Source organism: Myxocyprinus asiaticus, chromosome 5 (assembly GCF_019703515.2).
Source record: "Myxocyprinus asiaticus isolate MX2 ecotype Aquarium Trade chromosome 5, UBuf_Myxa_2, whole genome shotgun sequence".
Classification (NCBI taxonomy): domain Eukaryota; kingdom Metazoa; phylum Chordata; class Actinopteri; order Cypriniformes; family Catostomidae; genus Myxocyprinus; species Myxocyprinus asiaticus.
The window spans coordinates 30667564-30955921 of record NC_059348.1 but is presented as its reverse complement, the minus strand read 5'-3'; the positions used below and the strand labels follow the sequence as shown (position 1 = coordinate 30955921).

General features: G+C 39.5%; 7 protein-coding genes across 10 annotated transcripts in view; 4 read left to right on the top strand and 3 right to left on the bottom strand.

Moving 5' to 3' along the window:
• Positions 1 to 3906, top strand: part of LOC127440469 (UPF0489 protein C5orf22 homolog) — a 14223-nt gene extending 10317 nt beyond the window's left edge. For both annotated transcript variants that reach the window (XM_051697055.1, XM_051697056.1), the window contains exon 9: positions 2080 to 3906. In XM_051697055.1, coding sequence (XP_051553015.1) covers positions 2080 to 2227 — 148 coding nt within the window. In that variant the 3' untranslated portion in view covers positions 2228 to 3906. The remainder of the gene's footprint in view (positions 1 to 2079) is intronic.
• An 8277-nt stretch (positions 3907 to 12183) lies between these two features.
• On the bottom strand, positions 12184 to 13454 carry LOC127440476 (melanocortin receptor 4-like). The gene has a single exon (XM_051697087.1). It carries the CDS (start codon positions 13162 to 13164, stop codon positions 12184 to 12186), a length of 981 nt encoding a protein of 326 aa, XP_051553047.1. The 5' UTR covers positions 13165 to 13454.
• A 33053-nt stretch (positions 13455 to 46507) lies between these two features.
• Positions 46508 to 55113, top strand: LOC127440463 (glutamate decarboxylase 1-like). 2 transcript variants are annotated; one of them, XM_051697046.1, is made up of 15 exons: positions 46508 to 46629; positions 47015 to 47158; positions 47953 to 48195; positions 49358 to 49448; positions 49558 to 49670; positions 49820 to 49935; positions 50217 to 50296; positions 50387 to 50441; positions 51015 to 51131; positions 51223 to 51287; positions 52309 to 52387; positions 52473 to 52622; positions 53652 to 53759; positions 54105 to 54194; positions 54356 to 55113. In XM_051697046.1, exons 2-15 carry the CDS (start codon positions 47023 to 47025, stop codon positions 54527 to 54529), a joined length of 1617 nt encoding a protein of 538 aa, XP_051553006.1. In that variant the 5' UTR covers positions 46508 to 46629; positions 47015 to 47022; the 3' UTR covers positions 54530 to 55113. The 2 variants fall into 2 exon arrangements, with proteins under 2 accessions (XP_051553006.1, XP_051553005.1); XM_051697045.1 differs by lacking the exon at positions 46508 to 46629 and adding an exon at positions 46663 to 46744.
• A 3085-nt stretch (positions 55114 to 58198) lies between these two features.
• On the bottom strand, positions 58199 to 68236 carry LOC127440488 (E3 ubiquitin-protein ligase rnf152-like). Its single transcript, XM_051697108.1, has 2 exons — positions 67803 to 68236; positions 58199 to 60718 (listed from the first exon to the last, which is right to left on the bottom strand). Exon 2 carries the CDS (start codon positions 60546 to 60548, stop codon positions 59928 to 59930), a length of 621 nt encoding a protein of 206 aa, XP_051553068.1. The 5' UTR covers positions 60549 to 60718; positions 67803 to 68236; the 3' UTR covers positions 58199 to 59927.
• Positions 68237 to 71328: 3092 nt separating this feature from the next.
• Positions 71329 to 74963, bottom strand: LOC127441167 (bucky ball-like). Its single transcript, XM_051698371.1, has 6 exons — positions 74859 to 74963; positions 73865 to 74048; positions 72249 to 73787; positions 72062 to 72163; positions 71845 to 71949; positions 71329 to 71757 (listed from the first exon to the last, which is right to left on the bottom strand). Exons 1-6 carry the CDS (start codon positions 74961 to 74963, stop codon positions 71726 to 71728), a joined length of 2067 nt encoding a protein of 688 aa, XP_051554331.1. The 3' UTR covers positions 71329 to 71725.
• Positions 74964 to 75372: 409 nt separating this feature from the next.
• Positions 75373 to 98183, top strand: LOC127440448 (E3 ubiquitin-protein ligase RNF31-like). Of its 2 annotated transcripts, XM_051697015.1 has the most exons (23): positions 75373 to 75447; positions 76173 to 76372; positions 76829 to 76975; positions 77069 to 77224; positions 77314 to 77370; positions 78424 to 78580; positions 79795 to 79954; positions 80069 to 80214; positions 80399 to 80541; positions 80908 to 81141; positions 81585 to 81908; positions 84324 to 84509; positions 84752 to 84958; positions 86548 to 86721; positions 86914 to 87012; positions 87407 to 87496; positions 87609 to 87723; positions 91587 to 91699; positions 91958 to 92068; positions 93031 to 93079; positions 93562 to 93658; positions 95472 to 95637; positions 95742 to 98183. In XM_051697015.1, the coding sequence occupies exons 1-23, from the start codon at positions 75441 to 75443 to the stop codon at positions 95790 to 95792; spliced, it is 3189 nt and encodes a 1062-aa protein (XP_051552975.1). In that variant the 5' UTR covers positions 75373 to 75440; the 3' UTR covers positions 95793 to 98183. The 2 variants fall into 2 exon arrangements, with proteins under 2 accessions (XP_051552975.1, XP_051552976.1); XM_051697016.1 differs by lacking the exon at positions 95742 to 98183 and having other exon boundaries at positions 93562 to 93654; positions 95472 to 95619.
• A 51070-nt stretch (positions 98184 to 149253) lies between these two features.
• LOC127440462 (XK-related protein 4-like) lies at positions 149254 to 285612 on the top strand. The gene is made up of 3 exons (XM_051697044.1): positions 149254 to 150055; positions 249073 to 249272; positions 283098 to 285612. Exons 1-3 carry the CDS (start codon positions 149376 to 149378, stop codon positions 284048 to 284050), a joined length of 1833 nt encoding a protein of 610 aa, XP_051553004.1. The 5' UTR covers positions 149254 to 149375; the 3' UTR covers positions 284051 to 285612.
• Positions 285613 to 288358: the final 2746 nt, after the last annotated feature.

Genomic DNA, 288358 nt, shown 5'->3' with positions numbered 1-288358 from the left:
GTGGGGGTGCTTTGCTGCAGGAGGGACTGGTGCACTTCACAAAATAGATGGCATCATGAGGAAGGAAAATTATGTGGATATATTGAAGCAACATCTCAAGATTTCAGCCAGGAAGTTAAAACTCGGTCGCAAATGGGTCTTCCAAATGGACAATGACCCCAAGCATACCTCCAAAGTTGTGGCAAAATAGCTTAAGGACAACAAAGTCAAGGTATTGCAGTGGCCATCACAAAGCCCTGACCTCAATCCGAAAGAAAATTTGTGGGCAGAACTGAAAAATCGTGTGCGAGCAAGGAGGCCTATAAACCTGACTCAGATACACCAGTTTTGTCTGGAGGAATGGGCCAAAATTCCAGCAACTTATTGTGAGAAGCTTGTGGAAGGCTACCCAAAATGTTTGACCCAAGTTAAACAATTTAAAGGCAATGCTACCAAATACTAACAAAGTGTACTCTACCGGTCAAACGTTTTGAAACACTTGACTGAAATGTTTCTCATGATCTTAAAAATCTTTTGATCTGAAGGCGTATGCTTAAATGTTTGAAATTAGTTTTGTAGACAAAAATAAATTGTGCCACCATATTATTTCATTATAAATCTAAAATTTAATTAAAAAAAAAAGAAAAACGTTTTTGAAATTGATGACTTGGACCAAATAATAAAGAAAAGCAGCCAATACGTGCCCAGCATATAGATGGGAACTCCTTCAATACTGTTTAAAAAGAATCCCAGGGTGATACCTCAGAAGTTGGTTGAGAAAATGTCAAGAGTACATGTCTGCAAATTACAGGCAAAGAGTGACTACTTTGAAGATGCTAAAATATAACACAGTTTTGATTTATTTTGGATTTTGTTTAGTCACAACATAATTCCCATAGTTCCATTTATGTTATTCCATAGTTTTAATGATTTTACTATTATTCTAAAATGTGAAAAAAAAATTATAATAAAGAATGAGTAAGTGTTTCAAAACTTTTGACCGGTAGTGTATGTAAACTTCTGACCCACTGGGAATGTGATGAAAGAAATAAAAGCTGAAATAAATCATTCTCTCTACTAATATTCTGACATTTCATATTCTTAAAATAAAGTAGTGATCCTAACCTGACCTTAGACAGGGAATGTTTTCTGTGATTAAATGTCAGGAATTGTAAAACTCAGTTTAAATGTATTTGGCTGTGTATGTAAACTTCTGACTTCAACTGTATATCTTAGATGTCCAGAACAATATATGCCATCCAGCAGGTAAAGCATGCTAAAAACAATCATCATAAAAATATGTTTTTGACTACTGATGATAAAATGCTATGATGAGGATCTCAGCTTTGTAATGACACCTAGATTGAGCTTCTACTCAGAGGCCGAGATATTCAATGAAACAATAAGTGTGGTGCATAAACCGAAAATAAGACGGAATGTCTGTGGATGAGCACATCTGTTAGGGCTAAAATGTGTTAGAGCACCACCTACATTTCAGATCTATATATTGTGATGGAATGTGATAGAGAAAAAAAAAATTTTTCTAGTGTTTGCTGCCATCTAGTGGAATGAAATAAGACTTTTCAAAGTGAGATAGAGTGAACAGAACCAGAAATGCATGCTTAGAAATTTTGGACAAAAAAATAAATAATACAAAATAAACTTTCTGTATATCATAAGATTGTAAACACATACAATATTATTTATGAATAATTTGAGTCTTTTTTGCAATTAGTACACAGTGAGTGTTAATCACTCGTTTAAATTTGAGTTTAAAAAATTGCAGGCGACAGCCCAAAAATGCATCAGAGTTTAACGAGTTTAAGTAGTCATATGACATTTGCACTACACTCCAATTCTTCTGAAGCCATACTATAGCTTTGTGTGAGGAACAGATTGAAATGTAAGTAATTATTTACTGGAAAATTTTGGTCAGCATTCACCGTTCATTATGAAGAAAAAGAGCTTTGACATTCTGCTATAAATAAAAAAAAAAATTGTTACACAGAAGAAAGTCATGTGGGTTTTGAGAGATATGATGGCAAGTAAATGATGTTTTAGCTGAACTATTCTTTTTTTAACTCCATTTCTTTTTGTCAGGTCCAGTTTGGATGAGTATTGCCCAGGTGAACAAGTGGACTCCATTCAGAACAGTGTGCTGAACATTTTAGAGTGCCTCTTTGGCTCCTTGGATATCCACAGAGAGTATGAATCAATACCAGCAGAGAGCACATCTCAGACCACATGAGGAGATGGGTTAAAATTCAGCAGGAGCTGTGACATGTTCTTTGCCAACATCTGCTTTCAGACAGTTGAAGTTGCGAGGCTTTTAAAGCAGTGCTGAGATTTATTGCTCTTGGTTATTGTCTGCATTAAGAGTGTGTGTAACAATGAGCTTTCTATGGATAGATGTGCAAAGAAAGGGGAGTGAGTTTCAGGCTGGGTTATGGGTTTTTAATTTAAAGCATTAGTTCACTCAGAAATAAAAATTCTGTTATCCTTTACCCACCTTCTTTTTTCGAAAACCCGCATTATTTCTTTATTTCATGGATCAAAAATTTAGATATTTATAGAAGAACATCCAAGCTGCTCTTTTCCATACAATGAAAGTGAATAGTTATGTCAACTGTAAAGCAAGATTTTCAGTAAATAATGACTTAAATGAGCTTTTTTTGGTGCTGTTTTGTTCTTTTTGGTGCTTGACAGACCCTGGTCACCATCCATAGTTATTGTAAGGAAGAGAGAAGCTTGAATATTCTGCTGAACTATTTTTATGTTCCACAAAAGAAAGATAATCATATAGGTTTGGAACAGCATTAGGGTGAGTAAGTGATGACAGAATTATCATTTTTGGGTGATCTGTTCCTTTAAGATTGTTTTCTTTTATTTGTTTCAAGTGCATTCATTCGAGACATCAGATCCTGTCACTGTAGGAGTAAGCATAGAATGAAACATGGTGTTTTCAGTGTGGTTGTTTTTATTTTCTCAGTAAAGTAAACAACCTGAGATCTTCATATGAATTCTGTGCCACAGCCATTCATACCTTGTGTTTCATACTTCAGTTTGACGGTTTTATGTATGAGTTTAGAATTGGAGGGACATTGATTCTAAGAGAGCACATTTCTCCCCCTCCTGTGTGGCCCTCTTCAGCCTCAACTGTCTTTGTCTGAAGCCTGAAGCAGTTACCAGTTCATCTGAGCTTTGTACTTGCCACCTCTCTTCTTATCGCTCCACACCTGCAGACTTCTAGACTGCCCTGAATATGCCTGACCTGACTTTAAATTTCCCAGGGTGATGAACAACTCTTGTAAGGCCTATTGTCTTTGTCTTTTTTCTGTTTACTCTCAGTATGAGTTTTATACTGTGGAATTTGTTTTGTTTTCCCGCTGTTACTGATTCTTCTATTTTATGGTGTTTACATTGTTGTGAGTTGTGATTTATCACACAAATACATTTCTTACATTTACACAGGAAGAAGTGCAGGATAGCAGCTTGACAGTGTATTCAGGCTAAGCATGTGGTGTTACATAAACTCGCAATCAAGGGTTCTACAAAGCTATAAAGAATTCAAATGATTACATCACACCAGCACTATGGATACCAAGGATGTAAGAGGAGATGCTGGTTCCAGGCACTACTACTGGTCAATTAAACAGCACTGGCTGATCAGTTGCCCAACTAATCAGTAGCGACAGTGGCTCTAAAATGGTAATAAGAGGGCTGCTGGTCTAAATCCTGTGTAAAAGAGATATTTGCACTGCCATGCTGCCATCGAGAGGACAGCATCCCTAACACTGCCCTACCTGTTCAAAACACCCTCTTCAATAATGACTAAAATGAAGTAAATGAAATCTTTGTCATGCACTGGCCCATTTGGATTTGTGTATAATGTGTTCCTAATAAATCATTTTTAATGCATACCTGAAACGATCATGCAAAGTTCAGTAAGTTGTCTCAGTGTGTACTGATTTTAGTTGTAGATGATTTGCCAAAATTATATGCCAGCAAATGCTAAACAATGCTACAGCGGTTCTCTTCAAAGCTGCTTATTACTTGCGGAAAACAGCTATTACAAATGTTCCATAGGTATACCAAAATAGTTTTATTCAATTTACTTTAGATAAATACATGCTCCCATGATGAATGAATATGACCTGCCTTTTTAGATGCTCTCAAGAGAACAACCATGACGTTTGCAGGCTTTCTCTTCCCAACCAAATATGCACCATTAACAGCAATCTCATACTAAATAATGAGTCCACTAACATTAGTTCGGGTAAATGCTTTGCACAGAATAGTAGAAAGCACAGCTGAATATCAAAATTGGTTTTGACCCTCAGTCTAACCCAAAGGACAGTACTCACAAGTTTTTTTTCCCTCTTGTCTCATGTATGTGAAGCACGAATCTAATGCAAGGAATCATTAGAGATTTGATTTTGAAAATTATAGTGCATCAAACTCTGTCATTTTTTATGTCCCATTTAAAAAAAATAAAAATACTTGTTTACTTACAGAAATATTTACTCTAGTAATAGTTTTCCCCAAAATTAAAATTCTGTTCTTGATTACTCGCCCTCATGTCATTCCAAACAATTATGACTTACTTTTTTCAGTGGAAACCAAAAGGTGATTTTTTGAAGAACATTCATGCAACTCTTTCCATATAATGAATTCCAATGAGGACTGGGGCTGTAAAGCTCCAAGATTTAAAAAAAAAAAAAAAAATATTTATATATATATATACACATTTATATATATATATATAAAAGTATAGGATAGCTTTATGTATGCTTAAAATACCTACATTTAAGTTGTTATTCAGTTAAAATCATGTAGTGTTCATGACAGAAGTAGTGGTCTATTTGTTCATTGTTCTATTTGTTAACTAATTGTTCTTTTGAGTCAATTCAATGAATCAGTTAATATAGTTCACCAAAAAGGTCTGAATGATTTGGACTGATTCAGTTGTTGAGTTTAACTCACTAGAGGGGAAGATCAGTGAAAACAACTTAAATGTAGGTCTTTCAGACTTCAGAAGACTATTGAGTCCAATGGAGCTTGACAGCCCCATTTCCCTTTCACTGTCTTTATATGTAAAAAGTGGCCTTCAAATGTAAATCTTTTGTGTTCTATGGAAGAAAGAAAGTCATGAGTTTGTAATGACGTGGGTGAGTAAAATAAAAGATGGTTTGCATTTCTGGGTGAACTATTCCTTTTTTTTTTTCTTTTTTTTTTTTTAGTCATTTGAGTAGCAAGCCTGGTGTTTTTGAATGAATGAGAAAATTAAAGGGAAAAAAAGCAGTGAGCTTTGAAAGCATCAGAAAGGCTTTGAGCTTCATGTTTAGAGGGACTTTGTGCTTTGTTGGCTCAGTGTTATAGTGTTACTGTGAGAGTTCTCATCTGCACTACATATCAACACAATTAGATGTAGGCAGGCAGGAACACACCATTCCCACAGCGTTTACACTCACTAATGGACAAATTTTATTCATCTCATTCCCTATTGTCCTGCTAAGTAATCACATAAGGCAAAAATAGGCTTGCCTCCTGCCTTTCAGTTCGTAACCGTGGTTGTGAATATCATCTTACACCATTAGTCTTGTTATCTTGCAAGTGTAATTAAAACTGGGTCTCATTTTCATGGTTCATTTGGTATAGAAAAATGTAAATGCATTTCCTTCAATTTTACATTTGTTCCCCTACTGAACGGTTCCTAGAAATTAACGATGCACAGTTCTTTTAATGGAGTTACGATGAGCTTTTGGCATTAGAAACTCATGGGTAATTTTTGGCACTGCTGTTGTAGCCTGTTAAGATATTGCAAAGAGTAATTGTTTTTGTTTTCTTTTCTTTGAATTGCATTATGCACAACTCACTATGTTCAGATTTGCCAAGGCAAACAGGAACTATGTACATACTGTATGTTAATGGGGGGAAAAAAAATGTCCCATATCTTTATTTTTTTAATGAATACAAATCTAAAATTCTGTTGTAAACTAAATCTGCCCATCTCAGTATACCTGAAACACAGGTGCTTATTCTAATGCAGTGCAGTCATCACCATATTGAGTGCAGGAGCCAGTTTGGCTCAGTTTGTTGAATATGTTATTGTGGTGAACAGCCTGACTGAGTCCAGATGGATGACAGTGTTATCCCACAGGTCTAGTATATTCTGCTTCGAGATCATTCATCAAATGTATGTATGTATGTAGAATCAGTTAGAGAGATGTATGCTCTCTACCCAGCAGAATGTTAATGGAGTTGCTTGTCAGGTATTCAGATTGCACTTAGTGATTAAATTTGTTGAGTCGGGTAGGATTTTTGATCATAAAGGCAGAAGATGCATAATGTTTACATTTACTTTAAATGGAGACTTCAAAAAAAGCCTCTTGAATCAAAACAGAGTCAGACATTCCATAATTAATTTTGGTTATAGCAAACTTAATACCTTTGTATACTCTAGGAGTGGCTATTTTAGTTATTGTTGTCAAAACTATAAAGAGCACAAAACACATTTACCAGTAATAAATGTGATTTTGGTGCATTGCTTTGTATTCCCATTCTTTCTTTAAAAAAAATAAAATAAATAAAAATAAAGAAATTACTACATTTACTAATAACTTAGCAGTCATCTCTGACCAGTTAATAAATAGTAGTCATTTACAAATGAGTTCATGTTTTTGTGAGGAAGCCTCATTTACAGAGACAGCCATGGGCTGTGGAGCTGATATATCAATGCCCATGCTCAATTAGAGGCAATCAATTAGAGTGATACAAACAGGAGGATTAGAGCTAAAGCCCTCACATTTTTCCCTGCGCTTACGAAGAGAAGAGATTGCATCCATTTATATATTTGCATTTCCATTTCCAAGTTTCTCAGAATGGTCTTTTCATGCAGACCTAAGAAGCATTTCAAGAAGCACTTACCATGTAACGTGAGTTTAGATAATAGGAGCTTTTATTCAGCGGAGAGATGAACTTATTAACTTATTGTTAATGCACTTATTCTTGGAATTTATATTAATTTCAACAAGACTTACATGAATGGATTTTGGAAGATGTCAAATCAAAGTTTATCAGGAGACCTTTCTTATAAAGAAGAAAGAAGGAAGTCCAAGGAAGCTTTGTGTCACACTCAAACTAATCAATTGATAGAGCTGACTTTTGTTCAGTTCAGTTCAGTGACTTTATTATCCACAATGTGCAAATTTGTCTTCGGCTTCACCATACACAATAAAAACACCAGCACATCACATAAAACAGCATAGAAAAAACATAAACAAATATGATCCATTAAAAGGATACCCTCAGCAGGCATATTCAAATACCTACCCACATATTTACACACATATACAGCTACGCATTTAATAATCTGAATGTATTTGGCACAAATGACATCTGATACACATTCTTGATAGCCCGCGGTTGCCTAAAACGCCTCCCTGAGGGTAATAACTGAAAGTGACTGTGTAGAGAATGGGTAAGATCCTCTATAATCACCAAAGCTTTTTGTTTTACTTTGGATAAATATATATATATATATATATACACTACCGGTCAAAAGTTTTGAAACACTTGACTGAAATGTTTCTCATGATCTTAAAAATCGTTTGCTCTAAAGGCATATGCTTAAATGTTTGAAATTAGTTTTGTAGACAAAAATATAATTGTGCCACCATATTAATTTATTTCATTAAAAAACTAAAATTTAGTTACATTTTTGTTTTTGTTTTTTTTATTGGTGACTTGGACCAACTAATAAAGAAAAGCAGCCAAAAAGTGCTTAACATAGATGGGAACTCCTTCTATACTGTTTAAAAAGTATCCCAGGGTGATACCTCAAGAAGTTGGTTGAGAAAATGTCAAGAGTACATGTCTGCAAATTACAGGCAAAGAGTGACTACTTTGAAGATGCTAAAATTTAACACAGTTTTGATTTATTTTGGATTTTGTTTAGTCACAACATAATTCCCATAGTTCCATTTATGTTATTCCATAGTTTTGATGACTTTACTATTATTCTAAAATGTGGAAAAAAAACAAAAAAACAAAAACAAATGAGTGTTTCAAAACTTTTGACCGGTAGTATATATATATATATATATCTCGTTTAGGTGCCTCTGTGTCTTACCTACAATTTTACTTGCTACATTAACAACTTTAGAAAACTTTGCTTTGTTTTTTACACTCAGGTTTCCATACCACATGGTCATATTGCTTACACCAAAGTGGTTTAACCTCCTAATAAGATGCAGTCTCTGCATTGCTTTTTAAAAAACATAATCTGTATTCTCAGTAAAATTAAGATGACTCTCTATACATGTTCCCAGATATTTAAAACTGCAAACTATTTCTACAGGGTGCGCACCAAGTATTAAAGGTTCTGCTTGTTCAGAGATTTCCTGCTTCTTGCTTGTAACAACTAATGCTTTGATTTTATTCACATTAATCTCAAGTGCACTCAATTGATGCCAGTTCTGGAGGGAATTTACGTGATTATAACAAAGATTATTCATTTCTGTACCTCCTTCATGCAAAAGGCCGACAAGTGCCGTATCATCTGCATATTTAATTAAACTAAAATGTGCATCCTGAATTTTAAATTCATTAAATTAATTAGTATACAATGAGAATAGTAAAGGTGACAATATGGTTCCCTGTGGTGAACCTGTGTTTAAAATAGTTGTCTTAGTCAATTTACCATTAACGAAACACTCTTTGTGGATGATTGGAAAGAAAATCTCTGATCCACCAGATGAGGCCTCCATTAACCCGTAAATCAAGTAATCTCTGTCTATCTTCATTGTATTAAATGCTGAACTAAAATCTATTAATACAATTCTAACAAAATTTGTTGTCTGCTGTATATGTTCAGCAACTAAATTACATAAAGTTAAAGTTGCATCATCAGTACCCCTTACTCTTTTATATGCAAATTGTAGGGGGTCTAAATCTTTAGTTACAGAGGACATTAAGTGTTTTGTCAAAACCCTTCCCATGCATCTGCACAAAATAGACATAAGTGCAATGGGTTTAGAATCATTTAACTGAGTAGCGCCAGAATGCTTTGGTACAGGAACCATATTTGATCATTTCCAAGATCTGGGAACTGTTCTCTTATCTAACAAAAGTTGAAACTGCTGGGTAAAAACCCCGGTCAACTGAAAAACACAGTCACTCGCCCCTTTATCCCATCAGGGCCTGGTGCCTTTTAGGCTTAATGCTGGAGAGGCTGACTGCGATTTCGTGCTTTTTAAGAATAATGGGCTCATATGTTGGAATTTTAAGGCACACACTGTCACATTCAGTAGTGCACTTCCCAATGTTAAACCTACTAGAATATATTCAGATCTTCTGCAAATGATGCACTATGTAAAGGATATCTTTGTTTTCTACTCTCTCTTCCCATCATAGTGTTAAGACTTTCCCATGCCTGCTTTGTGTTACCCATACAAAACTTACTTTCTATCTTGTTCTTATATTTTAACTTGGCTTTCTTAATTTGTCCCCTGAGTTCCCTTCTTTTCTCTCTAACCAAATCATAATCACCTTTGAGAAAAGCAACCTTTTTTGCATTAAGACACATTTTAAGGTCTTTAGTGTGCCACATACTGTTATTTGGATACATTCGGATTATTTTTGTTTGAACACAATTGCTTTCACAAAAACTTATATAAGACATAATGATGTCAGTTATATCATGAGCATTATCACATTGAAGATGAATATTCTTTTCTGGAACCAGAGGGAATCAAACACCTGTATACTGTTGCACAAACAGTGAAAGAAAATCAGCATTTTGTCTTGTATGTTATATATACCTGTATACAAGTTACATTTAGTTGAGAAACAAAATTGATATAAACACTTGTTTTCAGGGAATATATCTTTAATTAAGTTTACTTTTCTTACTCCACTGGCAAAACATGTAATTAAATATATTGAGGTTTATGCATAAAACAAACAAACAAAAAAAATTAAAATCTGAAAAATATGGTAAGAAAAATAAACTTAATAACAATATTTATTCTTTAAAAACCTGAAAGTCTTATTTTCTTACTTGCTTCTCAATTTCGTTTTAAAGAAGTTCAGATATTTGAAGTAAAAGAAGAATACAAAAATACTGACAAGAAAATTATTTTAGATGTGAAGGGTTTGTTTTCTACATAACTTTTTATGACATGAGTAACATATAAAAACAACTGATAATGAGTGCTGTTGCAAAATATGCAGCATATTTTATAATAAAGTAATATGTTATTAATCACACATTCTAAAGTATCGTCTACTCTAGACATTGTAAACAACTCTGTGTGGATATCAGTTAAATTCTAAAGTGTTACAGGTATGTGCAGTTGTTGCGGGCCATTTTAATTTTTTAACCAAAGACTGCAAATTAACTTTGTTTCAAAGGGATATGTTTCCATCAGGCTGTTTCATACATTTTGCAAATTCTTTTGCTGAAAATATGTGTAGGACCAGGAGGGTCCCTGGGGCTTACAAATGGGAAATAGCTCTTAATTAGTCAGCAGTCCAGGCATGTAAAAAGGGCACGAGTGTAACCCATGTAATAGAGGAGAAGAGGGCCTGATTCAGTAAGCCTTTACCTGAGAGGGAATGTATGCAAACACAGGCAGTTCATCTTGTCTTATACTCTGCCACTGTTCTGCTTCAGCAAAGTATATTTATATTCAATACAATCTTAAGAATCTGGGTATGTTCATGTATCTGTTGATATTTTATTACCTGTTGAAAATTTGTTCTTGGATGTTTAGATTTAAGTTGGAGTCAGGTACAGTAGGAAATATATATGATTTTACAGAGGGAAATCTATATATCATGAAAGCTTTGGGGATGGTCAAATTGATAGAAATCCTTTTCTAGTTGCACTAGTACACGATAGGCTATTCAGAACAATGGTTCAACTTCAAGGCAGACTGGCAGAATAATGAGCTAGAAGAGCTTGAAATGCAATCTTCTCCTAGATGATGTGAACTAGACAAATTTACCCTTTGAGCTTCATTATGCTGAAGCTGAATTAATGGACAAATGACCACAGAACTGGACAGAATCTAAAGTAAACCAAGGCATAAGCTGAAGTGGAATATGTGAAGTAAAGACATATTCCACTTCAATAAGTTTCTTCTTCACAAGAAAATCTTTTGAGGCACAGATGCATATTATAATATTTTATTTTTATTTTTATTATAATCACAATGAAATGGCATTACAAAAAATGTTATACAATTATCTTAACTTATAAAATATAAAAATGAGCATGAAATTACTAAACACTCAATTTATCAAACAACAGTGATCTTGCTTGGAGAATTGCATAAGAGCATAGTTGCCAATTATAATGCAGGTGCTTGAATTATTGAATCACAACACAGCCTCATGAATATTCTTTTATGAAATGCTTTTAAATATTGGTGATTTGTCACAATATATCTTAGTCAGCAGATAAAATGAATGTGACTGGTATAAATAAATATACACTTCAATGACTATTAATGAAAAAATACTAACACTGACAAATCATTAACATAAGCTCATTGCAGTGTGTGCACCTTTTTCAGGGTTTCCTTTTTAGGGTTGGGCACAGGCATCCTAACACATTTCTGTGGTGCTTGCATTTAGTATCAAATAATGTGCACAATATGTCCACAAAGCAAGCCACTGCACTACAATCAGATTTACATTCTCAGCATCATCCAGCAATGGTTGCCAAGCACCATCTTGCAAGGCATACCAACATTTTACAAATAGCCTTTAGTGCCTTAACAACAATAAAAAACTAGTCCAACTTTATATTTTTTGTCATTCATCTTTAGTCATTAACTACATTGTTCATTCAAACATTAAGCATTTGATACAGTTTTACTTATTGTGTACGTATTGTTTTGCTAAACTCTCACAAAATTTGCATTTGCTTCAACCAGGGTTGGGGAACAGGTAAGGGGGAAGGGGTAGAGGAAGGGTCAGGGGTTAGTGGTAGGGTTAGGGGTTAAGGGTTAAGGTTAGGGTCAAAAGTGTAATTAGAGATGCATGTACTTTAAACATAAGTTCAATGTGACAAAACATATACACACAAAAGATCAACTCAAAAATCAAATGCTTAATTCTTTTAATCTAAGTACATAGTATTTAAAGACACCTAATAAAAAAAGTGACCAAAAAACTTACACAATAGACTGTACAAGCTTACACACAGAGAGAGGTCAATCCATACCAGCAGCAGCAGATCTCCTTGAAGGTCTTCCTCATTTCTTGGCTCCTGAAGGCATAGATGAGAGGGTCAATGACCGAGTTGCACATAATGAGAATTAGATACATGTTGAAGTGTGACATGAAGCAGACACAGTAGGGGTTCCGTGGGCAGGAGATCATGAGGATGAGGTGCAAGAAGAACGGAGCCCAGCAAACCACAAACACCCCCAGCAGGATGGTAATGGTGATGGCCCCCTTCATATTCGCTGCCTGCCAGATTGGGCCATTACCAGTCAGGGCGGCAATGCGCTTCATATGCAGCCGGGCAAGGAGAAACATGTGGACGTAGAGTGAAGCCATGAGAGCAAGCATGGTAAAGAACATGCTAATAAGGCAGATAAGAACAGTTGCACTCTCTGAGTACACAATAAAGAGCACACCAGAGACCGTGCAGAAGGTCCAGATGCAGGTGATGATGATACCTGCCCGCCGCTGGGTCATGATGTTGTGGTACCTCAAAGCGTAGAAGATTGTGATGTACCGGTCCACCGCGATTGCTAACAAACTCCAAATGGAGGCTAACAATGAGCTGCAAATCATTGAGTCGAAAATGTTGTCCATGTTCTTGATAATGCTCTCACGATTGGTCAGATTACCCCCTGTAATGAGTGCCATGACTACTGTTTCAGAAGCATTAGAGACACTGACCAGCAAGTCTGCTACAGCCAGGCTGCAGATGAAGAAGTACATGGGAGAATGAAGGTTCTTGTTCTTGATGATTGCAGCAATCACCAGAATGTTCTCCAGGAGACTGACAAGCCCAAGTGTAAGGAACACCTCTGTGGAGATGAGAAGCTGCTCATAACATCCAGAAGTTGATCCCCTCTCACCCTGAACAGGCTTACCCACTGGCAAAGCTCCTTGACTGTGATTCCGATAAGAATAATGCAGTCCATGATGTTGTGAGGTGTTCATTTCCGAAAATATCCGTAGCCGATGTTTTATCTCTATCTAACTCAGTCCCGCATATCCTGCTGAATTCATCAATCAGGCAGTGTCACATTACACATCATTCAGCATGATGATCAAAGTGTATTTGCAGGTACAAGCATCCATTCATCCCTCACCTCAATAACTCTTTCTCTAAAGCAGCAGAAGTCAAACAATGGGCTGGCTAAAAGAGCCCTCTTTGCACAAAAATGTAAGAAAATTAAATGCAGACAGAGAAAAAGAGAGCATAGGAGAGAGCGAGAATGGACTGAATGTGGAAGCGCTGACTCTGAGTGAAAAAAGCAACATGCAGCATTCGGTGAGTGAGGCACACACTCACAGAGTGCTTCCAACACTTGGCAGGCTGGTGGGTGATATCCTCTAGTCCTCACAGCCACTGTCTGGCATGCTAAGTACTGACTCCGCCTCCAGCTCTCTCCGCCACTCAGAGACTGCTTTTATAGGTGAATGTAGGCTAAAGGCCTAGTCACACCAAATCTGAGACCAATTTGCAAGACAACCTGCCGACAAAAGGTCTGTTCACACAGAAACCAAAACAAATGAAATGAAAACAATTTCACCGCAATACAAACATATTTATTCTGGTTTACTGCACAGATTTTTCGGCATTCATATGTCAAAGCTTGGGATTAACAAAAACCTTTTTAACTTTAAGGCATATATTTATGTGCTTAACTGTTTCATTAGGCCCTTTCCCACCTATAGTCCTGGTACTTTACCTTTAGTAACTTTCAAGATGAGAACTCTTAAGAGGAACTGCACACCCGAGGAGACTTAACCCCCATCGTGACGTCACCTAGTGCCGACCATTTATCTTTTTACGTTTTTTGCATGTGTGATTCAAGAGAAACAACACCAACAAAATCAACAACACCAACAGAGGATGCCAGGATTGGAGCTACACTTTTGTTAGAGCAGTTTTAAACAAACTGTGGCTGCATCCAAAAATTGTAGGCAGCTGCCAAATCAGTTAATGGCTTAAATGACAGTGTTCTTGAATGAATGGAACTCTTAAGGTAACTGGTCTCGGAACAGTTTGAAAAGCACCTTTTTTCATCCTACCTCTTTATACAGCCTCCAAAGGTAGCATTTTCCAGTTTTCAGACGGAGTTTGTGTCTTCAGGTTACAGTGTACAATTGGTGCTTGCCGCGCAGCGTCCTGAAGCCGGAGTGAGTTGAGAGATGAGGCGGTCAGCCTGTTTTAGCCAAGCAGCACACACTGAAATATGAGGAAAACATGTTGAAAATACACTATAATCCTATATATCAACACAATCTTTTACAATAAAAGGCTTTTATGACTCAACATAAAATACTGTCTGAACTCACTCACTGACTTTAAAAAAGATGTCTTAAAGGAATAGTTTACCCAAAAATGAAAATTCTCTCATCGTTTACTCGCCCTCATGCCATTGCAGATGTGTGTGACTTTCTTTCATCTGCTTAACTCAAATGAAGATTTTTAGAATAAATTCTCCACTCTTTTGGTTCATACAATGCAAGTGAATGGGTGCCAACATTTTGAAGCTCCAAAAAGCACATAAAGGCAGCATAAAAGTAATCCAAAAGACTCCAGTAGTTAAATCAATGTCTTCAGAGGCGATATGATAGGTGTAAGAAACAGAAAATAATGAAGTCCTTTTTTACTATAAATCTCCACTTTCACTTCCACATTCTTCTTTTATTTTTTGGCGATTTGTATTCGTCAAGCATATCACTTTGTGAAAGCATATCTTTGTGTTTCTCACCCACACCTATTATATCGCTTCAGAAGACAAGTATTTAACCACTGGAGTCTTATGTATTACTTTTATGCTGACTTTATAGGACAACAACAAGCGCAAAGTAGTCAGGGGGCCTCAAACAATGTACAGTGCCCCTAACAGCCAGAAGAAAGATTCCTTTTCAGGTCTCTCATGTGCATATCTTACATTACTCTTCAGCTTTAATTCCTGTTTTTTTTTTTTTTTGATAGATCATTATCTATCAAAGCATTTCCCACTGTACTTTCAGTTATCATGCGATTTATTTTCAAAATCACTCATCTATACTGAAAGATGTTTCCTGCTTTCACACCCTTCTCAATTATCAGATGATTGTGTCAGCCCCAAAGGATTTCCTCATAGTAAACAAATGTTGCACTCTCTTTGCCCTTTGCTTGTTCAATACATTATGGTTTTTAAAAAAGCATGTCTGGTTAACCAAGCCCTGTGCTCAAATGTAATATTTTAATATTACTTATATGCTAGTAAAATAAAGAATATAAAAATGATCTTCCACTATGGCCACAAGGTAGTGTAAACACAACCACTCACTTTTTTTATTTACCTTGGTTCTTAAAGTATTTTACCTATTCATTTTCTCCTTGGAGATTTCAAAAATTCTTAAATTTGTATGCTATGAACCAAACAAACAGCTCTGAGATGAAACATAACATTTCAAGCTATTTGAACCAAAAATTATGAAAATCAGATTAAAAAAGCAAAGAGGTACAGGATTGTGGACTTAGAGGTACACTAAGTATTTTTTTTTATTATTTATTTATTTGTTTATGTTATTTTATATGCTAAACTTTTAAACAGAAAGAAAAAGTAATTGTAGAATTTTTTTTTTTTTTTTTTTTTTAAATACTGTATGTTTGAATTGATTTACACACATGAGATGAAGATTCTAATCATATCAATCTTAAGGCCAAAGTATGCTTCGGTTTCCTGTGTGCCAAATTTCCTTTTCAGCACAGTACGCATGAACTGTCCACGTGCAGTCTAGTTGTCTAGACACGTGTACGTCTTTGAGCATCATTGGCGCATAGCCTGGCACTGACTATGCTAAAAGAGTATCACAAAGCAGTCATAGTACGCATGCATCGAATGCATCCATATGAACTCTTGATTAAAAGAGTATATTTTGAAAGGCTGAATGCTCGACCATGCACTAGACAGAACGGCAGACGGAAAAATTAAGTATAGGCCTACCGTTGCCTTTAGAGAAAAGCTGCTTTTCACATGATGCTGCATTTACACCACTAAGTGGTAGTGAACAGAAACAGGAATTTTAGTGCACCTTTCAATTATTTTTTTAAGAGAATGAACCATTTATACCATAAAACATTCCAAATGATGTTATCAAATCAGAAAATACAGTACAATATAAAACTATTGCCTTAATAAAATTATTTTATTTATGAATGTGAGGTGTATGGGGGCCAACTTTTGAATGTTAAAATACTCACTGTTTCAAAAGTATAGCCACAAGACACAAACAATTTGTGTGTAAACATGATTTTAGTGTGATAAAATCACTTACTAACCCTTTCTGTGTAAAGTTATAGCCAATTTTACAACTTCGTTACTATGATGATGTAATGTCAACAACCCCTAAAACCCTAAAATGACTGTAAAAATGACAATTTAAACAACGTTACAGCTCAAATAATACACACGTTTTAACAGAAGAATTAATGCAAGTGTTTTTATAAAATTATAAGCTTCACATTTCTGTTTAAACCTTTCAAAAATGGGCCACATTCACTTTCATTGACCCCATTCACTTCCATTGTAAGTGTCTCACTGTAACCTTGATTTTTGCTTTTTTTTTTTTTTTTTTTAAGAAAAGGAGGGACAAGCTGAAATAAAATTTTGTGGTAATCAACATTATGCCACAAATGCTGCAGACTAAGCTTAACTTGTATCAAACCCAGAACATAATGCAAATAGGGATAAAAAGTGAAGAAAAGGGGAGAAAATAATTTAAAAGTGCCACAGCGGGTGGGCCTGGGTAGCTCAGCGAGTATTGACACTGACTACCACCCCGGGAGTCACGAGTTTGAATCCAGAGTGTGCTGAGTGACTCCAGCCAGGTCTCCTAAGCAACCAAATTGGCCCGGTTGCTAGGGAGGGAAGAGTCACATGGGGTAACCTCTCTGTGGTCACGATTAGTGGTTCTCACTCTCAATGGGGCGCGTGGTAATTTGTGCGTGGATCACGGAGAGTAGCATGAGCCTCCACATGCGGAGTCTCTGCGGTGTCATGCACAACAAGCCACGTGATAAGATGCGTGGATTGACTGTCTCAGAAGTGGAGGCGACTTGTCTCCGCCACCCGGATTGAGGTGAGTAACCACGCCACCACGAGGACCTACTAAGTAGTGGGAATTGGGCATTCCAAATTGGGGAAAAAAGGGGATAACTAAAATAAATAAATAAAAATTGCCACAGTGAAAACAGACCAGTATAGAAACGAGAGATTCCAAGTCTAGGCCAGTGGAATAGTTCATGGAATATTTATTCAGTCGGATGGCAAGACAACAGTGTCTGTTGTGTTCTTCACATTGCCATAGCAGAATAAATAGAAAAAGCCATGAACCCACAATTCAGTGCTGTAACATTGGATGACTGTAGTGTAACCTCATTACATATATAATTACTTAATCCGGTTTACGAAAATGCATTTGCTTTAACACCTTCTTTGAATGTGGATAGAAACCGTACCTGACCACCTCCAAATGTGGTCACTTATTCTGCAGATGATCAATCAAGTGCAAGCATTGGGCAAATAAATATTATTTAAATTGTTGCTTAAATTTAATTTAAAAAAAAGATCCAGATGCATTTTTTTCTTTGTTTGATAATGTGGCTGACAATAGAGCATGGGACGACGCCGAGCACACTCTTCAGTTGCGATTTGTGTATTAGATGGCAAAGCCCAAAAGGCCTCTATTGCACTGTTGAGAACAGATCGGAAGGTTTATATGACTGTAAAAGACGCTGAATCTCATTCACTAATTGTTGCATGGATTTTGCATACTTATACACAAAGTTCTCATATGTAATTTGTTCTTAATAAAATATTTGAGAGCTTCTTACTATTTTTTCAATAATTACACTCTTACGAACTTCTTTTAATTTATCCTTAGACATGTCCTTATTTTTTTCTTAAGAACATTTTCGTGAATCTGGCCCCAGATCCCTCGAAAGTGCTTTTTCAGGACTCTAACTTATATCTCACATAACCGATATATCACAATAACACTTTACTTAAAAATGCTTTACTTCTTTATTTTATCATTAAAATAATATTATGAATGTGCATATCAGTTATATATATAGTGTGAATGTGCCTTTTTGTCCCAGGTTCGATTCTGCATTTGTTGCACTCATTTTGCCATTCTGTTTCTCATCTCCACTCTTAATGTTTTCTTTAATACTACTTATAATACATAAAATTAATATAAAAGGTAGTTTTACTATAGTAAGTGTAATGTTTGCAGGGATGAGAGAAAGAGGATCTAAGTGCTGGCTTTTAATAAAGATAAAAAATAAACACGGGGAACACAAGAAACTCAGGAACATTGGAAAATAAAACAAACCACTACAGCCAACAAAGGATAAGAACTCACAAAGACAGAAAGAACACGAGGGCAATATATACACACACAAGAACTAACAAGGGTAACAAGACACAGCTAAGATCAATCAAGGGGAACACAGAGAACAGAGACAAAACTACTCCAAAATAAGAGTCCAAAATCAAAACTAAAGTTCCCCACATATGTGACAGAGCCCCCAATCTAAGGAGTGGCTCCTGACGCTCCTTAACACATAAAAAAAATAGTTCATGGGAGGAGCAGGAGGCGGAACCTCAGGAACTAGAATTATGGATGACTCGAGGGATGGAGCCATGTAAATCTCAGGGGGTGGAGCTGCAGGTGGCGGGGCTCAGAGGTCAGGGCAGCTGTGGACTTGGAGAGCAAGGCACTAGGGGACTCGGAGAGCAAGGCTCTAGGGAGCGAAGCAGCTGGGGACATAAGGGTCAAGGCAAGTAGGTGTTCAGACAAGGTGGCGGCCACTTGGGACTGGACAGAGTGGATAGAAACTGCTGGGAACAGTAGGAGATCAGGCAAGGCAGTGGTGGCTGGACAGGAGTCAGCAGACTGGTGGCTGGTGTCTGACAGGTGCTGACCACTGGACTGAGTAACAGACTGATCGACAGGTTCTGACCACTGGACTGAGCAACAGACTGATCGATGGCTGCTGGCAACTGGACGGGATCACTGATGGACACCGGGGGCTGGACAGGCTCGTCGATGGCCTCCGTGGCCGGGAGCGCTGACAGAGACTGGGGAACGGCCTCCGTGGCCGAGGATGCTGGTACTGGGATGGACGAGGCTTCAGGCACTGGCTCTGGGACGGACGAGGCTTCAGGAACTGGGTCACTGACCATGGCAGGCGTGTTAGTCAAGTCATTTCAAGTCATTTTATTAGCACTTTTCACAGCACAGATTGTTTCAAAGCAGCTGTATGTACCAACACAGTTGGTATTGTCTGGTTGGCCAATAGCCCACATAGTGTAAGATACATTTGAGCCATCTGTCCAAAACCATGTACCCTCCTGAAACAAATTGTTTTAAATTGATTTATATACCTTTTATAAATCTAGCTTTGTTTAGGGAACAAAATCATGTACACTATTTTGTACTGATGACAAGTCAATCTTACAGTACACCTACAGTATATGCTTAAAAAACACAACATGTAAGGTCATTTAAATGCCGTAAACCAAATTCTTTTATCTGGGAATGGTCATATAACCCGATTGGCACACTGAATTTTTTGCCCATACCCCGATTTCACTCTGCATGTAAACACCGTTACCAGCATTCCAATCAGTGCATGTGTTGTGCGCATGTCTGTTTATGTTTTGATGTTAAAACCAGAAAAAAATCTGATAATTTCAAATCTCATGTAGTTGTTTTATTGTGTTGCCAGGTTTTCGAATGAGCTGATTTTTTATCATTATTAGCGTATTGTTGAACATGTGTATAAATAAAATCTATACAGTTGTGCTCAAAAGTTTGCATACCCTTGGAGAATTGATAATATATGTACCATTTTTTAAAGAAAACATGAGTGAGCAGGCAAAACACATTTCTTTTATTTCTTATGGGATTCATATTCAACTGTAGGTTATAACAGAATGGCACAATCATAAAACAAAACATGGCAACAAAGAAAAAAATGAAATGACCCCTGTTCAAAAGTCTGCATACTCTTAGTTGTTAATACTGTGTATTGCCCCCTTTAGCATCAATGACAGTGTGCAGTCTTTTGTAATATAATTTTGTCTATGATGCCCCAAATTCTTGCAGGTGGTATAGCTGCCCATTCGTCTTGGCAAAATGCCTCCAGGTCATGCAAAGTCTTTGGTCGTCTTGCATGAACTGCAAGTTTGAGATCTCCCCAGAGTGGCTCGATGATATTAAGGTCAGGAGACTGTGATGGCCACTCCAGAACATTCAAATTTTTCTGCTGTAACCACTGGAGGGTCAACTTGGCCTTGTGCTTAGGGTCATTGTCGTGCTGGAAAATCCAAGAGCGTCCCATGCGCAGCTTTCGTGCAGAAGAATGCAAATTGTCTGCCAGTATTTTCTGATAACATGCTGCATTCATTTTGCCATCAATTTTCACAAGATTCCCCATGCCTTTAGAGCTCACACACCCCCAAAACATCAGTGAGCCTCCACCATGCTTCACAGTGGGAATGGTATTCTTTTCACTATAGGCCTTGTTGACCCCTCTCCAAACATAGCGCTTATGATTGTGACCATAAAGCTCTATTTTGGTGCCAGAATCTGTGAGGCGTGTCAAGGTGTTGTCTGGCATATTGTAACTGGGCTTTTTCATGGCATTGGCGCAGTAAAGGTTTCTTTCTGGCAACTCGACCATGCAGCTCATTTTTGTTCAAGTATCGTCGTATTGTGCTCCTTGAAACAACCACACTGTCTTTTTCCAGAGCAGCCTGTATTTCTCCTGAGGTTACCTGTGGGTTTTTCTTTGTATCCCGAACAATTCTTCTGGCAGTTGTGGCTGAAATCTTTCTTGGTCTACCTGACCTTGGCTTGGTATCAAGAGATCCCCGAATTTTCCACTTCTTAATAAGTGATTGAACAGTACTGACTGGCATTTTCTAGGCTTTGGATATCTTTTCATATCCTTTTCCATCTTTATAAAGTTCCATTACCTTGTTACGCAGGTCTTTTGACAGTTCTTTTCTGCTCCCCATGGCTCAGTATTTAGCCTGCTCAGTGCATCCATGTGAGAGCTAACAAACTCATTGACTATTCATACACAGGCACTAATTGCAATTTAAAAAGCCACAGGTGTGGGAAATTAACCTTTAATTGCCATTTAAACCTGTGTGTGTCACCTTGTGTGTCTGTAACAAGGCCAAACATTCAAGGGTATGTAAACTTTTGATCAGGGCCATTTGGGTGATTTCTGTTATCATTATGATTTAAAAAGGAGCCAAACAACTATGTGATGATAAATGGCTTCATATGATCACTATCCTTAAATAAAAGACAAAAATTTCACAATTTCTGCCAGGGTATGCAAACTTTTGAGCACAACTCTACACCAACAGGGGCTCAACTACACATTTCCGAGCGGGTATGCAATACAAAATGTTGTGCCCCATGTATCTGTCAAGCAAGGGGAGGGGAGAGTAATCCATTATAATCCATTATAAGCATTGAGCACGGGGGTGGGGGGGGGGCGTCGAGGAGGAGGCCGATTGCACCATCTTTAGTGAGCCGCTGGCACCCCCCTTTACATGGTGCCCCTATGCATTGCATAACTTGCATATATGGTTTTTGCAACTATGTACACCAATATAACTTCTGTGTGTAAAGTTAAAGCTGAAGTATGTTTTCTGAAATTTTTTGGTGGCGCTAGTGTTGCAGAAATCACATACTTCAGCTTTAAGTTATAGACCTTATTCATGCTAGTGCCATCTTTGATTTTTGCCGGGAATGACAATGAGGCTATGAGGGATAGACTTACAGTCTCTTCAATCGGCTGTACTGCAGTTTATATAGTTTTTGGATCGTTCTGCAGACAAAACATAGAAAAAAACATATTTTCAAGAACACTCATTAGACAAAAAACTGAAAATCAGATGTGATCTAGGAGCTTTTACAGCTTTATACAGTGCGTGGTGTGCCATTGAAGAGTCTATCCCTCACAGTGCACAATAAAACATGTATATCTGCCTTTTTATAGGCTATATGAAGAGATCATGGGCTCTATTTTTGTGAGTGTACTGTGCGCTATGACCGTGCGCAACATCTTATCCAATGTCCGTGAGAGCACTAATGGGGCTTTTCCACTGCACGGTACGGCTCGACTCGACTGCTCACTTTTTGGGGGTTTTCCACTGTGGATAGTACCTGGTACTTTTTTTAGTACCACCTCGGTTGAGCTTCCAAGCGAACCGAGCCGATACTAAATGTGACATCAAAACCCTGCAGATCACTGATTGGTCAGAGAGAATCGTCACTACTAGCGTCATTGCTATAGGCTAGATGGCAGGTTAGCTTACCCTTGTGCGTCGTCTTTGAGCTAACACAGTAATGTCCTCGTCTGCGCTTTGGTGTATGATTTCCCAAACTCTCCTGTTCTTTTAGTGGTATTTTGTCTTGCTGCCATCAGCCTCTTTTGAAACAAAGTTTGTTGTCTTGCTGTGAAAAACAGCCACATGCCGGGAATCAAGCACACCATTCCTTCGATATCCTCCATTGCTCCTTTGTTGTGTGTTTGTGTCTTGTTTAAGATGATGTCACAGCAGTAGAGGCGGGGCAACTATGATGATCAGCCTATAATCCCACCCACGTTGAGGCTGCACTAAATTGCAGTGGAAAAGCAAGCTCAGAAAAGTAAAGCGAGCAGAGTCGAGTCCAGTTGAACCGTAACGTGCAGTGGAAAAGTGCCATAATTCTAAGTGCAATTTTCGTGCCAGAGCAAAGCGCAAATGGGCGTGGGTGGGAATGTTTGTGCTATTGCGGGAGTATGCTCGCAAACAGTGGGTGTGTTGTATGCAAATGAAGTGGCGCAGAGCGCAATTTGCTATTTTCCTGAGAAATAGTTTGTTGCGCTTAGGGTTTCACAGTATACCACGGTATGAAAATTGACGGTTATCATACCATGTATATTTGTTATCTGCGGTATTGAGAAAAAAAATGCAACCGGACGGAGAACTGCAACTGCGCGTACACATCTTCTTTCCTCCTCTGCTGCCTGTCAGGCTCGTCAATTTGCGCCACACACACACAGCGAAGAAAATGTCAGAGAAAAGCAAGGGGGTCTGACATAAGTGAGTGTGTGTGTGAGTTAAAGCAGTGTTTTTCAACTGGTGGGTCGCAGGTCTATTCGGACTGGGTCGCGGACAGCAGGGAAAGAACAATGCAATGGTTCTCCCATTGAAGATATTTCGGCGGCCGCCCAAGTGATAGCCTATTTCGGCCGCACGAGAATAACAGAACCAGCTCACGCTAATGATCTGCTCTGATCTCTGGCGAGTGCGTGCAACACCCGGGCTTCCCTCGATATTGCGGTGCACAAACTTTTCTAGTTTAAAGCGTTACAGAGGAAGTCAAGTCGAACCTCTCAAACAGTAGGTAGTCCTGACATGCTAAACAGCACTGAGGAGGAAAAGAGCAACACTGTGCTATGCGCTAATTTTTTGTTTCATTATACATCACCTGTACAAAATTGTTTCACGATTTTACATGAGTAAAAGTAACTGTTATAATTTGTCAAAATGTTATAGTTTCATATGAAATAATCTAAAGGTAGAATCTATTAGACCTCATTTTATATCAACAGTGGCAGTTGTAGTTAAAGTTTCAAGATGTGTTTAGCTAGTACTTATTTTTTCATAAATACTATAATTTATTATTATTATTATTACTATTATTTAAGACTAGCTACACTAACCATGGTAATGAGGAGCCTTTCCTCCTGTGTAATATGTATGTTCTGTTTGAATTCAGTTTAAAATTAGGAAACAAATGGGATAATAATGGGCTCATTTAAGTAAATATGCTCTTCAATTTTTAAAAGGGGGGAGAGAAAACTTCCTGTAGATTTTGTTGTTGACATCAACAACAAAAATAATGTCACTTGATGCATGTCCTTGTACTTGAAAACCATGAACAAAACTATGCAACATAAAAGGAAATGCGACCCAGGATACATTAAATACAGGTTACGTTTTTACTATGGTGGGTCACCACTTGATTTCCAATGTAAAATCTGTGTCCTGAAGCAAAAACAGTTGAGAACCACTGAGTTAAAGGTACAGAGAGGAGCAGTCTGGCTGTGCTGTCATGCACCTACAGTATATGTTAATTGTTAATAATCATAGGACATTACTTTAAAGCTCACACAGCTGATGTTATTTTTCATTTAGTAGTTAATTTAACATGCAATGCTAACATGTAAACTAACATTATTTAGTTATATAACATGTTATAGATACATGCTATTTTTTTATCAAGTTTATAATTCGGTTTATTATAATTCTGTTAGTTTTCTTATTCTATTTATTTTATTTATTTTCAAAAGGGAGACTTTTTTTACACATACTTCAATTTAAAAAAATGGTTTCAGGTTTCAATTATAATAGTGTTTGTTCAACCAAAAAAAAAACAAAAAAAAAAAAAAAACACTCCTTTAAGGGTCATTGTAACAGATAATAATAACTGTGTAATACTATATACCCTGATACCATGAAACCGTGATATTTTCTGAGACGGTTATCATACCATGAAAATCTCATACCCTTGCAACCCTAGTTGGGCTAAGACGTTTCAATACCAACCCTCTTAACTCAACGCAAAGTTCAAATTCAGTTCCTGCATTTGCAGTTTGGAGATTCCACCATCAGGTGGTAATAAAGTTAATGTCCAAATTCTGAAAGAACAGAACATCAAATAATGTCCCTGACAATCACAATTGTTCGGGGGTAATCGCTTGAGATTTGTATTAAACTTTCTAGAGGTCATGGTTTATTTTGTTCAGTTATTTTAATTATTATTTTTTATTGTTATGTTTATATGTATTGTTAATATTTACAATAGTATTTATGATTCAGTTTGTAGCCTACTAGTAATTTTCCACCTGTTGTTGAGATTGATTTTTAAGTCACTGCAAAAGGGGCCAGAGGAAGAAGGAGAGACTAAAATGTTTGGATTGGGTATGATTTTTGTACCACTTTGTTATTTTGATTATATTTTTGTTTAGTTTTTGAAGTGTAATTTGAAAAAATATTTTTGGTTTATTTTTATTTTTTTGTGTTTGAATACATGAATTTAATTTTTAAAAATAAAAATCGACTGGTAGAAGTGAAGTGCGCACCGATACAATCACTGTTAATACTAGCCATGATTTGTCAGTAGATGAAAATGATTAACAATACTTACATTCCCTATAATTTAACTGAGCGTACATCTAAATTCAGAAGAGAATCACATTTTCTATGTGTATAAAAGGAGCATGTCACTGTCATAGAAATATGTCTGGCATTCATCAAGGACAAAGTTAATGCACATTTTCTATTCTTCTAATTCACTGCAAACAGCCCATTTACACTACCAACTTCTTATGAATGTGCAGTCTTTGTTTATATCGCTGGTGCTTGACAGAGTATGGACTACAATAGGATGCAGATGGTGGAAATCCTAGAGAAGAAACTCAGAATTCAATTGCACTTAATCCAGCCCATTTGCGCATTGTGCGGGCGATTTCGCCAAACCTACTTGCGCCTAGACGTAGCGCATGCTTGCTCGAAATTACCAAAATGTCATGGCCATGCCCACTGACTTTGCGCTTATGGCATAGCATTGCGCTTAACGCTAGCACTCTTAAAATAGGTCCCCATGTATGTCAGAGTGACAGATGTCAGACATGATTAGCCAGTCCAAATACACATCACAAACAGATTAACTGATCTGATTTCATCATCAAACTATAACCTCCATACCACCCCTGAAACAGCAACACTTTCCTTGAACTAACACACACATATCACATATCAGTGTTTGAACAATATTTTCTACATGTTTGCATTTTTATATTTGCACTCATCTCAGTTTGAACACATCTGTTTTGTACACACATTGCACATTTATGGTTATTTATTATTTATTGCTGCTTTTTTTGCATTCAGAAATGAATTCAGTTGCACATTAATAATAATCTCCTGTTTGTAGTTTGCAGTAAGCATGACTGTAACTATCATTGTAATGTGTAACTGATACAAATTCACACAATGAAAGTAACTACTGTATGTTCTCCTTCCTTGATGTACATTATTCTACTGCACGTCTCAATTAACTTAATCATAATCCACTATAACAGGGGTCGAGCAACCTATGCCAGCATTCGCCCGTGGAGGGGTAATCACTGGCACACCAGCAACTGCGAGAGGAGAGTGAACTATTTTATTTATATGAAATTCCGGCACAGCCATTGAGCAGAAAAATACAAAATGGCACTCCATGTCAAAAAGGTTGCCGACCCCTGTATTATAATTATCATCGGCTATTGACACTATGCATTACTCAGTCCAATTATTTTTCCTTTTATTGATCCTTCTTTTGTGTCTCTATCTCTATTGTCTCCTTTTCTTACCAGTATGATGTTATCATATCCGACTGAACTGGGTCCACAAAAAAATTAACAGTCTTAGCAAACTAATGAACTGGAACTCAAGTGTGACTTGAAATGTGGAATTTTGTCGGTTAAAATACTTTCTCCCTCCCAGCTTAATAGGTAGAGACAAATATAAGTAAGCCATTTGAAGGCTGATTCTTCCAAAAAGTGTAAACACTGTGACTATAGCACAATCACTTTGTTTGAGCATCCTGACCAGCACAACATACAAACAAAGGCTCAACCAATGGCCTGCGTTTGGGGCAGAACTACCTGTATGTCAATTTGGTGACACTAGAGGTAAAGAAATTACAAACTTCAACACTTGCAACACTAATTACAAACAACTCTCCAACAGCTTCAGCAGGCGGTGTACCAGCTAAATGTTGTACATAGACAAGGCTTGTGTTGAGGGGGGATGCAAGGGAATGCCATCCCCCTTGTTGCAAGAAATACCATACAGCATCCCCCTTGTAAAACCACTATCCCCCCTTACCACCCCTTTAGATCATTTGTGTCATGGATTACTTAGAACTAATCGTGCAAGTAAAATATTTAATTATTTAATACATTTGATAAATAACAGACTTTAAATAAGGGCGATTAGCCGGTCAGATTAAGATTTCGACATGTGTGAGATTGCCAGATTTCTATAGGTGAAATCCCCCAATCAGATCTGGACACTTTTTTCTGGGGCTTAAAGTAAATGTAAAAAGTAAAAAGTAATGTGGTGTCCAGAGAAGTCAAAATCTCATTAAAAGCTGAAATTCCTGAAGAAAGGAATGTTGGCATGACTAGTGCAGAATAATATTTTATTGTTAGTTCTTAAAAAAAAGGATGATTTATATTTAAAAGCGCTTTTGTTCACCAAATCAAAATCTTTGGGTATAACCAACATGTAAGTAGTTATTTTGTAGTTTATGTTGACCATAAAAACTATAAAACACAGTAAAATAGTGTTTTGTCAGTGTTTAGTTTGCTGAGATAAACACTGGTACTGACACTGTTTAGTATAGATGGGCCACTTCTATTAAAATGAATGGGAGAAATTGGAACGCCCAGCAGTCAATGGATGTAGAAAGGAAGATGTTTAAAAAACATCTGATATTTATTTTTATGAAAAGGCACATTTTGTTCATGTGGTGTAACCCTGAGATAAATTATTGATATTTTTGACTCAAAAATTCATAATATTTATTAAAAAAAATAAATCCTTGAACATTTTGTTTGAAAACTTTTTGGAAATTAATGAATAAGTTGTTTATACTCTCATGTATTTAAGGTGCAAAGTATTATAATACTTTTTACTTAATGGTTACACCACATGACAATTTGAAAGTTTGATTTTTTATATATATATATATATATATATATATATATATATATATATATATATATATATATATATATTAAATGCTATAATGTTTTTCAAAAATTTATGAAAGCAAATTGGACAAAGTTTACATTTCTGAGAATATGACATACGTGTTTTAAACTATATTTTTAAAAGGTTTCTCATTTCAGTTTTGGGTGTAATTTGTCAATGACCCATAAGTAATAGATCACCCTTAAAAAATTACAAATCAACCACTGTACATAGAGCATAATGGCATAATAATTTAAACCCTGCCTTGATAAACTGGTTCTACAGCATTTTTAAAACTAAATATGTCATATCAAACTTTTGTTTCAACAGAAGATTTGTTGTAGTCTGGCAGACATGATACCATCAAACTAATTATTAAAGCAATCACACCTCAACCACATATCCTGTGTTTGTACATTTATGCAAAAAAATACATTCTGTTTGTGGCTGTGCAAACAGTATGTCTGGAACAAATGCAAAGTAATTGTTAGCTACAGCATGGAACAATGAGAACACATATTCATTGCTCATTTCCCATCCATCTAATGGTGTGTTTAGATAAGAGGGTGCAGATCCAGATGTTGTCCTGTATGCTTAACAAAAACCTGATTTGATTAGTTGGAGAATAAGAGAATAATTTGTATAGAGAATCATTTATATAAGCCTATTGCATAACAATGATCCAGCACTAAACTGGATAATTTATGCATAGTTTTAATTTATGCAATAAATAATTTTATATATATATATATATATATATATATATATATATATATATATATATATATATATATATATATATAAAATAATTTTATGCTCTGTCAAAATATCTTGGTGTTAAATAACAAATTTTCTTGAAGCTTGCAACATCTTTGATGTATTTAATTATTAGGACATGATACAGCTCTAATTTCATTAAAGGAATCACAGTAAAGAGATAATAACATGTGATTCATCATCATTTTTAGATGCAGGCTCTCGTGGCACAGACGAATGGGTGGCTTTGGTCACACATGAAATCATTCTGTAAGGCTGGCACCAGGATGTCTACAACCAAAAGGCGCCATTTCCGGTAAAAGTCAAAGAACTCTCTCACAAAAGCTGAAATCTACACCTGAATATCACCACAGTGTGATAAATTGCAAATCACCTTTTGACTCTTTTACAAAGATGGAATCTTCACCTGAATATCACCACAGTGTGATAAATTGCAAATCACCTTGCTGCCCCCTCTTCTCTCTCCCCCTTCTCCCCTTCAACAGCTCTGGACCAACACAAAGACACAAGATTTATATGTAAAATATAACAAATACCATGAAAACTGTGAATGCAACTGTATGTGTTTGATATCATTTAAGAGGTCTCTGTGCAAGTGGTATAGTGGTCTCTTTCCCATGTTGATAAAACTAATGGTAACAAAGTTATAAGGTCTTTGCCAAAAACTGCATAATTCTGGAGGTCTATCCCCCTCCTTGACCTACAATTTAAATTATCTCCTGTATGTTAACAAGGTTAAACCCAGGAAGTCAAGAACCCATTCACCCCCAAATTCTCATTGTTCAAAGGATAATACCATTTGGTACACAATGTTTATTCTGTCTGGGCATTTAAGGAAAGTTGGCAAGAAGCTCGGGGAATCTGTAAGCAGATCTCCCATGCTTTGCCATTGCATGTAGTTTTGTCAGGTATGTTTCTTTGACTTGTCTTTTATTTGTAGTAATGCTTGTTTATTCTGATCATGTGAAATTGGCTTTGATTTGAATTTCGGCAACAATGTTTATATCCTACCTGACAAATAAATTGTTATTATTTGATTTATTCTGAATTCCTCCGAAATCATTTATATCATTATTGGAGCTTAAATATAGGAGGAAGCTATTTAAAGACTCTCAGTTTGAATTTAAACCACTCAGGACAACCAAGTAGGACAACCACCTAGGACAACCAGGTAGGATTTGAATTTCATTAGACCAGGGTAGACCATACTGGAGCTTTAATATAGGAGAAACCACTCAGGACAACCAGGTAGGACAACCACCTAGGACAACAGGGTAGGAGAAAGCCATTTAAAGACTCTCAGTCACTGCTCACCGCCCGTCTTAGCAAGTTGTATGTACGTGACTAAGCGGCAAAATCGTCTGGTTTGGCCTGTCTCTTGTATTAGTTAACCCTACAACCGCTGACTAAGAACGGAACTGGCCATCCATTTTCGGGAGGTATACGTAATTTAATAACGGCCGGCATAAGTCTCCAAAGATTGAAAGGACAATGAATAGAAGAGGATTTAGAGTAATCAATAACCTAAAAATGTTTAAATAAAAGAATGATCAGTAATTAATTAGAGTTTAAATATAAATTAGAGATCAACTTAAAATTGGAGTCAGATTAATATAAAACTGGAGTTAGATAAAATGAATAACAGAATCAATTTGTAAAGCGTAAATTAACAATAATTGCTTTACTTCAGCACTCAGAAAAGACAGAACAATGCAGAGACCTTCAAAGGGCAATTTATTGAAGTTCCATGCTGGAACGGATAGAAAATTATCCCTTTTTACAATTCCATGTTCCAGAGTCTACAAAAGGAAAAGATGCAGCTTTTTTTATTAAAAGCAACATGTGGCATTTAATATGGAAAATAAATGTTAGGACAAACAGCAGAACTTACCTTGGAAATTTATTTCGGCACAGTTCTCTGTTCCTCTGTGACCCCATTCAGTATTATCTGGTTGGCCAGGAGCCCACACAGTGTATGATACACTTGAGCCATCACTCCAAAACCATTTACCCTCCTGTAAAAAATACTTGTGTTTTAAGTGCGATAAATAATCTTTGTTTACTAAAAACAGATCATGTGAAAAAGCAAATTTGTGAACCATGTTTCTGATTGGCATCACATGCAGTGATGTTGACTCAATATTGGTTGCAAATACAGAATAAATAAATAGTCTTATATTTCCCCAAATTAACAATTTCCCCTTCAAAATAAAAACTAACACAAGCTAACGTTTTCTTCAGTCATGTACATATTTGTTAATGTCTCAGAAACATTCACTAAACTGATTGCTCATCTTTGTTAGTATTGCGGACAGTATTGACGGCTTTTCATTATACATTGTGTTCCTCCCATACTCCCAAAAGCTTGTTATGACAGGTGACAATAGACCATAAATCTCTTAATCCAATAGGCCTCAGTTACATACTGTATGTGTTCAATATTAATTTTGGATTCATTCAGAGTAATTCAGATTCTGAGCAATTGGTTAGTTGGTCATGTATATTCCTGTACCTTGTATTGGTCGGATAAACCAATCCAAGTTGCACCCTGTGCGATGTCAGAGTTTTTGATGACCTCCTTGATGAAGTTTAACTGCCTTTCACTGTGTATAGACACCAGGTTAGCGCCAGCAGATATGCAATATGACTGAACATTGAAACAGTATAAAAGGGTGGGGGAGGGGGGGGAGAGAGAGAGAGAGAGAGAGAGAGAGAGAGAGAGAGATGGTGTAGTTTATTAACAGTTACATAACACAAGTACAATGGAACACAATTTTGTGTTACCTAACTATATGCAAACATACCTCAGCATCCGCCCAGGTCATTGCTGTGGCAATATACTTGTAGCATTGACCATCAAATTCATACCAACCAAAAGAGCAGACATTGTTAGTATCCACCTATCGACTAAATGCTGTACCAAATTGAGATAGAGCTTTAGTTACATGAGCTTCGCTCAAGGCAAAATACATCTACAGTACCTTGGTTACTTTAATGTATTAAACACTTTACTCATGAATAGACTTGTAAATTTGTATGAACTAATGATTTGAAGACTTGATTTCATTCTCTTCTCTGGCATATTTTAAGTACGCCACAGATAAGATGTGTCAGTATGAGACAAATTTAATGATTTGCCAAATATTACATTACGTTTAAGGTGCACTAAGTATTTTTTATTTTTTTTTCTCATTTAAAAAAAGTGTTACTCCTAAAAAACTAAATAGTAATATTGAAACATATGTATAAAATCATTAGCACTCACATGAGATGAGGACCCCAGTCATATCAGTAGCATTATAAATGCTGTTTTATTCTACATGAAGAGGCTCCCCTCATGGGGGCTGTCATGTTAGGATCACACAATCAGCCAAATACCACTTGCTTAATCTCAGTAATCGCCCTGTTATTGGACACTTTCACTCGTGGATTACATGAATCATGGCTGACTGTAAATAGTGCATTTCTAAAATGGCATCAGCAACCAAAAACTACTGTGTATGAATGATGCTGCATCCACGCCACTAGGTGTCAGTGTAAGTCCAAGATGACATGCATAAAAAAGTACAAAATGTTGCTTTAATTTTCTCAAATATGTCAAATTTGTGCATATGATTTCAGTTTGTGCTTTTACCCATTTAACTGAGGGCATTTACTAAAGCACATAACATCACATTGTTTGAGTTATTGTTTGCTTGAGTGTAGATTTACAAAAATGAAATAAAAAAAAAGGAAAGCACTGTACCTAAAGTCAACAAACTGATGAAGCACAATGAGAAGAGGGCTGTTGGCATGTTGTGATGAATTCTTTAATCAAATCACTGTCAAAAAGAGAACAGAAATTAATAAATCATTATCAATGTCTAAAACAATATATACATATTAATACTGATAAATGCATAGTAATGCTTTTTTATTATACTTTTTTTAACACAAGCCCTAAAATTGAATACTCAAATAAAATAAAACTATAAAACTATGCTATTTAATGAATGCTTTTTGTATTGAGTGAATAGCACACAAAAAATAGTTGACCCATCGTTGTACAGGCTTAGGGAGTAACGTAATGCTTGAAAACTGTGTAACATAATAGAGATAAAAAAAAAGGCCTCTACCTCCATCTCAATGAAGTCTTCATTCATTTAGTGCAAAGTAGCTTGGCACAGCGATTGTTGTGGACTTTGTGTTAACCATGTCTTTGTTTGCTTGGAAACAAAACAAGTTTGCCAAATACAGTATTCATGGACATGATCAATTTGATCATCAAAAATAATTCTAATCTTTCCTTTACCATGACATTCTGTATCGCTAGATAATTTAGGTTTATTTTACGCTAAACAGTTCTCTAATAAAGGTAATAACTGTCTTTAGAAATAACGTGGAACAAGACAGTCTCCAAAGATGAAATGAGGGACAATAATAATCTGTCCTTAACTGTTGAAGTCAGTAGCTTGAATTCTGATGTTTGTTTTTAGGCAAAGCAATTATATACTGTATGTCGATAGATGGCAGTACAAGCGTCTAACACCACTGTCGTATCGGTACTTAAAGTACACAAAGAAGAGCAATGCTAACGCTAGCTAGAGAACTACTGAATGCCCCTTTAAGTCGACTTGCATCCAGTTAACTTAACTTGAATAGTTACGTTCATTCTATAAGATCACCAAGTAAAGTGAACTTAATTACACAAGTTTTGGAGATGCATTGAGGGAACGAGTTTACTCAATCTATTGAGCAAAGTCAACTTATTAAGGTTTTCAGTGCACAGCTCTCAGACACGCGCTCCACTGTCAGTTTCTCTCAATCCAAACAGCATAAATATGGACTTTAAGCATACAAATTGGCCTTTAAAAGTGATCAAATTCTATTCTAACAGGCTTTGACCATCTACTGAGTGAAAATTATAAACCTAATATACAAACAAGAAAAGTATTTCTTACCTGTTATGAAGTGTGACCAGTATTGGATACAGTGAATGCATAAGCATAGGTTTATATTTATAATTTATTTTTTTACATAAAGTGGACATGTTTACCAGTGTGCTGGGTGTCAAAGTGGAACAGCCAATCAGAATTCACAGGACATTAATAATCACTTTGATTGTTTATCCACATTGTTTATGCTTCCAGCTAAAGTGTCTTGAAAACTTCAACATCTGCAGCTTTATCTAAACATGCCCTCTTCTTGAACTGGTCTACACACAGATTAATCTACAGTATAAAGTCACAATTTCACTATTGATTATACAGAACTCCAGTTGAGGAGTGTGCTCCTCAAAGCTATGGATTTTATTTTTGTAAATATAAAATACATATTTCACATTAATTTAATATATAATCAAAAACAGGGCATCATTTCATACCTTCACAAACATACCAGTACCAATGGCTTTTTCAGTTAATGAATGGGCAGGGCAGTTACTAAAATTCAAGTAATGAACAGATATAGAATTAAAAAATCTGTTGGCATATTGACACTGCTTAAAAAGTGACTGATATTATCTACTGAGCGTAGTATCACTTGAATACATTTTATTGGCATCATTGTATGCTGTCAAATGAGGCATTTTAATAACAAAAAAGTTATTACACGTAGTCCCAATCTGAATCATCATCCGTCAAGTGTAAAAAGTAATTTTAAATATGTATTAGTATATGTAGAAATTAACAATATCCAAGATTAATAAATGCTGTAAAAGTATTGATCATTGTTAGTTCATGTTAACTAATGTATAATGTTAACAAATAGAACCTAATTGTAAAGTGTTACTCAAATTTCAGATATGATGGATTTTCTTTTTCTTTTCTTTTCTTTTCTTTTCTTTTCTTTTCTTTTCTTTTCTTTTCTTTCCTTTTTTTTTTTTTTTTTTTTTTAAATAGTTCTAAAAGACTCAGAGTGACAGAATGGATGTAATATTTGTAATGGGTGGTGCTAAAACACCTGTTTCAACCTGTAGTTCCTCAGATGAACTTCATGGAACACATAAGCAAAGGTAAACAAAAACATGTAAATAGCATTTAAATTTGACTAAACATCTGAATGTTCTAACAACTGATTTGGTTATTATGACCATGGTGCATGTCCTAAATAAGTATGTCTATCTGTCTATCTGTCTATATGTCTATCTGTCTGTCTGTCTGTATGTATGTATATATGTATGTATGTATGTCTGTATGTCTGTACGTATGTACGTAGGTCCGATCTCTACATTTCCTTCCCAGCAAAGGTCTGAATAACAATATGTAACTTACATAGTGGCAAATGGCTATGAAATTATATAACATATTTACAGGGTTGGGGAGTAACGGAATATATGTAATGGGATTACGTATTTAAAATACAAAATATAAGTAACTGTATTCCACTATAGTTACAATTTAAATCATTGGTATTTAGAATACAGTTACATTCAAAAAGTATTTTGATTACTGAAGAGATTACTTTGCATTTTATTGTCATATGTTTCATTTAATATTTAGTCCTTTCAGATGGAAAACATTTATACATATAAATGATGTGATCCAAAGAGCATTTGAACAGCGGTGAAACACTTTCTTATGATGTGTTACATTCATAGGAGCAGACAGAGAAGTAGGTTTGAAGTAAGTTTGGAGCAGAAGAAATAGAAATAAACCTTGTGTAAATTGTCAGCTTTACGCTAACTAGTAACAAGTAGATGCTTTCTAGTAAGACCTTTGATATTAGGGCAAAAATTGTATTCTTGATAATAATTTTTGTATTGTTTTCCTGTAAAAATATCTAAAAATCCTTAAAACAAGATCAATTTGATTTATCTTGTTTTAGAAACAGCACTGCATAAGATATTTAGGTTTTTCAGAGAACATATTTTTAACATGTGTATTTTGTCTTACTGTACTGGCAGAGTTTTTATAGTCAAAACAAGTGAAAAAATCTACCAGTGCTGAAGAAGTAATCCAAAGTATTTAGAATACGTTACTGACCTTGAGTAATCTAGCAAAATACGTTACAAATTACATTTTACAGCATGTATTCTGTAATCTGTAGTGGAATACATTTCAAAAGTAACCCTCCCAACCCAAATATTTATAACTTGCCACACTGGCAGCAATAGCAGATTGTAAAAAAAAAAATTTAAAAAAAGAAAGAAATCTTAAACAGTCAAAATATTCTCTTCAAAACTCTCAGAATAAGATCAACAGTTTGTTTTGAAGCTGAATGACAGCAGTTCAGTTTTTGTGTTTAAATATTTATACATTCAGAATATATATTTGTGGGACATAGCACAGGAAGCCTTTTGACAGATAAAAAATACTGTATGGGGGTTCAGTGGTGTCCCCTGAGAGAAAATGTATAAAAAAGAAAAAAGTTTGAATGGACCATTTTTATATTTTCCTTAAAGTGAGAATCTACTGACAAATAAACAATTTACATAACAACAATGAAGCATAAGAATACTGTTTAAGTATAAATAGGCTTTCCTTGCCACCCATGCCATGATGACATCTCTGATTAATTTGCACAAAATTAGAACAAAATCTGTTTGTTTATTATGAAAGGCTAACATGCTGATTAATGAAACTTAATTTAGACAGAAAAAAAAAAAAAAAACGTTATAGTCTAAAGGCAGCACATTAACTTGTCCTGACACAAACCTGGCTTAGCTGAACCATCTGAATCACACATCAGACAGATGAAGATAGTTTCGATTCATTTTTGTTTTCTGCAGTGTGTTTAAGCGAAAGATGCCAGTATCTGTAGCGGTGTCTCCGCTATTGTTGTTAACCCTCTGTAACAATGCTGCTGGTACTGGCAATGATGTAGATGATGACGATGAATTGAAGTACCCAAGTGCAATTTTATTTACAAAAGTGAAATCCAAAAAACCCTGACTATAAATGTGAAACATAAACATGAATATGAACTTGAATAGACGTGACAAAAACTTGACATAAACCTGACTTGACATGGAACCAACATTACCAAACATAATACCTGACATAGGACAATGGAAAACATGAGGGCTTAAATACTAGATATGGGAGAACACATGACAAAGATGACCAATGAACAGACAGAACTCTAAACAAGATAATAAAAACAATGAAAACAAGACACAAGAACATGGAGGGAAACAGGAATCACATGACTAGGGAACACATGACATGAAACAGGAACTAGAAATAAACTTTTCAAAATAAAAGACATGAAAAACATAAATGAACAAAATACACATGACATATCCCCCCACTAAGGGGCGGCTCTCGACGCCCCAAAATATGAACACACACATTAAACATGACATAGTTCCAAAGTTCTGTAGGGATCTGGAGGGGGGTTGTCTTGAGGCGTGGGCCGTGGCCTGGCGAGACAGGCCGTGGGGCATGGGACCAGGGCAGAGTCAATGGAAGATGGGGCCCTGAGAGGCTCGAGGGGTAGAGCCGTGGAAGGTGGGGTTGAGAGAGACTTGAGGGGTGAAGCCATGGAACTTGGTGCCTGGAGAGTAGCCGAAGACTTGAAGGGCCAGGGTGGAGCCGGAGGCAGGGAGGACCAAGGGGGCACTGGAGGCTCAGAGGAGTAAGGCGGAGCTGGGGGATCGGAAGACTGAGGCGGAGCTGGTGGGACTGAGGACCAAGGTGGAGCCGTAGGGAAGGAGGTCCCCGGTGGAGCTGACAGATCGGAGGGACAAGGCGCAGCCAGAGGATCGGAGAGCCAAGGTGGAGCCAGGTGACCGACAGACCAAGGAGGAGCCAGAGGGACGAGGGACCCCGGCAAAGCCGACAGGCTGAAGGATTGCAGTGGAGACGAGGGAACGCAGAGCTGAGGCAATGTCAAGGGACCGACAGACCAAGGCGGAGTCCAGGGCTCAGAAGATCCAGGCGGGTGTTTAGTGTGTGTGTTTGTGTGGTAGTGCTGGATGGATGTTGGATGCAGTTCAGGGTAGGATAAAGTTCATCTCTGTGAAAAAGAATGCATGTAATACTCAAAAGAGTTTGTGCATGTACGTGAGCATGTGTGTGTTTGTGTGTGCTTGCGCAGGTCCGAGGCCTTTATGTGTGCAAGCACACATGCACATATGTGAACATGAACATGATGAACATGCTCCTGAACATTAAATTTTTCTCTTATTTTTGATCTCCCCCATTCATTTTCAATGGCCGGTCATTTTTTACTGGTAACACCACAAGTGTGACTTTGTGCCATTTTGTACAAAATAAAGGCATTTCAAAACAAACTTCCTGGTTAAACATTAAAGCACACTAGTGTGATGAATAGTAAAGAATGTTTTCATATTTTATTTAATATTGCCAAAATTATCCAAAAATAATGCTTTTTCTCTCAAAAACACAGGTACATAAGTTCAGGTCAATGAGGCCTATGATAAATACGTTCCAAAAAGAAATACAAAACCTGTGCTAATTGAAATAAAACAAGTTGACAAAAATATCTAATCCAGTATTTGGCATAACGAGAGATTTATAAGCCATTTTTAATAGGCAGGTCATTTTTGACCGGAAACACCAAATTAGGTAAAAAAAAATGTCAACACAGCACAAGGGTTAAAATAACCGCGCCTTCAAATATATATACAGTTTAGGCTTTATGCGGTGCCTCTAGTGAGGAGAGAGGCAACACGTGCGGAGTGGGAATAAAGCATGTTCAGCACATGAATAAGCGCATAGCGCTGGCCGTTCTTTATTCCCTCTCCACGCGCGTATGTCTACACAATCACTTGGTGTCAGATTTATATCTCGAATGTAATATGACATTTTTTTATCAAATTTGTACTATTTTCACAACCAAAATGATCACTCTTGTAACAAAGCTAGTCATTTTTTCAAAACCTGCTAACATGTTTTCATCAGGGCTGGACATTTTTCCTTTCATATAATCACTGTTTCAGAACACAAGATTATTGTGACGTGTAATGAGAACATTTGGTTTAATCAACCAAACACAACAGAATGATCTTCTTTTAGTTTGTTTTTTTTATCAATCTGTTCATTCTGTTGCAAACAAAGCAAGATACATTTTTCAAATTAACATTAAAGGTGTTGTATAATTGTTTTTATAGGACTGTAAAGTCACATTAGTAAATACACTTACATTGCCTGGCCAAATTGACATTATTTTAAATTCATAATGTCTGTACCATCAACCCAATGTGCAATAAATGTGACCAATGAAGATACAGTTTGACGCTGGACTTACGTTCTCTGTTGATTCTGACAGTACAGAGTATGTTGTCAATATGTGATACTGTAAGAATTGTATGTAAAGTACAGTTATGTACACTATTGTAAGGCTGGCACCAGAATGTCTACAACCAAAAGGCGCCATTTCCGGTAAAAGTCAAAGAACTCTGCGAGAATCAACGTCATAGAACTCTCTCACAAAAGCTGAAATCTACACCTGAATATCACCACGTGTGATAAAGAGCAAATCACCTTTTGCTGAAATCTACACCTGAATATCACCACAGTGTGATAAATTGCAAATCACCTTGCTGCCCCCCATTCTCTCTCCCCTTCTCCCCTTCAACAGCTCTGGACCAACACAAAGACATAAGATTTATATGTAAAAAAATATAACAAATACCATGAAAACAAAGAATGCAACTGTATGTGTTTGATATCATTAAGAGGTCTCTGTGCGACTGGTATAGTGGTCTCTTTCGGATGTTGATAAAACTAATGGTAACAAAGTTATAAGGTCTTTGCCAAATACTGCATAATTCTGGAGCTGGCTCCCCCTCCTTGACCTACAGTTGAAATTATCTCCTGTATGTTAACAAGGTTAAACCCCAGGAAGTCAAGAACCCATTCACCCCCAAATCCTCATTGTTCAAAGGATAATACCATTTGGTACACAATGTTTATTCTGTCTGGATATTTAAGGAAAGTTGGCATGAAGTTCTAGGAATCTGCTAATCAGATCTCCCATGCTTCGTCGTTTGCATGTAGTTTTTTCTCTACCAGGTATTTCTTATTATTGATAAATGTTTGAAGGAATCTGCAAATCAGATCTCCCATGCTTCATCGTTTGCATGTAGTTTTTTCACTACCAGGTAATTGCAATTTGTATTTCTTATGTTTGGTAAATGTTTGAATGGAATACAACTTTAAATATATTATTATGTTTGGTTCACTGATAGCTTTGAGTTTGATTTATTATTTTAATTGGATTGTTTGAATGTATTATTATTACCTGGTAAGTAAATTGTTATTATGATTCATTCTGAAGGACTGTTTTCTAGTATATTTCTTGTTAACTACAAATCTATGGTCAGAGTTGGCTTAATTAAGCTACTTCAGAAGTAACCCATTAGTTAAGTATGTAAGAGGCTAAACGGTAAACCGAGAATCTATAATAGATCTTAGCCAAGTAGAATTAAATGGGAATACTCAATGTAGGACCGAGAACCTGTAAAACAGGACTTAATTGACTAGGGTTAAACAGTGAACCGAGAATCTATTATAGAACTTAGCCAAGTAGAATTAAAAGGGAATATTAAATGTAGGACCGAGAACCTGTAAAACAGGACTTAATTGACTGGGGCTAAACGGTAAACCGAGAATTTATTATAGAACTTAGCCAAATAAGACTAAACGGATAAAGCCGAGAACCTATATGGACTTAGTCTAAAACTTACTAATATCTGAAACTGATGAATTTGTAGTTAAAAGGACCTGTGTCTGACCAGCACAGGACCCAAATAACATTGAAGTAACAAATGCAGTCTAGAAGAGAGAATTACTAAAATTCAGAGCATAGATACATCAACGAGGTTTTTCATAATTGGAGTCAGATGAAATAAAGGAAAGAATTAATGATAAGATTAATAAAAAACATGGAACTCAAATCAAATAATCAAAGTATCATTTAATGTCGCGCACGAAAAGACAGAACACGCAAGAGACCTTCAGCCACGCCATTGGATACCATCCTTGGGCCAGTGGGTGACTTTCCCCTTACATTATAATGTAATTTGTTGTACCACAATGTAGCATACTCTTGCAGTACAGTATGAATGGACAGTTTACCTATTCAGATTGGGGTGAGTAATTACATTTACTTTTAGTAATTTAGTAGATGCTTTTATAGTAACCAAAGTATCTTACAAATGAGAGAGACTCACACATTTGTCACAGTCCTATAATTTGCTTTACAGTAGTTAGGCCTTTGTTTACTAAATCACATAGTGGACATTGATGGCCCAGATGTCATTGGGCTCACCAGTTCCTGCCCTCTTCCTACCTCTGATGCCCACCTATGTGACCTCTGTGGCCTCTCTGACTGGCCTCCAGTATTCAAATTCATTGTTTGGTTCCTCTTCCTTGCAGTCTATCCTGCTCTATTTTGACAAATTGCAAATGCTCATACACACACTCTGAATGCATATGGTAAATACTGCAAACAATAGTCGTTACGTATGATATAAATTGGCAATATTGTAACAAATTCTTTATGTTTGGTTATTCTGTTCTGAACATGTAATTTATTGTTATTTTACAAACACATAAAAAAGTCAAACCAATTGAACATTGATAGATATACCTATTGATTCATTGATTAACCATTAAGATCAATTGGATGAAATGATACTCAAATGTATTCAAATGAATGAAAACAGATGTTAATTAAAAGTATAATATTAATAGCATTATGAAAGGCAGTTACTTTCAATGAAAGGTATTTATATGAAACACTTATTTGGTGTGGTGAAAATGTTATTTTGTGATTTTGTGTTTTGTACTTAGTCAGTTGAAAGTATGCTAAAATGTTTTTAAAAACGGCATTCTTGATGCTCTGTTGTGATATTAGTACTAAGAGTTTTTAAAATGTACCATTTACTTGTAAAAATAGTACCAAAGTGAATAACAAAAAACTGTAAAAGCCCTTTAGTGAAACAATACTGTATGGAAAGTGTGTGCTAGCCAGGACCATCTAATAAAAGTGGACAGAGTTGTATAAAGCTATAAAATACAAAACATTACACATTTTTAAACCACTGACTTTGGAACCATTTAAGGTCTACGATCTGTTACGGGTGGTTTGGAAACCTCTTTTCCTCAAGTGTCTTCACATGGATTGAGCCTTTCAAACAAATTCATGTAAATTGCATTGAAAATGGAAAACACTCCTTTCAAATTTCAGAGTCTGCCCAAGTTACTTACTTGAATAAAACTTGTTTACAACCATGGTGCATGTCATATGGTAAAGCACCTTAAGAATGCTCAAAAAGCCAATTGTGAATCTAATTCTCCTCTTTAGGTTATTACCTCAAACACTAGTCTTGTCAGCAGAAATAATTATTTATTTAAATTTATAATTATTGCTTAGATTCCCTTGCCCACGCTGGGTGAATATGAGAATGTAACTTTAAAAATTCCCCCATACATTATCTAAATGTACAATTGGGATATGATTACTAGATGCATGCTTAGGAAAACAAACTGCTTTCCAAATTGAACTGGGTGCAGGAGGAATAATTTTCAATGTCTTGTGTTGAATTGGAATCTTTAAACCTAGGAAAATGAACATGGGAGTGTGATATGGTTATTTATATGGTGGGCACATTGCACACACACAATATTACAGTGGGCCAGGCCCAAGGTTGCCATTGCCATAGGCTAAATCCTAATTTTCTAGCTTACTGGAACCTATTTGCACATCTTTAGGGTTCCTGAATCTAAAGCTGGTATGTCTAGCACCAGCTACACATGTAGCTTATACTTCAGTCAGAACTGTTAAACATGAAACATTTGACATAACATACACAATTTCATGTGTTATGTTGTTCCATCTATTTTTGCTTGATTGTTTTGTTTTGATTTGAAACAAGTATCATATATAACAACATTTTCAATAACCTCACATTGGGGCATAATAAGCAATCAATATGTAGCAAATAGATAAAAAATGCTTGATGTCCACTCTCGCATCTTAGAAAACACGCATCACTCCATTAGCCAGTGTTTTTACCATGATGCGGAATCTTCATTTAGAGATGAAATGCACAAAAGGGAGTACTCCATTCAGTTAAGTTACCATGGTTGCGTGCGTTCCAGGCAAGGTACTGTAATGTTCAAGGATAAGCTATAGAAATCATTCTAGATTAACCAGTGAGGCTGATGGAAGCAGCGCAGTTAGTCTGATTAAAAAACATAAAAATAAATAATAAAACCAAGCCTTCATCTCTCACGCATTGCTCCCTCGACTCTATTCACTTCGCCCAAGCTATTTGCACACCATTTGAAAAACAGAGCTGCTTTGTGTTCTTTTAAATGGGATCTCTGCTGACCCAGTCGCACTGAAAAGCTGACTTGCCTGCTTTTGTATCTCAAAACGAAGACATATGGAAAAAATGAAATCTGATATCAGTGATATGAGTCAAAAACAGTTAAAAAAAAAAAAAAAAGAAAAGAAAAAAGAAAAGTGGTGCTTCATGTGGTAAAATCTAAATTAATTGTTTTTTATTCAAGTCTGAAAGGTTTTTTAACATGTAGGGGAATACAGCTTAATGAATTAGAAAGGCCAGTATGAACAATGAAGACCAGGAGACAAAGTTATGTTTCAGTCAACTGAGAGAGAGAAGACAAAGTTCACCACATTTGCAAAGGCAGAAGACAGAAACAGAAAATGAGTTAAAGGATCTAATCTTGAACTAACTTAGACTACTGAAACAATAGTAATTATACGTGTATCCAGGGGTTACATTTGGATTCTGGAGATGGGGAAACCCTAAAATTGGGTTGTAAAAATAAATAATAAACTTTTAATAAAATACATGATTGTCTAAATATGGATTTATTAATGGGCCTGTATGTAATTCATTAAAGAAGTTTAAATAATTTGTCTGTCATTATTTATGTATATTATTAATCAACTTAATTGTGAAAATACATAATTACATTAGATTTTACATTACATTACATTTTACATTAGATGACAAATAAACCTGATTAAGAATGATATGAAATATATTTCGATATTTTTTTTTTTTAATCAGATGACAGCTGGGGCAAGTTACCTTCTTTTGCCCTAGATTGGGGGTCATCTTATAGAACATGCTAAACTTAAATCTAATTATGTTACATTTTAAAAGTAAATGCAAATTGCTCTTAACAGGAAAACACCTTCTACATACAGTTGTGCTCAAAAATGTGCATACCCTGGCAGAAATTGTGAAATTTTGGCATTGATTTTGAAAATATGACTGATCATGCAAAAAATACTGTCTTTTATTTAAGGATAGTGATCATATGAAGCCATTTATTATCACATAGTTTTTTGGCTCCTTTTTAAATCATAATGATAAAAGAAATCACCCAAATGGCCCTGATCAAAAGTTTACATACCCTTGAATGTTTGGCCTTGTTACAGACACACAAGGTGACACACACACAGGTTTAAATGGCAATTAAAGGTTAATTTCCCACACCTGTGGCTTTTAAAATTGCAATTAGTATCTGTGTATAAATAGTCAATGAGTTTGTTAGCTTTCACGTGGATGCACTGAGCAGGCTGGATACTGAGCCATGGGGAGCAGAAAAGAACTGTCAAAAGACCTGCGTAACAAGGTAATGGAACTTTATAAAGATGGAAAAGGATATAAAAAGATATCCAAAACCTTGAAAATGCCAGTCAGTACTGTTCAATCACTTATAAAGAAGTGGAACATTCGGGGATCTCTTGATACCAAGCCAAGGCCAGGTAGACCAAGAAAGATTTCACCCAAACTGCCAGAAGAATTGTTCGGGATACAAAGAAAAACCCACAGGTAACCTCAGGAGAAATACAGGCTGCTCTGGAAAAAGACAGTGTGGTTGTTTCAAGGAGCACAATATGACGATACTTGAACAAACATGAGCTGTATGGTCGAGTTGCCAGAAAGAAGCCTTTACTGCGGCAATGCCACAAAAAAGCCCGGTTACAATATGCCCGACAACACCTTGACATGCCTCACAGCTTCTGGCACACTGTAATTTGGAGTGACGAGACCAAATAGAGCTTTATGGTCACAACCATAAGTGCTATGTTTGGAGAGGGGTCAACAAGGCCTATAAAGAAAAGAATACCATCCCCACTGTGAAGCATGGTGGTGGCTCACTGATGTTTTGGGGGTGTGTGAGCTCTAAAGGCACGGGGAATCTTGTTGAAATTGATGGCAAGATGAATGCAGCATGTTATCAGAAAATACTAGCAGACAGTTTGCATTCTTCTGCACGAAAGCTGCGCATGGGATGTTCTTGGACTTTCCAGCACGACAATGACCCTAAGCACAAGGCCAAGTTGACCCTCCAGTGGTTACAGCAGAAAAAGGTGAAGGTTCTGGAGTGGCCATCACAGTCTCCTGACCTTAATATCATCGAGCCACTCTGGGGAGATCTCAAACATGCAGTTCATGCAAGACGACCAAAGACTTTGCATGACCTGGAGGCATTTTGCCAAGACGAATGGGCAGCTATACCACCTGCAAGAATTTGGGGCCTCATAGACAACTATTACAAAAGACTGCACGCTGTCATTGATGCTAAAGGGGGCAATACACAGTATTAAGAACTAAGGGTATGCAGACTTTTGAACAGGGGTAATTTCATTTTTTTCTTTGTTGCCATGTTTTGTTTTATGATTGTGCCATTCTGTTATAACCTACAGTTGAATATGAATCCCATAAGCAATAAAAGAAATGTTTTGCCTCACACGTTTTCTTTAAAAATGGTACATATATTACCAATTCTCCAGGGGTATGCAAACTTTTGAGCACAACTGTAACTACATTTTACTCATATTGTAATTCTGATAATATAATTTGAAATGAAAACATTTGCATTAAATAATAAAAGAGTTATAAAAATTCACTGTGGCGTGAAGAAGCATTTTCACTAGTGAATCCCACAGTATATTTGACAGAAAACATTTAATTTTTTTCAAAAGAAAAATAACACAGAAAATAAAAATAAACTCTGAATCAACAAAACTTTCAAATGGATCCAACAAAAACCACATCATAGAATACAATAAATAGAATGGATTGACAAACAAGCATTTTTTTTTTCTTTTTGGAATAAAAGGTGTCGGACCGCCATTCCAGACCATACCAGCCCAATTTAACCCCTGGGTGTATGTAAATTAATTGACATCATCCTTTACACTTTCAGAGTTCTGATAGGTGAACGCTACAGATAATTCTTGAACTGTCCAAACATTTGTGTTCTGTTCAACTACGTGAATGCAATTATTCAAAAGTTTACTAAATCAGGTTACACCAATGAGAACTAACCCTTTAATAGATCAAGGTCTCTCTGACAACAACAGGGGGGAAAAAAGAAAACATAACATCAATGTTTTTTTTTTTTTTTTTTTTTTTTTTGCCTTTTTCAGACATCACAGCATATGAAAACCAAACCAGCAGGATTCATGAATGACAGATATTTAGCCTTGAGGCTTAGAGCTGAAGATGGTTAAATGCTGCAAGATTTGGCCATGTTTTGCTCTTCAAATAAACCTGTATTTTCACACTTAGGCATCTGTCTTAGGCAGTGCAGAATATGTACACATTCATATCAATTAACAAAAGAAGACAGAGGGAGTCTGAAAGGTTGATAAAACCATGGGCGTTTTCATCCTTATGTAATATAAATTCTATTGGGATGGAAAGCTGTATGCTATGACTCCTCTTTGAGTCCACGCCTAGTTTGACTGAAGGTTGGGTAAAATGCAGCCCTGGGGTGGAGGCTGGGACTTTAAGAACTCTCAGCCATTTGACACAGAGTCTATAATAGTCTACAACAGTGGATTACTCAATGATCAGGTAAACCAAACCGTATGCTGACTTGTTGTCTTTGTTTTATAACAACTAAGAATGTCATTCAATGGTTTTAAACGTTTCATCATTGCACAATATAAAAGAAAATGATTGAGTACAGGTAAAATGGGACACTTTCAAATAATTTGTCATTGCCGTTGTTTTTAAAATATGATACATAAAAAATGACAACAACGTCATTGCATTCTAGTCTTTTATATGGTGCATTGATTCAGGTATGTTGTTGTTTTTCACAGTCATCAGACCAATTAATTTTGGTCTTGATTTTTATTTTAAGTTATTTAATGTGATTGCTTAAGTTTGCGTGTTTGTTTATATCTGTCTGCACTTGTCTGTGCTTGTCTGTTGACATGTGCATGTATGTTTCCAGGAAACATTATGGAGCTAACACAAGCTGATGGGCAGCATTTAGGCAAGAACAAACAGGATGGAAGTTCTATAGGAAACACTGATGACGGCCTGAAATATGATAGTGGGTGCATTGCCAATGACTTCAGCTGCATCCACAGCAAAGGTACAGCAAATACACAGATAAAAGGGTGGTGAAATCTCTGAGCTTCTCCCATGTGCTACAACAATGGTACTAGAAACCAATTCTGCACTGGAATACAGCCAAGCATTATGGGTTATTTCTCTCTTTTCAGTTTGATACCCACAGTAAAATTTGTTTTGACTGATCAGATATGAATTGGAAATTTGATTCTGACATTTTGGACACTTTTGAATTGTTCTGGTTAGTTAAAGCAATAGCAAATACGAGTTCATTTCTGCATGGACTGACATTTAATTATATACAGTATTCAAATATTGTTCCCATGGAACACACAGATAAAATCCGTACTGTACATTTGAATAAAAGCATCTGCCAAATGCATGAATGTAAATGCAATGCAAATGTAAATTGATATCCAGCTTTCAAGAGTTTGATTTCTAATCTTGCAACAAAAAGTTTTGTTTTGTTTTTTTATTCAGAAAACTTTTAAACTTTTTAAAGCCATATGTGGTGTTATTTGAATCTATTTCAAATGGTGTACTGTAAACAAATTAGACCACAGAACTGCTTTGCCATGGCTCTAGATACAAGCTGCTGTACACACGAAAAACTAAGCCTTGCTTTTAGACAGTAAATTATAACCTTGATGCAACAAACTGATTGACAGCCCTACCTGTTAATTTGCTGCAGCAAGACAAAATGTGGAATGTGTTTCAGGATCCATTGTGGCTAACACATACTTACAGTTTTATTGGACTAGTCTTGGCACATAAGGCACAATATGAGAGATTTATGTGCAGTTTGTGTTTGCTCAGATCTGCTCCCTGCTGAGGATGGAGAGGAGGCAACTAAGCATTTTCTGCAGGAGCTGGTAAACATCTTGCTGGCCTACATCAGTAAATCCCTGAAACGCAGCTCCAAAGTTCTGGACTTTCATTATCCTCACCAGTTTAAAGACGGTCTGGAGGGATTCAGCCTGGAGCTCCCTGACCAGCCAGATAATCTGGAGCAGATACTGGTGGATTGCAGAGACACACTCAAATATGGAGTTAAAACAGGTGCAAAGAAGAAGCCATTTTTCTTCATGCCCACCTGTTTGTTTAGTGTAGGTTTTTATTAAAGAGACAGTTTGCCAATTAATGAAAGTTCTGTCATCATTTACTCACATTCAGGTTTTTCCAAACCCGTATGACTTTCTTTGTTCCGTGAAATACAAAAGCTATCATATGCATCTGAATGTCCAAGCTGTTCTTTTCCATAAAATGAAAGTGAATGGTGACCAAGGCTGTCAAGCAAGATACTCAATGCAAAATTTTCAGTGAATAACGACTAAAATTGCAGTCTGTTCCTCACAAATCATATGGCTTTACAAGATTTGGAACATAGTGCACTTATGAGCTGCATGCACTTACTTTAATGGTGCTTTTCTGTCCTTTTTGGAATTTGACAGCCCCAAATCTCCATATAGTCAGACTGATTTTACAGTGAATGTTGTGACAGGTGTTAAGTTCTTCAGCTGAAATTGGTCTGTGCTTACCGAAATTTAAAGCACTGCCCCTAGTGGTCGGAGCTGGAAGTGTTGTTGCATATATGAGAATGTGTGAGCGATTCCGAGTGAAATAACCACAGAGTGGTGCCAAAAGTGAGTTGTAAATTATGTTGTTGTAAATGTTGTTGTAAATGATGTAATACAGTCAACAGAAATGCTTGTTTTATTGACAATATGCCTTAACTAAAACCAAAACCCCAACCCTAAACCTAACCATATGTGGAGAATTAAAATGCAATCTTAGAGGGGAAATGCAAACTCCAAATTGTGCTCATCATTGTTTATATGAACACAATTACTTCCTGGTGTCGATTGGACCAGAATTCGTGTCTTGGAGGTTGCTCGGGTAACATGCTATCAATAGCTGCACAGGAAAAGGTAAACACATTTAAATTGATGCAAAGATGTCTGATAAGAGATGGCGCTTGTCAGTAACTTGGCAGAATGGGATCGGTGACAGGATACCGGAACATTCGGTAGCAACATGTCGACTTTCCATGTGATCATGTTGATCCAGTTTTATTGTATGGAGGAGAGCAGCTCAGACATTCTGATAAACATCTTTTTTGTGTTTCATGGAAGAATGAAAGACATGAGTGTGAGTAAATGAACACAGAATTTTCATTTTTGGGTGAACCATCCTTTTAATGATGTCCTTCCTAAACCACCAGGTCATCCTAGGTTTTTCAACCAGCTGTCAACTGGACTAGACATCATTGGTCTGGCCGGAGAATGGTTGACATCCACAGCAAACACAAACATGTCAGATTTAATTGTCATTTCTAATTCAATGTCATTTATTTTTATTCCCTATTTTATGAATGAAAAAAACGTCCATGTACATTTAATCAGAATACCTTTCTGCTTACAGGTTTACTTATGAAATATCTCCAGCTTTTATACTTATGGAGGAAGTAATTCTGAGAAAAATGCACACAATTATTGGATGGTCTGAGGAGGAGGGAGACGGCATCTTTTGTCCTGGTAACAAGCTGTGATCACAAAATACAGGAAGCCTTAATATTTGAGAAAAACAGACTTAGTGAGATGTTTTTCAAAATGAGAAAAGTTTTCAGAGCACTGACTTTTCTATCATTAGTATTTCATTAAATATCTAATGGCTTTCTCCACAGGAGGTACCATGTCCAATCTGTACAGTGTGTTGCTGGCTCGGTTCCATTTCTTCCCGGCGGTGAAGACCCATGGGATGTGCGCCATACCTCGCCTGGCACTGTTCACCTCCGCGCATGTACATGATCTCATTATTGTTTCTGCCACACTCAGTGGGCATGCTGTGACAGTTCCACTTACTCAATCAGACACATAGCACAACACATTTCAGCTATTACCTCATGACCTGCTGATTAGCAGGTCAGACGTTATGTGTCACAGAGGTGTTTTCAAAAGTCCAGATAACTGTGATTAATTCAAATATTTGATATCTTATTATGATAAAGTAAAAGGTCCAGATCATGTTAGCTATTTGTGAGAAGATTGCCTGTGCATGTGTAACATTCGCTTTCCTTTTAGAGTCATTATTCAATCAAGAAGTCTGCAGCAGTCCTCGGAATTGGCTCTGAAAATGTAATTGTCGTCAAATGTGATGAAAGGTAAGATTGGTGGACAGAATGGTAAGTTCAGAATCTGCATTGTATGAAGTTTAAAATGATTGATTATACTTGTTGATGTCTCTTTGTGAGGGGGAAAATGATCTCATCAGAACTGAACTCCAGCATTGATGTGGCAAAGTCTAAGGTTGGTCAAATGAGCAGCTAAATATTCAATATGGCACATTCCACGAATATGGTACACTTTGGTGTCCCATTACTTTTTTAAGGTATTAGAAGCACAAATCCCATGTTAGTAATGTTGACTGCATTTGTTCTTTATATATTTTGTCTGTGTAATTTGTATATTTTGGCCTATTTTTTGTTCATGGCAACATTTAGGCCAAAAACATAAAAATATCAGTGTCTCACAAATCAGGGTTTTAAACTGTGTTCAGGCTTCTCAGATGTTGGGAAGGGGGTTGCAGAAATTTAAAACCTATAGAAAATAACTACAATCAAACGACAAACTAAATCAAACAAAATATTTAGTTGAGGTTTACAATCAACTTTTGTTTAAGTTTGAACATCCTTTCACTGACCATTTGATGAAGAAAAAAAAAAAAGAAAAAAAAAAGTTAATATTCTTTTTTTGCACCCTAATAGTAAAACAAGGATTCTCCTTTGTTTTCTACACTTCGGAATTCCATAAACATAATGTAACAATACATTTTGTAATAATGAATCTATGTATTTGTAAATATATTATTACTGTCTATAGGGTCTGGTCCCATTCTATGTCAGTGCAACTGCTGGAACAACAGTCTATGGAGCCTTTGACCCTCTAAATGAAATAGCAGACATATGTGAACGCCATGGCCTATGGATGCATGTGGATGTAATACACTTTATCCTATTGTGTACATTTTATTCAATATAATAATAATAAAAAAAAATATGCAATGCCTTAATGTTCTGATTGCATTTAGGCTGCTTGGGGTGGTGGTTTGCTCATGTCCAAAAAGCACCGTTGGAAACTGCAAGGAATTGAAAGGTAACCAAAATCTGGCATTTGATTGGGCAAGGGAGCAACATATATATTGTTTAGTAACTCTAAGTTGTGCTCTCAATTGGACTGTAACACACTGTGTATGGCATTTCAGGTTTAAGCTTGTTAATGTAATGAGTTGTCAAGGGTAAGCAGTGCAATTCACCATTGCATTGCAGGCTGCAGGGCATTTGCAATTCAAAGACTGCACTGGTTATGAGCAATTGTGATCAATTTAAAACGATAGTTCACCCATGAAATGAAAATTAATTTTTTCATCATTTACGGTGTTCAGCTGGTGTCCCAGTGTCCCTGGCGTTCAGCTCTCTTTGACTGCCTTGGACCAGGGCCACACAGCTGAAAGCTTTGGAGGCCCTGAGGCATTTGCCCCACTGGCACGGTCCATAATCCAGCCCAGTGCATTAGGCCTCATCATGTCTTATTGTCATGTTTTCTCATTATATTTGTGCTACTGTTCTACCAATTCATGTTCCTGTACATATGGTACATGCTCGTCACTAGTTGATTTTAAATCCTGTTGGGTTAGCGTGAGCACAGGCTGCTTCATTTACCTTAAATGTCAGCAGTCATTTTCTAGATGCTTCTTCGACATCCTTTTCTTTCATTTTCTTCGAATCAACACAAAGTGCAGTCTGTATTGCCATTAGGTTTGGAGGTTTGCTGGATAATTTGGGTAATTTCTCTGCAATTTAAGCTGCAGGAGTGTAGTTAAGGCACATATATTGCAGTGAAATTTACTCTGTGAGGCAGCATTAAAAGATAACTCACTCAACCCCCTCATCCTTTAAAACTTCTTTCATTTGTTGTGTACTGATGGTGGATCAGAACCTGCAATTACAGTCTTGCTCCTAGAATTCATCAAAGCAATACAGTTTTCTGTAAAATGGATTTCCATCCACTTTTGCCTCCACTTCTAATTTATTATAATATTTCAAATGTGTACTTTGAATTGGTGAAATTATTTCGACATCTAACATCATTTTACTTTTCATATCCTTCCAACCAGGGCTGATTCCGTCACCTGGAACCCCCACAAAATGATGGGTGTTCCATTGCAGTGCTCAGCCATTCTAGTGAAGTGGAAGGTAGGCTGAGCTAAATGTATACATTTATACAGTCATAATCTACTCACAGCACTGATTTTAGCAGCTGGCTTTTCGTTGTTCTCAGGGCCTCCTGCTGGAGTGCAATCAGTTGTGTGCCGAGTATCTCTTCCAACCTGACAAGCAGTATGACGTGTCCTACGACACTGGGGACAAAAGCATTCAGTGTGGAAGGCATGTGGACGTCTTCAAACTGTGGCTCATGTGGAAGGCAAAGGTAATGTCTATGACAGCTTGACAGCAAAATGTACAGTGGCCTGAAAAAAATCTTGGGCAATTAAGCCACACTTGAAAATGCACGAATGTCTTTATGTAATGTAACAAAATATCAAACCAGTTGGCATTTATTTTAAAGAACTATGGCACAAACACACTTTTTTACCGAAATGTTTCATTAAAGTATTGGTGGTGTTTGGTTAAAAGTTATAAAACCATATTTTACATAAAACAATAGATATATTGTTAAGAATTAAGACAAAAAGTGTTTGGACACTTTGTGGAACATGTCCATAGTTAATGGCGTGAACTATACCCATGGTTTCTCTGCTAAGGCACCTGTGTGAACTTGAGAGGAACTGACTTCATACATCCACTAAAAATCATCATGACACCATTTGGTGAAAATGGTTTAAAAATAGAAAGAAAGAAAGAAAAAGCTAAGAAAAGTGAAGGCTAGAATCTAGAATCATTTGTCTGCAGAAGGCACATCAAAGTTTGACATTTTGTTATCTATGCAATGTAATACAGACATTTTAAAGTTGGACTTAAATTTCCAAAAGTGTACAAATACTTTTTACAGCCACTGTACATCAAAACATCATTAGTAATATGATTAGGCATAAAGAAAAATTAGTTTTTTGTTGATTGGTGAAAAAAAAATTGCTTAAAAAAAGGTACAACACCAGAATTAAAAGGTAGATTTTGTTCATAAAATTACACAAAAATACATGTATATTATTTAAATATGCTTTTTCTGTTAAGCAAACGTTCATATTTATCCACTTCTAAAAATATATATTTTTTCTCCATGATTTTTTTCATGCTTTACAAATGATCAAAAATAAAAAATACAAAGTAGGTCTAATATGGGTACTCAAGATTGACTTTCAGTTATTTAAATAGGGCATCACAAACAGCGTTAATTCCACAAGATCTCCTTTCTGAAATTTGATGCACAGCATTCCACACAGATTGTCTTTTTCCTAATAAGAATTAAGTGGAACAAAAATGAGTGAATCATTTTCAGGGCTCAGAAGGTTTTGAAGCACAGGTCAACCACTGCCTTGAAAATGCAGAGTATCTTTACTACAAGCTGAAGAAGAGAACAGATTTTCAACTTGTCTTCAAAGCAAAAGTAAGTGCTATGTTTCTATAAACTTTCATCACCTTTTAAAAGTGGAAAAGCACAAGTGCCAAATGATTTAAAGGGATAGACAGTCACTATAGCTTCCATTGCGTCTTTAATCCATACTATGAAAGTGAATGGTGACTGAGGCATTCAGGTTTGGAACTACAAGAGGGTGAGTAAATGATGATAGAATATTCAATTTTAGATGAACTAGTCCTTTAACTATCAACTGTATCTTATAACCTGTCAGTGGTCATTATGAATTTTAGTAACTTGTCTGCATAGCCATTCCATTAAGCATTTCCCCCGTAAAACACATTAAGATTTCATACATTTCCTGGATAATTTCAGCCCGAACACAGCAATGTCTGCTTTTGGTATCTACCAAAAAGAGTGCAAAACATTCCTCCTGGCCCAGAACGAGACAGAGAACTTCATATGGTGAGTCAAGAAATTGAGCCTTTAATAATTCAACCAGTAAAATTACCCAATAGGACGCAGGTAGACTGGAAATAAGCCTCCGTTATGAGGTTATTTAGAGACCAGCTCCCATTATCTGCTTGCACTCTATCTTTACAAGCTCATATTATGAATTCCCACAGGTGGCTCCAAAAATCAAGGCAAAGATGATGGAGGATGGATTTACAATGATTGGCTATCAACCTCTCGAAGATAAAGTTAATTTCTTCCGTTGTGTTTTCTCCAACCCAGCTACCCAGAGGGAGGACGTAGACTTCCTATTAGATGAAATTGCTCGTTTGGGCTGTGAAGTCTAGTCTGTCAGAGAGTCATTTATTTTACAATCATTCCTGTGTGGGGAAAGTATGCAGGATAAATATTTATTATATTTAATGTCTTCTTTCTTTGTGCCCCTAATGGCTGTTATCATTATATGTTCTGTGAGAAGAAGAATTTATAGATTTTTTTTCTATTACATATTTGAACAATTATACTAGGAAGGAATTAATGATCATTTATTTTAGTGTGGTGTAAAAGTGATCCTCGCTACCACTAATCTTGTAGCTCATGACAGATGTATATATATACAGTATATATGAATTACACCTGCTCTTCAGTCGAGATGTACTGTACAAATGCAGCGTATTCTTAAAGTGGATGCTTGAATCACTAAGGACTTAAATGGTGTGAGATAGCTGTGTAGTTTGGCAGTCTACTAGTGCCTTCTGCTGGTGAGTTCTTCTAATGGCTGGGGCTACTACATTGTTCAAGTTTCAAAGTAATTTTTCCCTCAGTTATGAGACTGTAGAGGAGTCACATATTTAAGAATAAGAACAGTATATTCTTATAGAATATAAACAATAAATATTCATTCAAACCTGAATTCTGATTTAATGTCATTTGTTTCGATTGAGGTGCCTAAATATAGCAGCAAATTTTTGCTAATTTTAACAATATTTTACCGTAAAAAGTACATGTACTCTCTTGTTAAACATAATGTTTTTGTTTTTTTACCACTAATTATACATGAAATTCATACTTTTTACATCTAAAAAAATATGATTTTTACAACGTTATTGTAAAAACTACTGTAGTCTTTTAAAATATATAAAGATTTGTTACTGTATATTGTACAGTTAATAGTTTTTTTTTTCTGTAACATTTTTGCCATCTTTTGCCATTAAAATTACAGATATTTTTTACAGTGTGTGGCAACTCAAAAGCAAACACAAATACAGTGTTAAGCTTAATTTAACGAACTAAATAGCTTTCAGCTGTGTTTGATATCATGGCAAGTGATTTTCTAGTACCAAATTAGCAATTAACATGATTACTCAAGGATAAGATGTTGGAGTGATGGCTGCTGGAAATGGGGCCTGTCTAGATTTGATCAAAAATGACTTTTTCAAATAGTGATGGTTCTGTTTTTTTACATCAGTAATGTCCTGACTATATTTTGTGATCAGCTGAATGCCACTTTGGTGAATTAAAGTACCAATTTTCTTCCAAAACAGCTAAATCTGTACATTATTCCAAACTTTTGGCCACCAGTGTATTTATTTATTTGTATACCACCTGCTGTTCTAACCCCATTACCATAGTAATACAATTATACAGCATGAAGGTCTCTCAGAAAATTAGTTTCTTACCACAGAACTACCAGTTTTTCATGCATCTTTCAATACACAAAAGACATTTTAGACTGAGAGACAGTCCTTATCAAAACAGACGATTGTATAAATATCACCCTTTTACCACAGTAGCCCCTTTTTCACTGACTGTAAAATTCATCCATTTATCAAATGTAACTTTCAGTAGCAGATACACATCCTTGTGTAGATGACATGATTTGTGACTGCGTGTGACTGTGAAGATGGATTGTGTGTGTTGTGTGTTAATGGCCTGTTAAAGCTCCCTTTGGATAGGTGATTTACTAAAGTTAAAGGAGAAAGTGACTCGTGTTCCACCATTCAGACAATACAATCAATCACGTACAGTTTAGCCTGGCACTCTTGCATGATTTCAGCAGTTTTGTGTGGTATGCTAACAGATGCAGGCCAAGGTAAATGAGGTGTGCTCTTTTGGCATTATTCTGAGAATGGATGTAGCTCTAAATATGCATATTAATACATGACTATTTCAGAGCTTCTTAAAGGAATAGTTCACCCAAAAATGAAAATTCTGTCCTTATTTACTCACCCTTATGTTGTTCCAAACCTGTATGACTTTTTTTTCCCCTGGAACACAAAAGGAGATGTTAGGTAGACTGACAGCCTTAGTCCCCACTTCACTTTCATTGTATGGGAAAAAAGCAGAGCCAACGTTGTTCTCGTGTTCTATGTAAGAAATTCATATCGTTTTTTTGGGTGAACTATCCCTTTAATAAGAACAAGATTATTTTTCTGATGACTCAATAATGCTGATGTCTTTCTGAAGACTAGTAAGTGCCTGATTTAGCATTCTCATTCCATTCAAATAATCACACTTAAGTCTATAAGATTTCTATTTAAAAATAAAGTGATTGTTAAAAAAGGCATGCAAAATATAATTAAAATGACTTTGATGAACAACTAATAAATCATAACAATGCATGCCAGTGTATACTAGAGTTGCAATTGTGCAGTACTCATTTGTCCTTTACTTTATAAAAGCATTAGACAACTCGGTACATTGCTACGCGGAATATGTTAAAACCTCTGCAACAATAAGATGCAGGATATTTTTACAGTATTCTGGGGCAACAGTGTGTGTGTGAAATTTCCCTCAAAAAGCAAAGGCGCTGTCATCAATCAAAGTGAGGAGGTGGGAAAGTGTGATGGGTTGACAGCTACCAATGCAGAAGGAGTTTGTTGCACTAAGCCAGAACTAGGTATCAATGTTCAAATGTGTCAGAGATCAAGAATTCATTATCTAAATGTGATGAACTTATTGACTTGAATACATGACTCTGAACACATTTTTTATATTTGCATAGAGCTGTCACAAAAATTTTACAAATTACAGTATATGTGCACAACAACACGAACACTCTATTTATAGTGAGAGCAGCAATCTGTTTTTGATCAGACATCAAACATCTTGCTGATAACATCATTAATAACGTCTGTCGCACAACGACGTGATAACACTTCATTAAAGGTTTGCTAATGAAATATTCTGGTGGCTGTGTGACCTCATCTTTGACTTTATGCAAAATAAATATAGTTTCAAGTAACTATGCTCAGAATGGAATATTTGCTACTTAGAATACTGCACAATTTATACTGTACAGCCTACTGTTGTACAGCAGCAGGTATTATTCCACAATAACAATTTTAAACAGTAGTATGCTATATTGTTGCCATTACCTCATTACATTGTATGTTAACTGAACAAGTGTCATTCAGTTCTCAGCCAATTTGGTAATAGAAATGTCTAAACATTTGACAATCACACTGGAAATGAAAGGTCAAGTTAAGCACAATGTATTGTGGAATACAGTATTCCACAAAATAAACTCTGCTCAAATACTGCTCATTTTGGCTTGTTTGGTCATCCTGGTATTTTACATAGAAAGTTTGCATAATGTACACATTACATATACTTTATACTGCAGAAATAGTAAGAGCAGAAAGGTAGTATGCTATTTCAAACATAGTCATTGGTTCTTGACTCAACTTGGAGGCTGTCAAAGCATGGGCTATTCCTTAACATTACTTCAGTAGCAAAGCAAAGTTTTAAAACAAAATCTTCTGCTTTCATACTGACTGCTTTTACTTTATCCACGTTATAATTTCAGGACAAACCTTGAAATGACAGCATAAAGCACAGTGTAAAAAAAAGAGCCAAGAATAATTCAATTGAGCTGAGTATTAAGCAGAGATATTCTTCAAGCACTTCAAGAAGGCCTTCCAATATTCAGCCCATCAATTCAAAGTCAGGGCACCAGGGCAAAGGAACCCACCAAACACTCCGGTCATAGCAGAAACTACTAAAACTTAAACGGGTCATGACATGCCTTCCTTTATTATTATTTTTTATTATCCTTGAGGTTCACTTATGATATTGGTAAATTTTTTGGTAAAAAAAAACAGTCATATATTTGTAAAATCATTTTCCACCCTCATTTTTACTCTCTGTCAGAAACACTCAGTTTTTGTCCTGCTTCTCATTTATGATTCGACAGTAAACGCCCAAAGTTATGATTGGCTCTCTCCTCACCACTACTGGGTGGGACTAAAGAAGTGATAAGGTAAAGTAGGCGTTGATGTGTTGTTGTGGAGGCAGTCAGATGCAAACATATATATTTATACATACATACATCATTAGCAGCTGTTTCTATGGACCGCAACACATTGGCCCATCTGCCATATTGGAACGGTCAAGAGCCGTCCGTCAACACATGAAAGTAAATTGACAAATATGGTCTGTAACAGTCTGGATTCTTTTCAAGCCAACTTTCAGATTATCTGATTTTCCATAAAAACTGGGCAACATTTTAGATGATATAAAAATTCCTGACTTCACTTCTAAAACAGAGGGGGGTTTTCCCCGTAGCAAACTGCAAATAAAGTCCTCTTCAAAGGAATATATCATGGAAAACACTTAAAATTAGCACCCAGTCAGTCATTTTATTACATGATGAACTGTTTCCAAACAAAAGCAGTTTATGCAGCGGTCTGAGGCTTCTTCTCCATTCACTTGCATTTAAACAGCTCTCCTTGTTGACCACTCCAAGATGGTGCCACGGTTGATATATCCGAACCAGCATCTATGGATGTATTTCTATGGATGCAAATGTATTCCACAGTGTGACATCACAATGTGTAGGAAGTAGAGAACGAGTCATTTTGGCAGCTTGGTTTCAACAAATGCTCTTTTTGCAGTGAGGAGTAAGCTTTAAGTTCTGAAACTTACAGTATGTTTTTCTAGTAAAATGATCTCTTATATGTTAAAATGTCCTGACCCCTTTAAAGCCATTTTGACATATTTGAATAGCTTTTCAAAACAGCAGCAGAGTCGATTGTTTTATATTTGAGTACTAATGAAGAGGAACTGTAGCAAAGCGGGGACAGTTTCATGTTTAATCTACCTGAGTCATGTTTTCAATAGTTTAATCAAAGAACAAAGGCAAAACCCACAAATAAAAAACAATACAGTTTTTTACCATTGAAAACACTTGATTTGTGAAATTTCATAAAATATCTTAGCTGAAACTTGCTGTATTTTACAACTGCGATCTCTAAAGCAAGGACTCAGATTCATAGAGTAATGAGTATTATTCAAGGAGGCAGTGCAACTATCTTACGATGTTATTTCGTACCATCATATGCTGTATTTTAGTTTTCAGACATACTGCACAACCCTATTACAAACAGTCAATAATACACAGGTCTTTAGCACTAGAGATCATGAAAACTGAAATTCTTCAAAGCTAGTTTCCCTCATGTACATACAAAACATGCAAAAACATTTAGTCACTACTGCTAGATTCATTAAAGACATTTCTGCACATTAACTGAACAAATTCCCCAAGAGCTTTCATAGACATTTGAAACACCTTTAGGTCTGCATAGATAGTGCCCTTGACTTCTGCTTGAAGTCAAGTATTCTTTCATTCCCTTTTCCTCTTATGATGCACATTATTACTACTGTATTTGACATCAAACGAGACATCAAGCTACAGGAGTTCATGGGTCCATTTCATCTCTTAATTGTTCCACAGAGTCTTCCCTCTCATCCACAGGAGATAATGGTGAACCGTTTGGACACACAGGACATGTTGTGCAACACAATGCCTAGCAGAAATATTAAAATGAAAGCCACAAGTAGCACAGTGCAAACTCCTGTCCATGCCGTGGTCTTAACCGCCACCTCCTCCTCCTCCATCCCGTCCTCTCCCTGCTCCTCCCCCAACACCAGGCTCCTCCCATCCGAGACATTTAACACACCTACACTTTTGGAGGCAAAGCGGCACGCCGGATCGCCAGGGAGCAAAGCCCCATCGGTGTCCAGAGGAACGGGCAGCAGGTAGCAGCCATTGTTTGGTACATGTATAAAGATGGGCATGTGCTCAGAGGACTGAAAGAGACTGATGTCCTCGAGCACTTCTGGGTCATCGGGGAGATGGGCGACAGAAATGCCGTTGGGGAGCTGTGTTATGCACCGGCACCAAGGGCAGCAGATCTCTCTCTGACTTAGCCTCATTTGGCTCAGACACATGGAACAGCAGGTATGCTGACAGTGGAGGAGTTTGGGACGCCGCCATTGGCTGAAGTAGTTGAAACAGATTTGACACTCAAGCCTGGAGCTCTGCGACAAGGTCTCCATCGTCCTCAAAATGTGGCGGTTACACATAAAAATCTCAAGTCCTAAAGGCTGTAAAAGCTTTCCTGATGCAGTCACGCAGACACCCTTGGCTACTTTAATGACAGGATCCTTGTCGATTTGTATTGCCACTCCAATCTCCTTTTGACCACTCTTGGTCTTGATTGGCCGTCAGTGCTTTAATCCACGTCTGGCTCTGCCTGTGGAACCAAGATGAGGATGTTGCATCAAAACAGTCTGTCAAGAGTTTAATTCAGGGTAAAAGTTTTGGCACATACACAACTAGGCTGAGGGGTGAATTTATTATGCACTAGCTGTGAGCTGTATCTAAACTGTTGTCAGTCTTGACTCAGATGCAGACGTTCTGGATATGTAAACAAATCAGCAGGGATTAGGACTGCTAGCAGTCACCCTGATCTTAGACGTGGACTGTGGAGAGAATACTGAGGCTAGATTACTAAACTGTGCATGCAAACTCAAAAGAGAAAACTAAAAAAAAATTATTTTCCTGTTACGTCGATTCTTCAATTAGGGGAACTTTTCTGCACCGAAGTTTGATTTTAAAGAAAGAAAAATCCATCTTTTGTTTTTATAATTATTATTTTTAAGTTCATAGTACATTATAAATTCAACTGCTAACTACATTTTTGGGTTAGTAAGTTAGGCCAAGGCTTATCTAAATTTTCTCCAAAAATAGAGAGGGAAAAAAGTAATTACCATTACACACAATATCAAAACTCCACACCATTTTCCAAAATCTACAAATTCTACAATTTACTTGAATGATGATCAAGACCACATTTAGATCCTTATTCCACACCATGTGATAATTGTTTCTAAACATGAATAGAACATAGCTTGAATTTCTATTTTTATTTTATTTATCATTACTTACCCTCATGTTGTTGACATGTAAAGCATGAAATCAATGAAAGTGAATGGTGACTGAGATTAACATTCTGCCAAGCATCTCCTTTTGTGTTCCACAGAGGTAAGAAAGTCATATGGGTTTGTAAGAACATGAGGGTGAGTAAATGATGACAGCATTTTCATTTTGGGGTTAACAATCCCTTTAACTATCTGATTTATTTTCTCAGTATACGAAACACAGAGTAATTCTTACCATACGTTTAGCACAAATCTAGGCAGTTGTTCAGGTCAACTGATGAGTGCAGTTTAAAAGAGTCTCCTGTCCCATTTAATGATGAAATCACTCAGTAAAATTAAAGGATGCTACATAAAAAAAAAAATGGAGTTATTTAGTTGTGTCCAAATAGTTTTTTCATGATACATCTGTTGCAGGGCCCGAAGCCAATATGAGACAGTTTCGTGCCCTCAATTATATTGTTTTACACCAAAAAAAGAGTGTCATGAATTTAGAGATGTCAGACTTACTGTACATTATAGCTGCAGAATTTCCAATTATTATTGCAAATTAAACGGCTAATAAATTATTTAAAAATGTAACTTTTCTGACACATACACTGTAAAATAGGGGTGTAACGGTGTATCGTGGCAGGATACATTGTGGTTCAAAAATGTGATGATACACATTGTGGAGATTGGACTTTTTTATCTTTACTAATTATTATAATTTACAAGCGTACGTAACACAGGCATACACAATGAAATCGCTTCAATGCGCATGAGCTCTTAAATGCAATTACAAGCTGAATCTGCGAGAAATGAAAGTGAAACCATGTAAGCGAATGTTATACAGGAGCGGGAGACATAAGTGCCTTTTTAACCAGGAGGGATTTGATATCCATCTGATGCACAAAATCGAGTGATCTGCTCTGACTGCACGAGAGAAAATTAAAGTTTACAGAGGTTTAATGATAGTGCCAAAATTAGCCTACTATATATAAAGGTGAATATGTATAATAATTCTATGCCATGTCAAATGTCATGTCTGATTTGATTTCATCAGAACATTTCAGTAGGGTTTTAAGTAGGGACATTAAAGCATGTACTTCCATTAAATATGTATTTTTGAAAATAATATTTAGATGTAATCAGATACAATGTTATTTTAGAAAAATACAGCTTTAATTTAAAATATTTTAAATGTATGTAATCAGTGACAGTAAGCAGCATATGTATCTAACATTATTCCATATTTTCAGCAAAGTTAATTATTAGCTAATATTTCCATTTGGTGTCACCATTGCCCTGTTCTAGGCTGATTTTTAATCCCAGTACATCTGATGGATAATATAGCACTTTTAATAACAGTGCTACATTTTTAATGTTTTGCATATGTATTTAAAGTAATAATAATAATAATAATAATAATAAAACTTCAATCTTAAATTTTCTTGATTCAGGCTTAGTTTAAAGAATCGTAAACTGAACCGAACCGTGAGCTCAGTATTGTGAACTGAACCGAATCATGAGATGAGTGAACCGTTATACCCCTAATATAAAAACATGTTGCTAAAAACAACATTTATAATTTAAGGAGGTGGGCCCAGTATTAGCAGGGCAAGTAAAAATCTGAACTACTGACCCGATCAGGCCTGCAAAAGAAATGTTTATTGTTGAGCTCTGTCTTATGTTATCAACATAAACCTGTAATCAGGGTTGTTTCATTGCCATAATCGCTGTCCTTTTTGATGGTCATTTATGAACACACACAATGCGAGTACAAATATTCACTGGATGAACAGACTCCTCTCACAAGCACAAGCCAAATGTGACCTAGTTTGGTTGAGCCCGTAAGCAAAATTTCTGAAACCTGCATGACACATGACATATTGACACATGACTATTGCCATGACAGGTGAATGGGAGTCCAAAACTCCCTCCAGCACTTCTGCTTCTTTCTGACGATAAGTTCAGAGCTTGAAAATATTTCCTAACCTCATCTAAAATTTATTTAAGGGCATTTGTTTCCTTCAGGTGCTGAACAGCTAATATGCATTTTAATTGCTTGGCTTAATGCTTGTCACCAAGGGAGGAATATTTAAAGCAAAATTGAAGTGTGCCAGTGCCACAAATGTCACTCACCTTAAGCAAAAGTGTGAACAGTTGTCAAGTGACTATTTCACAAGTTAAAAGTTAAATGACTTGTGTCCACCTAAACGTCATTCCATTATTGTTACACATACTACCATACCTTTATAACTTGCTTATGTGACCATGACATATAAAACTAAGTGGTTGTTGCATATTTAGCGCTGTTCATGTATTGTGCTCTTCTTTTTCAAGTGTATGGGAAATATTGTGCGAGTAATTGCTCGTGTAATTCTTCACCCATCCCCTGAGAGGAATTTTTTTATAATGCAATTAAACCCACTATTGTGCCATGAATGGACAGACATCCCTGAGGGTTTTTTCATTATTAGGTGCACATTATCTTGTGAAGGCAAGGTGTAAACATTTCCCTTTTCTTTGGGGTTTCCAATCAAAACACATTACAGCAATCTCACTGAAGGCCTTTATGGACTTACAGACATTAAAATATTTAACTTACAGATAATTCAAAAGGGTGTGACAAAAACATCTTTAAAGAGATAGTTTACCCCAAAATCATCTCATCATTTACCAATCCTCATGCCATCCCAGATATGTATGACTTACTTTCTTCTGCTGAACACAAATGAAGATTTTTAGAAGAATATCTCAGCTCTGTAGGTCCATATAATGCAAGTCAACAGGGTCCAAAACTTTGAAGCTCCAAAAAGCACATAAAGGCAGCATAAAAGCAATTCATACGAATCCAGTGTTTTGGGAGAGAACAGACCAAAATGTAACTCCTTTTTTCACTTTACATCTTGCCATTGCAGTAGGTACGATCATGATTTCAACCTCGATTACACTTTCTAGTGCTTGAGGCATGTGCAGTGCTAGAAGGCGCCAAGAAGTGTAGCATGAAATCATGATCGCCAAGAAAACTGCTGATGTTAATATTTATAGTGAAAAGGAGTTATAATTTGGTCTGTTCTCATTCAAAATCGATTGGATCACTTCAGAACACATTGATTAAACCATTGGAGTCATGTGGATTATTTTATGCTGCATTCATGTGCTTTTTGGAGCTTCAAAGTTTTGGATCCAGTTGATTTGCATTGTGTGGACCTACAGAGCTGAGATATTCTTCTAAAATTACAATTCTTCATTTGGGTTCTACAGAAGAAAGAAAGTCATATACATCTGGGATGGCATGAGGGTGAGTAAAAGATGAGAGAATTTTACTTTTTGGGTGAATTATCCTTTTATTTTGTGGTAAATTAAACCAGTAATGATCACTTCATGGTCACCAAACTTCTGTTATTAGAAATCTGCGAAAGTGCATCTGAAAGGAAAGAAATTTGGAATTTCAGTGCTCCATATTACAAATCCATCTTGCTGTGGAAGAGAACTCAAGTGCTCCATGATAATTCTGTTGCCATGAAAACCACTCTTAGCTCAGTTTCACATTGCATAATTTCTTACAGCAATTCTAGTACAGCACACTGGGGAGAAAATGTGCCAATCTATTAAAAGTCCTGTGAGAAAATGTGCTAAATCAAATGAAATACTTGAGAAGGCTTAACCTTGACAAGGTCTCCTTGGAGTTCACATGCATCAATCTCTACTTTTATGCCGAGCAAGCTAGCTTTCACCTACCATCTCGTTCTACCCTGGACCTGTATTGGACTATACTTTTTTTCCTTTTACTATAAATGAAAAGCAATAGAGAGTCATGCACATAATCAAGGAAATAAAATTATAATGGGATTGGTACACTAGATGCACTTCATATGATATTATCAAATGGCAAACCCATTTTAACAAATTACATAAATAGGCTTTAAAGAAATATGAAAATCTCATGGTGGGAGCTTCTCTGTGGGTCATTCTTTGGTCTGATGTCTTGAGAACGAAACAATGAAACAAGCAGATAAACTGTCAGCTACTCTCTACAGCGGACCATCAACCTGATGGATGCAGCTGAATCAGGGGATATGTCAAAGAGGGGGAAAATGAAAAATGTCACTTAAAGTACTGAGGCTGTGTAGCATTCTCAAGGGCAATGTGCTGACTTGAGCAGGTGGGGAGGGTGTAACTCGGGGAGCTATTCATTCATGTTCTTGGCCTTTACTTTTTGATACCCTTTTTTTTTTTTTTCATGCAGCATAGGTGACTGTGGATTGTTTGTAGGACAGCTATGCACCTCCAAGCTTACCTTCTATAAACAATGCAGAAATCGGCAATGTCCAAAAGGGGACACAATTTATGCAGCTAACTGCAAACAAAGAACTAAAGTCAGAGATCTTCATCTGCTTATATTTTTAAAGAAACATAAAACACGTCCTACTCATTTTACATGAAAATTCTGTCATCATTCACTCACCCTCATTAATCCAAACCCATATGACTTACTTTCTTCCATGGAACACCAAAGGAGATCTTAAGGCCCGGTCATTGACTTTTCAAAGTATACTCCTCTGACCGCAAGCAATTACGAACGCATTTGATGCATGCGCACTATGACTGCTTTGTGATACTCTTTCAGTACAGTCAACGGCAGGCATATGCACTGAAGATGCGCACACACAAGGACATTTGTATCACGCACACTTTGTGCGGAATGATCACCAACACTTTCATTGCATCATTTTTCCATAAAATGTAAGTGAATGGTGACTGAGGCTGCCATTCTGTCTAAATGTCAAAGTATACTGCCGAAGTATACTTTGGCATTTAGACAGAATGACAGCCTCAGTCACCATTCACTTACATTTTATGGAAAAAAGATGCAATGAAAGTGAATGGTGACTAAAGCTGTCAGTCCCTAACATTCTGACTAACGTCTCGATTTGTGTTCCATGGAAGATAGAAAGTCATATGGGTTTGAAAACATGAAGGTGAGTAAAGAATGACAATTTTCATATTTGGGTGAACTATTCTTTTAAGTCCAATAGCTGTAAAACTCACATAAGCATTTAACATTGTACAGTGTCTGAATGGACGTCAAATTAACAGAGCATCTAAAGTGTTTAAAGTACAGTGACTGTGTACTTCCATTCTGATCATCAACAAACAAACTTATGTTAATAAGAAACCAAATCAATAGAGAAAAGGGCACTGAATGCTGAGTGGCTCATGCAGCATCTGATAGCACAGCCCTGAGATCAGATAGTATAAGATAATATCAGTGGAATTTACTAATGAAGCCACAAGGACATAGTAAAGTCAAAGGGCTTTGCAAACTTCCTCTGATATCAAAATGTCTGAGATAGAAACAGACACTGTGAGACAAAGGTTGGGCTTTTAAGGGCTAACCCAAATATTTTGCATGGTGTGACATGCACAGGCATTATCAGGGTGAGTCTGTTAACAAAGACAGGCATATTTAGACTAGTTGCCAATGGCTGTGTCTTAAAACCTACTGAGATGCCTACTTAGCACTTTGGGGCATCGACATAGGTGTGCAGGACTCAGAAAGCACCAATGATAGCCAAAGTGCTGTCTAGGTAGGCAGCTTACTAGGTTTTTAAAACAGCCATTGTGGTTTGCCTGTTTGCTTCTCAGCAATCAAAACAAGATTTCAACCGGAACAGAGACGGAGAGAGAGAGAGAACTGCTCAAAACAATCCTGCTAATAAGTGCAAGGTCCTCTTACCGTACTACACTGTTGGAATAAAATAATAAAACAAACTTGGCGCCTGTTGTGTTCAGCATGCAAATACTGTTTGGGAAATAATGCATTACATAAATAGCTTGTTGTAGCAAGGTTACGAAACCGATGTAATAAAACCAAAAAGACCCAAAGTAAAGAAGTGGAGGGGCTGAACTTAGCATTCTCACACAACCTAATAACCAGACGTATTGCTTTGGGGGCCGTTCACATCGAACTCGTTCTTGTGCTAAAGAAAGCTAGACGCAACGCCACAAATAGAACTTAACGCAGGTGTCTCGAGATGCGTCTTTAACAGCTGATGTTCTTTTCATCTCGACATCTGCACGAGACACCGAAAAATAAACAGCGAGACGCGGCGCAACGATCACAGACGTCCGTTTACATAAGAAAACGTTTGAAAAACAGTGCGGACGGACGCAAAACGTTTTCGGTGTGAACGGCCCCTACACGTTGAGCGCTGTTTACGATTACAAAACCGCAGCCGCATTATGGCAATGCACTAGAACAAAACCTGATTTGGAACACAAACAGGTTTTGTTTGTTAACTTTGTTGATCGCATGGGAGAAAACCTGATTTAATTAAACACAAATTTTGCACAGTTTACAAGAAAGCTATTACGTTTCAGCTGTTTCTCTAGAAGTAGAAAAAAACTTACCCTCTTCTTCTCGTTCACGATGTCTTCGTTCATCTCTCCAAATGCTGATTATCGGATGTAGAGCTGCTTCCTGAAATATACTTCACTCTCTGCCCTCTTCTTAAAGGATGTACTGTAAACGTAAACTGCAACTCCCACGACGCAGCCAACAGCGAGCCACTTCAGTGAACGTGACAGCCAATAGAAAAGCCCCAAACCCGATTGCCACGCCCATAAATAGCAATAGTCTGAAGTTCTGAACAGGTTTGACACCTTCTGTAAATAAATCTAATTATACTCGTCAACAACATTATATAATTACCATGCTCGATAATAGCTAGGATGACAATGAATGCCTTAAGGATCAGCACAATTGCAGTAATCACTGATCAGCGTGCATCAAGAGAAATATTAACCATAGACAACTCTTTCTGTGGTTTATTAGCTTGCCTTTATGAGTGCTAAGTGACATATAAAGTAGGATTTATAGCACTGAAATTAATCTTGAAAGGACCAAACTGCTGTGAATAATTGCAGACACTTCTAACAATGTAGTTAGTGATGTATTGACCCAAGGATTGAGTATTTCCGAGCACTGTTGAACAGCATTTCATGGAAAGTCATTTATCCATATCTCCATACCAGTCCTCTGGGCAAAAATATTATTTTTAGTGCAAGAGATTCTTTGAATGTCAAATATGTCATTTGATGTGACAAGATACCACGATGTTAATAAAAAAAAAAAAAAAAAGCATGGAGCCTGGTGTGATCACACCAGTTGCAACGCCCTAAGGATGGCCCTGCCTATGATACCCCAAGTCAGTGACATGCACAGACCTTAGTAGGGACAGGGGTGAAAGGATAAAAAAGGGCAGATTTTTATTTATTTATTTATTTATTATTATTTTAATGAGTAGTAATTATAAATACTTAAGTAATTTCTTTGCGTTTTGAGTACTTAACCGTTTTCTTTTATATAAAACACTGTACATATTTTTTCTTCCATTTTTTCTATATCACAAATAATAGCCTATTCTGTTATATTTCTAACAAAAAGCACCATGGTAATACACTTGTTTATTTATTTTCAGACATGGTCTGTGATAACCCCATGTTTATGACATGTGTCATAGTAAAACCATGGTATTTTTTTGAAGTACCTTGGAGTACCATGACAGTATCATGAAATATGAACATGATCAATCATTCAATACCATGGCATTACGCTGGTAACGTGGTGCACGGTGCGAAGGCGTGATGAGAAAGCGCGAGCTCGAGGCGAGCGACTGTGTTCCGCGAATGCTACAAGGTCTTTGAATAACGTATGCGAGTAAGGGCAGCCGGTGGAGTTTCTGGTGCACCCCTATTAAGTTGGTGCCCTACGCAGACTGCATAAATGCGTTTAGCTGCGGTACTTTGGCCTAATGGTATTTTTCAGAAAGTGATTCCTCTAATGGCTTATTAGTTTCAACAAAACCAAATTGGCTTTGGCTGAACCTGACAGGTCGTTCAGTTTATGTCAATATTCTACAAAAGACGAATTTAATTTATATCACTGAAAACGACGCGACTGCTCCCATTATAATTAATAAATCTGTCTACACTAGTGGTACGCGATGTCGGAAATGCGGTAGCAATCGAGTATTATTCTTTTGATTAACTTACAATACATAAAGTGGACTTTTTATCTGACCTGTTACTCATCTGAGGTAACGGCACTTCGATGTTCCAGGGCGAATTCAAAACGGCATTTTTTGCTTACTTGAAGGGCACTCCTGCGGGAGGGGATGCCACGCAAAAGCTTGTTCAAAACGAAAGTGAATCTTTTCTCGGAGGGCCCTTCCACAAGACTGTTAGCGAAGGGTACATCCATACAGTAATGCCATGTTTCCTTCAGAGTACACACTTCAAGGGCTCTGCAGTTCAGAGTGAGTATTGTTCATAGGGAGGATTACTTGCGATTGGAATTCTGACCCCGATCTGCTGTGGCGCGTGCTCTTAAAGGCACCTCCGCTTAATATTCTTTAATACGCCCACGATTTACGAAGAAATCTCATAATAACATCATTACTGTTACTGTGAGATTATGAGATTTTAATTTTGTTTGAACTATTTTAATGCAATTACAATTTCTCCCCTTTTTCTGGACGACCAAAAGGGCACCTTTAGATTTGTGAAGGAAAGGGTCAGGGGCATGCGCACCTGCTGCCCCCGTTCTGTGCACGTGAGTGCCCCAAGTGCTGTCTAGGTAGGCAGCTAAATCACTGAAATGCCAGACCCTGAAAAACAAGGTAAAGATGCACAAACTTTAAAGAACATTCCAGGTTCAATACAAGTTAAAGTGGTAGTTCACCCAAACATGAAAATTATCTCGTCATTTACACACCCTCATGCCATACGGTGTATGACTTTCTTTCATCTGCTGAACTCAAAGATTTTTTTAAGAAGAATATCTCTGCTCTGCAAGTCCATACAATGCAAGTGAATGGGTACCAAGATTTGAGCTCCCAAAAAAATAAATATAAATAAAAAGAATTACATAAGGGCAACATAAATGTACTCCATGCAACTCTGGTTAAATCTATATCTTCTGAAGTGATTTGATAGGTGTGGGTGAGAAAGACCAGTATTTAGGTCCTTTTTCCTTCACTTTCTCCTTTTTTTGCTGATTCACATTATTCATGCCCATACTGGGCAGCAAGGAGAATTTATGAACAAAAAAATTACTTGATCTGTTTTTCACACATCATATTGCATCTGAACACATGGATTAACCCAGTGGAGTCATATGGATTACTTTTATGCCCCCTTTGTGGATTTTGGAGTTTATGCAAAGCTTATAATTTAAGAGACAATAATTTTGCTGTTAAAACTTTATTTGAAGCGAAGTAGTTTAAAATGTTTTTATGGTCATTTAGGATTTGTGGCATTGTTGTCATTGCCATTAAGTTGTACAATTGGATATAACTTCAAACAGAAAAGGTTAGCAAGCAATTTTTAAATCACAAATTGTTAACGGACATTAACATCTTGTAGCTATACTTATGGACTAGCTCCATTCAATTCCACTGAAAGAACCTCAAAAGTCAGTCAGATTTTTTTTTTTTTGGGGGGGGGGGGGGGGTAGACTTGTGTGGTAATCAACATTATGCCTTAATGCAAAAACTCAGTTGGCAGCTCTTAATAATCTTCCTTCAAAAGGGACCCATTCTGCAAGACTAAGCCCCCAATTTAGAGGTACACCGTGGTGAAAGTGAATCTCAGGCTAGCATTTCCATTTTTAGTTCTCCGCTCTAAAATTAAAACACATGGATATTGCAGCCAAACAATGTACCCTATTGGGGGGGGGAGAAGAGAAATCATCCAGTGCACTTACTAAAAGATCAAAAGCAGTGCATAGACCTTTGACACAATAACACTGTATTAGCAAAATGGATGCGATTTCTGCATGTCAACAATACACTGCAATGTATAAAAATGGCACAATAGGCCTAATAAAAACAGACACATCTGGACTAAGAGTGGCCAAACTGCCAAATTGCCCACTTTATTTTTCCAGCCTCCCTTTTTTTCCCCCCTTCACCCCTTAAACCAGCTGCATCTCCAGTGCCCAAAATTTGAAACAGTCTCAGTGGACCAGTCCTTGACCATGCCAAGATTCAAGAGCTCTCACAGGCAAGATAAACACCTTTCAGGCCAAGCCACAGAGGAAAAAAAAGGCCATAAGTCAAGGTCTAGTAAGTAGCCTCAATAGATTAAGATGAATGAATTGCATTCAAAATAGAAAATTAACTTGAGCGCTGAAAATGCAGCAAGGTGAACATCATCATACTTTTCCAGTTACATACAGTAAAGAACAGTGTCCACGTGTACATTTCATAGTGAAGTGCATTTTACACAAGTACTGGGTAATACATTTAAGCATAACAGCAGTGCATAATGGTTTAATATCTTGTGCCCCTTTTCTTCAGCGCACCTGATGGAACAAGGACATTACACAAATGAAAACAAGTCAGCATGTAGTTAGTTTAAAAAAAAATAAATAAAAAAAACCACTCCTCACCTCTGCCCCTTTGGCAGAAGGTAAATTCTGTCTCACAGTCATCATATTCACTTGGCCTCTGCTGGAGGAACGTCTTACAAGTAGGCCTTCTCAGTGCCCCTCTCCCTTCGAAAATTAAGAACAAATGGGTTTGGATGACACCAAAACAGATTTGACACTTGCACTGAAATTAGAATTTTAGACATCTACATAAAATGTTCTCCAGTACACACCCTACCTTGATCTTGAGGTCCAGTAATGTGCCTCAAAGACCTTGGCTTGGCTCCACAGCTTGCCCAATTCTTTTGGTCAGACACAACACCCTCTCTCCATTGTCGTTCTAAACATTTTTGCATGAGTTGACCATCTTGAAGGTATTACAAAATGCAAATACAAAAAAAAAAAAAAAGCATTTAATACTTTACCAATACAAAGCCTACACAAGGCACCCTTTTGAATTCGCTTATCCGCCTTAGCCAGAGTACAATGCTCTTCACAGCACTCTCCTTTGGGGTGAACCCGAGCCTGCTCACATAGCTCACAGCTCTCTTGGCCTTCACAAATCAGCTTCCTGTGCCTGTGTTTGGCACAGTGATGGCCACAAGGGGGCAGTGCGTGCCTGCTGCAACACTTCCTTTTCAACACCCTTGGAGACTCACAATTACTCCGCACCTCTCCTTCAAAGCCATACTCACAATCTTGATCAGAAACCTCATTAGCAACGTCCCTCTCAGGGTGGCTGCAGAGTTCAGGCATTTTGCTCACCCCTCCCTCATCCTGTAGGCTTGAGCCACAGCAGGCACACGTTTTCTGACAGACCATGCAAGTTCTCTCTACACTCAAGAGCTCTTTTCGGGAACGAACGGGCATGTCACTGGTTTCAGCCAGTCTGCCACCACCCACATACACATGCCCAGGAATGAGATCAAGATCCTCCACATCAGTAGAGAACATCTCATCTCTGGAAGAGAGCTCATCTATGGAGGGACTCAGAACACTCTGGCGCTCTTGGGCCACTGGAGGGTAGTAGCTGTAGGAATATGCGCCGCCAATTGAGGACAAATAGCTTTGGGGAGGCAATAGAGTAGATAGAGAATCAAAGTATACAAGTGGGTCAATCTCTCGTTCAAGACTGAGGCCAGCTGTAGTCTTATTGCAGGGCAGGCGAAGAATTTGATATGGTAGGTCGAAATCCTCAGAAAGGTTTATCAGATGTTCCACAACAGTTGTAGCAGTGGAAACATTTCGTACCTGCTCAGAGGCCACACCCTCATTTGAGGCAGCTTTTTCCAAATCACGTCTCTCTGATGGATCAGAAGTGCTTTTGACACTACTACAAAACACATCGTCAGTGGCATTGGTTGCAAACATCTCATTTTGGCAGCACGTTTCATCAGCAACACTCCGTTGATCATCTTCATCCTCATTCACAACCTCTTCCTCATGGACAGAGGAACTGTCAAGAGGCAGCGCATCCGATAACATGCTTTCATCTAGTCTGCCTTGGCTTGACTCTGCATCATATGCAGAGTCACTGTAGGTTGTGGGCCTGACTTGATTGACCTGCTCCTCCTTGCCTTCCTGAGATGAAAGTTGCAATTTGGACTCTTCATTCAAACATGTCAGCTGTTTCTCTCCCTGAATCACATCAGGTGTAGAGGAGACCACCACGTTAGACCCCTTGTCACCTGCTTTGTGTTCACAGACCTTGAGACCCTCAATTTTGTCTATCAGTTTGTTGACTGAATCACTAGGGTCTGTTTGGACCTCAGAACAGGCAGTCTCACGCTGTGTACCCTGATGCTGAAAGTGGTGGCGGACTCGCAAATCATATGACGCAACTGAGGGGAAGTGGGGGCTGATTCTTCTGTAATCAATTGGCTGCATGGGTGCATGTGGGATCACATACCCAGGATACTGCATAAACTGATAAGGGGCCATGTAGGGACGACCAAAGTGCAAAGCTGTTGAGAAAGAGGCAACTTAATGGTTGGGAAGCTACAAGAATGAGCAATGCTTCGAATAAACGGTCTGAACTTACCTGGCCCTGGAAAGCCATAGTGGCCATATGGATTCATGGGCCACTGATACATGTAATAAGGCTGAGATGGTGGCTGAACGTAGAAAAATGGTCTAGTGTGGTTTACTGGATGGTGATGTTGCCCAACTCCCATTGACTGTGAAGTGTTGTTTATGCCTAAAACAAAAGATATGCTATTGTTCTGCTTAAAATAACAAGCAAAGATTAGATTGACTACATATGCATTCTTACCTTCCATTACTTTGTGAGGAGACTTAAAGACAGCACAGGATACAAAACACTGCAATACTGTAAAAAGATGTGCAAAACTTCAATTTTGCAACATGGTAGGTTAGAAGCACTGATTAAAATGGACAGGCATGCTAATCCTTCTGTTAGATAAATATACAATGCAGCATGTCATAACTATATAATTCATTTACACTACTAACCTTAGACGTGAAAGTGACAAAGTGGACTTAAATGTGTTTAGAGCGAGAGCAAGTAACTCTGCGGTTAAAGCTTTGCACTTTAGATTTATAGGTTTTGTAGCTGTTTCCACTGAGCCACTTTAACTCAATCAGTGGCTGCCAACAGGTGTGCCCAATCTAATGAGCTTTTTTAAAGCCTGCACATGTCGGCTTTCAAAAGCAAAGTTGAAGGCTAAGGAATTTTATGCTACTTAGGGGTCGTTCACATCGAACACGTTAATGCCGCCGTCAGCGCTGTTTTCTATTGTTTTCCCAAGTAAACATGCACTAGACACACCGTTTTCAAATTGTGAGGCGTGCCAGAGCATATCAAGGGAGGCGTGGACCGCGATTGATGATACATTTACCAAGTGAAATCAAAACATACATAAATACTATAAAAATGTATTGTGAAGACAAATGAAAATTATTGGCTTAATAGGCCGTAGCTCTATGGCGTTATAACACTGTTAATGTTGTGAACGCATGCATATCATGCGAGAGTACAATGTACGTGCTGCGTGAGTGCGAATCTCTCAGCTCACTCGCGGACGACGCTGTCTTGTAAATTTTCTTGGAGGGGGAGGCTTACTGTCCAAGACTTTGAAAACCACAGCGCTAGACGGACGTCTTTGACCTTTGCGCCGCATTTTTTAGACGCCGTGTCGACTGTTAAAAACTCGATTGTGTTCTGCACTAGACTATTCGTCGCGTCTATAATTTATATATATTAATGTTTTATTTAATTTTTAGCAAGGACGCTGTCTGTGTGAACGACCCCTAACACCTATCATTTTTAATAAGTGACTAAAATGACAATTTTTTTTTATTTATTTTTTTCTGTGACATTTTGAAAGATGCTTAATCCCCTGTCCATTTTTGTCTGGTAATAAAATCCTTGACACCGTTCCTTTAGAATTAGTAACACATGACTGGATTTACTGACTTCCCATTGTCGTTTATATATTTATCTATTAAGTTGTATGCGTTTATCCATCCATTTACAACATTTGTTGGCGTTATGCAGGGTGTGAGTCATCACAGCGCCTCTCTGCGGATTGATAAATCATGTGTTTCAGTTTTATTTGTGTTGTGAGTGAACGAGTGCTGCGCTGCTTTAACTGTCCATGCGCGGTAAGCATATTCATATTTATTGACAGCTGCTAAAATGCTCCAAACAGTTTACTTAACTGAATAGTACTAACGCATACGTATCTAGACGTTTCTCTATAATCTCGCTGGGGAGTTTTTGGCGAGATTTCCTCAGCATTAGCTTGTTAGCTTACGAGTAAGTCAGAGGTAGACGCGTTTAACCAGCGGTAAAGGTTTTGATCGTGTGCAGTGTATACATCTGTCAACCTTCGCAGGTTAGACGAATAACAATGAAGACTGTAAAACATCAGTGTTTCTATAAATGGATATTTGTTTTGAAGAATGAAGTCGTTAACTAGCTTCGTATGATTTGTTATGGTTTCACTTTCATTCACCAGACAGCTAGCCCCTTAGCTAGCCCTAATTTGGTGTAAATAACATCCATCCACGTTATTTAAACGAGGTGACAGTCATACATACCTGTTAAATATTAGTATTAAAAGTAAATAAGGTGGGATTTGTTTTTTTTTTTTATGTATGTTTGACAAGTCAATATACAGACGTGTGACTCTTTGTTTAAATGCTTCAAACATGAATAAATCACTAGCTACCTTATACAAAGACGCTAAACTTTAACTAAAAACTCGACTGAAATGAAGTTACACAGTGTCAACGTTTGTTTACTGCTGTTTTGTCATTAGAAGATAGTGATCTCTCAGGTAATGCAGGCCCTGTGTTTAAAAGCTTTGAATCACTTTCACTTTCAGCTATGGCATCTCTCAGTGATCAGCTGGAGGAGGTGAGGGCGAATGCGGAAGAGAGTTTATTTTCTCCAGGCTGTGCCCAGGAGATGAGGGCAGGGGTGACTGCCATGGCCAACGTACCCCTGCCTCCCTCCAGCAAATACCGGTACATAGCAGCTGAAAACATGCTTATGGAGAACAGTAGTGGAAACACCAGGAAGGAGGTAAGAGCTGGTGTAATGATTAAATTTCATCAGAGTTTATGATTATACAACAGGAAACAACTGTTGCAAACGTTTGACTTGTTTCATACTGCTCTCTTCCTCATGTTTATGCATCAGGCACTGTTAAAGTGAAGTAATTTGCACAAAGTGACCTATGGAATGAATGGGGTTTTATTGGTCGTGTTAATGACTGACATAAAGCTCTTTATAATGCATAGTGCTGGGTAATCTGTCAAAATTTTCTAAAGTGTTTCGCAAGAATCTGTCCTTTCACCCTAATGTGGATATTCCATCCCTTATGTCTATCATCTGTTTCCACTAATATGTATGCACTCAAATTTCCTGCCTAGTTCATTTTTGACACACTGTTGTTGTTGATTTAGGGTTGTGATGTTGAACTAGAGCATTCTTGTGCAGGCTATTCCATTGTACATTAATATCTCCTGATCTTTACAGACACTTGGCTCCCTGCAGAAACTCTCCACAGCTCTTAACATCCTGGAGAAGTATGGCTCTAATCTTACCAACCCCAACAGGCCAAAGTATTGGCGTACAGTGAAGTACAACAACCCTGTCTTCAGGACCACAGTAGATTCTATTCAGGTGCGTGGTAGATGAGATTATGAGACTATCAATATCAGCCTATAAACCACACAAAACATCTGGAACCTTCTGTTTTTAATCATATTGTTTCAGGGAGGCAGAGCAGTACTCAACCTTTATGGGTACACCAATCAGCAGCATGATGGCTTGAGCTTTCCTGATGATGCTCTTGAGCCAGATGTTGAGAAGGTGGCATCGGTGACACTTGAGGTCATGAGCCTACGTATGGAGCTGGACATTTTCATCAAGGTCTGGGACAGCAAAGCAAAGGTACTTGCATAACTGGGTTTATTACAAATGCACTGTAAGCTCAAATAGAGTCTTTTAATTTCTTGCAGGGTGCCCATCCTCATCCAGAATTCTTTGAAAGACTTATTCCCTCCCTCAGTCTGCAGGTACTGTTCCTTTGTCCTTCTATTTAAAGAGTTTTTTCTCCTGATTGTGAGTTCTAACCAGTTTACAGTTGTGCATCTTTACTGCACTCAGTTTATCATTTTTGTGCTTAAAGGGGTAGTTAACCAGAAATGAAAATTTTGTTATCATTTACTCACCATTATGTTCCAAACCAGTATGACTTTCTCTCTTCTGTGGAAAACAAAAGGAGATGTTAGGCAGAGTGACAGCCTCAGTCTCCATTTTTATTGTATTGAAAAAACATGCAATGAATCTGAATGGTGACTGAGACTAACATATACCTTATTCAAAGTAGTGCAATCTTTGATTTTTGAAGAGAATGAAATTGAGGCTGTGAGGGATATACTTACCTGTATTACCTGATCCTGTTTACATGCACACCAAATACGCTGATTACTCCCAAAAATCAGCTTATTTAAAAAATCTGTTTACATAACATTTGAAGTAATCGCGTCATTCTCTGCTTTTGATGTGAAACCGTGAAGTGGCATGCACACAACATGTGCGTGCATTGGATAAGCTGTAAGAACGCCGGTTAAGGTGTTTAAATGCAACACGAAATGGCCGTAATGGGTCTACCCATGTCCATGGGTTTATTCTTCTGGCATTTATGACCTCACACCTATAAAGGAACGCCATTTAATGCATTTACATGAACACACGCGTTGTTGGCTTAGGCAAAATCGGTGTAGGAACGTACATGTAAACATGCTCATTGACATGCACTGTATAAAGCTCTATAACGCTCCTGTCTATAAAATGTTGTCTGGAGTTTTTTTGTCTTAATTTCTTGAAAAGATCATTTTGCAATGTTGGTCCCCGGAACAATTTCAAAAACACTTTAAACAAATGCACAACCCATTGAAGAGACATATCTATCCTTCACAGCCTCATTGTCATTCCCTTCAAAAATCAAAGATGACGGAAAGGGTCTATACTGCCTAATATCTCCTTTCTCCCTTCCTTTTTCATTTTTGGGTAAAATATTCCTTTAAGATTTACTTAACAAACTCTGCATTGTCTTATATGTTCAGGATGATGAGGAACTCAGTCCAGATGCAGTTGCCTTCTCTTCTAACGAGAAATCATGGGAGAAAAAGACTCCCTCGCCTTTGTCAGCTCCTTCTCAACCAAAACCTCCATACAGCCCAGTGCTCTCTCCCTCTTCTCTAGTGCCCTCTAAACAGACAGGTGAAAACGTCACACTCACTGTTGTATTTCAAACAACACTGCCTTTCCCGTTAAAGGAATATTCCGGGTTCAATACAAGTTAATTTCAAACAACAGCATTTGTGGCATAATGTTGATTACCACAAAAAGTAATTTTGACTCGTCCCTCCTTTTTTTTCTTTGTTCTTTTTTGATTTTCTCCCCTTTTCTCCCCAGTTTGGAATGCACAGTTCCCAATGCGCTCTCTAAGTCCTCGTGGTGGCGTAGTGACTCGCCTCAATCCGGGTGGCAGAGGACGAATCTCAGTTGCGTCCGAGACCATCAATCTGTGCATTTTATCATGTGGCTTGTTGAGAGCGTTACTGTGGAGACGTAGTGCTTGTGGAGGCCCACGCTATTCTCCGTGGCATCCACGCACAACTCACCACGCGCCCCACTGAGAGCGAGAACCACACATTATAGCGACCACGAGGAGGTTACCCCATGTGACTCTACCCTCATTAGCAATTTGGTTGCTTAGGAGACCTGGCTGGAGTCACTCAGCATGCCGTGGATTCGAACTCGTGACACCAGGGGTGGTAGTCAGCGTCAATACTCGCTGAGCTACCCAGGCCCACTCGTCCCTCCTTTACTTTAAAAAAAGCAGAAATCTGTGTTACAGTGAGGTACTTACAATGGATGTGAATGGGGCCAATTTTTGAACTTTAAAATACTCACTTTTTCAAAAGTATAGCCACAAGACATAAACAGTATGAGGGTAAACATGATTTTAGTGCGATTAAAATCACTTACTAACCTTTTATTGTGTAAAGTTATAGACAATTTTACATCTTTGTTGCCACAACAATGTAAAGTCAACAAACCCTATAACCTTAAAATGACTGTAAAAATTACAATTTAAACAACTTTACAGCTCAAACAATACCTGAGTTTTAACAGAAAAATTAATGTAAGTGCTTTTATAAAATTATAAGATTCATATTTCTGTCTTTAAACCCTCAAAAATTGGCATACATTCACTTCCATTGTAAATGCCTCACTGTAAACATAATTGTTTTTATTTTATTATTTTTTTTTTTTATATAAAAGGAGGGACGAGTCGAAATAACTTTTTGTGGTAATCAAGATTATGCCACAAATGCTGTCGATTGAGCTTAACTTGTATTGAACCTGGAATATTCCTTTAAGGAATATGTTTAATTGTGGGTATTCTCTTTGTAACGATTGTTCTGCAGAAAATTGCACCATATGTGGAATTAATTCGGTCTCCGCTTACTGTCCCACCTGTACTCAGCGGCTGTGCACAGAATGTGACAGGCTGTATCATTCCCATTCAGGACGATCCACACATGTCAGGATCCCTGTGACTTCCTCCAAACCTACAAAACGGCTTAGGTTAGCACTTTTACCCATAACGTTTTTAACCGGAAACATTTTGGAGAGGTTTTTTTTTTTTTTTTTTAAATAGCAAAAATGCCTATTCTTGGACTCTGCTATGTCTTTATCTAGCTCATCTCTGTCTACATGGCAATGTTCATACTGCACCACAGTAAATACAATGCAGCAGGTTTTGTGTGAAACCTGTGATCGACCCCGCCTGTCCTCTGCTGCCCCTTCTTTACAGGAGGAGCCATCACAGCCCTCTACAATATCTGGTGAGTCTTTACATTGTAGCTGTGTAGATTTTATTTTTCAAGAGTCTAGCATTTGTCATAGTTTCCGCACCAAATATGCCACATCCCACTTTGTTTTGAAGACATATAAGACTTTTTATTTCAGTCTTGCTTAGGAATTTGACATTTATTAGGGGCTTTGTTCTGTGTTATTAACTTCAAATAGAATGGCAGTGTAAAAGCTGCACAGTGGTGAATGCAGGCAGCAGCATTCTGTGTGTGGTGTGTGAACGCCCTCGTCTGGCCACCCGACCTCCTGTTGCACCCTCACGCCCAACTCCCTCTTCTACAGGACTAATGGACAGCCAGGTGCCACTTTCTGCTTTAGCCCACATGCAATGTCTACTAAATAAAATTTTCTTTCAAATTTGTTCAGTAGATACAGATAGCATTATTATGGTTAATGTTACCTTTTAACTTCTGTGGATTCTAAGGTGAAGTGTGTAATTTCATTGCCACTAACAGCACCAAACTGATTCAGAAAAAGAAAAATCATGCAAAAAGGACTATTTACAAACAAACAGTTAGTCCCACCCCAACTCATGCCACTAATGGCTATGCTTATATTTGACATTCGTTAACATGAGGATGTGATAAACGGCCTTTTGTTTAGCATTTCTATGCTTCAAGAATTGTTCCTGTTTTTACTTTTACATTTTCCCTTCTCTTATTTAGTGGGGTTGCCAGTTCTGTACCTATGTCAACCACACGCCATCACCTGTCTGTGAAATGTGTTGTCTTTCAAGATCAGAACCTGCCCCATCACTCTCTAAGGTCCTCCCACTCTCACCAGTCAAGGATGTCACACCGCTTTCAACCACACCGAAAGTCACACCCACTGAGGACCCTGATATGAAGAGACAGAGATTAATGAGGGAGGATGGGCTTAAACTGATTCAGCTTATTCGTGTAAGATTTATATTTTTGCTTTGTACAGCTGTTGTAGCCTGAACACCATCCTTATTAGCTTGCAGGGATAGGTAACACCAAAAATTAAAAACATGGCATTGTTTACTCACCGTCATTTAGTTCCAAATCCATATGACTTTCTTTCTTCAGTGGAACACAAAAGGAGATGGAAGGCAGAATGTTAAGGACTGGCAGCCTCAGTCACTATTCACTTTCATTGGATCTTTTTTCCATACATAGTCATTCTTCCTAAGATCTCCTTCTGTGTTCCACAAAGGAAAGAAAATCAGACAGGTTTGAAAAACAAAAACAAGGTTGAGTAAATCATGACAGAATTTTCCTTTTTGGTTGAACTATCCAAGTGATCATGACAACAAGTGATCACTATCAAGTTCCTCTGGTTTTATTATTGGTACATTTATTATCTCTATTCCTTATCTCAGGAAGGAGAGAAGAAAGGGGTGAGCCCAGAGGAGGTATACACAAGCATGTGTGTATCAGGGAACAGCAATGTGACGCCATATGATTGGCTGAAGACAGAGCTTCCTCATGTGCTTGATGAGATCTGTGTGATGGCTGCATCCTATCAGCAAGAACTCAACGCACAGTCCACTCTGTCAAACTGTTCTGGGGGGAACGAGGGCCGGGATGGACAGAAGAACAACGCTGTGCCCTTGTCTAGAGCCGAAGCCAAACGGGCCTGGCTGGCAGCAGGGGGCAATAATGAGAAGGCTGTCAGACAGGCTCTTAGAGACCGCAGAGCTAAAGTGAGTTCCTGACAGACCAGCCTCGCTGATTGACTATTACATTAATATTGAGGACTTAATTAATGTAACTAGACCTTTCAGAATAGTTAATGATGCAATTTAAAATGCTAGAATATAATGGTCTGTATGGGCTGGATAGTTTTGGTAACACTATAATAATTGTAAATTAGTTTCGCTAATCTGATTGGACAAGCAGAATTGCAAGAATGCTGATATTTAGTATAAGAGTATACCACTGGGATACTTTACTGTTTATATCACTCCGCTTGCCTGTGTTTGCGACAGTCAGTCTGTTTGTGGATAAAATGAGACAAAATGACTGATCATATTGTGTCTAAAACCTAATTTACTCAGTATTAAATTCTTATTCATAGAACTTTTGCAGAAAAGCAATGTTGTAATTATACTGTCTTAAAGAATATCAACATGACTGTGGTTACGTGCAGCCTCAAGTCTATGGCTGAATTACAACAATGCTGATATTCAGTACAACAGCACTCTTGTTTGTGTGATATTGCTTAATTATATGTGTCAGTGACGTGACACTCATTTTTTTTGTCCAGATCTGTTATTTAAAAATACATTACAAATGCAATTCACACAAAACAATTACTTGATAACACCTCTTCTATGATGAACATGTTTTCAATTACTGGGTTCCAAGTCATTTTTATATTTTTGTTCAGAGATGTAAAAAAAAACTGAAAGCTGAAATTCTTGAAAAAAGAAATGTTGGCATAAGTAGTGCAGAATAAGCTTTATTATTATTTCTTTAAAAAAGTTAATAAGTGAAACTGCAGTGGAAAAAAGCAGTAAAATCATATTTTCTAATATGATTAATATTTGAAAAACGTTTGTCCGTTTGGGACATTGGGACATTTAGTAACATTAGGCAATGTCTTGACAAAAAATCAAGACTGTTTGAGAAGTGTTAAAAATAATTATTTTTTCAAGTCATTAATTATAAATGTTTTGGCATTTTTATGAAAAGGCACATTTTGTTCGTCATTTGGTGTAACCCTGAGAAAACTTGAAAATTGAAAATTCCCTCATTATTGACACTCACCCTCATGATATCCCAGGCGTGTATGACTTCCTTCACTAGAACACATTTGAAGAAAAATAGAAAAATTTCTTAGCTCAGTTGGTCCTTAAAATGCAAGTGAATGGAGATTTCTTTTTTGAAGCTCCCAAAATCACAGACAGTCAACATAAACATCATCGAAACGACCCAAACTGTTAAATTTATGTCTTCTAAAGCGATACGATTGCATTTGGTGTGAAAAAAGATCAATATTTAATTAATTTTTAACTATAACCCAACACTTTAGGAGAGGAGAGGATGGAGTCCAAGCGGTCTCTTGTGTGACGTATTCGCGTTGCCATGGATACCGAGGTAATCTCACGCTCTCCACTCGGTTGAGACATCCTGGATAAGCACACAAACACATCATTGTGAGTAAAGAAACGGATGATAACAGATCTAAACAAAAATCAACCAAGCTACTGTACAGCGTTCCTCCTCCTCACTTGTAAACAGCAATGCTCTTCCAGCTGTGACGCACACACGTGTTTCAAATGCCAATGCTGTTACATTGCACGAGTGTACCGCTGCCGAACGGAAGCATTGTATTTAGAGTTTTAAAAAAGTACTTAAATATTTATCTTTTTCGCACCAAAAGTGATCATGTCACTTTAGAAGACATTAATTTAACAGCTGGTGTCGTATGGATGAAGTTTATGGTGACTGTCTGTGAATTTTGGACCTGCAAAAGAGAAATCTCCATTCACTTGCATTTTAAGGACCTACAGAGCTAAGAACTGTTTCTATTTTTCTTCAAATGTGTTCTGGTGAAGAAAGTCATACACATCTGGGATATCATGATGGTGAGTCAATAATGAGAGAATTTTCATTTTTGGGTTTACCTTGAAAAATATGTTTGAAAACTTTTTTGAAATTAATGATTACGTTGCGTACACTTGTGTATTCAAGATGCAAGGAAATCATTTTAATACCAAATAACATTTAATGTCATTAATTCATTTGTATAAAATACTATAAATTATTTAAAAACATTTGAGAAGCCAACATGGACTCAAAGATGACATTTCTACAAACTGACACATGCGTTTTAAACTAGGTTTTTAAAAGATTTCACATTTATCACCTCGGACAACCTTATTTGTCAATGACTCTCTATATATGTACACTGCTTATTTAGAAAAATCATGCAACTTTGATTCATTTATATATTCTTAATGGAATGTTCATCAACTTGTGATCTAAGCATTATATATTTTTTTGTCAATGATTTATCAATGAAAGTAGGCCTAATTAATGTTTACCCTGGTTTTATTTTAGACTAAAGCTATTTTTAAGCATGACATTTGGCTTTCTGTGTGCATGTTATTTAGGTGAAAGAGCTGGGTGCTGTGGGCTTTAATGATGTAGCCTGCTGTGAAGAAGCCCTGAGACAGAGCGGAGGAGAGGTGAGGGGGGCTCTCGTCCTGCTGCAGCGCCCTTCACTGGAGCCCTTCCATCAGCGCATGTGGAGTGACGAACCAGAGCCCCCCATCGACATCAACCATACTGATAAACAGGTGACTGGCCTTTTACCATAGTGTGGATTCACTGAAAGACTGCTTTGGGATCTGGCCAGTAGATGCATACATTTTTTTAGGCTTAGTTTGTAGCCTATTGTCTTTTGTTATATGTCGTAATTTTTATTTTTTAATAATTTTGTAACATTGGGTGCTGAAGATATTTTAGATGGTCAGTGGTAAATTGAATGTTATGCTCAGAAACATCCATATTAAATAATGTATCCTCTGCCTGTGTTTAGCGTGTTTGCCGTAGGTTACTGGCGGTGTATGGTTTGCCCAGTTGGGGGCGCTGTGAGCTGGCTCTGTCTTTGCTGCAGGACCCTGCAGCGCCATACACACTGGAGGATGTGGTACAGGCCGTGCGTGAGTCACATGATCGAGAGTTCATTCGCCGCGTTCTGAACAAGGAATGCCCAATCTGCCTGTCCGTCTTTCCCCACAGTAAGGTACTGAACAAGTTTCATCTCAGATATAAATGCAAGAGAAAGCTTTTTTAGCTTGTCAATTTACCACGTCACGTCTGATTAGTTCACGTTGTTAATGATCTTGTTTATAGTTCTTCTATTTTGGGTGGCAATAAAGACTGGTATCAGCCACTTTCGTATATAAAACGTATTAAATTCCCACTAAATGACTGGGTGAACATCTGCATTAAAGGGACCACATCTGATACTGACATAAGCAACTGTTTTCTTTGTTTTATATGCATTGCTACCATTAATATACCACTACCACCACCAAAATGCTGTGAAAACGTTATTTGCCGAAAGTACAGTAAGCTACTGCTAGTTTAAAACAATTGTGCACACAATTGATCTGAAGCTGAATGTACATAATGGGGCTTACGCTTGCTAGCGAAATCTACCATGTCACATAAACCTACAAGTAAATGGCATGGAGTAATTACGTCCACTCTTTTAGAACTTTGTTGTTGACTCAGATTTCTTACATCAGAGCGCCCTAACCTTGCAATGAAATAACTCTTTTAGCATTTCGACACATCATGACATTTAAAGTGATAGTTCACCCAAAAATTTAAATTCTCTCATCATTTACTCACCCTCATTATATTCCAGGTATGTATGGCTTTCTTTCTTCATCAGAACACATTTGAAGAAAAAATTGAAAAATATCTAATCTCAGTAGGTCCTTAAAATGCAAGTGGATGGTAATAAGACCATTTGAAGCTCCAAAAATCACAGACAGTCAGCATAAATGTCATCCATACATCTCCAGCAGTTAAAATAATGTCTTCTAAAGCAATATGATTGCTTTTGGTGTGAAAAAGATCAATATTTAAGGACTTTTAAACTATAAACCATCGCTTCCAGTAAGCAGCAGTATATGCATTCACGAGGGCGCTGAGTCCACGTGGTCCTCGTGTGACGAATTCATGTTGGCATGTTACGGATGTAATCTCAAGTTCTTCTCTCAGTTGAGACATCCAGGATAAGCACACAAATGCACCATTATGAGTAAAGAAACAGATACAAATACAGATCTAAACCAAAACCAACAAAGCTTCTGTACAGCGTCACACGTGTGTCAGTTCTCGTGTGTCTCACATGCCAACGCGATTACATCACACGCACCTACTGTTGCTGGCTGGAAGCAATGGTTTATAGTAAAACAGTACTTTAAAAAAATTGTTTTGTACTAAAAGCGACCTTTAGAAGACATTTATTTAACAGCTGGTGTTGTTTGGATGATGTTTATGCTGACTGTCTATTCTTTTTGGAGCTTCAAAAGTCTGATCACCATCCACTTGCATTTTAAGGACCTACTGAGCTAAGATATACTTCTATTTTAATTCAAATAAGTTTTGCTGAAGAAATAAATTCATACACACCTGGGATATCATGAGGGTGAGTAACTGATGAAAGAATTTTCATTTTTGGGTGAACTAACTCTTTAAATGGAAAATTGCTTTCAAGTTTACATCAAAGGCTGTATGTGTGAAAGCGCTGTCAGGACTCTGCTTAGTAATAGTACCCTTCTGTTTTGTGGCCTCTGTCTCTGTTTTGCTGTATCTCAGATGCAGTCTCTAACATCGTGCCAGTGCTCTGTGTGCTGTGGCTGTTTCAAGCAACATTTCACCATAGCAGTGAGGGACAAGCACATCAGAGACATGGTGTGTCCTGTCTGCACTGAGCCTGATATCAACGACCCGGAGCACCTCAACAGCTACTTCTCCACTCTGGACATACAGGTAAAAAGAGAGAAAAAGGCTGCAAAAAATGAATAGAAACTAGAGATGCTATGGATGTGGACAGTGCAATAAGGGGAAATTACTTCCTCAAAGAGTTGGAGCACAGCAGCTTGAACGTAACTGCTTCAGGCTACTCTATGTGACTTCTGTAATGATCTCACTGTATATTTGTGTGTATGTTTGACTGCACAGCTCAGGGATTGTCTGGAACTGGATGTGTACGAGCTCTTCCACAAGAAACTGACTGAGCAGGCTCTCATCAAGGACCCGAAGTTCCTGTGGTGCAGCCACGTGAGTGACATATCCTTCCCACACTTTACTAGAGCTTCTTCACCATTTATCTTATAGACAGGGGTTTGGTAAAAAAAAAAAAAATTGCATAGTAGTTTTGATGTAGTAGCACTTAGATTATTATTTTTATAATAGCATTATTAAATAATTGTTGTGTAATTCTATTTTTATTATTAGTTTCCAACTTGTGAATATTTTGTAACAGAAAAATGTATGAAATTTCAAACAGTGACAAAACATGTTTTTTGAAAGAAATAATACAAAGTGTAGTTTCATAGCCAGTAAAAAATATTAATAGCTAGTATATTTTCCCAGTTCACAGGCCACTGACAGTTGTGACAGTTTTTTTGAACCCTGTGTGCATCCCTCTCATCTTCTCATCTTGTTCCCACAGTGCTCGTATGGCTTCATCTACGATGGTGATCAGCTCAAGGTCACATGTACGCAGTGCAGGAAAAGCTTCTGCGCACAGTGCAAAAAGCCGGTAAGCATTCTGAGAAAGCGAACCATGGATCAATCATAGTCCTGCATGACTGGAAGAGATGAACAGTTTTGTCTTCTTCTGTCTCACCGTTTGCCTCTGTCTCTCTCTGCAGTGGGAGCCCCAGCACATGGGGCTCTCATGTGAGCAGTTCCAGCAGTGGAAAAGAGAGAATGACCCGGAGTACCAGCGGCAGGGCTTGGCCGGATACCTGCGTGACAATGGGATCAGTGAGTCACTTTTTGATCTGCTCTGGAAGCCTCTTGGACTTGTGGTAATGCTCTCCTAATCCCCATCTACTGACAGTTAACAGTACCTGTACCACCTCAGAGGAGCTCATCAAAAAACACCCCCTGCACCACTCTGACTACCAGACATGGATTTGAACAGAATTAACCCTAGGAAGCATGTTGCTTGCTCATGCAGTCTGCTTGTTTATTTGTTTTGATGTGTTTGGGTATGGTCCAGTGAAATAACCCTCAAATCAAATATTAATGTTGGGTATTTATCACTTGCAGGCATTTTTATTTGCACTTCTCAAGAGAGAGAGATGAGTTACTGCCTGAACAATTTGTTTATAGTGGTGCAGATCACTTATCACTTGCATATCAAGGCTTTCTGTCTTTCTGTTCTTCTGATTCTATTTCTCTCTCTGTCTTTCCTCTGAATCAGTCTCTCTATCTGTCTGTCTGCTCTTCTGAATCTGTCGTTCTAATTTTCAGTCTGTCTGTCTGTCTATCTGTCTATCTATTGTTCAATCATTTTATCAATCCATCTGCCATTCTGTCATTCTATCTATCATGTTATTGTTCTGTTGTTTTATTGCTCTATCTGTCTGTCTTGTTTGCATCTGTTCTAATCTATTCTATTTACAAAAGTAATGTTTGGTAGTCTAAAATGTATATTTCCTATTGACACACTAAAGCTGAAGATATACATAACTATCTTAAGATAAATGTTTTTGTGAAACATCTTATGTGCCTAAGACTTTTGCACAGTACAATATATATATATATATATATATATATATATATATATAGTTTGTATACCCTTGGAGAATTGGTAATATATGTACCATTTTTAAAGAAAACATGAGTGAGAAGGCAAAACACATTTCTTTTATTTCTTATGGGATTCATATTCAACTGTAGGTTATAACAGAATGGCACAATCATAAAACAAAACATGGCAACAAAGAAAAAAATGAAATTACCCCTGTTCAAAAGTCTGCATACCCTTAGTTCTTAATACTGTGTATTGCCCCCTTTAGCATCAATGACAGCGTGCAGTCTTTTGTAATAGTTGTCTATGAGGCCCCAAATTCTTGCAGGTGGTATAGTAAATGCCTCCCAGGTCATGCAAAGTCTTTGGTCGTCTTGCATGAACCGCATGTTTGAGATCTCCCCAGAGTGGCTCGATGATATTAAGGTCAGGAGACTGTGATGGCCACTCCAGAACCTTCACCTTTTTCTGCTGTAACCACTGGAGGGTCAACTTGGCCTTGTGCTTAGGGTCATTGTCGTGCTGGAATCTCCAAGATCGTCCCATGCGCAGCTTTCGTGCAGAAGAATGCAAATTGTCTGCCAGTATTTTCTGATAACATGCTGCATTCATCTTGCCATCAATTTTCACAAGATTCCCCGTGCCTTTAGAGCTCACACACCCCCAAAACATCAGTGAGCCACCACCATGCTTCACAGTGGGGATGGTATTCTTTTCACTTTAGGCCTTGTTGACCCCTCTCCAAACATAGCGCTTATGGTTTTGACCATAAAGCTCTATTTTGTTCTCGTCACTCCAAATTACAGTGTGCCAGAAGCTGTGAGGCGTGTCAAGGTGTTGTTGGGCATATTGTAACTGGGCTTTTTTGTGGCATTGGTGCAGTAAAGGCTTCTTTCTGGCAGCTCGACAATGCAGCTCATTTTTGTTCAAGTATCGTCGTATTGTGCTCCTTGAAACAACCACACCGTCTTTTTCCAGAGCAGCCTGTATTTCTCCTGAGGTTACCTGTGGGTTTTTCTTCTGGCAGTCGTGGTTGGAATCTTTCTTGGTCTACATGACCTTGGCTTGGTATCAAGAGATCCCCGAATTTTCCACTTCTTAATAAGTGATTGAACAGTACTGACTGGCATTTTCAAGGCTTTGGATATCTTTTCATATCCTTTTCCATCTTTATAAAGTTCCATTACCTTGTTACGCAGGTCTTTTGACAGTTCTTTTCTGCTCCCCATGGCTCAGTATCTAGCCTGCTCAGTGCATCCACGTGAGAGCTAACAAACACACTGACTATTTATACACAGACACTAATTGCAATTTAAAAAGCCACAGGTGTGGGAAATTACCTTTTAATTGCCATTTAAACCTGTTTGTGTCACCTTGTGTGTCTGTAACAAGGCCAAACATTCAAGGGTATATAAACTTTTGATCAGGGCCATTTGGGTGATTTCTGTTATCATTATGATTTAAAAAGGAGCCAAACAACTATGTGATAATAAATGGCTTCATATTATCACTATCCTTGAATAAAATATTTTTTTGCATGATCAGTCATATTTTCAAAATCAATGCCAAAATTTCACAATTTCTGCCAGGGTATGCAAACTTTTGAGCACAACTGTGTGTGTGTGTGTGTATATATATATATATATATATATATATATATATATATATATATATATATATATATATATTTGGGGGAGACTGAGGCTCCTTCTCACATAGGGAAATTGTCACAAAGGATAGCTATATCTCAGTAACAGTAAGACCCCATTTCCACCTGGTATTAAGATGCGTCTCGGGTGATCTGATCACATATGGTCAGACGAGGCACATCGCTGTTTACACCTGCCTGCTTAAATGTGTCTCCTGTGACCACCTGTGATCGGATTTGTAGGGGAGGGACTCTGTTTCAGACGACATATATCTGTCAGTATGTTACTGCATGACTTTAAAGTGCAACAAATTCAGAAGGAAAGACAAAGTGCGAAAAATGGCGCGCTGTCTCCAGATGCATCTGAAATTTAATTAAAGCACAAAGCAACATTTCGAGTAGAATTATCTATTATTTTAGTGGATTACCTGTATTAACGGAGCTTTAGGTGTTTGTGCTTCTCATCTGTTTTGATATCATACACACTGAAGAAAATCCGTTAAGCTTTTTTTATTTTCCGATCGGACGGTTATTTCCTTTTAAAGCCACTTGTAACCAAGCAAAGTTTAACTCTTGTTTTAGCACAGCGGTTGATTGAGAGGTGAGGGGTGGAGCTTCACTGCTGTTCAGGACGGATTAGCATTTACACCTCAAATGCGGTGGTCACGTGTTTTTGACCACATTCGTATGTGGTTTTTGTGATCAGATTACAAAATGTTTTAGACCCCGTTTAGACCTGTACTTAGTACTGACCACGTCATCAGATCACCCGAAATGCATATTAATACCAGGTGTAAACGATGTCTCAGATTTGGAGTCAAAAGTCCAGTTGCGCCAATATGTTTTCTCTAGCAGAGGTTTTGTATGTTGGTTTTACACAACTAGTTCAAAACCCCTTTAAAATGTGAATTTGTTTTGTGAATTCTACCCTACAAAGTAAATTGTCACTTATTGTATTGTTTTTAAATGCTATCTTTTGCATTTTTGTTTCATGAACCGTATTGTGCCTCATAATTGTTTTCTTTTAAATATTTAGCTGAAAAGCCTTTTATAGGATGTTTAATGCAGGCATTGATTTAAAAACTTTTTAAAAAAGTGTATATTTTGTTTTGATGGTTGTGATAAAACCTACACCACTGGTTTGGATGACAACATGCCATGCTATTAGGCCAAGTTGTCACAAAAGATTAATGTGTGTTCAATGTACTGTGTCTTCCTTGGCAATATCGGTGGAAATGTTCCATCATTTTTTGTAACCAAGACTTTAAAGGCATGTGGCTGTTCAGAAATGACTTTCAAAAACAAACCAACCCTGAGAAATCTTGAGTATGAAATATAAAGTGAAACAACTAGCTACAGTATATCCCCTATATGTTTATATGTATTTCATAATTTGCTTAATAATTGGTAATATAAAGAAACATCTCTCACTCTCTATTTCAGCTTGTCCTAACTGTAGGTTCCAGTATGCACTTGCCAGGGGCGGCTGTATGCACTTCAGCTGTTCTCAGTGCAGGTATCAGTTCTGCAGTGGATGTAACAACCCCTTTCACACAGTGAGTCTCTCTTAACTCATTGCTCGTCTGTTCTTTTCTGTCTTCTTGTTTAAAGATTGTTCATGCCTGTTTGTAGGTCTGTGTGCATGTTATATGGTGTCACATACGTGAAATTCAATTTGAAGCCAGTTATGTTTGTGGTAAAAGTGGAAGCCTTCTCATGAGCATGGTTTCTTCCCTCCTTCCTATTCATCCCTTTTCCACTTCCTCTCTCCTTCCTTCACACTCTTATTCCCCACTTCTCTCCCTCTCTGGCAGACGTGTGCAGTGAACCAGTGTACTGTGACAGGTCTGCATGCCCATCACCCCAGAGACTGCCTCTTCTACCTCCGAGACTGGGAGCCTGCCAGGCTTCAGGCCTTACTACAGGTACATACACACACACGCTTGCTCTCTCTCTCTCTCGCTCTCTTTCTCTCTCTATGGAAAATAAATTGATTGTTGTAAATAAGGAGGTACAGGAAATTAAGAGGACAGGGTAAAATACACTCACTGAGCACTTTATTAGGAACACTATGGTCCTAATTAAGTGTGTATGTGGTCTTCTGCTGTTGAAGCCCATCTGCCTCAAAGTTTGAGGTTTTTTGCATTCTGAGATGCTATTCTGCTCACTTCAATTGTACAGAGGGGTTATCTGAGTTACCATAGCTTTTCTGTCAGCTTGAACCAGTCTGGCTATCGTCCGTTGACCTCTCTCATCAACGAGGCATTTCCGTCCGCAGAACTGCCGCTCACAGGATGTTTTTTGTTTTTGGCCCCTATCTGAGTAAACTCTAAAGACTGTGAAAATACCAGGAGATCAGCAGTTACAGAAATACTCAAACCAACCCGTCTGGCACCAACTATCATGCCACAGTCCAAATCACTGAGATCAAATTTTTTCCCTACTCTGATGGTTGATGTGAACATTAACTGAAGCTCCTGACCCATATCTGCATGATTTTATGCATTGCACTGCTGACACATGATTGGCTGATTAGATAATCGCATGAATAAGTAGGTGTACAGGTGTACCTAATAAAGTGCTCAGTGAGTGTATAACAATAAAAATGTAATAATAAAATGAAATAGAGTACAGTAGAAATGATTATACACATATAAAGCTGTTGTCAGAAGTAAATCCCCTTTAAGGTAAATCACATTTAAGAATCATCACAACTCTCTCTCTCTCTCTTGCTCAAGCACAATGTGACGCTTTAACACAGATACTAAAATTTCCTCCTCCACACCCACAGCGTTTATGTGCCAGGGTTGGTTTGTGACATATTGTCTCTTATCTCCACCGTTTGATTTTGCCTACTTGACCACATTGTCATTTTGTTTCCTCGTAGAAAAAGGGGGTGAACTACAATACTGACACTGCTCCTGGAGCACAAATGGGTATGTCTTTATTTGTAAGAGTATAAATGCTAAGAAAGCTTTACTTGTTTAGTTTATTCTGACTGTGTGACTGTGTTTTAGTCTATGTACCCCAGCACTTTTGTAATCTGTTTGTGTTTTTCCACCTGTCTGTCTCTTAATCTAATTGATCTATCTCTGTCTTAAAGTGTAGTTTACTTCCAATTTCACTCTTTATTTCAACTGTACAGTGGAACAAAATAGATTTTACTGTAATGAAAGTCTAAAAGCCAGGCATCATAAAGCAAAGCACTGTTTTCAGACTAAAACTGCCATCCAATTACTGCTTCCCAGACCAAGGCTATATCTGTACCGTGAAATCGCTCTCAAACGCACACACACACCTATTCCTTACAGCTTTATTTCACACTCTGTCCCACTTCTCCATCCTGAAAATATCTCCCTCAAAAACTCTGCCTTTCCTCTAAACACATCCTTGCTGTGTTTTTTCACGTGTGCTTCAGGTGTGTGCGGAGTGATTGAGCAGAAAGACGAAGGGCCTCGTCCAACGGACTCTGCGTGTGGGGCTCAGACTCAGCCGGGCCAGGCGGGACTTTGTGAGTGAGTGACATCATTATAACCTTCCTGACTGCCTCAAAACCTTGGCAACTCATCTCAGAATTCTTCGGTCATTTACGTTGTCTAGTGCTAAAGGAATTGTTCACTGCAAAATTAAAATTCTGTCATTATTCTGTTAATTAAATAATCTGCTCACTTCAAAGTTTATGTGCATTGCTCTGTCCTGTCTGTATTGTGTTAATGCATTATTGCAGTGTTTTCAGAGCAGTTCTGAGCTCCACAGCTTCATCTCGTGCTCTGAGTAACAGATTGCTCCACGTTCGGTTCCGTTTGCCTGTGTTCACTGAGAGCGTTATATTTAAAGCACTCCAGATTCGCTTTAATTTCACTTTTGTGTAATTCCAAAAATGCTTGCTCGTTACTTGTTAATATACAAATACAAATAATACACCCCATGGCACCAGGTATTAGTGGTCAGAGGAGGGGAAGACGTTAAAATGAGGAGCACATTATACAGCTGTTGGGAATTCAGCTACACAGAAACTAATGAAGTTGTCCGCCAAAATAAAAGATAGATGGTTAAGAACTCTGGTTTAACTGGACCGCATAGCAATGCCTTGAGCAATTTATTTTATTACAGAAATATTTTACTATTGTATAATAATGATAATAATAATAATAGTGATAGTAGTAATAATAATAATAATAAATATTATATTATAGTACAATAACATAATATTCAGGTTGGGATCCAAAACATGATGATAAAAGGTGGGCTGAGACCCTATCACAAAGTGGACAAAAACAGATACACAGTGGACAGGTACAATGTGAATAAGAAGACGGTGCTCTTTTTCTGTTTGTTTCGCTGTTTTATTTATTTGTTTGTTTGCGACTGAAGTGAAAAACGTCCGAGTTTGGTTTTTTAAGGGGACTCGAGTGTGAACCATGAAAGTGTGACCTGTCTTTTTTTTTTCTCCCCAATTTGGAATGCCCAATTCCCAATGCGCTCTAAGTCCTCATAGTGGTGTAGTGACTCGCCTCAATCTAGTTGGTGGAGGACGAATCTCAGTTGCCTCCGCATCTGAGACTGTCAATACACGCATATTATCACGTGGCTTGTTGAGCGCATTATTGCAGAGACCTAGCGCATTTGGAGGCTTCACGCTTTTCTCCGCGGCGTCCACGCACAACTCGCCACGCGCCCCACCGAGAGCGAGAACCACATTATGGTGACCAAGAGGAGGTTAACCCAACATGACTCTACCCTCCCTAGCAACCGGGCCAACTAGTTGCTTAGGAAGCCTGACTGGAGTCACTCAGCACGCCCTGGATTCGAACTAGCGATTCCAAGTGTGGTAGTCAGTGTCTACCCAGGCCCCTGGCCTGTGTCTTTTTATTGGCAGTAGACCATGTGCAAAACATTACCAAATGTTGGTCAGAAGAAAACACTTATTCGTTTTTTTTTTTTATTATTTATCATATCACAGTTCAAAATCGCAATCTCTATATTTTTCAAAATAATCACAATTTGACTGTTTAAATTGTGCAGCCCTAGTTCAAATAAAAAAACTGCAGTTCCAGGAGTTCCAGGTTTGATGCCATTGACATTAAAACACCTATAGTTGCCAGTTTGCAAATGCAGAATGAAGAAGGAGATTTTAGAGCTGCAGTGGCGTAACTACAGGCAGTGCAGGATCTGCATCCGCACTGGGGACTGGGGTGAAACAGGGACCCACGGTGGCTGCCCAAAAGGGAACAATGAAACAACCGCTGGCCCGATGGCGAAAATGGCAGAGGGGCTGAACTATTCCTTTAAATCTATTGTAAGTTTCATGCTGCCTTTGTGTTTTAGGAAGCATTATCGAGAATATCTGGTTAGCCTCATTAATGGCTATTCGATTGACCCTGCCCCCCTCTTCAGTCCCGAAGAGCTGCTCGTGGCCTGCAGGAGATACAATGTGGAAGTCATGCAGGGGGAGGGAGAAGATGACAGAACATACTACACAAGACTTCTTAAGGTATACGGATCCTGTACATGACTGTCCAGTTGTTGTCTATAAATCTTACCTTTTTTTTTATTTGTACAGCTCTCAAACGCTTTGTTTACCTCTCAAATCTGCAGAAACTCATGGATGACGTACCTCTGGGTGACAAGGTCCCTCGCAAGAAGTGAAGACATCTTTTCCTCCCTCATTTAACATGTGCTGACTATTTTAACTGGGTGTGTGCCTGTAGCTCTGCTTGATTGCATGAGCTGAGAGGCAGACAGAATGTCAAACACAGTCCTTCCCTATTCTCAGTAACTACGTTTCCATCCAAAAAAAGTTTTAGCACATCAGAATAAAGCTGATGGAAACGCAAATTATCGCTAAAATTTCACAAGTGTCGACATAATATTTTTCCATTTAACACTAGCACATAAACTCCATGTCGATACATCAAATGTCACGAAAAACTGGTTTGGAAGCACTTTTTGTCAAGAAAATTGGCATTAGCGCAAAAATGTAGTGTCACATGACAGAATTTACCCCAATCGTTAGCCTGTGTTAATCATGACGACAAGGTATCCTTGAAATCAAATTTATTGTAGGCTACGTGATTTTGGATTGATATGAACGGCATAAAGATCTGATCACTGCAAACATGACACTTCCAGGAGTGCCAACACAAATATCTTGTATCAAGACATGCACACTGACAAGTGCACGGAGAACAAATTAATGGCGACTCTTTGCGATTAATCGCGGTAGACATCCGTTTATTTATTAAAGTTGCTTTTACACACCATTCAAAATAATAGACGGCAGTCATGGAATTAGCCCACAATACAAAAAACATATCATTTCTATGCACAAAGATGTTTTAAATGAAAAATAAATACACAATACTAGAAGAAAAGCATCAGTGTGCTTTTTTGGAACACTAACATATAACCCAATTCTATTAAATTATTGTTTAGCTTTTTAAAAAATGCCGGCAAAATTCCCTGTATTAAATTAAATAAATTACCAAACGAAAAATGCATTAAATTAAAAAAATAAATTACCAAACAAAATGTATTTTATTTTTAGACCTATATATGCCTTTTCTTTACACAAACTTAAATTAGCCGTACCCTGTTCTGTAGACGAATAAAGTCGGCTGAATGACATTTTCTACACTTCAAGACTATAAACTATCAGAACTATTTGTCCAATGCGGAGTTCACTTTCAGAAACCGAGCTTTTGAACCTTTTAAAACTTTAAATATTTTAAATCTAACCCTCTTTACCTTGGATCGCATTTGCTGAGCTTCTTCAGAAAATGTAAATTGCATTGTGACGCTAAAATTAATTTGAAATGATAATCAAGTTCAGTTGGTCGTTAAAAGTTGTGGGACAAATATACGGGACATAATGCAGTTGTGATGGCAATGCTTTAGATTAGATGATTGTTCAAAATAGCCTATTGAATATCAGGAATGTATCATATGTAAACCCTGATATTACACTGCATCAGTATTTCTTTAATAGCTGTGCACACAGCATATACACATGGATGGATGGTCCTTATACTAACACCGAAAATTTCCCCACTACTTGGTGCAGGTTGCCAGCTTGAACAGGGCCATTACGATTCGCTTTTGGGATGGAAACGATGGCAACCTGCGATAGGCGCAACATCAGAACCAGTATTAAAGTCCTATCAGAAGGGCAGCTGTTCCCTTTTGATTGGAATTCCTCGTCTTCTGATTGCATTTATTTGTGAAATTAAAATGACAGTTAGCTGGTTAATTTCAATGAATTGTCTCAATACTCTCCCCATTTTACCAAAACTTCGGAGGAAAAAAATTAGGGACATCTGGGAGGGGAATTAGCGATAAACACACATTTCTGTATGGAAATGGCTTAAGGGCAGATTTATTTTGCGATAAACCAAAACTTATGCGACAAAGTGTTTTTTTTAGGCATGATGTCATCACGCACACCATTTTTATCGATAAAAGGCCATTTGAATGGAAACAGGCAGAAGACGGCAAATTTCGCAAAAATACTTTTACGCATTTTCACTTTGTCGATAACAAAATAGCGCAAAAAGTGGATGGAAACTAGGCTAATGTGATGTAGTTGTACACATCTGCACAATGCATACACTGTTATTTTTTAATCATTTTGTTCACCAAGGTTTTGTGATCAAAATATCATGCTTTTAATATTGCTATGATTTTAATAATTCTCAAATTGCCATATACTGTCGCTTGATGATTTGAAAAAAAGACAAAGAAAAAAAAACTGATAGCTACTATGAAACCATTTATAATCTCTATTGCACAGGCAGAAAAATCACGGAACAGCAGCATTTTAAATAGTTTTAAAATTTTAAATAGAGTAAATCTTTTGGTGCCTCATGGAGTAGAGTTCATTATCAGAATCTATTAATAGCTGAACTGAGTTCAATTGAATCAGAAACTAAATATTTAGAATGATAGGTGTCAAATGATACAAAGTGAAAAAATGGCTTGCTCTTTTAAATCTGGGTTTTATGTACATATATATGGATTGATTAAAGATAATTTATAACATTTTGTTGCATCTAAGTGTCAAACATTATTAGAAAGACAAAGCAATGATGATACCAGCCATGCTTATGTCACTCAAAATCAGAAAGACACATTTTATTATTATTTTCTGTTATGTCAAGATTGTCTCTAAGATCAGAGCCCTTAAAAGCACATTTTGGCTCATCTCTGTATATGTGTTAAAGCCATTTACATTGGGGCTGTAGTCAGTGAAACCACTGTTCAGGTGCTATTTTTGGTCTTGGGACATTTGTGCAGCCACATATTCCTGAATTCATACATTTCATTTTTGACACATGATAATGGAAGCACAAGAAGAGCCTTTTTATTAGAAATTATGGGTACAAACTATGAGAGATAGTCAATGATATTTCTAGAGGCCATTGTTATTAGCCATGGGAATTACATGTAGGCCTACTTTGAAGTTTTATGATGCTGATTGGTCATACATACAGTGCTATATACAGACCTTACCTTCAGAAACACTATAAGGAGGGACGAGTCGAAATGTATTTTTGTGGTTATCAACAGGTTGAGCTTAACTTGTATTGAACCCGGAATTTTCATAAAAAAAAAAAATAAAAAAAAATTAAACCAGCTCTGTATAACTGATTAAAAAACATTGTAATAAACAGTATTTAATTCAGATACTAAACTTGAGTATAGTTTTATGATAGATACTAATGCTGTAGTCCACTCGACTCGGAAAGTCCAACTTCCTTTTTGGAAAAGTGTAATGGAACGCTACTTGAATTTGGACCTCCAACATGGAAACTTATGCAGAAATGGTAAACTCAACTTCGCTGAGATGCAGGACCATGACCATCGCACAGCCTTTTTTTTTTTTTTTTAAATAGCAACATTTTATTAATGAGTGTAACAAAAATCCATCTTCCAAACCATGTCTTTACCCAAATACAGTTTGATAAACCTATAATAATGATATTATATTATAAATATTTTAGAGCTGGGACGGATTTCGCGGGAAATTACATACGTTATTAGCCGTGCGTGTTGAGGTCATATCAGTACACAGAGAAAATAAGCTCGGGCTACTGTAGCCCGTGTATGGGGTGGGAGTAGCATGAAGCTGAAAGTTTGTCACAACGAACAAGAAAAATTTACCATGGATCATTCAAAACAGCAAACCTCCGGGGAATCACTGGTTGTAAAAACAAAGAAACCCCGAACAGAGCAGAGTCTACAATCAAAAAGTGAATGCGACAGAGTTCGTAAAACCCGAATCAGCATTGGTTTGGCTTTACAGAGGTGGCGACAACTCCGAGATCTAAAAGGATTTAAAAGCGACACAGAAATGGCTTTTTTTCTTACTCAACAGGTAAAATATTTTATTGATATGGTTTATGTATAGTTGTGTTATCACAAACACACACGTCTATGTGTGTGTGTGTGTGTAGTGTAATACAATAATTATACTGTAATCTGTGCAGAACTTTTCACTTGCTAGCACATGTGTGTATTTTTCTTTATAACGACAATAATTTATATAAATAAATCCTTTAGTCCTAGGCTTGTCAAGGACATGTGAGTCTTGAAATGATGTTGACCACTGGTTGGTAACAATGACAATATATAAATTAGTTACTACCGTGGTCTGTTTGGCCAGAGTATCCTGCAGTTATAAGAACTTTACAACGTTTGACCTTATCAGACAAGCAATCGTTATGTCTAATGTTAACAAACGTTGCCTAACTTTTGTAATGTCATTTATTTCAAAACATTAATGTTTCCAATAAGTCAAAACAACAGCATAAGATATGGCACTTATCTGCTCAGATGACATGTTTTCGGATAGCCGTCTTTTCCTTTATTTCGTTATTTATTTGTCCATTTGCTCTGATAAGATGTCCTGTAACCAAGTGTACACCGGTGCCTCGAACCACCTTCATCCGCGCAGAGGAGCAAAGCCGAAGCACAACCAAATCAACGTTCTTCCGAAAGACGCATGCAGTTTTATTTTTTAACCGCTAGAGTGCCAAAAGTTACATAGTGCAGCTTTAATGTCGTTTCAAGTTAAAAAATAACAATTAAAACCGCGTCTCTATACACAGCTGCATACTGTTATATTCGTTGTGCAATATCTAGCTTTTCAGCATAAGAATGTGTACCATGCATGGCACATTTTACTCTTTGGAAAAGGTTACTGGATAGCTACACTGTTTAGAAAACAGAAGTGTACAGTGGTTAACTTAGTAGCTTTGCTACTTTTAGTTATTTACTGCCCAACGCTGCATGTGAGATCATATTTCCCCTTCAGGATATTCTGTTTATCAGGTGCTAATAAGGATGAAACAAACTGCTCACAGCAAGCATGTCAAGGTAAGATAAACCTGATTGACATGTGCAATTGAAAAATTAAATTGAGAATGTACCAGCTGTCTTTGTAAGTATTTCTAAATGTTCATGTGTCACCAACCTCACCAACATGATAAAGTGTTTTAGGAATTGTTAGTCCTGTTGTGGAGCATATTGATTGGTTCTGCAAAAGGCACTGCTCTGTTGGACATAATGACAACACAGAGGCACAGTGACAGGAGAAATTCATGGTGGGATACAGTGACATGAACCCCACGAGATCCAGAGAACAGACTGAGTTATGTCAAGTTCTTAAGGTAATTGTCTGTGAGAGACCACAGCATTGAACGTAAGATAGACTGAGGCCCTGTCCCAAATGGCACCCTGTGTCCTAGCAGTCCTCCGACGAGTCCAGATTTTGGTGACACAAGCCAGTGCAGACCAATGGGGTCAACAAGGCCATGAGGGTGCATGAGTTACAAAAGCGTACTTTCTGGACCGACTTTAAGACTCCAGTCAGATGATGCATTTTTATACATTATACAAAAATTGCATTGTTCTTAAACATGCAAATGTACAAATAATTATTAGAAAGAAATCATGACATTGATAGGGTAAAGGAACACATATTAAACAACCCCTTGAATATTTATTTTAAATAATTCCAAAAAACAAACTGACAATTAAACATTACAAGATTTAATCATGAAGTTCTGAAATACAAGGTGCACATATAACAACAACAAAACCCCATCTTTTTAAATATTTAGAAAATAAACAAGAATCGGACACATCCAAGTGCTTAAACAATTAAAGGAGAACATCTCACACACCACTTTAAAAACCATTATATTTATATACACAGCCACTCTTCTTCAGGGATATATTATATATCGCCGGTGGACCGAACGTTGCTATTTAAATAAATATATATAATATAAATATAATGGATCTTACAAGATGCAGGTATGTATGTGCAGAAATGTTCTCCCTCATGTCTTAATATTTTAGAGATTCACAATAATAATAAAACCCTCTTTGAAACAACGATAGAAAATGTTTAAAATTACTTTTGTGACCACAAAAAAAAGTTTGAAAAACGATTTAATAGAAACCTAATGGAAGTGATACCATTTCTAGTAAACTGAATAAAACAATGTTTTTAAACCAATTATACACATCACATTAAAAAGGGGATACTAAATACACAAGAAAAGCAAGAGATCCTGACAATCAGAGAAAACAATTATTGAAATCAATATTAAATCCGCACTTGACATCGCCTTGTCCGCATGTAATTTCTTCCGGCATGAAACTTAAGTTCACTGTGATTGGTCATGAGGATAAGCAGCAGGGACTGTTGGGTAAGACCACTATGGAGCTCGTACTGACGCAGGCTCCGTCAAAAGGCACATTGATGGTGCAAAGGAGGTGCTCATGAGCACCCCTCAGAGCACTAAAATGTCAAATGGGACACCCTATGGTCACGTGAACTTTGCGTGGACATGCAAATGAAGGCCACATACTGCAAGTCCACATCAAATGTGCCATTAGGGACATGGCCAGAATGAAGCCATTATCGGTTTGGCCAGAGAAATTTCAGTGCTGAAGATGATCAGACATTAACCAAGTTTAAAATGCAAACATAAAAGTAATCAGTTCGAATGAGAATGATTTCACATCACACTGTCTGTGACTGACTGAGACAATAGAGTTCATTGTTTTACCCTGAATAAGCACTTGTAGTGGCATTTTTTTTTCATGTGCTCCACGAATATGACAGTTGTGGCAAGCTGTGACGTGACGTCTAACTTGTTTTGACAGATGGCATCTCTTGTGCAGGGACCCATGTCTCTGGGGCGTTTGGGAAATATGAGGTTCTTGTCTGTAGTAGAGAAAGGAGAAGAGAGAAAGAGCTAGAAATCCACGTAGCCCAGCTGGGTCTGTGTTTTTGTAGTAGTGTTACCTCATCTTAAATACTCAGACCTTAGTGAGATGAAGCTAGTGTAGTGTGTATTTGCTAGAGAATGAGAGTTGAACATAAGTATTGTTTGCTGTTTATTTTCACGTTCCCATGTCATAAAATTAAAATTCACACTTTTTCATAATGCAAGTTCCTGGTCTTTTTGTGTACAACCAAAGTCTTTGGAATGCTCCCGGGAAGCTATTTCCTGTCATGACAGTGCAGCTCCTATTTACTTGAATGGGGAAAGACCAAAATCTCCAAAACGGTGGGTCAAGATTACAATCAAAGGATATATTTCAAATCAGCAGTAAAATCTTACAACAATGGTATCATAAATTGTGCTTCTTTATCTCAGATTACACTAAAAAAGCAAATTTCCCGGCTTGTATAGCTAATGCGCATGCCCATTCTCGAGTTGATTGACAGGCAATGTCTGCATCTAAAATGTGATTGGCTCTTTTACTTGTAAGGCGGGACTTCCTTTGTACATCTGTTGACCATTGGCTGCCATTGGGCGTTCCAATTTCTCCCATTAATTTTAATAGAAGTGGTCATTCTCTGCTAAATATTTTCTGGTACAATTCATCTGTGCATTCCAAATAAAAGCGCCTTGGTTATCATTTATGTTATAACTTGCTCCGCCTCGTAAACAAGTTTCCTTTTCAGTTGATGTCACAATTCCATCTTCTTCAACCCCTCCCCTACAACCACCTGGCACCATTCTAGTATGCCCAGGATGCCCACTTTCATGATTCTATACATTTCATAATACATAAAATAGAGTCCTGCCCCACATTTTTCATTAATGAAAATTATCCAATATCCTGTTTCACTCTGAAATATGTCAGATTACGTAAGTAAAATAGGTTGAGTGCGGCATTCCACGTTGACTTTAAGGATTGTTGATAGCTCTTAGTATGTGGTGGATATATCTGGTATGCTCTGAATAGACAGATGGGACAAGGAAATGGGCCCAAGGAAATAGGTTATACATCGCTGTGATCATTCTGATGTCTTCAAGCCTTCGTTCTTTTTTTAGTGTTCAAATCTGGATAGAGCCATGAATAAAACCAGTAGTGTCATGGATACCATGATATAAACTTGGCATAGAACACATAGACATATAAGACTATTTAAAACAGTCTTCTGGCAGTGTTAACACTCTCGGTGCCACATAATGTATGATACACTGCAGTCTATGGACCATTCAAGATTTGTACATAATTTCACAATTTTAGTTATCATAACTGTTATCTTTCTCACCAAAGCCTGGGTGGCCACAAAATCTCTTGAGTTTAAGAACTAGCTAAAGGTGAATATCAGCCCCTTCTTTTATTTTATTTTATTTTTTTAAACTTATTCTGGAGCCTCAGGAAAATGGCTTCATTAAGTCTCTGAATGGCTGATGGCACCACAAGTATGCACACAATCCCAAGCCCAAGCAACTATCCTGCTGGTGCATGACCTATGACATCAAAGGCAGCAAACTGGAAAATATAAGTCCATTTCAGTTTTTAAGGAGCCCTCCAATAGAAGTGTACATTGATTAAAAATATACTGTATGTACATCTACAAAATGCGACAGGCTGTTCCAAAAGCTATGGCAGTGGTCTTGCTGCCTCGCTGGCCATTAAGTCAATGATTTAATAGGCAGCGATTTGCATATGAAGGCACCTTGTGAGGATGCTGGTTTCAGAGAGCCTTTGAAGGCACCATAACGTCATGTCTAATGATCAGTGTTGGGTAAATCACTACAAATTTCAAATAATTTCTCTAAAAAATTATTAATATTACTTTGATTATTTCATGGGAAAAATAATCACATTACAAATTGATTTAATTTTAATTTATTTTTAAAACAATTTTAACAGAAGTTTTGTTTTTCCACTCGACAATCACAAAACAATGTCTATATTTCCTCCTTGTTTATTATCCCTGTCCCTTGAGCTGCACAGAAACACAAACAGACAAAAATGTGTGACCAGAAATATGTATAACCCAAGTAACGTTCTTAAAAGTAACTAACTTGATTGAAAGTCAGTAAATGTAAACTGATTACAAGAATGTAAATTGTAATGAGTTACACTACTTTTTGACTTATAAGTAATTAGATTACATTAACTAATGAATTTGTATTTAGATTACACCCAACACTGCTAATGATCTAAAACAAATTCAAGTGAGCTTTAGACTTAATCAAGCAAGTATTTAACAGCCACAATGCTTAGTTTTCTTTCATAAGTTGAAAACATTTATTAACGAATTACTGCTATAAACCTCTACATCAGACTTTGGTCAATAAACTCAGCCACTCTCGCTGGTGGGGTTTGTAAATGGGGGTCCGAACCTCCTGAGCAGAGAGGGGAAGCTCTTTAACATGCACCATACTTTTCCTTTGACCTTCATTATCTTGCATAAGCAGATTGCAGTGCAAAGCAAATGTAGTGGTGGAATGCTGATCAACCAACTGTATCAAAATAAATTGGTACCAGCAGTCAAATTAAAATGAGAACATTCAATGCTTAAAGATCTAAAAGCACCATGTTATGTCAAATCCAAACCATATACTTGTGATTGGGAACAGATAAAATGTTTACAATGTTATTAAATAGTTATTTCAGTAATGATAAAAGATTTGGATAACATCATCTCTTGATTTAAATTCTATTACTGAGACAAAAAATAAAAATGAATCCTTTCCATTCCCACTTAAAGGAGGATATACGATATTTTGACAGAATCCATTATGCCGAAATGAGAAACTAGAGCCTCATGCTTGCTGATTTTTTGACTGACATTATCTACAGCTTTGACTTTCAAGGCTGCAACTATTATAAAGAGACTGAAGTCTGTTTTGGAGCTTTGCAATATTCAAAAGTTGCTGATATTCCACTGGACATTTAAGTGCAAGGGAGAGATGAAGATGAGGGGTGAAATGACATTTAAAAAAAGGAGTAAACATGGTCGTTGTCATTTGATTAGTTTGATTAGTGACCTAGAAGTAGTGAGGAATCTTAAGCATTTCTTCCTCATTAACTTTTCATTATTTTTTATTTATTTTTTTAATCCTAAAATTTTCTGTTTATTACAGGTTTAAAAATGTCCCTTTTTCATTTAATGAATTTTTAGACCATCAGATGTGAGCATCATAGTTTTATTAGAAATCCCCCTTTGTATTTATGAAATCATGTAGTAGTCTTTAATATGATATTAAACAATCTTTAGTCATTGTGATGCACGCTCTTTGATTTCTGAGCACAGCAGGAGTGCAACAGTGGAATTGGTGATAGAAACCAGTTGAGTTTGAACTGATGCATAATTGTCTCCAGGAATCAGGAGCAGGGGCCGTATGTATAAAGTCACTTAGAGTAAAATTTTAGTCTTAAGTGTGTCAAAATTCTAAGAATTATGTAGTTTTACTATTATTCCTAGACTTATCACTAAATTAAACTGTTTTTAACTAAAATCATATATATTTATCTGTAATGGGATTATAAGAGTTTGGTTTATTATCATATCATTTCATTTCATGATTTAAATTGTCCTATATATATTTCTTTATATTTCCTTTATTTTTATTTATATTGCAAGATTTTGCATTTAGATTTTTTGTAGCCTTCAATTTGAACATTGTTTGAGCAACATTCGGCAAGATGTGGAATAATGTTTTAAAATACAGGAAATGTAATTTGGTTTTCTCATTAGATTAATCAAATAATTAATCAACAGAAAATAACCTATTATCAGAATATTGTATTATAATGTGTTGCATTAAATCATGATATCATTAAATCATGATGTCATACCAGCTGGGACAAATTACACTTGCAGGCTCACTATTGGCTTATTCATGGTTAAGGGTGGCCATTTTGGGTAGACATCACTGTAGTCCTTATTTCACAACACTTAAGTGTCACCTCAGTCAGCACTTATGAGCTTAGACATTACTGAAAGTTGCTTTTGGCATCTTTATAAAAAGCTCCTACTCTTAAACAAGTCCTACTCTTTGCTAAGAATTTGTGACACTGAAGTCACAGCTTAAGACTATTCTAAGAGCATTTCTGAGAAGTTTTATGCATATGGCCCCAGGAATTGCATCAAGGCCAGGTTGCCTCCACCTGTCGCCCCATTTGAACTCTGCGCTGACTCCCTAGGGGTCTGACCATCTAGGCATTTCTGTCCCTCTCCCTCTCTTCCTTTACTGTCGCTGCAGGGGAGCTTGGCATGCAAAGCCATTTCTCCAAATATATATGTGTTCAAACCAATCCATTAATAACCGCAGAAGTGGGTTCCCATTTTCACAACTGTAGGCCGCAGTGTTACATTTCCTAATTTCTCTACCATGAACCAGCAGGCACTACAACCATGCAACCTCACGATCGAGGACTCAGATCGGATGAAGGACTGACTGCTGGGCTTCAGCTCTTTATAAACACAGATGAGTATAGGTTTTAAACATGTTGATGAGAATTTCTATGATTATCACAGACGCCTGGTGTTATGCAGCACAATGACAAATTGTTTTCCACTAAATTAAGTTTGTCAAATTATCATTCCCATTACAGTGGCTGTTGACCCATGACAGGGTTTAAATATAGCATCTTAAATGGCTCCCTAACAAATGTCATTTGCACACATGCTGTACAGGAAAATTCTGTTTCAGTCATGTGGCTTCTTCTGCTCGCTTTCTGTATTTAGCTGCAGATGACGATGTTTCGATTTGAAATGCCATGGCAATTAAGGCTGAGCTAATGAGTTGTGCAATCCCTTGTGCCTAGTTGTGGGTTGACGTATTTCCCCTGGTGCACTGACTATGGGTAACAGCGCCATGGGCCACACTGTCATTGAGTACTTGACCATGACAGGCTCTCTATATACAAACGTATGTTTACTATACATGATGGGAATCTACCGATATGTATAGTGGAGTTAAAAACTCCACATTGAAAATCTAATTTCATCTAATCTTGAAAATAAAGTTTTAGGTTTTGAAAAAAATTAATAAAAAAATCAAACACTGTTATGACATCAAATAAGAACTATTTACGATTCTGCACTAATTCTAGGTCACTAATTAAATATGCAAATTCGTGACACTGACCATGTTTATGCCATCGTATGAAAGGTCAGATTTCCTTGCTTCCTGCAAAGAGGGACATACATACATTAATATTTGGAAATTCAAAATTTTCAGTTAAAATTTTTGATTTTGATAATATAATTTGTAAACTTGACTAAATTAGAAAAATAAAAAATAGAAGCATTTTCACAAATCAAACTTTTGATCCCACCGTGTGTGTATGCATAATAAACAGTACAGTGAATATAAACACCTTTACATCCAGAGGGGCCAGCTACCAGAGAGTGTTTCCTTGCCAACTTGAGTTAGATGTACAGAACAAGTGACAAAGTGTCAGAAAGATAAATCTTGATTTAAAAAGCAGCGTTGGCATGTGGAATGAGATCCTTAGTTTTTTATGGTATTTTTCTTTCTTGCATTTTCTCCTACACTCCCATAAATTATTGTCATTTGAATGTACCATACAGTTGAAGTCAGAAGTTTACATACACCTTAGGCAAATACAATTAAACTCAGTTTTTCACAATTCCTGACATTTAGTCATAGAAAACATTCCCTGTCTTAGGTCAGTTAGGATCACTATTTTAAGAATGTGACATGTCAGAATAATAGTAGAGAGAATTATTTATTTCAGCTTTTATTTCTTTCATCACATTTCCAGTGGGACAGAAGTTTACATACATCAGGGCCTACCCATCCTACAGGCAATACAGGTGACCGCCTGGGGCCATGACGTATCCGACGGGGCCCTGCGAACACATTAGGAATGGGCGGATCGATATTTCTGATACTGATGTGGTATCAAGAATATCGGTCCTCACATAATAATATCAATTCTGAAGTTGTTTTTTTAACTAGTGATCTTATTATTTAGATAACATGAATATTAATGCATCTCATAAGCTTCGAAGTGGGAAAAAATTATTATATGAGCGAATTGTTGCATGGCACCGGAACTGCTAAAATACACTAGCGGTCACAGACAGCGCTCACCCTTTCAGTCATAGTGCTCCTTCAAAGAGGGATTAGTGCTTTCTGAGGTAATGACAGAAAAACAGCATCTGGAGTTATTCACACAAAGTAATGACAAACCTAGACGTGGCATGTATTAGAATGGGCTTGTGTGACAATTTTTAAAACATTGATAATGATCTGTACTCCTCGTTAATAAATGATACCCTTATGAAAACTTACCATGGATTTACTGTAGTAATATTGTATTAACCATGACTGTAGTAACCAGGTTTTTTTTTTTTTTTTGGAACCAAAAAAACCAAGGCTTTGATACAATTAACATGGTATTACTACAGCATTACTGTAGTGTCCATATGGTAACTTGGTGTTAGTAATTGTAACCATATAATAATATCTATGGTTAATTTTGAGGTTTTATATGTGGCTTAAAGGGTAAACAAAGCAGCCTAATAATTTTCTGTTTAGGCCTATAAATATATACAAAATGTAAGTAATTTAGGTTACTAATTTTACCCAAAGAATTTGTAAAAATTTAATTTAACTGTGGTATTGGTATCGATATTGGTGATATTGGCCTAAAAGTACTTGGTATCGGATCGAAAAGAAAATATGTGGTATTCCCTTACGAAAATTATCCATGGTTTTACTATAGTAAAATTGTAGTAACCATGCCTGTAGTTACCATGTTTTTTTGGTGCAAACCATGGTTTTAAAAACTATGGTTTTGATACCATGGTTTTACTATAGTAATATTGTAGTAATATCAGAGTAAAACTGTAGTAACCATGACTGTAGTAACCATGGAATTGAAACCATGGTTCACATGCCACAAATTAACCATAGTTGTATTACCACAATTTAACATGGTTTTCCTGTATTATTACCATGGTTTTACTAAAGTAACTTACTACAATACATCATAGTTATGCGACAAACCTAAAAAAAAAAAAATAACAGAATGACAAGTTATTCTATGAAACAGCCTTTATTACAGCAGTTACATCATATTTGAAAGAGAATATAAACCATTAGCATAATGTGTAAGAAAGTGTAATATGTGACACAATGATTCAGAACAATCTATTACATACAGTGCATCTGGAAAGTATTCACAGCGCTTCACTTTTTACATATTTTATGTTATGTTACAGCCTTATTCCAAAATGGATTAAATTCATTATTTTCCTCAGAATTCTACAAACAATACCCCATAATGACAACGTGAAAGAAGTTTGTTTGAAATCTTAGCAAATTTATAAAAAATTAAAAAAAAATCACATGTACATAAGTATTCACAGCCTTTGCTCAATACTTTGTTGAAGCACCTTTGGCACCAATTACAGCCTCAAGTCTTTTTTAGTATGATGCTACAAGCTTGGCACACCTATTTTTGGGCAGTTTCTCCCCATTCTTCTTTGCAGGACCTCTCAAGCTCCATCAGGTTGGATGGGGAGCATCGGTGCACGTCCATTTTCAGATCTCTCCAGAGATGTTCAATCGGGTTCAAGTCTGGGCTCTGGCTGGGCCACTCAAGGACATTCACAGAGTTGTCCCGTAGCCACTCCTTTGTTATCTTGGCTGTGTGCTGTGGGTCGTTGTCCTGTTGGAAGATGAACCTTCGCCCCAGTCTGAGGTCCAGAGCGCTCTGAAGCAGGTTTTCATCAAGGATGTCTCTGTACATTGCTGCATTCATCTTTCCCTCGATCCTGACTAGTCTCCCAGTTCCTGCCGCTGAAAAACATCCCCACAGCATGATGCTGCCACCACCATGCTTCACTGTAGGGATGGTATTGGCCAGGTGATGAGTGGTGCCTGGTTTCCTCCAGACATGACGCTTGCCATTCAGGCCAAAGAGTTCAATCTTTGTTTCTCATGGTCTGCCAAAAGGCACTTGAAGGACTCTCAAACTCCAGGCGGGCTGTCATGTGCCTTTTACTGAGGAGTGGCTTCCATCTGGCCACTCTACCATACAGGCCTGATTGGTGGAGTGCTGCAGAGATGGTTGTTCTTCTGGAAGGTTCTCCTCTCTCCACAGAAAAATGCTGGAGCTCTGTCAGAGTGACCATCGGGTTCTTGGTCACCTCTCTGTAGGCCCTGTCTGTAGACCTCCGAGACAGGGTTGTATCGAGGCACAGATCTGGGGAAGGGTACAGAAAAATTTCTGAAGCATTGAAGGTCCCAATGAGCACAGTGGCCTCCAACATCCATAAATGGAAGAAGTTTGGAACCACCAGGACTCTTCCTAGAGCTGGCCGCCCGGCCAAACTGAGCGATCGGGGGAGAAGGGCCTTAGTCAGGGAGGTGACCAAGAACCCGATGGTCACTCTGACAGAGCTCCAGCATTTTTCTGTGGAGAGAGGAGAACCTTCCAGAAGAACAACCATCTCTGCAGCACTCCACCAATCAGGCCTGTATGGTAGAGTGGCCAGACGGAAGCCACTCCTCAGTAAAAGGCACATGACAGCCCGCCTGGAGTTTGAGAGTCCTTCAGGTGCCTTTTGGCAGACCATGAGAAACAAAGATTGAACTCTTTGGCCTGAATGGCAAGCGTCATGTCTGGAGGAAACCAGGCACCACTCATCACCTGGCCAATACCATCCCTACAGTGAAGCATGGTGGTGGCAGCATCATGCTGTGGGGATGTTTTTCAGCGGCAGGAACTGGGAGACTAGTCAGGATCGAGGGAAAGATGAATGCAGCAATGTACAGAGACATCCTTGATGAAAACCTGCTTCAGAGCGCTCTGGACCTCAGACTGGGGCGAAGGTTCATCTTCCAACAGGACAACGACCCACAGCACACAGCCAAGATAACAAAGGAGTGGCTACGGGACAACTCTGTGAATGTCCTTGAGTGGCCCAGCCAGAGCCCTGACTTGAACCCGAATGAACATCTCTGGAGAGATCTGAAAATGGCTGTGCACCGACGCTCCCCACCCAACCTGATGGAGCTTGAGAGGTCCTGCAAAGAAGAATGGGGAGAAACTGCCCAAAAATAGGTGTGCCAAGCTTGTAGCATCATACTAAAAAAGACTTGAGGCTGTAATTGGTGCCAAAGGTGCTTCAACAAAGTATTGAGCAAAGGCTGTGAATACTTATGTACATGTGATTTTGTTTTTTTTTTTTTATAAATTTGCTAAGATTTCAAACAAACTTCTTTCACGTTGTCATTATGGGGTATTGTTTGTAGAATTTTGAGGAAAATAATGAATTTAATCAATTTTGGAATAAGGCTGTAACATAACAAAATGTGGAAAAAGTGAAGCGCTGTGAATACTTTCCGGATGCACTGTAAATATTGGTGTTGGAGCCATAGCCTAGTGGGCAGTGCTTTCCAGGTCCCATTCCCACTCTTCTACCCTGTCCATATCTCTACTGTCCTATCCAAATAAAGCCTAAAGGCCATAAAATAATCTAAAAATAAATAAATATTGGTAAAGTATTGCAGTGGTAAAATTGATTTCAATTGCTAGATTAAATATTAAAAATAGCACTAAGAAATGTAAGTAAAGTAACTAACACATGAGCAAAAACAGATGTTTGCATTCTATTCTCTAAGCATCCTATATAAACAGGTCCCATTAACAGTTTTAAATATAAAAACATTTAAAAAATTTACATAAAGTTTTTTTCTCATTGAAAAAGCTTTACATATGCTACAAATTGTATTAACAAGAAATGAACAGCAGTCTTAAGAATGTTTAAAATGATATTCACTCACATGAGTGTGGAGAAAGCCTACATTAAGCGGTTTTACTCTACATATAGTGAGTCACCTCATGGGGGCAGATAAAGGTCAGCCAAATATTGCCTAGTCCATTTTGATAACCCGTTTTCAAAAACTTTTGCCTGATGCTGCATCCATGCCAGTATGATGTCTAAGAGTACTGCTATATCTGCCAGTAGGTTACAGACCAGCCTTGATTGTTGGTTATGGTTGTGTTTTATTGACTTTAATCCCATTTTGAATCAGGACCTAAAATGATAAGAATATATACCATATTATCACATGGCTCTCTGGAATACTTGATTCTTATTGGTCAATCACACCATCCAGTGGTCTGATATTTCTCAATAACCGCACACCGGGGATTAAGTGATAACAGACTGTTCATATGGGAATTTTCACAAAGCTTTAAGTCCAGTGTGTATTTGTGGTTGAACACCATGCCAGCTTTAGTGGCTGTTTCCATGTTGATGAAGGTGAAAAATACAATAAAAGGTATTAGGGCTGCACAGTCTAGCGAATATTTAAAAAAAATAAAAACAAAATAAATGGAAATAAAAAAAGATCATGCAGCCATTACAGTTATAGTGAATAAAAACCTATGTAAAAGGTTTTTTTTCTATTACAAATTTTTTAAAAATTCAACTCGCATCAGTATTTTGTGTCAAATGATTTACTTACGTGGCAAGTAGCCCTGTGATAATCAGATTAATGTACATTCAGCTGGCTGTTATCACAAAATAACCCCCGACAGGACCCTGATGTGAAGTGGAATGAATGTACATTATCCCTTACTTAGACACTTGAAAGGTTTAACATAAAATCATCATTTACTAGTCTCACGCATAATCACATAATCTGAAAATGGGTTGGCCACAAAGGAAGGAGATCGAGAAGGAATTGGTGTGAGATGCTTGTGACCAACAACAAATAGCTCTTAGACACTCTCGGAGTTTAGTCTTAAAGGGATAGTTCAACCAAAAATGATCATTCTGTCATTTTTTACTCACCCGTTTCAAATCTGTATATCTTTTTTCCTCCAGTTGAAAACAAAAGAAGAAATTTGGAAGAATTTCTTGGTCTGTCTTTTCCTTACAATGGCATTAGATTGGGACAATTGTTTTCAAGCTTCAAAGGGTTTGAGAAAGATAACAGACCATACAGATTTGAAACAACTTGACAGTAAGTAACAGATGACAGAATTATAATTTTCAGGTGAACTATCCTATTAAGGTTTTTTTTTTTTTTTCATGTCTGTAACATAAATAAACATAAATGTTCTTCTGATTCTGATTAAATATGGTTTGCCAAATGAGAAGTTGTCTTGATTATATCGATCACCAAGCTTGAGATGAGATCACAGTCAGGATACTTATTATATCTATATACACTAGATTATGTTTATCCATATTTAATTTGGGGAGAGATTTATTTGACAAAAGTTAATTGTTTTTATAATTTTACTTACCATTAATTCCAGTCCTATAATTCTTTTTCATGTAGGTATTGCTTGTGCAGGTCCTTATGACAGACTGTAAAACAAGGTGTGGGATTATGTACCATATACAATACTAGGTTACTATTGTAGTGGTTACTGAAAAGTTTCTTGATATGAAAACGTACCTGACATTTGGTAAAGAAGAGCTTGTTTTTTAACTGAGTGATTTATATTTCAATTCCTTTAAGTATTTATTTTTAGTCTTGTCAATTTATTCAGCGATATTTGATTCGTCACATCACTTGTCAGATACAAACCAATGAAATTTTCAGCACAAATTGACTAATGAGCCTATATTGAATACAACTGTATCCAAAGAATATATTCTATCAGATTTGGCAACTGTGTTATTTTGCATTATGTTCCCTTTTCCCATCTGCTTGGACCCCACTGATAGACACTTGAGGTTACAATATATTGAATAACTGACTGTTTTTTTTTTTTTTTCCTGCTTTATTTAGTGTATAATCTAGAACTTATTCAAATTTTCTTAAACATGTACTATAAGTACTGAATTAAACATTTAGTACTTATACATTTATTCCTGTAAAAACTAAAATAGTAAAATATAGTAAAGGAACTAAATAAGCTACTCCAAAAATGTTTTGTTACAAAAGAAATACATTTGTCTATTCAAACCAACCAAATATTTTAATTTGCTAGGAACTTTTAAAGGGTTAGTTCACCCAAAAATGGAAATTCTTTCATAACTTACTCACCCTCATGTTGCCCCAAACCTGTATGACTTTCTTTCTTCTGAACAACACAAAAGGAGATTTTTTTGAAGAATATCCTGAGCTCTTTTCCACACAGTGACTATTAACAGTGACTAAGATTATCAAACCTCAAAAAGGATGCAAAAATTACCATAAAATTAGCCCACATGACTAATGTGCAGCGTGGAAAATTCTTAAAAATTTCCCCATGTGTGTTCCACAGAAGAAAGAAAGCCATATGGATCTGAAATGACAAGAAGGGTTGACAAGAGGTTGTAACATTGTAACATCGTTTCATTAAGCTTGACTGAGAAAGAGGCATTTTGTTACATCAGCATTATCACAAAGTAGGGGACTCATATAAAGTTGTTTTTTCTTAAACAGAGGAAACACAGAAGAACCTCTGCCCGTTCAAAACGTGTCAGATGCAGTGCTTGATGTGGGCAGGTATGCAGTGGTATGGAGTACCTGCACATCTCCAAAATTGTATTTACAGTACCGGGACTTTTTGTTGCGTATCTGCAGTGTTTGAAGTGGGCGGTACGCACTAGGGGTGTAAACAGACAGACGGAGTTACAACCTCCAAAATGCACCTGTATGGCTCTGTTGCTTATGTCTTATGTATGTGTCGTTCTGCAAGTACACAGCCAAACCACTAGTTGGCGGTGTCGACTACAGGAGCAAAGCGTAGCAGAAGTTTACCTCAGTGCATCCGCCATTGCTGAAGCAGCAAAAATGTTGGCTAGTAGACTGGAGTTTATAAGCATTTAGTGGAATTCTCTTTGAAATCTAACTGTCATGTCATGACTGATATTGTTGTAATATAAATAAACAAATATATTATTGACGTTTTTGGATCTCTAGATTAATTTATGGATTTGAGCTTGCCTCACCTTTTCATTAGAATATATATATATATATATATATATATATATATATATATATATATATATATATATATATATATATATATATTGGACATCAAATTTTCACAGAAGAAAGAAATCATTTGTGTTTGGAACAACACAAGGCTGAGAAAATGACTAAAAAAATTATATAGGGTGAACAATTCCTTTAAAAAATTTAGAACAACAACCTTCACGTTTACGTTGTTAACCAATTGTGCATGCTTTAAAACAACAACAAAACTTGCATCATCCTCACAAGAGTGTGGCTGTGCAGGTATGACTGGATTCTGGTGCTTTGAAGAGGGGCATCTTGCAACTATGCCCTCCTTAAGCACACACAGCATACTTTTCAACTCTGAAAAAGTAATTCACAAAGTTGTGCATTATATATTTGCCATGAAACATCAGTTAGAATAGAACTTTATATAAGAATCACTAATGATAACATTTAACTTTAATACACTCCATGTATTTGTCAAAATGACCAGTCCACTAATGAATGACAGTGTCTCCATACAATTCAAACATTTCTGAAACTTTATGAATATCATTTTGATTAGAATAGTACATAGTTTAAATAACAATCAGGCCTTGAGAAGTCTCTGCAATGTAGTCAATTATTCCAATGCAGTATATTTACATATATATGAATAAAATTCTGAAATCAGCAGGTTTACCATTTATGGTGTCCAAGCGAAGAACTAATCTTCTGTTGTCTTCCTCCGTCTGCTTCAGTTTTTCTTTTAAAGCACTTCATGATGTGCATTTTTGTGGAGATGTGCTGTCCTAAACATATATATTTGGTAGTATAAACTGTTGCAATGTTTGTACCTACCACAGCTAAAACTGTCATGATGCACTAAAGCATGACTCACATTTAACTGTTCCTTTCGTTTTTCCAGTAATTTGGATAAAAGACTAGGCCTCCTTTCAGTCTTAAATAAAGAAAAGCATAGCTACTTTGGTTTCTTTGTTTTTAGTTACAGGATTAAATACTATTTAAAACTATTTTAAATGCTGCATACCTTCTTTTTTTTTATTTCAGTTTCCTCAGACTCTTCATCTGAGGAAGAGATACACAGAGGTTTCCTCTTCCTTTTTCCACGACCACATTCCTCTTCACTTTCATGCCCCTGTATTAGTTGCTCTTGTAATTTTATCAGACTGCGATGATCATCTGGTGGGAAAATAAGTGTTGTACAAAATACCCAATAATCATATTTGAATAAAGTATATTTTATGAAAAGTGACTCAAGTTTTAAAATATCTGATATTGTATCAGAAGTACAAGTGTATAACAAAAATGGTACAGATTACAATTATAAAGGTTTCTGTAACTTAAGGGGTTTCTCTTGAACAGCCTGAATTTATCTAATGGACAGCCTCTTCTGTGCCCTTACTTATGCAATAGACTTTCATAAGAAACAATCTAAAGCTTTTCTGAAGGATGATGGACCTAACATTTGCTAAGCTGTAAATGGCCTGTAATTGTTAGCGAATGTGGAGGCGCCTGTGAAGCTCTGAACAACTCGGGCCAAAAGAGTTGAAAGGTGAACTAATCATTTCTGTTTCCTGTGTGAGCAATGCATAGGGTATATGGCTGTCACGTGACAAAGAACGAACGACTCGGACCAGATGACTCGAGAGGTGAACTAATCTAATCATTTCTGTTTCCTGTACAGCGTCTATGCGGTTTTCACGTTACAAACGAACGGAGGTTGCGCAATGCGCATGCGCGGCCAACCCAAAATGAACGAATCACTTTCTGAGACTACCCGTTCTTCTGAGTCACAGAAAATATTCGTTCATGAACGACCCATCACTAGTTTTGATCTGGCTGTCTTTTATCGGCGGGTTTTCTCAAAAGAACGGAAGGTCAGCACGGTAAGAAATGTTTTATTCGCCACTATACTACACTAAAAATTATCAATATTAACACTGTACTCCCTGGAAAATAATCTATATTAACAGCAATAACTTTCTATGTAGTTGGAATAGATTGAACTGTGTTGGCAAGCTACAAAACAGACTAAATGATTTGCACAGAGTAATTTTTATTAAAAGGACTAAATTTACTGAAAAATTACCTGACATTTTTAGAATTTTTGCGGGGTAGAGCTGAGATTGGCCCTTTTTATTTGGCCATCTCGCCATTATCATGGTATCTTTGTTCCAGTCTTGTGAGTTTAACTTGTCTATAGACACCCCACAACCACTCAAGTTTACACAATTGAGGTCCACGACAGCAAATGACTCCTCTTCAAAAAAGTAAAAAAGACAGTGGAGATCTGACACAATCATTTTTCACAAACAAATGTGATTAAAACAAGCTGATACCTGTGTTGTGGATACACCAAGCTAACCGTAACCGTCCGTTGCTGTTTAATGCGCGCGAGTACATTTTAAACGTGTATTTCGCGCTCTTTTTATTCTGCACTGCATTGAAAGCTCGTGAGTTTCTCCATTGCTGAAAGGAATATTTCAACAAAAACGAAATATTATACATTTAGTGACCACTTACTAACCCTCAACATAAAAGCGATGATTTAATCAACTTGACAGCTCAAATAAAACACTAGTTTTAACAGAAAAATAAATGTAAGTGCTTTTATAATATACACATTTAATGTATGCATTTGAAACACTACAACAGTTGGCTTCCTTCACTTCCATTGTAACCTTGATTTTTGCTTTTTGTTTTTTAAAAAACACGGATGAGAGGGGGGGAAACATTATCCACAGAAAACATCAGTCTTGTGCCAAAGTGTAATGTGCATTGTTCATCAATTAATCAAAATTATTTGCTGTGGTAATCGACACCATGTTGAAGAGCTTAAGTTGTATGTATGATTGTATTTTATTATATGAGTATAGTCTTTTTTGAATATACTTTTAAATACATTTGTTTACAGATACCTGCATCAGTATAATTTGTCTTGTTTTACAAATGCTGCAGGGACAAGTCACACAAGTGATTGAATGACATGAGGGTGAGTAAATTATGACAAATTTAATTTTTAATGTAAACAATTTATACTAACTGACAAGCCTGTGTATAATCTTTTTATATGTATTTGTTCAGAAACTTTAAACAGTTGCTAAATCAGATTGGACTGAAAATGGCTCAGCGAGGACCATACAAGGTGTTTCTGTTGAACGTTGAGGCAGAGATACCTGCAGCTACCAAAAGGCGCAGGTTGCAGGTATGTAACACATCCATAGAGAGGTATTTAAAGGAATATTCCACATTCAATACAAGTTAAGCTCATTTGTTTTGTTTTACAAGGCTATGGTGAACTTATACCTTTATATCTTACAACATATTTTAGGAACAAGCAACAGATACAGAAGCCATAAATGACGATATATGTTCTGAAATGGAATCTGACGTTTGTGTTATTTTATTTATCAAAAGATGAATTCAGAGTAACTCTAATTCAGAGTTCATCCACAAAATTTTAATTCAGTGCCCAAGAGATATGTCAAGTTTACTGAATCTTGGAATGGGTTAATTCAATCTTGAAAAACAGGCATTTTGCCTTTCCATGTTTTGTTGCAGTGCAGATGTTTTGTTCTGTAAAATAACTCTGCCACTCCTAATATCTCAGCCATGCAGTAACATTTGTATGTGGCGTATAGGAATACACAGATATAGAAGAGATGGATGATTTGGATGAATATCCAGAAGCTGAACCAGAGGTATGCTCCGATAGTTATATATTACACTTTGCCGGTTTCCAAACATACTCTCTTTATTTGATACATTGCACACTTATTTGATAACATTAGCTCAAACTATTGCTTGAGTCTATTTGTCCAATCAGTGGCATACAGTGTGTCATGATTCACTGTTGTTTGCCTTGTGTTTTGCCCCTGTCATCTGTTTCCCCCGGATTACACTTCCCATAATTCCCTGCCCTCATCACTGCCAGCTGTCCTTGATTGTTCTCACCTGTGTTTCATTCACTCATTATCCCCTGTGTGTATAATGCCCTGATTTCTACCCAGTCTTTGTGAGTTGTTATGTATATATGTGTTTCACACTTGTTCCTTTGTACCAGTTCCCATCGTGGACGTTTCATTTGTTTTTATATTTCTAGTTCCAAGTTCTGCCTTCCCATCGTGGATGTTTAATTTGTTTTTAGGTTTCTAAGTCCTGGTTGTGCCATGATTCAATGATTTGAGATACGGGGGGGTAATATTACAGGAAAGCAACATTTCATTGGACCCTGAGAGGAGTAACTGCTCAGATGATGAATCTGAGGTATAGTAGAATTTAAAATTAATAGTTCACCCAGAAATGAAATTTGATTTATTCACTCTCGTGTTCCAAGTCTGCATGAGTTTATTTTTTCTGTGGTACACAAAAGGAGATTTCAAAAAGATTATCAAGTTTACAGGAGCTTGATTTGTCAGATTTATGCTGCTCTCTTCCATACAATTAAAGCATACAGTGATTATGGGGCTGTCAAGCTTCAAAAAGTAGTCCATATTACTTTGAGTAAATTATGACAGTATTTTTTTTTTGCAGTTTGTCACACCACATTATTGAGCATCACAACAAAATGTATTGTTTGAATTTTGTGATAATTTAAACAGTCAAATTGTTTGTTTTTAAATGTCAAAATGATAAAGCACAAAATGAGAAAGCATATCACAAATGTGTCTCTTTGGCTCTAAGAGTATTGAAATTCAACTCCATAGCATTTAATGATCCTAAAAATGCAATAACTTTTTGTAGGAACAGGATGAGCCACAGAATGCTGAGTGCAACAATGATGTTCATTCTGAGACTGCACCTATGGTTTGTATGAATTTGGACATAAAATATATGTGGTGTTTGAAATAAAGGGCTTTATTTTTAGCCATTAGCCAGTAAGTTGTGCAATGTAGGTTGGTAAAATCCTGTGTTAGAATGTTCCAAAATTATTGCAAAGTTTGCAGATAACTTAAAACTATTTAATTATGGTGGGTTTTTTTTTATTTTATTTATTTTTGTATGTTTTAGGATCCCTTACGCTTGGTTGATGGAGATGAACCTATATATCCAGGAAGTGATGTCACAAGGGCAGAGACTATTTTGATGATGCTCACATTTGTCCTGTGTCACAAAATAAGTGGAGTGGGTCTGAAAGATTTCCTGTCACTACTGCATGTCTTGTTTCCAAGCATCCTGCCTGCCACAAAATACTTATTTGATAAGTACTTTATCAATCACCAATCAGTTTGAAATTCACTTTTACTGTGAGTCCTGCAAAGGATACATTTGTAAGGAAGAAACAGTACTCCGCAAATGTTCTTACTGTGATCTTCCTTTTAACATGTCATAGAACATTAAAAATGGGTTTTTCATGATCTATTTACCATTGTCTTCCTCATTGAAAGATGTCCTTGAAGGTCTTCAAAAGAACTCACAACAGCTAATAAACAAAGATGAATGGGTATGGGATGACACAATTTGCTATTATTTTTGACAGTGACATCATGACAAAACAAAACAATTGGCCAATGGGATTTGACATTATTGTGGACTTGTGATGGAATTCCTGTCTTTGAATCATCTCAATGTTCTCTCTAGCCTATACAAGTAACGGTCAATGAGCTGCCACCAGCTGTGAGAAAAGAACATATCCTGTTGTCCTCACTTTGGTTTGGCAAGTCAAAGCCAGTCATTCAGACCTTTTTAAAGGCATTTGTTGAAGAGATGGAAGTTTTAAAAGAGACTGGACTACAGTGGATTGATGGTGGTGAGATTCGCACTAGTAGAGTTTTTGCAATTGTCAGTGCTTGTGACTCTGTTGCCAGACCAATGCTAAAAGAGAGCACACAGTTCAATGGCAAGTATGGCTGTGACTGGTGTCTTCACCCTGGTGAACATGTTGCAAAGGGAAATGGCTTTGTGAACATCTACCCTTATGAAGATTCCCCTGCAGAAACAAGGCAACCTCAACAATGGGAGGATGATGCGATCAAGGCCTCACAAGTGGGCTCTTCTGTGAGGGGAGTAAAAGGAGTCTCACAACTTCTGTTTTTGCCTTTTTTTTTTTTTTTTTTTTTTTTTTATATTATAACTGGTTTTGTACCGGAGTACATGCATGCTGTCCTATTAGGTGTTGTTCCTCAGTTAATGACCTTGTGGTTAGACAGCTCATCATGGCAAGCCTTGGTATATTGGAACAAGAAAACAAGTCCTTAACAGTCGGTTGTTGTCACTTAATCCCCCCAAAGAAGTCACATGTACTCCTTCATTGGACAAGTTAAAATTTTGGAAAGCTTCAGAATTTAAAAACTGGCTTTTGTACTACTCATTTGCTGTTCTTTCAGGCATCTTGCCCTCATAATACCTAAACCACTGGCTGCTGTTGGTTTATGGTATGTATGTATGTAGTTCTCTTCATGATTAGCATCTCATGACAAGCTATACAGAAGGCTGATCTTGCTTTACATAAATTTGTGATACAGGTTGGAACATTATATGGCAGGGAACACATCAGCTTTAATGTTCATCAGCTAACACATTTAGCTGATACTGTCAAGTTATGAGGTCCATTGTGGTGTATATCTGCATTTACATTTGAGATTAATAATCATAATCTCATGCTGTATTTTCGTGGCACCCAATGTGTTCCTGAACAGGTAAGCCGCACATTTCTGCTTTGGCGTTACATCTCTAGATGGATTGTAACACAGAGGAATAGTCTTGTGTTGAGTTACTGCAGAAGACTTAAAGGAATGAGACAGGTGAAAAAACTTCATTTTAAATGATGTGCATATATTTGGTGCTCCTAAATTTCAAGCTCTGACACCAAGGCAACTTGCAGCTATTAACCAAACTTTTAATATCATTATATTGGGTCCTGTGCGGTTCTTCAAAAGATTTTTACATGCAGGCACTTTGTACACGTCTGCAACATGCACACAGATGCGAAAGCGCATTAAATGCACTTTAAATAAATGCTTCAAGATGGAAGCTTTTTGCAAATTTAGCATTTAGTCTTGCTGAAAGGTCAGTGTCACTGTGCATCTGGTGATTGTTCTTGTGCAGCAGTGCCTGTAATTCTTGGACATCCTCTTCAAAAGAGCCATTCAATGACAAAGAGCTAAACTTATGTATGGATTTTGTGACAGAGGTATCAGAGAGCCTTGAAACAATTGCTGTTTCTGTTTCATTACTTAAAATAAAATGTGTTTTCATTAAGATTAGGGAAAACTGGTATGTCATCCCAATTGTCAACACAATTGAAACAGAATGATTTTATAATAGAAATGAAAACCTTAAGTGTCTATTTCTTTAAACAGACTACAGTAGTTCAACTAGTGTCAGAACAAAAGCAAATGTACATGTACAGATAAGATGAATGGAAATGTATATGTATCTTTTAAATATTGTAAACATTTTAAACCACACAGTTATGTATTTATTTATCCTTTTACTGTATTACCATGCATTTGGATGTCCTTGGCATTGCATTGCCGTGCTTGAATAAACACATTTTGACATGATGCTTAAATTTGTATGTAGGTACAGTTTGAAACCTTTTCAAAAACTTATATATATGATAAAATCGTCATACTTCAAAAAAAGAAAATTTTTTTTGAAAGTCATATTAATGATATGCTACAAGAAGCTTTTGTCATATTTCCTCAAATATGCATTAATAAATATGCTTGTTAGAGTGTAATTTTGTTTTTTATTTTAACCCTAAAATATGCATCTGACATTATGGCTGTATTTTTCATATGAATTTTTTCTTATCTGAAAAGAGGTACCTCTTTTAATGTGTCTTTGTTATATGGTAAACAATACATAAACTAGAGTGACAAAGGTATACTACATTTTCGGGTTGGTTTTATCTGTAATTACAATGATTTTACTCCAAATACAGAGTACAAATACAAATTACTTTGGTTTCACTACACAGTAAAACCATAGTCAATTTTATATCTATGGTTAAGGTACAGGTACTGTAATAAAACCATGGTTCATTTTGTAGTTACTATAGTTTTACTACAAAAATAATAGTTAAAACACGGTTACTGCAGTAAAACAATGGTCAGTTTTGTAGTTACTATGGATTTACTACAAAAACCATGGTTTATTTTAGTAAGAGTTGCTAGGGACGGGCGGATCGATCCTAAAGTATGGATACTTCCGATACAGATGTTGTATCAAAAATATCGATCCTCCACAAAAATATCAATTCTAACGTTTTTTTGTTTGTTTGTTTGTTTTTTAACTAGGGATATTATCATTTGGTTACAATGAAAATATATAAGCTTCAAAGTGAAGTAAAAAGAAATGAGCTAAATTAGCAAATACTTGTGCAGGATGGGAACTATTTCTTCTTACGCTCATCTTAACGTGCATAAATGCTGAAAGACACAAGCAGACAAGCGCTTGCGCCGTCACAAGGCTCATTCAAACAAGAGGGATCAGTGCCATGCTGAGGTAATGAGAGAAAAACAGATACTGCTTCTGGAGTAAATTCACACTAAATAAAAACATATCTAAAGGTGACATTTAATATAATGTGTTTGTTTGATGTTTTTATAAGTTTATTTAAATTAAAAGTTGTTAGAACTTTGACAATGTTCTGTAATTGTTGTTAATAAATAATAATAAACTAAAACTAACCATGGTTTCACTTAAGTAATATTGTAGTAACCATGATTGTAATAACCATGGCTGTAGTAACCATGTTTTTTGGCGGAAACCATGGTTTTACTACAGTAATATTGTAGCAGTAACCATGGTTAATTTTGTGGTAACTATGGTTTAACTAAATACCATTGTTAAACTATGGCTACTGTAGTAAAACCATGGTTAATTTTTGTAAGGGTTAACAAAGCAGAAGTCTAATAATTTTTTGTTTAGGGTTATCAATGTAAAAAAAAAAAAAAAAAAAAAAAAAAATGAGCTCTGAATAATCACAAAAAGACAATTAACTGAAAGTGACAACAAATAAAATAACAGCAGTGTATCTAAAATCGGCAAGAAGTAAAGCTATGCACTACACAGTAATCTGCATAATTTATTCATAATACAAATCATTGCTGGGAACTAGAGTGAGGCTTCTTTTCACAGTATTATTAGACAGGAAGGAATTCAGGCACTGCCCATATAAAGACGCAAAAAAAAAAAAAAAAAAAAAAAACTCGGAGTGAAATTATGAGCAATTAATCCGGAAAATAAACAAACCATCCTATCTGCAAACACCTCTGCTCTCTAAGAGGTATGTGCTTTTTGTTTACAATTGTTTAGAAAATATATATTTCGAGCTGTTGTGTTAATAGGCCCTATTTAAAATATGTAATTTTATTTATAAATAATTATACATTATACATTGCTGTAGTTACCTTATTTTCCCTGATGTTTGAACTTTTATTAACTTTTGCACACATTCTGGCCAACCTTTTGTTTTAATAGATTTTGTTGCTCTAAATAAACATTTCAAGCATTGTCAGCAGTGTCCTGTACAATTAAAACTATCTAAACCTATTTTAAACAGCATTTTCTTATTTAGTGTAATTTTAATGGGTAACACTTAAGGTTGTATTTGTTAACATTAGTTAACTACATTAGTTAACATGAACTAACAATGAACAATACTTAATAATCTTATTAAATGTTAATTTCTACATATACTAGTCCATTTTTAACATTAGTTAATACAATATGAACTAACATGAACAAACAAACAATTGTATTTTTATACAATGTAAACATTTTCATAATTTCGCCTAGTTCCCCACAAATCCACGGGCTGGCCCTGACATACACTTTGTTAGTATTTGGTAGCATTGCCTTTAAATTGTTTAACTTGGGTCTAACATTTTGGGTAGCTTTCCACAAGCTTCTCACAATAAGTTGCTGGCACATTCCTCCAGACAGAACTGGTGTAACAGAGTCAGGTTTGTAGGCCTCCTTGCTTGCACATGCTTTTTCAGTTCTGCCCACACATTTTCTATCAGATTAAGGTCAGAGCTTTGTGATGGCCACTCCAATACCTAGACTTTGTTGTCCTTAAGCCATTTTGCCACAACTTTGGAGGTATGCTTGTGGTAATTTTCCATTTGGAAGACCCATTTGCGACAGCTTCAACGTCCTGGCTGATGTCTTGAGATGTTGCTTCAATATATCCACATAATTTTCCTTCCTCATGATGCCATCTATTTTGTGAAGTGCACCAGTTCCTCCTGCAGCAAAGCACCCCCACAACATGATGCTGCCACCCCATGCTTCACGGTTGGGATGGTGTTCTTCGGCTTGCAAGCCTCACCCTTTTTCCTCCAAACATAACAATGGTCATTATGGCCAAACTGTTCAATTTTTGTTTCATTAGACCAGAGGACATTTCTCCAAACAGTAAGATCTTTGTCCCCATGTGCACTTGCAAACTGTAGTCTGGCTTTTTTATGGTGGTTTTGGAGCAGTGGCTTCTTCCTTGCTGAGCAGCCTTTCAGGTAATGTCGATATAGGACTCGTTTTACTGTGGATATAGATACTTGTGGATATAGATACTTGTCAACCTGTTTCCTCCAGCATCTTCACAAGGTCCTTTGCTGTTTTTCTGGGACTGATTTGCACTTTTTGCACCAAACTACGTTCATCTCTAGGAGACAGAATGCATCTCCTTCCTGAGCGGTATGATGGTTGCGTGGTCCTATGGTGTTTATACTTGCGTACTATTGTTTGTACAGATGAACGTGGTACCTTCAGGCATTTGGAAATTGCTCACAAGGATGAACCAGACTTGTGGAGGTCCACAATTTTTTTCTGAGGTCTTAGCTGATTTCTTTTGATTTTTCCATGTTGTCAAGCAAAGAGGCACTGCTTTTGAAGATAGGCCTTAAAACACGTCCACAGGTACACCTCTAATTGACTCCAATTAGCCAATTAGCCTATCGGAAGCTAATTGGCTTATTGCCTAAAGGCTTGACATCATTTTCTGGAATTTTCCAAGCTGCTTAAAGGCACAGTTAACTTAAGTGTATGTAAACTCTTGACCCACTGGAACTGTGATATAGTCAAGTGAAACAATCTGTCTGTAAACAATTGTTGGAAAAATTACTTGTCATGCACAAAGTAGATGTCCTAAATGACTTGCCAAAACTATAGTTTGCTAATATGAAATCTGTGGAGTAGTTAAAATGAGTTTTAATGACTTCAACCTAAATGTATGTAAACTTCTGACTTCAATCGTATGTAAGCATTACATATTAAAATATAGCATGATTATATTTAGGAATGTAAGCGAATGTGTGATTTATATATTTACGTTTGGCACTTGGCAGATACCTTCTTTCCAAAGCCATTTACATCGTAATATATTTATGCTAATATTTGTGACAATTATTTTCTCTAAGTAGCTGATACACAAGTCAAGCACTAAAAATCCTGTGCCGTAAGGACAAAGTATCAATACAATTGCAAACAGCACCATTAATGTGACTAATCACATAATGTGATGAGTCAGATGGTCGGACCACAAAGTCGCATTAAGAATGGTCACAGGATTTGATATGACTTCAACAGAACCAAGGTGTTTGCTGCATTTAAACTAGAAACAGTGTCTTGATTTTTTCTGGCAGCTATGAGAACCAGCAAGCTGAGCAGAGTCATCATGTGAAATGGATGTTTGTAGGTTGAATATGAATTCAATTATTATTATTATTTTTTTTTTTTTTGGTTGCCCTCAAGAGGAAGAGACTTGTGTGGAGTGAGTTGAAGTATTCTACTCTGGAGATAACATTGCCCAAACAAGACTGCCCTTGTGAATTGTATTTAGGGATGTGTTAAAATGGTCAAAAGTTGCCATGGTTTTCTGTTATGCTGAATGCACATGAAGTGACAGGATTGGATTCCTGTTGAATGCTCAGCAAAGATAAGTTGGTGATAACTTTATTAGTTTTATAGAGTTATCTGAAACTGATGACCATGTTATCTTCAACAGAAATGGAGAGTAGGGGTAGTTATGGCTCATTTCTTTAAAGATTAAGCATGAAATGGTGAGATGCTGTCCAGGGTAGGGTTGCATCAGCTATACAGGGCTTAGTAACTAGTAAGTTTGTACCTAAGTCAGCACTTCATTTAGTTGCACCACCAGTTCTTAATGCAAAACTTAGCTAATAGGTCAGAAGCTCTCTTACCTTTATTGATCCAATAAGCAACCTTCATATTTTTAAATGGAGGTGTTGAAAAGCCATGAATTTCAGTGTTATCCTGTTATGGTTGATGTCCATACTCTTTTTTTGTCTCAACGTATTTGTCAGCAGTGATAAATTAAATTTCCATTGAAATACGGTATGCAAAAAATTAGTAAATGTGATGAAATAGTACATTTTAATATGTAAATAATATTCAGTTAATTGATCTAAAAATAACAAGGGGCAATAAATAGGATTGAAGTCTGTCATGCAAAACATGAGCTCATTGATGTCATTTAGTCAGTTTGCGTTTTTATTCCAACTGTTACTTCTGGTCAGATTCCGTAAATATTTAGGCTTGTTTATATGTAGAGTTACGTTTCACCTAAAGCTGGCACCACACTAGCCGATTTTTTCCAGTGATTTTCAAGTGTTGAGCTTCATTAACATAATCGCCAGCCAGGCAGAGGGAAACGAAGCATGCATTAGTTCTCGTCAAGTAACAAATTAGCTGCTTCTTTTACTGAAGAACTGACAAGACGTCAAGCTGATCTGAACCTTTTCATCGCACTCAGCTGCATATCATCACAAACACTGATTGTAATCCAAATTGATTCTGTCACCAAGTGTTTTTCCTGCCTTTTTTCATACACTAAAATGACATTAGAAAGCAGAGCCACAACAGTCTGTTTTTATTGAACGTCATTTCTTTACTCACTGAAAGCTACATATGGACATACGCATTCTACGGCAAGCCTAGAGGGGATAAATACACATCTTGCATTTTCACAAGGTAAAGTTATTCCATAAATCACTTCCAATTTATGAGTTTATGCTCACGCGGTACTCCTGTTGTTATTTTGGCGAGCTCCACATAACAGGGAATTGGAGAAAGTGGTGGAGTATCTTTGTCACCACTCCACCACTTTGTTTCTGCAAGTGTGTCATACCTCTGACTGAAGAGAGAGAGATTTCACCAAAACAGTCTGCACGTGTGACCCTCTCGACCAAAATCGAGTTGTCTGGAGTCTGTTAGTGTGGCGCTGACTTAAGTTTAATGGTGCAACGCTTAAATATTTAGGAGTGCATAAATTGTAACTTAGTGCCCATTTATGCTATATTTAGTCTAAGTTGTAACTTATGCATTGCTAGTTCAATGCGCCCCAGGTGAATATACCCAAGAGAAAAGCTAAGATCTTCTCTGAGATGGAAAAGGAGCAGATAAGGGAGGAGTATGAAGTGTAAAAGATGGGTGTCACTGGTATTTACATTTACATTTATTCATTTGGCAGATGCTTTTATCCAAAGCAACTTACAAAAGAGGAATACATTATAAGCGAATCATCTTAAGGAGACAGTGGTACGAAAAGTGCCGTATTACAAGTTTCACTAGCATCAGAATAGTATTCAAGACAAATAAAAAATAAAAATTAGTGACTGGTTAAGTGCTCATGGAAGAGAAGTGTTTTTAGCCATTTTTTGAAGACAGAAAATGAGTCATCTTCATGGATGGAGTTGGGAAGGTCATTCCACCAACGTGGTACGATGAAGCCGAAAGTCCGGGAAAGTGTTTTGGTGCCTCTTTGTGTTGGTACAACAAGGCGATGTTCCTTAGCTGACCGCAGGCTTCTGGTGCGAACGTAGCTCTGCAGAAATTATTTTAGGTATGCTGGAGCAGACCCAGTGACTGTACTGTATTACAGTAGTCCAGTCTAGTTATGACAAGTGACTGAACAAGAAGTTGTGTGGCGTGTTCAGAGAGGAAGGGTCTTATCTTCCAAAGGCACAAAGTAAAATGTCCAAGGGTCATTGGTGGATTTAGTATTCCATATTTTCTCTGCTGCACTTAGTTTTGTTCTAATTCTGTGGAGGGACTGTCACAGCCATGGGCTGATTGTAAGGCAGTGAGATGGTTTGAGATCATAGGGCAGAAGGCTTCAAATGTTTTAGGGGATGGAGCACACAGTGGTAATGTCTACAGACATGTAACCGAAGGAGTCCATGGAAAGAAGTGACAACACAGATCACATATTTGTGGATTCATCTTGGATATTAAATGAAAACAACAGACCGACTTATTCAGAAAAAAAGGAGCCTACCCCCATGCAGGACGGGACTCAACTGTGGTGGTGGGGTGGTGGAGGTTGCCGTGTTAGCACACTGAAACAGCAATGTGATAGATTGTGAGCAGACTTATAAAGCAATGGCTTACATGTGATTGGCTAGGAGTTACCTAGCTAATGGTGCAATGATGTACAGCTGCTAGTCTTCCCGCTAGAACTACACTGCACTTACATTTCTGTATGGAAATGGGACATCTATGGGGACACAACACCATCATAAAACTCAATGAAGAAACTGCCTATTTCATTCGTATCTATGTATGTTTCTTTTAGTGGTGCACCGATCATGAAATTTGAGGCCGATACTGATCTTTGATTTTTTTTTTGACACTAAGTTCGTCCAATGCAGATTTTTTTTTAAAAGTGCCCTTTGCCACACTTTTGCAAGTTATATTGTTCAGTTATATGTTTATGCCCCACACAGTTAAATTATGGTAACACTTTTCAAAAAACGTACATTTGTTAACATTAACAACATTGCTGTAGTTAACATGAACTAATGAACTTAATGCTAGTTACAACATATACTAATACATTTTTAAAATCAAAAGTTGTATTAGATAACATTAGTTAATGCACTATGAACTAAAATGAATTGACAATGAACAGTTGTAATTTTATTAACTAACATTACAATTAATAAAGCCTGTAAAAATATATTGTTCATTTTTTAGTTCATGATACCTAATGCATTAACTAATGTTAACGAATGGAACCTTTTTATAAAGTTACCAAAATTACATTAAAATTACATTAATTGTGAATTGCTAACATTGTTTTGAAACAGTTATGAATAGTTCTGCTGTCAATATCAAAAGGTCATTTTGACATACTGGTAAGCAGTAAAAACCATGAGAGCATCACACACAGCAGAGATACGTTCAAAAATAAGAAAAATATATCCATTACAAGCTAAAAACAATCACTAATTATTAAGCAAATGCTTGAAGACGTGGTGCTGTTATGGTTAAAATGTAATTGCTGTGATTAGTAGTAATGTGACCAACATTAATCTGATTTAAATTGGGATCCTCACAGAATAGTGCTGAGACGAGTGACTGATGAGATATTGAAAGCACCTGTAGAGCGTGCATGTTTGATTGACACCGCGAGTGAGCATACTGAAGGGAGTGAAGCTAAAAGTGCTCATGATCGCTCAAACAGTCTCTATCGCACAACACAACGTCTGATTGTCACGACTCACGTTACATCACGTGTACTCAAATTTGTATACGCATGTTTATTTGTTGTTTAATTCATTTTTATACCCGTTTGCAGTGAGTCAGAATTACTACCGAAAACACATGTAATTCTTACACATTTTTAAAAACAAAACTGCATATTCATCTGGATAACAGCATGTCTGAAAGTTTAAATTCGTGAATACTAGAATTGCCAACAATTCACCCTCCAGAGGCCACACTGTCATGCATCAAGGGCTGAGAAAGAGCTCATTTATTAGAGTAGCAGTGTATGTGTGATTCCCTGCATGCTGCAAAAAAGATCGGCCCTGATTCTAGGCACGATCGGCCGATCACAGACTTAAGATGAAGATTGTCCTATTTCGATCGGTGGCCAATCGATCGGTGCACCCCTAGTTTCTTCCATATACAGTGGGGCTGTTTAACTACCCAGTTGTGTAAAGATTCTTCTCATGGCAGAGCATATATGAGTGGCTGAACAAGCCCTAATGTGTCATCCTGCGGTTTACAGTGACTGGAGGCATTTTAACTAGCCTGTCTATGAAGCATGCAGGGGCCACTGGCCCAGTTTCTGCTTGATAACGCACTGTATAAGAATCACTTCTGTCAGTGGATCTGTCACAGTGGGGTTGCTGTCTCACTAGACACTCATGCACAAAATCTGAGAAATGATGGTTTGTTGCGGAGTAATTACAGACTGTCATTTGTATCACAGTTGAAGCTTCTACAGAATATTGCCATATTGATAGAAACGAATGTTATTTTGAATGCAACATTTTAATCTGTCTGAAATAGTAGGCCTATGTGGTATTTCAACAAATACTGCAAACACGAAGGTTGCAGGTCAAGTGGCATCATTGACTCACCATCCTATTGTTCCAGACCTATATGACTCTATTTTTTTTCTGTGGAACTCAAAAAGAGATGTCTAGCAGAATTCTAGTCTCAGTCACCGTTCACTTTCATTGCATATTTTTTCCATACAATGAAATGGTGACAGAATTTTCGCTTTTGGGTGAACTATCCCTTTAAATCCCAAGTAAAGGCATAACCTAGTACAGGATAATTTTTTAAACTACAATTGTGCCTTTGTGTTTTGCCTTCAGCAAATAATTCAATGCCTTTAACCCATTTAACCTTTACATTTGACTTAATGCCGAATAATATTACGATCCTAGTGATTTTTTTTCTGTAAGGAATCATATGCCTCAAAAGATCACATGCAACAACCCAGATTAAACTCTTTCATGTTTCCACAAGGCTAGTAACAATGATCTCTCGTCTTTTTGTTATACATGCCTGTAACAAGGAAGGACACTGGGAACTGGATTCTTCAAACACAGGTAGGGAACATTTAATTGACCACTTCTCTGGTTTACAGCTTCACAATAACTCATCAGCTTCACAGTAAAGTTCTTGACCCAGTCTCTCTCTCCCAATCTGGCGCTGGCATGGTTCTTTTATGCAGCTCTCCCCAATCTCACTACAATTAGAGACAAGTGTTAGTCATAATTTGGCTCAGGTGTATGTACCCTTACCGCTCTCTCTCTCCCTCGACGGATGCTCGACCACGCCCCCGCTGCCACATATCCCCACCGCCCGACTCAGGCCAGGGAGACATCCGGACTGCCTACCACTCACCCCCCCACCCCCTCCCATTTCTGGACAGGAAGTCGGCGACAGCCATCTGTGCTCCCGGTCTGTGGACCACCTTGAATTTAAAGGGCTGGAGTGCCAGATACCACAGGGTGATCCGCACATTAGTATCCTTCATACGGTGGAGCCATTGGAGTGGGGCGTGATCTGAGCAGAGAGTGAAGGCCCGCCCCAGCAGGTAGTAATGGAGAGTGAGGACCGCCCACTGGATGGCCAGACACTCCTTTTCTACGGTGCTGTACTTTGTTTCCCTCAAGGAGAGCTTGCGGCTGATGTTCAGCACCGGGCGCTCCTCCCCCTCCACCACCTGCGAGAGTACAGCCCCCAGCCCCCTGTCTGCAATACAAAAGGGAGAGAGAAATTAGGTGCATGTAAAAGCGGCCCCCCGCAAAGTGCGGCTTTAACCTGCGTAAACGCCTGTTGGCACTGCTCCGTCCACTGGACTGGGTCTGGAGCTCCCTTTTAAGTGAGATCAGTCAGCGGGCTGGTGACTTCCAAATAGTTAGGCACAAATCTCCTATAATAGTCAGCCAGCCCCAGGAACTGTCTCACCTCCTTTTTGGTCTTGGGTCTCGGGCAGGTCGCAATCGCCGCCGTCTTGTCAATTTGGGAACGCACCTGCCCGTGGCCCAAGTGGAACCCCAGATACTGTACCTCCACCCACCCAATCACGCACTTCTTAGGGTTTGCTGTGAGCCCCGCCCATTGCAGCGACCTCAGAACCGCCCTCAGTTGTTGCATATGCCGCTGCCAATCATTGCTATAAATGATGATATCATCCAAATAGGCAGCGGTGTAAGCCGAATGCGGTCTGAGGATTCGGTCCATGAGGCGCTGAAACGTGGCCGGGGCCCCAAACAAACTGAACAGAAGTGTCACAAATTGGTGTAATCCGAACGGAGTGGAGAATGCAGTTTTTTCAGGGGAAGGAGTGTGGATGGATGAAATCTGTCTGATAATGTTTAAGTATGGAACCAGGAGTGGCACTGCTGTATATATTCAGACATCTGAGCTTCTCTGTCTTGATTTCCAAGTGCTTTGTAATGACAGCCCATGGCATGATTTTTCATTAATGTTTGCTCAGAAATGCAAAGACGCCCCACCACGCTATTAACTTTCAAAAAAGTCCTCTCCTGGGGGGATAATGCACACATTTAATTTATGACCTCTAGCAATGGGCTCTAGCTGAGAACGGTTGGGACTGCATGATGGCTGGACTGTCTGACTGCTGATGTCATTAAGATTGAATCTTTAAATGGCATGTGTGTGTGTGTGTGTGTGTGTGTATGTGTGTGTGTGTGTGTGTGTGTGTGTGTGTGTGTGTGTGTGTGTGTGGATGGGCTGGAGAGCCGGGTACAGTCTTCTGACAAAGAGCCTGTTCAGATCAATACGAAAACAAAGCTGTAATTATATTTAGGTAGTACAGGGAGGCTAGTCTCCACCAAGCAGCAGGCACTTCTTAATGACTAACACAGACAGGCTCTGATTTTTATTCATTCATGCATTCACTCAAAAGAAAGAAAGAAAGAAAGAAAGAAAGAAAGAGTACTGTCTGAAAAGCAGGAAGTCTCCATTTGCTCTCCAAACTACATACTGCTGACCTCAGATAAGTCCATAACTGTAAAGACAGAGGCTCCAGCAGGACAAGCCTAAGCACAAGGCAGCTCAACCCATGCCTTAGGTGTAGGTGATAGCTGTCTCTGTGTCATTGGGGCCTGAAATGGACCTGCTAAAGCACTGTCCACAAGTCACAACAAGCTGCTTACCCCTGCCATGTCTGATGATGACAGATGGCATAATTTCTGCAAGCTCGACCAGGTGGCATACAGTCAGAGCTCAAGGTGACACGCTGACACATTGAAGAACCATTATGGGAAACCCACCCAATTACAAGCTTGGCCCACCCTGGCATCCACTTCCACTGGGGCAGTACTATGATACAGTAATGGAGTGAAATTGTAATACAATGGTACTTTGATAGTGTATATTCCATGCTACTGAATGATTAATGTACGGAATTAACATGGTACACTGAAAACACTAAATTGACTTAGTTGTTTGAGTAAACTTGTTCCCTCTACTCAATTATGACGTCTCCAAAGCTTGTATAAGCTTAACTTGGTGCTCATAAAGAGTGAAATGATTATTTTAGTAAGGTAACTATACAAATAGACTTAAATCAGATTTTCTATATAAACATTGTTGTTTCTGCTTAATAATGATAATTGAATTGACTCAATTAGAAAAGATCATACAATAACACAGCACACAGAAAAAAATATAATTGATTCTCAATCATTAAATAAACGTAATTCCAAACAGAATTGCATATAAATCTGCATTTCAGCTGCACAAGCGCAAGGAGAAACGAGATATAGTTAACCCACAGCTTCCATTGTGTGATCATTTAACGTTAAAGTTAAACACTTAAAACTTTAAAAAAGTTTATGTATTTTTAAGGTAGCCTAACTAACTTCAAGGAACATAGATATTTGAGTAACGAGCCCAAAACTTTAAGTAATGCTTAATTAAGACAACTTAATTTTTTCAACAGTGTACTTCAAGATGCTCAAAGAATTCAATGGTACTACCAGGGTACTATGTCTAATATTGTTTAATAACATTTTGGAGCATTAATATCAGTGTCTGGATATTTACTATTTTTTCACATGTCTTAAAAACCCACGGTAATACAATGGTGCTTTTGGTTAGTGCCAAATGTACGGCCCACCCTGAGAAACTGCCTGTCTTTTCATGCATTCATGTCTTTCCCTCTCATATTTTTTTCTTCAAAAATATGATCTCAGCGTGATATTTTTAATGGAATAACTTCAAGACTGACAAATATTTCCTGTAATTAATTAACAAGATTTCATCTCTGATGCATCTCTCATGCAAGTCTGTTATTGAAGTCAATTGATGCCAGCCATGTTGACGGTTTGATGCCATCTGTTTCAATGCCCAATCCCACACTGTAAAAAATATTGTGCTGGTTTAACCCAAATAAATTGAGGCAACTATTTGCATCAGCTTTTTGAGTATTTTGAACTTAAATTTTTGTTTGATATATTAGACTTCACATGCAATGCCAACTCAAATGTATCAATTTACAGGCTTTTTTTTTAAGTTATAAAGACAATATTTATCTTGTAGGGAACTACCATAATGAAGCAATATTTACTTATTTTTTCTGATGGCTATGCAGGTTTTTAAGTTAGCTACACTTGATTTTCAGATGCATTTAATTTATATTCCAAGGTTCCTAATAGCCTTTGTATAATAAAACAGTGAAGTTGTGTTTCAAAAGAAATTAAAAACATTTATTCATATTACAATGCTACAAATTCATTAAATATTTCAACAGCAATACATTTGTAAATGTATCCAAGAAGCTCTTAAGAAGTACAAAAAAAAAAAAAAACACCTACTTATATAGATAAAACACAAATGGAAGTACAACGAAACAGGTTTGGTATCAAAATATGTACAAGACAAGAACAGTACATATTATTTCAACATGAACTACAGTTACATTTGGTCTTAATGTTAAACACTAAATAAAGTTTAGAAAATAGTACCTAGTATTAGTAGTAAAATAGTAATAGTTGTCATCAGTAAGTTTGCTGTAAAGTCACTGCAGCATGTTGGGTTAAAATATACCCAAATTGGGTTGAAAATTCCTGAATTCTTGAAAACAGAATTCTTGGTCATCAAAATCACTTCACCACAAACACACAGTGAGAGACAGGCAAGTAGACTACAATAACAATTTAAAAGGTAGAAATGTATTGTCTGTTTGGGTAAACAAGTTTCCAATCAGTAGAAATTCATTTAAATTTGCTGTTTGGGGTAATTCATATTTAAGACGTAGAACGCTTTGAAGCAAATGTCCACTGTGCCCTGCAATGTATTTAGTTGAAGTGCTTCTCAGTGAATGACAACAAATGCTTGAAAGCACTGATTTTCTCCAAGCATCGGTGTGTATAAAAAAATGGCGTCTTATGCATGTTGCAGGAAATCAGCCTCTGGCACCAAACTTTAAAAACAGAAATGACTAAGTTAAAAACCTTTAAGTACACATCTTTAGGAGCAGTAAAATCATTATGCATCTAACACAGTACTCATGACTTACTAGTGCTTCTTCTAAAGTATTTACAGTAACACTTTTCAATAACTTTATATTTGTTAACATTAGTTAACTACATTAAAGTAGCAATGAACAATATTTTGGGTTAATATAAATGTATGAAATTTGTTCATTGTTAGTTCTTAATGTTAACACAGTTGTTAAAATCGTTCACCAAAAAAAGGTAAATTCTCTCATTTATACAGCATGTGTACATGAGTAGTGTACATGTACATTGCTCTGCAGATGCGTCAAGGGCAAGAAATGCATTTACTAACATTAACAATTAGGCTTAGAACCTTATTGTAGTGTTACTGTACAGTATTTCCTTCTGAAGGCTTCCATAAAGGTCCTGGCATACTCACTGAGAAGTTATTTTTTAATCTTCCCTCAATAAGAAGTTTGAAACAGCTGAGCAATGGCATACTGTTTGCGAACATAAAACAAATATTTTTTCAGGATATTGCTAGATCTAAGGGCAGTTTTGATGGTGGGGCATCATGCAACTGAGCATGGGTATGTGTTTGTGCAAATGTGTACGTGTAAGTATTTAATCCTATGATTTTAGAAATTTCTGTGTAAACTTACAGGCAGCATGCCAATGAAGGCTTTCCTGGTTCCTGTGAAGCTTGGTCCGAACATTTTCCTTCCAATCATGTATCAATGTTAAGAGCACAATAGGAACCAGAAAGGCGATGTCAACTTGTTTGACTAAAATAAAACGAGAACGTACAATTGTTCAATGTTAACTAAAAAAATTGAAGTCTTGTTATGAAAATTTGACTGCTATGACATTTTGATGTGATGTGAAATTAATTTATGTAACGTTTCTTAAAGGAATAATTCACCCCAAAATGAAAATTCTATCATTACTTACCCTTTGTATGAATCATACTCTTGATTAGTTATTTACTTTAACCTCATACCGTACTAAACTTGTATGTTGTTATTTTTCCCATGGAACAAGAAATGAGGACATTTTGAATGTTCTTCAAATTCCTTTTTTCCATACGATGTCAAGATATAGTGACCAGTCTGAAAACCATCAAAATGGACATAAAAGCAGTTTCTCATTTGGTGTGTAATGACATGAGTGTGAGTAAGTATTGACAATTTTAATTTTGGGGTAAATTATTTCCTTTACGTAATTTAAATAGTTAAACCTGAATGACAGCACAGTCTTACTGTTCTCTTAAATACAGATAATGTTCTTTATACCCAATACCTTCTGTCATAGTTTCCACATTAAAAGCAGATAAAGAGCGACTTCTCTCTGTTAGAAAGTGCAGAATCTTTTCCTTAAACACAGGCACACAGTTCTCTTTGAGGTTTGAAGTGGAGTCAGGATTCGAAACTGAGAAGTCTTATCAAAGAAAATAAAAAAAGACAAACACTATCAGATATTTGCAAAAACTACCCAAGGTTTTAGTAAGCATAGTTAAACCATGGTATCTGAGGTAAAAGCAGAACCACAAAATTAACCATGATTACTACAGTCATAGTTACTACAATATTATTTTGTTAAAACCATGGTTACTATAAGGATACTGCAGTATATTACTGTAGTAAAATCATTGTTGTTACAAAATAAATGAATGTGATAATCTTTGGATGAGCGGAATTATTGATTCCAAACCGTTGAATGCACAACACACGGTGGTGCGTCGGTCCGTCGTCAAATATTGTTTATTTAAAATTATAAAAAAAATACGTGTAGTTACAGGTTCCTAACGGTGTACGTCTCTCGCGCTGTTCAGCCTTCATGAATGTTTTAATTTTTTACACGGCATATCTCATGGCCGCATCCGCAACACAGCATCGCTCGGTTAGAGGTATACAGAAAGTGATCAACCCAAGATGAAAACCTGGAAATGTGTTGAGAAAACAAACAAAAGAGAAAAAACTTCAAAACCGTCCAAGTTTTGAAAGTTAATGCACACCTGTGGTGTAACTTAGGGCAGGGAATCGATTCCAAAAAGAATCGATTCCTCGATTGCGAGGCATTGGGAATCGAGAATCGACTCTATAGCTTGGAAACGATTCCAAAGATGGAATCGAGTCTGCTCGAGGGAATTGACATATGTTAATTTTCGTGACCACTGAACTACTACACATTCCAGAAGCCTTAACAGCACTAATTTAATTCACAAAAGGATGATAAAATTACTTCAGGTCATCAACCTGATTCAGAATCTTTTGCATTTTTTCAGCCATAAAATGTGCTCCGTTTGTAAATATCTGTATGACGCAATCGCACAAGCCCTTCAACACATCGGACAGCTGCTTTCCAGACCTATACTGTAGTCTGCCAGTATTCTACTTTGGATCAAACTAATAATCCAGTAAAATGCCAAATTTGTGATGGAAAATTGTTGTATTGTAACAACTTCACTGATGTTACAACACCTGTCTGCAACCAGGAGATGGCAGAGGAGGATCAAGTAACAGCGAGTTAGCGTTCCTGTTCACATCGGTAGGTTAAAGTTTAAATGATGAATGGACTGCACTCATAAAAGCAAGCGTCGTCTCGGTTACATACAACCTCGGTTCCCTGAGACAAAGGGAACGAGACAATGTGTTTTTAAACGAAAAAGGGGAGGACCTTCTTACACGACCTAGCTGAAACCTCTCTACAGTAATGCCAATATTCTAATATTGGCTATGGTGTTTGAGCCCTACCTGTTTTGGCGCGAAGCTGTCCACTACAAAAACAGCTGCACAAACACAATTTCCTCAGAATTTCTGACTGAGAACAAGGAGCGCATCACTCGTGCCTCAAGAACTCTGAGTCTTGCAGTGCGGCTAGCATTCGCAATGTCTCGTTCCCTTCATCTCAGGGAACTGAGATTACGTACATAACTGAGACGTTTCCGTACGACTCCGTACACTTGACATTGCGTTTATTAATGCATATAGGGAACAGAATCCCATCATGCCGCACAACACACCATAACCTCCCAGAAAGGAAGCATGATGCCGCAGTCTCATGGGACGGCGACAAACGTGAGTATGCTGCAGTGAGTGACCCTCATGTTGGGCCAGGAAGGGAGCACTCAGAATGAATATTAACTGTAGTCATATAGTATGAATTAACTCCTTCACAAACCCAGTCGGGATAGGAGTTTATTTATAATGTAAGTGCTTGTGACTTATGGTAAATTATAATGGCCTGAATGCAGGCAGTTGTGTAAAAAGATGGGGAGCTCGTCCTTAAATGGAGGAGCATAAGCATATATATTTGGCCAATGAAATAGCAAGTACTCTAAACAGAGAGGACTTGTGAAGAGAGAGATGTTACATTTAGGTTGTAAAACCTTGTGAATGTGTTTTGAGAAGACAAGGATTGTTACTCATCTGAATTAAATGGAGGAGGGAAGAAAGCCTGAAGGTGAACCACCTGTGCTCTGAAGGTCATTGTTAGGACCTTAGGCACATAGCCTTTTCTGGGTTTGACAGTGGCTTTTGAAAGATCAGGGCCAAACTCCAGACATGAATTGTCAATTGATAGTGCATGCAGGTCAGCGACCTGTTTTACTGAGGCCAGAGCCAGCAGTAGTGCGGCCTTAACATAGAGCATGTGTAAATCAACAGAGTCCAAAGGCTCGAAGCGGGGCCCTGCTGGCCAAGTCGGGACTTTAGCTGGCCGAGGTTGGTTTAATCATCTTGCTCCTTTAAGGAACTTTATGATTAAATCATGCTTGCCTATAGTGGCGCCGGCTTCATGTGCGTGATACGCAGATATAGTCGCAACATACACTTTGAGTGTTGACGAAGTGAGTCCTGCATCTAATTGCTCTTGAAGAAATATGAGAATTTCATGTATGGGGCAGTTTACTGGGTCTTTGCCATGTGAGAGACACCAATCAGTGAACACATTCCATTTTAGCACGTAGAGGTGTCTCATGGACAGCGCTCTGGCATGTAAAATGGTGTTCATGACTGAATGCATCGGTTCTGGCACGTTTAGTGCGTTCTGTTCAGGGGCCACACATGCAGGTTCCACAGCTTGGACTGGGGATGCCAGATTGTGCCTTGCGCCTGAGAGAGGAGATCCCTCCTACAGCATCTCTCATTTCCGGAAACCATAGCTGGTTAGACCATTTCGGCTCAACCAATAGTATCGTTTCCTTGTCCTCTCAGACTTTGCATATGACAGAGTGAATCAGGCACACTGGGGGAAACGCATATTTGCATTTTGCTGGCCATTTGTGGGCCATTGCATCCGCTCCCAGGATTTGGACTTCGAGTACCAGGGGGACAGTGGGTATTCCCCACTGAGGCAAATAGATTGATTTCTGCTTTGCCGAATATTTCCCAAAACCTTAATACAGTATAAGGATGAAGTCTTTATTCGCCCTGTAGCACCCCTTGGCATAACAATAGGTCTGCACCATAATTCAGGTGGCCTGGGACATATGTCACTCTCAGGGAGAGGAGATGACGCTCGCTCCATAGGAGGAGGTGACACATTAGTCTCAACAGTGGCGGTGAATGAATTCCACCTTGGCTGTTTATGCCACAACTGTCATGTTGTCTGAGTGACCCAGGACATGACAGTTCCCTATTTCTGACTGAAAATAATTTAAGGCTAGGAATACAGCCGATAGCTCTAAGCGGTTGATGTGCAACACTTTGTTCGCACCTGTCCAGGTTCTGAAAGTCGGGCATCCATCGCACACCGCCCCCCCAACCTATGTTGGAAGCATCCGTAGTCACCACTTTCCACCTGACAATCTGCCCCAGTGCGACACTTCACTGCTAAAAGTCTTTTTGAAACAGCTTCAGTGGAAGTGTTCTCCCCAGTTTTAACTGAGACAGACACTGTAGAATGGCCTGAACTCACTTGTGAGGTGCGCGCGCCTGCTTGTGGAGTCAAGGTGGACTCCCGAAAAGGAGATTTGTTGGCTGGGGCAGAGCTTGCTCTTTGGCCAGTTCACATTGAGACCCAAGCTGTTTAGATGTTGAAGCAGTAAGTCTCTGTGCTGGCATAACAGAGCCTCTGATTGTGCCAGTAACAGCCAATTGTCGAGGTAGTTCAAGATGCGCATGCCGCTCAGTTTCAGAGAGGCGAGAACTGCATCGATGCATTTTGTGAACATTTGAGGAGCCAGAGACAGTCCAAAGGGCAGGACTTTGAATTGATATGCTGTTCCCTCGAACACGAATCTCCTGTGATGTCGTACAATTTGGATATGAAAGTACGCATCCTTCAGCTCTATCAACGCAAACCAATCGTGTGGGTGTACATACGATAAGATCCATTTCTGAGTAATCATTTTGAATGGGCGCTTTGCGAGTGTGCGATTCAAATGTCTCAGATCCAGGAAAGGCCGAAGCCCACCGTATTGCTTTGGGACAAGAAAATAATGGCTGTAAAACCCTTTTTGGGCTTGACAGTTTGGCACAACCTCTATCGCACTTTTCACAAGGAGATTGTGTATATCAGCTCATAACACTGGCGCATCTTAGTACAAAACCATGGAAGACAGAACACCACTGAAACAGGGTGGCCAGCATGCAAACTGGATCATATAACCATGTTAGATCTTTTTTGGCACCCATTCTGAAATACACGTTAGGGTTGACCAGATGTCCGCGCAATGGGACAGAGGGAAATTTGGTTTGCTCACAGTATGATATAATGCGTCACTCACCATAGGGAAATGGTTGCGCATAAAGTGTTGGCTTTGAAGGGGGGGGGGGGGGGGGTTATTCCGCCAGCGTGAGGCGGGTGCTGATACAGCTGCTTCTGTTTGGGCCACAGCTTGCGTGGCCTCACTGGTGGCACTGGAGGCAACAGGTATGGGGCATTTAGTTGGGCACTGGATCGAAACAGAGCATGTTATGTACTCCGTTTTGGCAAAAAGTGTTTCATAGCCTGTGATTGCTGCTCAGTCATGACGTAACACTCAGCAAACTTATTCACAGAGCTGCAAAGGAGGCCAGCTGTAGACACTGGAGCATCCAACAGAGTGGCTTTTTCCCTATCACTCATTTCTGTGAGGGTCAGCCACACATGTCAATCCAGCACTACCAGGTTGCCCATGGACTTGCTGATGGCCTGCGCAGTGACTTCCGTGGCACGCAGCGTTAAGTCTGTAGTGGTGCGGAGCTCTTTGAATGTCTCTGGATCGAAGCCTTGCTCATCCATTTGCTTGAGGAGCTTGGCTTGAAATACCTGGAGCACCGCCATTGCATGGAATGCTGATTCAGCTTGTCCTGCCGCTGAGTAAGCTTTTCCAGCCACTGCGGATGTTTGTCGACACGGCTTAGAAGGATGTATGGGGCATGATTTCCATGCTCTATTACTCGCTGTGCAGAGGTGTGCCACTACCGCCTCCTCCACAGGGGGTAGTTGGGCATAACCGTTTTCTCCTCTGTGATCCACATTAGTGAGTATGGCGTCAATGCGCGAGAGTGCTGAGAAGGGTGCGCGCCAGGACTTAGACAGTTCGTTATGAACTTCGGGGAAGAATGGGGCAGATTTGCAGAACGCGGCCACTCGATGGCGTCTGGACTGCAGGAACCATTCATCGAGACTGTTCAAGTTCCTCTGGGGAGACCACTCAAGGTTAAGCTCTTCGACCACCCTTGTAAGGACGCGGAGCATCTCCCTGTCAGTGGCACATGCAAATCCACTGACCACTTGCCTGATGCAGCGAGAGACATGACATCATCATTATCATCCCCAGCATCAAACTGCTGAAGGAGACAAGGCCGCGCACTCTTTCAGAGGGCCAGAGCTCATCTCGCACATATTGTATCGGCAAAGATGCGCCTCGTGGAGATTGAGGGGCTTGCGGGGCGTGTGCTTACAGGAGGACCACCTCAAATTCATCCTGCTCGGCCTCGCGGCCCCGCCGTGCCTCCACGGTTGAATCCTGGGTATCACAGAAGAGGCTGGTGGGAAGGCACATGAGGCTGAATCATCCCTCAGAACGAGGGTGATTCACCCTCGCTGTGAGGACAGTCTGTCTCCATGAGGGCTGACTCTGTGTGGGCATTTTAGATATATAAAAATATAAATAAATATATATTTATATTTATATTTCACACAGTATACAATACAAAATATACAGTTGCTTTGTAAGGATACGCAACACCTGCAGAAGCGCTGCTGGGAATCAGGATGCTGAAGCCCGTTCACCAGCGAAGTGTCAAGCGGCGAGGCGGAGTGATGTTCACCGGTGCACTGCAGGGGAGCAGAGAGTCTTCTCGTTGCCGTGAAGATTCCGCCCACTGACTCATGTATATCGACGGCAAGGGTAGAGGGCTTCCAGACAAGAGATGATTGCTGTCTTGAAGGAAGAAATTCTGAGGAAATTGTGTTTGTGCACCTGTTTTTATAGCGGACAGCTTCGCGCCAAAACAGGCGGAGCTCAAACACCATAGCCAATATTAGAATATTGGTGTTATTGTTGAGAGGTTTCAACTAGGTCGTGTAAGAAGGCACTCCCCATATGCGTTAATAAACGCAATGTCAAGTGTACTGGGTCGTAAGGGAACTAACACTTCTCTATTCATTCTCAATATTTTTACAGTAGGCGTATATTTTAAAACATTTAGCATATTTTTTTTTCATTCTTTTTACACAATTTTTACATTCAAATTATTCTATGAAATCAAATTCAAAACCAAAATTTTAAATACGCATTATGAAAAATATTGTAATATTATAAGAAAAAACCAGTACAAAAACCTGGATTTTTAAATAAAACCAAAGTGTATGTTTGGACATTTTTATTTAGTGGACAAAAGGTAGTGGACAACTGTATACTAATATAAACCTCTTTAAAACAAGATCAACTGATGGGTGGTAACAGGCAATTTAATTGTAGATAAAAGTTCCCTCAAATGTATCCCGATTGAAGCGTTGAATAGACCTATAAAAAGTAAATGCCATTCATTCTATCACAACTGGTGCAAAAAACGCTTTAAAATGAGCTGTTTATGATGAGATTTAACTTTACCTCCCTCTTTTAATGGAATCGAAAAAGAATGGGAAAATGAGCCTGTAATCGACTCTTGGAATCGATTCGAATCATCCGAGCATCTCTGAGCCGCACTGCGGAGGTCAACCAGCTCCTGTCCTGTAGAGTGGATGAAGCGCTCTGATGCGCGCTGTCAGCAGAGGCTTGCGCCAAACTCCCACGAAAATATAAACGAACAAGTATAAACTTTGATAGTGAACGCAAAGCACTCCGTTTTCACTTTAAACGATCGTGTAATGGCAAATGTTCCTGTTTCATACAAGCCATGTTAATGACACGCAGTGACAAAGAGGAGGAGACTCACGCAAACTCTATATCTGTGGAGTGATAAATTATGGATTATGAAACGAAATCTCAAAGGTTTTACTTCATGACAAATAAAGGCTTGTGGGTTTAATCAGAGCATTAAAATAATGTGTGAAGGTGAAGAAATTAGGAAAGAAATATTTTACTATTGCATAATATAATAAAAATAGAATATAAATATAATAATATATATAAAATAGATATTTTTGTTATAAAATACGAGTTCAAAAAACAAGTGTAAGTTTAAAATTTACCAAAACTAAAGTTGACCAAAAAGAGAGACATATTTTGATTTAGAAATATTTTTATACTTATTTTATTTTTCATGTCATTCATAAGTTTTTAAAGCCTTAAAATGAAATCATAGTTTATTACTATTTTATTATTTGATTTATATACACTGGCAGCAAACATTTGGAATAATGTACAGATTTGTACAGATAATGTACAGATGCAGCACTTGCCATAGATGTGCCTGTCTTGTTGGGCACTTCTCATGCACCTTACAGTCTGGCTGATCCCACAAAAGCTCAATGGGGTTAAGATCCATAACACTCTTTTCCAATTATCTGTTGTCCAATGTCTGTGTTTCTTTGCCCACTCTAACCTTTTCTTTTTGTTTTTCTGTTTCAAAAGTGGCTTTTTCTTTGCACCCCTGAGTCTTCTGTTGAACATGAAACTGGTGTTGAGGGGGTAGAATTCAATGAAGCTGTCAGCTGAGGACATGTGAGGCATCTATTTCTCAAACTAGAGACTCTGATGTACTTATCCTCTTGTTTAGTTGTACATCTGGCCTTCCACATCTCTTTCTGTCCTTGTTAGAGCCAGTTGTCCTTTGTCTTTGAAGACTGTAGTGTACACCTTTGTATGAAATCTTCAGTTTTTTTTGGCAATTTCAAACATTGTATAGCCTTCATTCCTCAAAACAATGATTGACTGATGAGTTTCTAGAGAAAGGTTTTTATTTTTGTTTTTTTGTTTTTTGCCATTTTTGTCCTAATATTGACCTTAAGACATGCCAGTCTATTGCATACTGTGGCAACTCAAAAACAAACACAAAGACAATGTTAAGTTTAATTTAACAAATTAAATAGATTTCAACTGTGTTTAATATAATGGCAAGTTATTTTCAAGTACCAAATTAGCAATTTAGCATGATTAATCAAGCATAAGGTTTTGGAGTGATGGCTGCTGGAAATGGGGCCTGTCTAGATTTGATCAAAAAATACTTTTTTCAAATAGTGATGGTGCTGTTTTTTTACATCAGTAATATCATGACTATACGTTGTGATCAGTTGAATGCCACTTTGGTGAATTAAAGTACCAATTTCCTTCCAAAACAGCAAAATCTGTACATTATTCCAAACTTTTGGCTGCCAGTGTATTTGAAGTTAAATATGTGAAAATGACTTCTTAAGGTGCATAAAGCAAACAAGCAGAAAAAAGCACACCTTAAAAAAAAAAAAAGACAATTTATATGACTATCATAAAAGCCCTTAACAAGACAATTAATTGTCACAGCCCTAAAACAGACAATTAATCATCATAATTGCAACTATTTGTTTGACAATTAATCATCAGCCAGATTCATAATCATGACAGCCCTAGTCTGTAGACATAAAAATTTTAAAGGATTACCATTTTCTTTTGATCTTTGATTCAGTGACTAACTAACTTCACACAAGACATGGTCACTGAATCATTAAATGCATCTGAACGAATTTTGGTGAATGTAGTCAAAACACTTGAGCCACTTAGATACATTCAAATCCCTCAATGCACAAGCACATAGGAAACACATGCACAATTGTCATTGTAATTGATCAAATAATTTATTCAGGACCAGCTTGTGCTCAGTTTTTTATTGTCATGTGTGAAACAGAAGCAAGTGCTCCACAAGATGCCCTTTATTTTTGCAGCTAATTCTGCAAAATTTTGCAATTAATTTGCAATACTTGAATCTTTAAAATACTACAAATATTAAAAGTAAATAATACATATATATTAATATAATATGTATATCATACTTATAAGTATATATTAATATATACTGTAATATTTTAATATATTAATACTGCACTGTAAGTGTTGGGTCTGTGCAAGCCACCTACTGACAGCTGTTTCTCCCCAGCTTTTAAAATTACTGCTACGCCCCTGGTCTGCTAGGTAGCTGTGAGGTAGAGATGAGTCACTCTACTCCGAAAACCTCTGTCCACCATGCATCAATAACTGTAACTTGGCTATAATGTCGCCAATAACTAAAACATTTAACTGAGTGCTATTCACTGGCGCGCTCCGCCTCTGCGTCTGTACACATTGCCACCGCAAAAAGAAATAATATTCGTTGTGAAATTTAGGGTGGCCAAACGTCCTCTTTTTCACAGATGTTCTCTTTTTCGGACTTGAAAAAAAGCCTCTGGCCGGGATTTTAAAACGGGCTTGAAATTTGTAGAATTTGTCTTCGTCTTCATATCGATGTGCTTTCTACAGATATGACTATTATATTTTCTGTGTATTTCGTACTGCGCATCAGTTTTCACTTGTTTACGTGTCCTTATTCTCTCTCTCTCCCTCTCTCTCTCTCTCTCTCTCGCTCACTCATCGCTCTCTCGCGCGCTGTGCGAATAGAGCACTGCTTCATCAGACTCACGCTTACTGTATTATTTTAACTGAAAATATTAACTGTATCGAGACAACATCAAGTATACTGCATATCAGGGAAATATGAGGAGAGAAACAAACCCTGTGTCTCTATTCACATACTATCCATACTAAATATGATCTTACAAGCAAAAAACACGTCAGCCAAAGGAGAGTTTTTCCTAAAAAAAAAAAAAAAAAAATGCCTTCAGGGAAGTTCGCCTGGGCACAACAAGAAAGGCAAAAGGTTTTGGAGGCTATCAAACAAAATATTATTATATGCACTTGAGATAAATGAGACTTAAAAGGGGTTACATATTCACAACAGTTTTTTGTTTTGTTTTTTGTAATATATATAATTACTTTTTCTTATGTTTGTTACTGTTATGTATATATACTGTGTGTGTGTGTGTGTGGGGGGGGGGGGGGGGGGTAGGTTTAAGTGGTTTACGAGGACAATTCTTTAGGTTACAAACTGGTAATTACAAGGGTATTTTGCTATAAATGTGGTTTATGAGAACATTTCTAGTGTCCCCATAATTTAAATCGCTTAAAAAACATACTAAACAATGTTTTATTAAATGTAAAAATGCAGAAAGTTTTTTGTGAGGGTTAGGTTTAGGGGTAGGGTTAAGGTTAGGGGGTAGAATCTATAGTTTGTACAGTATAAAAATCATTATGTCTATGGAGAGTCCTCATAATGATAGCTGCACCGACATGTGTGTGTGTGTGTGTGTGTGTGTGTGTGTGTGTGTTTCGTTTGAGGCCTGCGCTAGACGGTTTTATACGTCAACTTTTAAAAGAGCGTCTCTTAACATAGGCTTTCTGTTTAGTTATTGCGCCACATCTAGCTTTTTTAATATTTTTATTTTTTTAGCGCAAAAACGTTCCTCGATCTGCGTTCGGTCTTAACAGCTCCCAATATGCTAATTTTATCCGCGTTTGACTCGAGTCAATGCAGTATCGGAACATTATTCGGTGTGTTTCCCTCATAGTGGCTATTTTTCAGAGGAGTCGCTCGCTTTATATGTAGCCCACCCAGCACAATACCCGATGGCACCGGAGAGTCCTTAATGGACCTCCGACGCGACTTGATGTTTATGGCGGACCTTCTGCATAGAGTACAACGAGCCACAATAATGCCTGAACTAAGAGCAGGAGCTCTCCGTGGTGCTGAACCTTCGCTGTATTGGCTTTTGCATGAGACGAAAACGCGTGGTGAACACATTGTTTTTGACTAGGCTAAAGGTTAGCCTGTATTCGGATCCTTTTATTGCAGATATCAAGGAAGAATAACAAAAATGAAAGTGTTTCATTCTTTCGAGCTGACCGCAAAATGTCCACATAGTTGGTTAGATTTAAATGTGAAAATACAATATTTGTATTGTGCACATTCATGACGGAATTCGAAACTGCACGTTTATAAATGCTATAGCAACTGAGCGGTCACATTTCAAATATTAGCTACCGCTGCTACAGACATTATCATTATGCAGCCAGCTGTGTTTAACGTCCGTTAATGAATATGGAGTTACTAAAAGGCTGTGATGCAATAGCTGGGTATTGAACACCATGATGTGCAATTGAAGAAGAGTTGCAAAGCAATGATGTCATAGTTTTAAGTAGGAGCCATGGGAGAGCATATGGTTCGTACCCGCTACCGAAAGGAAGTGTTGCTTTGTTATGAGCAGGCGGCGCTGTAGCTGGCGGAAGAGGAGGTCGCCCAGCCCAGTGTCTTTTCGCCTGGAATAGAGAAGCTGAGGAGAAGACGCGAAAAGGAAGGCGAAAACGGTGTCGGCGCCGAGAAGACAAAGCTGCTACAATGGCCGCTAAATCCGACGGGGTACTAAAGATAAAGAAGAGCGATGTAGCATTTACGCCTTTGCAGAATTCGGATCACTCGGGTTCGGTTCAAGGGCTCGCTCCGGGTTCGCAGCCGGATTCTGGAACCGGAGAGGCGGACTTCGTCAATGGGGAATCGCGTTGCTGTGGCTCGAATTCGACATGCCTCCGCCTCGACAGGGAGCAGCAGAAATACATGGTCTGGGACTTTCTGTGGATCCTCGCCGCAGTGACGGTGTATTTCGCCGATGTTGGCACAGATATTTGGCTTTCGGTCGACTATTACCTCCGCCGCGATTACTGGTGGTTCGGGCTTACGCTGTTTTTTGTGGTGCTCGGCTCGTTCTCCGTTCAGGTCTTCAGCTTCAGATGGTTCGTCCATGATTTCAGCACCGAGGAGAGCTCCACCGGCGGGGCGGCGAGCTGCTCCCACATGGACGGGAAGCTGCTCAGCTGCTCCGCTTCACATGGAGACGTTGAAGCCCACCCGTCTGCACCTCAAAGGCAGGCATCCACAGCAAGCAAAAGCAACAACACAACCAACAGCAGCAACAGCGCTACCGCAGCCCGGACTAGTAAGGCACGCTCAGCGTCCTGTTCCCTCTGTATCTGGCTATTGCAGTCCGTCATTCACATCTTACAACTCGGACAAATCTGGAGGTAAGCTTTAGCAGAGCACCATCGTGTTTGATATTAAGTGATACGCTGGCCATCGAAGAGTATAGGTCAGATAGTCTACTTGGTTGTGAAGCACGTATTTAAGTTCATTTTGTTTAGAGCAGCGTGGTTATTTGACGGAATCAAAAGCCTGTTCTTGAGTTTGGACTGGTAGACACATGAAGGCCTACACACATTTGTTGAGTTAGTGAGCTAACTTGTACTAATTTCATTAGCAGTAGTTCATAATGATTATGTGAGGGCATGCAAATGTATGGAATTTATGTAATCACACATTCAGCATATTATTAGTTAATATCTTTTGTGAGCAGTAGAAAACAAATAAGTTGTAGTGTATGTACAGACTGCCTGGACCATGGCAAACCACAGCCTAATTGATTCTCTTAGTGAGTTGGTATTGAAATGAAAATGCTTTAAGATGTTTCACTATAAAGTCTTCCTTTTTACAAATCTTGATTACATCAAGCTTGAATTACATTCCTTGAAGAAATGAAGACAGGAGTATTATGAGAATAGATTTTCATTGGCTTAGTCCATTCCAATCCATTATTAATGTAATTGAGGATAAACCTTATAGAGAACTGAATGCTAAAGGCTGTTAGGTGACTGATTGTCTTGTATGAAAAGTAGTTGCAAATATTTCCCAGGTGGCATCTGATGGTACATGAGGTGATGGAGATGTATTCTATTTTGCATGTCAACACATTCATGTGTCTATAGTTGTACTCAACACTTACATCGGTGACAGAGGCAATGAACAGGGTCGGTGAAACCTATTCAGTTTCACAGCGTCAGCCCATTAGGCTCTTCAGAAACCTGAATGAGTTCTGATCAGCATGTTCAGTAGAGTGATATTCCATTTACTGCAAGTCTTTGACCCTTGTGTTTGGATGCTGTCCAAGCAGTAAAGGATGTTGAATTGATATGCTGTAAGTAGGCCATCAAAGCTGTGGTCTAACATATAATAAATAGTTAAAACTGTGATTACATAGAGGAGGTTTATTGTGATCAGCCTTAAAGATCTCATTATGAATCACAGGGTGCTGTCATTACTTACAGATGTGGCATTACCAAAATAGAATGGAAACAATCTGCAGTTGTACAGCTGGCTTGTGTTTAATACCCATATCTACTGTATAATGTGTCCAGTCAGCTCTGAACAGTATACATTGCGTTTGAAGAATGTTGTTCAGCGAGAATTGCTAATTGAATTACAGCCAGCAGTGGGAAAGCTAAATGGAATGACTTAATAGCCCACTTCACAAAACTAGGCCACAACCACACCAATGCAGCCCAAATCGTCACCCACTACTTTGCAGAGATTTAAAATCTTTGAGTGCTGAAAGCTTAAGCACTTCACATTCACCTGGGTATTTTCATAACATCCGTATTGTTTTGCTTCTTGTGAAGAGCTTGATTTGGTAGATTACTAACTTTTTTCATTTCTTTCATTTTTGGTGTCATCCTTGCGGTGGTGTAGGGTGATGGGAGTGAAGCTGACACAGTTGTGCAGTTGTGCGCTCTCAGAAGGGGAGGATTGTTGAGACATGCACTGCATGTGGCACTGTGCAAAAGTTTTGCCAGTCTGGGGACATCTCACAGAGGAAAAGCAATTTAAAAAAAGCTCCCTTTGCTGATAAAGTTCTTGATATTCAGCAAAGGAAATTAGGCTGAGTGCTAGAGTTGGAGTTTACATTCTTTATTGTGCAAGGGGAAGATTTATTATGATATAGTTGTCACATACTGTATTAGGCCTAATGTATTTCCATTATAGTTGATTGACAGGCGATTTCTGTATCTAAAAGGTGATTGGCTATTATACCTGTAAGGTGGGACTTCCTTCTACATCTGTTGACCGCTGCTGTTGGGCTTCCAATTTCTCCCGTTCATTTTAATAGAAGTGGCCGGTCTCTGCTAAATAATCTCTGTTTTGACAAGCAGGAAATATTCATGGAACAATGACGTCACTTGACGTCATTAACAAACAGTTCTTGAAATGGTCTATAATGTAGATGTGTAAGGAGGAGAAATGAGAAATGTTAAAATTTGTGTTACAAATATTGTAAGACTCTTACAAGTGCTTACACATGATATTTAATTCTCTCAAACAGGATTACCATTCGGGTCCCAATGTAATTTGTTAATCTGGTATAAAGGAACATAAAACTACATGCACATAATTCATTGTATATTTCATTGAGCTGAAACAATAACACTAATTGTAATTCAGGTTAATTTACACAGTGTCAGACTATTTGTTTTAAAACTACTTGTTTGATGAAAATTCTATCATCATTTTCTCACCCTAATGTTGTTTCATATCCATATGACTTTCTTCAATGGAACACAAAAGGAGATGTTAGGTAGAATGTTATCCTCACTATTCACTATTCACTTACATTGCTGCTTTTTTTTTTTCATTCAATGAAAATGAATGGTGACTGAGGCTATCATTCTGCCAGATATCTCCTGTTGTGTTCTATGGGAAAAAAAGTCATACAGTTGGATGAGAAAATGATGACAGAATTTTCTTTCTTTTTTTCTTTTCTTTTTTTTAGGGGGTGATCAATGCCTTTCAAGTTCAAGTAAATTGATCTTATGTTCCAAAATAAAGCCACCATATTTATTTTTAGAAGTTATATTATACTAACATATGGTATTACCATGGAATTAGAATATTCTATATACATAAAAAGGACATTGTAACATACTCCTGGAAGTTTTGATATTGAACCGCAGTAAGCAACTGTTACTTGGCTTATACTACAGACTCCAGTTGCAGGCAATGTGTTGTCCTTTGCTATTCAACTTGTTTTACATTAAAATTCTTAATGCAAAACACGCAAACATGTTTTACCAAGTAAACTCTTGAGTATTCAGTACTCTTGTTGTCATTGTGTAAGCAATGTATGCTCTTTCCAGCTGTCCTCAATGTATCATTTTAGACATTTGAACTAGTGTGACATTTTGATTCACCTACATTGTATGAGCATGCTTTAACTTTCCTTTAACTTCTCTGCTTTTATTTGCTGTTTTGAAACTAAACATAAGAATGTTTATTTCTTGTCTTCCCAATTTAAGATCACATAAATAGATCATTGGTGGTTATGCATTTCTACACATAAATCAATGTATACCGACTTATTTCATATGTCTAACAAGATGACATTCTTTAATTATAGGTAATTAAGTAATCTCCTTAGAATTTTCAAAGCCAGTCTGTGGCTGTGTTTCTGCATGTGGAGTCTTGGCTAATTGAGGCCTGCATGATTGCACTGCAAATGAGCATGCACCAAACCACTGTGTGCATGTCACTTGTTGTTGGCTGCATGCTGTGTATATGTATGTATATGGATCTGAATAAAGTATGAAGTATTTAGAGTTGCACAGTAGGGGTGTACTTGGCACTGGGTTATGAGCATAATCTAAAATCCTATTCGGCCGGGATTAGTGTTCTTAACATTTGAGTTACAATTATTATCACCCGACACATATGATTTCATGTACTGATTCGGACGGGACTAAGATCTCCGTGTTTATTACAGAGGTGGGAGTGTCTGTTTTAGATGTGTGCCTTACAGAAGGTTAAAAACATTTCATTAATTTAGGTGATAAAATTATCTTATCTTTTAAACTGTTTAAATTTTAAATAACTTATCATTTTAAAAATAAATGTTAAATAATTAATTATTGAATTTATTGATTTAATTCTAATTTACTAATTATACATTATATATAACTTTATAAAAACCCTATTAAAATAAACTTCATATGAGTTTATAGAAGTGGCTACTTATAATAAACACACTGAAATAAACAAGACTTATCTGTGAATTATATAATTATAACTACATAATTGAGCTGAGAAATTAAGGTGAGTATCTTACCTGATGCTGATATTACAGTGGTTTCTTTTTTCTTTTTTTTTCTCCCCTTTTCTCCCCAATTTGGAATGCCCAATTCCCAATGCGCTCTAAGTCCTTAGTAGTGACTCAATCAGGGTGGCGGTGGATGAATCTCAGTTGCCTCCGTGTCTGAGACGTCAATCTCAGAGGACCCTTGAGTTAGCGGAAAAACAATAGGACATTTTTACAGAGGTTATGTGAGAAAAACACAGATTTGTCAGATTCGGACAGGATTAAAATCACTAAGTATGTCTGTAAAACATGAATTTCCCTAACCTCCTCAGGGAAAACTATTCCTGTCTGAATAGGGCTTATTCACTTCACTGTAATTGCTCAGCTTGTCTTAGCCTATCCAACTTACAGACCACCCACAGTCTGTTAGTTGACCATCTGATGCATATTGCATACAAAACTGGAAAGTAATTTCTCGATATTGGAGGCTCTGATCTGATTTGCTGACTTAGCGCAACTTCCGGGAGTAAGGGTACACTGTTTTATTTTTTTATCAGTCTGCCTGGAAACAAATTCGCATTGACAAGGTACCGGGTTGATACAACAAGCACTATTGAGGATGAAATAATCACTGGATTTTCAAAAATGTGTCAGGTAAGTGGCATCAATATTTGAAAGACACTGTCTTAGTAGCATTTAAATACTGTAGGGCTTTACTGATTGTTTAGATCAGTGTTACTATCAGAAATAATTCATAATTATTTCTTTAGTTATTAATTAATATTTAAATTAATTAATTTAATCTAACTCATTAAAACCTCATATGGGGCTACAGTAAATGTAGTGCGCTACGTTTGGGAGCAGGTTTGGTTATTAACAATAATTAATAATTATCAAAGATAATTATGAATTATTAAAATAAATAGAAAATTGATCAATGTTATCAATGTTAGCTTTTTTTAATCCTTTAAATCAACAATTATCAAAGATAATCGTTAATTGTTAACATTGATGAAACAATTAAAATTAACACTAGCTTATTGATCATTCAAATTCAACAATCATCAAAGATAATTATCAATTATCAAAAATCAATAGAATATTAATAAGGATTAACATAGACGGGGCACCACCCTGGAATCGGTAACTAATAACCAGACAGTATAACAGTCTCAATATTAGATTGTTTTCTTAGGAAAATCGACATCCGAAGAATATCGATTTTCGGGAAAAAACAATGAATGAAGGCTTGAATCCGAGCACTGACATCCCGTCAGCATGACACAGGTGTATGCAAAACAAACCAAAACACTTCTCTTTGTAATATAACAAAGTTTATTTATGCAGTAATATCAATTAATAATAATACAGTGCAGTCAATAAACTTCCGACTTACAACTTCAAACTAAACAGTGATATGATTAGATATGGAAATAAAAATAATTCTATAACACATAAGGTGTGTGTGTGTGTGTGGTTAGTACGAGAGAGAGAGAATAAAGTGATGGCCCTTAAGCCGATTTCGCGATCGTGGGAGACAGCTGTTAGTTTATATCTCAAAGACGCGGTGGACGGCTCGTAAAAGTCCTGCGTTCTTTGACTCTTTGAGGGGTAACTCAGTTTGCCGGTTTCACCCGCGATGGCGAAAATGCACAACAGTCCAATTTGGTTGGACCACAATACAGCAAAACAAATTCATGATAATTAATACCCTGAGTATTAATAATGAGCGGACATGGCGGTCCGTAAACTGTACAAGAAAAAAACCTTGAAACACAAGAATAACACACTATAATATTCTATCTCTGCCCAGACATAAACCTCTTACTTGAATCGCATGAGGACAGAATGTGTGTTCATCCGTCCTTTAATTCCGACCCGGTTCCTTGAGGCTCGGTTGATGACGGGAGGCCGTTTCCTCGCTCTGTTGGCAGGCACGGCTGTTGATTCTCGGTGGGCTGGCGGAGAACTCAGAAATGTCGACTTGATTGAAGATGGAAGAGAAATCTTTAATCTCTTCACTTCTGCAGGCAAATGGATGAAGATGCGGATTGCTTGGCGGTCTCCTTCGGATCCGTTAGAGTGTTCGGTGGAACACAGAGTAATCTCAACTCATCCAGCTAGATGGAGATTGTATGGCCACAGTTTCAAGTCGGACGTTGCTTCCTTGTGCCACGAGGTTGCACCTGAGAGCAGTGATGAGCTGCGTCTACACACTGCAAACAAAGTTGCTGGAAGCAAATCCCGGAAGCATTTCAGAGGTATTTCTACTCCTGATGATGTCATGGTTTGAGGTGCGTTCTGTTGTGTGCCTCATCCAATAGGAGTTGAGAGTTCGATCCTTTAGTGAGCAAGGCTTCATGGGATTTGTAGTCTGTTTTGGAATCCCTTTGTTTGATTTTGGCACAATTTTTATCAGTAAGATTTACGACTTGGTGTGTGGGGGCTGAGTTAGGTTTTATGACTGTGTAAGGCCTGCCTTTGTCTTCTATCTGAATACATGAGGCCCAACAATACATATTATTAAACTTTGTTATTTCTATGAAAAACTCAGTACTTATTAATCTTTGATAAGCAAAAACTCTGATGACAAAGACTTTACACTCTATTTTCCTTTATTTCCAGGTGTTTTCTGAACAACCATTGACAGAGACTGCCGCATTATTGTTTACGTTTTTTTTTTTTTTCATTTTTTTTTTTTCATGCTAGTGTATTATTGTGGTTTCATCTATTTTATGTCCCTTAATGGCACATAAAAACAAAACAAACTGTGGCTGGTCACTTTACATTTTGATCAGACAGTTTCTTCCTTTCTAAATGGACAGTTCTTGGCCAGAATAAGCTACAATGTCAACCAGTTCTTATGCTGTTTAGTCATTGATATTGATTTAATTCAGAAACAGTTTTGAATTTATTGTCCTTTAAATGATTGTGAGTTGGCTAAATGAGAGGTGAAAGTGACCAAAGGACAATAACTGCTTGCATTATTAAGCTGTAAAGCAAGGTCCTTATCTTTGCTATAAAGAGGCCATAATGTTTTTTTCCTAAGCAACAGCTCTCCAATGAACTTTGAACTACCATAGTAAATTAAACATGGAGATTTATGCCAGTGAGCGGGATTTTATGTATAGTAATGCAGACAAATGGCACAGCTGAGCCAGGACAAAACCGTTTAACTCCATGTCAAGTCAAGTCATTTTTATTTGTTTAGTGCTTTTCACAACACACATCGTTTAGAAGCAGCTTTACAGAAAATCATGCATTAACAGAAAATTAAATACCTATAAAGTCTTAGAGTCTTCATTGTGTAGTTTGATTAAATATGATTGTAAATTGTGTATAAAATAAATAATTAAATAATAATTGTATTTAGAACCCCAGTGATCAACCCAAAGGTGACTGTGGCAAGGAACACAAAACTCCATAAATGTTGGTTAATGGAGAAAAATAACTTTGGGAGAAACCAGGCTCACTGTGGGGGCCAGTTCCCCTCTGGCTGAGCAGCATGAATATAATGCCAATATTTGTTATTTATGTGCAGTGCAAGTAGAGTTGCGCTTTTTGCCAGTACTAATGAAGTACCACAATACCAAAAAAATGTAAACGGTATGATATCATCTTGTTGCTAATTTCGGTGCCATATTACAGTATACTGTCATTAGCAGAATTATATGAGATGTGACTGTTTTGAGATTAAATCAATGACAGTTTGAAAATAAAATAAAAAAGTCATGTCATTTTTATTTGTATAGTGCTTTTCACAACACACATCATTTCAAAGCAGCTTTACAGGAAATCATGCATTAACAAAAAAATGAAACTGTAATATCTATAAAGACTTAGAGTGATCATTGTGTAGTTTGATTAAATATGATTGTACATTTTATATAAAAATAAATAATTAAATAATAATTGTATTTAGAACCCCTGTGAGCAAGCTGAAGGCGACTGTGGCAAGGAACCCAAAACTCCATAAGATGTAGGTTAATGGAGAAAAATAACCTTGGAAGAAACCAGGCTCACTGTGGGGGCCAGTTCCCCTCTGGCTAAACAACATGAATATAATGCCAATATTAGTTATTTGTGTACAATGCAAGTCATGGATTAAATTTCTAAACTAAGCATTAAGGTCCAGTGTTTAAAAAAAAATAAGTTTTTTTATGAACTGTAAGATTAATGACTAATGTCTTTGAAGTTCATCCTGGAATAACTGCAGAAGTTCACATAGATGCATTGTCCTTTGTTAGTTGGCTGATGAAGGCTTTTGTTGGCAATTCATTAATGTATTCCATTTCAAGAGTGTAGTCCATCAATAGACAAAGGTGATGCAGGCAGAGAACATTGAGGTACATCGCAGTTCAACCGGCAGGACATTTCGGTGAGGTTCGGTGGGGTCCTTCCTAAGTCAAAGGTTCAGGCAGTGGCATATAAATATCCGATGTCTTACAGTTGGAGTTGGCATCAGTTCATTCTCTGAAGTCAAAAGTCTGAAGTGATGGCTGGCTTGCACCGGCTGTAGTTTGTCGTCATTACTCAGCGACACGTAGCAGTGGAGTCCGACACCAAGCAGGAATGGAGCTGGATCTGGACAGCTCTGGTAACTTCGGGATATGAATCCCGAGGTTGAAACATGGAAACAAATAGAATAATATTAGCATAGATGTCATTCAATTTTATGCAGAGTTATAGATCATTATGGATGTTTCTGGTTCCAGAAGATCTAATTAAAGCAGCCTTATGATGATGGATAAATTAGGTGTATGCCTGGCTAAATAGATGAGTCTTTAGTCTAGACTTAAACTGAGTGAGTGTGTCTGCATCCCAAACTGTGTTAAGGAGACTATTCCATAGTTTTGGAGCCAAATATGAAAAGGATCTACCTCCTTTTGTGGATTTCGATATTCTTGGAATTATTAACAAGCCAGAATTTTATGATCGTAATGAACGGGACAGATTATAGCATGTCAGAAGGTCACTTAAGTACTGTGGAGCTAGACCATTCAAAGCTTTGTTAGCTCTTTATGACCTATGACAGTGAAGGATTGAAGTTGCTCATGAGGAAAATTATGAGACACTGTTTTCTGAGGTGCTGTGATAGTTTATGGCATAGTTCCAATTTTATTTCTGATTATTTCAATTTTATCAGTAAAGAAATTCATGAAGTCATTACTATTGTGCTGCGATGGAATATCGATGCTTTATTTCTAACCAGTTTAGCCACACTACTGAATAAACACCTAGGATTGTTGTGGTTATTTTCTATGTGTTTGCTAAAATATGCTGACCTGGCAGCTTTCAGTGCCTGTCTGTAGCTACAGACACTATCCTTTCATGCACTGTGAAATACCACTAATTTTGTATTCCTCCACTTGCGCTCCATTTTCTGAGCTGCTCTCTTGAGATCATGAGTGTGATAATTGTACCATGGTGCAGGGCTTTTTTCTTAAATTTTCTTTAATCAAAGGGGGACGACACTATCAAGAGTGCTAGAGAAGACTGTATTTATATTTTCTGTTATTACATCAAGTTCTTCTTGACTTTTTGGCTTACTGAGTATGTGAGATAATTCTGGAAGATTATTAGTGAAGCTATCTTTAGTGGTTGAAAGAATAGTTCTACCTGACCGAACGGTGTAGATTGAGTGACATTAGCTGATCGCAACAAACAAGAGATGAGGTAATGATTTGAGATGTCATCGCTCTGCAGTAGAATTTCTATAGTATCAACATCAGCTCCATATGACAGAATTAAATCTAGCGATTTATGATGATTATGCAATGAGTTGGTCCTGTCACATTTTGTCTGACTCCAAGAGAGTTGAGAATATCGATAAATAGTAATCCCAATGTGTCATTTTCATTATCTATGTGAACGTTGAAGTCACCGACAATTAAAGCTCTATCAACATTAACTACTAGATCTGATAGAAAATTAGCAAATTCACCAAGTAAACCATAGTATGGCCCGGGTGATCTATATACTGTAGCAACGGCAAAAGACGACAGAAAAATTTTATTTATATCTATATATTTATTTTATTAAACATTATTAGTTCAAAAGACTTAAACTTATATCTTGTCCTCTGAGTAATACCAAAAACGTCACTGTAAATTGTAGCAACACCTCCTCCTCGACCCTTCAGATGAGGCTTATGTTTATAACAATAACCTGGGGGAGTAGATTCATTTAAACTGATATATTCATCTGGTTTAAGCCAGGTTTCAGTCAAACAGAGCACATTGAAACTATGATCTGGAATAATTTCATTTACAATTAGTACTTTGGTAGAAAGAGATCTAATGTTTAGTAGCCCTACCTTTGTATGATGTTTATCTTAAATTATTATTATTTATTTTTTTCAAGTTTGACCTTAATCAAATTTTTCTAAATGATTTAGTGAGGGGTTTGTGTTTGGTAGTTTGGGCAACACACACAGTCTCTGTGTGATATCTAGGTGATACAGTCTCTATGTGTTGTAGTTTATTTGATCTGTGTGACGATGTTCGGATTAGCCAGTTTGTCTGCTTCCTGACCTGGGCCCCAGTTAGTCAAATACTATCAGTATTAAACCTATGAGCCAAATTACTAGAGAGGAGAGCAGCACCTTCCCTGGAGGGATGGAGTCCATCTCTCTTTAGCAGGTCAGGTCTACCCCAAAAACTCTTCCAATTGTCTATAAATCCTATGCTATTTTCTGGACACCACACAGACATCCAGCCATTCAGTGACACTAATCTATAAACCTCATCACCACGATGAGCAGGGAGGGGACCAGAGCATATTTCAGTGTCTGACATCATTTTTGCAAGTTCACACACCTCTTTAACATTACCTTGAGTGATCTTCTACTGGCGAAGCCAGACATTGTTAGTGCTGACATGAATAACAATTTTAGAAAATCTACGTTTAGCATTAGCCAGCACTTGTAAATTTGATCTGATGTCAGATGCCTGAGCCCCCAAAGTGCATTTAAAAATAGTGGCTGGAGTCTCGAATTCAATGTTCCTTACAATAGAATCTCCTATAACAGGGCGTTTTCAACATTATTCTCAGTGGGTGCATCACTGAGTGGGGAGAATCGATTGGAAACCCTAACAGGAATGTGAGAGTGGTGTCACTTTGCTGAGAGAGTATGCCGCCAAGACGTCACCCAAACGCCCTGCTGAGGGGGCTCTACAGCCGGAACCAAAGTGTGTTGCTCGCTGTTCTACCCTCATCTGAAATGGTATCTACCGGCTTCTCTTTCTCACTGACCTCCACTAGCGTTCGGATGCGTGTCTAACAAATTAACCTTCTCCCTCAGCCTGACTAAATCTTTGCATTTATCACATGTAAATCCCTCACTGCTGATGGAAGAAGCTATAGTAAACATGTGGCATGCAATGCAGGAAGCAATAACATGAGCGGATGCCATGACTTACCACAATTGTTTGTTGTTGTTATGGTTGTTCTTGAGCGGTGAGGGTTTGAGATTGATGTGAATCCCTCACGCAATTGTTTGCTGTTGTTGTGATGGGTTCTGATCAGCAGAGGTTTGAGATTGATGCAATAATCGCATTCAAAATGCCAGATGTAGACAATCAGAAAAAAAGAAAAGATAAAAGAAAAAAATGAGGCATATGGTAAAAATGGCAAAGGATAAAATGATGAACGTAGAGCAATAAGCAATGCAAAGCAGGCTAGCAAGCTACAAACAAACACAGATTTGTGCAGCGTGCCGGCAGCAACTCAGTAATCAGCTACCACCCACACTGTCTGCCATAGCTCAGTTAGAGTGGAATGCAATTTGTGTAATTAAGCAGCAAGGTGGCAGGTATTGGCAAGGAGGCCTGTACATTCAAACAATCCAGGATTTATACTGTAGGTTCATAATTCTGCACTTATTTTGAGCTGAGATCCTCTGTGAACATGTCAGGCGAGTATTAATAATCAGATGTTTTTTAATTACATCACACTTGTCATGAATAGAGTCACTCAAAACAAGAGCGATAGAACTGTCTAGATGACTGAAAAAATACACAAATACAATACTACAAAAACACAATTGCAAACATCAAAAAGGAAAAGAAAAACATTGTCAAGTGTTTTGAGAAATCCAGTAAACCAAGCTTAAGGAGAAAAAAAGCATATTAATGCTTTTTAAAGGGTCAGTTCACTCAAAAAATAAAATTCTCTCATCATTTACTCACCCTCATGCCATCCCAGATGTTTATGACTTTCTTCTGTAGAACACAAACGAAGATTTTTAGAAGAATATTTCAGCTCTGTAGGTCCATACAATGCAAGTGAATGGTGGCCAGCCCTTTGAAACTCCAAAAAGCACATAAAGGCAACATGTAAGTAATCCATACGATTCCAGTGGGTAAATTAGTGTTATCTGAGGCGGTCCAATCTGTTTTGGGTGAGAACAGACCAAATTGTAACTCCTTTTTCACTATAAATCTTGACAGCAGTCTCCTTGGCGATCATGATTTCAAGCTCGATTACACGTCATCTAGCACTCTGAGCATGTGTCAAGCACTAGGAAGTGTAATCGAGCTTGAAATCATGATCATGCCTAGAGACTGCAATGGCAAGATGTACAGTGAAAAAAGAGCTATATTTTGGCCTGTTCTCACTGGATCACTTCAGAAGACATTGATTAACTTGTTAAACTTTGATGCATTTTTGCGCTGCCACCTTCAGTTTTTCACACTCAAATTTAATAGCTCACCATTCACACACACTGTGGACTAAAACCCCCAAATAAAAAGAGACTTTAATTATTCATAAATAATATTGTATGCTTTTATAATCTTATGATAAACAGATTATTTAAAAAAAAATGTTTTTGTTGTCCCAAATTTGTAAGCATGTAATTCTGGTCAGAGGGCAAAGTCAATGGAAGGTGGGGCCCTGAGAGGCTTGAGGGGTGGAGCTGTGGAAGGTGGGTTTGTGAGAGACTTGAGGGGCGGAGCCATGGAAAGCGGAGCCGTGAGAGACTTGAAGGGCGACACCATGGAACTTGGTACCCAGAGAGTAGCCAGGGTGGAGCCGATGGCAGGGAGGACCAAGGTGGCACTGGCGGCTCGGAGGAGCAAGGCGGAGCGAGGGGATCAGAAGACTGAGGCAGAGCTGGTGGGACTGAGGACCAAGGCGGAGCCGTAGGGAGGGAGGTCCCCGGAGGAGCTGACAGATCGGGCACAGCCAGAGGATCGGAGAGCCAAGGTGGAGCCAGGTGACCGACAGATCAAGGAGGAGCTGGAGGGATGAGGGACCGACAAAGCCGACAGGCTGAATGACCGCAGTGGAGCTGAGGGAATGCAGAGCCAAGGCGATGTCAAGGGATCGACAAGCCAAGGTGGAGTCCAGGGCTCGGAGGGTCCAGGCGGGATCGGAGGGTTGAAAGTTCCCCTTGCCTGCTCAGGAGAACTAAGGGTGGGTACAAGGGCAGGAACCATCTCCAGGTCTAATAGCTCAGAAGTGGCTATGACAAGGTGTGGAGCAGACTGAGGCATGGCTGTGATGTGGCATGGAGCAGGCTCAGGCGTGGCTGTGACATGGCATGGAGCAGGCTCAGGCGTGGCTGTGATGTGACATGGAGCAGGCTCGGGCGTGGCTGTGACGTGGCATGGGGCAGGCTCAGGCATGGCTGTGACGTGGCATGGAGCAGGCTGAGGTGTTGCTGTGACATGGCATGGGGCAGGCTGAGGCGTGGCTAAAGATGGCACTAGCTCAGCGACCATGACGAGGAACTCTAGCTTGGCGGCCATGACATGAAACTCTGGCTAGGCAGCCATGACGTGGACCTCTGGTTCGGCAGCCATGTCGTGGACCTCTGGCTCGGCGGCCATGTCGTGGAACTCTGACTCGGCATCTGCCTTTCCCACAGTGAACGTGGAACCAATAATCTGCAGAGCGAGGTCGATATATTGAGCCAGGCTGTGGGTAATCTGATCGCCTGGCATCAGTGAAGAGATTGGGTCATTTAATCCAAAACGAAAAAAGTATTTTAGGGCAACCTCATTAAAGTTCACCTGGCAGGCCAGAGCCCAGAAGTCCTCAACATTATCCTCTAGGGGACGACTCCCCTGATGTAGGTGTAGAAGTAGAACTGCTGGGTTCATGGTTGGGTCAAGTATTCTGTAACATTGTTGGCAACAGGCAGACGAAGAGACGATGATGAAGTGCGAACCCAAGTGCAGTTTATTTCTAAATGTGAAGGCCAAAAACCCTAACTCTAAACGTGAACAAAACATGAACTTGAATTACCATAACTTTACATGACTTGGTAGACTATGAAACAAAACATAAACATAAACATGACTTTGCTATATCATAGAACCGACAACAATACATAAACATTCAATACTTGACAAATGACAATGGTGAACATGAGGGCTTAAATACTTGGACATGGGAGAACAATAGACAAAGATAACCAATGAACAAATAGAACTCTAAAAAGATAACAAGACAATGAACCATTGAAAAGGTACATGAACATGGAGGGAAAACAGGACATTACATGACTAGGGAACACATGACATGAAACAGGAACTAAAATACAAAATAAAAGACATGATATACATGAACACACACATTAAACATTATAGTGGTGCTCTAACGCATTTTAGCCCTCACAATATTGCTCGTCCATAGACATTCAGTCTAATTTTCAGTTTATGCACCACCCCCATTGTTTCATTGAATATCTTGGCCTCTGAGTGGACTAGAAGCTGAGATCCTTATCTTTGCGATTTTATATATATATATATATATATACAGTGGTGTGAAAAAGTGTTTGCCCCCTTCCTGATTTCTTATTTTTTGCATGTTTGTCACACTTAAATGTTTCAGATCATCAAACAAGTTTAAATATTAGTCAAAGATAACACAAGTAAACACAAAATGCAGTTTTTAAATGAAGGTTGTTATTATTAAGGGAAAACAAAATCCAAACCTACATGGCCCTGTGTGAAAAAGTGTTTGCCCCACCTGTTAAAACATAACTTAACTGTGGTTTATCACACCTGAGTTCAATTTCTCTAGCCACACCCAGGCCTGATTACTGCCACACCTGTTCTCAATCAAGAAATCACTTAAATAGGACCTGCCAGACAAAGTGAAGTAGACCAAAAGATCTTCAAAAGCTAGACATCATGCCAAGATCCAAAGAAATTCAGGAACAAATGAGAAAGAAAGTAATTGAAATCTATCAGTCTGGAAAAGGTTATAAAGCCATTTCTAAAGCTTTGGGACTCCAGAGAACCACAGTAAGAGCCATTATCCACAAATGGCAAAAACATGGAACAGTGGTGAACCTTCCCAGGAGTGGCCGGCCGACCAAAATTACCCCAAGAGCGCAGCGACGACTCATCCAAGAGGTCACAAAAGACCCCACAACAACATCCAAAGAACTGCAGGCCTCACTTGCCTCAGTTAAGGTCAGTGTTCATGACTCCACCATAAGAAAGAGACTGGGCAAAAATGGCCTGCATGGCAGAGTTCCAAGACGAAAACCACTGCTGAGCAAAAAGAACATTAAGGCTCGTCTCATTTTTGCCAGAAAACATCTTGATGATCCCCAAGACTTTGGGAAAATACTCTATGGACTGATGAGACAAAAGTTGAACTTTTTGGAAGGTGTGTGTCCCATTACATCTGGCGTAAAAGTAACACCGCATTTCAGAAAAAGAACATCATACCAACAGTAAAATATGGTGGTGGTAGTGTGATGGTCTGGGGCTGTTTTGCTGCTTCAGGACCTGGAAGACTTGCTGTGATAAATGGAACCATGAATTCTGCTGTCTACCAAAAAATCCTGAAGGAGAATGTCTGGCCATCTGTTCGTGACCTCAAGCTGAAGCGAACTTGGATTCTGCAGTAGGACAATGATCCAAAACACACCAGCAAGTCCACCTCTGAATGGCTGAAGAAAAACAAAATGAAGACTTTGGAGTGGCCTAGTCAAAGTCCTGACCTGAATCCTATTGAGATGCTGTGGCATGACCTTAAAAAGGCAGTTCATGCTCGAAAACCCTCCAATGTGGCTGAATTACAACAATTCTGCAAAGATGAGTGGGCCAAAATTCCTCCACAGCGCTGTAAAAGACTCATTGCAAGTTATCGCAAACGCTTGATTGCAGTTGTTGCTGCTAAGGGTGGCCCAACCAGTTATTAGGTTTAGGGGGCAATCACTTTTTCACACAGGGCCATGTAGGTTTGGATTTTGTTTTCCCTTAATAATAACAACCTTCATTTAAAAACTGCATTTTGTGTTTACTTGTGTTATCTTTGACTAATATTTAAACTTGTTTGATGATCTGAAACATTTAAGTGTGACAAACATGCAAAAAATAAGAAATCAGGAAGGGGGCAAACACTTTTTCACACCACTGTGTATATATATATCTATATATGTATAACATTTTATCATCAATAGTCGAAAACGTATGTTTATGATGATTTGTCACAGACAAGTAAAAAAATGGCTCATTTATTAGAAAACTTATAAAAGCAGATATAACATTTTTAGCTATTTGGGGCTTACAGCAGCAATAATCACTGCATAAAAGAGACATATGTATTTGATGACTTACAAAAATAATGTTTCATTTTGTGATTCTTTGGAAAATCTTTCAAACTATGGTATTAGGGCAACAAAATAAACTGTACAGTCACATTCCTGAGAATGAGAGCTTTCATTTGATATATGACTTGTCCATTGAAGTGCCATGTAAAATACTTTTATATTCAATTTAATATGTCAACCCATTACCTCTAGGGGGCACTAATTTGTTTTCAGGAGTCGAATAGATTACTTTAATGTTGCCTTTATGTGCTTTTTGGACCTTCTGAGTTCTGTTCACCATTCACTTGCATTGTATGGACCTACACAGCTGAAATATTCTTCTAAAAATCTTTGTTTGTGTTCAGCAAAAGAAAGAAAATCTTTCACATCTTGGATGGCATGAGGGTAAGTAAATGATAAGAGAATTTAAAATTATTGGTGAACTATCCCTTTTAGTATCACAAAATATAAAGAAAATGACTGGAATAACTTTAAGTACTTAGCATGGCTGTATCAATGTTAAAACCTCTTAAGGATCAAAAATTACTCCAGGGTGTCTTGACGCACAAGCAGCTTTCACATGAGAGGTAAAATAGATCAGATGTGTATAGTTGCTTGCTGCCAAACTACAAGCCTATACTAAGAATCAAATTCTCTTTTAACTATAATACATATTGTGTCATCCAACAATGAAGAAATAATAATAAGGTACAGAAGTATGCAGGGGTCATTTCACTTCAACAATTTTAGAGATACAGAACAGATGTTTCTTGCAGCTTTGGAGTTGGTGGTCAGATTTTAAGATGTGGGGAGTAGGTGGACATTATCAAGCAGAGCACCTGGTTGTCCAGCAGCTTTGCAGAAGTCTTCATGTTGGAAGATATTGACAAGCATTGCTTTTGGGCTGTCTCCAGTTGCTATTGATAAATACTGATATAGTAAAGGAATATCACACAAGCAAGAGGGAATCACAGCCGTACTCAATGCAACATGATTGCGAATGTGATTTTGCTTTTATCCAAAAGATTAAGCAAATATCAAATAACTTGCATTTTAGCCACATTATGGCCAGTTATTGTGTATTTTTGCTCCACTAATTAAAAAGTAACAAAGCCTAAGCAGGATCAATCATTGTGTATCGCACAGACAAGTCGCGTGTCTGCAACTCCACAAACACAGACAAGCAGAGTGAGAAAAACAGTGAAGCGTTATAGTTTTGATATAACAAATATCAGCTGTCTTTGAAGGCTGTTTGTCCAATCACTTTAGAGGACTGGAACTAACTGTCGTACACAATTGTAAAAACATAATGTATTTTAAAACTCTCTATAGAGTGCTTTATAAATACTTTGTTGGACCTTTGTGTTTTTTTCTTTCCTTTGAAGGACAGTAAAGAAAGCATGTCATCTCAAGATACATTCTTGCTTTTAATAATCTGAGAAGTGACGACTATGCTTGAGGCCCCAAATGCTCAGGCTGATGCAAGTAAGCCACAGCATCTCTCAGGGTGGATAAAATAACCCGTTTCTTATTTCTGGATCATAAATATGGTCTGTGTTTCCCCAAATGCATCTGCGTGGAGCGTTGGGTATGACAGGTCCCACCTGCAGCCATTGTTTGAGTGTATTAGTGCTGATGACCTGTTTTCTCTTTGAATTGGATCCTCAGGAGACAGGGTTGCTCCCCCCCACGCTTTTGTGGACTGGTGCGCTGAAAAGGATTTCTTGAAAAGTTCTTTTTTTTTTCACCCTGGTTGTGTCCATAGCCTGAAAAATGCTGCAGACAAAGTATACAACAGCAGGATGGCATCAAGGCACGTGCAAATTCAGTGTTTGTGTAACTTCCTGACTACTAAGATGCCTTCATCTGTTTATTTTTGTCAAAAAAAATAATAATTTTTTTGTCCAAATGTACATTATTAGTATTTTTCTTATTATTTAAATTATGTTGTAATTTTATGAAGAAATAAGCTTTGCAGTCATTAAATATTTGCTTGGTTATTTGATTTCATTTTTGGATGAACTTTTCCTTTAAGCAAATAGACTTGGTTTTCCATTTACGGAAAATTAAGTCTAGTTGCTTTTGAATACATTTTGTGGGATGTCTGGAATGCTTGTCTCATTTACTTGATGCTAAAGAGCAAGAACTCATTACAGTTTTGGCCAGAATATCAAAATTGTATTTAAAAACCTGAAATATTATTATAATTCCTAACACTTCCTTATCTCTAATGCTCAGTTCTGGATTTTTAGATGTGGCATTATGGTGCAATGGAGGCCTGTCTAAAACCAGTTTCCTTAGGAAATACCTTCATACTAAAATGCTGTTTGTTAAGTCATTGACTGACTAGGCAGGTTTCTGATATAGCCACAATCTCTGGCTTAGTTTTGGACTTCATCTCTTGAAAAATGGTCTGTAAGACTCCATTTCCACATGGTATTAATAGGGCTGTAATGGTACACATAATTCATGGTTCGGTACGTACCTCGGTTTTGGGGTCACAGTTCGGTGCGGTTTCGGTACAGCAGGGAAAACAAATCTTTCTTTAAATTATTTATTTTGAAAACACAGTGGCTGATGGGCAACAATTCTTTTTGTAAAGGCTCATTTATACATGACTGTACTATGCATACTTCTTCAATGAAATTACAATGCAAAATTAAGAGCCTCTTAAATGCACATTGTACACAAATATAATAATATAATTTTTAAAAAGTGCATTAGTGGTGCAGATTTCTGTGTCTTTTGCCTTTCAGCTCGCAACTTGTGCTTATCACTCAAATTTCATTTTTTTTTCTTCAGGAAAATCAGAATATTCACTTTATCAGAGGAGAGGATGCAAAAAAAAAAAAAAAAAAAAAAATTTGCATTTTGTTTTTTTATTTAGTACTGGCCTGAAGAAGCTATTTGATGGGGGGCCTGGGTAGCTCAGCAAGTAAAGAGGATGACTACCACCCCTGGAGTCATGGGTTCGCATCCAGGGCATGCTGAGTGACTTCAGCCAGGTCTCCTAAGCAACCAAATTGGCCCGGTTGCTAGGGAGGGCAGAGTCACATGGGGTAACCTCCTTGTGGTCGCTATAATGTGGTTCTCGCTCTCGGTGGGGCATGTGGTGAGTTGTGTGTGGATGCCACAGAGAATAGCGTGAAGCCTATGTCTATGCGTGTAGAATAGTAATGTGTCTCCGTGGTAACACGCTTAACAAGCCATGTGATAAGATGCGCGGATTGACGGTCTCAGAAGTGGAGGCAACTGAGATTTGTCCTTCACCACCTGGATTGAGGCACTACGCCACCTTGAGCACCTAGAGCACATTGGGAATTGGGCATTCCAAATTGGGGAGAAAAGGGGAGAGAAAAAAAAAGAAGCTATTTGACATAAGTCATCACACACGGTATATTTCACAAGACAAAATAGTAACTGAATTTACACAAATGATAAAGTTTACATTCCATTGGTTCTTAATATGGTATGTTGTTTCCTTGAAGATCAATGACTGTTTGTGTAATTATTGTTCATGAGTTCCTGCTTTGTCCTGAGCAGTGAAGCTGCCCACTTTTCTTAAGAAAAATCCCTCAACTACTGTACATTCTTTGGTTTCCCAGCATCTTCTGCACATTTAAGTTCTTCCCAACCATGGCTATATGATTATGGCACCCAGCTTCTGACGCTTAGGACAACTGATGGACTGCTACACAGCTATTACGAAAGGTGCAAACATTCATTGATGATCAAGAAGGCAGCACAAGAAGAACACATGGGATGCAAACTTTTGAACAGGATTATTTGTGTATAATGTATACATATTGCATGTGTAATTATGTCATGTCAGGTACACATTTTAACACAAAATTCACAACATTGTAACCTAACATTCAAAATACAATCCCCACATCCCAACATTTAAGTGCTTATACTAGTAAAAAGTGCAGTGTAGCTGTCTGAATGTGACATTGTCTGATTTACCTCCGTACTTGTGGGGAAATGAACATCCTCGCTCACATTTTCACGTGTTATGCAAAGAAATGGATCGGCTTCTTTCAGCACGTTGTTGAAAACACATTTTTATTTTGGCATTTCTAACTTGCACTGAATGACAGGACGACAGAGAGCTCAAGTGCCAAGTGCATGACGTCATTGCCATGGTAACCAGATATATTTCAGCTGATTTGCTGAAGACTAGAATGAAAGTATTGTCAAATCAACATGCAACGCAACGAAATTGCTTCTCTTCTCTGCAAAAGATACCATAGACAGTACTGAGAAGGACAATGGGGAGATTTAATTTAAGAAGAAAATAATTAGTGAGCCTACCAGCTGAAACTGGGACATAATTACATTTTTAAGAGAATTGCTAAATACAGGACTAAACGGGGTCTAAAAAAGTTTTGTGATAAGATCAGAAAAACCATATACGTATGTGGTCAAAAACACATGTGAACGCATCACATTTGAGGTGCAAATGCTAATCCGTCCTGTATGCTTCCCGGTAGTGTCGAACTCTGTTTCCCCATCGGGATCAGTTTCCCCCACAGCAGATCTGAATGGCAGGAACAGTATCTGACAGTAACATTCTCCACTCTCAGAATGCATTCCCCCATCCACAAACCTAAGCCTAACCCTTCCCTACCCTACCCTACCCTACTCTAACCATAACCCCATACCATATCGGGGCTAGGGGGAACAGATTCTAACAGGGAACACAATTTGATACAACACTGGCAGCAGCTAAGCACCACCCCTCACCTGTCAATCAATTGCTGTGCTAAAACAAGAGTTTAAACTTTGCCGGTTACAAGCGGCATTAAAAGGAAAAATGTCAGATGGAAAAATTTAAAAAAGCAGATAAAGACACAAGCATGAGAACTTCACGGATCTTCTTCAGTGTGTTTGATACCACAGGGACACTTATGAGAAGCACAAACAACTGCAGCTCAGGTTAATACAACTAATCCACTAAAATAAAAGACAGTTCTGCTCGAAATGTTGCTTTTGTGGTTGGATTAAATTTCAGCTGCATCTGGGAGAAATAGTGGGTTATTTTTTCACGCTTTCTCTGTCTTTTCTGATTTTGTTGTGCTTTAACGCCATGCAGTAACATACTGACATAGTGATTGATATACAGTATGTCGTCATGAAACAGAGTCCCTCCCCTCCAAATCCAATCCTGTGGTCACAGGAGATACATTTAAGTGACCAGGTGTAAACAGCAATGTGTCTCACCTGACCCCATGTTATTGGATCACCCGAGACGCATCTTAATACCAGGTGGAAACGGGGTCTAAAGGTGCTTTGAGGACAGTATATGTTAATAGCATGTAATTATTTACCATCACTTGTCGTCAAGTCGACAAACTCTCTGAGTTGATCTGAGTATCAGAGTTAATCCTCTTTTCCTCAGTAAGTCAGTTTATTGACTGTTCTAATGTGGTTTGTGTCATTATCTTTGAATGGAAGTAGTCTGATATACATTTCAACCCTCCACCAATTTCCTTTTTTTTTCTCCTCTAAGTGTTCTGTGATCCAAATTAGATGATAATTGGCCCTCATTATGTGTCTGCAGTTTAATCTGTCTCTATATGCTTATGGGCTTTTATACCCTCTGTTGTGCTTTAATGATTATTGACAGATATTTAAGATTGTTTTGAATAAACTAATCTGCCAAGATTATGTTTGTGGGTGGTAAAGAATTACTGCTGATTGTTAGACCGTTTAAAACTAAATGTTTTCATAAGATGTAAATTCCTACAAATATAAACCACAGCATGACAGCGTATGGTATGGGTTGCAGTTTAGAGCAGCTGTCCATTTTTGCTTTTTCAATGTGCTTTGGGTTGCCCTTTTAGAATGGCACACTGGTATTAAACTGAACTTTTATGAAGGAGGTTGATGGCCTGTGCTGAACCCTATTATAATGAAAAAGGCTGTTTTGGGCTTAACACCAGGATGTTAAGAGTCTTTGCCTCTGTCTTAACTGAAAATGAGTGAGAAGGTGGAAATAGAGACCCCTTCAGCAATCAAAGTCAATAAAGGAACCATACTGTGCCCTGCCTTATCCAGCTCCTCTGGGACTCTGCTGCAGGATGGGTTTCTCTGAGAAATGAACTGATCCTAAAACCTCTGAATGGTGATCAGCTCAAGATGTACCTGCCTGTTTGATGACAAAGATGTTGATGGCACATACCAAGGGGTCAAGATTTGGCTGGTTTGCATGGTCTAGTTAGTTAGCTCCTATTATTAGATGTCGTAACTCCACTATCTGGTTACAAATTTTGTCTTCTTTGATAGCCTTTATATGTGAAAGTAAGTAGTGTATTCTGAAGAATATTTTTTGGAAGCAGTATATAAATGTAAATATTTCGAAACATGATGATTTACTTTTTTCCCTTGTCTGGTGTCTTTCATGTCAGCTCAGGATAGTCGCTACTGAAGGTGCTTGGAACTGTGGTCATTATTATGGTTCCATCTGCCAATCTGTGTTGTCATGATGCCTTTTTCATGTGGCAACAGTGCCGTTGAACCTTACTTAATTAACAAGTTTGCTTCTCACCTGCATTTCATCAGGTCATTTTTTCACTCAGCAAAATTAAGAGAAGAAATCCATGCTCTCCATTGCCCTAAACAGAGGTTGTTTAGATGTTCTCTGAGCCCAGGTGCATGTTTGTATTGTGCAGTGTTTTGTTTGGCTGAAACCTGGTAGCAGGGGAGTGATCCTTCCAGTGACACCACTATGAGCAAGGTCCGGTGCAGGTTGCCCACCGTAGATGAATATTTAACATTGTGTGCTGTGAGAAACCTAACTGCCACCTCCTGCATTATTTACCACATTCCAGACTGCCTGCATTACCCTCAACCAGTGCGTGGAGCTCTCTCTCTCTCACTAAATAACTGCTTAAAGTGATTGATAAATACCAACACTAGGCCACATGTATAAATCTGAACATGTACAGAACTTAATGTGTCTACATTCACCAGCTTAATCTATAACCCCATTTCATAAACTCCATTGCCAGAATTTGTACATTTGTACTTTGAGCAGCTTGAAAGTAAGCCCTGAGGTTTTGCTCACATATTGGAAAGAAAAATCACAAAATTGTTTCTCCTAGACAGCAATTAGATTAAATTGGAAATAAATGTCGAGACTTTTGCTGAATTCTCACGTTTCTTAAAAAAAAAAAAAAAAAAAAAAAACAATACACTATCTCAGATGTGTCTCCTATAGAGTTTAAGATCTCAACAATGACTAAAACTGTGCTCAGATTTGCCAGGATGCCAAAGTCTGCAGTCAAAAGTCAGATATCAACAATTGTATTATTTGCAACTTTTATTTTTTTGAGAAACATCTGAAACTAAGTTTACCTCATAATGTCTCATGAGCTGTGAAAGAGCAACCTCTGAGCAATACAATTTTCTTCTTGGCGTGTATTTGTGTATTGAGTAAATTAGCATGAAATACTAGTTGACCTCTCTGCATCAGGTTTTTCATTGAGCTGTTGATCTCAGGTGTGGCTGTGGAGACATAAATGGCTGAAGTTTGGGTAATGTGGCTGTTGATTGGTTCATTGAGGATCAGGATGTTTTCCTCTGCCCAGCCTTCTATGGCCCATCACACTCCATTAGATCTGTTGCTTGAAACCAAGTGAAACATTTCAGGACACTCACTCCATTAAGTCCTCTCCGCATTAGAGGTGTGTGTGTGTGTGTGTGTGAGAGAGAGAAAGATATACGTAAATAGAAGGAAAAAGTGTCCATAACTGTATTTTTAAAATAATTTGTATTTAATTAGTAAAATATCCTTTAAAGATACAGTCTGCAGAAAAACAGTTTGAGTTTTTCCACCTTCATTTAGACTGTCTTCACACTTGGTTCGATTGCTTGGTCCAAACCAGAGTCCGATTCCACCCATATTTCACCTGCAGGGGGTGGGATAATGCAATAATTGTATTATATGCAGTGTTGTAGAACTCGAGACCAGCTCGGGATCAGTTAGCATTTAGTAAAACAGCATCAGAATATTCAGTAACACAGAGAACAAACAGATTGCTAGATGAAGTGGACATTAATCAATAATGTCAAAAGGCTACTTCTTTGAGAGGTAACTTTGAGAAACTTCAGCTGGTGCTGTGTCATGTGAATATGAAGCTGTTCACATCGAACACGTCCGTCATTGCTATTTTTCAATTGTTTTTCTATGCAAACATAAAAGATGTAAGTTTTTGTTCATTGTGCCACGTATCGCTGTGTTTTCAGCCTCTGGTGCAGGAGCAAGAGACTGTAATTTTGTCAAGTTAAAAAGAACTTAAACTTAGACACCTTCTGCTCTATTCATTGCACTGTCTTACTTTTTTTTAGCACAAGAACACATGCCATCTGAACGGCCTTTAAGTCTTTTAGAAATCCTTTAGCCTATTTATGTAAATGCTACACATAAATTACATTCAGTAGTTCGTATGTTAATGTAATCTTGTGTTGAAGCAGTAAACGTATTTGGCTTGCTGTCCGTATATTGGAGGGCTCAGAGCTCGAGACTCGACTCAAGTCCTGATTACCCCCCCCCCCCCCCGGACTTTACTTATTTAGATAATGGATCTAGAGCAGGGGTGTCAAACTCGGTTCTTGGAGGGCCACAGTCCAGCAGAGTTTAGCTCCAACCCTAATTAAACACACCTGAAGCAGCTAATCAAGGTCTTCAGGAGTGCTTGAAGATTACAAGGAGGTATTTTGGAGCAGGGCTGGAACTAAACTCTGCAGGGCTGCGACCCTCCAGGAACTGAGTTTGACACCCCTGATCTAGAAAATAGGTGCAGATGGGGTGTAGGTGGGATGTCAGGAGAGTTGACACAGGAAGCAGGTAAGCAGCGGCTTATATACTCCTGATCGTGGGCTGTGATTTGTTAGATTAAAATTAACATGCTCCTCCCGAACCTCTGTTAATTAACTCCATTTCAGTAGTTCATATGTTAATGTAATCTTGTGTTGAAGCAGTAAACATATTTGGCTTGCTGTCCGTATACTGGAGGGTTCAGAGCTCGAGACTCGACTCGAGTCCTGATTATCCCCAAAAAGGCGTTAAGATGAAAGAACAGTACCATGACTATGGCAGGAAGTATTTAGGACAGCAAGCCAGCAACAATTCTATATGGAAAATTGGCTTGGCGGATGCTTCTGAATTGTTTTTCCCCCCAAAAAAGTTTTGTACAGAGGGAGTGCTTTAAGCATTTATTTGAAGGTGCATTCTTGTACGATTGCTGGTTGAGAGGGCTACGCTGCGATTCGAATGAAAGACCACCACTCATCGTAGAAGTGGGTGGGCTCATGGTATGCAAACAGGGAAGGTGAAAATGAGAGTTGGCTCGAACGGGAGACTGCTCTATAAAGAGAGAGCGCTCACGGCATTCGAATGGGTAAGCCCAGTAAGCAGTCGAACGGGGAGAATGAGAATGAGAGTTGGCTCAAGTTGTGTTCGAAAGGGAGGGCTCACACTGCGATTTGAACGGGAGACTGCTTTATAGAGAGAGAGTGCGCTCACGGCATTCGAATGGGTAAGCCCAGCAAGCAATTGAATGGGGAGAAGGCTCATGGTGTGTTTGAAAGGGAGAGCTCACACTGTGATTCGAACTGGAGACTGCTAGAGAGAGAGAGAGAGAGAGAGAGAGAGAGAGAGAGAGAGAGAGAGAGAGAGAGAGAGAGCGAGCTCACGGCATTTGAACAGGTAAGCCCAGCAAGCAGTCAAATGGGGAGAATGAGAGCGAGAGTTGGCTCATGTTGTGTTCGAAAGGGTGGGCTCACACTGCGATTCGAACGGGAGACTGCTCCATAGAGAGAGAGCGCTCACGGCATTTGAACGGGTAAGCCCAGCAAGCAGTCGAACTGGGAGAATGAGAACGAGAGTTGGCTCGTGTTGTGTTCGAAAGGGAGGGCTCACATTGTGATTCGAACGGGAGACTGCTCCATAGAGAGAGAGCGCTCACGGCATTCGAACGGGTAAGCCCAGCAAGCAATCAAACTGGGAGAATGAGAACGAGACTTGGCTCATGTTGTGTTCGAAAGGGAGGGCTCACACTGCGATTCGAATGGGAGACTGCTCTATAGAGAGAGAGAGAGAGAGAGAGAGAGAGCGCTCACGGCATTCGAATGGGTAAGCCCAGCAAGCAGTCAAACGGGGAGAATGAGAACGAGAGTTGGCTCATGTTGTGTTCGAAAGGGAGGGCTCACACTGTGATTCGAACAGGAGACTGCTCTATAGAGAGAGAGAGAGAGAGAGTACTCACGGCATTCGAACAGGTAAGCCCAGCAAGCAATCGAACTGGGAAAGTGAGAACGAGAGGAACGGGGCTTGTTTGCGGGGTAGCCTCACTCAATAGACTACCCATAGATAGGGAAATATGGTGCTTTGAGAAGAGGAGGTGGTGACCGCTATCTCCTGTAATGCTAGCTGCAGCTGCTGAGAAGCGAAGAAAAAAAAAAGCTTAGGCGCAAGCATGGTAAAAAGCTGCTGCGGCAGTAGAGTAAAGTGGGCCTTCTGTGGGAGCGGAGTTGAAAGCACTGCGGCGGCAGTGGATTGAGTATTTGGGGGCATAGTGAAGGAGCTCCTATGGGAGCGCTGCTGTGTTTCCATTGCTGTAGATGCACTTCTATGAAAGTATGGAACTTAGACATTGAAAGCGCCTGTGGAGAAAATATTATTAATATTATTACAATGTGTACACACAATTGGTATGGGTGGGGCACTGTTGCTGTGGTATCGAGTAGGGCACAAAAGATTTCATTAGAATCATCAACACCTGTAATGGAAGCAAAGGTTAGTTTGTACTTACCTGTAGGGGGAGCAAATGGTTAGTTTGGAATACGTAAATGTATTACCTTTATATACATCTGTAAGGGAAGCAAAAGGTTAGTTATGGAAAACGTGTCAATTACATATACACTATATTGCCAAAAGTATTCGCTCATCTGCCTTTAGATGCATATGAGCTTAAGTGACATCCCATTCTTAATCCATAGGGTTTAATATGACGTTGGCCCACCCTTTGCAGCTATAACAGCATCAACTCTTCTGGGAAGGCTTTCCACAAGGTTTAGGAGTGTGTTTATGGGAATTTTTGACCATTCTTCCAGAAGCGCATTTGTGAGGTCAGACACTGATGTTGGACGAGAAGGCCTGGCTCGCAGTCTTCGCTCTAATTCATCCCAAAGGTGCTCTATCGGGTTGAGGTCAGGACTCTGTGCAGGCCAGTCAAGTTCTTCCACACCAAACTCGCTCATCCATGTCTTTATGGACCTTGCTTTATGCACTGGTGCGCAGTCATGTTGGAACAGGTAGGGGCCATCCCCAAACCGTTCCCACAAAGTTGGGAGCATGGAATTGTCCAAAATCTCTTGGTATGCTGAAGCATTCAGAGTTCCTTTCACTGGAACTAAGGGGCCAAGCCCAGCTCCTGAAAAACAACCCCACACCATAATCCCCCCTCCACCAAACTTCACAGTTGGCACAATGCAGTCAGACAAGTACCGTTCTCCTGGCAACCGCCAAACCCAGACTCGTCCATCAGATTGCCAGATGGAGAAGCTTGATTCATCACTCCAGAGAACACGTCTCCACTGCTCTAGAGTCCAGTGGCGGCGTGCTTTACACCACTGCATCCGACGCTTTGCATTGCACTTGGTGATGTATGGCTTGGATGCAGCTGCTCGGCCATGGAAACCCATTCCATGAAGCTCTCTACACACTGTTCTTGAGCTAATCTGAAAGCCACATGAACTTTGGAGGTCTGTAGCGATTGACTCTGCAAAAAGTTGGCGACCTCTGCGCACTATGCGCCTCAGCATCCGCTGACCCCGCTCTGTCATTTTACGAGTTGCTGTCATTCCCAATCGCTTCCACTTTGTTATAATACCACTGACAGTTGACTGTGGAATATTTAGTAGCGAGGAAATTTCACGACTGGACTTGTTGCACAGGTGGCATCCTATCACAGTACCACGCTGGAATTCACTGAGCTCCTGAGAGCGGCCCATTCTTTCACAAATGTTTGTAGAAGCAGTCTGCATGCCTAGGTGCTTCATTTTATACACCTGTGGCCATGGAAGTGATTGGAACACCTGAATTCAATTATTTGGATGGGTGAGCAAATACTTTTGGCAATATAGTGTATATGCAGCTTTGAGGGAAGCGAAAGTTTAGTTAAGAATACAACTTTATTACATTTGTCATGGCGGGGCACTGCTGCGGCAGAATCAAAATGCGAAAGGGGAGATACTGTGGCATAACTGAGAGTATGCGGGCAATGCTGCAGCAGTATCGAGTGTGGGCGGGTACTGCAGCACATTATCTGGTGGGGCACTGTGGCTGCAGTATCAAATAGGACACACATAGTTTATCACATTTAGGCACACCTTATTGTGTGTCGGGCTCATTTAGACCATGAGCAAAGGAAATGCCAATGCCACGGTTAACGGGAAAAGCGAAAAGGCTCTTAAGATTACTGCACCACCATTGCACTTGAACAGGAGAGCTCATACTGCGTTTCAGACGGGAGAGCCCACGGAATGAATGACATGAAATCTCACACTGCATTCGAATGGGAGAGCCCACCCTGTGATTCGAATGGGAGAGCCTGCATTGTGGTCGAACGGGAGGGCCCACACTACGATTCGAATGGGAGAGCCTGTGACCAATGCGCTGAGGCTCACACTGCATTCGAACAGGAGAGCCCGCACTGCAATTCGATGGGAAAGCCTGCATAGCATTCGAACGGGAGGGCCCAAACTGCATTCGAATGGTGGGTGGCACAGAGTAAAGAACCTTACTGAATAGCGGTTTGTGATGGGTATATATTTATGAGCTGTGCCCCTTGAGTTTTAATAAGAGGAAACATAAGAGGAAACAGGAAACATGATTGCGGTGTTGTGGGAGATTTAGTGGCAAGGCCTGAAAGTTTCCCCAGTTGCGGCACCTGGAAAAACACATTTGTGCTGCTTTGCGGTGTGGTGGAAGTTTGTCACATGGTCCGAAGGACACTGCAGTTGCGGCACCTGTATAGCACGTTTGCGCTGCTTTGCAGTGTGGTGGGAGTTTTTTTTTGCATGGTCCGAAGGACACCGCAGTTGCAGCACCTGTATGCAAAAAATGTGCTAGGAAATACAGTACATCATAAACAATGTGAAAAAATAGCATAAAATGATCTGAGAAATAAGAGCTTTGGCTCTGTACTGCGTACAGATATGCATGGACTTGCAATCATCATTGAAGGATTCACTTTAGGCCATTCGCTCTTTAGGAGTATAACTGTCACCTGTAGTACAATATACTTCTTGCATAGGAAATGCATCACATAGCAATAGGTGTGAATTATCTAGGAATGCATTGAGTTGCAGCTCTGCACTGTATACAGAAATGCAGGAGATATGTGCTGGGAAATACAGTACATCTTAATAAACAACGTGAAAAACAGCATAAAATGATCTGAGAAATAAGAGCTTTGGCTCTGTACTGCATGCAGATATGCAGGAGAAATGGACTGGCAATCATTACTGAAGGATACAGTTGTGGTCATTCGCTCCTTAGGAGTATGACTGCCCCTGCTGGACAGTATACGTCAATATATGTCAATAATGCTGAGAGGAAGCGAGACACGTTGCAGAATGATTATGAATTAGTTGGAACGCGGCGCATGATCCGCCTCTTGCGGAGCCGAATTCGGCTCGTGTCTGTTCGGACAGAGTCTGTGCATAACTGCAGTGTGCTGTTGAATGGTCAGAGCCTCTTCTGCATGGCAGCGAGCTTTTGTTAAAATGTCTGCGTTGGTTTGAAAATAATTTGTCATTAGATTATCGGTCGATTGAAGGGAGTTCTGTGTTGCATGATGCCCCTGTGTTCAGAATGAAATAAATCCCGCTCCGAAGGGCACTTTGGAGTGAGATGCAATCGTGATATTCATGTTAGAAGATGAGGAACAATCGCTGAATAAATCTCGCCCCCTAAAAAAAGCTGTGGCGTGGTAATGAGGCTGACAGGCATCACCTGTGCGGCAGAACCTGATTAAAAATGCTGGGGGTTGAAATGGAGGTTGGATTGAATAGTTAATCTTTGTTCCTTTCGCTTTCAAATAAAATTGAATTCCGGGTGGAAAGTTTAGATAAGAGAACATATGAACAGTCGTAGAGAACTGTTTCACATTTTTTAAAGTGCAGGAGCAGCCAGTTTGTGGCAGCAACTTCACGCTATAAACTGCTTCATCGAATGGAGCATAGAAAGACAGACAGGATAAAAAAAAAATATATAAATATATATAATACTTAACGTGGTAGCCGTCAATACTGTTAAAAAACAAAGAGCTGCTGTGGCAGCTTCTGTTGAATAACAAGACTGTTTGGATGGAAGAGCAGTTCTGGTGGAGCCGAATGCTTTGCAGGGAAGTTGCATCCGATGATCCGTCTGCCTGGGTTTGTTCATGGGGAAATGGGCGGGGCTGAATGCCGGAAAGATTCTCATGTCAGGAGAGTTGACACAGGAAGCAGGAAAGCAGTGGCTTATATACTCCTGCTGGTGGGTTGTGATTTGTCAGATTAAAATTAACATGCTACTCCTGAACCTCTGTTAATTAACTCCATTTAAATGTAAAAATACTTCTCTCAATGTCATCAAAATTGAAAAGTTTGGTGTTGTTTTTGCAACAAAAAAAAAAATGGTTTCTGTGCATACCCTAAGATGAAATCCTGCAGGCGGATGTAAACAGAAATGCTTAATTGACTTAGTTTAGGTTTAGATTCACTTACTGAATATATAGTGTCATTTTTAGGCACCTTGCACCTTCAATTAAATTTTCTGACATTTTGTTAACACTGACATGTAACTATAATACAGTTGTGTTCACTTAACCTTTTAAATGTTATTCTCGACTGGCAATATTGTTTAACCAACATAAGCTTAATGTAAAAATATATGAGGTATATTTGATATATGAGCCTAGAGTCAGTTTAGTTGTTTACAGTGTACAGTTAACTTTAGGCCATACGACTCGGCTTCTGGTCTAAGTCTTGACTCCGACTTGACCCTCTTTGTTCTTGGTCTTGACTGGGATTCGACCTACTCTGGTCTCAGCCTGGACTCGGACTTGTATGAGCTGGTCTAGACTACAGCACTGATTACATGTGTCTTAAGCACACTCATGTATGTTTAGCACTGTAACTAAGCAACAACTCCATAGGAGAAGATGCCAGTTTCACTCTTAATATAGTATCTGTCCTTTTGCATTAACCACCAAAACTTTACACACAGAGCAACACTTGTGTCTGTTTGCCGCTATGCATTGTGGGAGATGCAAAGAATGTGAGCTGCTCTCTGAAGGTAATTTATACAGAGACAAGCAAGAAGTCATGGGAAATGCATTTGACCAAGAGCTGAAAAGATGCTAAATTTATGTTGTAAGGTTAATCGCACGACCACCATTCAAAATGTAGTGGGCTCAAACAAGACACCAAAGTATGTGGTGATTTTTGATCACACGTCATTTAAGGTGTGTATGAATGTAAGATGGCCCCTCCCTCTTTTTATGAATCAACCACCAGCTAAGGAATTTTACCTTAACAGTATAAGAATGATCCAAACATACCATTTAATAAATTTGAAATATGTAAATTGGAGGTAGTTGGTCTTAGTTAATCTTAAGGATATGTGAGATTTTGCCCAATCCTTTAGAGCCCTTACTGTATTATCAACACAAGGAAGACACAGTTGTAATAAAATTTATTTTATTTACAAAAAAAGATACACAAGAAAAACTAACAACCACTAAATAGTACTAATATATTAAAAGATAATATAAATGGATAAGAAAAAATGCATAGGATGGAAAGATGCTGAAGTGGTTGATATGTAGCATTGGCAGAGTATGACTATTATTATCTTATGGAAAGATAAATTGCTGTTTTTTTATGTTAACTAATTTGATAATCATAAACTGGTGACATACACTAGTGCCAAAGTTTTGGAAAGAGGTTTGGATAGTGATATTTACTCTCAGCTTGATCAAGTGAGGAGTTTGATGATGGTGATTTCTTCTACTGGTGGTTCAGGGGCACATTACAGTGGGGAAGGTGATGGATTTCGTTTTTTAACAGCCTTGATCACAAAGCACTGAGAAATGCTGATCTCCTGGAGCACTGTGAAGTTCCTTACAATCTGGAACATGCAAAAGAAGCCCTGATGACTCACAGAAGTTTCTTTACAATTTGGAACATGCAGATGGGTGACACTTACAGAGGAGTTTTGCTCACAAAAGCTTAACCTTGTCCCTGGTATGTTGACACCGAAATTGCCATTTTTTTGTGGTCTCTTGGGAGTTAGACTTGGTACTTGGTCGATCTGTTGCTGTCACTCTGAACGGGAGACTCCGAAATCTGGATGTTTCTGTCAGTGTCTCTCCTCTCTTCCAGGCTGCAGACTCAGGACTTGGTGGATCTGTTGCCCTGCTTTGTCTCTTTTCTTGCAGACCAGAGATTCAGAACTTGAAGTGTAACTTATATAGACCTTATTAACTCTAGCACCATCTTTTATTTTTAATGGGAATGAAAACGAGGCTGTGAGGAATGGGCTGTACTTGGGGCTGCAACTAACGATTATTTTGATAATCGATTAATCTAACGATTATTAGAACGATTATTTGACTATTCGGCAATGATTAATCATTAGCTTTTAACCAATTATTCAGCTTGTGCCTGACTTAAAAAGTTGTATTAAGCATGCTTACAATAAATAGGACAAAATCATCTTTTAAAAATACTTCTAAATGACATTCATTGAATTAAAGGGGAAAAAAATACTTTTTATTATGTTTAATTCAGTAAAGAAATTCACTGCAAAAAATCCTATTGTTATCAAGTGTTTTTGTCTTGTTTTCCATTTAAAATAGTCTAAAAATCCTTAAAACAAGACACATTTACTTGAGAAGCAACATATAAAATATTTAGATTTGCTTTAAGAGAATGTATCTTAAATATAAGTGTATTTTGTATATACATTTATTTTTCACTTGGTTATACTTCTGCGAGTGCAGTAAAGACAAAATATACTTATATTCAAGATATATTCTCTAAAAACAAGTGTAAATATCTTAAATGCTGCTTCTCAGGTGAATGCATATTTTTTAAATTATTTTTTAGATATTTGAAAATATTTGTATTTTTAATATTATATTTAGCATTCTCAGATACAAATGTTTTCTTCTGCAGTATAGCTCCTAAAGTAAATGTACATCGTTTTAAAGGAGTTTTAGATATTTATATTGGAAAACAAGCCAAAACAAAAACAAATCAAAAACTTATTTTGTTGCAGTGTATAAAAGGGGCGAAGACTACCATTTCTCACCTTTCTGTTCACTTCAATCCATCTTTAACTCACAAAAAAACAAACTCTCTCTTATTAATAAAGCTGTGTATTGCTAATTTTCTTCACGATAACAAATGCACAGTGACACATATATTATGATTCAATAAATTGCGAGCCATCATGTTATAATCTAGCTGCTGCAAGCGCGCATGAGGGGGACAAGCATGCCCGCAACAGAGTGTGCATCAGCCGGGTGCAGTTTCAATCCCTCCCCTTTAGATTGGGTCACTTCACGCAACTCATAGAAGCAGCATTGACTGTACAGAGAAATGCCAGTTTCGGAGTTTGTAGATATTTACATGACCTGCTTCCGTATTATTTGAACTTTATTAAAGTTATAACTAATTAAATATAACTGCATTAAAGATGTAATGTGTTTCCTTTAAAGACGCTTGACACGCAAGTTTTGCTTCAGTGGAGCGGCAGCTCCAGCTCCACATATTCAGAATCAGAATCAGAATCAGCTTTATTGCCAAGTATGCTTACACATACAAGGAATTTGTCTTGGTGACAGGAGCTTCCAGTGTACAACAATACAAAAACAATACAAAAACAGCAGCAAGACATAGATAATAATAAAAAATAAAAATGAATTATACACATATGTACAGACAAACACACACATACATACATACACACATACACATGGGTAGTGCAAATCTAATACAATCTGTTATGTACAGTGCAAAAGTTTTTTTTTTTTTTCAGAGGAATGAAATGGCAGAAAAGGTTGGATGTGTTGGATAAATATAAAAAATACTAAACTGTGTATTGCACATAGTTATTGCTCAATGGGGCAATTTAACTATTCATGAGATGGATAGCCTGAGGGAAAAAAACTGTTTCTGTGCATGACGGTTCTGGTGCTCAGACCTCTGAAGCGTCGGCCAGAAGGCAACAGTTCAAAAAGGTAGTGGGCAGGGTGTGTGGGGTCCAAGGTGATTTTTCCAGCCTTTTTCCTCACTCTGGAAGTGTATAGTTCTTGAAGGGGGGGCAGGGGGCAACCAATAATCCTCTCAGCAGTCCAAATTGTCCTTTGTAGTCTTCTGATGTCTGATTTCATAGCTGAACCAAACCAGACAGTTATTGAAGTGCAGAGGACAGACTCAATGACTGCTGAGTAAAACTGTATCAGCAGTGCCTGTGAAAGGTTGAATTTCCTCAGCTGGTGAAGGAAGTACAACCTCTGCTGGGCCTTTTTCACAATGGAGTCAATGTGGGTCTCCCACTTCAGGTCCTGTGAGATGGTAGTGCCCAGGAACCTGAATGACTCCACTACTGCCACAGTGCTGTTTAGAATGGTGAGGGGGGTTAGTGTTGGGGTGTTCCTCCTAAAGTCCACAATGATCTCCACCACTTTGTATGCAGACTCATCATCATCTCGGATGAGGCCGATGACAGTGGTGTCGTCTGCAAACTTCAGGAGCTTGACAGAGGGGTTCTTGGCAATGCAGTCTTTGGTGTAGAGGGAGAAGAGTAGTGGGGAGAGCACACATCCCTGGGGGGCACCAGTGCTGATTGTACAGGTGCTAGAAGTGAGTTTCCCCTGTCTCACAAGCTGCTGCCTGTCCGTCAGAAAGCTGGTAATCCACTGACAGATAGACATGGGAACAGAGAGTTGGTGTAATTTATTCTGGAGTATAGCTGGGATGATGATGTTGAAAGCCGAACTGAAGTCCACAAAAAGGATCCTTGCATATGTCCCTGGTCTGTCCAGATGTTGCAGGATATGATGCAATCCTATGTCGACTGCATCATCCACAGACCTGTTTGCTCGATAAGCAAATTGAAGGGGATATAGAAAGGGTCCAGTGATGTTCTTCAGGTGAGCCAACACCAGTCTCTCAAATGATTTCATGACCACAGGTGTCAGGGCGACAGGTCTGTGGTCATTAAGTCCTGTGATTTTTGGTTTCTTTGGGACAGGAATAATGATTGAGCGTATGAAGCAGCATGGGACTTCACACAGCTCCAGTGATCTATTGAAGATCTGTGTGAAGATGGGGCCAGCTGGTTAGCACATGATCGAAGACATGCTGGTGAGATGCCATCTGGGCCTGAAGCTTTCCTCATTTTTTGTTTCTGAAAGACGTGACTCACATCATCTTCACAGATCTTAAGTGCAGGTTGAGTAGCAGGAGGGGGGAGGAGGGGGGTTGCAGGAGGTGTTGGTGTTTGTGTGAAGTGAAGGTCAGAGTGGGTGTGGGGTGTGAGATTGGGCCTTTTTAAATCTGCAGTAGAACACATTCAGGTCATCAGCCAGTTGTTGGTTCCCTACAGGGTTGGGGGTAGGAGTCCTGTAATTTGTGAGTTGTTTCATGCCACTCCACACTGATGCAGGGTCGTTAGCTGAAAACTTGTTTTTCAGCTTCTCAGAGTATCTTTTAGCCACTCTGATTTCCTTGTTCCTTGTTCAGGTCCCCATCCCTGTAAGCATCCTCTTTGACCTGACGAAGCTGCCTGAGCTCTGCTGTAAACCACGGCTTGTCATTGTTGAACTTTAAATAAGTCCTACTAGGAATGCATATATCCTCACGGAAACTGATATATGATGTAACAGTATCTGTGAGCTCATCCAGGTCTGTGGCTGCAGCCTCAAAAAAACTCCAATCCATGCAATCGAAGCAGGCTTGTAGTTCCCGCTCTGCTTCATTGGTCCATCTCTTTAAAGTCCTTACTACTGGCTTGGTTGATTTTCATTTCTGCCTGAAGGTTGGAAGAAGATGAACCAGACAGTGATCAGAGAGTCCCAAAGCTGCTCTAGGGACAGAGCGATATGCATCCTTTATTGTTGTGTAACAATGATCCAGCATTATTCCACAATAAGAGTGCTTCTGTATTTACTTATTTTGTATTTTTGCATTATAATTCCCTTATACTTTGTGATCTACATCACCTGAAGCTGTTTAGAAATTTTGGAGTGCGTCTGGACTGTGAGCTGTGTAGTTCTTCCACTCCACAGTCAGGCACGAGCTGCAGTGCTGCTCTCATGCGTCATCATTAGAATTTAATGTGATCTCATGCTAAGTTAAATTAGATCAAACGACTATTTGACAATGAACATTTTTGTCGACTATTTATTGTAAACGTTGTCGATAACGTCGACTAATCATTTCAGCCCTAGCTGTACTGCAATTTAAAGTGTTTTTGTATCTTTCCACGGACAAAACATTGATAAAATATCTGTCCAAGAACATTCAGTATACAAAGAACTCAGACAACCTGAGTTGTGGGAAAATCAGATGTGATCTAAGAGCTTTTTACAGGTTTATACTGTGTGTGCCATTGAAGAGACTTAACAGTCTATCCCTCACAGCCTCGTTGTCATTCCCATTAAAAATCTAAGATGGCACTAGCGTGAATAAGGTCTATATCTCACCACTCAGGCCGGAGACTCAGAACAAGGGTGTGGCAATACTTTATACCTTCCTGATGAGGAGGGGATTCCAGTTTGGCACCTTCCTGTTTCAGGGTTATGATTGGGTGTTAAGATCAGATGTGTCTCACACAGTGTGTGGCCCATCCTTCCTTCTCCGTGTGAAACTCATTTGCATAGTCTATAGTACACAAAAAATTATTTAAGGTTTTACCTATGCATTGTTCACTTTCCAAACCACTTCCAAAATACTTGTGGCTTTGTTCTGAATGCATAGAGCCCATGCAATCTTTTATACCTTAATAGTTCAATTTGCGTGAACTATTGTGTAAATCAAACAACTGCAATTCACATAAACAGTTCTTTGTATGAACATTAAGTTGATGTGTGTAGTTGATGTCCATTTTAGGGCATATGTATGCATCAATTGGTCTTTCTTTGTAACTTCTTTGTTTCATCCACATGGGCATTTAATGCATATTCTGGAGGTCCTGTGGAATTTTTATGGCCATTTTAGCTTAAACCTTAGGATGGGGGGGGGGTTTGAGATGTTGTACTGAATTTTGGCGATAAGAAACCCCTCGTGGACCAATGAGAAGTCCCTTCCAGTGGAGAGGTGGATACGGGACCTTCTTTCCTGCCCTGTAAATGGTGTCTGTCAGTTGTCCAAGCAGCTTATCTAATGGCTGCTCTGCCTCTGTTTGTGTTGGTCCACCACGATCCAATCAAAATGGAGCCACCTCTTTTTCCTTGACAGTTAGTGAGTGACCCTGCCATAAACTGGCTCTAGAATGCCATTTTTCTCTGTTGTTCCCCACAGCGTCATCAATAGAGATTCATTTTTGCAAATTAGGCTGGAACGGATTCATACTGATTGTGAACAGGAGCACCACACGAGTCAACATGAACTGTATCCCAGACCACCTTTTAAAGCAGACTTGGGTGTAGTTCACTGGTGTACACCCGAGTTCAGAAAATCACACCAACCAAACAAAGTAAACTCCAGACTTGGTCCTTACCAAAGCTCTAGTGTTAAGCAAGCTGTACACTGTATTAAGTGGAAACCTGCAATGGTTACCCATTGGAGCTATTTTACCAGATCTAACCCTTAAAATAAGTTTTGCATGTGACTTGAATCAAACCAGTTAAATACATTTTTTTAAGTGAATTTTTTTTTCAGTGTAGTGTTGGGGCCAGTGGGACACAGTTGAACCTGCTCTCCAATCTGGAGAGGGCATAGAGGACTGAAGGTGACAGTGGCTGCCCAGTGCCATGGCCCCATTTAAAATGGCATTGCTCAATAGCAAAACTACTGAACCTCTTGCCCTTGTGGCATGCATTTACATTTACTAACATTTACTGACAATCCCTAAAGTTACCAAGCAGATGATACACATTTCATTCCCTTAATATAAAATGATTTAACATGTTCCAGACTGCAATCTCAGCATAATGTTTCACAGTGTGTGATGAAATATAAATGTAGATTTAAGAGTCAATGTGTAGTTATCAAAGCAAACACAGAGCAGTGTAAAACAAATAATAAATTAAGGAATAATCTGAAGATCCAGAAAAAGAGACCTTGTGGACATTAGACAATAAATCTGTTTCCATAGCAATAGACAATGACTGTGTGACATTTTAGCATGCTTTCCATCTCTTGCATTAATTTGTTTTGCAAAACAAGTTGTTACAAGAAAATAAATTGTTACACTAATGTTGTCAAATATGATAAGCGGGCTATGAACTATTCCCATTTGTGAATGCTGTGAATATTCAGATTTTTCTCAGGAACAAGGTTTTGTTTGTGATGGTCTCTGATTTGTGCCTAGTGTGTGTGTTTGTGTGCAGTAGCAATGATGATATGTTCTGGGAGAACGGATCGTGAAGGTGCAGCTGATAGAGGTGACATCAATGTGATGTCACTGACATGGGCTCCTAGGTATAGAATCGCTGACATGTATGTCCCTCAGCAAGACAAGACTGTGTCACAGTTGTTATGGAAATCCAAAATATTGACCCAAGTAGAGTTTAATTCCCTAAATTAATGCTGGTTTCACAGTTGCCCAGCTGTTACGACTCAGAGTCCACTGAGAATTTGGCAGTGTCCTACCCCGCAGTCGATACTCACTCAGACAAGAGAATCTTGTATCCTGCTATTCCATGCTAGCGATTTTACCATAATACCTATCTCAGATCTAGACTTATGCTGCAGCATAATAACTCAACCGGACTCCAGTTTCTCTTTGTCTTGTTTATTAGTATACATCCAGTGATATCTTTTCAGTAGATACTCTCCCGAGCAAAAGAATTCAGAAGCTTCAGAAGAATTCGAACTGGCGTCTCTGGCTCCTCCTTATCTCTCTCCCACTGATGATGGCAACTCAGCGCCAGGCATCCATCATCATTGCCCGGCCATTCCCTCTTCCTCGTCACATACCCCCAACACCTGATTCAGGCCAGGGAACCAACCAGCCTGACCTCTTCCTGGAGGGGAGGAGTTGCACCTTCGGCTGTTCCACCACAGGCTGGTCTTCCCCACCTCCTGGGAACCTGAGGGGAGGGAGAGGGGAGAGAGAAAGAGAGCAGGAGAGCCCGAGAGAGAAAGAGAGGAGAGAGAGAGAGAGAAAAGAAAAAAAAACTCTGGTTCCCAACAATGCCGCCATTTGGTCCTCAGCCAGCAACTCCTCCCCTCAAAGAATGGGGGGGGTGTAGGTCAGGCCGTTGGTTCCCCGGCCTGAGTCAGGTGTTGGGGGTATGTGACGAGGAGGAGGACGTGTCTGGGCCATGACGATGGACGTCTAGCGCTGAGTTGCCCTAATCAGTGGGAGAGAGATAAGGAGGAGCCAGAGACGCCAGTTTGAGAGAGAGAGAGAGAGACACGGAGCTGTGTGTGTGTGTCAGCGTGTGTTTTGGTTATGCTGAAAAGCAGTTTTATGTTGTGTTTTGTTTATGAAAAGTCTTTTTGGTTGATAACCCGGTTCCGCTTCCTCCTTTCCGACATACAAGTGGCTTGTCTGCCACAATAGGTTATATTGAATCACACATGTTCTTGTTACTTCATTATGATTGGTTTAAAACACAATACAAGGGTAAAAATATATGCGTGTCAATAAGTGTAAGTTTGACGCAGACAAGTAAGTAGACAGTTCTCGCTTTTGTTAGTCAATGTATAAAAACAGTCTGTGGAAACTTGCAGTTCCCTATATTCCCAGACATACAACATGTTCCAGACATCCTCTCACCCACAGGCCTATATACATCTCAAAAAACCTTTCTTTACCATCTTATGACTCTCTCTCATGCTCGTTACTCAGACTTTCATGCTTGTCACCCTGAAAAATCCATCACACAGTAAAACAGGATGTAGAAATCATCTTGGTTACTGATGTAATCTCTGTTCCCTGATGGAGGGAACGAGATGTTGTGTCGATGTAGTGACACTAGGGGTTCGATCTTGAGAGCCCCAATCACCTTTGCTTAAAATAGAAAAGGCCAATGAGAATTGACGAGTGGAATTTGCATGCCACTCTCCGCCTCCAGACATACGGGTATAAAAGGAGATGGCTTGCACCACTCATTCAGATTTATGCCGAGGAGCTGATAGAGAGTCCCGGCCATGTCTGCGGCCGGATCAGTGCCGCGGCAGGAGGGACACAGTGTCTCGTTCCCTCCATCAGGGAACAGAGGTTACATCAGTAACCAAGATGTTTCCTGTCTGTCACTCACTCGACGTTGTGTCGATGTAGTGACACTAGGGGTTCCTATAGGTTACGCCGTAGGCGCTGAACTGTGTCACGAGGTACAGAAGAGTGGACACAGGCAAGCTGCTGCATGCCTCGCAGCGAGCGCTCAACCATGTCGTGACCCTCCAGCGAGTTAGGAAAGGCGTCTCCCTAGTCCCGTTAAGGGAGGAGGAGGCACTTACCAAAGTAGGCTACTGGCAGTGCCTTTCCTGATTTGCTGTTAAGCAATTTCCCACCGAGCACTTTCTAGAATAGTGCTGGGAAGTGCTCTTCCCTCTCCGGGAAGGAGAGCACTACGGAGACCACATCCTATCAGAGGGAGGTTAACATGTGGATAATACTCAGAGAAAGCTCTGGCGAGGGGAAACACAGGGTTCACCTAAGGGGAAACTGAACAGTGGAAACTCATCATACGGGATTACCAAGGGGGAATCACCACGCATGGGCTCACCTGAAAAGGGGCATACCACAAGTACTGGGCCTGGTGTCGTTACTCCTCCACCGAGTTCATCACCGAACAGTGCTTAAGAATTAAAGAGGCACCGGGGTTCACCGGATACGGGGAACTGTTGTGGAAAAAAAGGTGCACATTATCACCTTTGAAAAAGGGGAAAGGCGCAATGCAAGTGGTACACCCAACCAGCCACCCGGTCTACCTGCTGTTACCACGTAACACTCGGGTCGAAACTGGGTCTATGCGTAGGTTATAAAATCTCGCAAAGGTATTGGGTGTAGCCCAACCCGCAGCTCTGCATATGTCTGCTAGAGAGGTCCCCCTTGCCATTGCCCAGGAGGATGCAACACCTCTAGTGGAGTGCGCCTGGACTCCCAAGGGGCACGGCAAGTCCTGAGATTGGTATGCAAGAGAAATGGCATCCACAATCCAATGGGCTAGCCTCTGCTTGGAGACAGCTTTCCCCTTCTGCTGTCCTCCAAAACAGACAAAGAGCTGCTCTGAGTGTCTAAAGCTCTGCGTGCGGCCCAGATAGATTTGCAGGGTGTGAACTGGACACAGCAATGACAAGGCTGGGTCTTCCTCCTCTGAAGGGAGCACTTGCAGTTTCACCACCTGGTCCCAAAAAGGAGTGGTGGGAACTTTGGGCATATAACCGGGCCGGGGTCTCAAGATCACATGAGAGTGTGCCGGCCCAAACTCCAGTGCGCCTGCACATCCCCCACCCTCTTGATGGAAGTGAGCTCCACCAGGAGGGCCGTTTTCAGAGACAAAATACTGAGCTCAGCCTGCTCCAGTGGCTCAAAGGGGGCTCTCTGTAGGGCAGATAGGACCACAGAGAGATTCCAAGATGGAATCAGGCACGGACTAGGAAGATTCAACCTCCTCGCGCCCTTGAGGAACCTGTTGATCAGGTCACGCTGTCGTGAGGGCCTCCCGTCCAGTGTGTCATGGTAAGATGCTATGGCAGCCATGTACATGTTCAAGGTAGAGGGAGACAGCCGTCTTTCCAGCCCTTCCCGAAGGAAAGACAGTACAGACCTGACGGCGCATCTCTGTGGGTCTTCCCCATGGGAAGAACACCAGTTCATGAAGAGATGCCACTTCAAGGCATACAGCCACCTCGTTGAGAGGGCTCTGGCCTGAGTGATCATGCTTACCACCGCTTGTGGAAGACCCCCTAGGTCTTTCGTGTCCAGTCCAGGAGCCAGACGTGGAGATTCCAGAGGTCCAGCCGAGGGTGCTGGAGTGTGCCCTGCCCCTGAGTGAGAAGGTTCTGCCTCAGGGGAATGCGCCAGGGAGGTGCTACTACCAGGAGCATCAGATCTGAGAACCAAGTCTGGTTGGGCCAGTATGGCGCAACGAACAGGACTTGCTGCTCGTCCTCCCTGACTTTGCACAGAGTCTGTGCAATGAGGCTCACTGGAGGAGACATATACTTGCACGGCCCCTGAGGCCAGCTGTGCACCAAGGCACCCGTGCTGAGGGGAGCCTCAGACAGGGAGTACCAAAGGGGGCAGTGAGAGAAATTTTGGGAGGCGAACAGGTCTACCTGTGCCTTCCCGAATCTCTCCCAAATCAGCTGGACTACATGGGAGTGGAGTCCCCACTCCCCACGGAGCGTTACCTGCAATGAGAGTGTGTCCGCTGCATGGTTGAGGACACCCAGAAGGTGAGTGGCTCGCAGCGACTTCTACGTCTGCTGACTCCAGAGGAGGTGGCGGTGGGCGAGTTGCGACATGCGACGCGAGTGTACGCAGACTTGCTGGTTTATGTACTCTACGGTCGCTGTGTTGTTGGTCTGTACCAACACATGCTTGCCCTGAATCAACAGCTGAAGCCTCCGCAGGGCCAGCAATACCGCCAGCAATTCTAAGCAGTTGATGCTCTGCCAAAGGAGTCGGGGCCCTGTCCAGAGCCCCGAGACTGCCTGCCCAGTGCACACGGCGCCCCAGCCTGAGTTCGAGGCGTCCGTCATGACCACGACATGCCTTGAGACCTGCTCTAGGGGAACACCTGCCCGTAGAAATGTCAGGTCCGACCAAGGGCTGAAAGACTTATGGCGCTGTGGCGTGATGGTCACACGCTAGGTGCCGTGGCACCATGCCCACCTCAGGACTCGAGTCTGTAGCCAGTGCTGAAGTGGTCTCATATGCATCAACCCGAGGGGGAGAACCGCCACCGAGGATGGCATATGTCCCAGGAGCCTTTGAAATTGTTTCACTGGCACCGCTACCTTCTGCCTGAAGGTCTTCAGGCAGGTCAGCACTGACTTAGCACGTTTGGTCGTAAGACGTGCCTTGAGAGTGACGAAGTTCAACTCCATACCAAGAAAAGAGATGCTCTGCACAGGGAAGAGCTTGCTCTTCTCCCAGTTGACCTGAAGCCCGAGTCAGTCAAGGTGCTGAAGCACAAGGTCCCTGTGCACACACAATAGATATTTGAGAATGAGTATGCCCTTCTCCCTCAGCGGGGCCAGGGCAGCCTCTGCAACCTTGGTAAAGACGCGAGGGGAAAGACCGAAGGGGAGGACCTTGTACTGGTATGCTCATCCCTCAAAGGCAAACTGAAGAAAGGGTCTGTATCGAGGAAGGATCGATACGTGAAAGTACGTGTCCTTCAGGTTGATGGCCATGAATCAATCCTGATGTCGTACTGACGCCAGGATGTGCTTCTGCATTAACATCTTGAACGGAATCCTGTGTAAGGCTTTGTTCAAAGCACGCAGATCCAAGATTGGGCGTGACCCTCCTCCTCTCTTGGGCACGAAAAAAATAAGGTCTGTAAAAGTCCTTGCACAACTCGGCTATGGGGATGGGCTCTTTTGCTCCCATCGCCAGAAGGGTGGCAACCTCTGCCCAGAGGACGGAGACACCCATTCCCCGCAACGTAGTGGAGAGGATGCCACTGAACCTGGGCGGGCGTCTGGCTAACTGGATCGCGTAGCCGAGGCTAATCGTCCTGATGAGCCAAAGCGAGTGGCTGGAGAGCGCTAACCAGGCCTCCAGATTCCGTGCCAGTGGCACCTAGGGGACGAATGGACTTACCGTGCCCAGGCAGGGTGGTTCGTGGGAAGGCAAAGCAGGCGCCCCACCTGGAAGTCAGCAAAGGGGGTACGTGCTGCTCCGAAAGCCTGCAACGGTGGCCAGTGACTGGGGTGGGTGAGCGACCCCAGAGACCAGCACACTTACCTGTTCGCCGGCTGTCTCTCGACGGAGAATGAGGGAACAGGAGGTACTCGCATTCGCCTGATTGACCGGAAAGATTTCCGTTGCCTGGACGTCGCAAGTGCACTGACCCAAGGAATGAGGAAACTGCTGTTTTACCGACCATGTGGGCACCGAGACCCAGAGGGCACCCGGCGATATAATACTTACCATGCGCTGGCCCAGGGGCGATGGTGGGGCTGGAGAGTTCGCCCAGGCCAGACCGGTCGGAGTCAGTCGCTTCATCCTTGGGTTGCCCATGCCAGGGCCACCTCGAAGCCCGTCCGGGGTTCTTGGGGGCCAGCTGACGGGCAGGTGGATCCGACTTCCCGTGGGAGGATCTTCTTCTCTGAGGCCGGCATACAGGCTCTGATGGTACGGGAGCCGGGGCTGGCGAGAAGCAGACAGGGCATGGGACTTTGGAGGCCTGAAGGTGGCAGAGTCGCGCCGTGGCCAGATGTGCTTAATTACCTCAGTCTGCTTCCTCACTGTCGAGAACTGATGGGCGAAATCCTCAACGGTGTCACCAAAAAGCCCCCCTTGGGAGATGGGCGCATCGAGAAAGCGGACTTTCTCAGCATCACACATATCCGCAAGGTTGAGCCACAGGTGCCTCTCTTGGACCACAAGAGTGGACATCGTCTGGCCCAGGGCACGTGCCATGACTTTCATCGCCCGTAAGGCAAGGTCACTCACAGTAAGCATTTCCTGCATCAGCCCTGGGTCGGTTCTACCCTTGTGCAAATCTTTCAGCACCTTGGCCTGGTGGACCTGCAGGATGGCCATGGCATGCAGGGTGGAAGTGGCTTGACCTGCGGCCTTGTAAGCCTTCATCATTAATGAGGAAGAGAACTTACAGGCCTTGGAAAGGAGCCTTGGTCGGTCACGACAGGTAGCTGCACCCTGTGGGCATAAATGCACCGCTACAGCGCGCTCTACCTGGGGGAGCTCGAAATATCCCTTAGCCGCTCCACCGTCGAAGGTAGATGGATGAGCCCGTAAAGCGTGTATGGGCAGATAAAGGCTCATGATGCAACGTGTCACAGTTTCATGGAATACCACGGTTTTAAAGAGAGACGGTTATCAAATCGTTGACATTTACAATTCACGGTATTGAATTCATTGTATTACTTGAAAGTTTCCATTGTAAAAATCTGTTAAATTAAGAGAGAATCAGCTACATTTACACAGCATCATATAAACTTGATCAAATAAATCTCTAACTTGTGACATTCTCCTGTTTCACTCAACCGTCACTTCATTTTAAAAGCCACACGCATGAACTGCACATCCGTTCAAATGCACGCACACCAACGCACTATGCTTTACACTCAAACAGATGAAAACATCAGTCATAGAGATGGTAGAGGCGTTTTAAAGTGGCCAATTCAAAATATTTTGCCTTTACAAAGTACTTTATGCAACCAGTTTAAACATTCTGTCCATCATAATATTATATTTCTGACCAATTCTACATTTAATTACACTCATAGTAAAAACATTCAGTCAGTTAACCGGATAATTAATGCACAGCATAGAGCCACACTGATAGGACAAAAGTCAATAGGAGAGCCACTTTTACTGCAAAGTATCAAAAGTTACATCCAGTCATAAATAGCATGTCTGCTTATCAATCTGTCTTCACTGAACATACAATATACAATGCAATAAATACAAAAGGGGGGGGGGGGTGGGTCATTCTTTATCATTTACCAGTCAAATTTGTAACTGAGACAAGAGGATTTCCCTTAATGACAAAAAAACAGGATTACCTTAATGCTGGGATGAGCGGAAGCTTGCATGCATTTCCTTGACTTTCTTCATGTTGTATTTGTAGCTTGTTGTTGCAGTCCTTGTGAGGCATGCAAGATGTTCATTGGTGAGGCGGTTTCTCTGTTTCCTCTTTATAGTGTTCATGGTTGAAAATGTTGACTCACATGTGTATGTTCACAAAGAAGGACATCACTTTTTGCACAAGTGGCTTCAAAGTGGGAAAATCTTCTTCAGACACCAAACTCCAGAAGTGACCAACACCTGCTCTGAGTTCAACTTTGAGAATGTCTTTTGTCTGCAGTTCTACCATTTCACTTTCTACAGCAGCACGCTGAGTAGGGCAGAGCAGAGTGATAGTTGGAGTGAGAGATGACACATCCACATGGAAGGGGTTTTCAATAAAGTTGAAAATCTCCTTGTGCTCATTCACATCCTTAAATCTGGATTCAAATTCCCCCCTCAGTGCTTCCAAAACATTCACAAATCCTCTGTGGCTGAAGTGCTGCTGCAGAGATGGGTTATTTGTGGTGACAGCTCTGAGTTTGGGGAAGTGAATGAATTCTCTGTCAGGTATGTACAGGGCAGTTATTTTGTTCTGAAATGCTCTGATTGCATTCAGCATGTTGCTTGGAAGCTTATCTCTTCCTTGAAGCTGCATGTTGAGAGTGTTCAGGTGACAGGTGATGTCAATCAGAAAGGCCAGCTGTGTGATCCAGCATGGGTCTTCCAGCTCTGGCTCCTGTTTTCCTTTGCTGTCCAGGAAAGTGCAAATCTCAGGGAGGAGGCTCAGAAACCATTCAAGCACTTTTCCATGGGACAACCATCTCACTTCACTGTGCATCAGTAAATCACCATACTCTGTGTCATAGTCCTCAATGAATTGTCGGAACTGTCTGTGGTTCAGCGCTCTGGAGACGATGAAGTTTACCACATGAACAACTGTTTGTATCACGTTTTGGAATGTATTATTTCTCAGTTTTGATACCAGTGACTCTTGATGTATGATGCAGTGGAAACTGATAAAGTTGGGTATTTCTTCTCTTTTTTTATGAGCCCAACAAGCCCCTTCTCCTTTCCTCGCATGCTAGGGGCGCCATCCGTGCACACACTTGCTAGACCTGACCAACTGAGATTTTTTTTTATCAAAAAATGCCAGAAGTGCATTCAGAATGTCCTCACCTCTCGATTGGCCAACAAGTGGAAGTAAGCACAGCATTTCTTCTCGGAAAGACTTTTCTTTGAGGAACCTCACCCAGAACACACAACTGAGCAACATCTGTGACATTGGTGATTTCATCCACCGCGATGCTGAAACACGGTGCTGCTGACACATCTGCACAGAGCTGGTCACTCACATCTTTGCCGATGGTTTCAATCCACCTCATTATGGTGGAATCGGATTATTGTAATCCTTTAATTTGCTTTACAATTGCGTCCATGTTGTCAAACTCTGCAAACAATATTTCTGCTGAAGCCAAAAAGCAATCTTTCACAATTTTTGAGTTTGAGAAGGGTTTTTTTCCCCGAGCCAAAATCCATGCGATCTCAAAAGATGCCTCAGTTAAACGTTCAGCTATAGAAGTTGTCCTGTGTATGAGTCTTTGTTTTCCAGAAAGAGAGGAAGAAAGCTGCTCTATTTTTCTTTTCCTTATTTCACTTCCAGGTGGGTAACTTTCGTTGAATTTTTTATGTGTTGTTTGGAAATGCCGCTCCAAATTACTTTGCTGGAAACCAGAGTGGGTTTGTTTGCATAGTAAACACAAAGGGTTCGATCCGTGGAGGACAAATAAAAATTCCTCTGTCCACTTTTCTTGAAATTTTCTATGTTCATCTTGTATGACTCGTACCTTTCTCTTTTTAGCAGGAGTTGACTCTCCACAAACCCCGTCTCCATCATCTTCCTATCGATTTGCGGTTGTTGCATGCTCTGAATCTTTAGTTCCCTCGTTTGTCACTGTCACATTGCTTAGTTGCTGTCCACTTGGTGGGCAACTTTGTTTAATAAGAAATCGATCCATTTTCAGTCCGTATATAACACAAGCTATCAAGCATGAACTGCTTGTTAAAATTTCCAATGTAAATCTGTGGTGAAAAATGGAACTGCAGCGCGCTCTCATTGAAAGCCATTGGGGCAGATTTCTGGCTGCCCCACTTATTTTCACGTTAGGTCATATCACCGTATTATTTACTGCCATGCGAGCCACAAATTAAAGCTTGGTGAGCCGCAGGAGGCTCACGAGCCGCGCAATGAGTAACACTGGTATACAGCATAGAGTTACAAAGCATAGAGATCTGTATTTCCTGAGGTAATTTAATCTTCATAAAGGAGCTTCTGACTTTTGAGAAGATGAAGGGAAGTCGGGACTCGGAGGGCTGCTCCGGGTCCTAGTGCCTGCCGAATTTTACCTCTGTCAGTGTGACTTATACAAAGATGCGACTTATTTTTTTTTTTCTGTGAACAACGCGATTTTGACCAGGTGCGAGTTATGTTCAGGTGTGACTTTATTTCCAGGAAAATACGGTATATCCTAAATAAATATTAAACTGCTAATCATTTTAGCATGGCACCTTAATACCGTGATACCGTAATACCGCAGTATTTTTTGTTTTTTGTTTTAATTTTCGCAGTATCATACTGTGAACATTTCATACTGTTACATCCCTAGTTACAATATTCCTTTTTATTTTGCAACATTTCGATCCAGTGGATCTTCTTTAGGCACTTCAAAATTCACTTCAGTTTATTTATTGTGATGCTTCATGCTTTGATTTGGCTCCTGTTTAAGCATTGTTGGATGTACGTACACTCTTACATTTTAGTTACAATAAGATATGGATATATTAATTAAATTATTAATTAATTTAATAAATATTAATTAATTATATTAGAGTTTATTTTAACTCATTACATTCATCACCCCATGAAATCAAAATTGGAGTTTTATTGCTTTTAGTTCATGTCTTTTAGCTTGTAGGCCATCTTTATGCTGCTATACTCCTAAAAGATGGCAAAATAAACTTTTCGCAGAAATAGATGTATTTAAAATTTACAGTCTTTCTCTTTTGGGAAGACAGACCAAAAAAATCACTCATCCTGCATTCACAGCTTTTTGTCAAAAAAAAGTTCTCTGAATGAAATTGTTCCCTTCCCCTAATACCACCTGCCTCTGACTCTGTAATTTAAAAAGCAATGGCAAGTCCTTTGGTATGTTTTACCCCAACTTCCTGTTTTTTATTGAAAATTCATCAACACAGGAAGGAAAACTGTGCTTGCAGAGCGTGTTTTTAAAGGGATAGTTCACCCCAAAATGAAAATTCTCTAATCATTTACTCACCCTCATGCTATCCCAGATGTGTATAACTTTCTGGTAACACTTTCTATGAAGCCTGTATTTATAATGCATTATTAGGGTATTCTTAACGCATTATAATGCCTTATAATAAACCTTATAATATGCTGTATTGTCTCATAAATAATTGTAACAACAGTTATAATCAGTGTTGGGTGTAATGCAATACTAAGTAATTAATTACTTAGTTAAATTATGTTTTCATTGAAAAAGTAAAGTAAATGATTACTCTTAATTTCAGTAATTTAATTACAGTTATTTCTGATGTAAATGTGTTAAATACTGTATAGACTATAGAACAATTCTATATAAAACAATAATGAATTTAAAATCGAAATTTAACGTCTAATGTTAAAATTTATGTTTTCTAATTTAATGCAGCCCCCTTAAATTCTTTGGCTAGTTCATGAATAATTTATTTGATTTTATATGATTTATTTGAAAGAATTAAAAGAACAATTTCATGTCTATCCTTGTATTTTTCATCTGGTTGAGGTTCATAAGGGTTTTAGAAAGTAATTAATAATAAGTAATGCAATTACTTTTCAGACAGAGTAAATTGTACAGTAATCTAATTATACTGTAGAAGATGTAATTAGTAGTTTGTAATTAATTACTTTTTTAGAGTAACTTACACAACACTGGTTATAATATGATATACAGTGAATTCTGAAAGTATTCAGACCCCTTCATTTTTTTCACATTTTGTTATGTTGCAGCCTTATGCTAAAATGCTTTAATATATTTATTTATTTTTTTCACATCAATCTACACTCCATACCCCATAATGACAAAGCAAAAACAAGGTTTTTGATAACTTTTCAAATTATTAAAAAGAAAAAACTGAAATATCACATTGGCATTAGTATTCAGACCCTTAACTCAGTAATTAGTTGAAGCACCTTTGGCAGCGATTACAGCCTTTTTGGGTATGATGTGACAAGCTTTGCACATCTGGATTTGGAGATTTTCTGCCATTCTTCTCTGCAGATCCTCTCAATCTCATGGGGACCGTAAGTGGACAACCATTTTCAGGTCTCTCCAGATATGTTCGACTGGGTTCAAGTCTGGGCTCTGGCTGGGCCACTCAAGGACATTCACAGAGTTGTCCCTAAGCCACTCTTGCATTGTCTTGGCTGTGTGCTTAGGGTCATTGTACTGTTAGAAGGTGAACCTTCAGCCCAGTCTGAGGTCCTGAGCACTCTGGACCAGGATTTCATTAAGGATATCTCTGTATTTTGCTGCATTCAGCTTTCCTTCAACCCTGATCAGTCCCCCAGTCCCTGCTGCTGAAAAACATCCCCACAGCATGATGCTACCACCACCATGCTTCACTGTTGGGATGCCTGGTTTCCTTGAGACATGACGATTGGAATTGTGCCCAAACAGTTCAATCTTCATTTAATCAGACCACACAATTTTTTTTTTCAAAGTCTGAGAGTACTTTAGGTGCTTTTTTGCAAATTCCAAAGGGGCTTTCATGTGTCTTGCACTGAGGAGAGGCTTCCATCTGGCCACTCTGCCATAAAGACCAGATCGGTGGAGTGTTGCAGTGATGGTTGTCCTTCTGCAAGTTTCTCCCATCTCCACACATGATCTCTGGAGCTCAACCAGAGTGACCATCGGGTTTTTGGTCACCTCTCTTACCAAGGCCCTTCAAGTCAAGTCAAGTCATGTCATTTTTATTTGTATAGTGCTTTTCACAATACACATAATTTCAAAGCAGCTTTACAGGAAATCATGCATTAACAAAAAAATGAAACTGTAATATCTATAAAGACTTAGAGTGATCATTGTGTAGTTTGATTAAATATTCCAAGCAGGAATGGAGCTGGATCTGGCCAACTGTGGCAACCTTGTGAAATGAATCCCGAGGTTGAGACATGGAAACAAATAGAATAATATTAGCGTAGATTTCATTCAATTTTATGCAGTGTTATAGATCATGATAGATGTTTCTGGTTCCGGCAGACCTAATTAAAGCAGCCTAATTGTGAGTTAATGGATAAATTAGGTGTATGCCTGGCTAAATAGTCTTTAGTCTAGACTTAAACTGAGTGAGTGTGTCTGCATCCCGAACAGTGTTAAGGAGACTATTCCATAGTTTAGGAGCCAAACAGGAAAAGGATCTACCTCCTTTTGTGGATTTTGGTATTCTAGGAACTGTTAACAAGCCAGAATTTTGTGATCGTAATTAATGTGATGGAATGTAGCAGGTCAGAAGGTCACGTAAGTACTGTGGAGCTAGACCATTCAAAGCTTTGTTTGTAGTTAATAGAATTTTTAAATTAATATGAAATTTAACAGGGTAGTAAATATAACAACGATAAAATGGGGCTAATATGATCATATTTCTTGGTTCTAATCAGCACTCTGGCAGCTGCATTTTAAACCAATTGAAGTTTATTTATTGAACTTGGTGGACATCCTCCCAGTAATGCATTACAATAATCTAGTCTTGAGGTCATGAACACATGAATTAGTTTTTCGGCATCAGCAATAGAGAGCATGTGTCGTAATTTAGCAATATTTCTGAGCTTATAACAATAATCTGAGGGAGCAGATTAATTTAAACTAATATATTCATAATATTAAGTGAGGTTTCAGTCAAACAGAGCACATTGAAACTATGATCTGTAATAATTTCATTTACAATTAGAGTTTTGGTAGAAAGAGATCTAATGTTTAGTAGCCCTACCTGTATGTGATGTTTATCATCATTTTTTTTTTTTTTTAAAGTTTGACCTTAATCAAATTTTTTCTAAATGATTTAGTGAAGAGTTTGTGTTTGGTAGTTCAGGGAACAGACACAGCCTCTATATGATATATAGGTGATACAGTCTCTATGTGTTGTAGTTTATGTGACCTGTGTGACTTCTGAAGGCAGCTAGCAGATGTTCGGTTAACCAGTTTGTCTGCTTTCAGACTTGGGCCCCAGTTAGTCAAATACTATGACTATTAAGACTATGAGCCAAATTTCTTGAGAGGAGAGCGGCACCTTCCCTAGAGGGATGGAGTCCGTCTCTCTTTAGCAGGTCAGGTTTACCCCAAAAACTCTTCCAATTGTCTATAAATCCTATGCTATTCTCCAGACACCACTCAGACATCCAGCCGTTCAGTGACACTAATCTACTAGAAACCTCGTCACCACGATGAGCAGGGAGGGGGCAGAACATATTACAGTGTCTGACATTGTTTTTGCAAGTTCTTCTTCCCCGGTTGCTCAGTTTGGCTGGGCGGCCAGCTCTAGGAAGAGACCTGGTTGTTCCAAACTTCTTCCATTTAAGAATTATGGAGGCCACTGTGCTGTAGGGAACCTTCAATTTTTTTGTACCCTTCTCCCGATCTGTGCCTTGACATAATCGTGTCTCTGAGCTCTGCAGGCAGTTCCTTTTGACCTCATGGCTTGGTTTTTGTTCTGATATGCATTTTCAGATGCAAGGCCTTATACAGACAGGTGTGTGCCTTTCCAAATCATGTCCAATCAGTTGAATTTGCCACAGATGGACCCATTCAAAGTGTAGAGACATCTCAAAGATGATCCAGAGAAATGGGATGCAACTGAGCTAAATTTCAGGTGTCATAGCAAAGGGTCTGAATACTTATGTGATATTTCAATTTTTTCTTTTTAAAAAATTTGCAAAGTTATCAAAAATCTGTTTTTTGCTTTGTCATTATGGGGTATGGAGTGTAGATTTGTGTGAAAATATTAATGCATTTTAGTATAAAGGCTGCAACATAACAAATTGTGAAAAAAAAATGAAGGGGTCTGAATACTTTCTGAATGCACTGTAATGCTTTTTGTGGTTATAACTTTTATGATTATGATGCATTATAACACATGGTGAAACTTGTAGCTGTAATGCATTATAAGGGTATTTTTAAACACATTATGTATGCATGATGCCTTATAATAAACTTTCTTGTACATTCTCAGAATGCAAATGTGTAAAAAATTCATAATTTACTGTGCCAGTGTCTAGCCTCTAGTATAGCTGTTACATTATTTTGTGTGTTCCTTCTGAGGCCAATGTTCATTTTAATGTAAGCGAGTTTAAGATGACAACTCTTTTACATCCAGGGAGGGTTACGTTTGAAATGTATTCCACTACAGATTACAGAATACATGCTGTAAAATGTAATTTGTAATGTATTCTGTTAGATTACTGAAGGTTAGTAATGTATTCTAAATACTTTGGATTACTTCTTCAGCACTGGTAGATTTTTTTCACTTGTTTTGACTATAAAAACTCTGCCATTACAGTAAGACAGAATACACATGTTAAAAATACATTCTCTGAAAAACCTAAATATCTTATTCAGTATTGTTTCTAAAACAAGATAAATCAAATTTATCTTGTTTTAAAGATTTTTAGATATTTTTACAGGAAAACAATACAAAAATTATTATCAAGAATTTGATTTTTGCCTAAATAGAAATAGACAATGTAATAACTGAAAGAGTAAAACAAACTAAGTTTCTAGGAATTATTATTAATGATAAATTAAGCTGGAAAGCACATATCAATCAAGTGAAATCAAAAGTAGCAAAATCAATTGTAATTTGGTGTAATGTCAAAGACTTGTTAAATGAAACACAATGTATACTTTGTATTGTTCAATTATATTGCCTTATATTACATATTGTGTTGCAGTTTGGGGTAACGCTTATAAAACTTATACTATTAATTACAGAGAACCTTCAAATCATCTATTTTTTATAACTACAGATATTGAAATTTAAAGATCTGGTGTATTTCAGTATTGTTCAAATTATGTAAAAGCATACAAGCATTTATTACCCCCATTTATGTATATATAGAATATAAAATAAGAGAGGTAAAAAAGGTAGGCATAACAAGCTTTGGTTTCAGCCTATTCCATTTCAGCCAAAAATAGATTATGCTGGGTTGATTGGATTCATAAAATGTTTAAATGGTGAAATAAAATGAAATTAAATGAAATAAATGAAAAGGGGTGAGTAAATGACAAGAGAAATTTCATTTTTGTGTGAACTATCCCATTAATCTGACCAGAAAATATGTAAAAAAGCAGTTTTGCATCTCTCAAATCACCAAAAGACCCTTCCGTTAAATATACAAGAAGAACATTTCCATTTCATTTGAGCCTGTTTTAAATAAATTTCTACCGCCTCTTCAATCTGCTCAGCTTAAAAAGATGACTGCTTTTCTAGACTTGCTGCCACATAGTTGGACAGAGCTGAATTCGTCCCTCAAGCAGTGAAATCATGCAGGTGTTCATCGCTGCAGCTCATGTACTGATTACACAGGTCAAAGCTCTGAATATTATGTATTTCATTTCCAATCAACAGAAAATCACTTTGACCCTGCCTCTACATATGCCTAATTACTCTCTAGGTCTGGATTGTACCACGATATGTCTGTCTGATATGGGTCATTTGAGATGTTGTTTCACTGGAGTTTGGGATTCAAAGTGAGACAGAAATGCAAGTATTCATGGCGAAAAGTGACTCATTTGAAATGTGTACTGCTCTGCGTGGGTGAACTTAAAATGAGTTCAAGAAAATGGCTACAGATGCTTTTATTCATTGAGTGTTCTGTCCCACGCATCTTTGCTTATCTCTTTTCTCTTGTGAGTTTTTAATAAAAAAAATAAATAAAAAAAATACATAGACAAAAGTATGTGGACACTACCTTTTGATAAATGGCATTGATCTAGTGGAAAGCCTTCTTAGAAGAATGGAAGATGTTTGGAAGGACCAACTCTCTATTAATGGCAATTATTTTGAAATGAAATATTCAACAAGCACATAAAGGTGTGATGTTTGGTTGTAGACCAGTACAAGGTCCTCCTTCAGCCTGTCCTTGTCCCCTCGCGTCTTCACGAAGGTCGCAGAGGCAGCCCTTGCCCCGCTAAGGGAAGTGGGCATCTCGATGACTGGCTAATCCTAGCTCACTCTCGGGATGTGTTGTGTGCGCACAGGGACCTGGTGCTCACACACCTCAGCCGGCTTGGGCTTCGGGTCAACTGGGAAAAGAGCAAGCTTTCCCCAGTTCAGAGCACCTCTTTTCTCGGCTTGGAGTTGGACTCAGTCTCGATGTCGGCGCGCCTCACAAACGAGCGCACACAGTCTGTGCTGAACTGTCATGAAGACACACTGAAACATTTTCAGAGGCTCCTTGGGCATATGGCATCCTCAGCGGTGGCCACACCACTTGGGTTGATGCATATGAGACCGCTCCAGCACTAGCTTCAGACTCGAGTCCTGAGATGGGCATTGTGCCACGGGACACATCGCGTGGTCGTCACGCCGATCTGTCGCCACCTCTTCAGCCCTTAGACTGACCTAGCATTTCTACGGGCAGGGGTTCCCCTAGAGCAGGTCTCCTGGTGCGTCGTGGTTACGACAGATGCCTCCAAGACGGGCTAGGGCACCGTATGCAATGGGCATGCAGCCGCCGGCTCTTGGACTGGCCTGCGGCTGCATTGGCACATCAACTGCCTCGAGTTGTTGGCAGTACTGCTCACCCTGCGGAGGCTCTGGCCGTTGATCCAGTGCAAGCATGTGTTGGTACGGACAGACAACATGGCGATGGTAGTATACATCAACTGCCAAGGCAGTCTATGCTCCCGTTGCATGTCACAACTCATCCGCCGTCTCCTCCTCTGGAGTCAGCAGCGCCTCAAGTCGCTGCGAGCCACTCACATCCCGGGCGACCTCAACACCGCAGTGGATGCACTGTCATGACAGGTTACACTCAGGGGAGAGTGGAGACTCCACCCACAAGTGGTCCAGCTAATTTGGAGTCGATTCGGTCGAGCACAGGTAGACATGTTTGCTTCCCGGGAATCCTCCCACTGCCCACTTTGGTACGTCCTGTCCGAGGCACCCCTCGGTATAGACGTGCTGGCACACAGCTGGCCCACGGGACTACGCAAATATGCGTTTCCCCCAATGAGCCTACTTGCACAGACCCTGTGCAAGGTCAGGGAGGACGAGGAGCAGGTCATCCTAGTAGCACCCTACTGGCCCACCCAGATGTTGTTCTCGGACCTCACGCTCCTCGTAACAGCACCCCCCTGGCGAATTCCCCTGAGGAAGGACCTTCTTTCTCAGGGACAGGGCACCACCTGGCACCTGGTTCCTGAGAGGCACGAGGAGGTTGAATCCCTCCAGACAGTGCCTCATCCCCTCATGGTACCTCTCTGTAGTCCTTCTTGGTCTACGGGGAGCTCCCTACGAGCCCCTGGAGTCAGTTGAGCTTAAGGCACTCTCTTTGAAGACTGCCCATGTGATATATATGCCGCTAAATCATTTCCCTGTTGGTAAACAGCATCTTCCCTGGGCAGAGGGTCCACTCAAAATACCCCCCCCCCCCACCCCCACCACACCTTTTCTCTGGGCGGAGTGTGTCTCCGTGGTGTCTTCCCCTTGGAAGTGACACCCTCCTGACGTAGACACTTATGGCCCCAGCCGGTAAACAAAATTCCACTCTTTTTGGGGAGATAAAAGAGGAAAAGAGGCCACAGCTGGGCTAGCCTGTCCCTATTTGTTGGGCAAGTCGAATTGTTCCCAAAGGACCGTTCGACACTCATAAGAGCATTGGGGGAGGTTACGTGACGGCCTGGTGCGCTTGCTACGAGGCACACAGCGGTCTGCCCGTCTCGCACCGCCAGTCCACGTAACACAGTTCAGCTTATTGTGGCATTTTGTATAGGGACCACTAGTGTCACTACATCGACAATGTCGAGTGAGTGACAGATAGGGAACGTCCTCGTTACTTTCGTAACTTCCATTCCCTGATGGAGGGAAAGAGACGTTGTGTCCCTCTTGCCACAATACTGAACTACCCGTTGAAATGGCCGGGACCTTGTCTCGGCTCCTCAGCACAAAACCTGAATGAGTGGTTGCAAGCCAGCTCCTTTTATACCCATATGTCCGAGGGAGTGGCATGCAAATTCCACTCGCCAATTCCCATTGCCCTTTTTTCATAATCAAAGGTGTTTGGGGCTCCCAAGAGTGACCCCCTCATGTCACTACATCGACACAGCGTCTCATTCCCTCCATCAGGGAACGGAGGTTATGAAAGTAACCATGACATTTTACTACATAAGAGTAAAAGTGTGACAATATTTGTGTGGTCACAGAATTGGATCCTGTTTAAACATTGGTTCAGTAATCTCTGAGTATTGTGCTCATGGGCGGAAACTGTTATCAGTAAACAATGCAAAGCCTCAATTGAGGCTTTTCTCTCTGAGCTTTTCAAGGCTTAGAAAGAATGCAGCATTTATTGGTGACTGAGAAGGCAGGCAGCTACAAACTTGAGGGAGATGAATGCTCGCCGAGACAAGGATTAAGAAGTGTCTGGGTGGAATGACAAATCCCAGATTTCTCTTTTAACGCAGAAAGAGCCCGTTAATGCCGCTCTTGACAAGGTGTAAATGCAGAATGCATTTGACGATGCTAATCAAAACAGGCCAAACCCCATTGCAAGTTTGAGTGGCATTGTAAAGTGTGTGTTTCAGTATGCACAAGATATTTTGTATCTATTCCAAAGTATGCAGAGATGCATGCCTGTTTAGTCTTGTACTTTCTCACCTCAGGTATCTGTTCTGCACTTCTTCATTCTCATTGATGTGCAGCATCCACACAGGTTGTTCTCATTGTAACCTTTATAATTAGGAAATAGGTTGTGTGTGAAGTCTTGCAGAGATTTTCATTGTGTGTATAACAGTTGGTATAGGTAGAACATCCTACTGTTTAACATAAAAGATGATGCAGCCCTCTACATAGCATGTAAATCACTCACATACAGTATGTGACTAAATTTCGCACTATGCTACTAAAATATGTTTTTTAAAATTTTTTTTGTTTTATTTTTTTATCGCCAATTATTGAGTTATGTAGTTATGTGAAGCACCGAAATCCATTTACTGAATAAGAAGCTGGCGAATATAAAGTATATAAAGAATATAAATATGGAAAAGGATATAAAAAGATATCCAAAGCCTTTAAAATGCCAGTCAGTACTGTTCAATCACTTATTAAGAAGTGGAAAATTCAGGGATCTCTTGATACCAAGCCAAGGTCAGGTAGACCAAGAAAGATTTCAGACACAACTGCCAGAAAAAGTGTTCGGGATACAAAGAAAAACCCACAGGTAACCTCAGGAGAAATACAGGCTGTTCTGGAAAAAGATGGTGTGGTTGTTTCAAGGAGCACAATACTTGTTGACCCCTCTCCAAACATAGCACTTATGGTTGTGACCATAAAGCTCTATTTTGGTCTCGTCACTCCAAATTACAGTGTGCCAGAAGATGTGAGGCGTGTCAAGGTGTTGTCGGGCATATTTTAACCGGGCTTTTTTGTGGCATAGGCTTCTTTCTGGCAACTCAACCATGCAGCTCATTTTTGTTCAAGTATTGTTGTACTGTGCTCCTTGAAACAATCACACCATCTTTTTCCATAGCAGCCTGTATTTCTCCTGAGGTTACCTGTGGGTTTTTCTTTGTATCCCGAACAATTCTTCTGGCAGTTGTGGCTGAAATCTTTCTTGGTCTACCTGACCTTGGCTTGGTATCAAGAGATCCCCGAATTTTCCACTTCTTAATAAGTGATTGAACAAGGCCAAACATTCAAGGGTATGTAAACTTTTGATCAGGGCCATTTGGGTGATTTCTGTTACCATTATGATTTAAAAAGGAGCCAAACAACTATGTGATAATAAATGGCTTCATATCACTATCCTTAAATAAAAGACAGTTTTTTTGCATGATCAGTCATTTTTTCAAAATCAATGCCAAAATTTCACAATTTCTGCCAGGGTATGCAAACTTTTGAGCACAACTGTATATGAATACTATATATATATATATATATATATATATATATATATATATATATATATATATATATATATATACAGGTGCATCTCAATAAATTAGAATGTCGTGGAAAAGTTCATTTAATTCAGTAATTCAACTCAAATTGTGAAACTCGTGTATTAAATAAATTCAATGCACACAGACTGAAGTAGTTTAAGTCTTTGGTTCTTTTAATTGTGATGATTTTGGCTCACATTTAACAAAAACCCACCAATTCACTATCTCAAAAAATTAGAATACATCATAAGACCAATAAAAAAAACATTTTTAGTGAATTGTTGGCCTTCTGGAAAGTATGTTCATTTACTGTATATGTACTCAATACTTGGTAGGGGCTCCTTTTGCTTTAATTACTGCCTCAATTCGGCGTGGCATGGAGGTGATCAGTTTGTGGCACTGCTGTGGTGGTATGGAAGCCCAGGTTTCTTTGACAGTGGCCTTCAGCTCATCTGCATTTTTTGGTCTCTTGTTTCTCATTTTCCTCTTGACAATACCCCATTCTCTATGGGGTTCAGGTCTGGTGAGTTTGCTGGCCAGTCAAGCACACCAACACCATGGTCATTTAACCAACTTTTGGTGCTTTTGGCAGTGTGGGCAGGTGCCAAATCCTGCTGGAAAATGAAATCAGCATCTTTAAAAAGCTGGTCAGCAGAAGGAAGCATGAAGTGGTCCAAAATTTCTTGGTAAACGGGTACAGTGACTTTGCTTTTCAAAAAACACAATGGACCAACACCAGCAGATGACATTGCACCCCAAATCATCACAGACTGTGGAAACTTAACACTGGACTTCAAGCAACTTGGGCTATGAGCTTCTCCACCCTTCCTCCAGACTCTAGGACCTTGGTTTCCAAATGAAATACAAAACTTGCTCTCATCTGAAAAGAGGACATTGGACCACTGGGCAACAGTCCAGTTCTTCTTCTCCTTAGCCCAGGTAAGACGCCTCTGACATTGTCTGTGGTTCAGGAGTGACTTAACAAGAGGAATACGACAACTGTAGCCAAATTCCTTGACACGTCTGTGTGTGGTGGCTCTTGATGCCTTGACCCCAGCCTCAGTCCATTCCTTGTGAAGTTCACCCAAATTCTTGAATCGATTTTGCTGGACAATCATAAGGCTGCGGTTCTCTCGGTTGGTTGTACATCTTTTTCTTCAACACTTTTTCCTTCCACTCAACTTTCTGTTAACATGCTTGGATACAGCACTCTGTGAACAGCCAGCTTCTTTGGCAATGAATGTTTGTGGCTTACCCTCCTTGTGAAGGGTGTCAATGATTGTCTTCTGGACAACTGTCAGATCAGCAGTCTTCCCCATGATTGTGTAGCCTAGTGAACCAAACTGAGAGACCATTTTGAAGGCTCAGGAAACCTTTGCAGGTGTTTTGAGTTGATTAGCTGATTGGCATGTCAAAACATTCTAATTTTTTGAGATAGTGAATTGGTGGGTTTTTGTTAAATGTGAGCCAAAATCATCACAATTAAAAGAACCAAAGACTTAAACTACTTCAGTCTGTGTGCATTGAATTTATTTAATACACGAGTTTCACAATTTGAGTTGAATTACTGAAATAAATGAACTTTTCCACGACATTCTAATTTATTGAGATGCACCTGTATATATATATATATATGCGAAGATGCCCCCTTCTCGGTTTGATTCATATATTTTTCAGATTTCAGTTGCATTACGCTTACATGTCGTCAAAAGTCTGGCGAGTAAAAACTAAAATTTACTATTCAATGGTGATTATTTGTGCAACATGTCTATAGAGGGTTGTGATGTGAGGGTGAGTAAATGATGATAGAATTTTCATTTTTGGGTAAACTGACCTATCACAAGGAAGCCTCAAATACATGTTGCCTGGGCAAATGAACTGTGTCAAAAGTGAATCTATGTTACGATTCACAGGGTCCCTTCACAGTGTTCACTACACACTACACAATGAGCAGGGAATATCTGAAGAAGTACAGTTGTCAAAAGTAATTCATTTATAATGCCCTGCAATGTCATCAAACACAGTTGATACTTTGTGTCATGCATATAAGTTTTTCAGGTATGTTGACATAATATAAATGTGTAAATCTAATGTATTTATTTAATACAACGTGTCTTTTTATAGACATGCTAAAGGTGTGATGTTTGGGGGTAGACATTCCTTTGGCTATATAAGCCGCTTTTCTGCCATTGGGACAAACACTTACTGTTGCTGAAACGTGCCAGTCCAGGTTCGTTGGCACAGCTACGGTTTTCTTTTTCCATTGTGAAATCAAGATTAAAATGGACTGCCTGGGCAAGTGACCAATTATTAGTTGCCGCATACTAAAGCCGTGCCACCAGCACTGTTGTGTACCATGCTATGAAATCCGGCATGGGAACGGTTTGTTATTGAACCATACTGAACTGAATCGTGCTCAGGTGGAAATGCTACTGGAACCATTACTCAAAATGCTCAGAACAGTTCGGCCCGATGGTGGAAAAGCGACTCTAGTGTATCAGACAGAATGTTTGTTTTACTGCATGAGAGTAAAAGTGTGAAAATATTTGTGTGGTCACTGAATTGGACCATGTTTTAACGTTGGTACAGTAATCTCTGAGTATTGTGCTCATGGGCGGAAATTGTTGTCAGTAAACAATGCAAAGCCTCAATTGAGGCTTTTCTCTCTGAGCTTTTCAAGGCTTAGAATGGATGCAGCATTTATTGGTGACAGAGAAGGCGGGCAGCTACAAACTTGAGGGAGATGAATGCTCACAGGGACAGGGATTAAGAAGTTTCTGGGGGGAATGACAAATCCCAGATTTCTCTTTTAAAGCAGAAAGAGCCTGTTAACGCCACTCTTGACAAGGTGTAAATGCAGAATGCATTTGACGATGCAAATCAAAACAGGCCAAACCCCACTGCAAGTGGCATTGTAAAGTGTGTGTTTCAGTATGCACAAGATATTTTGTATCCATTCCAAAGTATGCAGATATACTCAGAGATGTATGCCTGTTTATTCTTGTACTTTCTCACCTCAGGTATCTGTTCTGCACTTCTTCATTCTCAGTGATGTGCAGCATCCACAAAGGTTGTTCTCCTTGTAACCTTTATAAATGTATAAAAAAGTCTTGCAGAGACTTTCATTGGCTGTGTCTCATTTGGAAGGATGTGTCCTCTGGAGGTCGCATTTGTTGAGGCTGTCTCGTTTAATTATTTATTTATTTTTTTTCATTGAGAAATGTAAGTGCATATACATAAAAGGCATTGACAATAGATAAAAAATAAGAAAAAGAAAGAAAAAAAAAATTAAACAAGACAGCCTCGATGACGTATGCGGCCTAGTGCTTGTTATTCATGTAAATGTAAACTCAATGTAAATCACACAAGTGCATATATTCAACAAAATGTAGAACTGTAGTAATTGTAATAAATATGTAAATACATAAATATTTAAAGGCACAATCATATATTATGAAATATTGTATCTTCTGAAAACACTGTAAATATTAAATAATTTAACATATAGGCTCATGCTGCATCTATGCAACGTTTTTTCATAGTAGTTTTGATATAGTAGCACTTAAATTATCATTCTTATAATGTAATTATAAAATGTAATTAAAAAATTATAGCCTAATTGTTATGTGTGTAATTCTATGTTAATTGTTCCAACCTTGTACATATTTTGTTAGAAAATGTGAATGAAATTTCAATTAGAGGCAACAGCTTGTATGATTATTAAAAATGCAATTTCATGACATCATATGAAATTGCAGAATGTGAAATTTGTACATTTTGAAAAAAGCTCAAATGTGATAATTCTGAAAAGTGGAATACAAAAAATTTACAATCCTGCATTCTATTTTGTTTCAAGTCATATATATGGATACTATCTATCTATCTATCTATCTATCTATCTATCTATCTATCTATCTATCTATTTATCTGCAAAGATGCACCCTTCTCGGTTTGTTTAATATCTTTTCCAGTTGCATTATGCTTAGATGTCGTCAAAAGTAAAAACAAAAATGTACTAGCCAATGGAGATTCTTTATCCAATATGTCTGTAGAAGGTTGTAAATGAGGGTGAGTAAATGTTGACAGAATTTTCATTTTTCGGTAAACTGACCTATCACAAGGAAGCCTCAAATACATGTTGCCTGGGCAAATTAACCGTGTCAAAAGTGAATCGATGTTACAATTCACAGGGTCCCTTCGCAGTGTTCACTGTGTACTACACAATGAGCAGGGAATATCTCTAGAAGTACACTTGTCATAATTAATTCATTTGTAATCCCCTGTAATGTCATCAAACACAGTTGTTACTTTGTGTCGTGCACATAGGTTTTTCAGGTATGATGACATAGAATAGATGTGTAAATCTAATGTATCTATTTAATACAACGTGTGTTTATATAGACATGCTGTTCACCAGCAAAATTTAGCTGCTGGTCGACCAGCATTGTCTTTCAGATTAAGCTGTTAGTTCAAGATAGTATTGCTAGTCTCCAATGCAGGAGACTAGCATCCAAAACACAACATACGGTATGCTGGTGACCAGCAATGCTGGTCTTTTCAGCAGAGAAGGACCCTCAACTCTTTTTCACTGGTTTATTTTAACCAAACCTATAATGTAAACCATAAGTAAGAGAGAAAGGAAACAGCAAAGATTCAAACACTTAGAGAGTCAACGATTTAGGAGGGGGGGGGGGTTGCGTGTGCCTGCCGGTATATGTGGGTGCGCCGGTATTTGTCGCGGGCAATGCGTACGTGCAAAATACAAACTTTTTTAACTTAGGAAGAGGTCAGAAATCAATAAACTCAGCAAAAAAAAAAAAAAAAAGAAAAAAGAAAAAAAAGAAACGTCCTCTCACTTTCAACTGCTTTTATTTTCAGCAAAATTAACATGTGTAAATATTTGTATGAACATAAAAAGATTCAACAACTAAGACATAAACTGAACAAGTTTCACAGACATGTGACTAACAGAAATGGAATAATGTGTCCCTGAACAAAAGTAACAGTCAGTATCTGGTGTGGCCACCAGCTGCATTAAGTACTGCAGTGCATCTCCTCCTCATGGACTGCACCAGATTTGCCAGTTCTTGTTGTGAGATGTTACCCCAATCTTCCACCAAGGCACTTGCAAGTTCCCGGACATTTCTGGGGGGAATGGCCCTAGCCCTCAACCTCTGATCCAACAGGTCCCAGACATGCTCAATGGGACTGAGATCCGGGCTCTTCGCTGGCTATGGCAGAAAACTGACATTCCTGTCTTGCAGGAAATCACACACAGAACGAGCAGTATGGCTGGTGGTATTGTCATGCTGGAGGGTCATGTCAGGATGAGCCTGCAGGAAGGGTACCACATGACGGAGGAGGATGACTTCCCTGTAACGCACAGCATTGAGATTGCCTGCAGTGACAACAAGCTCAGTCCGATGATGCTGTGACACACCGCCCCAGACCATGATGGACCCTCCACCTCCAAATCGATCCCGCTCCAGAGTACAGGCCTCAGTGTAACGCTCATTCCTTTGACGAACTCAAACTAATTATGTCACTCGCATCCACTACAAATCACAGCCTCAGATGGTGCACTTGTGCACCTGGAGCACAGCTGGGAAGTCCTGGCAGCACACTGTATTTGTTTGTAGAGCTGTGAGTGTGCCAAGCAGCCCAGGACCACCATCACACGATATCCCATTTTATGAATGTGCAAGTCAAGGGTGCTAAGTGCTACAATACAGAATAAATTCAGGAAAGTATTTTACCAGAAGGTCGTATGCACGCAAAAGATAGGCTCGTCCATCTAAAGGCCATCATTGTTATGTTCTCTCGCAGATTTCATTTTCAAATACTCCATTGACAATGGAACTTAATTTCATGCCCCATTAGGTTTATTTGTAATGAAAAGAAGAGGGATGTACTGATGATAACTGGGATGGGAACCTCAGCAGCTCTTTGAAGTGGGATCTCTAAGACACATTTATTTCTCTGTGGAGACTGACCAGCTGCAGAAAAAAATACCACAGTACCAAAGACAAATTGACAAACCTCTCCTGATCTGTGCCGCCTCTTATTACCAAGCATTTTATTAAAGGATGAGATCCTGTCTTAATTTTTTTAGTGATACTGTTTTTTGTTTTTCAGTAATACAGTGATCCAGCATTTTGCTTAAAATCATTTACAGTATAAATTATTTTCTCTTTTTTTTCCTTTTTTTTTTTTTGGTACTTTTTGGCCTTTGGCTTGCTCACTAAGGGCATTATAGATGAAAATACCATGATATTTCTCTTGAGGTGTGCGAGGCCACCAACGTTCCATCTACCTCATCAGAGGCCATTCCCCAGTCTGGGCCCTCACTAGCGGCCACCGTCCAGTTCCCCATGGCCACTGACGAGCCTGTCCAGTTCCTTGTGGCCATCAACGAGACAGTAAAGTCCCTTGTGGCCGTCGATGAGCCTGTCTAGTCTCCAGCGGCTGCCGTCCAACCTGACCCCTGTCCAGCGGCTACCACCCCAACTGACCCCTGTCCAGCGGCCGCAACCCAGACAGACCCCTATCCAGAGGCCACAGGCCAGTCAGCCCAGTTTCCTGTGGCCGCCACCCAAGTGGACCCCTTCCAGCAGCCACCACCCAGTCTAACCCCTCGACAGCGATCGTCACTCCACATATCCTGTCTTCTGCGGCCTTGCCCCTGGTTTCCCTCTGCCTCCTGAGTCTCCAGTAGCTGAGCTACCTGAGTTCCCAGCTTTCGTGGCCTCTGAGCCATCTGATTCCTCAGTTGCCCTGGCCTTCAGCTGTTCTGACATCAGAGCCCCCTGGTTCTCCTGTTGCCTTGACCTCTGAGTCCCCTCTCTTCACTGCTACATCTGAGTTCCCCTGCCACCAGTGCTCCCAGCCACAGAGGCTGTTCCCCTTTCACCAGTGCTTCAGGCCACGGAGGCCGTTCTCCTGCCACCAGCACTTTTGGCCACAGAAGTCATGGCCCTTTCGCCAATGTTCCACGTCACGGAGGCTATTTCCCAAACAACAGACTCCCAGCCTGACCTTGCTCTTGTCCTCGCTTTTAACTACTAAACAACACAAAGAAAGAAACAAACAAACAGGGAAAACTGACCGAGAATAAAGAGCAGATCAGGAAAAAAACTGACAAGGTAGAGACACAAAAAACAAGAAGGCAGAGGAGACTGTCATGATCCTGCCACTTTTGTCTTTGTTTATTCATGTTGTGGCAGGATCAGCAGTTCGTTTCTTTCAAAAAAATTTTTTTGTCAGAATACACATTTGAATGGCCGTCAATATAGAAACATGGCATTTGCCTTTATAATGGTGTAACTGAATGAAGCTAATCAACCAGATATTGACCTCCTAGTTTGTGAGGTGGACCAAGGAATCACTGGAAAACTACAGAGAGCTCTGGTGATGGTGTCAGTGCTGGACAGAACAACATCATCTGTTCTGAACAATATTCCCAGACAGCTCGTCTAATGTGTCTCAGAGGACTGGACTGTGGACAGACAGAGTGGGGGTGGGGATGCTTTCAGTTAACAGAGAGGAAATGATTTGTCAGAAAGAAAGTCTGCAGTTTTTAGTGGGAATGATGGATGTTTGTGTATTTATGTAAGAGATTTGGAATACTTAAAAATAAATGTCCATCAGTGGGGGGTAGTAGATGTAAGGGCAATTAGGAATTCAGAATTAGAAGGATTTGAAATGTCATGTTTAGGATTTAAGTAAAAGTTTCTTAAGCAAATATTAAAATTAGTTGAAGTCATAAAGAATTTATCTATGTGTTTGGGAGACCAAAATACCACATCAGTTTTGCTTTCTTGAAATCCTCACAAGCTCTTTGAAGTTTTGAAATTCTTCATAAATTCATGTTGAAAGTATCTAGATTAAAACAGAATTTACCCTTATTTTATAGAAACTGATAAATGAGCAAGATATCTCTAGACATAATATTTAAAATTTATCTGAAAAAGAAAAATAAGGCTGGTGTGGTGTCACATAGCACAACTTTAGAACCTGGTCCTAAACTTGGTCTGGATCTGTAGCAAAACATCCATTCGAGCACAACCTCCCCTAAACACATTTGTTCAAATGGATAGTTTGGGACTATATCTTTTTATGGAAGGATGGTGTAACACATTTCTGGTCAGTCTTGGGGGAAATGAGGAAGCGGGAACCAGTTTACACACTTTAGTGTTCTCTATTTTCTGACCCTTTTCAGCCTATCCACAAACTGAAACTCAAATGCTCAATAAACATAAATCAATGCTCTCTCAACACAGGCAGCATTGTCGTTGGACTCAGGTCCTTTTCTCCCCAACTGTGGCTCTGGCTTCTAATTTTTATCCCCTTTTCTGCCCAATTTGGAATGCACAATTCCCACTACTTAGTACGTCCTCGTGGTGGTGCGGTTACTTATCTCAATCCGGGTGGTGGAGGACAAGTCTCTGTTGCCTCCACTTCTGAGACAGTCAATCCATGCATCTTATCACGTGTCTCATTGTGCATGACACCGCGGAGACTCCCAGTACATGGAGGCTCATGCTACTCTCCGCGATCCACGCACAACTTACCATGTGCCCCATTGAGAGCGAGAACCACTAATCGCGACCACGAGGAGGTTACCCCATGTGACTCTACCCTCCCTAGCAACCGAGCCAATTTGGTTGCTTAGGTGACCTGGCCGGAGTCACTCAGTACACCCTGGATTCAAACTCGTGACTCCAGGGGTGGTAGTCGGCGTCAGTACTCGCTGAGCTACCCAGGCCCCCACTCTGGCTACCTTTTTATCTCTCTCCAGCTCTCACTGCAATACAAAACAGCTGTTAGAGATAATTTCCCCCAGGTGTCAATTCTTACCGCTCTTCTTCTCCCAGCCTCGCTCTCCACAGTTGTTGCTCGGCCATGCCCCCATCTCTACATACCCCCATCACCCAACTCAGGCTGGGAAGCCATCCATCAATTTCTGGAGAGGAAATATGCAACAGCTATCTGTGCTCGTGGCCTGTGGACCACCTCGAACTTAAAAGGCTGGAGAGCTAGATACCAATGGGTGATCCACGCATCGCCATCCTTCATGCAATGGAGCCACTGGAGCAGAGCGTGGTCCGAACAGAGGGTGAAAGCATGCCCCAGCTGATAGTACCGGAGGGTGAGGACCGTCCACTTGATGGCCAAACACTCCTTCTCGATTGTACTGTACCTAGTGTCCCTCAACGAGAGCTTTCAACTAACGTACAGCACAGGGCGCTCCTCCCCCTCCACCATCTGGGACAATACCGCTCCCAACCCCCTGTCCGATGTGTCCGTCTGCAAGATAAAAGGGAGAGAGAAGTCAGGAGAGTGCAATAATGGCCCACCGCAAAGTGTAGCTTTCACCAGCGTTTTTAGTAAAATCAGTCAGCGGGCTGGTGATGGTTGAATAGATGGGCACAAACCTACGATAATAGCCAGCCAGAACTGTCTTACCTGCTTTTTGGTCTTAGGTCTTGGTGGAAGTGGAAGCCCAGGTACTGTACTTCCACCCATCCAATTGTGCACTTCTTTGGGTTTGCCATGAGTCCCACCCATCTCAACAACCTCAGGACAGCCCTCAGATGCTGCAGGTGCCACTGCCAATCATTACTGTAAATAATGATGTCATCCAGATAGGCAGCAGCATAAGCAGCGTGCGGTCTGACGATTCTGTCCATGAGCTGCTGAAACGTAGCTGGGGCCCCAAACAAACTGAGCGGAGCATCACAAATTGGTGTAATCTGAATGGTGTGGAAAATGCTGTTTTTTCACGGGATATGGGAGTTAAGGGTATCTGCCAGTATCCCTTCTTCAAATTCAGTGTAGAATCAAAGCGAGCCGTGCCTAACCGATAGAGCAGTTCATCAATCCGAGGCATCGAGTATGTATCAAATTTAGACACCGCATTGACTTTTCTATATTCCACACAGAACCGGACCGAGCTGTCACTCTTAGGAACCGGAACCACCGGGCTGGCCCAGTCACTGTGGGATAATTCTATTACCCCCATATCTAGCATGACCTTCAATTCTTCCTGTACTTCTTCTTTTTTGTGTCGGTAGGGATGACTGCATACCACTACCCCTGGGGTCATTTCAATATGGTGCTCTATGAGATTTGTATGATCGGGGAGAGGCAAAAACACATTGGAGAACTCTCCTTGCAACCTGTCAATCTCTGTGACTTGGGATGGTGAGAGGTGGTCTCTACAAGTGACTGGGGTGACTGAATCGGTGGCTTTTAAGTTCACCTCTGGCCCAAACTCCTCCCTCTCCAGAACCACCATCACCAAAGTCACGGTAACCGACTCTCTCCATGGTTTAAGTAGGTTGAGGTGGTAAATCTGACGTGCTCCACATCTCTCCCTTTGTTTCACCTCATAATTGATCTCCCCAGCTCACCGTGTGACCTCAGATGGCCTTTGCCACTTGGTGAGTAATTTAGAGCTCGATGTAGGGAGCAATACAAGGACTTTATCTCCTAGTGTAAATTCCTGTAGTTGAGTGCCCCTATTATATTGCCGGCTTTGACGTTCTTGAGCCTGGAGCATATTCTCCTGTGTTAGTTGCTCCAGTGTGGATATTTGCTCTCAGGTCAAGAACATACTGAATTTTGTTTTTACTGTTTGAAAGTCCCTCCTCCCAGTTTTCCTGTAGGATGTCGAGAATACCACACGGTTGGCACCTATACAATAATTTGAATGGGGAAAACCCTGTGGAGGCTTGCGGGACCTCTTGAACTGCAAATAATAGGGGCTCGAGCCACTTGTCCCAGTTCCGAGGGTCATTGTGTACGAACTTACGAATCATATTCTTTAGGGTCTAATTAAATCGTTCAACCAAGCCATCTGTTTGGGGGTGGTAAACGCTGGTATGAATTTATTTAATCCCCAATAATTAGTACAGTTCGTGTAATGTGCTTGACATGAATGTAGTGCCCTAATCAGTGAGAATTTCTTTTGGAATCCCCACTCGGGAGATAATTCTGAAGAGTGCCTCCGCAACACTTCACGCTGAGATGTTGCACAGAGGCACGCTTCTGGATATCACATTGCATAGTCCACCAGAACCAAAACAAAGAAATGCCCACGTGCTGTCCGTTATAATTGCCCGACGAGGTCCATACAAATTCTTTCGAAGGGGACCTCGATCAACAGAAGGGGGCACAATGGCACTCTTGGGGTGGCTGGCGGATTCCCACTGACATTCATGGCATGCCGCACACCACTGCAAACATCTCTGTAAATGCCCGGCCAATAGAAATGGGCCATTAGAAGGTTAAGTGTTTTTTCCTGCCCTATGTGACCCGCCGTCGGATTATAATGAGCCGTTTGGAATAACATTTCCCGACAGGTCTGCGGTATTAACAGTTGGGTTGTATCCTCCTTTGTCTGAGTGTCCTGAGTCACTCGATACAACTGATCCTTGATAATCAAAAAATATGGGTATGAGAGTGTAATGTCCGGCTGGAAGCACTGACCATCAATCACTTTCACATGGTCAAAGGCATGCCTAAGGGTTTCATCTCGTGTCTGCTCCAGAGGGAAATCTCCTACAGGGAATCCTCTAATTGCTGGGGAAGCAGAGACTTCCCCCTCCTTTGCATCCTCCTGATGCGGAGCTGACGTAGATGGCCCCGGCACAGCCTCCCCAGCCAGTGAATCACAAACTACATACCGACACAGTTTGTTACAGGACCCATCCACACATATTCCCCTTAATAAAGTCGTAAATGCCGGCCAATTCGTACCCAAAATTAGTGGATGGGAGAGGCAGGAATTAACTGCTGCCTCTATAATATGCTTTTGTGCTCGAAACTGAATGATGACCATTACTTAAGGGTAATCTTGAATATCCCCGTGCACACACCTGAATATTTTGTCCTTAAGCCATTTTGCCACAACTTTGGAGGTATGCTTGGGGTCATTGTCCGTTTGGAAGTCCCATTTGCGACCGAGCTTTAATTTCCTGGCTGATGTCTTGAGATGTTGCTTCAATATACAGTTGTGCTCATAAGTTTGCATACCCTGGCAGAAATTGTGAAATTTTGGCATTGATTTTGAAAATATGACTGATCCTCTTTTATTTAAGGATAGTGATCATATGAAGCCATTTATCATCACATAGTTGTTTGGCTCCTTTTTAAATCATAATGATAACAGAAATCACCCAAATGGCCCTGATCAAAAGTTGACATACCCTTGAATGTTTGGCCTTGTTAAATTAAAGGGTAATTAAAGGGTAATTTCCCATACCTGTGGCTTTTTAAATTGCAATTTGTGCCTGTGTATAAATAGTTAATGAGTTTGTTAGCTCTCACGTGGATGCACTGAGCAGGCTAGATACTGAGCCATGGGGAGCAGAAAAGAACTATCAAAAGACCTGCGTAACAAGATAATGGAACTTTATAAAGATGGAAATGGATATAAAAAGATATCCAAAGCCTTGAAAATGCCAGTCGGCACTGTTCAATCACTTATTAAGAAGTGGAAAATTCAGGGATCTCTTGATACCAAGCCAAGGTCAGGTAGACCAAGAAAGATTTCAGCCACAACTGCCAGAAGAATTGTTCGGGATACAAAGAAAAACCCACAGGTAACCTCAGGAGAAATACAGGCTGCTATGGAAAAAGACGGTGCGGTTGTTTCAAGGAGCACAATATGACAATATTTGAACAAAAATGAGCTGCATGGTCGAGTTGCCAGACAGAAGCCTTTACTGCGCCAGTGCCACAAAAAGCCCGGTTACAATATGCCCGACAACACCTTGATACGCCTCACAGCTTCTGGCATACTGTAATTTGAGTGACGAGACCAAAATAGAGCTTTATGGTCACAACCATAAGCGCTATGTTTGGAGAGGGTCAACAAGGCCTATAGTGAAAAGAATACCATCCCCACTGTGAAGCATGGTGGTGGCTCACTGATGTTTTGGGGGTGTGTGAGCTCTAAAGGCACGGGGAATCTTGTGAAAATTGATGGCATGATGAATGCAGCATGTTATCAGAAAATACTGGCAGACAATTTGCATTCTTCTGCACGAAAGCTGCGCATGGGACACTCTTGGACATCCAGCACGACAATGACCGTAAGCACAAGGCCAAGTTGACCCTCCAGTGAAAAGGTAAAAAGGTGAAGGTTCTGGAGTAACCATCACAGTCTCCTGACCTTAATATCATCGAGCCACTCTTGGGAGATCTCAAACGTGCGGTTCATGCGAGACGACCAAAGACTTTGCATGACCTGGAGGCATTTTGCCAAGACGAATGGGCAGCTATACCACCTGCAAGAATTTGGGGCCTCATAGACAACTATTACAAAAGACTGCACACTGTCATTGATGCTAAAGGGGGCAATATACAGTATTAAGAACTAAGGGTATGCAGACTTTTGAACAGGGGTAATTTCATTTTTGCTTTGTTGCCATGTTTTGTTTTATGATTGTGCCATTCTGTTATAACCTACAGTTGAATATGAATCCCATAAGAAATAAAAGAAATGTGTTTTGCCTGCTCACTCATGTTTTCTTTAAAAATGGTACATATATTACCAATTCTCCAAGGGTATGCAAACTTTTGAGCACAACAGTATCCACATAATTGTCCTTCCTCATGATGCCATCTATTTTGTGAAGTGCACCAGTCCCTCCTGCAGCAAAGCACCCATACAACATGATAATGCCACCCCCATGCTTCACGGTTGGGATGGTGCATGGACTTGCAAGCCTCACCCTTTCTCCTCCAAACATAACAATGGTCATTATGGTCAAACAGTTCAATTTTTGTTTCATTAGACCAGAGGACATTCTCCAAAAAGTAAAATCTGTGTCCCCATGTGCACTTGCAAACTGTAGTCTGGCTTTTTTATGGTGGCTTTGGAGCAGTGGCTTCTTCCTTGCTGAGCAGCCTTTCAGGTTATGTCAATATAGGACTCATTTTACTGTGGATATAGATACTTGTCTACCTGTTTCCTCCAGCATCTTCACAATCTTCACAAAAGATTGATTTGCACTTTTCACACCAAAATATGTTCATCTCTAGGAGACAGAATTTGTCTCCTTCCTGAGCGGTATGATGGCTGCGTGGTCCCATGGTGTTTATACTTATGTACTATTGTTTGTACAGATGAGTGTGGTACCTTCAGATGTTTGGAAATTGCTCCCAAGAATGAACCAGACTTGTGGAGGTCCACAATTTTTTTCTGAGGTCTTCTTTTGATTTTCCAATTATGTCAAGCAAAGAGGCACTGAGTTTGAAGGTAAGCCTTAAAATACATCCACAGGTACACCTCCAATTCAGTACACCTCCTATAAGAAGCTAATTGGCTTTTTGTCTAAAGGCTTGACATAATTTTCTGGAATTTTCCAAGCTGCTTAAAGGCACAGTTAACTTAGTGTATGTAAACTTCTGACCCACTGGAATTGTGATATTGTCAATTAAAAGTGAAACAATCTGTCTGTAAACAATTGTTGGAAAAATTACTCATGTCATGCACAAAGTAGATGTCCTAAACGACTTGCCAAAATTATTGTTTGTAATATTAAATCTGTGGAGTGGTTAAAAAATGAGTTTTAATGACTTCAACCTAAGTGTATGTTAACTTCTGACTTCAACTGTAGGTATAAGAGTTCAAAGAGAGGTTGATGGATGAACAGCAGTATGATAAATGATATGTGATTTGTGTTTTAGTATGACCTTCTTTCATGTACAGTTTTCTTATCCATAGAAATACAGACACTGGGATTAAATGGAGGCAAAAGGCTGATTTGTTATCCCAAGGCCTTGCTGCTCTGTGATGAACAAAACAGTGTGATTCATTCACTCTCGTGGAGAGCGATAAGTGGAGTATTCCTGTGAGTCCTCTTTGGTTTACTTAGTTAGAAGTACTATTGTGCAGCTCTAAAATTAATGTTAATGAATGTACATTTCTATTTCATGGCCCATGTTTGTGTTTTACTGTGGACTGTTATACTGTGCATCAGAGAAAATCTGAAAATGTTATTCTCTGCATAGCAAGGTTGTGCACCATTCAGAATTGAATTGCGAATGCCTTTTAAAATCCAGTTTGAATTCAGTTTCAATTGAGGTAGCAAACAGGATGCAGAATTGTAATTAAATTTTGAAATTAAAATTTAATTAAATTGAAAGAAATACATATTCTAATCAATGTGTCATTTTTAGTAATAGGCCTATTTCCGAAATATTAGATGATATTATTTGTTTTAATGGAAACCATATACATTTGTATTTAACATACTTCAATATAGTTACTTACACTTTATGCTAAATTTTTTAGTTAGTTCTTTTGATCAAATCAGTTAAGGGGAAAAAATATTAATATCAGAGAATAAATACGCATAATTATTCATAATTATTCAATATTAATTGTTTCATTAATCGCCCGCTTTTGTATTTAAGGAATGTAGAATTGGTTATTCATTGGGCTGTGGTACAGTATCTTCCATGTCCTGTGGGACCGTTAGCTGAGTGTGTGGTGAAGGTGAATTAGGCAGGATGAGTGAGTTGAGGACTGCTGAGAGGCCACTGGAACGTGCCTGGATGTTACCACAGGCTGAATGTAATTTTCTAAATCACTCATGTGTGCACATACACACACTCACTCTCACTCTCTGTCTTACTATCTCTTCCTCTCTCTTTCTCTGTTGGCAATGCACAGAGCTCTAACTGTGTTATCCTCACATGGCCATTACTCTTAATCAGAACACGGAATAGGTGCTGTTTCAAAGAAATATACAATTGAGTGTTATGATCAAAAACATTTTAATTACCTGTAAAGAAAATAGCTGACTTGAATTTTGGGCAAAGTGATTATATTTTTATGTATGCCATAATAAACAACTGTAGAAAGTCCATCTATTTACAGTGCTTCCAAGGCAGCACTGTATTGATATTCCTCAAGCAGTCTGGTAAGGGCTTTATTCTAAATTCCTAACCCTAAGGTCTTGTCCACACTAACCCGTTTTCATTTGAAAACTCAATTTTCAGTTGTCTAATGTAATTGTTTTAAAGTATGTAGTAATAAAAATCTTTTTCAAAAGTCACCTTTCTAGTGTGGATAAAAGGTGTAAAAGTTCAATGTGTTTTTAAGAGAAAACGTATTAGTGTGGATGTGGCCTAAAATATTAAATATCTGCAAATAATTCCACCATCTATACGATCATGAAAAAACTAAGTCTAAATGCTGTCTCAGATGGATTCGAGACTGATATAAATCTGATCACTCAAACCTCAAACCTCCAGAGGTGGTTTGAGATGCATTCCAGATAAAACTTGGATCAATTATTAATGCATCTGGCTCTTCAAGCCAAATACTGTATGTCAACTTCACTCTGCCCAAACAGTACTACGTCAGCATAGGGGAAATGCAAAACTTAACAGCTGTTCCAGAGTATTTGCATATAGCATGCATTGCGCAACAAATAATTCAAAATGAAGAAACAGATGCACATTGTTGGAGAGACAGAACCTTTTACTTCATTTATTTTATGGAGATCGCTGACAAAACAAACTAAACACTGTCAATGAGCGCAGGACATATCTCACCTATGACCAGCCCTGAGGGGATAAATACACAGTGCGCACACACAGAAGCCTGCGCACTGGGCAAAGTCACTTGGAATCATATAAATCACATCTTTTAAATTCGCTGCCCTGCATTAGCATAATTACGGAAGTAAACTCGGTTTTATTTGCATATAGTGTGGGAATTAAAGATCATATTTATATACTTTTGGCGGTGACACATTTATGTGGCTGAGTGTAAATGGAATGTGCTTATTCAGTCAGATAGCAATCCAATCATTAAAAATGCATAAAGTGGCCTAGTGTAAATACTCTCTTAGGTGTGTTATCTACTTTTGGTTTTTGTGATGTTAGACTATGTGTTGATACTTGCGTGCAGCCAACCGAAAACAAGTTGCATGCTGTGTTATGTGACTGTCAAAGTGGCTCAGATGCAGTACAGAGCCTAAAACCTAAGCTTACTTAAAAGTCTATTATTTTTCTACCTTGTAAGCACTGGTATTTCCTTCAGGGAATGCAAATCTAGTTAGTTTCCCTTGTTGCAAAGACAAGCATTTCTCGTCACCAACATGCAGTACTTTGTATTTTAGATGCTGGTCTCCAGCATGGAATGCTGTTTTGCTGATGTCCCCTCCAAGCTTCTTTTCTAACTTAACCAGCTAGTTTCTTGGACAACCAGCTTCACCAAAAAGGCCATGCTGGTTGAAAAGCATGTTTTGTTGGTGAACAACATAGCTATGCAGGTCCACCAGCTAGACCAGCACCAAACCAGCAAAAACCAGAATGGAAATTCATGATGGTCTAAGCTGGTATTTTTAGCATGGTTATTGAGCTATTATTGAGTGTCTCTATGGGTGAGTTTTATTTAAATAACCTTAACATTGAAACATGTTTATTCCTTTGAGTGTGTAACATCAAGAGGTTGCCATAAATGGGAGCTATGGTCCAGGCTGTCCTCACTCACCAGTCTCTGAGCAGTTTACCCTGAAGGCAATGGCTCTCCATGTATCTAATGAGGGCTACATTAGCTAGGTATGCAGCCCACCCAGCAACCCATGCGCTGGGCTGCGTTTGGTCACTGCATGCATGGGGCAAATCGCCTGTCAGCCTAATCTTTTTCGCTTCCCATTCCATTCTTTTCTTAGCTTTCCCTCTCAGTTTCTCTCTTTACAGCGAGGAACATTTTATTGGTCAGAGGCTGCTCATATATAGCTCGAAAGACTTAATGGAGCTCTCGGTCATGTTTTGTGTAGGTTTCACCATTGTCTCAGATGTTTCTCCTAAAATTCATTAGGAAAAATAAACATGAATGAGACAATAGCTTACATACAGTAAAAGTGTGGAACTATACAATTAACAAGAATAGTTCACTATACACAATCTGCACATACCTGTACATCACTTGAGAACAGCACCATGGTAACAATGCACTGACATAGTCTCACTCTTTTGTGACAGTCTAATGACATTTTCCCTTTGGCATAAGGGAAAGACATGGCTCTGTGAATCCTTGACTGCTGATGGAGACATTTCTGACCAAACTATTTTTGAAAACTGTGTATCTGACAACCGGAGACTCACTCATTGCATTCCCCACCCTCCAATTTTGCCTTTTGTACAATTTAAGTTTGTATTAAGCAGCAAGACTAACTGCTTTCATTTTTAATCTCTTAATTGTAGGATATTATATAGTCATTTTTAAATACAAGCTCTTGCAAGCCATGTGAATACATTTAAAGAAATTGAATGTTATTATGAATCTATTATGTGTTTAATTATTAAATTCCTTTATCACATTGGACCTGTTGTGTATCCAACCTAACAATCATTGCTGATTTTCTTGGCTGGTGCCAGCTGTCACTCATGTAAATTTTTCCACCATAAAAGTCTTTGTAGCTGCAGTTCTCCTCCCAGGCATCTAACGAATGTCCCTGAAGTGACTGGTAAATGCAGGTAAGATGGGCATTGTCAAGAATTTAGTACACAGCAATATTCAGTACCGGTTCGTATTTATGATGCCGTGTGCCATTGATCTTCTTTCCAACATCATGCAGCAAAAAGTTGTTACATAATTGTTGAATACCAAGGTTCAATTGATTTGGAATGAGTTGGTCCCTCTTGGTAGCTAGACAACAAACATTCATCACTTCATTGACTCTGGGCAGCTGTGTAAGTACATTGAATTCTGGCCTCCTGTCTGTAGCCGACCTCATGGGCCTTTGGATTTTCAATCCAAACGTATGTCAGCTTAAAGGAATAGTCACCCAAATATTACAATTCTATCATCATTTACTCACCCTCATGTTGTTCCAAACCCATATGAATTTATTTCTTCCTTGGAATATAAAAGGAGATGCTAGGCAGTATTTTGGTCTCAGCCACCATTCACTTTCATTGCATCTTTTGCCATAAAATAAAATTGAATGGTGACTGAGGTGGTCATTCTTATAGCATTCTAATAGGAATAGTTCATCCAAAAATAATCATTCTCTCATTATTTACTCACCCCCATGTTGTTTCAAACCCATACAGTACGCTGTATTTTTTTTCTTCAGTGGACACCCCAAAAGCACCCTTAAATAAGTGCATATGACTTGTGTGCTATATTCCAAGTGTTCAGCCAACCAGGTTCACCAAATGACCAAAATTCAGCAATGAAATTCTGTGGCGCAAGATTATAGGTACTTTGAACTTGTTATCTGTTATCCATTTGGCTCACTCACATGTGCACATGTTAAGCCATTCGGCTCACATGGTGTAAGCTGATTGGTCCTTTGACATGTAATCAGGTATAGCCAATCAACTTGCATCTCTCCCTTTGTTTAACATTTACATTTCTCAGTTTTGCAGATAAGCTAGTTTTACTGCAACGTACTGCGATAATTTTTCTCTGAAACCCACCTCCACCACAGCTTTATATGTCTAGATATGCTACATGGGCATTGTTTGTATGTCTAGTTTTGCAGCAGCATGCCATACATGCTCGATACAGCATGTCTTGCATTTTGTCTAATTGCGCAGCAGCAGCAACATGTCCACATGCTATCTCTAACTATGTGTGCATATTCTCTAGCAGTAGCAAGTCTCTATACTTGCTCTGCAGCAGCAGCAGCAGAAGCATAGCAGATCTAGTCCACCAAGACCAAGATCCTATCAAATGCCATACCCACATTAACATGCTTAATCTTTCCGAGAGTTGTCATGACTGAACTGCTGTAAGTTTTGCCAGCGAACAACATATTTGTCCACCAGCTAGACCAGTACCAAACCAGCATAAACCAGCCTCGACCAGCTAATCTGGTCTTCTCAACAGGGAGGGCCAGTGTGGAAGGCTTCAGAAGAACAGCAAGGTCAATACAACTTTGTTGCCTATTTGTGTCTCACTCCATGACCATTAAAGGTTAGAGTTGCATTGACTGATAAATCAGGTGACTGATAAATGAAGCCACTCGGTTTGAGTGGCACACAATACGTTAAAACCATGTCATCTTCCCTTTCTGCTGATATACAACCATCTTTTACAGTATATGCGATCAGAGCATGGCATTAGACCATCCTCCACTGTGTAACAGTGTGCTGCCTACACAGTGGTAGTGATATTACTTTATAGTGAGTTGGAGTAGATCAGGCAGCATTCCATGCATCGCCAGCATATTGTTATGAGTGTAATCTTTCACTTCTATGAGGGATGATAGCTGTTAAATCACAGCCGCAGCCATTACTCTGTTTTATTTATTTATTTATTAGTTTTTTCCCCATGAGTGCCATCAGTTTGCTTTAAAAACACTGGTACACAGTATTGACCAGCAATAATTAAATCAGCCAAGGTGCTTTTTTCTCAAGGTTGTGCTTTTCGGATGTACACTAAAACTTTTTAGGGGTGAATTCATAAAAAATAAATTGCGCCATCTGAAAGCCCTGTAAATTTGCATGGGCTTTACAGGGCTTTCAGTTAAATTTGCAAAAATTCAACGGGGCAAATGCACTAACAAAATCTGTGCTGAATGCGTTTTGCATGCCGCAATTTCCAAAAGAGCTTGGTGTGCTAGTGCTACTATGTTGTGGAGGATGCAGCAGACTACCCTGATTTCTGTACCGGGACGGTACAGCTTCGCTCCATCACTGAAATTGCTCTACCATTGACTGAGCACCTGAATAATAGCACAGCGTTAATTTAGCCGGACAAATAGAGCAGAGTTTTGTATATAAAGCAGAATCTAAAGCAGTGGTCTTCACTATTTTTTTCATGAGAGCCACACTGATAGGACAAAGTCAATAGGAGAGCCACTTTTACTGCAAAGTATCAAAAGTTACATCCAGTCATAAATAGCATGTCTGCTTATCAATCTGTCATCCCTGAACATACAATATGCAATGCAATAAATACAAAAGGGGGGGAAAATCATTCTTTATCATTTACCAGTCAAATTTGTAACTGAGACAAGAGGATTTCCCTTAATGACAAAAAACAGGATTACCTTAATGCTGGGATGAGCGGAAGCATGCATGCATTTCCTTGACTTTCTTCATGTTGTATTTGTAGCTTGTTGTTGCAATCCTTGTGAGGCATGCAAGATGTTCATTGGTGAGGCGGTTTCTCTGTTTCCTCTTTATAGTGTTCATGGTTGAAAATGTTGACTCACATGTGTATGTGCTCACAAAGAAGGACATCGCTTTTTGCACAAGTGGCTTCAAAGTGGGAAAATCTTCTTCAGACACCAAACTCCAGAAGTGACCAACACCTGCTTTGAGTTCAACTTTGAGAATGTCTTTTGTCTGCAGTTCTACCATTTCACTTTCTACAGCAGCACGCTGAGTAGGGCAGAGCAGAGTGATAGTTGGAGTGAGAGATGACACATCCACGTGGAAGGGGTTTTCAGTAAAGTTGAAAATCTCCTTGTGCTCATTCACATCCTTAAATCTGGATTCAAATTCCCCCCTCAGCTCTTCCAAAGCATTCACAAATCCTCTGTGGCTGAAGTGCTGCTGCGGAGATGGGTCATTTGTGGTGACAGCTCTGAGTTTGGGGAAATGAATAAATTCTCTGTCAGGTATGTACAGGGCAGTTATTTTGTTCTGAAATGCACTGATTGCATTCAGCATGTTGCTTGGAAGCTTATCTCTTCCTTGAAGCTGCAAGTTGAGAGTGTTCAGGTGACAGGTGATGTCAATCAGAAAGGCCAGCTGTGTGATCCAGCATGGGTCTTCCAGCTCTGGCTCCTGTTTTCCTTGCTGTCCAGGAAAGTGCAAAGCTCAGGGAGGAGGCTCAGAAACCGTTCAAGCACTTTTCCATGGGACAACCATCTCACTTCACTGTGCATCAGTAAATCACCATACTCTGTGTCATAGTCCTCAATGAACTGTCGGAACTGTCTGTGGTTCAGCGCTCTGGAGACGATGAAGTTTACCACACAAACAACTATTTGCATCACGTTTTGGAATGTATTATTTCTCAGTTTTGATACCAGTGACTCCTGATGTATGATGCAGTGGAAACTGATAAAGTTGGGTATTTCTTCTCTTTTTTTCATGAGCCCAACAAGCCCCTTCTCCTTTCCTCACATGCTAGGGGTGCCATCCGTGCACACACTTGCTAGACCTGACCAACTGAGATTATTTTCATCAAAAAATGCCAGAAGTGCATTCAGAATGTCCTCACCTCTCGTTTGGCCAACAAGTGGAAGTAAGCACAGCATTTCTTCTCGGAAAGACTTTTCTTTGGGGAACCTCACCCAAACACACAACTGAGCAACATCTGTGACATCGGTGCTTTCATCCACCGCGATACTGAAACACGGTGCTGCTGACACATCACATGACTCGTACCTTTCTCTTTTTAGCAGGAGTTGACTCTCCACAAACCCTGTCTCCGTCATCTTCCTGTCGATTTGTGGTTGTTGCATGCTCCGAATCTTCAGTTCCCTCATTTGTCACTGTCACATTGCTTAGTTGCTGTCCACTTGGTGGGCAACTTTGTTTAATAAGAAATCGATCCATTTTCAGTCCGTATATAACACAAGCTAACAAGCATGAAATGCTCATTAAAATATCCAATGTATATCTGTGGTGAAAAATGGAACTGCAGCACGCTCTCATTGAGAGCCATTGGGGCAGATTTCTGGCTGCCCTGCTTATTTTCATATCACCGTATTATTTACTGCCATGCGAGCCACAAATTAAAGCTTGGCGAGCCGCAGGAGGCTTGCGAGCTGCGCAATGAGTAACACTGATCTAAAGTAAACCTAATTTATACAGAAAGGTGTTGTGCGCTAAAAAGTATGACAATGGGCCTCATTTACTAACATATTTGTGCATAAAACTGGTGTACGAATGCACTTAAATGTATTATAAATTTACAATGAAAACATGGAATGTGTTAAGCCAAAAGGTATGTTATATAAATACTAGTGCTGTGCTCAAAATATCAATTCGGAGATACATCGTCATGATCTCCTTGCTGATGCGCGTATCGATGCACCTGAGCCTGTATCGATATTGCAGCACTTTGCAAGTTTGTGTAGCCTATCAATTCTATCACACGACACAAGTTGACTTTCAGTTTAAACCACCATATTGATGAGAATTTTGCTTCTGCAGGCAAAACTTAAATCTAAAATATATGTGCATTTTGGCTTTTTGCCTTAACTGCACAGTTGGGAGTAAGACATGACTCACGCAATATGTTTTTTAATGCGAGCGCTGCAAATGATTTTAGGCCATCTAAAGAGGTGCAGAGTTTAAATCTCGCATTTAGCATGTTACTGTGCATGGATTGTAAATAGCCTATATACATGAATAAGATGAAGGTGGCTGCAAAAATCGAAGTGGCTGGTAAAATTGGGTCAAAAAAGTTAGTTTCATACCCTGCTCTCAACTGAGATCTGCAGTGAAGACATTGTGGATATCACATGTGAGGGTGAGTTGGACTAACTATGTAAAAAAAAAATTGCAATTGCAGACTAATATGTCTTTTCACTTGATCTAGCACAGTATATTCTGCACTGCCTATAATCTGTGACTCTTCCTGTGTATTTATATAAGTGGCCTAAAATAAGGGGTGTATGATTTCTTTCAAATTTACTATTTTATTATTTACTATTATACAGTTTTAATGTTATGATTATACAGTATTATACAACTCTTCTTTGGAATACAAAACCAATGTAGAAGTGAGTTGTGTTTGACTTGTGTTTTATTTCTAAAGACTGGTTTTTAAACCAGAATATTTTAATCTGTAGTAAGGGAAGTGTAGCACATAACACTTTAAAGCAGAAAGAAGAAAAGGCCAATGACAGTAATTTGCTTTTTGGTGATAGAATTTTTTCTTTTCTTGTGCTTTTCTTATCTTTATGAACTTTATTGTGTTTTAAATGGAGCAAAATTATAGTTTACTGTAAACAACTGACTTATGCTCAGGAGAAATTCATTTCAAAATCAACATGTATTGTGATACATATCGTATTGTGGCCTCTGTATTGTGATACGAATCGTATCGTGACTTTGTTGGCGATACCCAGCTCTAATAAATACTGTATATGTATATTATAGATATATGTATATTATTATTAGAAATTGAATAAATAAGTGACCCCACATTAAGTTTTACTTAGAGCACAAAAAAAGATGTGCATTATAGCTCAATCTGAGATGCATAAAAAAGGAGGCAATCACATGTAATTTATGTAAAAGCTGTATAAATGGTGTTAAATGTGTTTCAACTAGTTATGAGAATAACACTTGAGAGTACATCTTTAAAGTTTGCAGAAAGTGAAAAAATGCTTAACAGGAGAGTTTGTGCAGAAAGCCCTTATACAGAGACCATATGGATGTGTTTAAAGGAATAGTTCACACAAAAATGAAAATTTGCTGATAATTTACTCACCCTCAGGCCATCCAAGATGTATCTGTGTTTCTTTCTTCATCAAAACAGAATTTTAAGATTTTTAGGATTTCATTTCAGGCCTCCTCCTCTAAACAATGCAAGTGAATGTCCTCCATTTTTTGACAGTCCAAAATGCATATTTAGGGTGCATCAAAATAATCCACACGACTCCAGTCGACAAATAACGTTTTTCTGGATGCAAACGATTGATTATTTTGAGAAACAAAACAATACTTATATACTTTTTAATTACAAATGTTCGCTTCCATCTCTGTGACGTGTGCTCATGAGAGGGATGACGTAAGCTCGTTGGTAAGGTCACGCGTCACCTGGAGGAGGAGTCAGGAAGCGCATCATTGTTTACATTGTTTATTTTTAAATTATTATTATTTGGAAATGATTTTTTTATTTTATTTTATATTGTTTTGAAATTGTTTTGGACTGTTTTGGTTTGTGAATGGCGCTTGGTCTGTGCTCTGTGCAAGTTTCTATTGTAAACAATGACACGCATCCTGCCTCCTCCTCCACGTGATGCGTGACCTTACCAACGAGCTTACATCATCCCTCTCATGAGAGCACGTCACAGAGATGTACGGAAGCGAACATTTGTAGTTAAAAAGTATCTCAACTATGTTTCTCAAAATAATCAATCGTTTGTGTTCAGAAGAACTTTATTTGTCAACTGGAGTCGTGTGGATTATTTTGATGCACCCTAAATATGCATTTTGGACAGTCAAAAAATGGAGTACATTCACTTGCATTGTTTAGAGGAGGCGGCCTGAAATTAAATCCTAAAAGTCTTAAAATTCTGTTTTGATGAAGAAAGAAACATCTTGGATGGCCTGAGGGTGAGTAAATTATCAGCAAATTTACATTTTTGTGTGAACTATTCCTTTAATGCAAATTGATAACTATGGGGATGTAGTCTTTTATTTAGACTACTCCAGATTGATAAATATTAGAACAAAAGTGAGAACAAATTGATTCACTGTTGTGAATCTGCCGGAAGTTTTGTGTATGACTTGATTTAAACACTCAAAACTGGTTTGTGAGTGGTTGGTGAATAAGACACAGGATTTTGCACAATTTATCACATGCAAAAATGGCTCAACTGTTTAGTGAATATGTCCCTCCAGAGTTATAGTGTGTTTAAGTGAGTTCGAGCATTGGGACTGGCACAACATAATCCACTCTAGAAACACTGCCCACTAGAGGCATGTGGATCCCTGGTGCTTATCAGCCAGATGAAGTGCAGGCGTGTTCCTTTGCATGGCCTGTAGACCATCTGCAGCTGTCAGTTATGCAGTCTCACTCGCCCTCAGCTGTAAAAGCAAAGTCTTGTTCATAACTGAATGTTCTGTTGCCATTAACAGGTCAAATTCTTTCAGGCGTGAAAAGTCTGCCTGGAAATGCATGTCACTCAATAACCTCCATGTATAAACCAAATCCAGAAGTATGTATAACTTCAGTGGATAGATGAGCATATGATTGCATACCATAATGGACTTCTGCAGTTCATTGACTGAAGTTCTCTTCTCTGAATTTAAATGAGTGACCAGCTGTGAGTGATGTATATATATCGAAGCAAGAGCTGTGTTTGAAGTGGAAGAGTGATTTGACCATAACGGATATGCCATAAACTAGAGCAACTAGATAAAACTTCACAGTCATGTACAGTGTGGTTCAAAGAGACCACTAGTAAAATGCCTACATTTTTGTAATTTACTGTAATACAGTTTTCTGTCATTTCAAATTGTATTATCAGCAAATCAATTTGAGTTAAGTTGAATTGAAAATTAAAAAAAAGGACAAAAACACTATTAAACCACTTAGTCAATACGACTTGTGCACTATATTCTTTTGAAGTAATACAATCACTTTGTGTGTTAAACAGATCGAAATCTGAACCATACCTTAAACATGGTGACACACATTTTCTTAATTGATTAGTAGCTTAGACATTTTCAAAATCCTAAACATTCTGTATATTTCCAGGTTTAAATTAGATTTTAAATCCCAGATTTTCCACGCAGACTCAGACTTTTGAATCCCACTATACAATATATCCTGTGAATATGTGAGATTATTCCTCTTCAAACCAGGCCAGTAGCAAAAGTTCAGACCTTACTATCTTTACTCACATACATCCATACGCAGAATTTTTTTAGTGCCACTGCCTAGAAACTTCCGCCCTGTGTATGAACTTGGTCTGTCACATGTGTATAGTGTGCATGGGGAGAAAGACGCCCTGGCACCTCAATCAAACAGTTATGAATAATCAATGACCTGATCCCCATTTATAATGTAAGTGTACTATGGAGGGTTCACTCCCTGGCCAGGACACCATGCATTCTGCCTGAAATAATCATCCCCTGCTCACAGATCCTGTCATTGAATTTCTGTGGCGGCCTGTCCTGAGTTCTGGAAAGATGAAAGACAGAGAGAGAGTGGTAGTCCCATGATTCAGGGTCCTGAACTCCTGTAAGCACATGGTGCTTATACTAATGGGCACTGTGGGCTAGATGTACGTAAAAACCTGAAGTTCTGGGACAGAAAGCTTCATGGCCTATATGGGTTATTCAGTATTATCCAAATGACATGCATATTTAGTGTGCCAACTTTCAACCAGCCAAATACGGCTCTAAATATGGGACTTTTTTTTCAGCTGTCCTGCACGAGAACTGTCCACGTAGAGCTTGTTTACAGTACATAGGAAAACCATTGATAAACAGCCTGGACGGACACAAAAACACATTCGGTGTGAATGCCCCTAATACGCATAAAATGGAAACCGCTTTCATACAACGACCAGGAAGAACAATACATTTCTACCAGTTGTTTCACTTTTAATAAGCACTCCTTTTTGTTAAAAAAAGAACAGCTGCGATCAATGGAAAAAGACAATATTTTTGGATATATCCACTTGGATACATTCTCCCCTGCTAAAAGCCATTGTCCCCGATGACTTAATATATATTGTTCACTTCTTTAGCAGCTTCTCTAAAGAACACACTACCCAGGCTTGTTAACACCTGAGAGAAGACTTCAGGACTGATTTTGGCTCATGAAATGTATGCCAGCATTGGCTCTTTTAGTTCTTCTTGATGCTGGTACAGACTTTTTCATCTCTGATTCAGACATTCAAAGAGCTGTGCCAGTTTCAGGCTCAACCCTCTTTGGACCCGACACTCTTGGAGCTGTGTCCTTGCTAGACTCAATTCTCTCTGGTACCGAACCTTGTTGTTCAGTGTTCCCTGAAATCAGTACAGGTTCACCTAAAAGGGCTTCAGTGGCTGACACAGGGTTTTCAGGTTTCACATTCTCTGTCTCTTGCAGACTATGATATGTGACCTCTTCTAACACAACAAACTCAGGATCAGAATGCACAACCTCAACTAGGGATGTGCGAGACTAGTCAACTAGTCGACTAAACGGTTCTGATGCTGCTAGTCAACACTGGAATTACTAGTCGGTTAATATTTCCCCCATTAAACTGATCATCATTTTTACACGTTTAAAATGATGATCAGTTTGGCTTTATATATTTTGTTATATTTATATTTAGGCTGTGCTTAAATTACTATCATATTAATGTTACATATTTTAAATAGAATTAATAATACAAATATTATTTAAAAAAGAGGATATCTGGAGCAGATACAGAGTTTAATTTCACCTCAGGCTGCGCATGCGTCTTCCCTCTCTCACTCGCGGCGCGCGCAGGAAAATGTCCTCTCGCTAGTCAAGCAAACTCAGCAAAGAAGTAATGAAATCACTTCAGTGGTGCGGGAATCGGCTTTCCAAATGTTTCTATGTCCCCATGGATGTTTTCACATTTGAATCTTCTTCACATCTGTGCATGCTTGTACTTTATTTTTCCGCTGAGCTGGCTTTTTCAAGTGCAAGATAACCGTGTTCCATCGGACCATGTCGACGTGTTAATTTTGCTCATGCAAAAATGTATGCTTTTGAGTAAGTAGCCTAGAAAATAACTGTTTTAGGCTAGGTATGCCATTTTTTTAATCTGCTGATTTTCAACGAGGTGCCGACTGCTTAACGGGTTAAACTATCTTTTATTCTGTGTGCATGTCATGTTTAGAATACATTAGGTTTATTGTAGGCTACATCACAGGCCTATTTTTTCTATCCTATAGCTACTTTTTTTTTTTTTTTACATCATAACTCTTTTTGGTTGATGTTCTTTACCGAACAGCTGTCATATTAAATCAATGGCTAATGCACGACTGCACGTTGTGAAATACGCGCAACTTTTCAGCGCATTATTTTCTCTCTTGTAGATTTGGCTTAGTCTACCTGTTAATTATTTTCAACAATGTCCTGACTGTTTTAATATGTTAAGTAACTTTTACTTGATGATTTCCATTTAGAACAGACTTTTTGGGTTGTTCTATTGATCCTGCACTATTCATTCAATTGTTTTCTATAAGTATGTCTGTTAAGTATTCACAAACGTTGATTCAGTGAATGCGTGTCATGTTCTATATTTAATGTACAATGATCTTAATACAAGGCGAGGACGTCGCAGATAAATGCCCCTTTTCAGTGGAATTTAGCATTGGATTTGGAATAGATTAAGTATTTTAAATGTTTTTGTTTTTTTTACTGTTTTCTAAAGGTTGGTTTCTCTTTAGACTAGTTGAATTAGTCGTAGCACACATCCCTAACCTCAACCTGCTCAGAAACAGATTCTCCCCTTGATTGTGGTGTTGTGCCTTGATCTCGCAGTCACTTGAATAAGAGCACGCGCTCTCTCCCTCTATCACACGTGCAGCGGGTGCTGAGATTGATGGAGGCACGCAAAGCAAAGTTGGTTAAAATTAAACTGATATGCTAGATTTAAATGGCAAATGAACATGTATTTATGACATGTATCCATGTATGACTACAGAGAGCACTTCAATATGAAAACAAGCAAATCCTGTGCATTTATGTCGATTTAGAAATCCCGGTCTGACTTTTTTAAAGTCCCTTTCGGGGGTAAGGACGTATTGTCACCCTAAACAAGCAGATATTTAGCTTTTCCTACTTGCATTACAAGTTTTGGACAGTTTTGCTGCTTCCTTTGGTGATTGATGTAATGCATTGATAAACTGAGCACCGGGGCAGATGAATGCTCTGACATCACGATCCGTGTTTATCTTCTCCCTCTTAACGAATATTATCCATAATGAGCAAATTAAACATTAAACATGATTGTCAATAGAGGGCAAAATGTAACTGTCATATCCGGAGGTCGGAGACGGTGAAACGGGGTGTTTTCGCCTGTCAGTCATTGATGCTCTATGAGAGTTTGAGCATACCAAGATGGCCACTCAAACACTTCCGGTGGATTCACCTCCTGCTGGCAGTTTACCGTTGTATCAGCGATCCAGTTATATATATATATATATATATATATATATATATATATATATATATATATATATATATATAATATATATATATATACACAGTATATATGTATATATATATATATAATCAGTGACAGGTTCACTAAATCATGAAGAGGGCCAGCAATTCTAGAAATACCCTCAATGAACTTTCTGTAGTAACTACAGAACCCTAAGAACGAGCGTAATTCCTTAACTGTACATGTGTCATCTGTGTCATCAAGGTACACTAGCATGATCTGAAAAATTAGATCACCCATGGAAGCTGCATAAGATGTTAGGCTCTGACTTAGTGCACTGCAAAATGAGTTCCTCGACAGCTTGTGTTAGCTCTCCTATAGCTTTTCCTTTCCTTCCAATTTTTAAAACTTCTTCAAGAGAAGCAGGGTTTTTCTCAGGTATACCAACAGCAGCACACTGAGCTTCTTCTTTCTCAGACACAACGTTTCTGTTGCTGACTAATTTTGTGACACAAGATTTAGGATCTTCTAGAGACCACATAAGGGCTTCATCTCAAATCATGTCTTATTGAAAAGTATGCTATGAATTTTCAAAGTGATAAAACAACTTAAAATATCACATGGCGCCAGGCAAGCAACACTCACTGGCAACAACACTCACATTTTCTTTTTCCTTTTTCGCATTTTCCTGTCTAGTTTAAAAATACAGCTACAATGATGAATTTTGATTGTTTTGAAGTTTGATTGATTGTCTGAGTTGTATTAACTGTATCCCAGAATATTCCTTTAACTGTTGATTGTAAAAGAATGAAAGTGAAGATCAGGAATGTCATTAACGCTGGTGTTTTAGGTTGTTTTACACGAATGATGCAGTTTATAAGAGCTCTTTTAAAAACTTGATGCAACATATGACAACAGTTGAACAAACAAATTTAAGTGCTCTTACAGGGCTGTTTTCCTCCATCTGATTGGCAGGTTAGGGAAACACAGAGCTCTATACTGTGTGCGTGTGTGTGTGTGTGTGTGTGTGTGTGTGTGTGTGTGTGTGTGTGTGTGTGTGTGTGTGTGTTGTTGTTGGCTAGTAGCAGCGATGGTTGGGGAGTTTAAATGAGACAGTGATGAAGAGGAAGCCGCTAGCCCGAAGTGAAGGAGAAAAATGTCAGGAGAAAGAGGAAGCGTCTTGTCTGGGGATGTCAGTGCAGTGTACAGTCACAAGCTTCAGATCAGCCTGACCAAAGCAACCACTTTAAATCTGAACACTTTAAAGCAAGCATTTTTCAGGCCAAGGACCGCTTGGTGGGTAGAGAGATGGAGCAGGGACACCTGTTACATATTGTAAAAAATTGAGTGTTGTGTTTTATGCCTATAAGAACATGTGTATGGTACCATATTAATGTATGTACCAGTACATACTTTATGATGTTTACATTTACATATTTACATACAGCAGGTGTCTTCAACCTTTTTGACATGAAGTGCCATTTTTTATTTTTATTTTTAATCACTGTGCCATACCCCATCAATAAAGATAGATACTGTAGATAGACAGACGGACTCTCTCCATGCAAAATAAAACAACTTTAATAAGGTTACTGATATGACTGGAGTCTCATGTGAAAGTCTCAATCTCATGTGAGTGGTCGATTTTATACGTTTCAAAATTACTGTTAATTTCTTTAGCAGTAAAACTTTGTAATGGAGAAAATTCACCTATAATTATGTTGATTTGTGAGTCACCGTGTGTGTGGAGCATTCAAAACTGTGTAGTCTATACCAGGTTGATTATTTCAGTGGTATCTATTTATTTACATCAAGTAGACAATTGCTCTGAAAGTAAAAAACAACGACTAATACAAGAAACTGAAGACTGTTGTCCGCTCATCCACACAGCGCAATTAAGCCAAAGCTGACATGTTTACTTGCGTGACCACTTCAGTTGACTTGCACAGTTTCGTCAGACTTTAAAAGTTATTGGCTTTCTGTTCAGTTCATAACAAAATAAAACAGCTTGTGCAAATGTGAGGAAAGATTACTGCAAGACAAGAGGAAGGTTTGCCATGCAGGTGCAAGGAATCTCAACATGTCAAGGGTTTTATCTAAATGAAATACATACTCCTCGCTATCGCTTGCGTGCAAGTGATTATTGTGTACCAATTGTGGATCAAACAATAATTTGCGTACCCCCGGTTGAAGACCCTTGCTTAAAAGGACAAGTTCAGACAGAGATGGGATCTTAAAGGGGAAGTGTTATTTTTTCTTTGATCTATCCCAGCTCATTATGCAGAGACAACTGTAAGTCAGATATTTCTGTGTAGGTTATAGGCATGCAAGTACAGCTCCTATCTACTTGAACAGAAAAAGATGAAATCTCCAGAACTATTTGTGAAGCCTACATTTCAATAACATGTTTAGAATCACCAATAAAATCTGACAACAGAAAAAAAATAAAATAAAATCTTTAGCTCAAAACATGATACCGCATTATATTTTCCAGGCTGGTCTAGCTAATAAGCAAGCACATTTTAAAGTAAAAATAGAGAAACAGGCAACATCTACAGCTCATTTCACTGTAAGGTGGGAATTCCATTCCTTCTTCATTTGTTTCTATTATTCAGTCACCTATTTCTGTTCTGTCTCTGATTTGGCTCTCCCAATATAGACCTGTGGTCCTCTGGCCTGGTTTGCATGTGATACCCTGTAAGTATTATGCCGCTACATTTAGATTGCCATTAAGCACTGACACATACTAAGGAATCAGATAATGATTTGGTTGCCGTGTGGTCTAAATGTATGCATGAATTATGATTTCCTCAGGCACTTTGTGTGCTGTTTATATATTAACCCACCCCCCACCGCTCTGATTGGCATAGGCTGAGATACAGCACTAATCCAATTAATTAAAGGGGATACACATCAACATCTGTCTAATCCCATTCTGAATGGTGATTAGGTAGATAGCATGCTTTCGGCAAAATGCAGTAATATGATGCAGTGGCCAGCCAGACCTCTTGGTCCTATGGTTTCTGGTGGACAGTCAAAGAAGGAGATACATATTGCAAATTGGAAACAGAGACAGCTTGTGGCTTATCTGAAATCCAAACAGCAGCCATATGAGAGGCCTTTCTCAGTTTGGCCTTAAGGGTGAGTCATATAAATGCCAGGAGACTGCGATACGTCAAGCGCAGGCCTCATTTGAAACCCACTTATCTGATAAAGAAGCTGGACAGTTGCCCGCTCTTGAGGTCTGCAAGAAGATCGCACCGTGACCCTGCTGCTCTGCACAAACAGACTGCAGTACTTTTGTCATAGTGGTTTGCCTTTGAAATGGTCACTACTGGTACAGTCCTCTCAATATGACATTTGCAATCCAATCATCCAGCAATACTTGGCGATTACTGCTTCTTTTTTCAATTGTGGTCCTTTTCAAGAATTTTGAGGTTAATGAATAGTGTGTATATGTGCCTTTGTGTGAATTGTACTTTAAATGTATATTCAGTAAGCATGTGTGCAAAAAACATGGATACCTCCAGGCATGCTGTTTTATTCTGATATGAATACAGTACTCCACATTTACCTCTGAGGATTTCATTCTTCTGTCCTTAAGTCAACACATCCACTATCTTTTACTTGTAAATGTATTGCCTCTGCATTAATTGAAGCTGGCAAGCAGTGTATTATAAAATCTTGCTTTGCATACAAATGATCAAAGTGCAAGAGAGTGAATCTGACAGACAAGTGTGGGCGGCAGCCACTCTCAAAGAAATCAATGAAAAACACCATGCAAACTAGACTATATCCCAATAAGCGTAGTTTGTACACATGGTATTGTTTATGTATATATTTGTTGTAACGATCCTCATACTCAATAAAAATGTAATATTCTGTTTATTGCCAAGGGTGTGGATTTTGGGAAACCCTCTTGTTAAGATAAGACAAGCCAAGATGCAGTGCACTTCCTGTTAATGAATCTCAGGGGACAGAGAATGGCTATAGTTGAAATAGAATACTAGCTTACTACTTAGCACATGAATGACCAAGCAAAGTCAAATTTACAATTGAGAAACTTTAGAATTCTAGATGATCCCCAAGTTGTTGACTTTAAAAGGGGCATGTCTTCATAAAAGATAATGTAAAGCAGTGATTTAGCAATTTTTTTTTTCAATTGCAGTGCATTATTTCAATAATATTTATTTGTTTTTTTATGACCGTCAACTAATGTAAAGCTAATAACTCACCATTTGTGGTTTGTTTTATGCTAATTAAAAGTGCTGTAAGCTATTTTTTTCATGGAAAAGTATGTTCCTACTCCGTTAAATATATTAATGAAATAAGTTTCCTGAGATATCTCACTGGTCTCTGTGACAGCTGTAGACTTTGTAAACAGCAAATAAAAATGTGTCTGTGAATCTCGGACATTGACGCTTTTCACCAGTCAATCATTTTGCTCGCTATTGTGACACTGTTGAATTTTACAGCCACAGGAATAAACAATGCTGATCTTTTGCTTGGTTTTGGTCTCAAAATTATCTTTGGAGGGCGGGGTTTTGGAATGAGGGGGCATGGCTAATTCAACGGCTCAGTCACGTGAAAGCTTCAGAACGCTAAAATCGCATACAGCACCTTTAATAATCTGTTAGATATTATGCATTAATAAGTTGTCATGTATTTTGTTGATTCATGTTTTTTATATCTTTTATTTTGAAAAGTTTAGTTCCTGTTTCATGTCATGTGTTCCTGGTCATGTGATGTCCTGTTTTCCCTCCATGTTCAGGTGTCTTGTTTTCATTGGTTCATTGTTTGATTATTTTGTTTAGAGTTCTGTTTGTTCATTGGTTTATGTCCATGTATTTAAACCCTCATGTTTTCCATTGTCCTTTGTTAGGTATTGTGTGATTGGTAACGTTGTCATGTTTTGTCAGGCCAAGTTTAAGTCAAGTCAAGTCAAGTCAAGTTCAAGTTTTATGTTTCTTTCATGTTTATAGTTAGGGTTTATTGGATTTCACGTTTATAAATAAATTTGCACTTGGGTTCTTCAATTCATCGTCTTCATCATTGACATTGTCAGCACTAGCAGCCATTGTTACATAAGTCATATACAGTGGGTCATGTAAAAGAGATGCAGGTGTATTCACTTATGCTTATTCGCCAATACAAGAAAAAAACAGCTTTTGCTGTCATTCACTGTGTTTTTGTTTTAGTTATACTACTTCTGTATTTTATTTCTGACTTGAATGCATGGCATGTCATAAAACGAAAGCCAGACTCAGACTTAGGAGGTTGCAGGTGAACTTGAAGGCAGCAAATTACCTGATAAAGGTTTCAAACAGAAGTATGTTAAACTGTTGTCACATGACCTCACAACGTTGCATGTTTTATTCAACAAGTGCTGTCCAGTTATCATCTTGGAAGTAAACATTATTTTTGCATTTTAAATCCAGTTTTATGTGAAATAAAATAAAATCCATCACACTGGAAATGCAAGTCTTTGTGGTAGGGCTGGGCGATATATCGCATATTCATGATATTATCACGATAATTAGGCTGACGATATAAAATTAAGCAATATTGTGAATATCGCGATGATTTTAATTTGCTTTTTATTTGCCCATTAATTTTCATAAAAAGCACATCAGTAGACTAATTTTACTATCCTTCTGGGCAGCATAAATAATCAAAATAACACCAAAATGGCAATATGGTCATATGTGATTTTAAAATTGCAATGGGCTGTGATAAAAGAAAAACATAGTCTGTGTGCACTTCAGAATGGATAACAGGCTGCTCTGTGCACATACGGGACTTATGTGTGTTTTTACCCCTTTTAGAGCAGATCACATGACATTTGAGACATTTCAGAGCAAATACATACAGTTGCAATCCAGTGGCGGAGCTAGGGGGTGGCCACCATGGACCGAAGACTGGCCACCCCATTGGCCACCCCACTCGCAACTGCCGCTTTGGTCATTTTTTGTCTTGGGCACAATTTAGTTTTTAGAGGTGGAACTGTCTCTGTACAACTGCAACACACAGGAGTCTTAACGTGCACACACCAAGATCGCCGCACCTCTCTGTCCCGGATGTCACTGTATTCCCCCCACCCCGACGATACGGAAATGCTGTCTATGTGACTGACACCATGGATTCTTTCAGGTATCAGGCCATTATGGCATGAAAAATGTGATGCCTTCAGTGTGTAAATTGAAGCTCTGTGATCACTGGACTGCAAGACAATAACACCAAGGATACATCCAAGTTGTCCAGAATCTGGTTCAGGGATAGGTTGTGGAATGTCCTTAAATGGCCCTTTCAGTCCATCATTAAAATCCCATTGCAAACCTTTGTTGGGATTTCAAGGAAGCAGTGGCAGCACAGAAACCAAAGAATGTCAATGAGCTGGAAGTTTTGCTCATGAGAAATGTGTAAAAATTCTAATAGAGAGGTGTCCGAAGCCTTAGAACACTTACCTGAAACATTTATTTGCTGTTATTAAGGATAAAGGATGCTCCACAAATGATTGACTTTGGGGGTTGAATATTTTTGACATGACATTTGTGGAGAGAATGAGTTATTTTTAATTTTTAAATTTGGGTAAACTGAACTCTTTGTTCTCAAAATTACTTAAATATGTATTAAAAACTTACTTTCACTGTTTACTGAGGTTTTAGTTGGTGTTTTAATTCACATCACCAGAATGTATTGCTGGTCGGGGGGTTGAATAATTTTGATTGCAACTGTAATTATCAAAATATATATTGAATATCGTCAATAGGCTGAAAAATATCATATAATATATATATTAAGTATACTACATTGTGGTATACAGTATTTCACACAGTAAGCTCTGTAGGTCATATTATATGCATACAGAAAATGTGCGTTCTGTGCACAATATACACATGAATACATCAGCAATAGTAAGCGTAGTTAAGTAGAGTGTTATTCTGAACATAGCCAATGAGTGTGTGTAGATGGAAGTGTGTGGCTGTTCTTGGCTGGGTGCCAGTTAGGGTCAGGGGGGTAAACTTCGCAATGGGGGTTGCACGGGAATAACCCAGTGACAGGTCAGTTAGTTGGCAAAGACAAAGCACTGGGAGCCGATGCCTTTAGCATCACAGCACACAGTGCTGCTTTCCTGGAACGTCTGAGGTTCATTATTAAAGGGCTGATGTGCTACATTCTCCACCAATCCATTCCAATTAGCAGATGACATACTGCTTTTTTAAAAAGCTCTTTTGTGTAGCAATCACTCATACTGTTATAAATGTCTTTGTCTGTGACAGGCTGTCTTTCTCAGTCTTTTCTTTCCCTGTAAAGGCAGCGGACTCGTTAAACTTTCTGGTGTTTTCTTACAAAGAAGTTGGTGTTGCTATAGCAATTCCTACTGATTTCCTACTTTTTTTTTTTTTTTTTTTTGCATGGCATTTAAAAGTGAAAGTGTTTGAGATCATTGTGGTTGCTTGTTTAAAAAATAGATTGGATTTCAAAATGCAGTGACTTTAGATACTAATTGGTCTTTAAAGCAAAGGTTTTTCAATAAGCCAGGTTAGTAAATTGGTGGTGTGAATAGTGTTTGCAATAAACTCAAACAGGTTATGCTTGGACTGTTGCCCAGGTAATCAACATCTTCAGATAATTACGGTATGTTGATTGACACATATATTTTCTCTCCATATATATTTATACAACAGTTAGTTCCGGTCCTCGAATCTGATTGGATGAGACATGTTCCATGAGTACTGATGTCTCGATCAGTGTATCAGCAAGTGTTAAGAGCAGCACAGATGTGTAAATGAGCTACAGTATGTGTCTTTTCATTTTTCCCGGTGGCATTAAAGATTTTAGCTAGCAGGTGGTGACAAAAGATCATTTGTATATGTTATGAGCCAGTTAAGAATGACGTGCATTGAGTTAGCACATGTCAGTCAGTGAGCGGTTTCTTTGAAGACATCTGCATTGTCTCTCACTCCATGATCATTCGGATTACATCACAGGGGAGTTTCTACAATTAATTGATAGAAACTGCCCAAGCCATAGAATTAGTCAGATTTTACATCGAACATTATCTGGTGACCCAACACAGCACCATAATAGTTTATATCATACAAAAGCATAAAAATGTCCCATAATGTTTTATTAATTTTTTATTTACATTGATTTTTTTTATTAATATTGCCTCCCTTTTAAAAATTGTTGAGCTAATTTATTTTGCTATCTTAACCATGCACAATTACTTTATATGGTTAGTTGCATCTTATTACTTGTATTTAGCCTTGTTTTTTCCCTGCTGTCCACGACTCTATCAGAACAGACCTGAGACTCATTTCTGGGTTGTGACCCACCAGTTAAGTAATGTTGTTCTACATAGTATGTAATATAATAGCATACAGTTTATGTTTGATCAGTGTTTTATGTTATACATCTCTATTTATACCATTTTATTGTGTAGTACAAAAAGATGGAATAGAAGACAGACCTGTAGAACCACATTTTGATTCCTCCTCTAGTTGCAAAGTTGCATATTAACAATTAAAATGTATTTTTAGATATTAGGAGGAAGTTTAGAATGCTAAATACAGATGCGCACAATTAGTTTAAAATACCCCAGCTTTTGCAGAGGAGCTGTTCCATTTCAACACAAGTAAATGAAGTCTGCCAAAAGGCGAAAGGTTACTTCCTTCTAACTACAGAGGACCTCACCAAGGTTCACTCACAAAACTTCTTGAAAGAAATAGTTCACCCAGAAATGAAAATTCTGTCATAATTTAGTCACCCTCATTTCCAAACCCACATGACTTACAAATGCAGAATACAAAAGATATGTTTAAACAAATACAGCAGGCCATCTTTCCTATTCAATGGCAGTGGATATAGCGCCGTGCTTGGAGCTTAAAAAAGCAGTTAATGCGACTCATGCATCATATTCCAGTGGATATTCCAGTGGTTTTTGTATTTACGCAAGAAATTCTGTTGTTTAGCGCTAAAAACGACGAGAGTTCTTGCATGAATGCGTGTACTACTGTAAACAAGCTCATAGCATTCAAAAATATGCAAATTATGATACTTTTGGGTCCTTTTTCAGCTTTAAAGTGAGGCACTATCCACTGCCATTGTATTGAGAAGAGGGCCTGAGAAATTAATTAAAACATCTCATTTTGTGTTCTGCATAAGAAAGAAAGTGTTTGGAATGACATGAGGGTAAATCATGACATAATTTTTGTTTTTGGAGGAACTATTCCTTTAATAACAATGTTTCTTTAATTCCTTTATATGTATTAACAATTACACACATTAACAGGATGCAGTGTCTTTCTATTCATGCTACAATGTTAAAATGCTCAATTTTCGGGTAAATCAGTTGTTGTATCGAGTCATCAATTGTAACACTGAAAAATGCATCTCGTCGGCAGTTCAAAGTAGATCCATCCATGGCAGATCTTGTTTACAAAACAGCACAGAGGCACACATTTCTGAGAATCCTATGGCTGGATGTGAGGTCGCATTGAAAAGAATAGCAGACAACACACTGAGATTTTTTGCCGCAGAAGCTGATTCTGTCCAGTCACTGGGAGTTCAGCGAGAGTTCAGAGAGAAAGAGGTTTAAAAGGTGCTTTGTTTGTGTCTCTGCAGGTACTTCCACACCATATACCTGGGTATTAGGAGCAGGCAGAGTGGAGAGAATGACCGCTGGAGGTTCTACTGGAGAATGGTGTACGAGTATGCAGACGTTAGCATGCTCCATCTGCTGGCGACCTTCCTGGAGAGCGCCCCTCAACTGGTGCTCCAGCTCTGTATCATCATACAGACTCACAAGCTTCAGGCTGTACAGGGTAACAAAAGAACACAAACATAGCCTTTGTTGCACACACACACATGCACAAATGCATGCTCTAATTGTAAGTAATGAAAGAGAATTAAGCAATTTAACCTCTGGGCAGAGTTACCACCCCAAGTGTTAGAACGGGTGCTGAAGTCCCTGATGATTTCAAGGGACAGCCTCAAGGTGCTTTGCTGGTCTTTAACTAGTCTTCCATCCTGGTCAAGCTGGTCTTTAGTTGGTTTAGTTGGTCAACCATCTGGTCTCCCAAACTCCTTTTAAAACCTGCAGAACAGACCCGCTATCTACCTTAGACTGATTTAAGCTTTTGTTTTCAGCAGACATCTCAGCATTATCCAAACAACCTGATCTCATAGAATCACGTTACAACTTGCTTTGTTAAATTTGTGCAAATTTTATAACATTTTTATGTGCGTCTTGTACAAATCACAGCAGTTACCTGTTGAAATAAACACTAGAGGCACTACAAAAACAATGATTTTTATTAACTTTCACACAAACCCCGAGTATAACGTCATGGTTACTGGTGTAACCTCCATTCCCTGATGGAGGGAACGAGACGTTGGTGTCGATGTAGTGACACTAGGGGTCACTCTTGGGAGCCCGAGACACCTCTGGTCTTTGATAAAAGGCCAATGAAAATTGGCGAGTGGTATTTGCATGCCACTCCCCCGGACATACGGGTATAAAAGGAGCTGGTATGCAACCACTCATTCAGGTTTTACGCTGAGAAGCCGATATAAGGTCCAGCCATTTCAGCGGGTAGTTCAGCATTGTGGCAGGAGGGACCAACGTCTTGTTCCCTCCATCAGGGAACGGAGGTTACACCAGTAACCATGACGTTCCCTATCTGTCACTCACTCGACGTTGGTGTCGATGTAGTGACACTAGGGGTCCCTATACAAAATGCCACAAGGCTGAACTGTGTTACATGAACTGGCGGTGTGTGGTGGGCAGACTTGCTGTGTGCCTCATAGCCAGCACACCAGGTCGACACGTAACCTCCCCCAACACAGTTATGAGTGTCGAACAGCCCTTTTTGGGGACAAGTCGACTACCCAAAGATAGAGACAGGCTTAACCCAGTCGTGGCCTCTTTTCCCCTTCTCTTTTTCCACTACCTAAAAAAGAAGGGGGATTATCCGACTGGGCCGCCAGGTCTAGTCGGGGGGTGTCCCTCCCAAGGGGAGGACACCGTGGAGACCACACCTCGCCCCAAGAGGGGGGGGATATTTAAGTGGAAGAATATGTCGCATGGTCTTTCCAACCATGTGGAGAGCCTTCAAGGTAGATCCTGCCCAATGGGGGAGGAGTTACTACAAACATGGAGACTGGGGCAGAGGGGCTCTGCCCAAGGAAGACGCAGTTTGCCAGCAGGGAAACGAATTAGCGGAAGATATAGATCGCATGGGGTTAGCCTTACAGGGAACCGCCACATGCGGAGCACCTACCCCAGAACAGGGCTCTTAGTTAGCACGTGTACTGGGCCGGCAGCAAGTCTCTCCGAAAACTCGACTGCCACAGGGCTCAGAGGAAGTCAACCAGGGAACAAATTTTGTGAACACTACTGGGAATTAATGGCGCACATCTTTAGCTCAAAAGGAGGTGGAAGGCGCTATGTGCAAGCAATACACCCGGCCAGCTATCCCGGGCTTATCCGCTTGTGTTGCGTGCGACTACCTGGGACGAAAACGGTTCCACCCGGAGGTTGTAGAACCTTGCAAAGGTGTTGGGTGTTGCCCAGCCCGCTGCTCTGCAAATGTCTGTTAGAGAGGCACCTCTGGCCAAGGCCCAAGAAGTCGCTACACCACGGGTAGAATGGGCTCGTAGCCCTACCGGGGGTGGCATGTTTTGGGTGAGATATGCCATAGTTATGGCGTCAATGAGCCAGTGGGCGATCCTCTGCTTGGAGACAGCACTTCCTTTCCGCTGTGCACCAAAAGCAGACAAAGAGCTGCTCAGAGATTCTAAAGCTCTGCGTGCGATCCAAATAGATGCGTAAAGCGTGCACCGGACACAGCGACGACAGGGCTGGGTCTGCCTCCTCCTGGGGCAGCACTTGCAGGTTCACCACCTAGTCCCTAAAGGGGATGTGGTAACCTTGGGCACATAGCCCAGTCAGGGTCTCAGGATCACGTGAGAGTAACCTGGACCGAACTCCAGGCACGTTTCGCTGACAGAGAACGCTTGCAGGTCACCTACCCTCTTGATGGAAGTGAGCGCAGTCAGGAGGGCAGTCTTCAAGTAGAGTGCCTTAAGCTTGGCTGACTGCAAAGGCTCAAAGGGGGCTCTCTGTAGACCCTGAAGAACTACAGAGGTCCGATGAGGGAATGAGGTGCAGCCTGGAGGGATTCAGCCTCCTGGTGCCTCTTAGAAACCTGATGATCAGGTCGTGCTTCCCTAAGGACTTACCGTCGACTGCGTCGTGGTGTGCTGCTATGGCAGCAATGTACACCTTCAAGGTGGAAGGGGACAGCCTCCCTTCCAGCCTCTCTTGCAGGAAGGAAAGCACTGATCTGACTGCATATCTCTGGGGGTCTTCCCGACGGGAAGAACACCACTTAGCGAACAGACGCCACTTAAAGGCATACAGGCACCTCATAGAGGGAGCCCTAGCCTGAGTGATCGTGTCTACCATCACAGGTGGGAGACAGCTTAGGTCTTCCGCGTCCCATCCAGGGGCCAGACATGGAGATTCCAGAGGTCTGGGTGCAGGTGCTGGATGGTGCCCCGTCCCTGAGAAAGAAGGTCCTTCCTCAGGGGAATTTGCCAGGGGAGAGCTGTCGCGAGGAGCGTGAGGTCTGAGCACCACGTCTGGGCTGGCCAGTAGGGTGCTACCAGGACGACCTGCTCCTCGTCCTCCCTGACCTTGCACAGGGTCTGTGCAAGCAGGCTCACTGGGGGAAACGCATATTTGTGAATGCCAGGGGGCCAGCTGTGTGCCAGCGTGTCTATGCCGAGGGAGGCCTCGGTCAGGATGTACCAGAGCGGGCAGTGGGGAGGATTCTAGGGAGGCAAACAAGTGCACCTGTGCTTGTCAAATCGACTCCAAACCAGCTGGACCACCTGAAGGTGGAGTCTCCACTCTCCCCTGAGGGTAACCTGTTGTGACGGCACGTCCGCCGTAGTGTTGAGGTTGCCCGGGATGTGAGTGGCTTGCAGCGACTTGAGGTGCTGCTGACTCCAGAGGAGGATATGGCGGGTGAGTTGTGACATACAACGAGAGCGCAAACCACCTTGGCGGTTGACATATGCTACCATTGTTGTGTTGTCTGTAACACGTGCTTGCCCTGGATCAACGGCCAAAACCTCCACAGGGCGAGCAGAATTGCCAACAACTCGAGGCAGTTGATGTGCCAATGCAGTCACGGACCCGTCCAGAGGCCGGCGGCTGCGTGCCCATTGCAAACGGCACCCCAGCCCGTTTTGGAGGCGTCTGTTGTGACCACAACGCGCCTGAGGACCAGTTCTAGAGGAACACCTGCCCGTAGGAACGAGAGGTCGGTCCAAGAGCTGAAAAGACGGTGACAGACCAACGTGATGGTCACGCGGTGTGTCCCATGGTGCCATGGCCGTCTCGGGACTTGAGTCTGGAGCCAGTGCTGAAGCGGCCTCATATGCATCAACCCGAGCGGGGTGGCCACCGCCGAGGATGCCATATGCCCCAGGAGCCTCTGAGGGAGTTTCAGTGGAACCGCTGTTCCCTGTTTGAACGCCTTCAAACAGGCCAGCACCGACTTGGCGTGCTCGTTCGTAAGGCGCGCCGTCAAGGAGACTGAGTCCAACTCCAAACCGAGAAAAGAGATGCTCTGAACCGGGAGGAGCTTGCTCTTTTCCCAGTTGACCCGAAGCCCTAGTCGGCTGAGGTGTGAGAGCACCAGGTCCCTGTGTGCGCACAACACGTCTCGAAAGTGAGCTAGGATTAGCCAGTCATCGAGATAGTTGAGAACGCGAATGCCCACCTCCCTTAACGGGGCAAGGGCAGCCTCGGCGGCCTTCGTAAAGACGCGAGGAGACAGGGACAGGCCGAAAGGGAGGAGTTTGTACTGATACGCCTGACCCTCGAATGCAAACCGCAGGAAGGGTCTGTGTCGAGGAAGAATCGAGGCGTGGAAATACGCATCCTTCAGGTCTACCGCCGCGAACCAATCTTGATGCCGGACGCTCGCCAGAATGCGTTTTCGCGTCAGCATCTTGAATGAGAGTCTGTGTAAAGCCTAGTTCAGAACTCACAGGTCCAATATTGGCCTCAACCCACCGCCTTTTTTCGGTACGATGAAGTAGGGGCTGAAAAAACCCCTTCTTCATCTCGGCTGGAGGGACAGGTTCTATCGCGCCCTTCCGTAGGAGGGTAGCGATCTCCGCGCAAGGTAGCAGCGTTTTCGTCTGTCACCAAGGTGAAGTGGACACCGCTGAACCTGGGCAGATGCCCGGCGAAGTGAATCGCGCAGCCGTGTCGGACGGTCCAGACCAGCCCTCGTGACGGATTGGAAAGCGCAAGCCATGCGTCCAAGTTCCGCGCAAGGGGGACCAAAGGGACAACGTCATCGGATGTACCGGCAGGTGGGGCCTCGCAGCGGGGCGGAGCTCGAGGTGCCACACCACATCGTGGCCGTGCTGAGTCTGACATCGAAGCACTTACCTGGCTCCTTGTGACCACCCCTGGAACAGCCTGGGACGGGGGAGGAAGAGGCCTGTCCTCGTGACCCGTGAAGACTGTCACATCGGGGGTGGATTTTTGCCACAGCTGGGCACTTAGGGGTGGGAGACCGCCGCTGGAGCGCCAAACCTGCCAAATGGAGTGGTGGACGGTGGTCGTGATGACAGCCGTACACACCGGATACGTGACCCAGGGAACAAGGAAACCGCTCTTGCTGAGCTCTTGAGTACTGCAGCCACTTGGGCATGCAGCGCAATTAAATGCAAAAGGTAACAAAAAGATGAAGATCTGCTTACCAGCTCCAGAGCAGCGGGTTTCGTTGTCCCTGGGTCGCCCGTCTCAAGGGTGCTTTGAAACCTTTCACGGGTTCTGGGCGGCCGCGAGAGGGGTGGCGTCTGCTTCCTGCGGTGGGCTCCACGCCGGGGCCGGGCCGAAGGGGCGGGCTGCGGCGGAGCCGGTGCAGTCACCGCAGGGGGACGCCCTTGACGATGAGTAGATGGGGTGCAGGATCTTGAGCCACGCCAGGGCAGGATATGCTGGCTAGCATCCATCTACTGCTCTACCATCGAGAACAGCTGGGCAAAGTCCTCGACGGTGTCGCCGAATAGGCCCTCCTGGGAAATGGGGACAGCAAGGAATTGTGTCTGGTCGGCCTCATCCATCTCGACCAGGTTGAGCCAAAGGTGGCGCTCCTGGACCACTAGTGTGGCCATCGTCCGCCTGAGAGACCGCGCCGTGACCTCCGTCGCTCAGAGAGCGAGGTTGGTCACCGAGCACAGTTCCTGCATCGATCCCGGGGCGGAACTACCCTCGTGCAGTTCCTTTAACACCTTGGCGGACTTGCAGGAGAGCCATGGCGTGCAGGGCAGAGGCGGCTTGTCCAGCGGCACCGTAGGCCTTGGCCGTCAGAGACGACATAAACCTATAGGCCTTGGACGGGTGCTTTGGGCACCCACGCCAGGTGGCGGCGCTCTGCGGGCATAGGTGCACCGCGAGCGCCTTTATCCACTGGGGGATTGCCAAATAGCCCTTGGCTGCCCCACCATCAAGGGTAATGAGGGCGGGGAAGCTGAAAAGATCGGGACCGGGCAGTAAAAAGTGCCTCCCGCGACCTTGTCAGCTCTTCATGCACTTCCGGGAAGAAAGGAACGGGGGCAGGGCGTGGCTTTGAGCGGCGCCGCGAGCCCAGGAACCAATCACCGAGCCGCGAGGGTTCGGGGAAGAGCAGTGAAATCCACTCTAACCGACGCTCGCGGCTGCCCGGGAAAGCATGTCGTCATCTCCGCGTCAGCCTGTGAATGGGCAATCGACCCCGAAGGGAGGAGCCCAGTTGAGGCTTCCGACTGGACGAGCCCGCTCTCCGATGCTGCGCTCGAGAGCTCATCACTTTCGCGGGCTCCGAATAAGAGGTCGAACTCGCCGTGAGACGAGCCGGCGGACTCACCCAGAAGCCCGATTGGGGCAGATGAGCGTGCTGGGGAATGGGAGGTCCACGGGGGGATACCCGGCAGAGGCGGTCCCATTGGGGTCCCCAAATCGTCCCCAGTGCTAGCCGCGCTGGCCTCAAACCCGTGGGTAAAAGGACCGAGGCGGGAGCCTCTGGGGTGGCTCGCTTTCTTACGAAGGCGAGCCGCGACCGCAACGTTGCCATGGACATATTCTCGCAATGAGAACATGACCATCCATGAACACTGTCTCCGCGTGAGCAGTGGCCAGACACGAAAGACAGTGATCGTGACCGTTAGAAGGCGAGAGATAACGAGCACAACAGGAATAACACACAATCGGAAAAGCATATTTAAAAAGACGCGTCTTTAAAAAGACGTTCCGTGTGTGCGCTCTTTTAGAGAAATATATACTCTTTTAGAGGGGAAAAATGCTCTTTCAGAAAACATACTCTCTAGTTTTTCTGCCGAAGCGCCCAGGGGCGTTCTCTGCAGTGCACCAGTGCAGAGGGGGGAGAAGCCGCTGAAATGAGCCGTCAGATCCAGCAGAGGTGAATGAACAGTAGTATTCAGCTCAATGAGCATGACCGTTAGGCTCCAAAGAGAAAATCTGAATGAGTGGTTGCATACCAGCTCCTTTTATACCCGTATGTCCGGGGGAGTGGCATGCAAATACCACTCGCCAATGTTCATTGGCCTTTTATCAAGGACCAGAGGTGTCTTGGGCTCCCAAGAGTGACCCCTAGTGTCACTACATCGACAACAACGCAGAGTGAGTGACAGATAGGGAACCGCAGATTATCAGTTCATAAACACTTACTTTTCGCTCTGTTGCTCACAAAATGCTATCTTATGTCATCAAAACACTTTTACTTAAGTGTGATACATTTTACTGTTTGCTAGACTAGATTTACAAGCTTATTCATGTGTGATCAAGTTGCATGGCAGCTCAACTAATGGAGCTCTGCACTTGCAACGTGAAAGACTAGGGTTCAAGTCCCAAAGAGCAAGCGAGTCGACGTGTGAGACAGAAATGTCATAGAAGCATATACAAAATGCTAAGGGGAATTGTTTTTTTTTTTTTTTTTGGATTATCACAGTCTGGGATATGTCAATGATTAGCAACATTGATTTTGATGCATTATTATATTTTTTCAAAAAAACAAAAACAAAAAAAACTCAGGACCTTAGAAGACAAAAATGTGCACGTCAAAAAACTGCCATACAAAAATATTATATATTAATATTTTCCACTTTCAATGAAAAATCCATCCCGTGCAGGCCTCTACTTTATAATTGTGGTACAGTATTTCACAAACACCTGCTGCGTGATTTTGGGGAGCTGATGTGGAGGGAAAGGGAAATATTTGATAAGGGAGCCTGTGATACATTAACAGCAACCACATGGTCACCGTTAGAGACACCACCAGGCTTCTATATGGGGACTAAAAACATATGTATTGCACAAAAATAACTCTTATTACCATTCTTGCTCGCATGACGTCTCGGAAGCATGCCGCTTCTTGAGTGTGTCGTTGCTTTCGGTCAAAGACAAAAATAGAAAAACACTACACATTTCTGGTGCTGTTTTGTTATTGGTTGGGCAGTCTATAGCCCATCCTCATTGTTTGCAACACATAGCCCACCCCCACATTGCTTTTAACCAATGCACAAATAGGAAAAAATAAAACCGTGTTTCCCAAATGTTTGATTGGGTGGGAAAGACTCACATTTGGGTGGGCTCAGCCCACCCCTGCCAATGCCTACAGCTGGCCCCGTACCGTATCATGGTACTGCCACAATATTTTTTGTAAAGGTGATTGTTGGACAGGTACCACTGTGCTGGAGAGAGAACTCCCACACTTACTGTCATACTTCACTTTACACATCTCATCCTGTCTACAAAACAGAGATGGAGAGGGAAAGAGAGAGAAAGAGAGAGTGAGAAAGACCCAACTTCTACTGAACATAAAAGACCGCTGCAAGGGAGAGAACTAAAGTGCTTTTTCAAGAGGTTTGCTAAAAATGAGCATTTATTAGGGAAAAAGCAAACCATCAAACAAATGCACTTTTTTTTTCTTTTTTTTTTTCTTTTCTTTTTTTTTTTTTTTTTTATTGGGCATTTTCTTTGGGAGACCCACCATTTTTGTGGATTGTGAAAATGAACAGTACAATTTATACAGCTAACATGAGGTGTTTTTCTCCACAATTGTGGAACTACTACCTGAACTAAAATCAGTTCATTGAGAAAATATACAGTTCTGTTAAAATTACACTGTCATTTTTCAACCGAGGATGCAGAACTTTATTTAAATAAGATTTGAAGTAAGAATGTTACAACGGTGTTGCCTGAACTAAATGTGAAAACGCTGACTCACTTCAAAACAAAAACAATGGACAACTCTTTTGAGAACTCTCTACCATCATACCATAAGGGGGCACCAGAAACTCCACCGGCTGCCCTTCCTCGAACGTTACACGTTATTCAAGGACCCGATAGCAGTCGCGGAACACAGACGATTGACTTGCAGCACGCACCACGTCAGATTATTGCCTCGCACCACCCCCATAACCCCCCCTTTGTACCCCCCTCCCCTCACCCCCTGTCCGACGATCGTGAAACTCTGCACAGTGTATTAATTTGGCCAGTGCCGGCCCTTGAGGTAAAGTAAAAATAACGTTATTAGTGCAAACAGTGAAGCCTTTAAAAGGTGCGAATGAGGCAGGACACAAAACAAGCAAGCAAACTATATACATAATAATCACAGTATACAAACTATATACACGATAAGCATGAAATGTGAATGATGTTATACTTTATTATCTTGTACAGACACCAAGGCTTCCAACATTCTAAAGTTGGCTGTTGTATTTAGAATGTTGAGAGAACTGTCATGTTCACACTGATCCAACAAACACCAACAAACTTGTGTCTTTGTTCACCTTTGAAGATGACAAGATATCTGACTGGATATACCTCTGATTCAAAAACACTACAAAGTGTAATTCTACCATGTATTGCAGTTAGTGTGTATAGGCAATTGTAATTTGCACTATTCGTTAACTTCAGACTGTGTTCAATAGGTAGATCACACGTTATCGTCATCATCATCATTATTATTGTCATAATTAAATGCTGGATCATGATCCAAAGTCAAACATCATCAGCTAAAAGTTTATGGCTGATTTCTACGTTTATGTTTCTGTTTAAGGAGGATTTTAAAGGGGAAAAAAGTTTTGATTCCAAAAAGAAAACAAAATCTAGTTTTAAAGAATAGATCAAAACTTTTAGTGTGTCTTTTCAATTACTTAGGATATTCCTAATTACTATAAGTGTTGAACATGTTACATTTGCCAGAATGTCTCCCTCACCCAGACACTAGAACTGTTCTCAACAATAATTTATTAAAATCAAATAAATTCTTCATTGAACTTTCTTTCCTAAGAACTTAAAACACATTTTCAATTAATTTGGTATTTATGTGTACAGTTTGGATTTGTTAATACAGGGATGCAAAATCATGAGAGGTGAAAAAGGAGAGAGTCATACCAGGTTTTCCAGGGGCATTTTTTCAGTTGATTTGTGTATTGTTGTTGTATTCAAAACTTTTTTTCTTAAATGACGAAGGTTTAAGTACTGTTCACCTGGGGGAGGGGTCATTTTTTCAGCTTCAGTACGGAAAAACATACAGTACATCCTGGCTTATATAGTACAGTTTGCATTTGCAACCATGCAAACCAGGGGATTTCTATGCCTTACTAGCAATGATGCGCAAATCGTGTCAGTATTGTCAGCTATTCATGCTCCTGCCAAATGATGAGGGTCACAGATTTCTTTGAGCACTTACCTCATTGTCATCGCCACGGTTCGCGATGAAGTCAGAGTTTGTTGGAAAATCATATCACACTGCTCAAACATTCCAAGACCTGACAAACGCCAATTGAACATGTTGAATCGGTGAAAACAGACGCCAGTGAACACCAACAAACGCCAACAGGGTGATCACACTGATCCAACAAAACTCAACAATTGTTGGATATGTTTGTTGGCGTTTGTTGGCGTTTGCTGTGGCAGAGTGTTTGTTTTTCCAACATCCACGGAGGTTAATTGGACCTTGCAGATCACATTCGGCAGCTATAAAACACTGCACTTTATCATGATACAAGCGTTTAATTGTTATACATGTTATTCTGCTTAATTTTTAAGTTTCAACTTATTTATAATTTGTTAAAATGTGTAGTTGACATGAAATGTCAAACAGTGAAAGCTAGCATTATTTCACATGCAAGTTTTTTAAACAGGATTTTACATTTGTACTTTTTAAAATTTACTTGTCACCCCAGATTTTAAAAATGCTTAAATGTGATTAAAATAGTTGTAAACAGAATATTAAATAAAACGTACACCTTTACATGTATATTTGTTTGTATGTGTGTGTTTATGAATATAGTGGTATCCATCCACCATCCCGGTTTAATACTCAAAAAATCTGCTCACATTAACTATAACGTGATGGGTGAATGACATGAGAAGATGGCCAGAGGTGTATTATGGATATATTTTTAATTTTTTTGCATTGTCTCATGGAGTATTATGTGCACATAGGTGTATCAGTACATCCACAGAGTTGAAAGTAGGATCTTGTGTATTTATGAATGGTTTTAAAATCTCTGCCGTCTGCTTCCAGTTTTTATGACATCCCCTGAACTCTTTAAAATACTCATGATAACTTTTGGCAACTCTACAACCTGTTAATCCACTTCGCTAGCTAATTACACTTTTACATCAACACCATAGAGATTTATATAGCAACAGCTGGACCGAAAGTTCAAAGACAAAATTTTCAAGATGGCTACGCTCTAGTTTCTGTGGTGCATAAGGTCAAAAAGATGGCCCTAAGCGGCCACCTATACCACTTATAGCTAGAAACTGCCCTGCATTTCTATTTGAAAAACCTTAAATAGCAATAACTCCAAATTTTTAGTGAAGCTTAGCCGTTCTTTTAGAAATGGCTGGTAGCGGCTGTCTGTTGGCTGATGACAAATGTTTCTTTATCAACAACATATTCTGACTGCACCCAGATACTGTATTTTCACTTTGCAAGAAACTTCTATCTCAGGAGTAGGTACTAAAAAGGTTCTTGGTTTGGTTCAGGTTTTAGTTCCCCATGGAACTAGTTAATGTGGTGGAAATCTAGTGTTAATCCTGAATAGTTCCAGGAACTAGGAAAAGTTCCTGCAGTAGAAAAATGCATGGTTGAACAAATTTTGAGTACTTTAGGCAGTGTTCAACAATCAACTGTGCTGATTCAAAACTGTTCTATTCTATTCACATCTCAGCCTCATGTGGCACACCCACACACCACCCAGAGTCTGTTCACTGACCGTCTGATGCATATATGCACACATAAATGACAAGCACTTGCAAAAATTGCAATCGATTGGCTGGCTGCCATGCAACTTTCAGGAGATAGGGTGCAGAGATTTTGCTTGCACTTTTAAACAAAGTTGTATTTACTGGGCTGCTAGGATTGTGGCACCAAATCTTTGAAAGATATTCAGGGTTTTGTACTTTGTACAAGAAAATTAGAGATCCACTAGCACAACTGTAAACAGCACTGTCTCTCTTAAATTATAAGTGTTATAGCACTTATTTCTTTTTGAATGGATAGTAATTCTGATTACAATGTCTGCACACATTTTCTGCTGGTTTCTTCAGTGTTGTCTATACAAACTTTCCAAGAGACTGCTGTGCCATTATTGGAATTATTTTGAGTCTATTATTACGGAATCATTGTTATCAGATTTATCCAAACTTATATGGTACATAAAAACAAACAGACTTTTGTTTTTTGCTTTATATATCGTTTAAACGGTCTCTTCCTTTAGTGGACGATTCCAGAGATCTTATAGTACTGATAGTGTTGGGTTCAAGTCCACCTTAGTCGAGTCAGAGTCAAGTCTGAGTCTTTAAACAATCGAGTCAGAGTCAAGTCCGAGTCCAAATTAATCTGTTAATGAATCTGAATTAAAATGTAACTGTAAACTCAACATCAATATTTTAAGCTTATTTTAACCTTAACAACTACAACCACAATTCTGAAAAAGTTGGGACAGTATGAAAAAAAAGTGATTTGTAAATTATATTCACCCTTTGCTATATTGAAAGCACTACAACTAAAAATTATATTATGTTTTAAAAAGTGGAATTTTCCCTCATTCATCCATTATGCAGGTCTTCAGCTGCACAATTGTACAGGGTCTTCATTGCCGGATGGTGTGCTTAATAATGCGCCATACATTCTCAATTGGAGACTGGTCGGGACTGCAGGCAGGCCAATCTAGCACCCGCACTCTCTGCTTATTCGGCCAGTATGTGGTTTGAAGTTGTCCTGCTGAAAATTCCGTGACACCCCTGGAAAAGACTGTGCTGGATGGCAGTATATTCTGCTCCAAAATACTTACATATCTGTCTGTATTAATGGTGCCCTCACAGATGTGCGAGTTACCCATGCCATGGGCACTGACACACCCCTGGTCCATACAGACACTGGCTTTTGGACCTGACCCTAATAACAGCTTGGATGGTCTTTTTCCTCTTTGGCACGGAGAACACGACGGCTGTGTTTTTCAAAAACTCATCGGACCCATCGGACCCCAAAAAAATGGTTCCATTGTTCTACTTTCCATCTAAGGTGAGACCGAGCCCAGAGAAGTCGGCAGCACTTCTGGACAGTGTTGATGTAGGGCTTCTGCTTTGCATAGTAAAGTCTTAACTTGCATCTGTGGATGCATCAGTGAATGGTGTTGACTAACAAAGGTTTACTGAAGTAATCCCCAGCCCATCTTTTAATTATATTGTACACTGTAGAGGGTGAAATGCCCCAAATCCTTCCAATTTGTCTTTGGGGAACATTGTTCTCAAAGTGCTGAATTATTTGCTGAAGCATCTGTTGGCAAATTGACAAGTCTGGAATGATCCTTGCTCTTGAAGGACTAGGCCAAAAACAGCCTGGTCCTTCAAGAGCAAGGATCATTCGAGGCTCCTTATATACTATGACATGATTGCCTCACCTGTTTAATCGCCTTGTTATTTTAACTTGTCAGATTGTTATTAGTCTTAAATGGCTCCTGTCTCAACTTTTTTGAGTGTGTTGCAGTCATCTGATTTGAAATTACTATACATAAAAAAAAAAAAGGAAAAAAAATGAAATTCACAAGGTAAAACATCATATAATGTGTAGTTGTAGTGTTTTCAATTTAGCAGTGGGTGAATATAATTTACAAATCACTACTTTTTGTTTTTATTAGCATTTTTCATACTGTCCCAACTTTTTTGGAATTGGGGTTGTAAAAAAAACAATTTGTCAATATAAATGGAAATACAAAAACACCTCTGTTGCATTTCATACAGTATATACATTTTATGATTAGTAACAAACTTAAAAGTGGTTTCAGAATGAAAGCATATGCTTTAGGTGTATGAAGACAAAACTGTCCTTCAACACACTTCTTATTGCGTTCTGATGACATTTCAGTTATTTGTTGCTTTTTCCCCTCTACTCAAACATACTGTAGACTAAAGAAGGTGAAATCTGTTATTACCAGTAGTGGTTTTATACACCACGCAATTGCGTGGGGACCCGGACGTTGAAGAGGCCCCCGCCCTGGTAGGAAAGCTCCGCAAAAACTGCTTGAGGGGTGACATGATGTTCTGGGTACAGAATACGCTGTTGTCAGCACTCTTAGAGCGGTTCATGTTAGAGGTCCACCGGGTTCGGGTCAGTTTTTCAAGTAGGACTTTGGTTCGGGTTTGTTATTTATGAAAAAATATACAAGACTTCTGAACTTGTTTCTCCCACGCGTTTTTGCGTGCATCTGCTCTGTTTTTCCATTGTTTTCCTATGTAAACATGCACTGGACAAACGTCCTTGACTGCTGCACCGTGTCTCGCTGTTTCTTCAGTGTCTCACGCAGGACCGGCACATTTTTAGGCACTGTCTCAAGTTAAAAATTATTTCAGGTCTCAAAAACGCACGTCGAGACACCTGCGTTCTGTTTCATTCGTTAGGCTGTGTCTAGATTGTTTTTAGTGCAGGTGTCACAAAGATTTACCATTTTGAACAAGTTCAGGTTGCAAAGAGGTGACTGTTACAATGTTTAACATTATTCCAGATTATTCTGCACCAAGCAAAGTTTCAGCGCTTTATAAACAGCAATGGTTTTTTTCCCCTTCTGCTCTAGTGTGTTGATGGGCTGCCATGCCTAGTATGTTTACTGTTACTGTTACGAATGTTGCCAACAATGCTTACATAAAATACAGCCTTTTGCAACATAATGAACAATACACTGCAGCATTAGAATATAAGCCCCAGGTGAAAGTAAAGTAAATAAGACAGAAATATATTACTATTGGATACAAAAAATCCTTAAAGTAATAATAATAATACTATATCATACTGTATAATGAGAAACTGGACAACAATAAATAATTATTAATTAATAATAATAATAATAAGTAACAACTAAATTCAGCGTTAGTGAGTGAAGTAGGTTTTGCACACCCTGTTCATAAAAAAATAAATAAAATAAAAGTGTTTTGTAAAAATATATGTAGATAAATATTTCTTTTTTCATCACTGTATTTTCGAAAAAACGGGAAAACATGCATTAATTATCTTGAACTAGAATTTTATTTCATTAAACATTTTGAATGTACTTGGCTACAACGGCTGATAGGATTAATTTAAAATTATTATTTAAAATTAATTTAATGTAATTTTTTAAGTACGTTTTCTAAATGGGCCCCCTGGTTGATCGGTTGCTTGGGGCCTCAGAAATCGTAAACCCGCCCCTGGTCATCACAACCAAGGTTATTATTGTTTCAAAGTTATTATTTCTACCTCATTTTCAATTTAGTTTAGTTTTATATAAAATTATCCCTACCTAAAAAAATAATAGTCTATACTGAGATTTCTTTCTGAGTTTCTATCTGCTGACTGGTTTGGGAGAATAAATACAAACAAGTCAACACAGTAGTAAATAGTACTCACTGAGAAGTTACACTTCACAATTTGACTGCAAATGTTACATCCAAAAACACTGGAAAAGCCCACTGCTAATATTAGGGCCATTTAACACGGACATGACAGTATTGTCTAGTTAATTCGTGGAAAAAAGGACAATGCAGAACAGTTATGCTTGCTGCTCGTGCACCTAAAACCCTGATGTGTCTGTGTGCATCTTGCAGCGGCTGCCGCCGAAGATAAATATTTGAAAAAAATATCTGATATCTGCTTGAGCGGCAGCCGTGTTGGTCTGCAATCATTATGAAATCTTTAAAAACCAACCAACGAGCATTTCACTGAGCTCTTCTTTAACCGCAAAAACATGGAGAAAAACAATTGTCATAAATTTTAGTGTCAAGAGATATAGGCTAAAAAAAAGATGTGCATAAGTTACCTGGTGGTTTACAATAATAAAAATAAAATACATTTTTTAAATAGAAACATCATAACCAACTAAATTACATGAAGTTCAGCTTCATACTCAAACTCTGCCATCTAATAATACATTTTATAGTCTATAATTAAATTCTAAACAAAACATTTTGCTGCCCAGAATATCCTAATATTTTATGGTTGAATGTTTTGAGTTGTGGAAAAGCCTGTAAAAGAACATATTTCAGCTTGTCAATGCTTTGAAAATAGTAAATCAATAATAAATAGGTGGTGTTTATCTGTTTAGAGTTGCTGTCTGCTACAGCAATAATGATTTTACAACTATTTAAAAAGTTACACAGTTAATTCCTCAAGCTATTATGGACCAGTTCAAGCTGACAACAGTGCGTGGACCACAAAAAACTATAGAAGCCTACATGTGTGGATACATTACGCCAAAAAATACTTAATACCTCAATATTAATACTATTTTCTGTATTTTTACTTCGATATGTTGTTTTTAATAAACCTTGAGAGACATGTTGTGGGTGACTTGACTCAGTGAGGTTCTTGATTTGAAGTTTTTAACCACAATGAAACCGTGATGCGAGCACCGTCTTGGCTGTACAAACGCCCCGTGCGATTTTACCAGTTGGCAGGTCTCACGGCGTGCGAAACTGCCTTGTTTGGTTCTAGTACATTGGCTACACACCTGTCTTTATGTTTCTGTCATAACAGCAACCTCAGTAATTGATGTTATACAGTAGTATATTCAAGCGTATTGGTTGATGAGTGAGCCTGTGTGCATGCGAATGTGTGTGTTTGCTTAAACATGGCGAAAAAAAAAAACTCTGGCTACATCTATGACATCAGGGGGTGCTACAGCTGCATACAGAGAGAGATGTGTTCATTTATATCTGTTTCATTATTTTTGTTTTGTTTTTTTTATTTTTCATTACATCACAAATGCCAATGAGGATAGAATGAGTCGGCTGGACTCTGAAAAAAATCCCGAGTCCCATAGACTCGAGTCCGAGTCAAGTCCGAGTAAACATGCATCCGAGTCCATGACAAGTCCAAGTCCATTAAAATTGGACTCGTGACTCCGAACTCGAGTACTCCAACTCTGAGTACTGAGATAACAACCTTTGCGGTTCTATTATTGGAGAGAGCGTAACGGCAGTAATGGTCAACTAGCATTTTACGACAGTTTGCTGATGCTATACAAATGAATGGAGAGAGGCGTAAACTGACACCTTCCGGTCGTAAAATCATCTGTGACTTTTCTTATAAAACAGCAAATTTATCATAGTAAACTCCACACATAGTTCATTCCAAAAGGATTGTTATGTGTAAGACATGTTGAAGATTAGCGGACAGGTGGTTAATTCAATAAATGATGAGCTGTTTCCTCACAAAAGCGCTTTATTCAGCGTTGAGAAGCATCTCCTCCATAGACATCCATTTAAAAAGAACGGCCTCTTGTCTCTTCGCCAGTGTACCGCCATGTACCAAATATCTATGGAATGGCCGCGTTACGCTAATCTATTCAAATCTTGCAGGCTTCCTATCAGAAGGGCTTTGGACGGTTCTTGGACAGAATAAGTGGACCAGACTTTATGACAACAGTCAAAAGTCTGGCTCTGTGAGAGCCAGTCCATCACTGCAATATAGAACAATCTAGAAAATAGAAAGAAAAAGAAAAAACACATCAGAATGCCATTTATTCTCAGTTTCCCCATTGCTACTAAAAACTCTAGGGTAGATTTATAGAGCACTTTAACACCTTCAGCTTGACATTGTCATGACCTTTCAGACAGCTGCCACTAACCGCTACTCATAAAAAATGAGTTTCATTGCTACTTATATCCACTCTTCTCTCCCTCTCTACTTACTGTTTGGCAAGTCATGTTGAAAGAGCTGTTCATAAATGGCTATTCTGTTGATTTGTGATTTTGTGTTTTGTGGATTCCAGAGCCCTGCCTTGCAGTTAAAGCCTCAGTGCCTTTATGTGCTGTTTTCTGTTCTTCATAATCCTCCATAAACAAAAGTGCCCAGGGTCTGTCAATGTTCTCCGATCAAGGCTGAAAAATGATTTATGAAAGCAGGGGTCCTGAGCTCCTAATGCAACAGAGCTGCCAAATATCCTCTTTTTTGAGAGGGAGGATCTAAGTGTCTGTTCCTTGTGACATTGGCAGTGGGGTCTGGAGGCAGTTTTGCTCATGGTGTTTGGTTGAGCAGAGTGGAGAAGCCACTGATGCTCAGATTTCTTTCATCTGATAATTTCCTTTGAGTTTTGTTGCTCTTACACTTACAAGTCAAAAATAACATTGCAAAATGTAAAATTTGAACACAGCAGGCAGTACAGTCATTATTCAATCACTCAATGTCTTCTAAATAGACTGAACAACTTGCTGTTTGAAGACAGCCATCAGTAGCACAGTGGTAGAAAATGTAGGATGCTTTTTATTGGTGTTTCTCTTACTCAGCCTGCTGGAAAATCCAATTATAAGTTGGTATCTGTGTTTTGGAACATGGTAGCTGATTTCTAGCTGGTCTAAGCTGGCCATTAGCTGGTTCAAGAGGGTGGACCATCTTTATTACTTTATATTGTGAAATATAGGTAAAACACTAGTTTTGCAAAATGTTAGCCTCAGTCATCATTCACTTTTAGTGTATCTCGGTTTTTGGAACATGGTGGCTGCCAGCTAATGGCCAGCTTGGACCAGCTAATGACCAGCCTAGACCAGCTAGGAACAATCATGTTCCAAAACACAGCTGAAAAACAACAGGTATTCTTCTTGACTGTCAGTGATTAAGACCTCATCTTTCCTCAGTATTTCCCCTTACATTTCCTCACTTTGGACCCCTGCCAGAAATAAAGTATTTTCCATCAAACTCTCTAACTGCTCACATAAATGAGCTACTCAGCCTGACCACTTCCTGCAACACTTCAACACAGGAAAAAGCTTTCCTCATAAACTTTGCTGTATTTGAACACTTTTTTCCTGTCATGCCATTAAGTGAATAGACAACTATAAGCAAGCCATTCATACTGCAGGTTGATTTTCCCAAACACTGTGGCTCTGTGTTGCTTTTAAAACATTGTTTGTTTGAGCATTCTGACACACCCGATATAGCAACATTGGCGCAACCAATAGTGTGTGATTGGGGCGAGACTTTTTATTTACTTACCAATGGCCGATGAGGAGAGCTTTTGGGAAAAGTCGTTTTTTGCAATTCCGTTTGGTGACCTTAGTGATGCAGAAATTACACACTACCTTTAAAACAGAGATGTTTGTTTGAAAACATATGGGTGGCATCACTCTAGTGGTACATTGCTATAATTGAAGAGCTGAAGCAGCAGTCCACAACTTTATTGTTCTTAGGCCTGAAGCCCATTTCTATGCTTTAAAAATCTACATTAACTCTAAGAAGCATTCCTCTTAAAATGTTTAGCACCGATCATTGTGTAAAACACCTTTGGCAATACAGCTAAAGCCTTGTTGTACATGTTGGCTGATGTAAATTTTATGTACCTCATTACTGTGCATCTTAAATGTCTTGGAGCGCTTGATCTTTGCCACTGATTCTTAAAGCAAATTTCTTCTTTGTGGAAGTATCACACAATTTTCCCCAGCATATCTAAATAGGTGGGAACAAAAGTCCATTTCACAGGCAAGTTGTGGTCCAGCCATCTGCAAATTAATATAGCAATGAATTAATCTGCAGGTAATATAGACACCATTATCAGATACTGTAGAGCACATTTTTAAACAATGCTCACACAGTGACAATAAGCTTGTCTTCCCCATTCTAAACTACAGTAGTTTTTGATGGCTGTGATAAGACTTATATGGAGTTAATTTGTTTGAACAATGAAGAAAACTCTTCATTCTGCTGACCTGAAAAAAATATGTTCACTCCTAAAACTAATGATTGGTGGATAGTGTTGGACTGAACAGAGTGCTAAATCAAGTCCGGCATTGGCTTTTATAATTTCCAGCTGTCTTGATGGAAGTCCATTTCAATGCTTGCGAAAATCTTTTTTTTTAAGTTGGCCTTGATTTGAAATTATTCTTATCAGATCTTCATACTGTTACTCTTTAAATAAAAAAGCCTAAAGGAATAGTTCTCACAAAAATGAAAATTATGTCTTTATTCACTCACCCCGTTGCTCCACGTCTCAAATCTGAAGTCGTACGGTGAGCAGCCAATGGAAATCCAGCTCACAGGGCCACAAAGCTCAAGACATGAAGTTGGCGAAGAAACTGTCAAGTGATGTTAAACTTTTAACACCACTCACCTCACATTGTAGTCCCAGAGGCTATACTGGTTGCGTTTTCCCACCCAAGAATGCACTCAAATGCGTTTGGCCTATGACTTTCATGACTCAGAATACAGAGTAAGAGCAGCAACAACAGCAGCAGCCAGTTCCTTTATCCATGTTTGTTTACATCTGTTATGCAACTCCTATAAGGTGAGGGCATGTGTTTCTGCATTAGTTTATGACTGGATCAAATCGACATGAAAGTCGGGTAATAAGTGATCCCCAGTCATTTAGCGTGGGATGCCCAGTTTTTGTCTGTAGCGATAAGTGTATGATACTTAGTATTTTGAAATCTATTCTAATTTTAAAAGTTGTGTAGTGTAAAGTTCCCTGCATACTTAATACAAAATCAAAGAATGAACAGGTTCATTTAGAACAAAATCTAACCAAAAAAATGCTTTTGAGTTCGTTTAGGTGGTTCGTAATTTTAGGAAAACTTCTTACTGCCTGCTAAACACCTTCTTACTACCATTGGTCTGCATCATCGGTAGGTGTGACCTGGAGCTCCACCTACTTTGAGGCTGACAGCCAATTCTGTTTACATTGTTCAGTCAGTCAAGATCAGTCAACATGAACACACTGGCATGCAGTTATTAGCGAGCTGGTGCAATCTCTTACATCTGTACGATCCTTATGATCAGTTTCATTATAAATTACAGTACGGGTATAGAGGATAGCGTCTTAGCGCATTAGCGACATGATGCACAATGTAAACATTGTAGACTCCAACATGTAAATTATACATCATCGAGTAGTTAAACAGCTTCTTTTACTGATCTCGTGTAAATTCTACTCATAAAATGAGGCATATGGTCATTGATAACACATTTTAATGTCATGTTAGTTGTAGTTTTACAAGCTGTCTTGAGCATCCTCATATTTAGGTGTACCTCTCAACATGTTCGCTGAATGTTCGCAAGCAGTATGTTGTTGCTCAGCTGTTTCGAAATTCTTTTTACCTCTGAACGAACAATGAACAACAACTTCTCAGTAAATGTGCTGGGGCCTTAAGCCGCCTTTTCACTGTCTCCGACATTCATGTCCAACTGTCGAACCCCCCCCCCTCCCCAGATTTGAATGACATGAGTGATTTTGTTGAGCAGATGAATGAATTCACTTCAGTAGTTATTATTAATATAATTATTTATTTTGATACTGTTTTATTGTTATTATGATTATTAACAGCTACAACAACCATAATTCAGCAAATACAAAGCAGAAATTCATAGATGTTTTTTAATCGGTACGTTTTGCATGTGCAGAAATAAACAGTGTTGGGTGTAATGCATTACTAAGTAATTAATTACCGTAATTAAATTACTTTTTCATTGAAAAAAGTAAAGTACGGGATTACTCTTAATTTTTCAGTAATTTAATTACAGTTACTTCTGATGTAATTGTGTGTAATACTGTATAGACTCTAGAACAATTCTATATAAAACAATAGTGAATTTTAAATCAAAATTTAACGTCTAATGTTAAAATTTATGTTTCCTAATTTAACGCTGCCCCCTTAAATTCTTTGGCCAGTTCATGAATAATTTATTTGATTTTATATGATTTATTTGAAAGAATTAAAAGAACAGTTTCATGTCTATCCTTGTATTTTTCATCTGGTCGAGGTTCATAAGGGTTTTAGAAAGTAATTAGTAATAAGTAATGCAATTACTTTTCAGACAGAGTAAATAGTACAGTACTCTAATTACACTGTAGAAGATGTTATTAGTAGTTAGTAATTAATTACTTTTTTAGAGTAACTTACCCAACTCTGGAAATAAATTACTCATGTACACATTAAATCACACATTTACTGTAATTACACAAGCTTTTTGTCATATGTTAGCAACATAAACAATCATATATGTCTTCCCATTGAGGCACATGCAAATTTTTTCACTTGTTTTGACAATAAAAACTCTGCTAGTACAGTAAGACAAAATACACATGTTAAAAATACATTCTCTGAAAAACCTAAATACCTTATGCAATGTTGTTTCTAAAACAAGATAAATCAAACTGATCTTGTTTTAAGGATTTTTAGATATTTTTACAGGAAAACAATACAAAAAATATTATCAAGAATATGTTTTTTGCCCTAATATCAAAGGTCTTACTAGAAAAAAAGAAATTATGATCCAACGTGAATGTTCTTGATAAAGAAATATGATTGTGCCTGGTAACATGTGCATGTAAAATGACTAGAAATAGCATTTTAGCTTAGCGTAAAGCTGACAATTTACACAAGGTTTATTTCTATTTCTTCTGCTCCAAACTTTCTACTCGCATGAATGCAACACATCATAAGAAAGTGTTTCACGGCTGTTCAAATGCACTTTGGATCGCATCATTTATATGTATAAATGTTTTTCATCAGAAAGGATTAAATATTAAATGAAACAAATGACATGCATAAAGTAGTCTCCTCAATATAAAACTGCTCCATTAGCCCTCTTCCGACTATCCTCCAGACTCATGGTAGTAAAATGCAAAGTAATCTCTTCAATAATCAAAATACATTTTGAATGTAACTGTATTCTAATTACCAATGATTTAAATTGTAACTGTAGTGGAATACAGTTACTTATATTTTGTATTTTAAATACGTAATCCCGTTACATGTATTCCGTTACTCCCCAACCCTGTCTGCAGATGGTCGGCATCCCACGCAGTCCCCGTGCGACTCTCCATAGGAAGTGAATGACTTCCGGTCTATCGGAGATCGTTTGTCATGTGCTGTGAAAAGGCGGCTTTAATCCAGCCATAACACACCAATTTCCAGTGTTATCATGTTGGCAGCGGAAGGCAAGATTTACAGTGAATAACTTAACAGTGAAACAACAGTATACATGAGGTTGAGTATATTATGAAAGATTTTTCATTTTTGGATGAGCTATTCCTTTAATGTGAAAGGATTTGAAGTGGTGATACAATATGTGTTATGTTCTTTATATGCTGAAGAAAGAGGATAAAGATGATACTGCAGTGTTGCTATTGTTTGCATAACCCTGCTGCTACAACACTCCCTACAAACACACAACACACACATTCCACCCGTGCCCTCCCCCCATCTCCAATTTACTGCAGCCTTCATGAGCAGGAGCAGCAAGGAGCATTACGTCACCGCTCTCGCAGCCTCGCATGCTGGACCATGGCAGGTTCCCGTGGCGACCGTCTCCTCAGGATGCGCTGCACGTGCGCAGGATACGAGGGAGGGAGGAATACATGCACCCTCACTTTCATAGAGAGTGGTGGAGCCAAGCCGCAGGGCAAATAGCCCATAGAATAAGAATTACAGCCTGGCCTCTGTCAGTTAATTATCCCACTTTGCAAAGTAGTCATTACACCCCCTCAGCTCACTCTAGTTTCTAATGGGCCAGATTTAATCTAAGTGGGTTAAATATGTAAATAAGCCTTTGAAAAAACACACAAACTCACAGTGTAAACATAAACACTAGAAGCTGAAACATAAAGATTAGACAGACAGGTAGACGGATGGACAGATCTGAAACTCTGAAACTGATCTGGATTTGTATTGTGGTCCGCTAATTGGTCTGCTGTCAAGTTTATTGACTCCACTTCCACCCATATAGTCCTCCTGTTAAAGTTCATTTCATTTAGATGATACACAAAGGAACTCCGCAGAGGATGCGACCACTGCTCAGCACTCACTCTGGGAGTGTCAGCATCACACTGTCCTTTCCACTGATAAGGAGGGCTCAGATTCAGCATCTGTGATTTTATTTGGTCTGTAGACTAATTAAATAGATGCCCAGGTTACATGTTCACTATTATGATTGTGCTATCTCATCAATGAAGCAGGGGTGGTGCCAGTATTTTTTCACAGGGGGGACCGGGCAGTGATCAGTCTGGACCCCTCCCTCCCCCCTCTAGAACCGCCACTGCAATAAAGATCTTTGCCATTGATGTTTTGCCTTTGTTTGGTGTTTTACCTTTTGCTTTGTTTGATGTAGAATGTCTATAATGCACAGTTCATCTGAATTCAAATGGCATCTAAATGGAAAATCCATTTGGCACAGCCTGTGCAAATCTGGTTACATTTGCTTTGTTCTAAAACCTAGTGAGCTGCCTCTGTAAGCAGCATTTTAAGGCATGATAGTCGATCCTAACATTAAGGCTGTTCCAAAAGGCAGGCAACTTAATTATGCTTCCTTTTATGATACCTTGTTATGGTCAAATTCTAAAGTACCATCCCTTGTATCCTTCAAAGAGAAGACAATTCCAGAACAGTGGAATTCCAAAGATGGTAGACAAGAGAAATATTGATTATAATATGCTTAAAATCCATTCAATAATGAAATTATGAATTATTAAATAACAATAATTAAAAACTGGATTTTACAGCCAAAATTTGTGTTTTATGTATGTATGCTTATGAAAGTATTGCCTTGTTCCTTTCGAGTCATCTGTTTTAAATTCAATTGCGATTCATCAGAGCGCTACATGAGTGACAGAGTTGCTGCCTATGTAGAGCGTTCCAAATCAGTTACTTATAAGGTTTTTAATTGCAGTTAGAATTCTTTTATTGAAGGCAGCCTAGGTGGGCACTGGGCAGCAAGGCAGCGAGGCAGCTCACTTGGTCTTGGAACAGAGCTATAGTGTATTTATTGAGAGTCCATGTTTAACAGCTTAACTACTTGTTTGTGAATCCCAGTAATAATTCAAGTTTTGACAAACAGATAGACTGCAGTCTCTCTGACTTAAATAAAAATTATATTCACCTTTATTTGGACACATATTACCACATCTTTGCACATTCATCATTTCACAAGAGGACTCTTTCAATTATTCATTGCAGAGGGCCTCAATGGTGTTATCTTAGGAACGTGAGATGCTGCATTTTTCACTGAGTGCTAATCAGAAGAATCAGAATCAGCTTTATTGCCAGGTATGCTTACACATACAAGGAATTTGTCTTGGTGACAGGAGCTTCCAGTGCACAACAATACAATATAGCAACAAGACAGAGATAATAATACAAAATAATAAAAAAATAAATTAAATACAATTTTATATATATATATATATATATATATATATATATATATATATATATATATATATATATATATATATACACACACACACACACACACACACACACACACACATGCTGTGCAAATACAAATGGCATCTGTGTGGGTACACAACTGAAAGGAACTGATTGGCACTGAAGCTTCTGCTTCTCTGCTTGCACTACATTGTCTTAAAGGATGATAAAAGGCATTATGTTGTCTTGTTATGATTTGGGTATGAATATCAGCAGTGCTGGGAGGTGAAATTGAAGAGAATATTTACACTTGGTATTAATTTATCATTAATGATAGTGAGCAAACAAATACATTCAAAGTCTATCATGGTTTCTTTGAGGAACAAGCGAGTGTTAGAGTTAAAAGTCTATTTTTTTCTGACAGGACAAAGAGACATTTTATTATGAATATGTGAGAGCCATATACTGCCTGCATAGAACTCCACATGAAAGACATTTGACCTGCAGCTCATTATAGAAAAGCATACATTAGTGATGGACAATACCACATTTTTTAAATACCTGATCTGATACTTGATTTAATAAGTACTGTCAAGGACAATGACAATGACATCGATATCGATACTCAATACTTCTATTAAATTGAATTTTTTGTGATTTCTATGGATACAAGGGGTAATTATAGCCAGTAAGTAATAATAATTAGTTATATTTAAAAGCTATGATCATTACAATAACCTATCATAAAGTAATATTAATTAGGCACATTTAATTTCATTGTTATTTAGTAGAGTGGAAAAACGTCATGGTTACTTGTGTAATCTCTGTTCCCTGATGGAGGGAACGAGATGTTGTGTCGATGTACTGACACTAGGGGTCACTCTTGGGAGCCCGAGACACCTCTGGTCTTTGATAAATGGCCAATGAAAATTGGTGAGTGGTATTTGCATGCCACTCCCCCAGACATACGGGTATAAAAGGAGCTGGTATGCAACCACTCATTCAGGTTTTACGCTGAGAAGCCGATATAAGGTCCAGCCATTTCAGCGGTTAGTTCAGCATTGTGGCAGGAGGGACCAACGTCTTGTTCCCTCCATCAGGGAACGGAGGTTACACAAATTACCATGACGTTCCCTATCTGTCACTCACTCGACGTTGTGTCGATGTAGTGACACTAGGGGTCCCTATACGAAACGCCACAATTGGCTGAACTGTGTTACGTGAACTGGCGGTGTGTGGTGGGCAGACTACTGTGTGCCTCATAGCCAGCACACCAGGTCAACATGTAACCTCCCCCAACATAGTTATGAGTGTTGAACAGCCCTTTTTGGGGACAAGTCGACTACCCAAAGGATAGAGACAGGCTTAACCCAGTCGTGGCCTCTTTCCCCCTTCTTTTTTTCCACTCCCTAAAAAAGAAGGGGGATTATCCGACTGGGCAGCCAGGTCTAGTCGGGGGGTGTCCCTCCCAAGGGGAAGACACAGCGGAGACCACACCTCGCCCAAAGAGAGGGGGGATATTTAAGTGGAAAAATACGTCACATGGCCTTTCCAACCATGTGGAGAGTCTTCAAGGTAGATCCTGCCTAATGGGGGAGGAGTTACTACAAACATGGAGACTGGGGCAGAGGGGCTCTGCCCAAGGAAGACGCAGTTTGCCAACAGGGAAATGAATTAGCGGAAGATATATATTGCATGGGGTTAGCCTTACAGGGAACTGCCACATGAGGGGCACCTACCCCAGAACAGGGCTCTTAGTTAGTGTGTGTACTGGGCCGGCAGCGAATCTCTCCGAAAACTCGACTGCCACAGGGCTCGGAGGAAGTCAACCAGGGAACAAACTTGTGAACACTACTGGGAATTAATGGCGCACGTCTTCAGCTCAAAAGGAGGTGGAAGGCACTATGTGCAAGCGATACACCTGGCCGGCTATCCCGGGCTTATCCGCTTGTGTTGCGTGCCACTACCTGGGATGAAACCGATTCCACCCGGAGGTTGTAGAACCTTGCACAGGTGTTGGGTGTTGCCCAGCCCGCTGCTCTGCAAATGTCTGTTAGAGAGGCACCCCTGGCCAGGGCCCAGGGAGCCACTACACCCCTGGTAGAATGGGCTCGTAGCCCTACCGGGGGCGGCATGTCCTAGGTGACATATGCCATAGTTATGGCATCAATGAGCCAGTGGGCGATCCTCTGCTTGGAGACAGTGCTTCCTTTCTGCTGTGCACCAAAGCAGACAAAGAGCTGCTCAGAGGCTCTAAAGCTCTGTGTGCGATCCAAATAGATGCGTAAAGCGCGCACCGGACACAGCGAAGACAGGGCTGGGTCTGCCTCCTCCTGGGGCAGAGCTTGCAGGTTCACCACCTGGTCCCTAAAATGGGTGGTGGGAACCTTGGGCACATAGCCCGGTTGGGGTCTCAGGATCACGTGAGAGTAACCCGGACCGAACTCCAGGCACGTTTCGCTGACAGAGAACGCTTGCAGGTCACCTACCTTCTTGATGGAAGTGAGCGCCGTCATGAGGGCAGTCTTCAAGGAGAGTGCCTTAAGCTCGGCTGACTGCAAAGGCTCAAAGGGGGCTCTCTGTAGACCCTGAAGGACTACAGAGAGGTCCGATAAGGAAACGAGGCGCGGTCTGGAGGGATTCAGCCTCCTGGTGCCTCTTAGGAACCTGACGATCAGGTCGTGTTTCCCTAAGGACTTACCATCGACTGCGTCGTGGTGTGCTGCTATGGTGGCAATGTACACCTTCAAGGTGGAAGGGGACAGCCTCCCTTCCAACCTCTTCTGCAGGAAGGAAAGCACTGATCTGACTGCGCATCTCTGGGGATCTTCGTGACGGGAAGAACACCACTTAGCACACAGACGCCACTTAAAGGCATACAGGCACCTCGTAGAGAGGGCCCTAGCCTGAGTGATCATGTCTACCACCGCAGGTGGTAGACCGCTTAGGTCTTCCACGTCCCATCCAGGGGCCAGACATGGAGATTCCAGAGATCTGGTCGCGGGTGCCAGAGTGTGCCCCATCCCTGAGAAAGAAGGTTCTTCCTCAGGGGAATTTGCCAGGGGGGAGCTGTCGCGAGAAGCATGGTCCGAGCACCACGTCTGGGTGGGCCAGTAGGGTGCTACCAGGACAACCTGCTCCTCGTCCTCCCTGACCTTGCACAGGGTCTGTGCAAGCAAGCTCACTGGGGGAAACGCATATTTACGCAGGCCAGGGGGCCAGCTGTGTGCCAGCGCGTCTATGCCGAGGGGGCCTCAGTCAGGGCGTACCAGAGCGAGCAGTGGGGAGGATTCTTGGGAGGCGAACAGGTGCACCTTTGCCTGTCGAATCGACTCCAAATCAGCTGGACCACCTGAGGGTGGAGTCTCCACTCTCCCCTGAGGGTAACCTGTCGTGACAGTGCGTCCGCTGTAGTGTTGAGGTTGTCCGGGATGTGAGTGGCTTGCAGCGACTTGAAGTGCTGCTGACTCCAGAGGAGGAGACGGCGGGCGAGTTGTGACATCCAACGAGAGCGCAGACCGCCTTGGCGGTTGACATATGCTACTGTTGTCATGTTGTCTGTCTGAACTAACACGTGCTTGCCCTGGATCAATGGCCGAAACCTCCACAGGGCGAGCAGAATTGCCAACAACTCGAGGCAGTTGATGTGTCAATGCAGTCGCGGCTGCGTGCCCATTACAAACAGCACCCCAGCCTGTTTTGGAGGCGTCTGTCATGACCATGACGTGCCTGGAGACCATTTCTAGAGGAACGCCTGCCCATAGAAACGAGAGGTCGGTCCAAGGGCTGAAAAGACGGTGACAGACCAGCGTGATGACCACGCGATGTGTCCCGTGGCGCCTTGCCCATCTCGGGACTCGAGTCTGGAGCCAGTGCTGAAGCGGACTCATATGCATCAACCCAAGCGGGGTGGCCACCACCGAGGATGCCATATGCCCCAGGAGCCTCTGAAAAAGTTTCAGTGGAACCGCTGTTTTCTGTTTGAATGCCTTCAAACAGGCAAGCGCCGACTGGGCGCACTCGTTCATAAGGTGCGCCGTCAAGGAGACTGAGTCCAACTCCAAACCGAGAAAAGAGATGCTCTGAACTGGGAGGAGCTTGCTCTTTTCCCAGATGACCCGAAGCCCTAGTCGGCTGAGGTGTGAGAGCACCAGATCCCTGTCTGCGCACAATATGTCTCAAGAATGAGCTAGGATTAGCCAGTTGTCGAGATAGCTGAGAATGTGAATGCCCACCTCCCTTAACGGGGCTAGGGCAGCCTCTGCGACCTTCGTAAAGACGCGAGGAGACAGGAACAGGCTGAAAGGGAGGACTTTGTACTGATACGCCTGACTCTCGAACGCAAACCGCAAGAAGGGTCTGTGTCGAGGAAGGATCGAGACGTGGAAGTACGCATCCTTCAGGTCTACCGCCGCGAACCAATCTTGATGCCGGACGCTCACCAGAATGCGATTTTGCGTCAGCATCTTGAACGGGAGTCTGTGTAAAGCCTAGTTCAGTACTCACAAGTCCAAGATTGGCCGCAACCCACCGCCTTTTTTCGGTACGATGAAGTAGGGGCTATAAAACCCCTTCTTTATCTTGGCTGGAGGGACGGGTTCTATCGCGCCCTTCCGTAGGAGGGTAGCGATCTCCGCGCAAGGTAGCAGCATTTTCGTCCTTCACCAAGGTGAAGTGGACACCGCTGAACCTGGGCGGATGCCCAGCGAAGTGAATCGTGTAGCCGAGTCGGACGGTCTGGACCAGCCATCGCTACGGATTGGAAAGCACAAGCCACGCGTCCAAGTTCCGCGTGAGGGGGACCAAAGGGATAACGTCATCGGACGTACTGGCAGGTGGGGCCTCGCGGCGGGGCGGAGCTCGAGGTGCCACACCATGTCGTGGCCGTGCTGAGTCTAAGGACATCGAAGCACTTACCTGGCTCCTTGTGACCACCCCCGGAACAGCCTGGGACGGGGGAGGAAGAGGCCTGTCCTCGTGACCCGTGGAGACTGTCACATCGGGGGTGGATTTGTGCCACAGCTGGGCGCTCAGGGGCGGAAGACTGCTGCTGGAGCGCCAAACCTGCCAAATAGAGTGGTGGACGGTGGTCGTGATGACGGCCGTGCACACCGGATACGTGACCCAGGGAACAAGTAAACCGCTCTTGCTGAACTCTTGAGTACTGCAGCCACTTGGGCATGCAGCGCAATTAAATGCAAAAGGTAACAAAAAGATGGAGAGATCTGCTTACCAGCTCCAGAGCAGCGGGTTTCGTCATCCCTGGGTCGCCCGTCTCAAGGCCGCTTTGAAGCCTTTCATGGGTTCTGGGCGGCCACGAGATGGGTGGCGTCTGCTGTGGGCCGGGCCGAAGGGGCGGGCTGCGGCGGAGCCGGTGCAGTCACCGCAGGGGGACGTCCTTGGCAATGAGTAGACGGGGTGCGGGATCTTGAGCTGCGCCGGGGCAGGATATGCCGGCTAGCATCCGTCTACTGCTCCACTGTCGAGAACAGCTGGGCAAAGTCCTTGACAGTATCACCGAATAGGCCAGCCTGGGAGATGGGGGCAGCAAGGAATCGTGTCCTGTCGGCCTCACCCATCTCGACCAGGTTGAGCCAAAGGTGGCACTCCTGGACCACTAATGTGGCCATCATCCACCCGAGAGACCACGCCGTGACCTCCGTCGCTTGGAGAGCGAGGTCGATTGCCAAGCGCAGTTCCTGCATCGATCCCGGGGCGTAACTACCCTCGTGCGGTTCCTTTGGCGCCTTGGTGGACTTGCAGGAGAGCCATGGTGTGCAGGGCGGAGGCAGCTTGTCCAGCGGCACCGTAGGCCTTGGCCGTCAGAGACGACGTAAACCTACAACACTTGGACGGGGGCTTTGGGCATCCGCGCCAGGTGGCGGCGCTCTGCAGGCATAGGTGCACCGCGAGCGCCTTTATCCACCGGGGGATTACCGAATAGCCCTTGGCCGCCCCACCATTGAGGGTAGTGAGGGTGGGGAAGCTGAAAAGATCGGGACCTGGCAGTAAAAAGTGCCTCCCACGACCTTGTCAGCTCTTCATGCACTTCCGGGAAGAAAGGAATGGGGGCGGGGCAGGGCGGGGCATGGCTTTGAGCGGTGCCGTGAGCCCAGGAACCAATCATTGAGCCGCGAGGGTTCAGGGAAGAGCAGAGGGTTCCACTCTAGCCGACACTCGCGGCTGCCCAGGAAAGCATGTTGTCATCTCCGCATCAGCCTGTGACTGGGCAATTGTCCCCAAAGGGAGGAGCCCAGCTGAGGCTTCCGACTGGACGAGCCCGCTTTCCGATGCTGCGCTCAAGAGCTCATCACTTTCGCGGGCTCCGAATAAGAGGTCGAACTCTCCGTGAGACGAGCCAGCGGACTCATCCGGAAGCCCGATCGGGGCAGACGAGCGCGCTGGGGAATGGGAGGTCCACGGGGGGATACCCAGCAGAGGTGGTCCCATTGGGGTCCCCAAATCGCCCCCAGTGCTAGCCGCGCTGTCTTCATACCCGTGGGTAAAAGGACCGAGGCGGGGAGCCTCTGGGGTGGCTTGCTTTCTTACAAAGGCGAGCCGCGACCGCATCATTGCCAATCACGTCCTCGCAATGAGAACATGACCATCCACGAACACTGTCTCCGCGTGAGCAGTGCCCAGACACGAAAGACAGTGACCGTGACCGTCAGAAGGCGAGAGATAACGAGCACAACCAGGAATAACACACAATCGGAAAAGCATCTTTAGAAAGACACGTCTATAAAAAGACGTTCCCTGTCTGCTGCTCTTTTAGAGAAATATACTCTTTTAGAGAAATATACTCTTTTATTTCTGCCAAAGTGCCCAGGGGCATTCTCTGCATTGCACCAGTGCAGAGGGGGGAGAAGCCGCTGAAATGCGTCGTCAGATCCAGCAGAGGTGAATGAACAGTCGTGGGAATTCAGCTCAGTGAGCATGACCGTTCGGCTCCGAAGAGAAAATCTGAATGAGTGGTTGCATACCAGCTCCTTTTATACCCGTATGTCTGGGGGAGTGGCATGCAAATACCACTTGCCAATTTTCATTGGCCTTTTATCAAAGACCAGAGGTGTCTCGGGCTCCCAAGAGTGACCCCTAGTGTCACTACATCGACACAACTTCGAGTGAGTGATAGATAGGGAACTCCACGATAATGTTAAGATGAGGAGAAATTTCTAAACAACATGCTAACACAGTTTATTTTTTCCTAAATTAACTTTAAAAAATGCTATCGATATTATTATGCAAGGATCATATTCACTTGTTGACTTCTTTTCCCAAGATACAGTTCAATCGGTCCACCTAATTTAAAAATAAATAAAATGTTTGTTTTGTAAAAAAAAAAAAAAAAAAAAAAATGTGTAAACAATATATAGATGGATAAGATGGACGGACGGACGGACTGATTGATAGACACTTTTTTTCTTCCAGTGGGAATGGACTGGACAGTATTTGTAATCTTTTTATTCTCTGTCACTCACTCATGGCAGCCAATTCCAATAGAACAGTGTGTCACAGCTGTAAAGACAGATTTCTCCTACCTGTAGTCAATGCTGGCACCTTTACTGTCCTCCATCCAATGCAGTTAGCTTGTAAAGCTCTCTCTGTCAAACACAACTCAGTGCTGTTTATTGGATAAGATGATGTATAACATCTTACTCAATGAGCCAGAGAAGAGTCTTAAATGTGAAAATGTTGCTGTTAAGCAGAAATCCAAGGAGCTTGTTTTTCCTGAATTAAGCAATTTCACATAGGCCACAGTGCTGATTGCCAATGTAATTTTGATTTTATATAAAATTTGGGCCAGTTAGTGCATTGTTTTTTTTTTTTTTCACCGGCGATAGTAGTTCCACAAGAAATATAAAATTAAGCTCTGCATTTCGCCAAGCAATGCACAGACTGACAGGTCTGGAACACCGAGAACACAGACAAGTGAAGTGGTACACACTGAAATATTCCAGTGCTATGAAATATTAGCACTATTTGAATGGCACTTCTCCAATCAGATTAGAGTGCCGGAACTAACTGTTGCATTGGAGAAAATTAACCATATCTTTTGAGTAACCATTTATCAGCTTTGATTAAGTCCAAAGCTTGTAAACCTCAGTATGGTGTGACACAGCAGAGGATATGAAATCGCAAAAAGATTTATTTCAGAATGGCTGCATGTGACGCAATGACTGTGGCTGGAACACAAGCCATTGATGGACAATTCCATGCACAAACTGCTCAATTAGCCCTCTTCCGACTATCCTCCAGACTCATGGTAGATGTAGTAATGTGATAAACACATTTGCATGCCTTGGTGAGCACTTCTTATTCCAGGTTTTAAACCAGTGTCCCATTGTATCTGGGCAAGAAGTGCTTTACATGTCAGGCTATGTTTATGACTGGTTAGCATAAAATGCACTACACCCTTAAGGTGCAGCTAGTACTATATAGTACTTTATTATTCTATAGTACAATACTGTTTTGCATACTGCGTATATATGGCAGGGTTCCGCTGCATTCAGAATTGAATTCCATTTGAATTCCTGAATTTAAATTGAATTCATAACTGAGGTACTAAACAGGATGCAGACTAGTAATTTCAAATTATGGAAGTAAACTGTAATAAAATTCAAAGACATACATAAAAAAATAAAAAAATAAAAATACTAAAATGAGTGATTATTGATTTTTTTTGCTTGTCTCCAAACAAAATTCCTTTTTTGTGTGACTATTAAATTGTTAAAGTCCTCTTCCTGTTATTCCAATTCAAATTCCAATTGTACATTTTGTTAGGTGTGGCCAGTTCATGAATTAAAAGGGTGGCAAATATGAAATTGTGTTTTTCGGCAATAATGTTATAATAATGATAATAATATGTATACAGTATAATAATAATATAATAATAATGTTCACCAATAACCAAGACTTCTCTGCATTATTTCAGGGATGACAGCGGCTGCTTCTCTGGTATCTCTGGCCTGGGCTTTGGCCTCCTACCAGAAAGCCTTGCGTGATTCCCGTGATGACAAGAAGCCCATCAGCTACCTTGCAGTCATCATCCAGTTCTGCTGGCATTTCTTCACCATCGCTGCTCGGGTGGTGACATTTGCTCTCTTCGCCTCCGTGTTTCAGCTCTACTTTGGCATCTTCATCGTGCTCCATTGGTGCATCATGACTTTCTGGATTGTGCACTGCGAGACTGAATTCTGCATCACCAAGTGGGAGGAGATTGTCTTTGACATGGTGGTAGGCATCATCTACATCTTTAGCTGGTTCAACGTGAAGGAAGGACGCACCCGCTGTCGTCTCTTCACCTACTACTTCATGATCCTCCTCGAGAACACAGTCCTGAGTGCATTGTGGTACTTGTACCGCTCACCGGCCAGCACGGACGCCTTTGCCGTTCCTGCCCTCTGCGTCATCTTCTCCAGCTTCTTCACCGGAATTGTCTTCATGCTCATGTACTACGCTTTCTTCCATCCCAACGGGCCACACTTTGGCCGCTCAGCCAGCTTGGTCCAGCTAGAAGACCCAACCGCTACCTTCACACTGCCCCCAGAGGGTGCTACCAACTCCCTGCGCTCCAACCGCGGAGGCACACTGGCCAGGGACGTTGATCGTGAGGCCAAGTACAGCGAGCGAGATGGCTGCGTGCCCGTCTTTCAGGTGCGACCCACTGCCCCATCTACGCCATCCTCCCGCACCCCCCGCCTGGAGGAGACAGTCATCAAAATAGACTTGTGCAGGAATCGCTACCCTGCCTGGGAGAGGCATGTGCTGGACAGGAGTATACGGAAAGCCATCCTGGCCATCGACTCCTCCCCTACCCCACCCCGTCTCCAGTATAAAGACGACACACTGGTTCAAGAGCATCTGGAGTATGAGACCACCTTGTAGCCTGCGTTTTGGAAACACACATACACTAAACAACAACATGAACATTGAACAGATTACCATCCACTTTAATAAACAGCAGGACTGTGGCAATAAAGTTCCTAGCCCTCCCTTTGGAGTACATAGCATCCAGCCATGATGTTGATTGTCATGGACAAAAGAACATGGGCACAATGTATTTCTGGCTGGAGAAATAATCAAACTTTTTTAAGCCTTTCTCTTTTTTCATTTAATGTTATGTTTTCTTTTTTATTACTTCTGTCTTGTCAGGGAATATCTTGGTTTCTAAAACATCATTGCACTGGCTAATATGGACCACTAACCCCTCAATCCTCCTATCCTCCTAATACTCAAGAGTCAATCATCGTCTCCAAACTGCAGGGTAAAGGAGAAAGAACCCTTGTTACATGGCTTTACCAGTCCTCAGTCAGTTACGAACTTCTCATAAGTTTGTTTCTTTCTTAGTGAAGGCTGTTCCCTTTGAAACTTTGCATCACCTGCATTTTAACATTATTCCACAGAAACAGGATTTAAACTTCAAGGATGTATGGCTACCTATCTACCTAAACAGTGTTCCAAATTTCATGTTGATGGTACAAATCTCTGATTAGACTTGATATGTCCTTGTCCAGGGTGTTCTCATCAGCAGTTCTCTACCAGTGCCAAAAGTTCTGCTCACACTGACTCCATAATGAACTGTGGTTCTATACCACAGTATGTGTATATAAACAGTTCAGCATTTCAACCATCTACTTGAATCCTGTACAAAGAAAACTGAAAAAGTATGCGATCATAGCACTGAATCCAAGCCACTTGGGACAACGAAACAGGTAGAAAGCAAGCTTGTTTTGTTCTGTTCAGGAAAAGGCAATGGGCCAAGAAAACACTTCCTGGCAGCTCCCTCCAGCCTCATTCACCTCATAGAACTGGGCTGATAAGGATCTGTCTGATTCACAGCAAACACACATGCACTGAGAAAGTTGGGGACACAATACATGAAAGACAGAGGTCGCCAGACTGCACTCATCAAAACTTGGATGAACTTCACCTTCTATGTTAAAGATACAGTGTTCTTCTAGACTGGGTCAGGTTTTGGGGCCTGTATTTGGTGTGTGCCTGTGTTTGTGTGCTGTACATCTCCAGTAATGTGTGTGTGAAAGCATGTATTGACTATAAACGGGGTCACCTTCCATGCATCCGGAAAGCCGCTGAAGTTGTGCTATTCAAAACTCTACAGTGCATCCAAGTCATCATCTACAATGTTCACAGGTCTCTTCAATTCCTGACTCACAGTCTACAAATCAGAGGTGTCAAGGATAAGAAGTCTGCAAAGAGCACATTAGCAAAGAGCTAATTTACTCTGAATGACGCTCCAGGCCCAATCATTACACAATCATATCTCCCTAAAAGAACACTGTATCTTTAAATCTGCCAAAAGCATTTTTTTTAAATACAAAAGTGTTTCTGTTCAGTTGCAAGTGTTTCTTTATGTAGAATATCTAAAGGCATTTATGGAGATATGTTGAAGGTGTGGACAAAAAAAAAAAAAAAAAAAAAAAAAACAAGCACAAGACTTGTCACAGGAAGGATTATAGGAATTCTTCAGTTATTGTTACACCTGAGTTAAGAGACAAGGTAAATACAGTGGAAATTTCACTGCGATAGAAGGTAGATGTGCCTGTTGTGGATTGTTTATGATTTTGAAAGTGTGAAAAAAGTGTTGTTTTATGTGTGACATGATGTCCAAAATGTTTTATATTCTTTTGATGTTTTCTTTTGATTTTTGATGGATTTAAACGTTTCTTATAAAACAGTTGATTTTAGGGTGCACATTTTCACTTAATGCCATTAACTGTGTGGAGATGGGTGACATAGGCTGTTTAGATTAGTTTTACTCAGTATAACAGGTTGGTTAAATTTGAACTATAATTTGGTTTTATTGAAACTTTGAAATGCTCCTGAGATATTTGTAATCAATGTCCTACCATCAGTGGCGAATAAACTGAAAGTTTAGTTGTTTTAGCCCACGGCTATCTGCAGACTTGCAGATAAAGAGCCTAACTGTTACAAATAAATAATAATAATAATAAAAAAGAAAATGGAAAATAAAAAAAATGAATACATTTAGATGAGATCTTATTAGTCTATAACCAATACCACAGTGAAACGTAGACCTGTATATTTTAGCTATTTTGCTACTTTTCTATCTTGTCAACATTTTTTCCCAACGTGTCTTATACTTTAATTTTTCTGTGCGATGGATGATGATGATGACAGTACTTTGACTCTTGGCAAGTTTTTACAAATAGCCCTCTAATATAATCCTCTGTAGTCAGAGCACACAAAAAAAAAAAAAAATAAAAAATAAAAAAAAATTGTCTTAGCACACTAATTTGGCAATTTTCACATCTAAATTGCTGCGCCACCTACACAAGACCATTTTTGTAGAAAGACAAGTGATTGATAGCACATCTCTGTGATATTACATTCCGTGATCTTTCAAAAGCCACCTTTCTCTCTTTATGGGCTATCAAATAATACATTGGAATAGCATACTACCTTACTACTCTTACTATTGCTGCAGTATATAGTATGCACACTGTGCACAGTATGTACATTTTCTGTTGGCAAATCAAATGAACTATTGCAATACATTTGCCAAAATTTGCAGTATACAACAGAGCGCACTGTGGAATTCTGTACTCCATAATGCAATGCAGTTGACTGGAGGTAATGTCAGCCATGAATTTAAACAACTTGCTTGATTCATTATTTGATCAGACCACCAAAATGAATACATTTTAAAACAGAAGTGGATTAAAAATGTGAATTAAACTTTTTTATTTTATTTCCAATATCATAACTGGAAACTTATTGAATCAAGCATGCAATGCGATGAGTCCATGTGACAAAAATGTCGCATCCTGTTGTTTGAAGTGTTTACCGTGGAATAATGCCAACTGATTCACTTACCTTTTTTTTTTAAATAGTAAGCAACATATGGTGTATACTGTGCATTATTCAGTAATTAGTAAGCTAGAATACCATTCAAACATAGTCGAACATATTTTTTTATTTCAGTGATACCCTAGGCATGCTGCATACTGTTTTGGTTTATTTTATTAAGAGGAGCATCCTAATGGCAACATTAGATATAATCTGTTTAAAGTCATACCATGTCTCTGTCAGTGACTTTCAGTGATATTTTCTTTCAGCAGCAATCATCAGTGCGAGTTTACTTGTCAACATTCATCTTTACATCCAGCAATTTATGAGGTACGAGTACTCAATAATCTTTTAATACTGGAATATTCCATGAATTTAAAACATGAAATGCATTGTGTCCAGTACATGTAGAATGAATCAAGGTCTTCAGGCTTTAGCTGTCAACAATCTAAAGACTTACAGTCCAGACCGATGTTTTGAGATATCTGAATACTGCGTTGTCAGAGTCAAGAAGTAAGAAAATCATTGGCCCCCAAAGGTTTTTGAACACTTAGATTAGACTTATAAATGTATGAATGTCATTGCATTAAATACAGAATATAAAACCAAGAGACATCTGCAGACAACTAACGCTATACGTTTTCTCAGAACTAACTTCTAACATTTTTTGCAAATACTTATAATCAACTGGTATAAAGGTGTTTTTAGAGGATGGAAGAATTCAGTTCCCTTTAAGTTCATACAAGTGTCCAAGTGTGAAGTTCATCACATTAAATTTTGACATGTTCCACTCAGTTTTATTATCATTAATAAAAACTAAAACAAAAACTGAAATCAACTGAAATGATTGGAAAAAACCGAAACTAAATTAAAATAATTTTCATAACTCCAAAATAAACTAAAATAAAATAAAAATTACCTTGAATTAATTTCAACTAGGGTGAGTATGGGCAGAGTGGGAAACTTTAAATTATGATCCAGATGCCACGTAACCTGACATTATACCTTTAGAAAGCTTAGGGTGTCTCCTACCTTAGCCAAAAGCAAAAATGAAGAAATACTCAACACTGGGAAGAAGAATATTGGAGAACCCCGTTGACCAAATCCCAGATTTGTTTTCAGGCAGTTTTGGTGAAGTGGGACAGAGGAATACAGAGATATCTACAAATCATTCGAAATACATTTTTATATTTTCTTACTTTCACATCATAAATCATCATATGCAACATTTACAAACATTGTCAACAAAAATTTGCCTTAAATTTCTGTCATTTTCTTTATAATTGCATTTCCCAACGGTGGTCATCTGCCACACACACCGATGTAAAATTATCAATTGCAAATCTCAAAAAGTTAATTGTTTAC

Excerpts from the sequence above, each read along its gene's own strand:
- LOC127440476 (XM_051697087.1), bottom strand. The coding sequence starts at position 13,164 with ATGAACACCTCACAACATCATGGACTGCATTATTCTTATCGGAATCAC.
- LOC127440463 (XM_051697046.1), top strand. The coding sequence starts at position 47,023 with ATGGAGCTAACACAAGCTGATGGGCAGCATTTAGGCAAGAACAAACAG. Across the intron at positions 49,449-49,557 it reads TCCACAGCAAACACAAACAT|GTTTACTTATGAAATATCTC; the intron begins GTCAGATTTAAT and ends TTCTGCTTACAG. Across the intron at positions 53,760-54,104 it reads AACTTGTCTTCAAAGCAAAA|CCCGAACACAGCAATGTCTG; the intron begins GTAAGTGCTATG and ends GGATAATTTCAG.
- LOC127440488 (XM_051697108.1), bottom strand. The coding sequence starts at position 60,548 with ATGTGTAACCGCCACATTTTGAGGACGATGGAGACCTTGTCGCAGAGC.
- LOC127441167 (XM_051698371.1), bottom strand. The coding sequence starts at position 74,963 with ATGCGGCGCAAAGGTCAAAGACGTCCGTCTAGCGCTGTGGTTTTCAAA. Across the intron at positions 74,049-74,858 it reads CAAGACAGCGTCGTCCGCGA|CAGAACAATAGCATATCTTT; the intron begins GTGAGCTGAGAG and ends TGTTATTTTAAG. Across the intron at positions 73,788-73,864 it reads CTATGGCTTTCCAGGGCCAG|CTTTGCACTTTGGTCGTCCC; the intron begins GTAAGTTCAGAC and ends CTTTCTCAACAG.
- LOC127440448 (XM_051697015.1), top strand. Across the intron at positions 76,373-76,828 it reads GTGGAAACACCAGGAAGGAG|ACACTTGGCTCCCTGCAGAA; the intron begins GTAAGAGCTGGT and ends TGATCTTTACAG. Across the intron at positions 77,371-78,423 it reads TTCCCTCCCTCAGTCTGCAG|GATGATGAGGAACTCAGTCC; the intron begins GTACTGTTCCTT and ends TTATATGTTCAG.
- LOC127440462 (XM_051697044.1), top strand. The coding sequence starts at position 149,376 with ATGGCCGCTAAATCCGACGGGGTACTAAAGATAAAGAAGAGCGATGTA. Across the intron at positions 150,056-249,072 it reads CAACTCGGACAAATCTGGAG|GTACTTCCACACCATATACC; the intron begins GTAAGCTTTAGC and ends GTGTCTCTGCAG. Across the intron at positions 249,273-283,097 it reads CAAGCTTCAGGCTGTACAGG|GGATGACAGCGGCTGCTTCT; the intron begins GTAACAAAAGAA and ends GCATTATTTCAG.